Below are 276,058 nucleotides of genomic sequence, written 5' to 3'. Positions count from 1 at the left end.
ACATACATCTACCTTGGTACACCAGTGAAAATTGACGAACCAACCGAATAGAGAAAGCCATAGTGCCGTTTCTTATTATGTGTCGGAGATATTCTAACTTTCTCCATTTAATCGTGTGCATCACTTCTCTTTATTTCCCCATTCTTCGTAGTACAGTCTGGTTGGTTATATTGTCCGTCCATGATATCCTTAGGATTCTTCTGACTAACCACATCTCGAAGGCTTTAAGTTTTTTCTTCATCGCTTCAGTGAGTGTCTAGGATTCAATTCGTAGTATAATATCGAGAAGATATAACATTGTAGGAGCCTTACTTTTATATCCAGATTAAGATTTTGGCAATGTTGTTGAATGCAGTCTTACCCCTTCTCTATTCTACATTTTACTATTTGTGAGTGATCCCATTGTTCGTTTACTATTGTTTAAAGATAGGTAAACTATTTTGATAGGTCCACTGGTGTATTCTTGATAAGCAGTTGGACGTCTCTAATTTTATTTTTGCTGATGACCATAAATTTAGTTTTTAATATGTTTACTTGCAGTCCAAATCTTTCACTTACTTCATTAACCTTGTTTATTAGTTGCTGTAAACTGTTTAAGCTGTCTGCAAAAATAACGCTGTCATCTGCATAGCGGATGTTGTTTAGGCGTTTTCCATTTAAAAGGATTCCTTGTTCGCAATTTTCCAAGGATTCACTAAATATTTCCTGTGAATATAGTTGAATAATATAGGTGAGAGTATACATCCTTGTCTTACGCTGTCTAACGCATGATTTATCAATACCCATAAAAATCAGGTTACTACGATGTTATATCTTTCCTATACCCATGTACGGACTTGAGTCGTGAACTTTCATAGACTTTAAAGCTTTCGAAATCTGGCAAATCTTAAAGATATCTTATATCGACCACGTTACTAATAATCATCATATCATAAGGAACAGAAAAATATATGAATGGGTGGCAACTAATTTTACTGGGAAAAATAGAAGAAAAACGAGACCTAGGAAGACGAACGATTTCCTGGCTGAAGAATCTACGTACTTGGTTTAACACAACAATCATAAATCTATTTCTTTTTGGGGGGGGGGGGGGGGGGGGGGGGGGGGGGGGGGGGGGGATTAGGCACTACTAGAAGAAGAAAGGTATAGAAATGGGAATTATTAACAACCGTTATATGTGTCATGTGGTCATGTGTTTCGTATTGAAAAGTACAGTTTGCTACAGTTTCTACTGGAATGTAAGATTGACGGTAGAAGAGGGTTGGGCAGAAAGAAAAGATCCTGGCTGAGAAACTTAAGGGAGTGGTTTCCAAATACCAGAATATAATACATGCAGTACAAAACAGAGAAGCATATCGTATGATTCGGTAAAAGACGGTATATAAAGAAGTTCTATTCTGCAGAAGAATTTTTACAGGAGCCAATTGGGTAGTAGTGGATGTGTGTGTCCTTTCTGTGTTAATTCATTGAGAGTTTTCAATTGCCACTTTTTATGGCTTATCTTCCTAAAATGTTAAGTTTAAAAGTTTCATAAATTATTTTATTTATTTCTTATTTATTGCCTATCATATTTTTCAGTTTATGGTATGTCATTAATATTAAAAAAAACTTAAATTACATTAAGCATATAAAAAATATTTTTTAGGTTGAGATGTGTAATTCTCACAATATCACTGGCTGGTATATGGCACTTTTAGGCTACAAGACAATGTTTATTCTCATGGGAACCTACATGGCGTGGAAGACAAGACACATCAAAATCCCAATACTAAACGACTCGCAGTATATAGGCATCTGCATATACATAACAGTGTTTAGTACCATTATTGTCATTGTTTCCAGTTTTGTATCCAACCAAAACATCATACTTACTTATATTATACAATCCGTCAGTATATTAACCGCTACCACTGTTATCATGTTTTTGATGTTCTTGCCAATCATTAAATCTGTTTTCGGCAAGCTGGATAATACAGATCCTATAATGCAGAGCATGGGACTAACCAGTGTGAGCAATACAAGAAGATTTATTTTCAACGACAGTAAGGAAGTGTTAAATAGACTTGAAATTCAAAATAAGGTTCATAGATGTCGCTTGATGAAACTCGACAATGAGATTCTATATTTGGAGAATGTCTTGAGAAGTTCAGAGAAACTTTAAAAGCAATTAGGATAAAAATCTTCAAAGATCATGATACGAACCGTCCGCATATTAATGCTGGGTTCCATCTTAAGAAAATTATTATCTTTTTGGGTTGGTCTGGTAAAATACTGCCTCTCTCTTTCCTCGTTGTTATGCAGCGCATCATTATCATCATCAATGGCGCTACAACTCTTCGTGAGTCTTTGCCGCGTTTACTATTGCCTTCCATGTTTGTCGATCCTGTGCCAGTAACTATGAAATAGAAATATGCCGATGCAAATGACATTTTTAGAGCTGCCAACGTCAAAAAAGTAAAGTTATTAGAAACAATATATATATATATATATATATATATATATATATATATATATATATATATATATATATATATATATATATATATATATATACGGTGGCAAACAATATTTAAATTTTTATACCTACTAGAAAGGGACATCATCATCATCATTCTGACTTTATAACCCTTCGTGGGTCCTAGCCTCCTCAAGAATTTCTCTCCAGTCGTCACTATCCACCGCCTTTCTCCGCCAAGCACGTATTCCCATATTTCTCATGTCTTCATCGATGTTATCAAGGAACCTTGTTCTAGGTTTTCCTCTTCTTCTCTGACCTAGAAGGGGCTGGCTAGAAAGGGACAATAACGAATAAATTCCAGATGAACTAAGATAAATTCTATACGCTAAAAGAGTATGAAACTTTCAGAAGACAAGGTTAAATTATTATATCAAATGCGACAAAATCATTTGAATTAACATATTAGTTAATAATTTTGCTACCACACAAACAATATGCTTTGGATTCTCATAAGATTGGGGTAATTTTTCGCGTTCTGTAAAATACTCGGCAATGCTTTGTTTTTATACCTTCAGCTACGATGTAGATGTTTTATTTATCGTTACTTCCCATACGACAACAAATAACTCACTCGAGTAATATTCATTGACACCGAAGAAACTGTTGTTAAATGGTAATCTATTTTATAAAAATTGTAACTTCATTAACTTACCTACGTTTACTTAAGTACCATTACAGTGTAATGGTACTTTGTTTATCGAATATATGCGCTATTTATCACCTATGTGTGCCTTCGAACTCAGTAGATTAGTCTGACTGGCATTATTACAAAACACCGGACGTGAAAGCCTTACACACCTTGATGGACTTGACATTGCCTGCGCACCATGAAATGTATCTTAATCAAATTTTAATGGTAATACTAAAAACAGTATTTAAATCGTTTTTCGGTCGATGATGTCTAATTGTGCATGAATTAATAATATTTATTTTACTAGTTTAACATATTATGAAATAAGTATATAATAGTCTATAATTATCAAAATTCAAAAGCTTCAATTTCATAGCATACCACCAAACGGCAAAAAATTTTCACATGATATGTCCGTAACATTAAATACAAAATAAGAGAAGCAAGGAGTATAATACAGTACAGTACACGACAATCATCATCATCATTCTCAGCATATTCTACCGATTATGGTGTAGCCTAGCTTACATATTCATTCTTCATATCTGCCCACGATTGTCTAAAATTCGCTTTTCTGTACCACGTTACCGGCTTGTTTCCTTATGTCACAGTTCCATCTTAAATTTGGACATCTTCTATTTCTCTTGACGCCTCTTGGATACCATAGTGTAATTCTAGTGGACCACCTATGTCAGTTCTTCTCGCTAAATGCCCCGCCTACTGCCATTTTAAAGATTTAATTCTATGGATTACATCAATAACCTTAGTTTTCTGTACGATCCATTCTAATTTTTTTCGATCTCTCTTTGTTATACCTAGCATGCATCGCATCGCTCCATTGACCTTTGACTGACTTTGAGTTTCGATATTATCTCTTTCTGTAGTGTCCAAGCTTCGCAGCCGTATGTCATGATTGGTAATATACACTGATCGAATGCTTTTTCTTCAGGTGGATTGGCATCTTCGATTTTGATATAACTGCACTTATATCACGACAATATAAGACAGTATAATAAAGCACATAAAACTAAATGATAATAACACGTGATAATATAATATAAATGATAATAATCATGACATGAAAAGATTACAATAGAAATTAACACACGACATCAAAAAATATCAAACTTCATATGATCATGATCTTCATGATCGAATGCTTTTTCTTCAGGTGGATTGGCATCTTCGATTTTGATATAACTGCACTTATATCACGACAATATAAGACAGTATAATAAAGCACATAAAACTAAATGATAATAACACGTGATAATATAATATAAATGATAATAATCATGACATGAAAAGATTACAATAGAAATTAACACACGACATCAAAAAATATCAAACTTTTAATAAAATACCAAAGATAATACAGAATAATTTAAAAAAAAAAAACACACAAGAAAATTTCATTCAAATTCGAGAAAAAATATGACCATGCAAAATAAAAGTCAACACAAGAAGAAGACGACTACCACTACATAATGTAAGGTCATTTTCTTGTCAATGTGCACATATCCCTCCATTATACGGCTCTATAGCCCAATTCGAGCTCTGGCCTCCCTCACCAAACGTCTCCATCCATTACAGTCTGTAGAGGTAATAGATTTTGACAAGAGCTATGAGTCATGCCGATGCAGTACACAAGTTTACCTGTTATTTACAAGGTCATAGCTCTTGTCAAAATCCATTACCTATAGTCATTTCAATCCACGATCGATTGCTAAGGAAGTTTCTTAGGTTTTCATCCGCATCATTCTCCCATCGCTTTTTTGGTCTTCCAATAGATCTCTTCCCCTGCATTCTTGCATCCAACAATTTTTTTGGAAGTCTGTTTTCTTCCATCCTAAATAAATGGCTAGCCAATTTAAGATGCTGTAAGCGGACATAATAATGTAAAAAATGTTAAGTCCTATATATACTTAGGACAAAAAATCGAATTAACAAAGCTCAACTTAAAGGCTGATTTAAATAGAAGATGTTCCTTTGCATGGGCAGCATTCGGCAGATTACAAACAGTATTTAAATTAAACTTACCAAATACCTTAAAGGCAAAAACTTTTGATCAGTACGTGTTGCCGGTATTGACATATGAAACTGGGCTTTTAACAACAACATATTCCACAAACTCCAAGTTACTTAAAGAGCTATGGAACGAAGAATGCTCAACATTAAGCTCAGCGATCGTAATTATAATGAAGAAATAAGACGAACAAAAGTTATAGATGTAATCCAAAAGATTGCCATGTTAAAATGGAACTGGGCAGGACACATAGAAAGAATGAAAGACAACTAAAGCAAACAAGAGAACTAGAGGCAAACCTCAAACCAGATATACTCTTGATATCAAGCGAATGGCTGGTCACGAATAGGTGCAAAAAATGGCTTACATCCATGATGGATATAGTAGCTGTTGATAGTGATGAGGCAAACATACTGAGCTAAAAGTGGTTCTTTATATATTTTATATATTTCATAATTGAATCTGATTAAATATATTAGATAATATATCGTATTCATACAGTGAATTTATTATTTATTTATATTTATTTTTATTTTAATAATTTTTGTTTAATTTTTGTGACGTATAATGTAGGTTTACCAACTAAACAAAGTTATGCATTTGCAAAAACATATTGTTATTAGAAAAATAAAGTTCTATTCACACATGTCATTGAAAAATGATTTATGTTATCTAAATTACTGTTATGGACAAAGAAATATGTGCTACAGCCACGATATCTGTGAATATCGTATTACCATAAAATTCATATTTGTCATCATATATTACATTTTTGTTGATGGTTAAACATTAAATGATCTTGTATTATTTAATATCTTAGTGAGAATTACATTTAGGCAATAAGTTAAACACTGAGATTGCAAAATTTTTTGTGCAAAACTTTGCAAAAACTTTAAATAACATTTTTGAGGATTGTGCATTTGCCTAAATGTAATTGTCATATCCCAGTTTCTTTTAATAGTTATTTAACCAACAAGTGTATTAATAAGGGCGATTAACAATTGATATATTTTAACGCGTGAGCGAAGCGAGCGCGTTAATGTTCGAGATTGTTTATCGCCATTTTAATTCACGAGTTCGTTACAAAACTTTTCCGTCGACCGTACTTTTCAGAAATAAAGATATCTTAGTTTAAATATTTATTTACTTAACGATAAACAACAATTTTTTCAGCTTTCATTGACTTTATTCAAAGTTTCGTTAGTGGTAGTTTTATTATAGTAAACATTAATATTCAAAATGGTACAATTACTGAAATTAAAGGAAGATATTGATAAATGATTATCTGCTGTATAGCATTTTGACAAATTTATATTTAAGTCTTCTTGGACCTCTGTAAATTCTGTGATAGAAGAAGTTAAATTCTGGTGGAGTTAAATTAAACTCTTCGTCAATATCCATCCTTTGATTTTTCAAATACACAGAATTTTAAACAATAAAGTAAATAATGACATACAATGACAGATAGTACTAACAGCGGCTACTTCATTTTAAATTAATTTTTTACTGGGAATATAAATAGGTATATGTTTGGTTGCCTACACCACAGGTCACTGCCAATCACAGAGCGTTTAATTAATTTATGCAAGCAATGTATGTTGTGTTGCCTATAATGAAATCGTTCATTAATAGAAAATCATTCATTAATAGGGGTCATTAATCAATGATTATAAGGGTGTTAAAATTGATCATAAATGGACGGTCGACGGAAAATAAAATTAACTTTTGATAATTAATTAATAACTCAGAAAAGTTTGGTATTTCATATCGACATATGACAGTTAGTACATCTTTTTTGTCATTTGTTATATAACCATAGTTTTAAAGTTTGTTTTATTAGAAGGTTCAATGTAATGTTTGTTGATACAATTAGATATTTTTTGTAATAACTGTTTTTTTTGTAATTTTTCTCTTTAAACTAGGAGTTTAGAAAAATATTTCCTTTAAAAAACTATTCATCCTCAAAATTTTTATGAAAGAAAAACCCTAAATCTTTCTTTATAAGTAGCACGAGAATTTTTTTAAACGGCGTCCTAATTTTAAATTAGTTTAGAAATCTTCTTGTATAGTTTTTGTCCAGGACATTGCTGTAAGTACTTCTTGATTTCTTTTTCGTAGTTAGTTCTCCCAATCCCCCCAAAAAAAGGAATCCTTATCCACGACCTTACTCTCCAACCAAAACACAAGTAGCCGTTCGCAAACGTTTTAATTCTTTTACTTACCCTATCTCCAAGCCCAGTAATTGTTCAGACATCCCTTTTAGTCCCTTATAAGCAAATAATATTGTTACAATTTTAGTTGTACACCATCAAAGTTACATGCCATATTTATACTAGCTTTGGAATTTATATATAAATTAAAAACGTATGTATTGACAAATTGGATATCCAAATTCAACATTCATCTAAATTATTATTACTAAAACTATAAAATGTGGAAAAATTTTATTGAAATTTTTTTAAATAAATCCCTTTAGACAAACCACTTTGTTATAATTGCCAAAAAATATAAATATGCTATTGTTGCTAAGTAACTTTTCTAGTCTTATACTTTTGTTTGTAGGGTAGTGCCTTCAATACAATAAACTATTTTTTTAGTTGCTATTTCTCTCAAAATACTTTTAAACATGAATCTTCCATTTATTGGTATTAAAGTGGCAACTTCATATTTCGTAACCATCGGGAAGTTGTGGATTGAATAGTTACCCTAAAACATGAACATAGGTAGAATTAAATTCGTGTTTTCTTAATAATTGTAACAGAATAATGAGAGATTATTGGGAATATGTTAAGACTTTAACAAATATATTGATATATTTTTCTATACTTACAGCAGGAAATGGACATCTGTCAGGATGCTCCACTCCGAAAGCTGTCATAAAAAATGACACTTGTTCTGGATAGTTTTGATATACGACATTACATATATCTGGTACATAAGGAATGAAAGGAATACTTAACCATTTTCCATTAGTCCATTTAGCTGCTATTATTGTTCCCTAAAATGTTCCTTCAATTTTAGAAAAAAAAGTAATTTAAAGTAATAGAAATCTAAGTAATAGAAATTTTAGAAAAAAAAACATCCGGTCACTGTTGAAACTATACGGTAAATGTTGTGTTCACCTTATGTATGTCAACCAGAATATACTACACAAAGTACAAACACGTCTCTTCCTTGTCAATACAAGGAAGAACGAAAACAACCAAGCCACTTATACTGAATGATAGGTTCCGTCCCCGTATTCAAGACCGATCCATATCTTGAGGTTAATGATAAGATGCCAGTTCCAGTCAATTTTTTCTTCTCTTTCATCTATTTTTTTTACATTAATCCATCAGGTTTTTTCTCTTTCTCTTGTGGCTTCGACCCCCTTCTGTTCCTTTTTATCTCCAATTAATCATCCCATCGATGGCACCACAATCAACACTAAAACTGCATCCAACGACACAGTGCGCTAGCTACCACTAACCTTTTCTTCTAGATCTTTCTACTTTTACTATCTTTTGATTCAGCTATAAATTCAGCTCAAGGTACACACTCTCATTCGTTACAACCTACATCTCCTCTATGTTTGTCTTTAATTTTTTCAGGTTTCGCCGCAATATTAAAAAGCAGTTTCAGTTTTTTGAGGGACCAGATTACATCCCATTTTATTTATCATCATCACAATTTATTAACCTTGCTTTCAATTGCTCTTCCGATTTAGCCACAGCCATGTCCTACACATCGTCGGCATAGTCCACAATCTAGACTCTCATGGACATATGCAAACACATCACCCATAGTATATATTCCACAAGATCAACTTATACATAATTCTTGCGATAAAACGAAGGCTTTATTGACATTCAGTGCCATAGGAATTACAATAGCTTCTGGTACGTCGTATTCGCTACCATATCATCATCATCATTCTGATTTCACAACCCTACGTGGGTCCTAGCCTCCTCAAGAATTTCTCTCCAGTCGTCCCTATCAATCGCCTTTCTCCACCAAGCACGTATTTCCATATTTCTCATGTCTTCATCGATGTTATCAAGGAACCTTGTTCTAGGTCTTACTCTTCTTCTCTGACCAATGGGTCTATCAAGGAGCGTTTTTCTAGCTGGGCCATTTTGTTCCATCCGCATTACATGTCCTATCCACCTCAGACGTCATATTTTAATATGTTTTACATCAGGTTCCTGGTATATTCTATAAAGTTCGAAGTTGTATCGTCTTATCTACACTCCATTGTCATTCACTGCTCCATAAATTCGCCTTAGTACTTTTCTTTCGAAACATCTGTTTTCATTATTTTTTGTTCGAGTCCAGGTCTCTGAACCATATGTTAGGACTGTGTGTATTATTGTTTTGTAGAGTTTTATTTGTGTATTTCTCGATATAACTGTGGATTTAAGAAAGATATTGAGCCCAAAATAGAATCTGTTGGCCGTGCAAATTCTGCGGTTTATCTCTGCGGTAGTATTATTTTCAGTGTTAAGGAGCGCTCCCAGGAATACAAATTCGTTCGCTGCTTCGATGACGTCGTTTTCTATAACAAGTGGTCGGAGGATTTGTGGTTGTTTGCTTATTTTCATATACTTCGTTTTGTTGGTGTTTATTATTAAACCCATTTTTGTAGCTGATTCTTTTAATGCTACATACGTCTCTCGTACAGCGTTTTCCGTTCTCCCAATAATATTGATATCATCAGCATAGGCCAGGATTTTCACTGATTTATTATATACTGATCGAGTGGTTGTGATTTTTGACATACGTATTACTTTTTCCAGAGCCAATTTGAACAGTATACAGGAGAGAGGGTCTCCCTGGCGTAGCCCGTTATTTGTTTTAAAAGGTTCAGACAGTTCCCCCTGAATTCGTACTTTACATTCAAGTTTTTCAAGAGTTAGTTTTGGTAAATTTACCAACTGATTTGCATTCCTACCTATTGCATTGCTTTGAACATTTCTCTTCTATTCACAGAGTCGTAGGCTGCTTTTTAGTCTATAAATATGTGATAAATATCAATGCCATATTCCAGTGTTTTTTTCTAAAATTTGGTTTAGGGTTTCAATCCGATGAATTGTCGAATTACCACCTCTGAAACCAGCCTGGTATTTTCCTACTATCCGTTCTTTACATGGTGCAATTCGATGACATAGTACTGTGGAAAATATTTTATACGCTGTATTTAGAAGCGTAATTCCTCTGTGATTAGAGCATTTAAATATATCTTTTTTTGTGTATGGTGCAAAGTATTCCAATATTCCAATTATTGGGGAGGGATTTCTGTGTCCATATTTCTTTTATAAGCTGCTGTAATCCCATTATGGCATCATGGCCACTTTCTTTATATAGTTCAGCTGGGAGATTATCTATTCCGGGTGATTTGTTTCTGGCTAGTTTTTTAACTGCATCTTTAAGTTTAAGAATCGTTGGTGGTTCCTCTTCCCTCTCGTCTTTTCCACTTACCTCATCTGTTTCGTCTTCCAGGTTTTCTTCTTTTTCCTCTATATTAAGTGCCCGGTTAAAGTAATCCACCCATCTATTCTTGTGGTTAATAGGTCGCCATTCTGCATTGTCTTGTGGTTGCCTTGAATTCTTTTCTGTTGATGTTAACTCTCTTATAGAATGCTCTGAATTCTTTCTCTCTGTTGAGGTTTTCTATATATTTAAGTTACTCCACCATATTCATTTTTTCATTGAATTTGATAGTCGGAAACTTTGATTTTCCTCTCCCTTCTTTCTTCCTCGTCAGTTATAATAAACCTCACTTTCTTCCCTCGGAAAAATACCACTCGTCAGCAAATTGCCATAAAAATGCACTATCTTGCTCCCCACCCAATTGCAAGATCTATCTTAACGAACAAGTGTAGCTGGTCTCTCGAAGGAGTCATTTTCCTGATAAATGCAGTCTTTACATATCCATATTCATGGTTTCCTTTTGTACTTTTAATTTCTTTTTAAAGTGTATTCCTGATCAATATATACTTTAATTTAGCTAAATTCATTTTCTTATTATCTCCCTTATCACGCGTACCATATTTGATCTCATATTGATGCATTTTTTTACGAATGGCAACATCATGGTGTCCCCAATAAGAAGACTTTTAGTTTCCAGCACCCTGTCTTTGGAACATATCATTAAAGCCAACAACATAACTTACTTAAGCTGGATGATCACTTAGTTTCACCTCCTCTCCCACTCACCACCTTCCATGCTAAACAGGGAGAGGCAATCTATGAGCAAGCCCGAGCAAGTTGGTACAAAGTTATTCATACTACTCTAGATATATTGCACAGAATGAATGGAATATAAATAACGCAATCAGTCTTCGCAAGACCTACCTCGATATTTTCGTCGATGGGTTCATCTGAGCTTATTTCAAATTCCAACATTTTAACTGTTCGATTGTATCTTGAAATTTTGAGCTTCTTCACCATGTTGTCAATATGAGCGTACTCAGGATCTTTGCAAATTTCCAATGTTTGCATTTCGTACAAAATTTTTGCTGAAAACTAAGTAGTAGATATGTTTATTTCAATTAAATTTCTATAATAATATAATATATATATATAATAATATATAATACAACTTACAATTGTATGAAACTGAATGCAAATAATCACACTAATACCCAACATCATCTTGCAGATTATCAATAATTGATTAAATTTTGGGAAATATAAACACATTAAAACGATTTTAGTAAATCAAGAGATAATCGTAGTATTGTTATTAAAAAGTCTGTAAAATATGAGTCAATTATTTAATAATTGGAGAATAATGATGATGATGAAGGTATAAAAATTTATGTCTGTATTTGGTTGGTATTTAAGATAATGAATTTAGCTAAATAAGAGTATATACTGATCAGGAATATACTGTAAAAAGAAATTAAAAGTACAAAAAGAAATCATGAATATGGATATGTGGAGACTGTATTTAGTAGGGAAATGAGTCCTCAGAGAGACCAGAAACACTTGTTTGTTGAGATAGATTTTGCAATTGAGTAGGGAGCAATATAAACTATTAGACATACCAAGAAAGCTTGAAAGAAATAGAAATAGAAAGAAATATTTTAGAAATATGTGTGAGGCCGATAGTGCATTTTTATGGCAGTTTGTTGACGAGTGGTATTTTTCCGAAGGAAGAAAGTGAGGTTTATTAAGACTGACAAGGGGAGAAAGAAGGAAGAGAAAAACCAAAATTTCCGACTATTGAAAGCAATGAAAAAATTAATATGGTAGCGAATGCGACGTACCAGGAGCTATTGTAATTCTTGTGGCACTGAATGTAAATAAAGCCTGTTAACAACATAAAAATTAGAAATTAAGTTGCAAGTAATAAAATATCTTACCTCCGGTAAAATATTCCGGAAGCAACAAAAGTCTATGTTCGGGTATCCTGGTGGGGGGATTTCAGTAAGGATAACACTACAGATTAGTACATCAGTACATTGTATGTATGTACAGCGTTAACAGGCCTTTTAGGCCCATTGCTGGATGGATAATTTCCATCGTTTTCTATTCTTAGTTAACAGCTTCCAATCTCTGATTCCCATCTCTCTGACATCTTCCATCACTGCATCTCTCCATTTCTTTCTTGGTCTTCCTCTCTTTTTTTTGCCCTCAGGTACTCTCCAAGCAATATTCTTGACTAGTCTATTACCTTGCATTCTTTCTAGATGGCCGAGCCATTCTAGTCTACGTTTTTTCACCACATTTGTTATTGTAGGGTTAGCATACAACTGATACACTTCTGCATTAGTTCGTCTTCTCCATTCTCCTTCTACTACTTTTCCACCAAATATTCTGCGAAGTATCTTTCTTTCCCATGCTTCCAATGTGTTCTGTACGGTTTTGTTCATAGTCCATGTCTCGGCAGCGTATAGCATTGTGGGTCTAATTATAGTTTTGTATACTCTTATTTTTGTATTACGAGATATATCTTTGGCCTTAATTATTTTGCTCATGGCTCCAGCACACCTGTTGCTCTTGGTCAGTCTCAGGTTGATTTCAGTTTCTTCTTTACATGTCTGATCAATAAGAGTACCTAAGTACATATATTCATCCACCTTCTCGAATTCTACAACTGATCCATTCTCCACCTCCAATTTAAAGGATCCCCTGGTGCTTATTCCTTTTTTGCTCGAGATCTCCATGTACTTCGATTTATTAATATTAACTTTCAGTCCCATTTTAGAGCTTTCCCGAATCAGTCTTTTTGTTATATTTGATAGTTCTTTTCCATTTCTTGCAATGAGAACCACATCATCAGCATATGCTAAGCATTGGTGCTCCTTGTATAAAATAGTACCGGACCTATTTATCCCACTAATCCTTACAATTTTTTCTAGAACTATATTGAATAGCAATGTAGATAACGGGTCTCCTTGGCGAACACCTTTTTTCACTTCGAATTCTTCTGAGACTGTACCGTTGCATCTCACAGCACAAATGGTTTGTCTAATTGTCATTTTTACCAATCTTATTATTTTTTCTGGCATTTGGAATTCTTTTAGTGTTTCTATTAACTTGTTTCTGTTTATTGTATCGTAGGCAGCTTTGTAATCAATAAAAAGTACTTGTGCTGAAATGTTGTATTCATAGCAATTGGTCAGGATTTGTTTTAGCATAAAAATTTGATCGGTTGTTGATCTTCCTTTCCGAAATCCTCCCTGGTATTCTCCTAGATTCTTCTCTATATATATTTCTAATCGTTTTTTAATTAGTATGGCGAGTACTTTATACATTACTTCTAATAAGGATATTCCTCTAGAGTTTGTGCATTCAGTTCTATCTCCCTTTTTGTGTATAGGAATTATAATCGACTTATTCCATTCTTGAGGCATTTCTTCGGCATCCCATACTTCTAGTATTAGCTCACCAAGTTTGTTTATTAAGACCTCTCCTCCATATTTTATGTTCTCTGCCACAATGCCGCTCTCCCCGGGACTTTTTTGGTTTTTCATATCTTTTATTATTTCTTCAATTTCTTCTCTTGTGGGCTTTGGTATTTCTTCTATTACTATTTGAGGTCTAGGAACATAACAATTTTCTTCAGTAGTCACTTCGTCATTTAGTATCTCTTCGAAATATTCTTTCCACCTTTCACATATTTGGTCTTCATCCACTATCAGGTTTCCTTGCTTATCTTTTACATTCATCGTTCTTCCTGGTACCCAGTTTTAATGTATTTTACTTCTTTATAAAAAAATTTTATTTCATTTTTCTTGTAATTTTCTTCAATGCGCTTAATTTTATTCTCCATATACTTTCGTTTCCGCTCCCTTAGGATTCTCTTTACTTTTTTTCGTTGTACGGCATACCTTTCTAGGTCGTCTTGTTTTTGCGAACGTAAACTTTTTAATCTCAAATCTGATCTTTTTTTTAACTCTGTACTGCATTCGTCATTGAACCAGTGGTTTTTTCTAAATCTTTTTGCTCTTGGTATGTTCTTCGACGTAGCTTCCTTTATAGTGTTTGTCATTTTCAAGAACTTTTGTTGTATGTTACTCACAGTAGTACTATCTTGTTTAGCGTAGGTTTCTTGTATATCCTTTTGATAGTCCTGCTTTACCTCAAATTTTCGCAGTTTTTCAAAGGTAAATTTACGTTGCACTTTCTTTTTCCGTTTATGCCTTTTAATTATTGCTTCTCTCATATTAATTCTAACCAAAAAATGATCTGAGTCTACGTCAGCCCCTCTGCACGTTTTCACATTTGTTATTAAATTCGCAAACTTCCCTTGTATTAAGATGTGGTCTATTTGATTAGTTCCATTTGACCCCGGAATTTTCCACGTTCCTTTATATATATTTTTTCTCCTAAAATGGGTACTCATTATCTTCATCCTGTTTTCAATTGCGAATGTGATTAATCTCTGTCCATTATCATTTGTATTCAAATGTTTACTTTCACCCCCTGTTATGTTTTTATATATATATCTTCTCTTCCGACCTTTGCATTGGCGTCGCCTATAATAATTTTAGTGTCTTGTCTGGGCATTTCTTCACACAATGACTCTAATTCTTCATAGAATTCATCTTTCACTTCTTCTTCTTTTTCTTCTGTTGGAGCATGTATATTTATCAACGATATCATGTTATTTTTTCCTTTAATTCTAATTGCACACATTCTGTCAGATTTTACTACGAATCGTTTTACCTGCTCCACGTCTTCATGTACCAGAAAACCCACTCCAAAATTCCTATTATTGCCTCCACTTGTATAAAACGTGTATGGGCCAATCTTTTCGACGTTGTTTCCAGTTAAATGTGTTTCCTGTAGTGCTAAGATGTGTATTTTATATTTTTTTAGTTCTTCTATTAGGTTAATTAATGCTCCCTCCTCGTATACTCTTCGAACATTCCATGTCGCAATATTTAGGTACATATTCTTATTTTTTATTTTGCTATTTATGTTCAAACTCATTTTCCTGTTCATCGCTAGGGTTCGTTGGCATAATGGGCCATCTTTTCCTTTTTCCACTACTATATGCCGTTTTTTGGGTCGATATTTCTAGATTTTTCTCGTTTGAAAGTACCATTTCCGGCTCATACCCAATTTATACTATCCACAGTTAGTTTTCTGTACCCTATCTTTACATTTCTACCTTCAGCTCTTAATTCCTTGCTTTTATTTACGATTTCCTTCCTCATGTGTCTTTCTTTTTCGGTCATGTCATCGTTGATGAAGATCTTTTCTCCAGTAAGAAATCTGAGTTTGCTTTTTTCTTTCATTACCTTAATTTTTTCGTCATATTCCTTCATTTGTACCAGACATATATTGTTCTTTAACTTCATTGCAGATTCTATTTCGACATCCTCTTTTAGGTGCTTTTGTATAAAATCTTTTACGTTATTTTTTAAGAGTGTTTCATCTGTTGCGTTTATTGGTAGACCCGTAATTACTATGTTATTTCTTTTCATCTGTTTTTCAATTCTTTCTACTTTGTTTTCAACCTGGGTTAATTTGTTTTGTGTTTCTTCCAATTCTTGATTTATCTTTATATTTTCTTTTTTCAGCGCTATCATCTCTATTCTATATTCCTTATTTTCATTCCTGATTTCTTTAAGTTCTTCCATCATCTTCTTGAACATGCTTATAACGTCGTCCAAATCCTCTGAATCTTCTTCCTTTGGTTTTATTTTGCTTGGAGTTCTGGCAGTTTTTTTGCTCTGCAGGAAAGGTGAAGTTGACTCTCTATCTTTTCTCTTCTTGCCTTCTGACGCGTTATCATCACTGTCCGTGTACATCATATCTGTTTCTAAGGACCGCGAAAGGAACTAGATTCGCTTCAACCGCTCAGAAATGCAGTTCCTATCAGTCCTCAGTTTACAGAACTATTTTTAACTTTGGCAACGTCGCAAAGCTAACGGCCAGAGTTCCTCCAGTATGACCACAGTATAGACAACAACTGTTATCTATACTGTGGTATGACTGTTTCGAATTGTAAATAACCTTACTTACTTTTATCACTTCAAACACTAGTTTTTACCGAAAGCGAGTTTTTTTCCAGAAATTTCTCACTGTGGTATTACGAAGCCTTTTTAAATTCACATATTATGTAAACAAACCGTAAATTATTTTTCGCTACTAATCGCAATATTTGGGATTTTAGTAGGAGAAAAATATATTTACTTTTATCTGCTTGGTACACCGTTGCCGTCTCTATCAGTACATTGTAATGATCTTAAAAGCTAGGAATGATATATGTAATTAAAGCTATAACAGTTAATAGACAGGGCGGATCTGTCTTGAGGTGGATGTGAGAGGTGGCATTCGGATTTTTGCAGAAATAGTTAGGCGATAACTTCAGTAATATTAATTGACTCCTTCCTCTAAAATAAGTCGGGAACATTAATAAAAAAATTAAAATATTTAAAAATTACTAAAAACATCGATTTTTTTCTACTTTTCTTGCTTATAACTTTAAAACAATTCATTTCGCAGCAAAATCGTAGAAATATAATAACGATAATTTTCTGTAAGATACAGAGCTGATTAATAATGTTTTAATTTATTACCGGTGCAAAATAGCAATAAACACAAAAAAAAAAGAGGAAGAAACAAGTTTTATTCAATGTTTTTCAACCACTTAGCACTTAAGACCTTTATAATTCGTCTGGAAAATCTTTCTAACATAATAGAGCAGCCCAGGAAATGTTATCAAAATCGATTTAACAAACTTCTCATAATAATTTTTCAATCTAAAAGTTTTTTTAAATCTTGCACAACAAAACCTAGACCATATAGAAATTTGTCAATTTCTTTACTTATAAAAATGCATCGGATTATTTGGACGGCCTCAGTACCTAATGTTTTAAAATTATAAAAAAAATTTTGGCTTTTAAAAAAATAGAATATCTCGGTAACTATTAGCTTAAATTAAATTCAGGAAACGGCGTTGAAAAAGACTCAGCAAGTCGTTTTTTTATAAAAGAAAAAAAGTTGAATTACGAGCAGTGGTTAATGAGATACAACCGGTTAAAGTTGACCAACATTTGCGACGAAGTATAAACAATAGAACGATAATCTTTAAATCATTACCTTTTTACTTCTTATCTCTTTCTCTATAAATATTTTCATATCTTCAAGATATTTAAGTATGACTTATAATAATGTGCGACTGGTAGACATGTTCCAAATGTTCGTGACCATATCGCATGTTTAATCTCTTCTTAAGTTGTACGAAATTATCTTCTCCTCTAAGGCTGTGGCCGGCAGCACATCTAAGGCATCTCCTTTAAGAGCCATAGTCAGGTTTATAACCTTTTCTTTTTCTCACCATCCGTTCGCTTTTGCAGCTGATTCGAACTGTGTCATATAGTTGTTCGAGGGAAGTTGGTGTACAAAAAGGGTGTACATATGTGAAATTATGACTATAATTTCAGTTAATGAGGACTGTATTACATAGGGCTGGTTCAAATAAATTAGGATATGTGATAAAAGGTTATACAGATTATAGCAAATTAAGTTTATACAAAGTCTTACCAATTCTCCTGCTGCACACACACACTCGCGGTATTTAGAGGTTTTCAGTCGCGGTTGTTCTTCATACGGGGGATCTGTCCGGGTACCGGCTTCTAAACACGTGTTTCGCGGTACTAACACTGAGATCACGAGATATAGCACATTTGCGTCTGTACACGATTTAGAATAGTATTTGAGGTATTTTTCGCGTAACTATAAGCGAGAGAGATAATTAGAGTGGAGAAAAAGCGTGGTAAGTCTGTACCAAGCGATAGGTAATAGGCTAAAGAGATCATACGCCTGCCTAGCGAGACTCTGCAGACAAAAAGAGCCAACGACTGTCCTTAGCAACAGTCAAGAATCGAAAGAGAGACTGTCTTTTTTGCTATCTTACAACTGTCTGTATTTCTAATGGAGTGGGGTTAAAATATGAGTAGGAAGGGTTGAAGGATGAGAAATAATTGTAAAATTGTGGTAGAATGGTAGCTAGTAATACAGCGAAATAATGACATGATTTTTCGCTTGTGAAAAAATTGAACAGTTTGGACTAATACTTACGAACAGAGCTTCCACTTGCTTCAGATGTCGGCATCGATTTATTTCTTCGTTTGGGATTTGGTCTCTCAGAGAGAATCCCAATTTCTGGCACTCTATAGCTTTCTGAGTCACGCGAATCTTATTCACTACCTTTTTTGTGAGTGTAACCTCAGTATGTGTGACCTCAGCATGTTTGTCCTCAAATATATAAGTTTTCGGGTTGACACCCTCTTTTTTCAAAGCGTCCTTTAGTCGTTGGACTAAATCAGTCTTTTTTCCAATAGAACTAAGTTTCCAATCTTCTAACTTTCGTCGCAGATGTCCCTGCTTCTCAAACAGCCTAGAGCTTGGACAGTTTTTGGGTTCTTAGGTTCTCGATGTTACCTTACCGTGTTTACTTGGGACGTCAATTATCGAATACTCTCATCGTTGATTAATAATAATTTGGGTTATTCAATCAACGCTCTCATCTACACTCGTAGCTTTTACCGTTATGGTCAGGAATCAGTAGCGTAACACCATGAATACCAGAAAAAAATATTTTAATATTTTCATAGCCACATTTTCTTCTCTCTAATTTAAATTGTTCATAACTTTATATGATAATGTTTATTTTCCTTGTATATCGTGTTCGATTTTTTTTTTTTTATAGCCCTTTTTCTATCCGAATTGTCGAATAAAGGCCTCTCCCATTTCTCGCCATTCATCCCTGTTGTGTGCTAGGCGTTTCCACATTGGTCCTGCGACTCTTTTGATATCGTCGCTCCAGCGCATTTGAGGTCTTCCTCTTGGTCTCTTCGCATCGTACGGTCGCCAGTTTCCGACTTCTTTGTTCCATCTACCATCTTCGAGACGTTCATTGTGTCCAGCCCATTTCCATTTTAATTTAGCTGCTTGTTTCGCGGCATCCTTTATTTTTGTTTTGTTCCGGATTGCTTCGTTCGTTTGCCGATCTATTAGTGAGATACCAAGCATCTGTCGTTCCATGGCTCGCTGAGTTTTTCGAATCTTGTCCATGTTCTTTTTTGTGAATGTCCAGGTTTGAGCTCCGTAAGTGAGAACGGGAAGGATACAAGAATCGAACACTTTGGTTCGAAGGTTTTGGGGTATCTTTTTGTCTTTCAGTATGTATGAGAGTTTTCCAAATGCGGCCCATCCCATTCTTACTCGTCTGCTTATTTCGGTAGTTTGGTTTTCTTTGTTTACCTTGATATTCTGACCCAGATATATGTATTCTTCTACATGTTCCACTTTTGTTCCTTGGATGGTTATCGTCGGTTGATCATCTTTATTCGACATTAGCTTAGTTTTACTCAGATTCATTTTCAGTCCTTTTTTTTATGGATTCCGTATGAAGCTCATCGATCATCGTGTTCAGTTCTTTCCAGCTGTCGGCTGTTAGTACTACGTCATCTGCATATCTTAGATGGTTTAAATACTTTCCGTTTATCGATAGTCCCTTCGTTTTCCAATTTAGTGATTTAAAGATGTCTTCAAGTGCGGCAGTAAATAGTTTTGGAGATATGGTGTCTCCCTGTCTTACTCCTCGGTTGATTTTTATTGGCCTCGTTTTCATTCCGTTATCCATCGTGACTACCATTTCAGCGTGTTGATATATATTATATATTAATATCCTATATCTAGAATCTATTCTGCTGTTGACCAGTGCTTCCTCAATAGCCCATAATTCTATGCTGTCAAAAGCTTTCTCGTAGTCTATAAATGCTAAACAGATTGGTAAATTGTATTCTTTAACTTTTTCTATTAGGACCTTTAGTGTGTGAAGATGGTCACATGTACTGAACCCATTTCTAAATCCGGCTTGCTCTACTGGTTGATATACATCGAACTTTGTTGTCAATCTATTTGTAATTATTTTTGTGAATGTTTTATAAAGTTGTGATAGTAGTGATATTGGACGATAATTTTTCAGATCTGTATTGTCCCCTTTTTTGTGTATTAATATTGTGTTAGGAGTATTCCATTCCTTTGGTATGTTTCCTTCAAATAGGCATTTATTAAAAAGTATTTTTAGGTGCCTGATGACTACTTCTCCGCCTTCTTTCAACATTTCTGCCAGAATTCCATCACTACCCGGTGCTTTATTTCTTTTCAATTCTTTAATTGCACTTTCTATTTCTACTTCGCTTATTTCGGGCATTACTTCAGAATTTACGTTTGTTATTTGTCTTTTCAGATTTTGCTTTGAAGAGTCGGGGGGATCGTTTCTTGAGCGGTATAACTCAGTATAGAAGTTTTCAACTATGTTTGATATCTGAGCTTTGCTTGTTTCTAGTTGGCCTTGTTGATTTTTCATAGTTATAATATTTTTCTTTTCTAATTTGGTTTGGTATATTTCAGACTTCGATTTTTCTCTATCACTCTTTCTACATGTTCTTGTTGATGTTTTTTAATATTGTCTTTTATCTGTTTTCGTATGGCTCGATTAAGTTCTTTGTATTCTGTGGTATTTCTTTTGTTTAGTGACAGGAGCTCTTTTCGTTGTTTCAGCATATTCTTCGATTCTGCACTTATTTTGGATTTTTTGTTGTTATAGCGGGTTGCTACTTCTGAGCTAGAATTCAATAGTTCTTTTGTTATAAGTGAGTTAATTTTATTAACGCTGAGTTGTTCTAGATTCAGTGCTTGGGCGGTTTTTAATTTGCTAGCATATTTTTCTATCTAGATATCGTGTTCGATATCAGTAATAAATTTATCTCAGAATTTTTAGTGAGCTTATCGTATAAGCTATCTTAAACTGTGTAACATAGTCTCTTCTTTTAATTGTATAATAGTTAGCTTATTATGTGTTTTTCTGTAGAAGTTCTAGATAAGCATTCCTTGTTTATCCGCGATTCTTGTTTTTTGTTCCACAATTATTTTTTTGTTGTGTTTTTTTTCTCTTTTTTCTATTGATTCTACTATTATGTATTAAAATCATTGGTGTAACATTCATACACATTTTTATATAAATATTTAAGGGACTATTATTACCGTCAGTAATGCTAAAAAAGACACATTCTCAATAATTTTTGTTGTATCTTTTCTATCATATATAGCAATCAATTTTTTTTATATTGTTCTACAACTTTTAAAGATTACAAAAATTATTTCTTCCTTTTTTTTTACTGTTCCTGTATTTTAAAGATGGTGCCAAAAATTTTTCGTCTAAAAATTACTGCTCCATGGCGGACAGTTATCTCTGGAATGGTAAATTTGAAATATAAAATTCGAGAAAGGTTTTAAAAGAGAAGTACCTTACATAATATTTTACCAGAAAAATTGAAAATAAGAAAAAACCACAAAATAGCGGACATAGAACTTTTTCGACTTTTTTTAGTCACAAAATTTTAAAATCGACCGACTTATTCAGTGATAACTGTCCGCCAGTTTTGAAAACGTAGTTTTTCTCAAAATCTTTACTTCGGATCTAGTTGGTCGATTTTAATAAACCTTGATGCATTTTGTTTGTTTTGGTTTTTTCTATGATAGTTTATCACAATGTGACCAAAATAAAAAGAATAATAAAATGTTTGTGATTAAAAAATGCCGAAAAAAAGGTCAATTTTTTAACAATTTTTTCAAATGTCCGCCATTTTATTATTTATTTTAATTTTCAATTTTTCTAGTAAGCTATCACGTAAGGTTACATCTTTTTTATAACGCTTCTCGAATTTTATGTTTCAGATTTGCCGTTCAAGAAATTAACAGTCCGCCATAGAGCACAAATTTTTGAACGAAAATTTTTTAGCGCCATCTTTGAAATACACGAACAATAGAAAAAAAACAAGAAAAAATTGTAATCTTCAAAAGTTGTATAATAATATAAAAGATGTCTAATTGCCGTATATAATACAAAGGTACATATAAAAATTGTTGAAAATGTGTCATTTTTTCATTCTAGATGGTAATAAAGGGTGTTTTGTTTTAGAGGTATAGAACTTTGAAATGGAGTAAAACAAAGACAATTTTTACAAATTAACATGAAATTGTCTTTCTGGCACATGACCGTCATGGCTGGCTCTGACGTAGTCTAATCTGTAGGTCCAATTCTCGATCTATTTTTCCAATATTTGTCGTTGTATATCGGCAATAACTCAGCCAATGTTGTCCTCCCAGTGGTCAATTGTTTCATGTTTATCGGCGTAGACTAGTAACTTTACATATCCTTAAATAAAATAGTCTAGCAGTGTTAAATCGCGCGATCTTGGAGGCCAATTCACGGTCCGAAACCTAAAACTATGCGGTTACCAAACGTTTCCATTAATAAATCAATTGTGGCACAAGCTGTGTGACATGTTGCGCCATCACATTGAAACGACAGCTTCAACACATCATGATTGTTCAATTGAGAAATGAAAAAGGCATCGTTTTTGAAGAAGTACGTTCCAATGAGACCATAAAGCACACCAAACAGTCAGTTTTTCTGTATGTAATGGTTTCTCAACATACATTTGAGGATTATCTTAAGTCCAAATAGGTCAGTTTTGTTTATTAACGTAGCCATTAGACCAAAAGTGAGCTTCATCGCTAAACAAAATTCGCTCCCCTAAGCTACGAATCTACTCCTTGCTAAAAGTACCTTCAATTCTTGCATGAGTTGGATTTTGTAAGCACGCAAACCAAGATCTTTTGCAAAATCTTCCATAAAGTGAATATACACGTATCCAACTGCTGTGCACGATGCCAGATAGACTGATTCGGGTCTTCCTGTATGCTACGCTCTATAGAAGCAACAACTTCTGTACGCACTGTACGATGTGTCTGTGAATGCATATTATCATTTAGAGTGAATGTGGTGGAAAATCGTTCCATGGTTAATCGAATTACTTGCTCTGATGGACTATTATGTTGACCATAACGAATTTAGAAGCGTTGTTCATGGTGAAATGCCAAACCAAACTTAACATAAATCACTTGACAGCTGTCAAAATGACCGACAGTTAAAAAATACCCTACAGTATCTTAAATTAAAATAAAAAATCATAATCACATTTAAATTATCATTAATAAAAGAACACAATTTACAAGAATTTTATTAAACATTATAGGAATGTTGACGAATATTATAATTGCCACAAACATACATTTACTATACCTAAGTAAATATGCTATTTTAATATTGTTTGCGAGTTAGTACCTTCAATACAACCAATTATTTCTTTAGTTGCTATTTTTCTCAAAATTGTTCTAAACATAAATCTTCCGTTTATTGGTATTAAACTGTCAACTTCATATTTCGTAACCATCGGATAGTTGTGGAGTGTATAGTTACCCTAAAAACATGACCAATTTTATCGCAATTAATTTTAATAATTTTGTGATATATGTAGTTTAAAATAAAATGAAAGAGAACAGAAGAAAATAATAATTACAATACATTGTTTATACACTCATGGACAAAAATGTCGAATATTTTGGAATTTTCTAATTTTTGTTTTTTCAAAATAAATTCTGGTCAATCAAGTCGTTTATGGTAAAATAGAATTTATTTTAACAATGTTTAATGAACAATTTTAAGTTTTTATGCGGAGAAAATTGCGAAAAAAAATGTTTAATATTAGGTAAATAAGGTTATTTTACTCTAAACTTAAATATTAATTTAAATTGCCTAAACAAGTCGCTTTAACTGAAAGAAGTACATGATCGAGGAATGCTTATCTAGAACTTCTACAGAAATACACATAATAAGCTAAATATTATACAATTAAAAGAAGAAACTATGTTACACAGTTTAAGATAGCTTATACGAGTATTCCCCCCTCTAGCTCTTAATACTGCTTGCATCTTTCTCAGCATGCTTGCAAGTAAATTTTGGACATACCCTTGGAAAATTGCATTCCATTCATCCTGTGCAGCAAGCCGAAGCTGCTCTACGGTATTTTAAATCCGGGCTAAATGGTGGCCAATCCAATCTTCGAATTTGAACCTCATCAGGATAATTACTTACTATGGCAGCGGCATGTGGTCTAGCATTACCGTGCATTAACGTGAATCTTTCATGTCTAATGTAACCAACATACGAAAAAACATGATCTTGCAGGATATTTTAAACGTAAGAATCACCAGTCATCCGTCCAATCACTTCCACAAGTGCGGTACGTACCTCCCAACTAATACCTTCCCAAAGAATTATGCCATTATCTCCAAAACTAATGGTTTGGGCGAGACTTCAGCTGGCAAATCGTTCTCCAACTCTTCTGTAGACGTAGTTTTGACCATCTGGCTTCCATAATAGGATTCTGGTCTCATCAGTGAAATGAACGTTTTTCCAGTTGTCGATATTCCACTAAATATGTGTTCTTGAAAATTCCAAACGACGAGCTTTATGATTTTGAAGAAGACGTTGAACTGACCAGTGCACATTTTAAAATTAAGAAAATTTCACACGCGCAGCTCTTTAATTTGATTTACTGTAGCAGGATATAAGAAAAGATAAAAACTTACAGTGTATCTTTGGTTGTTTCACTATACACTTTGGTTGCAGTCTTTGGGGTTCTTTTAATAAAGAATAACTGGAGGAACTGCTTTCCAGCGAAAGATGATGAATTAGGGACACTGCTTTAACTTCACTCCCATAAGCATGCAGTTGGACATGTTTTATCATTTTATGACCAAGAGGTAAATCAGAAGTTAAGGAAACCATAATAAATTTCTCAAAAATGCAATCACAAAAACTTTTAATTTTGCTAGAAGACTGAAATTTTTACTTGACTCTCAGATGGGCTAAGCGGGCATTTATAGAACTAAGATAATCCCAGCAATACTTGACTGGAGAAATGCCAGACCAAGAATCCGACTTCACTCTCTAATATTGTAAATTTGACTGTCCCATCATAAAATCTGTCAATCTGCGAGATGATACGTTTTCACTGGTAAAATTCTCCCAGTTGGCTTTATAATTTTTCTCCTAACGCAACAATTGGAGCTAGTTTATTCTTGTTTGAATATTTTAAGATAAAATTCGTGTTTCTATTTCGTATGTTTTTAAGAAGCAAATTAAAATTTTATACACACTGGAAGATAAAAATGGTACAATTATACCCAATGAAGTACCCAAATCTAATTGAATAATCATTTTTAAAAGATTATCAATTATACACAATGTTAATAAAATATTATTTGATTAATGATGTTTTTGATGGAAAAGGAATGTTAAGGAATGGCATCCAACTAAACAATAATAAAATCCTATAGTTTTGCACCCGATTAGCTACTGTTAAAACAGAACCACGATAACAAAGATTAGAGAATAAGAAAGCTCATAGATGAAATAATTAAACATAAACACAAAAGGCATAAACTTCATCTAAACAAAAAAAGTTTGAAAAACACAAAAAATGGAAAACTTAATGATGTGATTATGTTTGGTTAGAAACAATACAACCAGTTCGGTACAACCTGATCTAGAACCAGAAAATATAATGACGTTTCTTCCCACTATTATTGTCGATGTCCTCTTCAATTATAGAAATTTTCCTTCGACGTTCACGAAATTAATAGCAAAATTTTAAAAGAAACTTACCAAATAGTTTTAACATCTTATTAATTTAATTCTATCAACTGGAGTATTTCCGAAAGTACTAAAACACTCAAAAGTACTACCTATCTACAAAAAGGTGATTCATCAAAAACTGGCAACTACGGACCCATAAGCATTGTTTCTACTTTTGAGAAAGTGATTGAAAAGGTTATCAAACAACAATTTATTCGTATTTTGAGTCAAATAATTACTTTAGCAACTCACGATATGGATTCAGAAGGGCTCGTTCTACGAGCGCGGTATTTAATGTTGTGAGCAAGGTGATTGAGGGTCTTAAACGCGGCAATCGCATAGCAATTTCTCTTTGCGACTTGTCGAATGCTTTTGATTGCGTTTCACACGACATTCTGCTCCACAAATTAAATTACGATGGAATCAGAAGTATCCGTCTTAAACTTATAACTTCTTATCTATGTGACAGACTCCAGTCGGTAGTGTCTAAAGGTCATCTCTCCGATTTTCTACCCGTAAAACATGGAGTCCCATAAGGTTTGGTCTTAGGACCTCTTTTGTTGACACATTTAATAAAGCAGTCTGATGTTCACGTTCATACTACTTATGAACAAATCGCTGTAGATTACGTCTTTCAGAAAAAAATTGCCTTAATTATAACTATTAATAAATAATATTTTAACAAAAGGTATTAAACAGCTAAGCTGTAATAGTTTCAAAAAAGTTATAAAAAAATATCTTCTGAAACATCGCTTTTACTGCCCAGAAGAATATATGACTCATTGCAGAACATCTACTAAACTGCTTACCATGACTTTGCCATAAATCTTTATCCGATTTAATATGTGTTCTTGTTTGTAATATATTCAAATTACGTTTTGTATTCCCTTTTTATATATTATGTATTTTTTTATTGACTAGCTACAAAGAATATTTGTATTTGTTAAATAGTTGAATAAATAACTATAAATACTTCTGATGAATATGTATGAATGCCTAAATATATACTTACAGCAGGAAATGGACATCTGTCAGGATGCGCTACTCCCATACCTGTCAACATGTACAACATTTGTTCAGGATAATATTGATATGCTATACTACATATATCTGCTACGTATGGAATGAAAGGAATACTCAGCCATTTTCCATTAGTCCATTTAGCTGTCGAGATTGTTCCCTAAAATAATAATTCAATTACTGTGTGCCGCTTCATCTCCAACCAAATGGTGGCGATATTACATCCGTACCGTAAAAAAAGTTTTTAATGTGTTTTTTGTGGAGTCCAAAGTTCGGTCTTTTATGTATTTTTTAAAAAAAGTTTTTGTAACTTATTAACTATGAGCTGTATTAATTGAATGCAGAGCACAGCTTTCGTTAGATTTGTAGTCACAAAGACCAAACTAGCTTGGTGGCTTGGAAAAAATGCCAGATAATGGAGCTGTTAAAGTAATCCAGAGGTATAAACCCCAAGGAAGGACAATAGGAAGACTCCATAAAAGATAGATAGACAATGTAGAGGAAGATCTTTAAAACCATGAACATCAGCCAGTGAAGAAGGAAAGTATCCGACAGAGTATCCAACGTAAGAACATTGTTAAGCAGGCCAAAACCCACAAAGGGTTGTGGCTCCATGAGAAGAAAAAGAAGATATATATTCCCTATTACCTTTTTTATTCATACGGTCCATATTTCATTTCGGATTGATGCATTCCTTACTCTGATGGACAACAACATTGTTTCACCACTAAGCATCCTTACCTCTCTCAATCTACCGATACATTCTGGTCTTATCTTACGTCTCCATGACCAATGATCTCTCTGCGCTATTTCTTCACCTTCAGCTACTACCCAAACACTCCCAGTGTCGTAGTCACCTAGGTTCTCCTCTCTCACTCTCCACCTTCAACCATCATCACATCTATGATCAAGCCCTAACTAGCTCTTCCAAAAGTCTAAATACTATCCTAAATATATTGCACAGATTGGTTCACAATACTTACCTCGATATTTTCGTCGATGGGTACTTTCGAGTTAATTTGAAATTCCAACATTTTGACGGTTCGATTGTATCTTGATAATTGAAACTTCTTTATGACATTGTCAATATGAGCGTACTCGGGATCCTTACAAACATCCAATGTTTGAATATCGTACAAAATCTTTGCTGAAAACTAAATATATATATATATATATATATATATATATATATATATATATATATATATATATATATATATATATATATATATACAGGGTGAGTCATGAGGAACTTTACATACTTCTACCATATGTAGAGTCCCTCAGGGAGCATATCATGTGGCCACTAAAAAATGTCAACTCCTCTTCTTTATTAATTAACAGGGTGATTTGTCTAATTGACCATTTATTTCATTTTACTGTAGTGTTTATACGGCTCATTTGATTTTTTTAATTTTTGCATGATACAGTACACTACTATCAAGCATTCGACTGGTATTAGCTAAACTAAAAAATTCCAGGACTGGCTTTGGAAAAATTAATTTAGGGATTCGTATTAAATATTACACCCTGTATATATATTTTTTTTAAAATGCAATAAGTGATTTTCAAACTACATAAATAGCCAATGAAAACGACATATGCGACAATGTTGTCGCACTTTTATTAAGTTTTTAGTGAACGATCAAATCTTACCAAAAATAGAACAACCATAATGAAGTATCAAATTATAAGGTAATTAATTTAAACAAATGTTATAAATTTTAAACATTTTATTTGAAATGATAAACTGAGTCACTGCACAACAAAAAACAGTAACTACTAACAATAACGAAGAACAATTTAAAAAAAAAACTAAAAATATGTACATAGTTATGATAAACCCATAAATTAGAACTGGAAAAGATACAATAATGGTAACAAAATAAAAATAATTTAAAATAGATTTTCGAAATGGAACCCTGCAGCCTGTACACATTTTTGTTGCCGAATTGTTAATTGACCTATTGAATTACGGATACTCTGGGGATCGTTTCTAATAGTATTACAACAATGTATAATTCTATCAATTAATTGTTGTCGGTTATTAATATTCACTGCGTAAACTAGTTGCTTCAATCGTCCCCAAATATGGTAATCAACGGGATTGAAATCAGGGGATCTTGAAGGCCACTGAATAGGACCTGTACGTCCTATCCACCTGTTGCCATAAACATTATTGAGATGTTGTCTCACTGCCAGTAAAAAGTGTGGAGGTGCCCCATCATGCTGAAAATACATCCCTCGGATAGCAACGTTCGCGTTGGCAAGCAAATTCGGCAAAATATTTTGTAGAAAGTTCAAATAGACCTGCCCTGTTAAAGGACCATAAAAAAAGTGAGGACCTACTAATTGGTTATTTATGACACCAGTCCACACGTTAACCGAAAACCTTAACTGAGAACGACGTTCTCGAATAGCATGGGGATTTTCTTCTGCCCACACATGTGAATTTCGTGAATTATTTATCCCGTCTCTGGTAAATTGGGTTTCATCTGTAAATAGTGTCCTATATAGCGTTGGTCGATTATTGTTAATCCATCTACAAAATTCCAACCTATCGATCTCATCTCCAGCATGTAGTCGCTGAACCATTTGAATGTGATATGGGTATAGATTATTTTTTTGTAAGACTCTACTTACTTTTGATTGAGTAACATTGAGTTCTCGACTTACTTGTCTAGTGCTTATTGTAGGGTTCATAGTAACGGCGTCCATAATGTCATCTTCCTGCGCTTCATCTACATGTCGCTCTGTTGTTCCACTAGGAAAAGTGCCATTTTCTCGCAAATAATTAAAAACTGACCCAAATGTTGGATGACTGGGAGTTCGACGATTAGGAAATCTCCTGCGATATTCTCTACTAGCAGCCCTACCATTCCCATTACAGAATCCATAAACAAATATTATGTCTGCATATTCTGTGGTCGAAAACTGATGTGGCATTTTGAACGAAAGCAACAAAAGCTCTACCAAAACTAACACAATGTACTTAACGTAGATATGACAGAAGAAATATGTTTTCTTGTACACATAAATAACAGTTGATAATGATAATAATGACAATGGGTATAAAATATCAAGAAACATCAAACGGTCAACGCCAACCTTCATTTTAAACTTTTGTAGATTTATTTTTATTTAGTACAGTTGATGCAATGTATTATTATTTGACATAAAATTTTAATCATTTACAATCAACAAAAACTAACACATACAAGAGATTTGACTTTTTAATCAATTTAATTTATTATTTATCGAAAATAATGCCCCAATACGATCGATCAGTAAAAATTTAAAATTGAAAAACAATTGATTCTATCGTAGAGATAATACAAAGTGACAGTAAAGATGTTAATTTTCTACGTATTAGATTATGTTGTAGGAACTCATTTTAATTTAAATGTTTGAAATTTATAACATTTGTTTAAATTAATACCTTATAATTTGATACTTCATTATGGTTGTTCTATTTTTGGTAAGATTTGATCGTTCACTAAAAATTTAATAAAAGTGCGACAACATTGTCGCATATGTCGTTTTCATTGGCTATTTATGTAGTTTGAAAATCACTTATTGCATTTTAAAAAAAATTTATACAGGGTGTAATATTTAATACGAATCCCTAAATTAATTTTTCCAAAGCCAGTCCTGGAATTTTTTAGTTTAGCTAATACCAGTCGAATGCTTGATAGTAGTGTACTGTATCATGCAAAAATTAAAAAAATCAAATGAGCCGTATAAACACTACAGTAAAATGAAATAAATGGTCAATTACACAAATCACCCTGTTAATTAATAAAGAAGAGGAGTTGACATTTTTTAGTGGCCACATGATATGCTCCCTGAGGGACTCTTCATATGGTAGAAGTATGTTAAGTTCCTCATGACTCAACCTGTATATATATGTATATATGTACAAATATACAACTGAATAGAAATAAAATAACAGCAAGAAAAAAAGAAATAAAATAGAAAAAACAAAATCAGTCACAAAATATTATATTATATTTTAATATAACTTACAGTTGTATGAAACCGAATGCAAATCAGACCAGCAATCAGAATAATACCAAACATCATCTTGCAGGTTATCAACAATTTTTGGAAATATAAACCCATTAAAATATTTTTAGTAATACGGTAGTTAATCATAATATAATTATTGCAAGGTCTGCAAAATTTGAGTTAATTATTGAATAATTATTGAATAATGATGATGACAAATGAGTACTTAGATTGACTGCTAAACGATAGTGGGAACCTGAGACTGAAATGAAGAGCAGCGTAGAACAAGCTAGAAACGCTTTTTAGAAACTTTGTAAATTTCTGACTGATCTGAATTTGGATTTTAACCCGACATGCAAGATGCTAAGTGTCTCTTTGTTTGGCCTGTTTTCTTGTACGAAATGGAAGCATGGACGTTAAAGACTAGATTCATAAACAAACTTAAAATTTTTAATTTGTGGTGTCTGCGAAGAATGCTTAGATTATCATGTAAGGACAGTGTCAGAAATAAGGAAGTATATTATGCAGAGTTCATATACGTAATGCTACTGAGAGATACAGTGTCAACACAACTAGTCAGTCTGCAGAAAGTAGCCTTATCTCTTCTCTTGTAGAATATAATTATGGCTGAGCTGATAGTTAGACTCAGCAACGACAGATATGTCCTAGGCAATACGGATAATATGATCATCTTAGCCCAAGGCAAATTTAATAGCGCAGTCATAGGCTGAAATAGGCTCTGACTATGATTATAGAACAAACTTCAAATGTAAGACTTACGATAAACCCATAAAAGTCGACAATGGTAGAGCACAGGTGACAATAAAGAATATTGAACGGGGATCCGCCGAGAATGAGACTGAGAGGAAGACCTGCTATAAGATGGAAAACGCACATAGGAAATGCTGTGATAGATAAAGACATCAAAGAAGGTGACTGGAGGAATAGACTGCTGTGGAGGACGAAAACGGCGAAGTTATAATAGAAAAAAGCCAAAGAAGAAGAAAGATAGATAAAGACACACCCCATATAGCAAGTGAGAAAGGCACAAGGTAGTCGTAAGACGCCAAAAGACGAGAGTATGCTTAAGCAATTAAAGAAAACTTTTTGTTACATTTTTTAATAGCGGTATCATATTTTTTAATTCTTATAATGGAAGTAAGCTATTATAAACCTTTATATAGTTGCAATCATAATTATTATCTAATTGTGCCATAATTTTACAGACATTTGAATTATTAAAAAACTATTAACTCTAGCGTGTCACAATTTGTGCTTCCGAAAATATTTTTAATGGGTTTAAACTTCGCGACTAATAGCAGCAGTTGTCTTCCTGGAAGATGAGTTTTGAAACTATTCTGAGTGCTCTTATTATTTGCGTACAATTTCATACAACCGTAAGTTACAAAAAAGATTTGATATAATCTTTTATTTTATATGTGTTGTTAAAGTTCTTGAATGGAAGAATTTTTCATCCAATTGTCTCTGGTGAAGATAATTTTATTTATTGCGGCTGTGTCCTTTGTTGTAAACCAAATCCTAAATTCGTACTTAATTTCATCCTGTGAGAGATGTTGCAAACCTTCTTCTTCTTCTTCTTCTTGCGTCTTGTATGTACGCTTTACTGTTTCTTCTTCAATATTATCCTCCTAAATTGTTTAAATTATCGCACTATTTTTTTCTTGGTCTGCCAATACTTCATCGTCTAATTGGTGACTTATCTCGTGCTATTCGTACGATACTATCATCTGCCATTCTACTAATGTGTTCGTTTCACCCTTGTTTCTGTTTTGTTACCCATTCATTTATGTTATTACCTTTTCGCTTCTCTCTCTATCCAACAGACTTTTTCCTGATATTCGTCGAAGTATTTTCATCTCTGTTGTTTCTAGTAGTCGTCTCGTTTTAGATGTGTGTGTGTGGTTGGGATATTGACTGCTAAACCTACGGTTTCATTCGCCTAATCATGTTTGACTTTGATTCTTGACAATGAATAAAATACAATCTATTAATATTTAAAATTTACATTATTAATATTTTAAAAACGATATAACTACGGCAAAATTCTACATTATACAATTGGTGAACTTACAAAACTCATATATATATATATATATATGTTATATGAGAAAATATTAACCTTGAACTAGCTTAAGTTCGCCGACTTCAGATTTCATCATCCCATTCCCATAGAAACCGCTGAGCACGCATTAGAACTTTGTACGAACCGTTGGCCAATATTCATGGGAACAGCAATTCAGCACTTCATACCAAACCTATAAATTACCATTCTCAGATGCCGGAACCACTCTTAGCTGCAACTTCGACCAGTCCAGTTATTGTAGTCATTTTAAATTAATTTAATTTTGTACTATTATTTAATATTTAATTTGTAACAAATAAAGTTCTTTTTTAAAAAGTCAAATACGTGATTAGTGATCTAACAATTGGCGCAAAGTCAGTAGGATCCGGTTAACGTTGCTAGAACACGTGTATACTCACTGGCAGCGGCGGATTCTCATCCCTTAACGGAACAAAGAATCTACGGAAGTCCTCACTCCTGTGACCTACGGAAGGAACACCTAGTGAAGCCCCTGGTAGCCGAGCAGAGAGAACAAGACAACCCTTAAAGAAGAAAGCATCTCCGAACAACCTCACTTCTGTAATCTACGGAAGGAACACCTAGTGAAGCCCCTGGTAGCTGAGCAGAGAGAACAAGGCGTCCCGATGTTCTTCTTTATGTAAGTGGATTTTGAATCATCTCGTTAATAATTTTGTTATAATAATTTACGAAATTGACTATACTGCAAGTCAATTAATCAAGATACATAAAAGAAAATACAAGTTGATTATCTAATATTTGAAATTATTGATATTTCTTTACACACTATTTTATACTGATATTTTATTGACATATTGACATATTTTTTTTTTTACTTGCTATATTTTGGTATATTTTCTCTTGATATATTTTTATTTGGTATATTTGATACATTTTTGTTGATATATTATTTGATATTTTTATATTGATACATTTTTGCCCTTTATATACCACCACATTTTTTTTTCTCCCTTATATACTGATACGTTTTATATTTCTCCATACTTCTATTTTTATTTTCGTTTAAAAATATCTCGAAAAATGCCTGAGACACGTTCCCAGACTCAACAAGAAATCGAACCATACAAGCTTTCGGAAATATTTTCTATTATCCCAGAATTTGAAGGCGATCCGATTTCTCTTTCTATATTTTTAGATGCGTGCGACTGTGCTTTTAAAATGGCCACAGGCGATCAGCGCCTTCTATTAACGATTCACGTAAAAAATAAACTCAAAGGTAAAGCTGCACAGCTTATTAATTCTAGAAAACCAATTTCTTATACAGAAATAAAACAATTACTAAATCTACATTTCGGAGACAGTAGAGACCTGACCTCCTTAATACAAGACTTACAAAGACTAAGATAACTATCTAACGAATCTCCTCTAACTTTCTTTAACCGTTTACAAGTTCTGAATGCAAAAATGCACGCCTCGATCCAAGTAGCAAATTTATCCCCAGATCAAAAAATTGCCCAATGTGACTTAATCGATACCATGGCCCTAAACACACTTTTAACCGGTTTAGAACCTCGTCTAGGACAAATTATTAGGGCTAGTAATCCAAAAGATCTCATTGAAGCAAGCAATCGTATTAGATGCGAACTTCAATTGTCATATTTTGAAGAACAAAAATCTAATTCTAGATCAACTATTCCTAAGCCCTCTCAACCAATGAGAAGACCCTCATCTCAGTTTACAAAATGTACAAATTGTGGCCGCATTGGTCATCTAAATAGTGAATGCCGCTCTTCACGTTTCGTCCAGCCAAACCAAACTTTTTCTAGGCCACACGGTTACCAAAACCAATATAATAATGGACCTAACAACTATCAAAACAATCAGAATCCTAATAGGAATCAATATTCCTCCAACAATCCAAATTTCAACCAACAGAGACCTTCCTTTTCATCTCAAAATCAAAATCGTCCATCTGTTATTCAAAGAAACCCAAACTTCCAACGGGCACATGTTTTAAACGAATACCCTGATGAAATGACGACTAACTATTATACAAACGAATACTATACAGATAATTATTATAATACCGATAATTATGAAAACTATGAAACAGATTATTATACAGAAAATAATCCACAAACTGATAACATTTACGAAACCAATAACACACAAAATTATCAGGATTTTCTTTCACTTCAGAATCAAAATCATCCTCCCAATCATACGAACCCCTCAACGGATATTACGAATATCCACGAACAAATCCAAGCACTCAACTTAGACAACTTTCACCCGAATCTCAATTTTCCCGAACAGACATTCATGTAACCCCATTTCATACAATGAGTTCCAAAAATTTATATTACATTAACGATGCTACCAACACTTTTAAACTTTTAATCGACACTGGTGCTGGAATCACTGTTTTCAAAGAAAACACAGCACGCAATTATCATAGTAGATTTCCTGAAAACGTTACTATTCAAGGTATAACCGATCAAAAATTGTTAATAACAGAATCTGTCCTGATTCCCTTCACTGACGATAATCCTCACAAAGTCTTTATTTTCAATTTAGACATTGATTTCGATGGCATAATAGGCCTAGACTTTCTAGATCATTATGAATGCGTAATAGATCTTAAATCCCGACAGTTGCATACAAATTTTAAAACTGTCACCCTTCACAAAGTAGGACACGAGACAAACACAGCTCCTAAAGACAAAACACCGACACACCCCACAGAAATAAGACAAAACGAACCTAAAATAAAAATTAAATCAGATTCTAAACAAGAATCAAATTTAAAATATCAAAACCCTATAAATGAAAAATATACTATCGTAAAAAACCGAGATCAAGACAAAAATCTTGAAAGACCAGAGAGAAAACGAATAAAAGGAAAAAACAGAATTACCATTGACAGCCGGACCGAACAAATATGCAGACTAAAATGCAACTTATCAAATACAGATGCCGTATTATCAGCTCAAGAAATAGAAAAAGTTAGATTACCTCATGCATTAGTCCATGTAGATGAAAATGGAGAATTCTTAACTTCCGTACTAAATGCTAATGCTATGCCGAAGACAATCGAATTTTCAGACATTTCAGTCGAACCTTTCAAAAATTCTGAGACAATCCTATCCTACAACGGAAATGATTTTGAAGAACCCGTAGTAGATAGAACACGAATAATTAAAGAACAACTAAGAATTGATCATCTAAATTGCGAAGAACAAGAACTAATTCTAGATATATGTACTGAATACGCAGATATATTTTATGTCGAAGGCGACAAACTGACCTTCACAAACGAAATCAAGCACAAAATCGAAACAAACAACGCTAAACCTATCTTCACTAAATCCTATAGATATCCTCAAATACATAAGGAAGAGGTAAAGACGCAAATTAATAAAATGTTAGAAGAAGGAATAATCCAGAAAAGTGTCTCGCCCTGGTCGAGTCCAGTCTGGGTCGTACCGAAGAAATTAGATGCGTCAGGAAAACAAAAATGGCGAGTTGTTATTGATTATCGAAAACTCAACGAACTCACAGTACAAGACCGTTATCCTCTACCACAAATATCAGAACTATTGGACCAACTAGGAAGATGCCAATACTTCACAACACTAGATTTAGCGTCTGGATTTCACCAGATTGAAATCGAGCCACAAGACATCCAGAAAACGGCCTTTTCCGTCCAAAATGGACATTACGAATTTGTCCGCATGCCATTCGGACTAATGAATGCTCCATCTACTTTCCAGAGAGTAATGGACAACATCCTCTTAGGAATACAAAACGAAAGATGCTTAGTGTATATGGATGACATAATTATCTACTCACCCACTATTCATGATCACATGTCACGACTAACAGAAGTTTTTAAAAGGTTACGAAAAGCAAATTTAAAAATACAGCCAGACAAGTGCGAATTTTTAAGAAAAGAAGTAGCATATTTAGGCCACCTTGTAACAGAAAATGGTGTAAAAACAAATCCAGTTAAAATATCTTGCATCAAAAACTTCCCGGAACCAAAGAACACCAAAGAAATAAAATCATTCTTAGGCTTAGCCGGTTACTATACAAGATTTATTCCAAATTTTGCCAAAATTTCTAAACCACTTACGAAACTACTTCAGAAAGACGTACCTTTTATTTTTAATTCTGATTGCAAAGAAGCCTTTAACGAACTCAAAAATATTTTAACTTCAGATCCAATACTTATATATCCCAATTTTGAGGAACCATTTTTACTAACAACTGACGCTAGTGCATTCGCAATTGGAGCCGTTCTATCGCAAGGCCCTATTGGAAAAGATTTACCCATAGCTTATGCCTCCAGAACATTATGCGGTGCCGAAACAAAATATTCGACTATAGAGAGAGAACTATTAGCTATCGTATGGGCAGTCAAACATTTTAGACCATATCTTTTTGGCCGAAAATTCACCCTGATTACCGATCATCGACCCCTTACATGGCTTTTCTCGATAAAGGATCCCGGAAGCCGATTAGCGCGTTGGCGCCTAAAACTCGAAGAATACAATTATAAAATAGAACATCGCGCAGGAAAAATAAACAGAAATGCAGATGCCCTCTCAAGGATAAAGATTAACCATTTCAAGGATTGTGCAAACTTTCAATCAAAAATCTCATTACATGCATCGAATGAAGATGACACGGAAACTCAAGAAAACGAAGACGACGATGAAGAAAATATAGAAAAAATGTCCGAAGAACTTGACAAGTTTATCGAACTGTATAGAACTAAGTCAATAATCGATTATTCTAAAATTGAAACATCGAATACGGACTTATTAGACAAATCCAACAAAAATATTGTTACATTTTTTTGGCAAAATAAACTTGAAGAACTCCACGAGAAAATAATGAATGACATATTCGAAGAAAACATGGAATATAGTAACCGAAGAATTAATATTGTACACAGCAAAACTGTAAAAGATCGAAAATATTTTATTATACCATTACCGTTTGATCCCGAACGAGTAATATCACATTTGTTTCTTCTACTTTTTGCAAATAAAGATCAATTCGATGAATCAAAAATATATTGCGTCGAAAATAATCTCGAACTACCTATCCTAGAAATATTTTCTTATATTTTTGCTGACAAAGAATTAAAATTAAGAATCTGTCAAAATATAATTAAAACAGCCAGCGAAGACGAAATCCCTCAAATTTTAGATCATTACCATTGTGGTAAAAACAATTTACATCGAGGAATAAACGAAACTGTCAGAAGAATAAAGCAGAAATACAATTGGAAGAATTTAACAAAAGATGTAGAGAAATTTGTAAAAGCATGTGAAATTTGCCAAAAAGTTAAGATTTGCAGGAAAAACTTAAGTGGACCACTAGTCATAACAGAAACTCCAAAAACACCATTCGAAAGAATAAATATGGACATATTCGAATACCCTACTAGGAACTACGCTTTAACTATTCGTGACGAATTGACAAAATTCACGCAAGCCTATCGTTTGGAAGACAAAAAGGCAGTAACAGTAGTCAAGACACTCCTACTCTTTTTTCAACACTATGGAACACCACTAAGAATTCATTGTGACTGCGGTCGAGAATTCGAGAATGCTATAATCACAGATCTATGCGAATTATACGACATTAAACTAACATTTTCTAGCGTTAACCATCCACAATCTAATGGATCTATAGAAAGGTTTCATGCCACACTCTCAGAAATGATTAGAGCAAATCAAGCCGAGAACCCAAACGATCATCCCTTCACTATACTTCCTTATGCAATAATATGCTATAACAACACAAAGAATAAGACCCACGGTTTCACACCATATGAACTTATATTTGGGCACACTGCAGGCCGACCACCAGAAACTCTATACAATCAAAAAACACTAATGAGTAAATATATTCGAGACCTGAATAACCGCATGGAATATTTTTACAAAGTAGCCAGAGCAAAAACAGAAAGACAGAAAGAAAAGGTGAAAGTAAGATTTGACGAGAATATTTCAGAACGAAGACCTGATTTTAAAATTGGTGACAAAGTTTACGTAAAAGAATCCCAAATTAAATCAAAATCGGATAATCTTTTTAATGGACCTTTCGAAATTCAAGAAGTTTTTACAAATTCCGCAATTATCCTTAACCCCAAAACTAACCAAACCTCTAAAGTAAATTTTGACAGACTCAAACCTTATTTTGAATAATTTTCCTTTACAGATTCTATGGACTCCTTCCTATCGTCCAATCCCAAATTCTCCTCACTCCAATTAATAACACAATTGGAATATTTTTTCATGAAAAAGGAACTATACGAATATCTAATGACAAATGGACTTTACTTGTCTAAGAATTATTACCTATCAAAACTACAATATCCAATAATGACAGAATTTTGGAAAACCTGTTAGAAAAATTTATTAACGTGGATACACCGAGAAAACTTGCCTTTCAAGCCGAAGTACAGACACATGTTAGTCTGCTAAAACAAATCTCAAACTCCGTTAATTTAAAATATAAAGAAATAACCTCTGACACAGTACCTTATAATAAACGCCTAAAACGCGGTTTAGTAAATGGTATTGGAACAATCTGGAAATCTATTACTGGAAATTTAGACGCCTCTGATGGCGAATACTTTAATAAATGTATAAATAAGATAAATTCCGATGAAACTCAAATTGAAAATCTCCTAAAAAATCAAATATCTGTTACCACTTCAGTTATAAGAACTTTCAACACTACAATTCAAAAATTGCAAATAGACGAAGAAACTTTTAACAAAGACTTAAAAACTATCGAGACTACACTTCTGGACATTAATAATGACATCTCCTTTTACCAAGCACAATTACAAATACTAGATTTATGTGAGTCCTTAATGGAAAGCTACGTATTTTTAGAAAATTATTTAAATGATATACTAAATTCTATCACATTCTCTCGCCTGCAAATTCTACATAGTTCTATTATTTCGCCCATAGACTTAATGGACGCATTAAAAGAAATCTCACAGTCATTACAAAATAACGTATTGCATCTACCCACTTATATGTCAAATATAGCTCAGTATATTGACATAATAAAACTGCAAGCTTATCAGCTTGATTCAAAAATTGTTTTCGTCCTCGAAATTCCCTTAGTTGATCCCGAAATATTCACCTTGTATCAATTATATTCAATACCAATATTAGATAATCAAACTGGTTTTCATCATATACTTTCAACTGTTCATAAATACATAGCGCGAGATGATGATTCAATTTCATATGTCTTACCCATGGACACCGAAAATTGTAAACAAATCAGTCAAAACCAAAGAATGTGTACAGACATTCTTCCGTATCCCATAGACACAGATGCTATATGTGAAGCCCAGCTTTTGAAACCTCTCAGCAACTTACCAAAAACTTGCCAGATGTCCATGCTCTTGGCACAAGGTTACAATGTACAAGAAATTGACCGAAATTTATGGTTACTAACCATTTCCAATCCATTACCAGTAACAATCAAATGTGCAAGAAAAGACGTCACTACACAAATAATCAAAACAAATTCAATCTTAAGATTAATTCCCGAATGTATTGCATTCATCGGCAGTACCAGAATTCATGCTAGAGACCAAATTGAGAAATATACAAATATCACGTATAGAAGTCACCCAGTTAACGTACCCTACAGATGCTGTGACCATTTTGAGACAAAGAGTCACCTATCAAAATTGAAACCACTAAAACTCAGTAAGATCAACGTAGATGACTTAAATATTGCACAACACAAATTGGACCAATATTCAGAAGAACTGGACCATATCATGAGCCAATCATTCATTGAGGAACATCTACCCTTATTCACTATATCAACCTTATCCCTGATTATTATCCTAGTTATCTTATACCTTTTCTGCAAATACCGAACCAAAATATTCCCAAAAATTGCAATCTCCTTGTCCCAGGATCAGCGTCCAACTTCATTACCACGCAGAAATTCCATTAGACAGAAACTTCAGGGCTTAGCCTCCTTCAGAAGAAGACCCAATGTCCAACAAAAAGCGAAGCAGAAACACCAATTACTCTGTAAAAGTCAAAGCAATGGCATTGACTTTTCACTAATAAGGGGAGCTGTTATATGAGAAAATATTAACCTTGAACTAGCTTAAGTTCGCCGACTTCAGATTTCATCATCCCATTCCCATAGAAACCGCTGAGCACGCATTAGAACTTTGTACGAACCGTTGGCCAATATTCATGGGAACAGCAATTCAGCACTTCATACCAAACCTATAAATTACCATTCTCAGATGCCGGAACCACTCTTAGCTGCAACTTCGACCAGTCCAGTTATTGTAGTCATTTTAAATTAATTTAATTTTGTACTATTATTTAATATTTAATTTGTAACAAATAAAGTTCTTTTTTAAAAAGTCAAATACGTGATTAGTGATCTAACATATATATATATATATATATATATATATATATATATATATATATATACGCTGTCACTATTTTTCCGGGTTTGACTCCGCGTTGTACAACGCGGAGTCAAACCCGGAAAAATAGTGACAGCACATATAGCTCCCGCGGAAACCTCAAAACAAACATATATATATATATATATATATATATATATATATATATATATATATATATATATATATATATATATATATATATATATATGTATATATATGTATATATATATATATATATATATATATATATATATATATATATATATATATATATATATATATATTTTATTACAATTTTATACAATTTTGTATACAATTTTCTAGTATATAGTACTGTAGTAGGTATCCAGTCTCGATTCCATGCATCCAGTGCCCAGTGGTTATGTTTCTCCAGTATTATCCAGATCCGCAAGCAGTGGTTTTTTATTTATTTATTTTTTTTTATTTATTTATTTTTTATTTTCAATATTTTTTGTGTATCTCTTTTTTTTATTATTAATATTGTTTATTATTATTATTTTTTTTTGTTGATATGCTTTTTTATATTTTGTTTTGTCTTTTTTTTCATTTATGTACAAGTTTTGGTATACATTGGTCTTTATAAACTATTGTTTCATATTCTTATTTTTAAACCACTTATGTATTGATATAGCAACTTATAAACTTCTAAATTGTTAGAAACTATTAACCCATAAAGGTTGATGGGTTTTACTAAAATTTTTATTTTCATAATGGCTTCCATAAAAATTTTATTCTTTATTCTATTTTTACTACAATTTAATATCATATGTTCTAGTGTGCCATATCCTCCACATTCGCAGTTTGGGGAATTTACAATTTTTAATTTAATCGTCGCAATGATAATCGACGCGGTTCAATCCAGAAGACAGTTGAGTTTAAAATTATTTCTTGTAATAGTATTAATCTTAACTTCTTCCTTCTTCTTCCTTCTTGTATGTAGGCTTTAAAGCCTGTTTCTTCTACAATATTAGCTTCCTAAATTGTTTAAATTATCGCACCATCTTTTTTTTGGTCTGCCAATACTTCTTCGTCCATTTGGTGACTTATCTCGTGCTATTCGTACTATCCTATCCTCTGCCATTCTAATAATGTGTTCGTTCCAGTCCTGTTTCTATTTTGTCACCCATCCTTTTATGTCTTCTATATTGCATGCTCTTCTTAAATTTTCTCTTCTCTCCCTATTCAACAGACTTTTCCCTAATATTCGTCGAAGTATTTTCATCTCTGTTGTTTCTAATAGTCGTCTCGTTTTAGATGTGTCAGGTCTTGTCTCCGCCATGTATGTAAATATAGGTCTAATTGCTGCTTTATAGATTCTTGTTTTTGTGTCTTGTCTTAGGTGTTTGTTCTTCCAAATTGTGTCATTAAGAGATCCCGGCGTTTTACTTGCTTTAAAGCTTTGTTGTCGTACTTCTTCTTCAACACCTCCGTAACTAGTTATATCTATTCCCAGATATCTAAACCTGATTCCTGCTTTATTATTTACCCAACAATTTAGATTTTACATTTGATTTGTTGGATTTCTTTGTTCCCCATTCTGTAACCATGACCTTTACGTACTGCTTGTATTATTTCGTCCATTATTATATTAAAGAGAAGTGGGCTTAACGAATCACCCTGTTTGACTCTGGTCCTGGTGACTTTCTATTTTTAAGTGAATTTATGGCTATCTCTACTTCCTGAAAACTGATTTCTATTTCGTGTCTTAATTAAGGTACGTTATTGTGTTGATTATTATTTTTCTTTCCTTTAAACAGTTCTGGACAGATTCGAACGTAGCTATGAGGTCCGAATCATTTTTTAATGCCCCTTTGTCCGCTTATTGTCGATCGACGATGATAAATATAATAAAAATTGAAGTTGTGGAGTAAAAGTGCTGGTTTTATTGAAAGCTACTATATATTACACTATATGATGATGTTAAGGTAACTCTCTATAATAGACTGTGCGCACATGAGCTCAAATTCCCAATTTATAATCTCACAAAAAATTCATACCTCAGCACAGAGGTTATTGCTTCTATGATACTAACCAACTTTGAACTATTAGCTTACATTACAATTTAATCTAGGTCATCGTTGCAACACTTAAAAATTTCAATTAGAAAAATATATTATTCGACAATTCATTAACAGGTGAAGGGACTTTAATTATTAAAATATTACTCGATATCATTTTCACAATGTTTGAATTATACACGGTGAAATTATAAAATGTTAAGAAGTTAAGAATAATGTGAGATTACAAATTAAGGGATTAATTTGTGATTGAACAAGTATCAATCCCATTCGTTTGCTGGTATGTCATTGTATTCCTTCAATTCTGCCATTTCTTTTCGTTCTTTTCTTATAAATCTCCATATTTGTTTTTGTGTACCGTAGAAGCCGCTTTCCATCCTTTTTGTAAACTGTTCCCAGTGTTCATTTTTTGTTCTTCTCGCCAACTGCTTTGTTTCATTTTGTATTCTTCTATAAGTGTCAGGGGATTCTGGAGTATTATATGTTTTGTACTTCGTTTAGGCCTCTCGTTTCTCTTAACATTTCTCTTTTATTACTTTTTCTGAACCATAGTGTATTGTTGTTGTTTCTTTTGTTCAGTATGACTTTGCGTTTTCCTATTTTCCTAGAGTTTCTTTTGCTGCTTCCTCAATGTTGTTTTTAATTTTCTTCCAGCTTGTTTATATCTTCAATGTCGTCTATTTGTTTTAGCTGTATCTTCTGTGCTAGCCTCCTTTGGTACATTTCTCTTGTAAAGTCGTTCCACAGTGATTCTACATTGAATTTTTTTTTCGGTGATTTCTTGTAGAAAATGTTTTGGTGTTATTTTTATTCTTATTTTTGCTAGTACTAGTTTATATTCCCTCCCTGCGTCTGCTGAGTTTAAATTGGATATCTAGAGTGGGCAAATGAAATCCTCAAATTCTTTAGCCACGATATTCGTTATGTACGATGTACTTTATCTTGTACGATTGATTAGTAGTACGAGTACTACTAAAGGTTGTACTTTTGTTGGTTGTGTCTTTGGATAGCTTGGACACTTTGATAAACGCTGCCCTTTCAATTTTTATTCTGCGAAATGCTGCGATATATTAACAAATGTTTTGAAATAGCCTACTTCCAAAAATGCTAAAATGCAGCAGACACTAACGAATAACCCAAAACGGACATTATACGAACTTAACCCAAAATAGAGAAGATTTGCAATGAATTTACCTCTAAACAGTGTGGATCCTTAGTCGGGTAAATGCTTAACCAAATTCGAGCGTCCATGGAGTCTAAGAACGATGCTACTCCGTTTTAAAAGTAAATATTCGTTCTTTATCCCATTATTTAGTTGGTAACAAAATAAACATTCTTTATTATTCATTAGTTCTGTTAGAGTAAGTATATTTTATTTCGTTTTGCTGATTGGACCTGTATTATTTGTAATTAACTACTTACATAGTAATACATTAAAAATATGATTAAGAAAAAATAAACTGTCAACTATCTGAATTTTGCGTGTACTTTAGTTTGTCCCCTTTTATAATTGTAAGGGCTCGTATGAGATGGAAGGCATCCGTAAATACGTATTCCTGACTATTTGGTCATCATAAGTACGGTGCAGCCAAGTTAGAATAGGAGAACATTAACTTAACAAAAGGATCTATACAGGATTAATGAGACCAATTTTTAGTAAAAGGGTTAGAAGACCCTGAGGTTTCCAGAGCAACAACTAACAATATTCGCGGAGAAAGCTATAGCTACCTGAGGAATGGAAAGCCAGATGTGTAATATGTTTAAAATATGTTGGAACTGGTAAAATAAGTTCTACATCTGCGGATAGGTCTGCTGGTTCTTCTTTTTTGTCTCTTCTGTGGTTAGTAGTTCTCTTTCCGGTTCTAAATTTTTTTTGCGCTCATTAAAATGTGTGTGTTCAGATAAATCCGAGATGGTTTCATTGAAATTATCGTTATCCGGTTTGTTCAAGAAATCATCGAGATTATCAGGCAGTAGTTGAACTTTATTTAAATCGAAGGGATTAGATTCACCCTTATCTGCATAGAAGGACATGGACATAGGATCTGATTCTTTATTTAAAATATGCAAGTCTTGGCTTGAGTCATTAAAAGTACTCTTAAGAGTGGCCGTTGATTCATCGCCATGGACGGCCTTAGTCGACAAAGCTTTAAATTGGTCCAAAAGTTTGGGAGTAAAAGGAGCTGCATTATTAGGGTCAAAGTGAAATTCATCGTTTTGGAAAACCTTTTTAGGTGTGGTGACCGGTTGGAACTCATAGAATTCGTCGATATTTTCGCCATTTAAGATGTTCTCCATATTTTTATGGCCATTGGTATCGATTTTACTAGGTCTGGATTTCACTTCCTTTGCGAAATCTTTAGGATTAGGCATGTTGATATCTACATATTTTGCTTTGCAAGGCAATTGTGATACGATTTGGTCGTTGATTAGCATGCAACAAGTGGGATATGGAACACTCCTCGTCGGTGATACTGGAACAAATTCTGCAGCATTTGGGTTCAGCTGAGACATTGTATCGTCCTCTTCGGGGATGTCAGCAACCTTATTCTCTTGCTGCAGCGAAACGTTTTCTTTATTTGCTTCGTCGCCTTTGAAGTCATTCCACTCGTCTTCGGATTCGCTATTAGCTTAGTTTTCCACTAGTCCACTGACATCGTGAACAGCATCTGCAGGTGGAGTCGGCGTTTCTTCCCTTGCCAATCTTTCCTCCTCTTCGAATTTATCTCTGCTTTCTCGTTTCCGCAAGCTCTTCTCCATTTCGAGTGCTGCTTTTTCTTGGTGTTCCATGAATGGGTTAAACACAGCTTTATCTCCTAAGAAATTGTTATTTGGAGATGGCGGAAACGCTTTCTAGAAGTTCTTTGCAATAGATTCTTTAGGACCTGGTGAAAGAAGGTCATCTAAAGCATCAACATCTGTTTTTGGTCCGAAATTCTCGTCATCGAAATCCGAAGCCGATCGTTTTCCATTTGACTTTTCGGTTGAAAAGAAGTCAGAACTTTGTAAGTCGGTACAGTTTTGTTTATAGTTATCCGTAAGATTCAATTGCATATTGCGTAATGATAATGTCAGTGTTGGCGCCATTGGACATACTGAAGGAGTTATTTGAATTGTCGAAGCTCGCCTCCATAGTTATACGAACTAAATTGCGGTTCGACCAGTGGGCTGCTATTTTAGAAGGTTCTCGTAAAAACACCACTATCGCAAAGATGTTATCCGTTGAGCCTTGTTCTTTCGCTAAATGGACTAAGCGCTGATTGATTCTGTCTGTGTAGTGAGGTGTGCTAGAAAAATACTTGATGAATTATGAGGAAAATCAGCTTATACTTCGGCTCAAACTTTAGAATTTTTTATAACTATTGGTTCAATGTGATATGTGGACTTAGGCAAATATGCAAATTGCATATTTTGCATATAATGCATAAAAAATGCAAAAATGTCAAATTTTGCATATTTTTATAAAAGTGAGCATAAAGTGCATATAATTTGAAAATAATAAAAATAAAAGTTTATTCAAACTTACAGATAGCATAAAAATGCCAATATTTAATTTTGTTTTATAATCACTTGGTATTCAAATTCTTTCAGTTCAAAAGACAGTGGCTTTTTGTCACGTTTTGTCCTGAAATTTGGGAAAGGGTTTGTGTTTGCCAGTTTATGTCTCTAGGTAAAAATTTTTATTTTGACGATCAGTTTCACTTGGTTTCACTTTTGTTGTAAAATTGGAGGCGTAAACAACGTGTACTTCTAATTGTGAATAATTATTGTGCTTTGAAAATGCCGAAAATAAGCAATGTTTCAACTTGGATAAAACCTTACAAAGAGCTATCTATGGATATGGATAAAGTTTATTGTTCATGTTGTGGCAAAACCGTAAATACGTACTTATTATTTTTTATTTTATTTTAAAAATTTACAAGCTAATATTTTTTTTCTGACAATAGAATAGTTTGCTTTACACTAAATTAATTAAGTGCTTTTAATTTATGCTCACAGTATTTTTTCTTTAAATGTAAACAGAAAAGGCTATTGTAAATATTTGGGGGTTCTTCCTTCTTGCACAGTAATTTCTTGACATTTTCAAGATTACTACAACGATTTTTATTTGATTTAATTTAAATATTTTAATTGTTATGCAAAAACGGTTCATTTTTAGTTTATTTCTACAATCTTAAATTTTAAAAATAGGTACAACTAAAGAATATATTTATATTCTTTTTTAGATTTCATCTGAAAAAAAATTTCAAATAGATCAGCATGACAGAACCGCGAAAAATGTAACTAAAAAAGTAAAAACCATATCCGATGAAAAATATCAACCTTCAGTGTCCAAGTGCTTTCCGAATAAGAAACTTTTAACAAAGACTTGTGTCGTGCATTAGTATCTTCTAATATACCGTTTTCAAAATTATCTAATGAAAACTTTAGTTCTTTTTTAAAAAAATATTGCAAATACAACATTCCCAGTGAACGAACTCTAAAGAGAAATAATGTCAATTTGTTATACTCCTCAGTTATCCACAACATAAAAGCCGAAATAGGTAATAATTACTTTTACATATGTGTGGACGAGACCACTGACTCGTCAGAAAGATACATTGTGCACTTATTGATTGGTGTACTTAGCGATGAAACCTTTCCAAAATCGTATTTAATTTCCTGTAAGCAAGTGGAAAAAACCAACGCTTTAACAATATCACGGTTTCTACAAGAAGCATTAGCAAACTTTTTTCTTTCTGCGACTGTGCCTAATGATAAATTATTGCTTATTTTATCTGATGTCGCACCATTTATGGTGAAAGCAGGACAAAATTTAAGAATATTTTATCCAAACTTAATACATGTCACTTGTTTAGCGCATGGAATAAACAGAGTTGCGGAGGAAGTAAGAAAAAAATTTCCAATAGTTAACAGTTTAATAGCGAGTGTCAAAAAGGTATTTCGGAAATCACCTGTAAGAATACAATGTTACAGAGATATGCTTCCTGCTGTTCTACTGCCAACGCAACCCATTTTAACACGTTGGGGAACATGGTTGGAAGCAGCTAATTTCTATGCTGATCATTTTGTTGATTAAAAAGAAATAATTTACCTTTTAACAGATGATAGTTGCCAATCTTTATTGGAAGCTAAGCAAGCCTTCCAAAATAACATCCTCCAACAGAAACTGTCATTCATAAAATCAAATTATAGTTTTGTCCAGAAAACTCAATTAGAATCCTCCAAATTATCATTGTTAGAGAGTACAGATTTAATAAAAGAATTTGAGTCATTGTGTCAAAACAAAAGTCATTGTGTCATTGTTAAAGGTACTATTGGAAAGAAAATTTGTCAAAAATTTAAAGTGACCATGGAAAAAAATAGTGGTTACCAGGTTCTTTCTGAAGTGGTTCAAGTACTAGCTGAGACATTTTCCAAACCACTTAATTTAGAACCATCTATTATAGTAAATTTGAAAAATGCCCCAGTTACATCAGTTAATGTCGAAAGAAGTATTTATATTTACAAATATATGTATTCAGATAGAAGCCATAAGAAAATTTTGAACATCATTTGATAATCTATTGTTACCACAATTCAAAATAATATTTATATGTTAAAATAATTGTATATGTTATGTACTTATAATATTGTACGTATTTTTGTAAATAAAAAAATATTATAAATATTTTTATTATATGCATATTTTCTAGATAAATATGCATATTTTGCATAAAACACTGCATATTTTTACATAAAATACTGCATATTTATGCGCATATTTCATACTTCTTTATTTGCATATTTGCCTAAGTCTAGTGATATGTAATAACAGTAAACACACAAATAATTTAACATAATGAAATTTAATGTTTAAAAAATGCAAGTGAATAGTAAAAAAGATAAAAAATATTGGCAACAAGTAAAAAAACTATGGTATATAAGATAACTGCAGCAGAAAGTCTTCGAAGATACTGTCAAGTAACAAGAGGAAATAAAAAATAAATGAGAAAATAAAACAGAGCATAGGTAGGAGCACACTGCTAAAAATTATAGAATGAAACCTATCTTTACTACAGGTAAAAGGAGATAATATCGACCTAGACGTTCCTGAAAAACAATAAAGATAAATGTTTAAAGTTGAACTAGGAAAGAAAGTAAAAACAGTAATATCCCTACATATATATTAAAAAATTGGAAAGAAAGAAGTAATGATTCGCCGTTTTTCAAAATTATAAAAGATATTTGAACAGAAAACATATACACTGATTGGAGTAAGGAGCAAAAAATAATTATTAAAGCGATACTTCTATACTGGCGTTGTTTTACTTTTTCCTCTATAGTAAAATACTGAGGCAAGCGTCACGGAACTAGCGTCACAAGATGGCGTTGTCACAGAACTAGCGTCACAAGGTGACGTCGACACGGAACTAGCGCCACAAAATGGTGTCGTCACGGGTACCGTCACAAAATAGGGGTTCTTCACATTGATTCACTACTCTCGATCAATTTGGTTCTAGTCATCATATATTTATTCTACAGATAATAAATGAGAAGTAAAAAATTAAAAGAAAATTTCAAAAGTCATAAATGTCATTCGATTAATAACAATATTGAATCATCTGTTTAAATTTTTAAGACACTTCTATTTTTAAAATAATTTCATATAAATACAATTATTATTTTTAAATGTTTTATTTAGTTTATATAATAATTAAATTTACTAGCAAATAATGATATTTATTTATATTTTATTATAATTTAATATTTCGTTTGAATTTTACAAGTCTGTCAGAAATAAACAATAATTCTTTGAATTATTTGAATATAATATAATTTGTTTAAAATATAAATAAAAAATAAATAATAAAATTACTTCAATTTTAAAAATATTCTTTAAATTTTAAATATATGTAGAAAACAAAGTATAACACACTTCGGGCTAGTCTACTGTGCCATCTACTGTAACCTCTTTTTTTATAAAAATTAAGACCCAAAAAGCACCAACAACTAAAAAAAGCTATAAGTTCAGTTGATAAAATAGCTTTCGTGGTAATAATTGTACATTTCGGCGCGTTTAATCGAACTTAGTGGGTGTTTATTTATGCTTTCTATTGTTTGCTTTTATATTTATTTTTTTACACTGTTTACAGTTTGCTGTCTAATTTTCAGTTTTACAAACAATGTCGAGTTCTACAGATTCTGCCGAGGAATTAACTCCAAAAAAGCGTTCAAAATTACGTGCATTTAGTAGTACGGAAAAAAGCGTTATATATAATATTTATAAATCGACAACGGAATCGCGTCCTGAAGCTTTAATATCGGAAATAGTTAAACAAACTGCTTCTACCAGCGGAGTAGGTGAAGCTTCTGTGTACAGAATTATTAGGGAACAGAAAAGTACAGGAGGATTTTCTTCACCGAAAAAGAACAAACCCAGAAAAACCATACTTCACAAAATAGACGATTTTGATAAAACTGCTATTCGTCGAATTGTACATCAATTTTTTTTTCGCAACGAAATACCAACTATAGACAAAGTTCTTGCAGCTGTTAACGACGACGAAAGCTTGCCAAATTTTAAACGCAGTACTTTCCATAAATTTCTAAAATTATTAGATTATTAGATTTTAAATACAGGGGTAGGGGTAGAAACAGTGCTTTATTAGAACGAGAAGAGATTATTTTATGGAGGCGAAATTTTTTAAAATCCATTAAAAAATTTCGGGAGGAAAACAGGAAAATTTATTATTTAGATGAAACATGGGTAAATGCAGGACATACAAAATCTCATGTGTGGGTTGACGAAACGGTGAAATCTTCCAGGCAGGCGTTTTTGTCAGGTCTCTCAGCAAGTCTCAAAAATCCATCTGGCAAAGGAAAAAGACTGATTCTTACACATATTGGGAGTGAAACAGGTTTTGTAGAAGGTGGCCTATGGACGTTTGAATCAAAAAAGAGTGGCGACTATCACGAGGAAATGAACTCAGACGGTTTTGAAAAGTGGTTTGCAAATATTTTGCCCCTTTTAGAAGACAACTGTGTCATAGTTCTCGATAATGCTCCTTACCATTCGCGAAAAAGTGAGGAAGTACCGACTACAGCATAGATAAAGCAAAAAATAAAAGACTGGTTACGATCAAAAAATATCGACTTCGATGAGGACATGCTTAAAGTTGAACTCTTACAATTAGTGGCACCGCGTAAGGCTGAATATAACAAATATGTTATCGATGAACTCGCAAAAGCTCAAAATAAAACCGTTTTACGTTTGCCACCCTACCATTGCGAGCTCAATCCTATTGAGCTGATTTGGTCTGATGCTAAAAATTTTGTTGCTGCCAACAACAAGACTTTCAAATTTGCAGATGTTAAAATCATGTTAAACTGTGTGAAGCATGTGCAGAATACAGTAGAAAAAAAGTTCTGGGAACTTGATCATATTATTGAGGTCATGGTTGAACCGTTAATTATAGAAATTGGTAGTAATGGTGATAGTGATAGTTCAAGTTTTTCCTAATTGTTTTTAACGACAACAAGGTAAGCCATCTTAGTAGCCACGTTTTTTTTCCCAAGTTAGCTATAAAACGGAAGGCGAACGATTTTTTTGGCATGTAAGCCTCGTTTGTTTGTATTTATTTTCATAGTTATCCCACTAATCTCAATTATTATTTGTAAATCTTTTTTATAAGAATAATGCATAACATACATTTTCCTCAAGTTTGATTTATTATAATTTTACCAGACTGATTAACGGAAATAGAAATAAGTGCACAAAATATAAAGGGTTTGAAAAAAAAAGTTATTTTAAATCTCATTCCATATGCATTGCAAAATGTATGTGCTCATTTTTCATAATTGTCAACAAATGGATTTAAAATCTATGTAGCACAATAAAATATAACAAATTGGCAACAGCGCAATAACAGAAGTATCGTCTAACTGTGGCTAGGGATGCATCTTTATCGTTCGACTTCTCTTCAAATACTAATTTAATGGAAGTTACAGCAGTACAGCTGTGTACAGTGTTGTCAGTTGATTTAGTATTAGTATTTAATTTAAAAATACAAACAAAGAATTGTATAATGAATATCTATTCCCAAGTTTATGACATATGGGATGAGAAAAACATTTATTGCCGACTTTGTATGTGCATTGAATCAAAAATGTTCTATTATTTAAAAATATATATTCATAAATATCACTTAATTTTCGTAATACAGATTTCGGAAAGAGATCTAAACGCCAGCCAATTAAAACGTTTATAACCCTACACGCGTATATTTCGTTGTTTACTGGCACTATCGCTTCTCGGTGGATAGAGTTTAGAATAGGTTATGCTAGTGAATACGTCATATAAAATATTGTCGACTACCTTACATATTGGTCAAACTTTCTTTAAACTAAAGATTTTTCTATTTCTTCGTATATAAGATAGTTATGCCATATCTTCTCCTGTCTGTATTTTCTTAGTGATATTCTTTCAATCTAAAACATTGTGTACCATAAATTGTTGCATTTAAAAGGAACCGTTTTTCTGTTTAGGTTAGGACTAATAACGGAAACCTTCCAATGTCCACTTGGTCATTCGAATGCAAATTTAAGTTTATTAGTTTCAAAAGTTTAAGCCAACTTTTCAGTTTACAGCAAAAACAATGTACGATATTCAGTCATTGGAAATTTGCCCTGAACCCGAGTACGCTCACATTGACAACGCCGTAAAGAAGCTCAAATTATTAAGATACAATCGAACGAGCAAAATGCTGGACATTCAACTGGCTCCAAAGCAACCTATTGATGAAACAACGGAGGTATGTATACATAAATAAGAGAATTCGAAAGCAAAATTAGTTCAATTTTGCAGGGAACGGTCCTAGCAGCGAAATGGAATAACGGAAAATGGTTATATATTCCTTTCATACCTTATTTATCAGATATATGCAGCCTCTTGTACAAACACTATCCTGAGCAAATGTCCTACATGATGATAAATTTTGGGGTGAAGAATCCTGATAGATGTCCTTTTCCTGCTGTAAGTATATGCTTTTGCATAATCTGGTGGATAATTGTATACTGATACAGTTAATAAATTTCCTTAAATTATTACAATCATTTCTAGCATCAAGTTTTACGTATTTAACCATACCACTGCCAGTTAAATCTTATCGAATATATACGGACAATATTATCACACACGCCCATGTTGGGAGTGATGGTTTTAATGACGAAGCGGTTTGAGAAACTTGAGAATAGCATTTTTAATGTGGGAAGGAAATAGAGAATTTTAACGTTGATTACCAAAAGAGTATGGAAGCTGATATTTTGAAGATTGGTTTGAAAACTCACTGATCCCAAACATGGAGCCAAATAGTGTAATAATGCTTGACAAGCCTATCATTACCGACAGCTCACTAAGATACCAAATACATCTTCAAAGAAAGATGAACTGCAAAGCTTTTTAATGGAAGCTTTTTAAACTTGGCAAAATTTTGCATTAAGCAAAAAAATATTTGCGAAATAAAACGTTTTTATGCAAAATATTCATATTCCAAAATTATACTAAATATTAAAAATAAAAATTGTAATTTACATTTTTTAAAGTCGATGAGTCGTAGACTCATTAGTTTAATGAGCCATGCCGTTAAAATACTGTTGCATATTCCTCTAAACCGAATTAACAACAAGTGCGAAGAAATAATTAGTCAAGAGCAGTTCGGGTTCCGGAGATGCCTTGGAACTAGAAAAGCACTATTTTCTATGCAAATACTCCTTCAATGATGTTGGGAGGTAAGAAAACCCGTATATATGTGCTTCATTGATTTTGAAAAGGCATTTGATCGCGTTCAGCATACCAGACTAATTACCGCCTTGCAGAGCATCCAACTAGATGAGAAAGACATCAAACTTATTGCCAAATTTTACTGGAACCAAACAGCCATTATTAATACCAACAACAGAGAATCAAAGCCAATCATTATTGAACGAGGCGTAAGACAAGGCCGTATACTATCTCCCACCCTCTTTAACGTGTATTCTGAGAATCTATTTAGGGAAGCTTTAAAAGATCAAAAAGGAATTATCATAGGAGGAGAAATAATTAACAATATACGGTACGCCGACGATACTGTGATTCTAGCTGAAAACATCGACGATCTGCAGGAGCTAATCAATAGAGTTGACATGGAATGCACAAATTGGGGACTGTCGATAAATATCGATAAAACTAAATACATGGTGACCAGTAAAGTGGATATCGGCGCAACCCAACTGATATTAAACCAACAACCGCTGCAGAGAGTTCAGAGATTCAAATACCTTGGATGTTGGATTACCCGCAATCTAGATCCATCCTTCGAAATTCGATGTAGAATTGAACAGGCAAGAAACTCATTTAAAAAATTCAAGCCTCTATTATCCAATAACTCATTAAATTTGGAAATCCGTGAAAAGTTTACAAGATGTTACGTGTGGTCTGTACTTTTGTATGGATGTGAAACTTGGACTTTAAACGCCGATACTATGAATAAAATCGAGGCGTTTGAGATGTAGTTGTATCAAAGGATACTAAAAATTCCATGGACTAGCAGAACTAGAAACGAAGAAGTTCTTCGAAGAATGGGACATCAACGAACTCTATTAAATATTGGACATATATTGGACATAATAATATCTTGGACATATAATCAGAGGACCAAGATATGAGTTCCTTCGGCTAATTCTCAACGGTCAAATCGAAGGAAAGAAATGGATAGGACGGAAGAAACTCTTTTGTTTGAGGAATTTGCGGCAGTGGACAGGTTTGACAGCGGACCAATTGCTACACGTAGCGCAAGACCGAGATCAGTATAACAATATTATAAGCATGGTAGTCGCCGACGTTCCGTAGGGATATGGCACTCTAAGAAGAAGAAAGTCGAGATACGGACAGGGCAAAAATAATTTAATATCAGTAATATTGAATTAGTTAATAACAAGTGTTTGTATAAATGCAACAATTTTCTGTTTCACAGTATAATAAATTATAATTTGCAATAAAATGTAGCTGGGCAAGTGTTTCCAGCGATCCATTATTCTAGGCTTTATAGTTAAAATTGCACACATAATAAAAATATAAAATATAAGTGATAAAAAAGATGTACATGTTTTAGGGTAACTATGCAATCCACAATTACCTGATGAACACAAAATACGAAGTCAACAGTGTATTACCAATAACTGGAAGATTTTTGTTTAAAGTGATTGTAAGAAAAATTGCAACTAAAGAAATTTTCTTTTGTCTCGAGGGAACGAGTCAACAAACAATGATGTAAGAGGATAATATTTACTTTAAAATAAATAAAAATATGTGATGTAACAAGTATTTTTTGTTGCAATTATAACAGTGTCGTCATTATGTTATTAATTTGAAAACCTCTCAATAAAATTACTTCAAAATTTTACTCTTTTACTAAGAATTGTCTTATAATATTTTAGTAAGAAATAAAAATTACAGGGTGGAACACAACCTTAAATATTAACTCGCATGTTCCTGAAACAATTTTTTTTAATTTGATCTTTATTTAAAGGAAATATAAGGAAATGTGTCTTATTTAACAACTTATTTAAAGACAAAAAATACTAAAATGTCAATTTTTGCATAAGTTGTCAAAATACGCCATGTTCTCCTCTCATATATTTTCTAATACTCTTTGTCTTAATATTATGTTATATTATGTTAATATATAACAGTATTGACGTTACCTTTTATCTATCGTTAATACAATAAACTAACAGTCTGTTTTCAACGCAATAATAATGGATTACTATCATTTTTGCGTTAATCCTAATGCAATGGAAATGTACTTTAATAGAATAGATCTGAAAATCAGTTCTTTGTTATAACAAGTTTTATCAAATTAAATTAAAACGTCAAAAATACACGTGATTTAGGTATTTATTGTTGTGATTGATCATGAGTGAAGTACAGTGAAAAAGACAAAACTTGTAGAAAAGAGGTAATTGTTCGATTTAGTTTTGCAAATATCTTTTTTGTATTTTTATATATCTTTATAATTCAGATTTAAACGCAATATCATTTAGAAAAATTTTTAAATGAACTAAATTTGGACGTATACACTTAATACAAACTGGAGTATATCAAAACGAAAGAGTTCTCTGTCTCTCTCAAGAACGAAAGAGAAGTAAAGTGAAAAGGACAAAACGTGTAGAAAAGAGATCATTGTTCTATATAGCTTTGCAAATATCTTTTTTTGCATCTTTATATTCTCTTTTTATCTTTATAATTCAGATTTAGACACAACGTAATTTAAAAAAATACATAAATAATTAAATTTGGACCTATACACATTGATACATACTAGAGTATGTAGGGGAGACCGGACCAGGGTTTGTTGACTTATTTTTTCAATAATTAATTTTTACTGATTTATTTTTTGCATACTGTTAAATTCAAGTATGTCGGCTGATTCTATACTCAATCAGATATTGTACATACATTTTCAATTTATTCGAGTTCGTCGTAGAAAAAAGCTTCAAGCAAATTTTGACTCCCTTGCCAAATAAGTCAAGTAGCCCCGGGTGCGGGTTTAGTTGAATAATGGGCTGGGGTTAGTTGACTCAATATTTTTTTAGTGATATTATAAGGGTAATAATAGTGAGATATTAAAAAATCTAACAATTAAAAGTTTTTTAATTGTTAGATTTGTTTAAAATACTCACCAAAGCCATAACTACTCGACTAACAAGGAAATTAGACGAATACCAACCATATGAACAGGCAGGTTTTAGAAAAGGCTATTCAACTTCCGATCACCTGTTAACCACAAAAATATTAATAGAAAAATGTAACGAATACAAGTTTCCAGTTTTCCTAGCATTTGTAGACTACGAAAAAGCTTTCCATACCATGGAACACACGGCCGTAATAAACGCAATGCAAAATTGTAGAATAGACAGCAGATATATTAACTTAATAAAAGAAACTATGAACCAAGCTACAGCTACATACTACCTAAATGAAAATGAACACACGAACCCTGTACCATTAAACAAGGGAGTCAAACAGGGAGATACTTTATCACCCAAACTGTTCACCTTAGTTTTGGAGGACGTTTTTAAAAACCTAAATTGGAAATATAAGGGAATAAACATCAATGGCCGCTACCTCAGTAATGTACGATTTGCAGATGACATAATCCTGATAGCTACTAACCTACAAGAAATGCAAACCATGCTTTTAGAACTACATACCGAATCTTCTAAAATAGGACTGAAAATGAATTTAAACAAAACAAAAGTCATGCACTCCGAAGACACCGTGACAATAATAAACGATAAAGTTATAGAAAAAGTTGAAGAATATATATACTTAGGACAAAAAATAATACTAAATAGGGAAATTCAAACTGAAGAAATAAAAAGAAGAAGAAAGTTAGCTTGGGCAGCATTCGGTAAACTGAACTATATACTCAGAAATCAACAAATTCAATTACATCTTAGATCTAAAGTTTTTGATGCATGCATTATTCCGATATTAACTTATGCGGCACAAACATGGACAATCACAAAAAAGAATATGAATATACTTAGAGTCACTCAACACGCGATGGAAAGAGCAATGCTAGGTATATCACTTAAGGACAAGAAAACAAACACATGGATAAGACAGAAAACCAAAGTCACCGATGTGGTGCAAAAATCATTAAAGTTGAAATGGGAATACGCTGGACATGTAGCAAGGAGCGATCTAAACAAATGGCACAGATCAATTTTAACCTCCAACACAAAAGACCCAGAGGCAGACCTCCTATGAGATGGACAGATGATCTGAAAAGGACTGCCGGGAAAAATTGGCTACAAGTAGCGTACAATAAAAAACAGGGGCTTATGTTCAGATGTGGACGTGAATGGCTAGACGAAGAAGAAGAAACAATTAAACACGAAACTCACAAATCATCATCTGAATCACAATAGATGCATATGAAAAAAGTTATATTACTTTTGATCGTGCATTTGATGTGAGTCCATCTGATTCAATGGGTGCATTGCACCCAGTCATCACTTCTAGTGCTATTTTAATAGGGTTCTTCACATACTAAGCACTCAGATTCACCCTCCGCGGATCTAGGGTCATGATGAGTTGCAGACATAGATGGGATCGGGCTTTCTTCCCGGAAAAGAAATTTTCGACCAATGATTGATTTTCTCGAATTTTCTGGTAACATCTGCGAAAGGTTCTAGAATTTTCGGTGGATTCTCCATGATTTTAGCTTGCCCCACTTTTAAAATGTTTCTATTGTTTTCAGTAACGTTTAATTCTTCATTTGCTGGTGTAGGCCTGTCTGTTACAGATGATGGCAAGAAGTCACTCTCCGTGAAGATACCCTAATTCATAGGACATATCTCTGTTTTACTGAACACATTCAATATATTCGTTGCAATAAAGCTGAATTGTAGTATTTTTTAGGGGTCCCTAAACACTCCTATCTAGAGACTGCAATTTATGCGAGCAGTGCGGAGAAAAACATAAAACTATAACTTTGTTTTTCTCAAAAATATCTAACGCCTTGACAAAAAGGTGAGATTCAAGGTTGTCGAGCAGCAAAAGTATAGGGCGCTCCTTAAGAAATCTTGTGTAAATAGAAAATATCATCCATCCTAATGGATTTGTACCGCCTAGGCTTCCGACAGGTGCATTTGTAATAAAGTGGTCCCTGTAGTTTACCCTCGGGAAAATGAAGAACGGAGGAACAGTATGACTACTTGCTGAAACTGCAACAGTGAGGGTCCTCTTTCTGCGGACGTAAGTTTGTCTATTTGGTTGAAGCCACATCGGGCCACTATTTTATCTGGCTTTCATATAGTTGTCATACCCGTCTCGTCAACGTGCCAAATATCCGATGCTTGCAAATTCACACACTTGCAAAATAAACACGATTAACTCTTCAGATGGAAATCCACTAGGAAACTACTAAGTTCCTGTAGCTGGCTGTATACCATGTATCACAAAAAATTATATTTCAAATCCTTTATAAAAGGTATATAATAAAATACCCAAACGGGCTATATCACAAATACATTACAGAACGTTTTCGGAACTATTATATCATAGATAGAGTTGTTATCAACAGGTCCTCGAAGACACTTTGTCTCAGGGCATGAAATGACTTGAAATAAAATGTTTCTTCAGATGGACTTACATTTGGAGAAACATGCAATATAACAGTTGCTAATAGTTTCCGAATACCTCGATATCACTCTTAACTTATTAATCCATTGTAAAATGCCAACTAAGTTCACAAATTTTGAAATTTGAGTACATGATGGGGTTTGTCGACTAAGTCAATAGACCCCGACACGACCTAGTCGACAAGCCCCATGCGTCAACCTGTCATTCCGAGGGCCTTATGATAGACCTGCGTTAACTTAGATATGAATAAATCACGTCAAATCATAGTCAATGTATGTTACTTCTTAAAAATATTCAGTGAAATTTATGACGAACGATTTTATAGATAATAATACGAAACTGTTGAGAACCAATGTAATAACTTACCTAGGATGATTCTAGATTTCTCGTTCCCACCGATTCAAAACAAAAGTGACCATAAGAGCGATATTAGAGAATATACGACCATAAGAGAATAGAGAATAATTCAGCAGTATGTATGCAGCAGAAGAGCGGGAGATTACAAGATATGATTAAATCTGTGTTTGAAGTTACAGCTCATCCAACAGTCATAGGACTCTTAGAAGCATCTGTGTATACAATTTGGTCAAATCAATTAATTCTTTAAAGTTTTGCCTTAGGAATCGTGGATTTGTCTGATGCTTATCATAACTAGTTAACGAGAGATTAAAATCTGCTTTCAATTTATTCCAGGGAGGTTAAGCTGATATTAATATTGGAGTTGTGGCTGAAAGATCGATGTTTTTCAGATGTGGTGAGAGATACTGTGGCATAGATTAAAGTTTAATAGAAGAAGAGGAATTTAAAAGTTCATTACTTAGTAATTTATAGGCTGGATTTTCGGTATTAGCTGAGATTCGAGACGAATATTTTAAAAGGAGTTATCGGCGACGTAACCAGAGAGGAAGTTCATTAGCTTCTCTGTATAAACTCTCTTCGGGGCTCGACTTGAAGGCTCCAAGGCAGATTCAAAATGTAGTTTTGTGTACAGAATTAAGAAATTGCTCGATGATTGGATAGGTAGAATAATTGAACATTTCTAATGTCTCAACAAATTTGTTTGATTTTGGAGCAAATTTGATGTTATGTAGTCCTCGAACTTTTTGGGAGATACTTTCTTTGATTATAATTTAAATAACGAAGTAGGTCAATCATTGTGACACACTCCTTTTTGGTGAATTATGGTGAAAAAGTTTTTTATTGATTCAATTTGGTTTTCTTCTTGTAGTTTGAGAATTTTTAGATATATTTTATCAATGCCTGGAAATTAGTTACGTTTCTTCTTTATATGGCCTTTACTACTTTTTTTTTTTTGGTAATATGAGGACTCTCTTTCTTCATCTGAATATCTCTCGAGATATTCCGTTTTCGTTATTTAATTCTTTTTACATTTAAAGCGTCTTGTCCCTTGTTCGTATATTTTTCTTTCTTCGTCTATTATCATTGAGGATACATTTCTTTTAAATAGCCTGGTTAACTCCTAACACATTCATCAGTTCGCAAGAATACACGATTTTAGGTTGAGGTTGACTTTCACTGTTTACCAAATTTTTTATCACTCTGCAGTTTCGTTAAAACAAACTGATAAAAATAATTTACATCTATTTTATACGATTCTAAGGACAATAAAACACCAGATTTAACCGTTGATATATCTGGCTGTGTACATACCATCCATAAATATTAATTTAGAGATATCACGTCTGAATAAAATTGCTGTTTGATTAGAAATTAAAAATATGAGGCCTTTTAGTGACAATCAACCTTTCCGTGATTTAAACAAAGTGAGTTTTTTGTGATAAAATATATGTAACTATTGTTGTAAATAGACGTAAGACTTTTTTCTTGATTTGTCCTTTTTATTGTTTGTTTAATGTGTCCTGTTTGGTATATACTAAGGAAAATTATGGAAAAACCTGGTTAACTGCTATTTTCTTCTCCCTGTTTATACAAAATATATACACATTTTGATTTTAAAAAGTTTCCTATGAATAGAACCCAGTGGACTTGCGTCTCCGATACTTCCACCAGTTTTAAACAAAATCTCTTGATTTTTTACCGCTCTCGCTTTTCCGTCTTACTCCTTTAATCTATCTTTTTCTTAGTACATATGTAGTTCCCTTTTCCTATGTCCTCTAGGTTTTTCTATTAGGATTTGTTTAGTTATTATTTCCTCTGTCATTCTTTGGATATGGCCTAAATATGTTTTCTACCATCAATTCATTTATTCTGACCATTAGGTTATAGAAATACTTATACATTCATTTTTGTGTATGTATGTGCATGCTTTTAATTTATTGGCCTTGATCGCAAACCGATTGGCCAGCTATAAATATTATAACGTAATTTGGATATTGCTGTCGGTTTACATTTGTTGATGGTGTTATTATTTTCTAGTTAATGATGTTTCTAGTTCTGTTTCTTGGACCCCCATTCTGGTGCTCTATTCTGTGATTTATTCATTAGTATTTGGAGCTGTTCTTTATTTTCTGCTGTGATCACCGTATCACCTGCATCCCTTATGTTATTTATCACAATGCCATTGATTCTTGCTCCCTTTAAGACGTTATTCTAGCAAAAATCGGATTATTAATTTAGCATATACATTTAAAAGAAGTGGAGACCAAATACACCACCGTTACTCCTCGTTCAATGTTTACCAATTTAGCCTCACCATTGTTTGTTCGAATGCAGCCTCTGTCAAAATCATTTTGTAAGCAAGAAATCAGGTCGAAAAGTTTCTTTTTGCTTCCAAATATCTCTCAGAAATTAACGTTAGTTCCAGGAATCTCTTCTTTATATACTCTTTCTGAAACCATATTGTGAACGACTTTAATAAACATCGCATTTATTCTTAATACGGTTAAAGATGATACCCATGAAAATGTTTTCTGTGTAAATCATCGGAAATATTGTTCTTTGAACATCACATTTTCTTGTCTTATGATCCTTGGGTACTGATATATATGTGGTTATGAGCTAGTCTGGTGGTAGTGTCCCTCTTTTATATATACGATTAAAGGAGCATGCCAGATATTTAATTGGACCAGTACTTAAGTTTTTGAAGTGTGCTTCTATTTCAGTTATGGCCAGTATTACTCCTGAAGGGAGAATTATGAGATAGTAGTCTATATCAACTAGAGGACTTTGTTTTGGTCTGTCATCCCCAAATAATTGCACAAGGTATATTTCTCAATTTTGTTTTTGTTTATCAGTATCTAACTCTTCTTCTTCATTAAGTTTCATCTTCTATCGAAGGTTGGAAATCATCATGGCTATGCGGATCCTGTTGACTGCCGCTCTAAATAGTTCTGCACTACTGCATTCAAACCATTCCCTCAAGTTCTTAAACCACGATATTCTTTGTCTTCCCACACATCGCTTTCCTCAAATTTTGCCTTGCATAATAAGCTGCAATAATGAGTATCTTTGCCCTTTCATAACATGGCCTAAGTCTCAAGTTTTCTTCTTTTGATAGTCAATATTATTTCAGCTTCATTTCTTATTCTTCTAGTAACTTCTGCGTTTAACATTATGTGAGTCCATAATATTCGTAGGATTCTTCTGTAACAACAAAATTTAAAGGCGGCCAACTTATTTACATGCACTTGTTTTAATGTCCATGCTTTCAAGTCATAAAGGAAAGTAGTGAATACGTATCACCGAAGCATTCTTAGGCATAGTCCTAACCTTATATCCCGACAATAAAGAAACTTTTTAAGTTTTACGAATGATGCACGTGCTATTTCAATACGTGTCTTAATTTCTTTGGTTTAGTCTATATTTCAAGTCATCCATATTAGTAAGTATTTGTAGTAACCACACTCTCAATTACAGTATCCTCAACAATTAATTTGATGTTCGACCTGCTGATTTAGCCAGGATCATGCATTTAGTTTCTTTTTCTTATTCATCCTTAGTCCGTATTTATGACAGCATTCATTAACCATTTTTAACACCAAATTGTGAGTCACTCACTAATTTCATATTCAACAGTTTTAATAATTCTGCTGTGTATTATTTTCAAAAATGTTTTAAGTGTGTGACTCATTAAAGCTATTGTTCTGTGATCTGAGCAGGATATTACACATGATTTTTTGGGTATTACCACAAAGGTCGATTGCAGCCATTGTCTGGTGTTTGTGGAAGTCTGATATTTTAGATTAAAGAGTTCAACCATTACACTAATAACATCTTCATCAATGAGTTTTAATAATTCGAAGGGCACATCGTCTGGTCCGGTAGCTTTGCCTTCTTTTGTGTTTTTGATGGCATAGATGACTTCTTCCCGTAATATTGATGGTCCGGTATCTTCTGTGGTTTCTAATGATAGTTCTTCTCTTTTATCATTAAATAGCTTTTGGATGTAATTGATCCAGAGACACAATCTTTCCTTCATATCAGTAATAATATCTCCTTTATCATTGTTAATGATATTCGTTCTTGTACTTTTTCTAGAACCTGTCATTTCTTTAAATCTTTGTGTAAATTAAAGCTATCATACTTTTTATCCAGATCTTCTATTTCCTTGCATCTGTCAGAGAGCCGTCCCTCTTTTGCCTCTCCAATTTTCTTTCTGATGTTTTTTTAAATTTCTTTATATTTACTCAGATCTTTTGCTTTATATTTTCTTCGTTCTTCCATAAGTTCAAGAATTTCTACTGTCATCCAAGGTTGTTTTTTTCGCAAGTGGTTTGAGAGTTTCTTTTCCAACTGACATAAGAGCATGTTGCAATTTTCCCTATTTTTGGTCAATAGTTAGTCATCTAATTTTATTTCATTGTTTTCATCGATTAATATTGACCACAGCCAATAATATTTGGATCTCCATAGGCCTGAGACCTCTTTAGTTGTCTTGAGTAATATTTTGTATTTTATCAGTATCTAATTTGTAAGATTTCATTGAGCTTTACTTTTTTACTTTTTATAATAGCTTTCCTTGTAAATCCTACGGGAGTTCTGGTCTTAGTTTTAATGTTGCTCCAAGATATGTTTTAGCATACCGAATACTGTTTTGAAAACGTCTTACCGATCATTAGAATACCTATGATGATTCTGTACATTTTATAGTGTTTTCGCATTTTATCTTCACATGCTTCTTGTACAGACTTTATAAATCTACGAACAACTGATAGATGGTAATGTCAAATTTATACCATTTTCACTATTTTTTAAATGCTGTTTTTTAACTCCAACATCTTTGGTAAATATTCATTTCATTTCAGATCTTTTTTGATTATGAGCAACAATGACTCCAACATCTGCGACGTTTCGAATGGCCTTTTTTTATGCATTGAACAGGCAGAAACATTTATACCATTTTTTACTACTTTTTATAGGCTGTTTTTATCTTTGGTGAATATTCATATTCATTTCATTTCAATTCATTCCATTTCTTCATTACTTTTGGTAACTTTTCATTTCAGATCTTTCCTGATTATGAGCAACAATGACTCCAACATCAGCGACATTTCGAATGCACTTCTTCTATGCATTGAACAGGCAGAAACATCAACCAACGTCAGTGCAAATCCATGGCAGCTTATCAACTGCTTCCGAGGACCACAAATGCAGGATTTGGGCATCGCCGTAGCTGTCACTGTGATCAACGGTATCATTTTATTTACGGGATTGTTAGGAAATATTTTTGTTTGTGTTGTGATTATTAGACATAAGTCGTTGCACAGTACCACAGAGTACTATTTACTTAATCTGGCTGTGTCAGATCTCACTCTTCTAATTTTTGGTAAGTATTTTTGGAATCCGTTTTTATTTTAATTAATTTAAATTCTGTATCGCCATTATAGGTCTACCGTATGATGTCACGCTATTTTGGCATCAATATCCTTGGACTTTGGGAGATTTTTTTTGTAAAGCTAGAGCACTTATATCAGAAACGTAAGAAGTAACCAATTAATATTGCCAATGTACGTTTTGCTTCTAAAATTGCATTAACCATAGATTTGATCTTTTGCAGAGCCTCCTATGTTTCTGTGTTAACAGTGGTCGCGTTTTCTACAGAACGATATTTAGCGATTTGCCATCCATTGTACACAATGGTAATAACAAACCTACAACGTTCATTGAGGATAATATCCGGCTTATGGACGATATCGCTTTTATGTGCCATACCATTTGCCTATTATAGTGGAGTAGATTTTATTTCCTATCCATTCGATTCTGACAATATTATTCCAGTAAGTATTTAGCTTAAGACCAGCTAAGAGTAAGCATACTCCTATTAAGTAAACATTTCCTTAAATTTAATACAAACTAGATTTGAAAAAATAAACTGAATTTCCTTCTTAAATTAATGAAACAATATTATGACATTAACCGAAAAAACACACAAGTTTAAACACACGATTGACTTTAATTTAATTATAACTCATTGTAGGCAAATAAGTTCGTAAGAATACTGATTAGTAAGGCACTGACAAAACAGTCAAAATAATTAGAAAAAAATTATTTAATATTGTTACGGTTTTCTGTGGGTTCAAGAATTAAGTGAAAAACACGTAGTTGAACTAATTTTATTTAAACACTGAAATACAAAAAAACAACTAACTTACTATATACATAATAAATGATGTCTCATTAATAATTATCGTATATCACTTTACAAGATAAACACTTCGCTAGTCGCATAAAAAACTAAACTTCAAACTTTGAATCACCACCTTAATTAGATCGTAATTTCTAGACTTTGCGTGTCTACCACACTAGTTGAGACAGCGCTTTCTACCAAAATTCCAGAAAAATATCGCTAGTAAAGCATTAACAGAACTCCAGGTAGAATTTTTGAGATTTTACAGGACCGTAATTACAGTCAGATCACATCGCCCTCTTCTTTCAGGCTATTCGCCCTTAACAGTACGTAAATGGACCAGGTCGGTGGGTTCTGCCTTTCATAAGGAAGCAGTATTTCTAGATGGACGACCTTAGGCTTACTTCGAGGCGTGTAACCAGTTGCTTTATGTTGATAGTTTTGGTAGGCTAGCCAGTCTCTCTGATTTTCATGTACAAATAGGGACAGGTAGTTGTTGATGGTCCGGTTATGTCTTTCTACCATGCCGTCGAACTGAGGATGAAGCGGTGTCGTTCTGGTTTTCTTAATTCCCAGCAAAGCCATAGTAGTGTTCCAAACTTCTTATTCGAAGTTTCGCCCCTGATCAGAATGAAGCAGAAGTGAATCCTCATGTCGGGAAACGATATTCTCAAGCAGGGTCTCACCAACTGTGATTGCTTCTTGGTTGGGTAGTGCAACTACTTCTGGCCATTTGGAAAAATAGTCCATAGCAACCATCAAATACTTGTTTTCTGATGTTGTTACTGAAAATGGTCCCAGAATGTCAACAGAATCGTTTCCATGGAGTAGTGGAGATGTATTGTTGGAGTTTTCCCCTATGTCTCCTAAGTTTTCCCAAAATGCCTCCCGGAGAGGCTATCATGGATTTCTGCAAGTACGTTCCTAAAATATGACTTTATGAGAATAACTTGAGGCACTGTTCTTGTTCCATCTGGACTATCCTATTTACGAGTGATGACGTTATCTCGCAGACACAAGCTAGTAGCCCTTCATTGCTTGCCCATATTTGGCAATGTCCAGCTACGGTGGCCTAGTTCCGTTGTCCAGCCACTGACGGACTATTTTTAGATCTGGATCTTTCTGGTGTCCAGCCTGGAGGTTTTCTTTGGCAAGAGCTTCTTCGTCACTTCCGCTCCCTCGTGTTTTTAACTGTAAAATCTGGCCCTCTCGTTTTTCTTGGCACCCGCAGAATCGGCAGTTCCTTTCTTTGCATGATCTTCTCGAGAGGCTGTCAGCATTTCCATGGATTCTTCCCACTCGGTGAGGAAGTCTTCTTCACTATCGACGTTAATTTTAGCGCTCTTGTCTCTAAGTACTTTTATCTGGAATTTAACAGTATGTAGTCTGACTAATTCATGAAATTGGCTAAATTTGGCATTACTCTCCACAATTATTGGAGGTGGGATTTGTGTTTTTCTAGTTTTTTCTTCTCTATGTTGGACATATGACTCTTTTTGTGCTGGGGTCAATAATGTATCCATTTTACGTGTTTTGTAGTTTTTGACACGTATCCACTCTGTCTCCTCAGCTAATTCTTCCTCGTCAGTATGAAATTCCTCATTCTTAGGTTCTTTCTCTTTGGACAAGTTTTTCTCTAGATCTGCAAATTTTAATTGCAAGCTTTCATTTAATTTTTGTAAGTTATCTAACTGGAGTTGGATAAAATGCGTAAATGCGTAAATCTTTTCCATTTCCGTCTGTTTCCATGCCGTGTACAGCATCTGTTCTTCTTGGGATCATTTTAGCGAGAACCAACAATCATAGCAGTCACTAGGTGCCCTTTATTATTTCTAACCAAGCGCCCGAACTATAAACAATTTAAAAGTAATTTGGATTTATATTACCAGTTTTTGTCACTTATCTATTTTCGACTTAATTATCAAATGATAATTAGCAGACACGGAAACACACAACCTTTATGATACTAGGTTTAATGAATACCTTATAAGATTAAAGGTGTTTTTTCAACCTCGTATTACCCCACTATTGTTGGTTTTTCCTTGTTGTTGACTTCTTTTTTCAGTATTGGCAACCAAAGCTTGCTATATTCTGCTGATGGGTTTACTACAAATTTTTCTTAGTTAAGTAGGATGAGGGCTGCTTCTTTGACTTTTCTTTCTGGTGTCTGTTTCTTTCATGGTGCAGGCTTACCATACACAATAGTATAAATGTGTAAAAAATGTGAAAATATCTTATGTCACTCTTTTATTTCTAGCAATCAGCGTTTTGTGCCATGACCTCACAACCGGAATATGTACCATTGGCTGAAATAAGTACTATAATATTTTTCTTTTTGCCTCTGACGATTATAATCTTCCAGTACATTAAAATGGGAATGGTGATAAGGGAGACAACGAAGAAAGGATACTTTTACGAAGAGGAAGGAACTGGAGCAGTCACTATCAGAAATAATCGCCAGATTAGGCATAGGCACAACGTCATTAAGATGCTTTGTAAGTATAATTAAGTAATATTTTTTAATCTGTCATATCGTCGCTATGCCTGCAAAAATTGACACAAATATATCGGCACCATTACATCGTCATACACCCATATACGAAGGAATTATACAAAAGAGGATTTAAAAAACTTTTTACACAAGTTTATTTATTTATTTATTTATTTATTTAATGGATATACCATTTTTACAGAAATATGACGTCAACCTTTACAAAGCTTATATATAGGTTGCGTTAATAAAAAACAAACCAAAATTAAAATCAAACAAAATTCAATTAAAGTAGTAGCTTAAGTTAATAAAAAATGCTCAAAATCTCTCAAATAATTTCTTAAATGTTGCTGTAGATATTCCAAATAACTCTAAACTATTGCTGTGTTCATTGGCAGTTCGTAAAATTCTTGTAATGGGTTCATTTTGGCCATAATTCGTAGTGTGGAATGGAATGTTGAGACGAGTTCTTCTAGTATTAACATTAAAATTTATTAAACTTAGTAACTCTCGATCTTGAACATATCCATTTATTATTTTAAAAAGGAAACATAAATCCGCTTGACATCTTCTATCATGTAGTGATGAGATATTTAGTATTGACAGTATATCATCATATGTGTATTGATGTCTAATAAAACCAATTTTGTAAGCACATACCCTCAAGAATCTATTTTGAACTTTCTCGATACTGTAGATGTCACTGTTATATGAAGGAGACCAAATGAGAGAACCATACTCCAAAACTGATCACAGTTTCTATGAATAAATCCCAACATTTTTAAAGCTTTAGCTGAAGTTTCGTTAATGTGATATTTAAAAGTTAGTTTAGAATCAAAATTTATACCTAAATCTTTAATATTATGACGTGCCTCTAAAGGTACATTATTTATACAATAATCATAATTTACAAACTCTCTTGTTCTTCCAAAAGTAATTTTAAAACATTTTTGTATATTTAAGTATACAATGTTTACCTCACACCAACTAGCTAAGCTTTTAATGTCATTCTGTAACAAAGAGGCATCAACTAGGTCATTAACTATTTCCATATTTCCATAATTCCATATTCCTATATTTCCATAATTTCCATATTTAACATACTGACATCTACCAGATACCTATATAACTACCTATCCACTCAATTATTTTACCTCCAAATCCATAGCCATTTAATTTAGCAATAAGCAGATCATGGTTAACTCTATCGAAGGCTTTTGAGAAGTCTGTGTAGATAGCGTCAACCTGACCCTTCTGTTCCACTGAATTAGCTATAAAATTCGTATACAATATTAAGTTCGTGCATGTAGACTTACCTTTAGAAAAGCCATGTTGTCCAACATCAATTAAATCTTTACAATTCCATGTCAAAAAGTTATTTACAAGACACTCAAAAAGTTTGGGTAATACAGATTGGTTACAAAACCGCTCGATAATTTTCAACATCATTTTTATTACCAGATTTGAAAATTGATGTTAAATAACTAGTCTTCCAAAGATCAGGAAAGATGCCGGTACTCAATGAGGAATTAAATAAGTAGCAGATAGGTTTTACAAGAGTAAAAATGCAATGCTTGAGAACATAAGCTGGCAAACAATCTGGTCCAAGCGATAATTTCCAAGGCATCTTTAAAATACTATCAATTATGTCAGAGACCTCAATACTATAATTATTCACATTTACACTCTGCTGATAAATAAAAATTGGGGTCTGATTAATTTTAGAATTAGAATATGTAGTTGAGAAAAACTTACCAAATAGATTAACTACGTCTTGAGCATTATCACTTGTACTATCACCGTAGAACATATTAGATGGCAGATTATAACTTTTACGTTTATTATTGATATACTTCCAAAAATATCGAGGATTAGATAGAATCCCATTCTCAATATTATTCAAATAGTTACTATAACATTGAGAGGAGACTTGTTTACATTCATTTCTTAACTGAGTAAATCTTAAATAATCATCCCTTCTACCAAATAATTTATACTGCTTATGTATTTTCTTTTTTAAATATATCAACTTCCTTAATTTACCATTAAACCAAATCGGAAACGAACTTGTTTTAAATTTTTTGATCGGAACAAAGAAGTCAAAACCTGTAAACATAAAATCATAAAATACTGCTAAGCTGTAATTCACATCATCTGATAAAAGTAAGTCCCAATTTAAATTTGCAAAGTAATCATTTAGTCCAATGTAATTTGCATTTTTAAAATTATAATAAAATTCCTCGTAGTTCAGTTGATCATGCTTTTCAAAACCAGTTAATTCTACAATTATAGGTGAATGGTGGATACTATTATCAAATAGTGAATCAAGTGGAATAACTACATCAACATTATTTAAATTAGTAAATACTAAATCTAGAAAGACATTACGACTATTAGGTAAATTGTTTATTTGAAATATATTAAAATAACCAAAAGAAATAGCCAAATACACAGCAGAATAGTCTTCAGGGCATTCAACATTTAATCCAAAGTTGTCATTACTCCAGGAAGCATTTGGTAAATTATAATCACCACACAGTTTTCACACTTCTCCATCACATATTCAACTGAACTGCAGTGCAACATGTATACATCTAGGTCGGATGCAGGAGGGATATAAACTCCACCCAAAACTATGCACTTATTATTAACTTTCAGTGATACAAAAATTTGTTCTACTTCACAATCGGGGATTATCACTTTCTGCGCACTTATGTCATTTTTAACAGCAATCAGCACACCTCCACCCCTAGTTTTTCCCGTAGAAGCAGGATTACGATCATTTCTAAACACGTTATAACCAATAAGTCCTAATTCTGCATCGCCATATTCACAAGTTAACCAAGCTTCCACCAAAATGATTATATGATAATTACATTGAGCTATGGCAATTTCCAGAGACTTAAGTTTTGTTCTTAATCCACCAACATTTTGATAATAAATTGATAACGGAGGTGCGCTTATATGTTTCGTTGTGTCTAGTTTTTTTGTGTGGAATTATCATTTTTGCAAATTTCAGGTATACCTTTAATATATCGTATAAATAAATCTTTCTCACTTTGTTCTTGGCGTTTTTTGAGGTCCTCTTTGACTTCATTGAGTTTGTTGAGTTGCTGGGGGGTTAAATCAGAATTTATAAATATCTTTCTTGCTTTGGCAACGTGAATCTTATTTTTTAAAATATTCTGTACATAAAAAGTATTTGTTAATACAATTTTTAGGGAACGAGCACCATTTTTGTTTTTCTTGCCAAATCTAACAGCTTTGACAACTTTAATATCCTCTTGAGTAATATCTTTGAAAATTGAGGTCACAGTAGCCAAATCATCAGAAGCTGCATTTCTTCTATCCACAGATTCACCTAGATTATGAATGATTAAGTTGTTCATTCTCTTTTGTCTTTCAAATATCTCACTTACAATATCCTCTTCTTGGTTTTTAGAATTCTGCAATTTCATATCATTAACATCATTCTGCAGTTTTTCAATTAATTTGAACAGTTTTGGAACAAGTTTCATTCCAGATTTACACTCTTGGCACAAAAACTGTAGAACATGATTCTTCTTTAACTCCAGAACCCTAATTTCTGATGAACACAGACCAGAACAATGAGTATCTTTGTGAACTGGTCGGTCACAGCTATCACAATAAAGCATTTCTTCTTCAGTACCATCTTTTTTGCATTCTATACACTTCATTTTCTAAATTAAAATTTGAAAGCCGGTCCTGTACACTAATGAGCTTTATCAATTATTGCCTACAGATAATGGACAGTTTTTTCGTGATTTGTAAATTACCACAAAAAAGGGCAAAAACACTGAGTTATTTTCTGTTAATTGCAGATTAACCAACTATTACACAATTGTATTAATAACAATGTGAATGCATGAGATACCATAAAAATTAGCTTTAAATTGATACTAGATTTATAATTAGTTTCACTGTTTAACTTAAGATATTATGATTTATTTACAGGAAGGTTAATTAAGGTGTGTACGCTGAGACTAGCTTTTTAATACTAGTTAAAATAAATCACAAAGATTTTTTAGTCCTGACCTGTCCATTTAATAAAAACTATTAAATTTTATATTATTTCTTAATCTAACTATAAATCTTAGTTTAATTTCTTTCAATAAATACTTGTCTGGTTTTACAGGCACAGCGACGATGTGTTAGCTTCATATAACGTGTGTTAGCTTCAAAAAACGACCAAGTCCATCATAAATAAGTCTACTTTACCTTCCGACATCAAAAAATCTCTTATACCCAGAGAAAAATCATCCCGAATTCCAAAGATATACGGCCTTCCAAAAATCCATAAGTCCAATGTTCCCCTAAGACCCATCGTCAGTGCATACAACTGTCCCACTCAGAAATTGGCAAAACATCTTGCTTCATCCTTACAACTGTTGTGAATTTATTAAAAGGTTCAATATTTATAACACTTACGGATTTAATTTATTTCTTTATTTATATTAACTTATCTGACAATTTATTATATCCGTACGTACAAATTCGCGAGCGCGGGTCTTGAGTATTAACTCCCCTCCATATAAAAATGTTGTATTTATATACGAAATCCTGATATACTAGAACAGCATCGAAAGATCGCTTTGTCTTGCATCGAAAAATCGAGAAATATCTAGTTGGAGAATTCACCATAATTTTGAATCTAGAACCTCCGCCAAATTTCTACAACAAAACAGAATATTATTAGTCATCATATATTTAGGCCAGTATATATTTATCGTAACATTGCCCCCCTCTTAAAAGATGGTTCCTCCTGGAACCTTGTCGGGACTGGAACCGGAACTGTATGCTGGTATCGGCAACTGGACCCTCTTTTACAACTTCCAGTTGTATAAAAATGACAAGGGACGGTTTTCTCTCCGCACAAGGTACTTAGCGGATTGCAACAGACTAACACCTGGACTTCGGTGTCTTTGAAGATCTCCTCCACCATATTTCGGATAACCCTCCAATCTAATTGGCGGCACTCCAACTTTGGCATGGCTAACTTTTGCACGTCGGACTCTAGTACGTGCTCTCTCAATTGAAGTAAGGCTTCCCATACATCTCGGTAGGTAGGTTGGTCACGGGCAGTGTCTTTTGTTACCAGGTAGAAAAGGTAACGTGATGCATCTTGGAGTTTCAAGGTTTTACCGGGAGCTGGCACCTGGCATTGCAGTTCTGCAACTCGACCAAACTTCCTTCGAAAGACGGATGCCAACCCTGGTGCGTCTTTGATACTGGCCGGGATGGTAAGGGCCAGCGAGTAGTCATCGGGGAGCGCGAGTAGATCTTGCTTTTCTTCAGTGGTAACACCATGTCTTGCTTTACCGGTACCTCCATAGGCACCCATGAATTCCTCAAACGTGAGGTTAAACACATCTTGGACTTGGTTTACTTCCACTTCTTCATCTACGTCGTGGTCACCTTCGAAAGATGCCAACCGGTTATGGTGTACTATCATCGGCTTTCCCCTCGGAATCTTGCTTATTCGGTAGATGACATCGTTGATCTTCTCCATGATGAGGTATGGACCTTCCCAAAACTGCTGCAATTTGGGAGAACAACCTTTTCGCTTCTTGGGATTATACAGCCATACTTTGTCGTTCTTCTTAAAGCAACCCTTTTCGGCTTGTGTATCGTACCGTTTCTTCATTCGGTCGCTAGCGATCTGAAGGTGGGAACGGACCAACTCATGTACATCGTCCATTCTTCTTCGTAATTCGATCACATAATCTTCACCTGCTACATCTTCTCCAGGTCGACACCCAAATTCTAGATCACAAGGTAGTCGCATTTCGCGTCCGAATAGGACTCTGGCTGGTGTCTGGCCCGTTGATTCGTTAACAGCAGATCTGTAGGCCATTGTGAAGAACGGAAGGTATTGGTCCCAATCTCGCTGATGATCGGACACCATCTTTGTCAAATACTTGCCAACTGTCCTATTCATTCGTTCTACCATACCATCCGATTGTGGATGATACGCGGTAGTTCTTGTTTTCTTCATGCCTAGTCTATCACATATTCCTTGGAATAGATCACTTTCGAAGTTCCTGCCTTGGTCACTATGGATCTCCAAAGGCACTCCAAATCGGCTGATATATTCTTGGATCAACTTATCTGCAACGGTGGCGGCCTTCTGGTCTGGAAGTGCGTAAATCTCGACCCACTTAGTGAAGTAATCCATTACTACCAACATGTACTTGCCCCCATTTTCACTTTCTGGAAATGGCCCTGCAATGTCCAAAGCTATTCTTTCAAACGGGCTTCCAACATTATATTGTCTCATAGGAGCTCTCCTTTTCCGGTGAGGCCCGTTACTCGTAGCACAAATAGTACATTTCTTACACCAGTCTTTTACGTCGTCGGAACTGTTCATCCAATAAAACCGTTCCCGAATTCGCTGAAGGGTTTTCCTTACACCAAAATGCCCTCCCGATGGACTGTCGTGTAACTGACGAAGTACTTCGGCTATTCTGCTCTTTGGGATCACCAACTGTCTTCTCTTCTCTGAACCGTCATCATTTTCCAGGACTCGTTTAAGCAAGCCATCTTCGATGATAAATGAGTCCCACTGGGCCCAATACGTCTTAACTACTGAGCATAGGTTTGATATTTCCTGCCAAGGTGGTCGACGGTTTTCCTCTTTCCATTTTCGGATTTTCTGTATAACTGGATCTCTCTCTTGTTCTTCCCTTATCTTAGTAGGCGTCCAGTCGTCGTTGACAATCGTCGTTCTTAGCACTGCTGCTTCCTTGGATTCCGTTTTGTTGCAGTGGGGACACTCTGCTGGGCATGGCCGTCTGGAAAGAGAATCAGCGTTTCTGTGGCTAACTCCGGCTCGGTGCTCAATCTTAAAATCGTATTCTTGGAGTCGTTCGATCCACCTGGCTATCTGACCCTCTGGATTCTTAAACTGCATCAACCACTTAAGGGCGGCATGGTCGGTTCGGATTAAAAACTTCCTTCCATAGAGGTATTGATAGAAGTGCTCTACTGATTTCACTACTGCCAGAAGTTCTCTTCTCGTGACGCAATAATTCCGCTCAGGTTTTGAAAGAACTTTACTAAAATATCCGAGGACTCGTTCCTGTCCTCCTTGAATCTGAGACAGCACTCCTCCAATTCCCACATTACTTGCATCTGTATCTAAGATGAACTCTCCTTCTGGCAGTGGATACCCTAAAATTGGTGCTGTTATTAAATGCTTTTTCAACGTTTCAAAGGCATTTTGGCAGTCTATATCCCAGCGGTATTCTCTTGCTTCCTCTGTAAGTCGCGTTAATGGCTTAGCGATATCTGCAAACTTCTTAATAAACCTCCGGTAGTAAGTACATAGTCCAAGAAAACTTCTCACTTGATGTTTGTCAGTTGGTTTTGGCCATTCCTTAATGGAATCGATTTTTCCCTTATCCACGGCCACTCCTTCTTTACTGACTATATGACCCAGATAATTGACTTTACCTTGAAATAGCTGGCACTTCTTGGGGTTTAGCATCAATTGGGCAGCTTTAAGTCGATTAAAAACGTTTTCTAAATTCCTCAAATGGTCTTCGAATGTCTCCCCCAAGACGATTATGTCATCTAAATAAACCAGGCATGTTTTCCAAGATAACCCTCTCAACACATTTTCCATAAGCCTCTCAAATGTCGCAGGAGCATTACAAAGACCAAATGGCATAACGTTGAATTGCCACAATCCAGATCCTGTGGTGAAGGCTGTCTTTTCTTTATCGACTGGGTCCATTTCTACCTGCCAGTATCCAGACTTCAAATCTAAAGTAGAAAACAATTTACTTCCAGCCAATGTGTCCAATGTGTCATCGATCCGAGGCAGAGGATAACTATCTTTCTTGGTAACGTTGTTCAGCAAACGGTAATCCACACAGAACCTCGTCGTTCCGTCTTTCTTCTTAACCAGGACCACCGGAGAGACCCATGGACTCGTAGAAGGTTCTATCACCCCGTCTTTCTTCATTTCCTGAACAATCGTTTCAGCTTCCTCTCTCTTCGCCTGTGGTAATCGTCGAGCTGTTTGACGAATTGGCTTAGCATTACCAGTATCAATTTTATGCTTAACAACGGTAGTTCTTCCCGTCTTTCCTCCTTTCGGTACGAAAATATCACGATACTGCCGAAGAAATTCCCTTAATTTCCTTTTCTCCATCTGATTTAGAGACTGTCCTGCAACTGCAACCATTTGGTCGAATTTGTCGTTGGAATTATCAGATGTTGTCGCCTGACGAATTATGGATGTCACAGGTACACAAGTTCCTACTTTTGTCTCTTTCTTTATGGTCACTGGGTAGTCGTTGACATTGATAAGTCTCACAGGAATTTCTTTAGCCGAAGTCACCAATTCCTTTCCAATTATGATTCCACGGCCAACCTCATCGTCGTGGTTCCAAGGCTCCATCATAACAGGTCTCCCTTCGTCTACAATTCCCTGTAGTCGCGCTACTATGATCGTTTCGCTTCTCGCAGGCACGACTGTATCTTCTGTAATGGCTGCTTGCACAGTGTTGTCATTATGTGGATGGAGAAATACCTCCTCGTTGCCAACTTTGATTACCTTATTCTTAAAATCCAATTGGAATCCATGCATATTCATTACGTCCATTCCTAATATAACATCCTCTTCGATGTCAGCAACTATAACAGTATGGACAAACTTTTCTGCCCCAATTCCCAATTGTACCTGGATTTCTCCATGAATGTTGGCATTTTCACCTGTAGCGGTCCGAAGTCGTAACCTCGTTGGTAACAGTTTCTTTCGGCTGTTTATAACTGTCGGGCGTATAATGGTTCTGGTCGCTCCGGTATCCACCAACAACGTATGCTTTTTACCATTTATGTCTCCATCTACATATACACTATCTTCACGACATTTCAAAGAAGCTATTAGTATAAGAGGGTCTTTGGAAGAGTTCCGGGTCGAAGCTGCCCCCCTAAGGTTGACTCGTTCTGGTTTTCCTGATGGTGAGTTTCTTGATTTTATGGTCTTCTTTTTCTTGCATGTCATGCTTTTCATCAAATTAAAGAGCTGGTCAAGTTTATCTTCGTCTCCTTCCTCTTTTACAGTCCTAACTTTACTGTACCCGCCAGAGGCCTGCGTAGCTGACTCGTATTCGAGGGCGGCGGATAGGACATCAACCAGCGTCTTGTGACGAGCTAATCGCAGTGTTCTCTGCATTTCATGATCACGAAGACCATCAATAAACGTTTGAACGGCCAATTTTTCCATCATGTCTTCGGGAGCTGTTGGATAAGCATATCGTACTAATCTGGCAATATCTACCTCATATTCTTGAAGAGCCTCATCTTTCTTCTGTCTACGATTTTTAAGCTGTGACTGATATACATGCTCCAAATGTTCGTGGCCATATCGCATATTTAACCTCTTCTTCAGTTGTTCGAAATCATCGGTCTCCTCTACGGCTATGGTCTGAAGCACATCTAAGGCATCTCCTCGAAGAGCGATAGTCAGGTTTACAGCCTTTTCTTTTTCAGACCATCCATTTGCTCTTGCGGCTGATTCGAACTGTTTCATGTAGTTGTTCCATGATGATTTTCCGTCGAAAGTTGGGACTTTAACATGAATAGAACCTCCACTTCCTTCAAATTTCGGCCGTGTCTCCAACTTAAATTTCGTCTCGTCTTCTTTTATCTCCACTGTAATCGGATTGTTACCTCTCTCTGCTGTCCCTGTTTCTTCCATCTTCCTTTCCATCTCTTTAATCTTTTCTTCGAAGGCCAACTTATCGGCAGCAACTTGGTTTTTTAACGAAGATATTCTATCGTCCAGGGCAGACATCTCAGAAGTGACTTTAGAGATTTCCGAAGAGATGTTAGCAGAGACTTTGCTTTCCAGAGAAGAAATCTCGTTAGAAACTTTGCTTTCTAAAGAAGCGATGTCGCCGGATACTTTGTTCTCCAATTTCGAAATCGACGAGATGACAGCATCATGTTTGTCTTCAAATATATAAGTCTCTGGGTCTAGTCCTTCTTCTAGCAAAGCGTTCTTTAGTCGTTGGACTAACTCAGCCTTTTTTCCGGTGGAAGATAATTCTCTGTCTTCAAGATGTCTTCTTAAATTAGTCACTGTCAGCTCATAAATCGTAGCCATTTTCACAATTTATTTTATACACTTGTATTATTATTATAAGTCTAATTTATGTTCGATCTCACTCTGACACCATTTGTTGTGAATTTATTAAAAGGTTCAATATTTATAACACTTACGGATTTAATTTATTTCTTTATTTATATTAACTTATCTGACAATTTATTATATCCGTACGTACAAATTCGCGAGCGCGGGTCTTGAGTATTAACTCCCCTCCATATAAAAATGTTGTATTTATATACGAAATCCTGATATACTAGAACAGCATCGAAAGATCGCTTTGTCTTGCATCGAAAAATCGAGAAATATCTAGTTGGAGAATTCACCATAATTTTGAATCTAGAACCTCCGCCAAATTTCTACAACAAAACAGAATATTATTAGTCATCATATATTTAGGCCAGTATATATTTATCGTAACACAACCATTAGCCGAAAACGCCTCGTCCTTTGTCAAAAACTCTTTTCATTTCATTGATCTTCTAAAAAACTTTTCTATTTCACCCTCAGACATACTAGTCAGTTTTGACATTGTTTCTTTATTCACCAACATTCCCATCGATGAAACCATTTCCATCTTGGACTCTAAACATCAAATTCCCCAAGACACATTATCTCTTATAAAACACTGCATGTCTAATACATATTTCACATTCCAAAATCATTTCTGTCGTCAAATCAAAGGTGTCCCAATGGGATCGCCCCTCTCTCCCGTAATAGCAGATATCTACATGGAACATTTCGAAACAGTAGCCTTGTCCTCGTCAAATCTCAAACCCACCTGCTGGTTACGGTACGTTGATGACACCTTTGTCATTTGGCCCCATGGTAAAGACGCATTAGATCTCTTCCTCTCCCACCTGAATGGAATACATCCCAGCATTCAATTTACGATGGAAGTTGAGTCTGAAGCGTCTTTGCCATTCCTTGATGTTCTTATTCAGAAAAATCCACCTCACAGTTTTTCCTATTCCGTGTACCGGAAACCCATTCATACAAACCGCTATAATACCGCTATATATATATATATATATATATATATATATATATATATATATATATATATATATATATATATATATATATATATATATATATATATATACTTATATATATATATATATATATATATATATATATATATATATATATACTTATTAATAATAAGTTGTTTTCTTTTAGCTTATGTTGTCTTTGGATTCTTTATCAGCTGGTGTCCCTTTCACACTCAAAGAATACTTTCAATCTACCTCAACAACCACTCTCACTTCGACGAACTAAACTACTGGTTGTATATTACTGCTGGTGTATTCTACTATTCTTCTTCAACATTGAACCCAATACTGTACAATGTGATGTCGGAAAAGATGAGAAATGCTTTCAAAGAAGTCATATGCGGTTGGAAGATTGATCCTAGGTCTTCGAGAGCTAGTTTTGTTAAGAGTGATACTAGCTACTTAAATACTAACAGAGAAACATATAATTCTGTGTCACGAATTAAAGAAGAAGACAAACTGCAATTAGTCAAAAAGAATCGAATTAAATAGTATTGATATATGCACTTTAAAAATAATTTTTTTTATATACCTTTTCTTTTTTTTGCGTTTATTGAATAACAATAAAATTATTAATTTATTTTTTTAATAGTTTTATTTACTTTGTTTATTCCTTCTTTATTGTTCCCCTGGCCTTTAATTCAGTTCCCTCGTCAAGTACCTATAATAGGCGAGCGGTTTACCCCTCAAAAGACGCTTAGAAACAGAATATACCGACTAAAATTCTTTTTGCATTTCTAATGCACCAAACCTTTTTTATTCGATTCTATATATTTTTCCAAGATGGAATGTGTTTTTTTTTTAATTTTTACAAGTGGGCCGGCAATTGTTATTAACAAATAACTTATACAAAAAAGTGATTTCACCGAATTGCTTCGGAATCAATTTTTTTAGGTGTACCTCATCAAAATAAACACTTTTTCTCTCTTGATAATTTTTCGAAAAATGCTTCCTTTTCGAGTTATTTGCATTTTTTTGTTGAAAAAATGCCTTAATTAGTGATTTTTGGGATTTTTTTTTCTAAAAAAGTACTAAATGAATTGCAATTCTACAAATAGCTTTATAATCTTTAAAACGTCGAGTACAAGTTAGAATATTTTGGCAAGGATAATTTTTTTCTATCTTGCTAAAAACGAAATACAATTACAATTTTTCGTAGAACATTTTCCGGTACATGAGCAGAAATACTTTTGTAACATATCTAAACTAGTTTTGCCTTCAAAATAATTAAAATCGAAACAATTATTTTCCATTGTCCAACCATGGGTTAATGGATCAAGAGATGAAATAATATTGTTTTTTGCTTGAATCCATTCATTTATTTGCCACTTTGCTCTTAAGTAATGTTGTAATAATGCTGGTTTCGAAGGTGGTAATTTTTCATTAGATGCATTTTTTTTAGCGCCTACAGCACCTCACCCGCTGTACACGCTTAGCGGGATACTCTCGAAAGGCATATTCGAAATATTTGGGTCCACATTTTTAGCAAGATAGAAACCATTTATCCTTGTCAAAATATTCTAACTTGTACTTGACGGTTTAAAGATTATAAAGCTATTTGTAAAATTGCAATTCATTTAGTAGTTTTTTAGAAAAAAAATCTCAAAAATCACTAATTAAGGCATTTTTCAACAAAAAAATGCAAATAACTCGAAAAGGAAGCATTTTTCGAAAAATTATCAAGAGAAAAAAGGTGTTTATTTTGATGAGATACACCTAAAAAAATTGATTCCGAAGCAATTCGGTGAAATCGCTTTTTTGTATAAGTTATTTGTTAATAACAATTGTCGGCCCACTTGTAAAAATTAAAAAAAAATACATTTCATCTTGGAAAAATATATAGAATCGAATAAAAAAGGTTTGGTGCATTAGAAATGCAAAAAGAATTTTAGTCGGTTGATGCTCTGCTTATAGGGGTAAACCGCTCGCCTATAAATCTCCTCCTGTAATCCTCTATCAATTAAATCGAGGATTTTTTCCTGTATAATTTCTAATCACAAAAGGATAAATAAGACGAAAAGCTCGGGTGCGTTTAGAAAAATATTCCCATGAGATTTTTTTGCATAATCACTTTCATGAGATTTCAAGTCGCCCAGACGAAAAGTTGTTCAAATTTTTGTTTAAACAAATTGTAACAATAAATCAATAAGCCCAAAATACTTATCGGGAAATGGTAGAACAAGGTTTGAACTTCAATTTATGTCCTTGGTGAATTCAAAAATAATATTTTTTACTTGTGTTTTTGAACTTTGAAAATCGCCATTTTCACGTTTTTTTAATTTTAAATTGTTTATACCTAGGAAACGATGAAGTTTACAAAAAAAAATACAATAGATCTATTTTGTTTAGAATGATCCAAAAAATTTATTGTTACAATTTGTTTAAAAAAATTGTTTAAAAACTTTTCGCTTGGGCGACCTCTTGAACTTTATTTTGGGGTATCTCATGAAAGTGAATAATATGCAAAACAATCTCATGGGAATATTTTTCCGAACGAACCCGAGCATTTCGCCTTGTCTAGAAGAAGAGGTAGCAAAAGGAAACGTGAAATATTAGTATAAAAATAAATCTAGACAAGAATAATGTACATCATGTACATCGACTACAAGCACAGCTGAAATAAAAAAATATGAAAAAAAATAATGCATTTCGGCTGTAAGGCTGGTCACCTAATAAGTAGTTACAGGACCAAGAAATTAGAAGCCACATAACATTGACGTTTTTTCTTCCATTGGTGCATTGGTTGACAATATGACAATGAATGAATGACACATACATCATACATAGATTATAGATAAACAAACTGAAATGGCAAATCTTCAATCTTCATCAATTTAGAAATTATTAATGATTACACTAGAATAACCAGCACAAAAATGGATACAGCAAAATTAGAGGTATCTATCAAGATATGACGTTAGTATTTTTATATCTAGGGGTTTGTTTTAGATGTTTGATGAGGGGGAAGAATATGTGGATGGAGAAATGAATATTCCAAAACCAAAAAACACCTCTCAGATAGGAGAGCCGGATTTTAATACTTTAAATGAGCCTATTCGCGATACAATAGTAAGTATGATCAATAAGCATATTTGAAAAATAAAATATCCTGATGTGCAGATCATTTTTATTCATGTCATATAAAAATTGTCCACGTTGGATAGTGGTACTATTTATATACATAGCCAGAATTTTCTTTATTTTTCCAGATACTTTTGTTCTTCTTTAATAGTTAGAGTTTAGTTATCTGTTACTTGACCATACAATCATTTATCTGAGCTTGTGTCTTGCAACACTACTGATCAGAATAATTTTATTTATGTTTCAGTTAAGGGACTTAAAAGCTGTCGGAATAAAATTTGCTTATGTATTGTTCCCAAAGGAGAAGAAGACTTTGTTGAAGGAATGTATGTATTAATCGAAATCAACATTTTTTTCAAATGTACTATATACCTTAATTTTTAGGGGACTTATGGGGACCTTTGCTGTTGTGCACCCTCATGGCTATGTAAGTATGAGTAGTATAAGCCGTAGCAAATAAATATTAGGAATAAATTTAATGAACATGTTGTATTATGCAATATATAAGGAATACATAAGTAGTTTCGAATTCGACTGCAATAGGATGCTATTTTTAAACAATATTATATCATTTTCAGCTATATATGTCTAACTAGTTATGTATTTCTAACCAGTTGTAAATTGTAACTGCTATAAATATATGTGCTGTCATTCAAGAGCTTTTGAATGTCAATATTTGTCTTCCCCAGTATATTTTATGCTGTTGAGTTTGATGAATCTTATGTAATTGTTGTAGGTTCCTCCAAGGCTCAAGTGATGACACAAGCAAAAATGATGGTGGTCCTGAATTTGCACAAGTATTTGTGATTGTATGGATTGGATCCATGATTGTAACATTAAATTCTAAGTTGTTGGGAGGAAACATGTAAGCACAATTTTTTATATACTTACAAATTTATTTTGTTGTTAAAAAAACAATTTATTATACTTGAGTGTATGTATGACATATAGCTATTCATCTTACAAAATTTCATGAACCTGACTCTCTCATTTGGTGACATCAGTCTACTAACAAAACCATGAAATCTGACATTGCTGAAAACATCTAATCATTTTAGTGCATAACTGTTAAAAAATGTCCTACACCAGCCTTGAAAACCCAGTACTGCTATTCGGTTTTACATTTAACACATTATCCTCTGAAACTTAACCCAATTGAAAAGATACAGGCCATTTTAAAAAATGAAGTGGCAGAAAGAAATATCACTTTTAAATTAGCAGATGTTGAAGCATGCCAGAGATGTGGGCAAATATTTGCAGGCATCTTGAAAAATTGTATAAGGTTATTTCAGCTGAGAATTCATTATGGATGAAGCACATTTTTTATCATAAATTTAAAAGATGAGTCTGAAACAGAATTGTCTAAAAGCGATGATGATCATGACTACAACAATGACCTATAAATACAAACTCCAAAATTTGTATCCATTGGTCTAAAATATAAAAAATCATCAGGAAATACCTCCAATTTGTATGCCCACTAGGAAAGGCAGCAAGAATACTGTCAAGAGTGAAGACCATGCATCAAAAAGCAATGCAGTGGCCGATAAAGATAAAACTGAGAATGTAGATGTATTTAATACCACATTTGAGTAAATAATGTTTTAACTTATGTGAATAAATTCTTTTAGACCATCACAAACTGCATCCAAAACTTCTATAAATTTACTTATGGATGATTTGGGGACTCTAAATAAATATTCTAAACTTTTAAGAGTCTCCAGTCTTAGTTTGGCCGGTAGAGCTTCTCTCATATTAGTAGATTTTTTTATTTTAGGGCTAACAAGTTCCAATAAATATTGAAAATAGTGTTCCGACATTCTAAGTAAATTTTTAAAATCTTCAGTACTTGGAGATGTCTCTTCTTTGTTGAATTCACTCACTTGTAAACCATTGTCTTTTTTCCTTTTTCTTGCCAAATTTTTTTGAAATTCTCTCTGCTATCACTACACACATAAGTTGACATGCTTCTGCTAACAAGGTCTGCATATTCGCCACTGAAGCAAATATTTGCCGTGCAAACTCTTCACGAACAAGGCATGACCACAGGCATGCAGTTATTAAGATTCATATACCACTAGTGTGGCTCTTACTCGTGATTCACTGCCCATGTCAACACGGCTTAATGTGGTTTAGGTAAGAGTTTGCAATAGTCACAGCATCCCTTAATAGATGTACTTGCTGATTACACGTACCATTTATACTGCTTACAATTTGCCATGTAAATTTATTTTAATTATCAGATGAGTGATTCTTTCTCCACAAATATTTTTTACCATTTGTGACTTTTAGTTTATATTCTTTCTTCACTTCTTGGTATCTAGATACCCAAAAATCTACTGTTAACCTGACTTATTGTAAAGAGAATGTTTAATCAATGTTTCCATTCCACTACCACTTGGTTATGTTGCCAGTTTCTGATATTGTTATGTAGCTCTTAATTTTTTTTATTGGAAAGCTTGTATTAAAAATATGTAGAAAAGTAGACATAAATGTATCCCACTGCATGTTTACTTCCATTTGATCTATATTCCTTATGAATTCCCAATTCACTTTTATAATATATGAAGTATTTGTATGAGATATGACTATAAGTAAAATGATATAGAAAGTAAAATGAAGTTAAGTAAGGTTATATTGAAGGTTTAAATCATATTGAGGTTTGAGGAATTTATTTTCAGATCTAATTTTAATTTCATTTCTTTTACATTCTTACATTTCTTTTGTTGTTGGGGAGTTTTAAAGAAGAATTTGAACAAAAGATGTAATAAAAGTAACAAAGATACAAAAGATTTTGTAGATACTTAATTTTTGTCTTCTGTTTCAGATCTTTCTTCCAAAGTGTATGTGTTCTAGGATACTGTTTGCTCCCCACGTCAATTGCCCTTATTGTATGTAGAATTCTTTTATTACTTCACCAAATTCCTCTCGTCTTTTTCATAAGATTTGTTGTGTCTATGGTAGGATTCATTTGGGCAACTTACGGTAAGTTGCATTTTAAAATTTGTTGTCAAATTGTCATGTTTTAACAAAATAACATTTTTCTTGTTTTAGCTTCAATGATTTTCTTAGGAGACAGCCAAAAGCCAAATAGGAAGCTATTAGCAGTATACCCAATAGGACTTTTTTATTTTATTATATCATGGTTAGTGATTTCTAAAACAAATACATAATAAGTTATGAAAGACCCTCAGTGTTTTATTGTCTCCTCTAGTAAAACAAACTAGCTTCTTTTATTAACAAAAAGATATCAGTAAATTTTTATTTTTTATTGTATGCAACAGTGAGTGTTTAACTCAACGTCTTCGCCGACCTGCACCGCCTTCGTTTTTTGTTAGAAACAGGAATAATGAGATGGTTAATACCATCGTACCTAATGTTTTCAAAGATTCTATTAAAAGATAGACTATTTCTACTTGTTGTTGGTCTACCAGGTCTAATGAGAAGGTTTCTGAATTTGGTAAGGTAAGTAGTCGCGATTTAACGTTGAAAATTCAAATTAGTTGTCGGTCTTTATAAGTCTTTATAACACTTATAAAGTATCCACGAATTTTGCTCTGCAGCATCAATTAACTAAGTAAGTATAGACTAATACCATTTCTTACTACGAATAATACGGTATCTTGTTAAATCCTCATCCATTCTATCAGTGCCTCCCATAAACTTGTTCCAACAACAACATGTGGGCGAGGAACTTGAACAACTTTTTTCTCAGAATGTGAATAACGTTTTCCTTGTTGAATAGGATACACACAATATGAAGTTGATACCATAGTTTTTTTATCAAGTAAAATACATATCTTGTGGTATTCTGTTCTCTCTTATTGTTCCTGTGACACCATATCATTTTTCTTTTAAATACAACATTAAATTGAATCCAGTAAACGGTTGTCTACATAGATTTGGTAAGGCAGCTTTTGTTGTGGCAAAGTGTCCAACATCGAGATAAGGGGACCGGCTGCCTTGTAATTTTCCCTTGATAGGTCTCAAAATTTACAAGGTAACTAGTTTCGGAGTTAAGGCACCATATTTTATAACCGAATCTTATCGGTTTTTCCCTAATGAATTGTTTACAATTATGGCGACCATAATATTTCACCATCGACTCATCATAATTCATATTTTCAGTTAGTTGATAAAGAACTGTAATTTTTTGATTACTGGTCTCAATTTCCACATTTTATCATTTAAATCCATTTGTGTTGTGACGATAATATATTTTATCGTCTAGAGTACGCCTATGTGTTAAACAAAACATGTTTTTGTTCCGTCTCGAATAGTATAAAAGTCGAAACTGAAAGACAGCTAACCATGGACGTAAAACACAGATGGACTCAGTTATTTACATAAAAATGTGAATCCAAAATTATTTGACTAGGTCACATTCTCAGCACCTTCAAATGTTGTCACGTTTTTTTATTAAAATATCTTATTCACGTATCGCTGAAAATATTACTATATTTATTTTATACTCTACAGGTGCTATCAAACCAAAATAATAATTTATTACTTATATTAATATATTTAATTGTAATTAAAACATCAACTGTGCACATCATTTAATAATAGCGTATAACAGATATCAACCAATTATTTTATATGTAGAAGCACTGAAAACTATTTATTAATGGCAACGGTGTTTACATTTCTCTCTCTTATGGCTCTACGTCAAACTTCAAATGCTGTTCCATGTCATGTCCATGTTTGTTTACTTTTTACCCAAGATGAGGAAAAGTTGTTTTTCGATATTTTGGCTGTATTTTAAGCGATATTTGTAAATAGTGAAATAAACATATTATAATAATGGTCCTACAGTATTGCATTTGCAAAAAAACGAAATATTTACATCCCAATGTCTCATTTAATTTGTAAGTACTGTTTGTTTACATTATTTAAGATGAGGAACTGAGGAAGCCTGTTTGTTTACATTTTAAAATATGTCTTTCATAGGCGTACCATTGGGTTATTCATATTCATTAATGTATTGAACAAGATATTAGTTCATGAAATTAGTATAGACATTTTTCAATTGTAAGTAGACATCATCTAATTAAAAAGATCTGTTTAGTAGCTTTTTAATTTAATATTTCTCATGAATTCAAATAAATTAGTGAAATGAATAAAACTCATTTCTTTTTCTATGTAGGTTTCCAAATAATATTGATTAATGATGAAACTTACTCTAAACTTCAACAGAAAAAACAGTATAAAAACCTTTCAAAAGCATTATTTTTGGTTATTAAAACTTGTAAGGAAGCTGAAAAATATTTCAGATTTTTTAATAAAACTATAAATATCTACAACAGACGAGTTAAAAACCTTATGAATATTTTGATTAATAAAACCATACAAAATGTCCCAAAATCATTTTTTTTTTATTTTATCAATTTTATGTCAAATGCCAGCAAGAGCTTTGGAATGATCAATAAATATTTTTGTAACAGAAACCGGTATTACGAGGAATCTATTCACATTGTATTAAAACAAATTTGTCACAATTTGAAAAAATATGTTTTAATACATTATCAATAAATATAAGTATGTACTTAAATTTGACAAATGTATATTTTTTAATTGTTTTTTTTATCGTAGGATTATTTGATACCTATTAAAAAATTAACTTGAGCTCAACTATATTTTATTGTAATAATTTTAAAGCAAATAAAATTATATTTTATTTTTTCTATAAAAACGTGTTTTTATACATTATTACTACTTCCAATTATTAACGTCTGAATAATTATCCCCGCGAGTAAAAATTCAAGCACGCTTATGCTCATTGAGGAAGTATCACAGTCTATCGATACCCGTTTTACTCCCCTTTTCCCTCTTGTCCAGGAATATCGAAGCTTCAAAACAGTGTGTGTTTAAGGTATCTTATTGCTGTGTCCATCTATGTTTATACGTCATTTGGATGTATATAACATTTGGATCAGTTGGACTTTGACAGTTGGATATGTACATATATATATATATATATATATATATATATATATATATATATATATATATATATATATATATATATATATATATATATATATATATATATATATATATATATATATATATATATATATATATATATATATTGTTATGTTTCTTCTTTCCCAACCAAAAAAAAATAAATAAAAAGATCCATCGGAATAAAATTTTAAGATATCATTATAAACAAAATGTATATAGTAATTTAAGATAAGATTTAGTGTAGATAAGAATAGAAATTTGTTTGGCAAACGACCTTTTTCCGTTTCAAACAAAATTATCAAAAAACCTTTGTTTAGAATTAGAAGACATTTTACCTGTAAGTTAATCTTTTCATTGTTTGTATAGTCGAGTATTAAATGACCATATTCTAATCTTTTGAAATATGTATAAATGATGTATTGAAAAAACCAATTTTAAAGTAAGCTATTTAGTTTTCTCTGAAACCGAAATTAGGCTTTTCCAAAATCATGGTAAACACAATTTGAGCTTTTGATTGGACGGTCGTTTTTAAATGGGAATTTGGGAGTCGATCATGAGACAGGAGAAGTTAGTTATATTTTGGTCATCGAAAGGAAACAGTCGTTTGTCTCAAGATAGGGTGTGGTTCGTGAGTTTGGATACCGGCGTAATGAAAAGAAGTGAATAGTTTGAAGAAGGAGATAACAAGTAGATTAAAAGAGGTCCTTGTATCTACCGTGGGCATTTTATGAAGTATATGTGAAAGTATTCTTACGGCATCAAGTTGACAAAAGGACAAAAGGAGGTCCTGGTGTCATAAATAAGTAGCTGAGTTTGTAGAAGTGAATCAGGTGTTTTTTGTGTAGTCTGCAGGAGGTTTGCAGAGACGTTAAGAAAGAGCCGAGGTGCCAAAAAGGAGAGATCACATCGTTGAGGAGACTGGACTTTTCTGGGTATTTTCCAACATACAACTCAAGAAGAAAACAAGCTGTAAGTGTTTGTACAATTGAATTTTATATCTGTGAAGGATCGTTTTGACATCATAATCATTAGCATTCAAATTTAAGAACTGAGGTTTTGTTAGGCTAATCAAAAGTTTAAAGTTTTGTTGTTTCTTGTTTCAAGTAAAGAAAATTTTAAGTAAAATTGGTTTTCACGTAATATAAATGTATGTAGCTTTATAATCTTATTATTATAAAAATTTGATTTATTTTCTTGTATGCTGATTGATAAGATAACGACAGAATTTAATAATTGTTTTATTCGTTCATATAAAATAAAGAAACGTAAATCTTTGTAATATAATATATTTGTATTCTTATCCTTTCTTCTCCCACCCGATAAAAGACAACTAGAAAATCTTTTGAATCCATCGAACACAGGTAATATAAGGATTATTTTACTTTTGATAACAAATAAGTTATATTTTTTTTTATTGGCTCAATAAACTAAGATTAAAGTCAAAAGAAACAATCATAATAATATATATATATATATATATATATATATATATATATATATATATATATATATATATATATATATATATATTATTGTGATATTTAAAGTCTTGGTGCGCCAAGCAATAATTAGCTAATTAATTTTTTTGATTAATTAAAATTATTTAAATGATATGATTATGACTCTATCACAATTTTTAATTCTTTTATCTCAGGGTTAAATTCGTGCTTCAATATCTATGCTATTACATGTGAAAGGTAAGGTCCAGAGAATACCGGAATAATAAAAAACACATATGATCTAACACTATATATTGAAATAAAAATAATGAAATAATTCACACTCAAAAGTTTTCAATAAACAAATCTCATATAAGGATTCTCAAAATTTTGTTCTCCGTATGTGAACAATCAAAATTAATGGTACAAACAATATTAATTGAAATCTCAAAATCCCAAACTATTCTAACTCTCCTAATCAAATATTTATATCCTTTCCAAATTAAGTGTAAAAATTGTGTTATCAATAAAAAAAAAACTGCAGAAACAAAATATCTCTCTCTGATGATGAGTGGTCCAAATCCTTGTTCCTTGTAGACTATATTATCTCCTCTCAACCGCTCCCTATGTAATCAGCAATCGTACAACAGATTGTTGCAAGTATATCGTCCTTAATGATCTCCTTCAAAAGCACAAATCATTCAAATTATGATAGCCTTTCTCCTCTCGATAAACTGAATCTCTCGTTGGCCCGAGTGAAAAATTGACTCTTGGAATATCTTCTCTTTACGATAAACTGAATCTCTCGTTGGCCTGAACAGTGACTCTTGGAATATAAGTAGAGAAATATGACTTACAATATTTTGTTGTTTCAGCTTCTGTCAGATACACTAACTCCACAAAAACTCACTAACATTCAACACTACTGCTTGCTACATTTCGGGAACCGACAGAGAACAAACACTGTTCTTTCTTGAAGACTTGGAAACCAACTAGCTATATTTTCTCTCTCCTCAATCTAGCTAAACTTTCCTTATCCCACCTTTTTCAATCTCCGCCAATCAAAACTCGTCACAATTCCCCATTTTTTCATTTCGATAACAAACAAATTTTTACCTATAATTATAAAATTTCCTAAAACTTATTTACAAATATTATTTTCTATAATTCTTAAAACTAACAAAAACCTCTTTCTAAAATATCTTCTATTGTCTTTAAACCCTGCACTAATGTATTTGTAAAAACCCGTTTCAATTTGTCTTTTGTTTCACTTAAACTTATGCGGGTCACTTAAGTATAACAAAGAAATGATTGATGTAAAGCTTACATTTTGTTTGGTACAGGTAATTCAAGGATTTAATAACTTTCCTTCTCCGAAATGTTTGTTGGATATTATCCTACTTATCTGAATTATTTTAATGTTTTTGAACTTTGAAATATTTTTAAACAAACCAATATTTTTCTCGATTTTACATATCATAACAAATCCCCGCCATTTGATCTGCCGAAAACTCTTTGTTAAATTTTAAAAATGACAAAAGTTTTCTAGGATCAAATTATTTCACTATGTTATTAAAATCTATTCATGATATTGATAGATGTCGTGAATGTTAAAATACCCCGTATATTGCCTGTCTTTATACGGGATTGGATATATTTTCGTTTTAAATTTTTCCAAGTATTTTCCCTTAAAAGAAAGTTCATAATTTTTAACCACTTGATTTACTTTATTAACAAAATCTCCATGGTTTCCTAAAATCTTCTCTATTTCCTTCTCCATGTTTTTTCCACAATTTATTTTTCTTTCATCCACCTTTTGTTCACATGTGTTCACTGTCCATAATACTTCTTCACAAAATTCTGGATTCTCGTCCATCAATGCCATTTTTTCTTCTGTTTTCTTTTTATCCTCTAATTCCCTTTGGTATTCCGAGCACCATGTTTCTATTCCTTTCATTTCTCTGATGATACCTTCCTTTTCTTCCTGCTTCCATTCTGTTATCGTCGGTTGCCAACAATTCTTCTGTACCTTCTATTTCCTGTTTTTCTCTGGTCTCCATCTTATTTTCCTGCTTTCTTTTCGAACTCTTCTTCTTTTTCTTCCTTCTCCTTTTCTTTTCTGTTAGATCTTGTTCTTGTACTTTCGGTTTATCCTCTACAGTCATAGCGATTTCTTTGCGTTTTTCCTGTGCATTGATCCTTCCAGAATTTGTTTTCCTATCTGTTTGCTTTTCTTCTCCTGTGTTGTCTGGTTCTGCTCTGATTTCCAGTTTATTTTCCGAAAAATTTATGGTGATATCTTTTTTCCTCAATTCATCAATTCCCGCTATCATATCATGATTTAAATCTTCAATCACCACACATTTCATAATATGGAATTTGTTTCCCACTCTTATCTGTACTCCCAAGCCTTCGTTTACTGTCGTCAAATTTTTATTGTTTGCACCCACTAAATCAACCCTAGGAATCTTATACACAAATCTGTCCAAATTTATTTCTTTTACTAGTTTTTTATTGATTAGCGATATCTCCGATCCAGAATCAATCACAATTTTAATCGCTTTATGTTTTATAAATGCATCTAAAAATATTAGATTAGAATTAGAAATTTGTCTGTCGTTTCCTATTGCTACATGATTCATCTCCCTTCTATTTTGTTGTTGGAAGCTCTGGTTATTTCTATCGTCCCTTTGTTCGTTAGTATTCCTATTCGGAGGATTTTGTGCATCTCTATTCCTGTTGTGATTTTCATATGTTCTCTGTTGTGTGTCATTCCTGTTATCGTAATTTTGTTGTCTATTGTAATTATTGTAATTTCTCGGCCTATATTCGTTTGTTGATCTGGGATGTCGGTTTCTCTGGTCATAATTTGATGAATACCTTCTTTCCGCTCCATTATATTGGTCATGTTGTCTTCTATTTCTCATTTCTTTTCTTTTCGCTTCTTTTAATTGAAGGAATTGGCACAAACTATCAATATCTTGATAGTTTCTCAAAATCACGTGATCTTCCAACGTTTCCTCAAAATGTCTGCTGATCATTTCTACCAGCTGTTCGGTAGAATATTTGTATTCTAGATATTTTGAATTGTTATATATCTGCAAAGCATATCTTTCTTCAGATATTCCCATTTTTTCGTGATATTTTCCATTCTGTAGCTCTTGGTTGATTTCTCTCTGTTTATTTTTCCCCCAGAAATAGTTGAGAAATTTATTTTCAAAATCTGTCCACTTTTCAAACTCATCTTCCTTGCTTTCATACCATAACGCTGCTCCTTCTTTCAAATGGTTTCTAATTGTTTCTTTGCAATCGTCAAAATATCTAATATGTTGTAATTTGGTTTTCAAATTTTTAACAAACGGTACTGGGTGTGTTTTCCGAATATCCCCGCCAAATTGTATTTTCGCCTCGCTTGTTCCATGGATGATAACTTCTTTTCTCTCTACCCCTCTTAGTTTAATTTCTGCCATTTGTTTTTCATTTTGCTTTAATCTTCTTTCTACGTCCTTCCTGTCTTCTTGTAGCGCCATTTCAAATTTTTCTTCTAACTGTTCTAATTCCTTTTTCTGGACAATCTTTATTTCCTTCATCGTATTTTGGATATCTTTTATCTCTGTCTCTTGTTTTGCATTCTTTATGGTTATTTCTTCTATCTGTTGTATCAGTTCTTTCTTTATCCCCTTAACACATCCTTTAATTTCTTGTTCATAGTTTTCCAAACGCTGCTCTATATTCCTGTTATTTAGTTCTATTGCTTGTCTTGTTTCCCGTTGGTTTTCTTCCATTGTTAGTGATGTTTCTTGTTGATTTCTATCCATTTTATCCATTTTCTTTGATGTTTCATCCATTTTCTTTGATGTTTCATCCATTTTTTGTGACTGGAGTTGCATTAGTTGTAATATTTTATCTATTCCTGATAGTTCTTTTCTCTCCTCAACTATTGTCACATTTCCTTCATTATCCGATACTTCTTCCAAAATTGTTTCATCTTCTCTGTTATCCTCCTTCCTTTCCTGCATTTTACTTTGTCTCCTTGTGACAGACATGTTGTTACTTTTTGTTATTGTTTTTGTCCCCGCCAAATGTGAAATTTTACAACACTCTATATGTTTCAGAACACGACAATATTTCTCCCCAAATGTATTAAATTTTCACGACAAATATCAAATATGCAATCAGTAAAATTCAAATAATTCAAAATAAATATCAAATGTATGATTGGTAAAGAAAATAAAATCAAATAATTCAATAGCAGTAAATATCCACTAACTACGATCAATCAATAAATCAAATTTATATTCCCTGGAAAATTGTCAAAATACTTTCAAATTCAAATTCCCTCAATGTTATATGTTTTTATCTCTGGATTACCTGTACTTATTCCAGATCTCTTTCCCTTCCTTCAAATGTAAAGCTGCGATATTTTCAAGCCCCACGTTTTGGAAGCCAGTTATTGTGATATTTAAAGTCTTGGTGCGCCAAGCAATAATTAGCTAATTAATTTTTTTGATTAATTAAAATTATTTAAATGATATGATTATGACTCTATCACAATTTTTAATTCTTTTATCTCAGGGTTAAATTCGTGCTTCAATATCTATGCTATTACATGTGAAAGGTAAGGTCCAGAGAATACCGGAATAATAAAAAACACATATGATCTAACACTATATATTGAAATAAAAATAATGAAATAATTCACACTCAAAAGTTTTCAATAAACAAATCTCATATAAGGATTCTCAAAATTTTGTTCTCCGTATGTGAACAATCAAAATTAATGGTACAAACAATATTAATTGAAATCTCAAAATCCCAAACTATTCTAACTCTCCTAATCAAATATTTATATCCTTTCCAAATTAAGTGTAAAAATTGTGTTATCAATAAAAAAAAAACTGCAGAAACAAAATATCTCTCTCTGATGATGAGTGGTCCAAATCCTTGTTCCTTGTAGACTATATTATCTCCTCTCAACCGCTCCCTATGTAATCAGCAATCGTACAACAGATTGTTGCAAGTATATCGTCCTTAATGATCTCCTTCAAAAGCACAAATCATTCAAATTATGATAGCCTTTCTCCTCTCGATAAACTGAATCTCTCGTTGGCCCGAGTGAAAAATTGACTCTTGGAATATCTTCTCTTTACGATAAACTGAATCTCTCGTTGGCCTGAACAGTGACTCTTGGAATATAAGTAGAGAAATATGACTTACAATATTTTGTTGTTTCAGCTTCTGTCAGATACACTAACTCCACAAAAACTCACTAACATTCAACACTACTGCTTGCTACATTTCGGGAACCGACAGAGAACAAACACTGTTCTTTCTTGAAGACTTGGAAACCAACTAGCTATATTTTCTCTCTCCTCAATCTAGCTAAACTTTCCTTATCCCACCTTTTTCAATCTCCGCCAATCAAAACTCGTCACAATTCCCCATTTTTTCATTTCGATAACAAACAAATTTTTACCTATAATTATAAAATTTCCTAAAACTTATTTACAAATATTATTTTCTATAATTCTTAAAACTAACAAAAACCTCTTTCTAAAATATCTTCTATTGTCTTTAAACCCTGCACTAATGTATTTGTAAAAACCCGTTTCAATTTGTCTTTTGTTTCACTTAAACTTATGCGGGTCACTTAAGTATAACAAAGAAATGATTGATGTAAAGCTTACATTTTGTTTGGTACAGGTAATTCAAGGATTTAATAACTTTCCTTCTCCGAAATGTTTGTTGGATATTATCCTACTTATCTGAATTATTTTAATGTTTTTGAACTTTGAAATATTTTTAAACAAACCAATATTTTTCTCGATTTTACATATCATAACAATATATATATATATATATATATATATATATATATATATATATATATATATATATATATATATATATATATGCCGGTTAGATCATTGTCATCGTTATAAACCATATCCAGGGCTTCCTGGAGCACCAAACCTCTCCTGTAAATAAAAAATTAATTAGATCTCTTATTAGCCTAGTGTGACCATTTGGTAACAGTTTCATTCAGTCAGATGTAAATTTTATGTTAATGGGTGAGGTTGCCTGTAATGTTTTTTGTTATAATCTACTTCCTTAACTATATCAATAATTGTTTAAATTGCCGGAAAGTCTTAATAGTAAACTAATAAAACTACTTACTCAAATCTCAGTTCCATAATTTGCACATTCGTTAATACGCATGAATTCACAAAGCTATACTATTTCTTTCCCAACTGTTGAATGTAATACAGTAAGAAATTGAATACACTGAGATCTAGGAACGAAAAGTTAAACTGTGGATAGATTTCTAGCGTCAAGTTTAGCTACAATCAACATTAATTGATGACGTGTTTGCGTAACCAAGTGGTCACACAAGGTATGGGTAAATGCCACAGCAACTGCGTTTTCAGCAGCAACTCTATGTCGGAGGAGTTTCTGAGTTCAAGATATCTTTAAAAAAGAGTTTCACTTATTGTAATATTTAACTTGTGACAAACAATTACCCAACTCATTTTTTTTTGTAAAAAAATTATGAAAATCAGGAATCCTCTGTAGACTACTATTATTAATAAGTAAACAAGTAACAGTACAAATCATAAAGGACTTCGGGCAAGTTTTTCCAAGCGAAAACCTCGAGAACCTTTACTATTCTGGTGGAGAGTAAAAGAGCTAGATTCTTTATAAGATACGCACAAAATATTATCGCAACTATTGGTGTTCTGCATCTACACAGAAGACGGAGGCATTAATCCTCAAGAGATAGAGAACATATCTTTTTGACCCTGGAAGAAGAAAGTGTCCTACCTTCCTTTTGTTAATGATATGCTGGTGAGTTCAATTCTTAATTGGTTTATTAACCGGTAACCTGTTGCCTTCTGTTTTCTGGAATTTTCAGTTTAGTGCCAAATCTCGCTTTAACATTTTTTTCAGCCTTATTAGAATTCCACATTTGTTGCCAATTTTTTACACAGTGCTGTTTAATATTGAGCTCTGATATCAGTGAATGGAATTGTTGTCATCATTTCAGTTAGCTCATCAGGATCAGCTTTCTTTGCTAATTTATCCAATTTTTTATTTCTTGCGATACTTTTGTGTGACAGTACCTGAAGAAATTTATCGTTTGCGTGTCTGTTTTATAGGTGGTAAAGTTCAAGTTGTATTTGTTGCAGGATAGCATGTGCTGGATATATTTGTCTTAAGCTCTGAAAAACAGAAAAAGAGTTAGTAATAAGAAGAAAGTTTGAGCTTGCGTGACTCTTACATACGTCTAATGCCTTTAAAACGGCGATTGCTTCTTCCGTAAAAATGCTGTAGAATTAAGGGATCCGAATTGCATAATATTTAGTATTTCCTAGTATAAAGACCGCTGCATCTCCGATTGTAATTCTTGATGCATCAGTAAAAAATATGTTATAGCTAGTATATTCTGATATCCGTTCTTGATACAGGTTGTTAATCATTATGGGGTTTGTGGTAGGTACCTACTCTTTGGATAGGTCGTGAGGGATATACAAAATAGTGGAAGTATTAGTAGTCCAGAGGCTATAGCTCGTTGTGTAGGATAACCATATCTCTTTAAACGTTCTTTAAGGGGTGGATATTTTAATTTTTATGGCAATGAGTAGATGGATGTGTTTTGTAAAGTAGGTAGTTAATGTTATTAGGGTTATAACACAATCTGTCAGCTTAATTTAAAGAAATGTCTTCGTATTGATAGGGGGGTTCTTCTAGGATAACCTGAAAACTTGAAACAGGACTAGTTCTGTAAGAAATCAGAATAGGTACTACTTGTCGGTTAATAACCGACAAGTTCCTTTCCCCGCCGTTTTCCGACTTCCAATCGCCACTCAGTCCGGTTGTTCCATAGGTCTTCTTCTATAGCCCTCTCTCTCAGTTCTTTATTTATTTCTTCGCTCCAACTTTTTCTCGGTCTACCTCGTTTTCTCTTTCCTTCTGGTTGCCATTTTAATATTTCTTTTGGTATTCGTTGTTCATTCATTCTTTGTATGTGTCTGAACCAGATAAGTTGTTTTGTTGCTAGGTCATCTGTGATTGTTCGTATGATTCCCATTATTTCTCTACTGCTTTCGTTGGTAATCCTTTCTCTTCTAGATCTTCCTGCAGCTCTTCTCCAAAAATCCATTTCCGTCGCTTTCAGCGTTGCCAGTGTTCTTTCTTTCAGTGGCTATACCTCACAGCTGTATAAAGTGATAATTTTTACTATAGTCTCATATATGCTCTTTTTATTTTCTTTGCTGATGGATTGGTAACATAAAATGCTGTTTAATATTGTGGTGGCTTTTCTCCCTGACGTATTTCTCTCTCTTATGGCTTTGTCTAATTTTCCATCTTGTGAAATAGTGATACCTAGATATTTGTAGTCACAGCAGTGCTTTATAGTAGTGTTATCGTCTAATATGAGATATTTTTGTTCTACTCCAATGCACAGCTATTCGGTTTTCTTTTTATTTGCTTCTAGACCCCATATATCATACTCTTTAATTAATTTTTGTGCCATATAGTTTAAATCGTCATAATCTTGAGCCATTATTACTTGTTCGTCTGCAAAGTTGAGGGTATATACAGTATTGGTGAGCGGTATCCCCATTGTCCTGCATTTTTGTTTTCATCTTTTTAAAGCACTTTCGAGGTATATTTTAAATAAAGTGGGGGACATACAACATCCTTCCTTTAATTCTTTTAATGTTATAAATCCTGTTGTTATTTATGTCCCTGCTTTAATTTTTGTTATTGGATTGTTGTATCGCACTTTGACGGCTTTTATTATTTCTATATTAATATTCGTGCTTTCCATTGATTGCCACAGCTTCTTCAGTGGAAAACTGTCGTAGGCTTTCCGTAAGTCGACGAACAACATATGAATCTCTTGATTCCGTGCTATCTTTTTTTCTATTATCTGGATTGAGGAGAAAATGTGGTCAATAGTGGATCGATCCGTACGTAATCCTACTTGTTCTTCTGCTTCATAATCTTAGTGTTCTCTCTCGATTGGGTTCTTTAAAACCTTTCCATATATTCGACTCATAGATCCTTCTTCTTGTAGTGCCTATCCGTTACGGATGTTGGCTACTAGCATGGCAATTCTAACTTTATTGACCGCAGCTCGAAATAGTCCTGAAGTGGTTAAGGAAAACCATTTTTGTAAGTTCTGGGGCCCAGATATTCTTCTTCTTCCTGGCCCCCTCTTTCCGTAGACCTCTCCCTGTAATATACGATGCGGCAGGTTATATCTGTGATTGTTTCGCATTATATGTTCAAGATATTCTAGCTTGCGTTGTTTCACTATGGATATAATTTCACATGTTTTATCCATCCAACGTAGAACCTCAATGTTTGTTATTCGGTCCACCCAGGAGACAGTGGCGGCTTTTGGTGGTAGGCAGGATAGGCCGGGCCTACCCAATAATTTTAAGAGCTTTAACATTGAAAAACATATATTCAAAAATTATGTATAATAATAGTCTCCCGTTTTATACCGCTGTCGCGGCTTTGGGAGTATAGCAGGGTAGTTGCTATATCTAGGGCCTACGGTATACAAGGAAGGTAACATGGCCAGTGCTACGCTTCAACCGTCTATTATTACCCCTGGTTTTACCCAAGGTACTCATTTTTATTCAGGCTGAGTCGACCTGGGGCCTATAGACATTTTTAAAATGTCTAGATGTTCTTGCCGGCGGTAGGATTCGAACTCCGGACCACCGGCTTGCGAGGCAAGCATCCTACCGCTTGCGCTACGCAGGCCCAAAAAAAATTATGTTAATGCATGTAAATAACTTTTAAATGTACTAAATTACTCAATATATTAGCGTCCGTTAAAACAACTATGTTATTATATTACCACAGAAAGCATCGAATCGCATTCAGGCGTTTTAAATATTATTAATAAGCCCGATCGGAAGTGGCCGACCCAGCTCACATAAGATCCCCGTACAAAAAGCGTTTGAAGTTAAGCAGCTTGCCGGACAACGATTTATATTGTCGTGTTTATGCTTGCTGTTTAGGCACCAGACGATCGGACCTACGGCCACCATCGTTGTCACTTGTAACGTAATTATCGAATTGTAATATAAATTTCCTTTTAAATTATGATAAAAAAATATGTAACAGTAACATAATATATAATTGTAACATATTTTTAAACAAACCTTAGAAACAAACAACACAATTGCAATTCTCACACAAAAAAAATGTATTACACACACTGGCGGCTACAGAAATTTTTTTGGAGAGGTCATGGATCTTGAGGGTGATTACTTTCACCAATAGGATAAGTGGGTTTTCAAATATGTTTAACGGGAGGGGGATGGTCATGACCCCATGACCCCTCCCTCTGGATCCGCCACTGATTACACATAGCTATATGTAATTTTCTGGCTTGGCCTACCCAAAATTGTACCACACCAGCCGCCACTGCCAGGAGATCCTCAGTATCGGTCTATAACACCACATCTCAAACGCCTTGAGTTTTCCCATGGATGCCTCGGTTAGTGTCCATGATTTAACTCCATAGAGCAGCACTGTAAATACGTAGCATCTTAATAAACGGCTTTTCGTTTTTAAGGGAGGTCGTGGCTCTTAAATATCTTGCTCATTCTGACAAATGCTGACCTGGCTTTTTCAATTCTTTGTTTTATCTCAACTGAGTGGTCTTATTGGTCGTTTATGGTGGTTCCTAAATAGTAGTAACGGGGCACTTGGAGTATTTGTTGCTGATCTACCAGTAATTGACTAGGTGACTACTGACTTGACTGATTCTCCACAATTGCGTTACTAGTGTCTGTAAACCTTCTAAACTGTCTGCAAAGAGGATGGTGTCGTCTGCATATCTGATGTTATTCAGGCGCTCACCATTTATGAGAATGCTCTAAGATATGCTCTAAGGCCTGGCTCATAACGTGTTCCGAATAGACGTTAAATAATAGGGGAGAGAGTATGCAGCCCTGTCGTGCTCCTCTCTGTATTGCAACTTCTTCTGTTAGTTGGTCTTTCACCCGAATTGTTGCTGATTGGTTGTAATATAAGTTCTTGATTACTCGAAGGTCTTTGTTATCCAGATCAGTTGCCTTTAGTATATCCATGAGCTTATCGTGCTTGATTCTGTCGAAAGCTTTCTGGTAGTCGATAAAGCATACATAAATATCGCAGTTGACGTCTCTGTGCCTTTGAAATAATACCTGAACTGCGAACAAGGCTTCTTTTGTACCTAACACATCCCTGAATCCAAACTGCGTTCGTGAGATCTGTGACTCGCATTTCTGATAAATTCTTCTGTGTATTATCTTTAAGAAGGTCTTAAGAATGTGGCTCATTAGACTGATAATACGATGCTCTTCGCATTTTTTTGCATTAGGTTTTTTAGGTATAGCAATAAATGTAGATTTTAACCAGCTCTCTGGGATTTTTCCCGAGTCATAGATTTTATTGAACGTTGTCGTAAGCCATTTGACTCCTTCGTGTCCCATGATTTTTAGAAATTCTGAATGAAAGTTGTCGGGCCCTGGTGCTTTGCCTGCATTGGTTGCTTTAATTGCGGCTTTGACTTCGTCTTGAGTGATTGGTGGTCCTGTGTCGTATTCCAAAATTATCTGGTTGTTATCTCTGTCGTCATCGAATGTCTTCTAAACGTATCTCTTCCATATGTTCTTTGTTTGTTCAATGTCTATTACCGGGTCGCCATGATTATCAGTCATATGTCCTGATCTCTTGGGTTTGTACATTCCTGTTGCCTCTTTTACCTTCTTGTGGGGATTAAACAGAGATAAGGCTCCTTAAATGTTATGTGTACTCAGTGCTTCTGTACGGAGTAGAAACTTGGACATTGAAGGCGAAAACTCTATCAAAACTTCAGGCTTTTGAGCTATGGTCATACAGAAGGATCCTAAAGATACCATGGACAGACAAACTCACCAATAAAGAAGTACTGCGGAGGATGAACACAACTGTGGATTTGGGACATATAATAAGAAATCAAGGCAGATACGAGCTACTTCAATGCATTTTGCAAGGTAAAATTGAAAAAAAAGGGCCCAGGACGAAGAAGAATATCCTGGCTTGCTAACCTGAGAGCATGGTATAGAAAGACCTCAACACAGATATTTCGTATAGCAACTAACAAAGTTATCATAGCCAGGATGATCGCGAACGTTCGGAACGGACAGACACCCTAAGAAGAACGAGATTAAACGAGTCGTGTCTACTTTTCAATGATTCTATTTCTCTGCATTGATCTTCCAACCATTTGTTTTTGGTTTCTCTAATAGTTTTTCTTATTTCTTTGTCAATTCGTTTATACTCCCACATGTCTCTGTTTTTAGCTCTTCTTCTATTCTCCATCATATTTAAGATTCTCATAGAGCCAGTTACAGCTATTCCTCGGTAATTTTCACAATTATTTTTATCACTCTTTTTATGTATAGTACTGTGGTATGATATCTTCCATTCCGTAGAGATTTCGCTTGTGTTTATGCATTCTTGAAATAGTTGTCGAAGACATTCGTACAATTTGTTCGTTCCGTACTTAAATAATTCTCCGGGTATATCCTCTGGTCCGGGTGCTTTCTTCCTCTTAAGCTGTTACATACATTTTTAATTTCCTCTGTTGTTAATCTTATTGGCGAGCCGACTATTGAAATCCTATCTTGGTTTTGATTTCTATGTTCTTGAAATTCGACTCTATTCTCTACCAAAAGTTCTTTGAAATACTCTTCCCAGTTTTCAAGTTTTATGATCTGTATTACTTCTTTATTTTTTTCTTTTCTCAATTTTTTTATCAGTTTCCAGCTTTCTGTGCTTCCGGTTCCTCCTAGATAAATATTTATTCGTTGGCAGTTTCTTTCCCAAAACTTGTTCTTTTCATAGAGATTTTCCTTCGTACTTCTGCTCGTTTTTCTTTATATTTTATTTTGTCTTGTAATGATTTGGAGCTTAAATATTGTTAGTATACTTGTCTTTTACATTTTATTTCTTCCTCTATTTCGTTATCCCACAAGTATGATTTATTTACCTTGGGTTTTATGTAGTATCCCATTGCTTCAAATGCTGCTTGGTGTAAACAGTTTTTATATGTTCATACAACTGGTGAAAAGAAACAGGTGGTAAAAAGAGAAAAATCGTCGGCAGTATACAGTAAGATCTGGTTATCCATATTAAAAGAGGAAGCCAATAAAAGGAAAATACCACTATTAGCAAGTCAGTAACATATCGATGATACATAATTTATGTTTTTAAATAACATACATATAAAATCAGAGTTTGGTGTTTATTGAGGGTAAACTAAATATTTTTTTCGCCAATAAAAGGAAAATACCACTATTATCAAGTCAGTAACATATCGATGATACATAATTTATGTTTTTAAATAACATACATATAAAATCAGAGTTTGGTGTTTATTGAGGGTAAACTAAATATTTTTTTCCTGGTTTTTCCTCATGATTTAGTATGGAATCACTAACAGGAGAATTTTATTGTCATCATTGCATGTGGTTGCCTTTTTAAAGATGAATCACATGCTATGATTGTTCTGACAGATATACTTTAGTTAAAGTTGGTTTCATGTAACCGAACGAACTGTCTTACAAGAAAGTCGTCCCAGAAACACAACTCAGCAATATTTTCAATATCATTTTAAAGTCGTCTACTTGTATATGTCTGAATTTTCAATATGAATGAGTCAGATAAAATTAAATTATTAGAAGAATTTTTCAGCAAGTAACAAAAACAAAATTTGTTTAATCTATTATTGTTTTGTATTTTGAAAACGATTTCCGAAGTGGAAAATTGGTAAAGTGGAATTGAAACGTCAAAAATAAACTTTTTACACTTATATTGTGGCGTACTCCTAACGAAAGAAGTAATTGCTATAACATTTTTTTTTAATTGCTTATTCTGTATTTCTATGCCATGTTTAATAACAAACGCTCGAATGTTTCATTTTTTAATAACACCAACCATGAAATAAATCATTTATTTAACAATCGTGAGCAAGTCTTTTCAATTTATTCTTATTACACATTTTAAAGCAGACATTAACTACCAATTACATATTTCCTCCACACTCTGATACAATTCGAAATTTTTAGAGCATATAATATTTCTATTGAAACCCTCGCTTTCTTTGACATGCCATCCTAAACACAATGACTTGGTGACGCTATTAAATGTTGCATTGTCATGGGAATTTATAAATATAAGAAAACCAGAAGTTAAACGATCATTGCAATGCTCGGTAATGTGAAATAATGTGGCTTCTACTGTGTACTTTATTCCTTTCCTGGTTATCCCTTGTTAAACTTCACAATAGTGAATACAAAAACGTTACTGCTAACATAACTGTTGCTAATATAACTGTGCTCCCTAAAAATTTAAGTGATGGACCTTTTAAGCCGATCCAAGTTATAGAAAGACGGAATCTACTACTAAACACTACAGGACATCTACTAAATGAAACTAACATCAAGAAAATTGATGATTTTAAACCCAGTCAACAGTTTGGAGGATTCGACAACAGCTTCTTCTTAAACCAACAATCAAAAAGTTTTGAGTCTTATCCAGCTCCCAATTGGGCAGCTAATGTGTGGTCTGACAATTCAGTAAGACACGAAGAATCTTCAATAGAGTCTCCATGGAAAAATACACCGGTAAAATTTCCTGCTCCAACAGAAGTAAGACCTTATTCCTTTGGTAATGGATATGAAAATCCCACCACTGTGTCTAATCCGATAGAACTGGTTTACAAGCAGCCATTACAACCACCTGTACAGCATCAAGTTCCTCCTCCACCACAAGTATATCCACAAAGACAGCCTGAAGGAGGTATGTGGCAAAAATTCTTGAGTTTCGCAGGATTGGATAAGAAATTCCCTATATCATCTCCAAAATCCTTCTTCAGTGACCATGGATCCTACCCAGGAAATCAACTGGATCATTCAATTTTTCCAGCTGAATATTTAGATCCACATTCTTTTAATGAAGGTAACAAGTTTGATCATTCATACCATGGATATCCATACGGACCAAAAGAGCCTCATCATTCCCTAGAACCACAACACGGAGGCGGAGGAATGAGCTCTTTCAAGAAGATTCTTAAAGTTCTAGCAACGATTATACCAATTGGCTTGTTTTTGAGTGCACTAACTCCGACTATTATAACAGTGTCTTCAGCAAACGACACGTAAGTTATTTTTTCTTCTGTTAGTGTTGAATAATGAGTTTCTAGTGTAATTTCTTTTTGCAATTCTTCTTCTTCGCTTCTGCCCATGATGTAGAAACATTTGCTTTGCTTTTGATTTGTTTGAGGCGTGTTCACTCACTAAGAGATCTGTTTCTACGTATATTGCTAATATAGTTAGGCTTGCTTTAAAAAATCTTTTACTAAAAATCTGCATCGTAATATAATGATAAGTAAAATATTTTGGTCAAAAAGGTTCAGTCATGGCTTCTGTGTTATTAAAACTTATATTTTATATTATTTATGTATTTTTGTTCTTTTAGTCAAAGCAGATTCAACAGAAATGACGACACATCAGAAAATATTTTGACAAAGGTAGCTAACTCGTTGAATTCGTTACATAAGTTGCAACATGACGGATGCCAGCAAAAGGTATTTTGTGAACTGATGGTGAACGCCATGTTTTCGTCAAATGCTGAGGAACACATCAAAAACCTTTTAGATAATTTCGTGGACAAGTAAGTTATAATATAAGAGTAGTTTTTAAGTATTTTTCTTGTTTTTTCAGAGATACAATATGTTTCATCATAAAGTCTAGTATACTCGGTTCGCTATTCCCAGTCCGAACTGTCTAGTGAATTTAGTAATTATTTTTTTGCGAAGTTAGTTACTTTTTGACAGACTTAAAGTGGCTGGAAATAACTATACAACCAAGCACACGTACTCATAGCCAATATTAATAGTAAACAAACTAAATAGTCAATAAAATAGAATTGCGTTAGGCTTTCACGGCCATCGTCTAACTTATTAAACTGTTTATTCGGGCTGTTGGGCCGTTGTCTTCTGTTGAGATTTGTTCTCGACGTTTCGCCAACACTAGGGGTTGGCATCTTCTGGAGATGTTGATGCTTCGCTTGTAAGCAGAAACTGACGACGCGTTGTACTACGGAGGCAATATTTATAATTCCCACTCGCCTCCCCTCCACTGGTTTCGGCTTGAGGGGGCGTGTCGTTGTTTATAGTAGCTTTTCTATCTCCGTGTTTGGCGGGAAGGGCGTTTGTGGATTTTAATACTGGTATCCATGTTTTGTTGATTTTTAGTCCTTCTTCTATCCTATTGAAATTGTTTGGGTGCTTGTATATTTCCACCGCTTCCCGATATAACCGTGGGTAGTACTGTGAAGTTTTGTCCAGCATCTGTGTTTCTTCAAATAGTATTCGATGTTCTCCGCTTCCCAAAGCGTGTTCGGCAACGGCAGATTTGTCGATATGTCCTAAACGACAATGGCTTTTATGTTCATTTATCCTGGTGTTGGTGTGTCTTTTTGTGGTTCCCACATATACCATGCACATGTATATATATATATATATATATATATATATATATATATATATATATATATATATATATATATATATATATATACAAGGATTTCCACAGTTTTCACTATATTCCTTCACTCAACCGTTTTGTCCAATTTTTCCTGTTTAGCCAATCCCCTTCCTGTAGGTTTCTTCTACTCATCGCTTCGTCCACTTCATCTCTGAAAGATCTTCGGGGTCTGCCTCTCTTTCTTCTTCCTATCGGACTCCACTTTGTTATTCTATTTATCCACCGATTTTGGTCTGCTCTTCTGACATGTCCGTACCAGGTTAACCTCTTCTGTTCGATGTAATCTATTATGTCGGAGTTCATTCCCTTTCTCCTCTTAATCTCCATGTTATTTATTCTATCCCTTCTTGTTACTCTGCAGCTTCTCCTTAGGAATTCCATCTCTTTTGCTCTTATTTTGTTTTTGGTTTTCTTATTTATTGTCCAATTTTCACACCCATAAGTGAGGATACTTCTTGTCATGGTATTATATATTTTTTTCTTTGTTTTCATGCAGATGTTCTTATCCCATAGTACCGGGTTCAATTTTCGTATGCAGTCTCTTGTTTGTCCTAGTCTATTTTTTATATCTTCCTCCGTTGTTCCTTTGTTTAATATTATGAAACCTAAATACTTATACTTGTCTGTTCCTTTGATTTTTTTACCTTCGTCTATTTCCAGCTGTTTTATTTCTGTATTCTCCCTTGTTAGGTATTCAGTTTTCTTTAGGTTTATTTCCATCCCATTCTTTGTATATTCCTGCTCCAGTTTTCTCATCATAAAACTGAGGTCATCTTCGTCTTGTGCGATCACTATTTGGTCGTCGGCAAAACTTAGCGTATATAGATATTCGTTCCTTACTGGTATACCCATTCCTTCGCACTTTCTTTTCCATGGTTTCAGGGTTTTTTCCAGGAATATTTTGAACAGGGTGGGAGATGTTGAGCAACCCTGTAGTAGTCCCTTTGTCGTCTTAAATGGACTGCATATTCTATTGCCCGTTTTGATAGCTACTTCGTTATTCTTGCAGAGTGCTTTTACCGCGTTTATTAATCTTCGTGGAACTTCGATGTCTTCCATTGCTTCCCATAGCTTGGTTCTAGGTATTGAGTCATATGCCTTCTTAAGATCAACAAAAGCCAGATGGACGGATCTATTTTTGGCCATTCTTTTTTCTATTAGTTGTTCGACCGTGTAAATGTGATCTAAGCATGCTTTCCCCGCTGTGAAACCTGCCTGGTCTTCTCCGATTTTATCTTGTATATATATTTCTAATGTTTCCTTTATGGTCTTTCCATACAGTCTGCCTATAGACGATATAATGCTGATTCCCCGATTTTCGCAGTTTTTTCTATTTCCTTTCTTGTATATTGATGTCATATATGATTGGGTCCATTCTGCCGGTAGGTCTTCTCCATTCAGTGCTCTCTCAAACATTTTATGTATCATACGGAATAACTTTTCCGATCCGTTTTTTATCAATTCATTTGGTATTCCGCCGGGACGTTCTGCCTTTTTGTTCTTTAGAGTTTTGATCGTTCTTTTTACCTCAGCTAGGCTTAATTCGATTTCGTCATGTGTGTAGATTTCTATTCCGTCTATTTCTGATTCTTTGAATTCGGGGCGGTCTTCGGTTAGCAATTTTTTATAGTATTCTTGCCATTCGTTTTCTTTGATTTGATCGATCTTGATTTTCTCTGTCTTATTTCTTTGGAGCGACTTTAAGATGCGCCATGACTCTGAATTTCTCGTTCCTCCTATGTGCTGTTCTATCTCTGTGCATGTTTTTTCCCATCTTTCATTTTTTTCATTTGCCACTTTTCTTTTCACTTCTTTATTTTTTTTTCCTGTATAGTTCCAAGTCCTCATAGTTTTTTGTGTTCAGGTATTTTATATGGAGTTCTTTTTTCTCTTTTATGCATGTTAGTGTGTCTTCGGTTAATTTTGTAGTTTGGTTGGTGTATTTTTGGTCCACTTCTCCAAGAGCTTCTAGGGCTGCTGTCTTCATGCAGGTTTTTATGTGTTCGTATGTTTGTTCTAATGATTCATACCGAAAATCTTATAGCTTTTGGTCCAATCTTCGCTTATATAGGTCTTTTATTGAGTCTTCTTCTAATAAATTGATTTTGAATTTCTTTTCTTGTGTTGAGCACGTATTGACAGGTGTAGCCGGAGCCGTAACTTGGTCAGACTCTCCCTGGGTCGGTTTCTGTTGGGTCCATATGAAGGGGAATTCCATCCAAGCGATTACTAGTTTGTGGTCTGTGCCGCATTCTGCGCCTCGCTTTACTCTCACGTCTTTTATTTTTATCGAGCTTTCTTGGTTTACTATAACATAATCAATAATAGACCTCAATTTTCTTGTTTCTTGTGTCCAAGTGTATTTGTGTATGTCTTTATGTTTGTAGAAGCCGTTTGTGATCTTTAAGTGGTTTATTTCGCATAGCTCAATCAATCTCTCCCCGTTATCGTTCATTATATCTTCTCCAAATCTACCAACTGTTCTGTCGTTTTCTTTTCTTCCTGTTCTTCCATTTAGGTCACCATTTAGGTTTTATTTATTTATTTACACCATATAATAAATAGTTATGTTAAATTGTAACAACTAAAATATATTATTTAAATATATACTATCCAAAATTTGATGGGTTTAGTATACACTTCCATTATTTAGAATAATAATTCTTCTTTTTTTAAAGAAAGAAGTCTGCAATAGTAGGATACTTGAGCTATTAATACTGAGAAGTAGGAATTGTTGTGTTGTAGGTTTCCGACAATGAATCTGTTAAAATATGCCCGAGCTAAGCGAATGAAGTTTATGAAATTTTACATATATATTCGGTAGGCCTCAGAATATAAAGGTCGTAATCTATTATTCAAACCACCAAGGGGCAAGGATGCTTTATTCCAAACGTTTTTTATAAAAAAAGGTTTGGGATGAAGTATCAGCAAATGTTAAATACATTTATCAAAATATAAATTGCTTTTATCCATTTGTTCGTTATTTAAAGAGTTGAAAAAGTTTTCCTTTCTGGTGTTTGTTGACTGCTTTTTCGGGAAACAAAAGTGTTTTTAATAACAAAGAATAATTTGTAATGAGGCCAGATCAAGTAGCACAAGCTGATGTTCTTCCTAATGATGGGCGTTCCATTCGATATATTGAAGATATGCTTGGCGTTCCGCGAATCACAATATCTGATGTTTTACAAAGAGACTTTAAGAAACTGGTTTTTACTCAAGAAGGCCTGTACAGGGACGACAAAGGTCAACAAATGTCGTGGAAGATCAGTTTTTTAGACTTCAAGTGCTTCGAGAGCCGACAGTTACTGCTACAGGACAATTACTGCTACATGACAATTACTGCTACAGCTTCGATTAGGAAATTGGTAGATGTTCATACTACCGAAGTTTCACCTGATACCGTACGTCCAAGATTAAGCGAACAAATGTATTATCTTATGTACCTGCTTCTTCTTTAAGTGCCATCTCCGCGACGAAGGTTGGCAATTCATCATGGCTATTCTGACCTTCGAGGCAGCTGCTCTGAACAATTGCCTTGAGCTGCAACCAAACCACTCTCTCAGGTTTTTCAACCAGGAAACGCGTCTTCTTCCTACGCTTCTCCTACCCCCTATTTCCTTAAATTATGAGTCTCAAGATGTTGTATCTTTCGCCTCTCATCACATGATATATTGCAATTTCCATTCTTTTATTGTATTTTCCATTTCCCTCTCTCTGTCTATTCTCCTTAACACTTCTGTATTCGTGACTCTATCTACCCATGGAATCCTTAACAATTTTCTAAATGTCCATATTTCAAACGCGTTAAGTCAATTTATTGTATTGCGGTTTAATGTCCATAATTAAGCTTCATAGTAGAGTACACTGTGTACATAGCATTTATTTAGCTTTATTCTGAGGGTCAATGTCAGATCTTTGCTGCATAAAATCTTTTTCATTTTCACGAAGTTGGCACGTGCTGTTTCAATTCTGATTCTTATTTCTGCAGTATAATCGTTATTTTCTGTGATTATCGTTCCCAAGTAAGTATATCTTTTTACTCTCTTAATCTGCTGGCCGCCTACCGTTAATATTTCGTTTGTATTGTTGTTGTTGCTAATTTTCATGAATTTGGTTTTTTTTTATGTTAAGAGTCCGTGTTCTCCCTCCTATATCTTAATATTTTGTTCATTATTCTTTCTAAGTCTTCCAAAATGTCGGCTATTATGACTGTATCGTCGGCATGCCTAATGTTGTTTATTAAACTTCCGTTCAATTTTATGCCGACTGTCTCTGTTTTCTGGGAAATGTCAACGTTTTACCCATATACGGGGTGTAAAAATAAATTTTATTTTTCATCTTATTTTGCATTACCCTGTGGCATTTATTAAAAGCAAACGATACACCTTATTAATATTTCGAAAAAGCTTCATTTTTTTCAACATTTTCGTAAAAAAATCATCGATATCCTAATTATCAAAAAAGAAAAGTACGTTCAAAGCATAATGTGATTTTGTGATATCGAATTGTAATACACATTAATGGAAACAGTTAGTTGGCTATGAAAAATCAAACAATTTGACAGAACAGTTTTAGACTGTCGATATTGTTTACATTTAAAAAAAAAATTGTTTTGCTATTTGCGTATGTTAGTTAGTTTACATGGACCGTATTTTAAGAAATCTGAGCCAAGATGAATGTGTTCAGGCTATTACTTTAACTGATGTAGAGTTAAGTTATCGTGAAATAGGCTTAATGTTAAGAGTATATCATACTACAATATCATGAGTCAATCAACGTTTTCGAGAAACAAACGACCATACGAGACGGCGTGAACAAGCAAGAGGAAGACTCACAACACCACGACAAGATCAGTTTATCAGGCTTCGTGCTAGAAGGGAACGTTTTCTCACAATGAGAAATTTACAAATACAAGTGGCAAATGTTTATAATTAAATTAGTAGAAACACTATACAAAAGCGTCTCGCTGATCAAGAACTGTATATAAGGGGAGGTACCTACCAGTTAGAGTACCAGCTTTAAACGTAAATCATCGTAGAAGTAGATTACAATTTGCCAGACAACACATTGATTGGAATGTTAATGACTGGAAGCAGTGAGGATGTGTTATTCACTGATGAATCGAGGTATGGCTTATATAGCTCAGATAGACATGTACGAGTTATTCTAGGGCCAAGAGAACGCTACACACAGTGCAATATACGACCTACTACTTTATTCAATGGAGGATCTGTAATGGTTTGGTGAGGAATATCTCTTACAGCGCAAACGGAACTTGTTGGTTTACGAAGAGGTTCCTTAACAAGTGAAATGTATATTATAGACATTTTGTCTAACCCTGTAGTTCCATTTGCTCCTTACATAGGAAATAATTTTCTTTTATTACATTTTATTACAAATACACGTTATTATGTGTTTTTGGGAGAGGCAATTGGTAAAGATTATTTAATTTATGTTTTCTTAGGTTTTATTTGTGTTAAATATCATTGTCATCAACTTATATACATAAGTTTATGTAAGTAATGTTTTCTTTGCTTTAAATGTTAACAAAAACTTAAAGTTCTGTATAATCTTTAATAATAGAGGATGTCAAGATAATTTCTTTACGGAAATCTTGAGAAAGGATGAGTCTATCTTAAAACAGTAATAAGATGTAGCGTTTTTTTCTAATAAATTCCACAGAGTGTTGCAAATTACGATGAAAAAACACAACTTTATTTTTACACCCCGTATACGGGTAAAACATTAATATTTTTTAGAATGTATTAAAACAGTGATTTACTAGAAATAGATCTATAACATGAAAAAAAAAATATCAAAATCCAATCAATCGTTCAAAAGAAAAATAGCTTCAAACTTATGGTACATTTAAGGTGGTGCGTTAATTTTGGGCAGTAGTGTATATTTGTCAGGCATTTATCTCATTTCACACAAATTTAAGACACATTTTTAGGGGTAGCCCATATTTAGGATCATTATTCAAACAACGCAAAAGTACAATTTTTCATTATTTGTACATTTGAAACAGTTGTATATTTTTTAATCAATTTGGACTTTGGGCAGGTTATAAGTAACTAACTATAGGTATTCTTACAGTCTGTCCCAAACCTAGTTCAATCTGACAGTTGAAGGATCGTAATCGGCTAAATGTGAAAAGGTTATTTTTTGAAAATGTGGAATTAAAACTTTAAGAATTCAATTTTTTTTTTAATTTACATATTAGAGGTCCTGTATAAAAAATTTTATTGTGCATTATATTGGAACGGCAGTTTGTCATAATTCCTATTCTATACATTCCAAGGAAAGTGCTTAAAGAGCTAAGAGTTATTTATGTATTTATTATTATTTATTACAAACACTATGGCTAAAATGTATAGTATTTAAACTACTAATATGAATATATTTTAGAATAATTTAAAACTTACTTCACGAACGGCAGAAACTGGTAATAAAGTTGTCCTAGCCTCTTTTTCTAATTGAAAATAATTTAATAATTTTAATATTAGTCTTTGTTCTTTCTCGGTATATCTCGGCATATTTAAAATATTTTTATGACAATAAATACAAAATTAAATTTTCACTGTATAATGTCTGAAAATACTATATACTATCCTGGAATGACAATTATCATTTTATCAGTTGACATTGTCAAAGTACTGTCACTTTCGAGACCATCTGCGTCAAATTATATTTATGCGCATCATCGATTGGATATCTATTTAGTGTATTCTAAACTACAACCAATTATATATCCGTAAGTAGAATTCGCTTTAATATGCAAATACCCGTGAACGATATATAATTTTCTAAGTTCTATGTATATTAATCACAGACTCACGTTTTTTTCTGTCACTTCTAGCTTAATAGGTTACAGAGAATTCGATAAACTGTGACGCACTGAAAAAAGGGTTTGGGATGAACTATACGTATCTTTGGAATTGAAATAGATTTTTATTCTTTTTTTTTTTATAAAGAAATACTAAATGGTTAGCCCATATATTTGCATCCTTTCCTCTACTTATTTATATTTTCATAATTTCATATAAATACAATGATGAATTTTTGCAATTATCAGTTCGACTATTGTATTAAAATGGGATAAAAAGAGTTATTAGTAAAATATTTTTATATTTCATGCAGTCACAACGGCGATAAATCATGAAAAAAGGTTAAAAAAGACACACCTACACAAACTACTGCTAAATAGAAATTTGATTTAAAAATATTATGAAATTGTAAAGAAAAAACAGCAATTTTCGCTGTCTACAGTACTGCCTATTGAACCTTTTTTTTATATAAAGTTCTACGTTTTTTTTCGAAAAAATGCATTTTAAGTTATGTAAACTCAACTTAAGGTTCTATAAAAATAGTTAAGTTTTGCAAAAGCCTCAACTACGCGTGTTATTTTTTTTAATTTTAAATTAATTGCTTTCCACCTAAAAAAAGAAAAACGAAAAAAGTAAATTTTTGTTGGTAGGGGGTGGGGGAACAAGGAGGGGGCTGACAGGATAAAATTGAGTCTTATTTTGTAATCACGTAGAACGTAAAAAAATCGGTTGCCTGTAAAGTCGGTTTTACGGGCGAAGATTTTACGTGACAACGTCTTTTTCTCGGTGGAATATTTATTGATATGAATATTATTAAATTGCACAATAGGAACAAGGAATTGAATGAAAATAAGAATTGCACAAATTTTAACTATAGAAATATATTTTGTTTACTAAAACATTGTACATGTAAACTTAAACTTGACTAATTTCTATTTGAGTGGTTTCTTTCTCGGTTTTCCAACGCCAAGAACGCTCGAGAAAGACAGAGACACAAGCACGCACCGATTCAACGCGCCTAATTCTCTAGTGCTGCGCGCGCAGCGGACCGATCATGTTTGAGTGGGAGAGAGACGCAAGGCATTCGCTGGTCCAGCGGGCCTCTCTCTCGTTCGGTGACTCATCGTAAAAGACGTGAGCGGGCGTTACACTTTTTCATGAGTGACTCCGAGCCACAACCTAATTTAAGACGTTGTCACGTCAAAAATTGAATTCTGGGAGTGAGGGCATTTTGCCTATCTTAAGGGGGGGTACTCTTTGACAAGTACCCATGTCTAAAGAAGGTTACGGCCATGTGATACGCCGACAAAAATACAATTGATTGTAGTTGATTAGTAAATAATTTTCCAGATTTTTTGTGGACACATTAATTATTAGTTCAACAACAAAGCAGCGTGATGCCAACAAAAGTGTAGCGTATTATGGTCTTTAACAATTATTAACATTTTTTTAGGTCTGGTACTAACGAAGACACGTTCACGACGGTACTAGAAGCTGTAAAGAATCAAGATTGTTCGACTCTTACCTGCAAAGATATGGCAGATCCAACATGATTTTAAACTAGTAAAAAATGTTATTTAGTCTTTATATTATATTCTATGTATACAGGACTATTAGGGGTAATGCTATCTGTAAAAAGTGTTTGTATTTTATTCATGTAAAAAAAATAGTAAGAAAATTGTAATTTTTTCCCTCTTAATATTCCCCTGTACTCTTTTAAATATATCTTTAATTGTTTTTGTTCGTGCCTTTTAAGAAGTATCTTCTTTCTAGATTTTTTACCTTAGCTTTACACTTCATTGAATCAAACCCCGTATTTTTAGCAGTCAAAGAAAATGTGGTTTGGATCACGATAGTTTGGATCAACGATTCTGTTACAAACACAAACTTCACAAGGATTAGGGGAGAGTAGTAGTGCACAATGAGACGTGGTACAAAATAAGACAATCCATCTAATAATGTTTCAAATTTACTGCCAAGATTCAATTTTGTAACCAACATTATCAACAAACATGTCATTTTACAGCGTCAGTCAAAATAAGTCATTACATTCTCGACCTCTCGAAAGCACGGAATAATAAACAATTGTTATTAATTCTGTGACAAAATGTCTTTTCGAAAAGAATGGCTGACTCTATTTTCTTGTAAAAGGTATGTGAAAAGTACTATTGTGAACAGATCATGCAGAGATACTGTTTTGTACCATGGTACAATAAACACAACAATACATAATGTTACAAAATCGGTTCGCTTCGCGCTTGACGTAGTCAAGAACGCTTCTTCACGCAACATTTGAATGTATAATGTAATTGTATGGGAAAGATTTTTAATATTAAGTTTGGTTAATTTAATTATAGTAATTATAAAGAGATGTCAAAATTATGTTATTTTTAAATTTATTGATTTTTGGTAGTTATTTTATTCACATAGATATCCTTTATAAAACAGGTTTTAATTATATTTTATGTCGACTTTACACAACATGATTTTATCATATGAGATTTGTTATGACTCCTTGTTTATTTGATGTTTTAAAAAATCGTGTTTACACTGAATGATAAGTTATGACTTATGATACGAGTGACAATGAGGTTTCATTGATTTTTCTTTTTGTTTATGGTCATAGAGATATTAGACACAGTATCGGTGACAACTATCAGATTTTTAAACTATTATAATGGAAAATAAATCTTTGCTTGCATTGGCTTGCGAACTTTTAATAATAATATGCCGGCAACAACTACGTACAGCTAATAGTAAAAAGAAAATAGCAGACTCCTTTGGGCTCGCAGGTGCCTCTTACGAAGAAATAGTGGACGGGGTATATCAAATTTATTATACCAAATTAAAAATAATTAATAAAGAAACTAAACTAAAATTATGACTAGAACTATATGACTATATATTTATGACTATAAAACACTAAACTAAGAATAAAATAAACTAAATAAATAATAAGAGAAAAATACGACACAATAGCACAAATTAGACAATAGGCTCAGTAGATATCAATACAACAAACAAAAAATAAATAAATAAAGGATGCTGTCCATCGAGCAATGCTGTCTCTCGGTAAGTGAATGTCGCTGAAATGACATAAGAATAAGGCGCGATATTTAAATATGGGTGGTATTCGATGGTGGTATTATAACCGAAAAACATATGCTTTTATCATGCGGAATAGGTACCATACATGGTACAATGGGTATCATATCTCTCTTACATATCTCTGGCACCATCCTATTCTCCTGTGACAAGCTATGACGAGCCGCATGACAGTGTTTATGACAAAATCATATGAGAAATCACACAGTGTTAACATGTAAATTTGATTTCATGACCAAATCATATGACAAATCACATGATAAATCATGTAGTGTAAAGTCTATTTTACACATAGGTGCAGGTTGATCAACTTATACTCCAGAGTTCGATATTTCAGATGTTTAAAAAGATACAAAAAAGTGATATCTACATAAAAATGGGTCGAGTACAGCTAAAAATTTTAAAATTATTTTCAAATATACAAGGTATTCCCACTTCTTAATTTGTTAATGAGCACTTAGTAATGTAGGTACACAAAATTTGTACGTATATACTGAACTAAACACAAAATCAAAATAAATAATGATAAAGTCAACTTATTTATTTATTATTAGATTATTATAGATCGGATGAGCTAGCTGGCCATCGAATATGAGTGTAGTAAGGTCACACAATATTGCACAATCTTTTAAATGACATCTTTTATAATTTTGACACTGTACCCACGGTTCGTAAACTTAGTAAGTAGTCTACGAACCGTGCACTGTACCAACAAGGGTTCGAGCGTTCTTAAATACGTCACACGCCTGGGTCAGCTGTGAAATGTCAATACTGTCAATTGTCAAATAAGTAATTTGTCATGTCAAAATGAGTGGAAATGTTGTTCCGTGTAATTAATTATTAATTGTATTTTTAATACACTTTAAATTCGAAATGGAGTTAGGTGAAGATTCTATAAAAACAACACAAAATTTAATATGTGACAAAGATGGAGAATCTCTAGATCAACATATAAATGTACAAATTAAATCGGAAGTGGAAGAATGCATGTTTGAAAGTAATTACACAGAGGATTCTTTATCAGACTCATATTGTTCGGAAAATATTAAAATAGAAGAACATACGTTACAATATGAAGTAAGTAACCCATTCCCTATTACCATGCAAGATGTTAAGACAGAAATAAAAAATGAACTGGATGTACATAATCTAGAGGTAAAAGTAAACCATGGGTGTGACACTCTATTTAAAAGCAGGAATACGAAAAAATTAGACTCAGAGAGAGATGTAAAATTAGAGATAGATCATGGAAAACATTGTAGAAGTATGAAAACAGCAAAATTACTGTCCAACATTGACAAAAAAAGTAAGTTTTAGCCTAAGTATTGAATTAGTGAGTGAATCTTAAAGTATCTCAATTTTGCAACAGTTACTGATACTGATTATTCATTTTCATTTTAGTTATTCATTGTTAGGTATATGTTTTGTATTGGAAAGAGATTATTTTTCATGTGAATTACTATGAAATGATTTAAAAATTCATCACTGCTATAAAATACCTGATTGAGAAGAGAAGAGAAAAGTCTTGATTGCTTTTTTAAATGTAAATTTGGTAATTCAGTAATTGCAGAAGGCAGCTTGTTGTAAAATGTTATACCATAAGAATTTGATACTTCTCTACTTCTGTGGAGCCTGGTGTAGGACAGCATTAAGACATTCTTATTCCTGGTTTCATATTGGTGTACATCCTCATGTCTTTGATGACAATCTATATTTTGTTTTACATAAACAATACTCTCTAGAATAAATAGTAAAGGTAGAGTTAGTATGTGTAATTTAATGAAAATGTTTCACCATTGAAGAAATGTTTTATAATATAAAGTTTAAAAGCTGACGAGGCATTTAAATGTAACAATTGCGAAGGAATCTGGTGTAAATCATTAGACAAAATCCACAATTAAGAAAAATACAAGATGGGACTTTTATTCAGTGTTGATGGTTTAAAACCTAAACTTGTGAGGCTGTAGTCTCAAAAACAATTGACACACACATGGTCAAACATATAGCAAAATGTATATGGACATGTCTTAATAGGGCTAAAGCACTGAATGAAACAAATACGAATCAGCTCAGAATCATCACAAAAATTACAAAGAAAAGATACAGCAAACCCAAATAGATTAGGTAAATGTATACTCCCTCTTTAGTCTTGACCCTCTGAAGGGAGTGTATGAATCGTCTTGATATTGTGTATGGTCCATCTCCGTAGATTTCTTTCTCTAGTCATTTCTATTACACTGTCCTCTATAAAATGATGTAATTAGTTATCAAAATTACCTGAACTTTTGCCATAGTGTATCCATGTAGTGTAGTTTATCAGTTGGTTTCGGTTCACCAAAGCAAATAGACTTGCAATACTTACCATATAATTAACAAAATCAATGTTATCACCGTGTAATTAAAACACTAGTTAAATTTTTATAAATAAATTACACATATCAATTTAAAAAAAAGTAAAATCTGAGTGTTTTAAACATCATGAGTGTACTAGGGGTAGTAGAACACCCTTCGAAAAAAAAAATGTTTTGGAATGTGATACGGATGTGTCACGTCCAGATCTCCCAGCTTCTCCAGTGGAGGAATTGAGGATTTCAAAATATCAATCTTATTATACAGATAAGTATAGATCATGTTTCTGAATCTATTTCCGGAAAAATTTTAATGTAAACATGGTCATTATCATTAACACAATAAACCAATATACTCTAAAAGATAATAAGCCTTTTTTGTTTATGTTGTACAAGAAGTTAAACATGATTTAACAAACATTGTGACAGTTATTTTGCATACCACATAGGATATTACTATAGGAGGTTGAAAATTGGGGATAGAAATTGTTAGGGTAGATAGAGGGCAAGCAAAACAAACTAGAATGTTTGCGAACAGCTACTCTGGGTTTGTTTGGAGAGCTGGGTCATAGATAAGTGAATAACAAGGGGACTGGAATGGGTTAACTACGAAAAGTGAATCAAAAGGGGTACTTAAATGGATCTCCTGGACAAAACAACACAAGAAGGTTCCTAAGCTATTTAAAATGGACGCCGCTTACAAGAATCTTCCTGCTGGATGAAAGAAAGGCTTTTCTTTACTAAAAGATATAAAAAAGGGCTTAGAATCGTTTTAAAGGGAAAAAAAATCTCTTGGTTTCTGCAGAAAAATTACATATTTATTGTTATTTTACCACAAACAGTCACAAATATAAGTAATAATAATAAAATACAAAACAACATATTGTTGCTATTGGTTTACAAATCTAGACATTGGGGACACTATAAGAAACTTAATTATTAATGAGCGACATTTTGTAGCGGAAATAAATTATTACAAATGAAAAATATCTTTTTAAATGCATAGAGGTTAACCTTTTTTTTAAAAACAAAGCAAAACAAATTCTAAATGTATGGTTAGGTTTGTACACTTCCCGTCATATAAAACTGGTACACTTTTTTTTCTCAATGTAAACCAGTGTTGAGACTGGATACAATCACTGGATTGGTTCGTGAATCAATTCGTTGTTGCCATCACAGATAACGGAATTGCACTAAATAAACAAAAATAACATTCAAAAATGTATGAAGTGTTTAGATAGATATTATTTTTATCATTAACAACAAAAACGGTATCTAATAAATTTAATAACAAGAGAGATGGTTGAGTTAATGTCCAAAATGTTTGAATATTTTTTTAATAATGGGGATATGTCAAAATATTAATATTTTAACAGTTTCGAATTGTAATACATATATTTAAATTCCACACTTGTTCACTGTAAAAGTTATTTATTTTGTATTAATTTCAAATAAAAATTTTAATTTTTCCAGTGTGTTTTATTTATTCTAGTATGCCACAAATCAATACAATTTTGTGCTACACTTTACGAGAAATGAATGACACCTCTCGATTTGAAATTAAACATAATAATTTAAAGTCATGTCAAGATTTTTTATTATCTATCATTATTTTGAATTGAAATATTTTCATAAATTATAATAAAACACGATTCAAGCCTTACCTTTAGCTGGTTTGATATATTTGTTGTTCTGGCAATGTTGCCCTAAAAATAAGAATGACATGTGACAAGATCAACTTACAAAGCTTGAAAAACACGATTTTCGGTTATAAGGGTTGTACCAGTTTTTTATGACGCGAACGGTACCAAATGACAAGAAAATAATGCTAACTGTTATATGTCAATACTAAATTTTTAAACTTTATAAGAATAATAATATGACAGTAAACGGGGAAGTTCTTGAGGATACAATCTGTCTCCTCAAGAACTTCCCCGTTTACTGTCAAACAATTACAATAGCAGACTTAAGTTCTCCAATCAACAATACAGGATAGTTTGAACCATGTTCTTTCAACCATCAATTAATAGAGTACCGGCATGTAAGTAATGTTTTGTTTATTTGTTCATTTATTAATTTATTACAGACTAATAGAATATTTTACCAATTTGTGGGTCTTACCTTGTCTACTTAAACATTTTATTCATTTTGAAAAACCACAGATATGTAATATTGGCATAATTACTGTAATTTATATATCATATATCATCTATCTTTGTTTATCTTTATGAGACAACACCCTAATATGGGTTTATTATTTCAGCATTTATTTAACTTTGTATCGAGACCTGAAGATGCTTTGCATATTGTAGAAAGCGAAACCGGTCGTCTGGATAGTTAAATTAAATTGATTGTAAGTCTAATTTATTATTTCTTTTACCTTTTGAAATGGACTCACACAAGCAACGCATTAAACAAATATCTGAATTCATTAAGTTTACATTCATTTTAAATCGCTTAATGCAACTGATATAAAGGACATTTTTTAAGTTTCTGTATTTACGTCCACCGGCAACTTTAATATGGAGAAATTCATAATACTATATTTGCTTGTTCATTATTTTTGTATTTTACAGTGCTAGTCAAAAGTCCCTTTTCCTCTCGTATCTTTTGAACGGTTATTGTTATAATAGTGAAATTTGGGGGGGGAGGTATTAAAAATACGTAGAATGCTCAACTAGTCATAACAGGTGACGTAATAGTGACAGATGACTTTACAGCGCCACTGTGACAGATAATTTTAAATGGGCCCTTATGGCAAGTGACACCTCGTTTAAAAGGTACTGAAAATACCTATTCAATCATAATAATTTTATTTGAGTTTAAGCTCATTTTGACGAATAAATTAAATCAATACTAAAATTGTAGCTTCTCATTTAATTAATAAATATTTAACAACCAGTTCTTATAGTAAGTGTTCAAAATGTGCGTCATCTACTTCCTGACAGTAGTGCATCCTATTTCTAAACTCTTGCCGTACTCGTTCAAATGTGTCGGGGGAAATTGCCCTACATTCTTCAAAAAATCGTTGTTTCAAAATGTGAATATTGTCGGATCTGTAGCGTAAACTTTAAAGATAGGGTCTGTAGCGTAAAGATTTTATGTATCTCCACAGAAAAAATCTAATGGTGTGATGTCCGGTGACTGAGCTGGCCATTCTATCGTACCTCGTCGTCTAATCCATCTACCACGATATTCCTCATCTAGGTAACGTCTTACTGTACCATAGTGGTGTGCAAAAGTACCATATTGTGAAAACGTTATTTCCAAGGTGCAGAATTCATCTTTATTATCCTCCAGAATTTCAAGTATTAACGGTTCAATTGCAATTTGTAACATCTCCAGATACACTTCACCGGTTAAGTTAGTATGTATCGAGAAAAACACGCCAACTATGGGGTTTCCCAATATAGCTGCCCAAACATTTATTTTTTTTTAATTGAGTGTGTGTTTCACGAAAGACGTGAGGATTTGTGACACTCCAGGACCTCACATTGTGTGTGTTAACATGTCCATTGAGAGAAAAAGTACTTTCATCACTAAAACAAATTGTTTTTATGTAATCGGGCTGTTGGTTAATTTTATTAGACATGTTTTCACAGAATTCAAGTCTTCGGTCGGGTAATCGTCAGAAAGTTGGAGCGCAATTTTTATTTTGTATGGATGAAATTTGTTTTCAGCCAACACTCGGTGTACTGTCTTTTGACTGATTTCATAGATAGATGCAACTTGGGCTGTAGAAAAAGGGCAAACTACCATTTCTGAAATTATGTCAATTTTTTTGTCATCATTAATTGTTGGTCGACCAGATCGTTTGACATCTTGTACACTACCTGTTTGTTTAAACTTCCGAAGAAGCTTCCTCAAATAAGCTCTCGGTGTAGGGCGATCGGGGTACCTCTCATTAAAAAGACGTTCTGCTGCATGGAAATTATTTTCACATTCAATAATTATTAACACAGCTGCTACTTTGTCGGCTACAGTACGTACGATTCTGTCTTTGTAAAAATTTAAACGTCTCGTTAAACAGTAATTAAACTAAATATTAACTAAGAACAACTAACTAAAAACAACTTGACTAAATTAAGAAAAACTAAATAGAAACAAAAACTAAATATTCAGGTATAAACGCGTTTGCAAACTAAAAAACACTGAATTGACTAAACTAAGCAGAAACAGAAACTAAATATTGAGCTATAAACGCTTTTGTAAACATGAAACAACTAGAGAATTGACAAACGTCAACTTTTTTGACGTTTGTTAAAAAACATCAAAAATCATCTTAAATCCAAACAAAATTATAATTGGTTTCAAATAAGTGTAGAGTAATAAATCATGAAGTGTCATAAAATTTGCCTGAATTTCGGTGTCGTCATGGGCGTAGGCAAATGGACGGATGTCAACTTCGTCGTCAAAAATTGATGTACCTCAAAATATCATATTTTGGATATTTTGTGATAACCAATTTTATTTAATTTTTCGATTAACTTATTCTTCAAACTCGTATTCCATTATATGGTCATTAAAGCTAATTACATTTTTATTTATAAAAACAAATTCACTTCCTTACTGAACGAATAAAAGCATTAGAAGAAACTGATAAGGGTATGACGCACCTCCTAATATTACTAAGAACTAAAATAAATCAACATGAAGACTAATAACGCGTAATGAGGTTTTACTTACACTTTCATTATAATCCCTCTTTTATTTTATTATTATCATTCGACATTCGAGTTAGTAATTGTTACTACACCAATTAAACGTACAGTAATATTGTGATATAGAAATAGTGAAAAAGTTATAAAATGGCGACATTTACTCCAAAGAAAAGAGGTGTAAAAAATTCTCCGCTATCTGTTAGTGAAAAAGTTATAATTTTAAATGTATATGATTGCATAAAACACGATCACCCTAGTTTGTCTGTGCAAGAAAGTGTTGAGCGATGTGCCCGAATGACTGGAATTGGACAGTCCACGATTTTTAAATTATTGCGAGAAAGAAAGATATCAGGCCAGTTAAGTCCATGCAAGAGAAAATCAGGAAGACCAATAAAAATCTTAGGTGAAGACACCAAACGTGACATTCGAAGAAAAGTTCATTCGTTTTATTTTAAAAAGGAAATACCCACCCTTGACAAAATACTAATGGAGATAAGCCAAGATAACGATATTCCTTTGATATCCAGAAAACTTTTATGGAAAACTTTAAAAAGTATGAATTTTTCCTGGGAAAAGCACAATCGAAAGGCACTATTACTGGAAAGTGATGAAATCATTTGCTGGAGACGAAAATATTTGAGAACTATAAAACAGTACCGCAGAGAGCACAAGAAAATTTTTTATCTTGATGAGACGTGGATAAACGAAGGTTACATAGTCCAAAAAATGTGGCAAGATAAAAATGTAACAAGTGCTCGCCAAGCTTTCATAGAAGGCCTTTCGACGGGTATTAAAGTGCCTTCGGGAAAAGGGAAGAGGCTTATAATTGCTCACATTGGAAGCGAAGAAGGATTTTTAAAAGAAGGTTTGTTAAGCTTTGAGTCGTGTCGGACGGGAGATTATCATGAGGACATGAATTCGGATGTCTTCGAAGACTACTTCGGGGAAATGTTAAAATTTCTTCCAGCTGATTCGGTCGTGGTTATGGATAATGCAAGCTACCATTCAAGGCGCATAGAGAAGGTACCAACTTCAGCTTGGAGAAAGCAAGAAATTATTAACTGGCTGTCAAATAAAGGTATTCAGTTTGAGACGAATTCAATAAAGAAGGAACTACTAGCCGTAGTAAAACAACATAAATCTCGCTTCATAAAATATGCCGTAGAAGATGTAGCAGAAAAGTATAAAGTAACTGTGCTACGCCTACCGCCATATCATTGCGAATTAAATCCCATAGAACTTATATGGGCACAAGTTAAAGGATATGTTGCAAGGCACAATACCACATTTAAAATGAAAGATGTCAAGGTATTGTTTGATCAAGCCATTATGGAAATCACATCAGAAAACTGGCAAAAAGCAATCCAGCATGTTTTAAAAGAGGAAGATAAAATGTGGGAACTGGACAACTTGGTCGATCAGGTGGTTGACCCTATAATTATAACACCAGGGGATGATGACAGTTCTTCGGATAAAGACTATAGTGATGTAGAATTGTAATAACGTATCCAGTAAAGTTTTTGTAGTTTTTGTGAATAAATTGATTTAAACTCCCCACAAGTGTTTCAATATGTAAAGTTCATTCGTGTGTGTTTGTGAGTATTTCCCGATTTCGGTTCGTATATATTTTATTGTTACATTTTATATTTTTTAATAACACTGTTCTGCTGTATTACATTTTTATTTCCTTTAATATGATTTTTAAGAATGCATATTCTTTTGTCAATTAACCCACTAGCGCGCCTCTGGCTCAGTGTTTATCTGTCGATAACAATGGACTAATCCCTTAAAACAGGGTGATACCTACCTGCTCTTTATGAAACGACAGAATTTTGCAATGCGGACGGAATTTATTGACGGATTATTGACGGATTACCCTGTAGCGCTTTCGAATACTTCATGAGATTTTATTACTCTACACTCATTAGAAATAGATTATAGTATGATTGAATAGGTATAATAAAATAATTGTAGTTTCGCATTTAATGAATAAATATTCTAACGTTTGCCTCTGGTTAATTGTCAAAAAAGTTTACCTAAAAACAATGGACAGTGGAAGTGTGACGTCACAACTGTCAATTACTTTCCAAACAAAAGTTGAAATGCCCAATCTCAAGACTTTTTAAATTCTATAAAGTTAACATTTTGCTTCCTCTGCTGCTTTTTTTTAAGTATAGTGTTTTTTACGATAATACCATCATAATTCAGTGTTCTATTTCTATGAAATATAGTTTAAAAATTTAAATTAAAGACATTCTAACCTTACTTTATTGATACATGCATTTTATTGCTATTTTTATAAAACAACATGCTTTATTATTTACACAACCTTGTAAAATTGTTGTAGTAACTATTAGAATACGTAGATATTGCAAAAAGCGGAAAGATTCTGTAAAAAAAATGAAAAAATAACGAAAAATACAAATTATCCACACTAAACAAGGTTTGTTTGGAAAGTGAAACTGACAGATGTCAATAAAATCTACGTCATCACTTCCACGGTCCATTAGAGAATTGAAAAATGTCAAATTTTTGACACGTAATCACAGGCGGAGATTTTAATATTTATTAAATAAGAAACTACAATTTTAGTATTTATTTAATTTATTTATCAAAATGGGCATAAACTCAAATAAAATTAGTATGGTTGAATAGGAATTTTCAATACCTATCAAACGAGATATCTCTTGCCAAAAGTCCTATTTAAAATTATCTGTCATAGTGGCGCTGTAACGTCATCTGTAACTATTACGTCACCTGTTATGACTAGTTGAGAAGTCTACGTCTGTTTATTACCTCCCTCCAAATTTCACTATTAGAACAATGGGGGGGATATATTTCACCATTCAAAAGATACGAGGGGGGGAACAGACTTTTGACTAGCACTGAAAAATATATCAAATAATTAATTACGGTAGTAATAGTAACATTTATCACCAATAAATATATATCAGAACAAGAATAACATCACAAAAATTGTTTATTAAATACTTACGTAGCTCAGAAACGTACGCTGGAGTAGTACGATAGTCCCATCCATTGATTTCAGTAATAAGCTTAGGTAAATATTAGACTTTGTTTTGATTTGATTCGTATGCATATAATCGATGACGCATGGGGAATCTTTCATTTTTCCGACTGTATATGTATGTATATAAAAACAATATAAACAAGAGGAAAAAATTCAAAATAGATGAATATGTTATGAGAGAAATAAAAATCTTTGTAAAATTAGATAAATAGAAAATATTTTATTGTAAAATTAGAGCAGGATTATGATTGTATACTTACCTAAACAAACGATAATAGAGCTTCCGTATAAAAAAATACAAAATAATTCGATGAAGGTAAGATGGAAAATCGAAATTAACTCCGAAGCCAATAATGCCCAAACACACACACACACACAACTTTGTTTATTCTAGAGTTGTTACATTTTGTTTATGATCTGCCGTTTCTGCATGCAGAGTTTTATAGTATGATTTTTATTTTAGGTTTACGTGAGAACGAGATTAAAATGGAATTCGAAAGATCATTGGTAACACACACACGAGAAAATCCGTACAAGTGTGAATCTTGTTTGAAGGAATTTTCGACAAAAGAATGTTTAACAAGTCATTTGAGAATACACACTGGTGAAAAGGCTTACAAGTGTGAAGTTTGTTTTAAGCAATTTAGTCAAGATAATAATTTGAAAAGGCATTTAAGTATACACACTGGAGAAAAACCTTACAAGTGCGAAATTTGTTTTAAGCGATTTAGTCGAAAACATCATTTAAAATATCATTTAAGAATACACACTGGAGAAAAGCCTTACAAGTGCCAAATTTGTTTTAAGCAATTTAGTCAAGATCATAGTTTGAAAAATCATTTAAGGATACACACTGGAGAAAAGCCTTACAAATGCGAAATTTGTTTTAAGCAATTTAGTCAAGATCATAGTTTGAAAAAGCATTTAAGAATACACACCGGAGAAAAGCCTTACAAGTGCGAAATTTGTTTTAAGCAATTTAGTCGAGAACATCATTTAAAATATCATTTAAGAATACACACTGGAGAAAAGCCTTACAAGTGCCAAATTTGTTTTAAGCAATTTAATCAAGATCATAGTTTGAAAAATCATTTAAGGATACACACTGGAGAAAAACCTTACAAATGCGAAATTTGTTTTAAGCAATTTAGTCAAGATCATAATTTGAAAAAGCATTTAAGAATACACACTGAAGAAAAGCCTTACAAGTGCGAAATTTGTTTTAAGCAATTTAGTCGAGATGAACATTTAAAAAATCATTTAAGGATACACACTGGAGAAAAGCCTTACAAATGTGAAATTTGTTTTAAGCAATTTATTCAAGATCATAACTTGAAAAGGCATTTAAGAATACACACGGTAGAAAAGCATTACAAGTGCGAAATTTGTTTTAAGCAATTTAGTCAACATCATAATTTGAAAAGGCATTTAAGAATACACACTGGAGAAAAACCTTAAAAGTGCGAAATTTTGTATTAAACAATTTAGACAAGATAGACATTTGACAAATCATTTAAGAATATACACTTTTGTAAAGCCTTACAAGTGTGGAATTCTAAAATAAACAATGTGCACACTTATTTATGAAATTAGTGGTCACTTGATCAATAATAAAACAAAACATAAAAATACAACAGTTTATTAATTTCCACAGAATATGGCCTACTTGACATGTTGCTGTAGAAAGGGCTTCATTAGAGGATAAATTTTAATGTTATCCCTATAACAGGTTGATTGCCGAATACTCCGATCGGAATATTCCGGCCTCCTGTAACGACACTAGCGTCTAGCCGTTGGCAGGTCAGGATAATCCTGACCAATCCAATCGCACTTGATTTTGTGTGTGGCGCCTCATTCAAATTATGTACAGGTTTGAAGTTTGAATGTAACAGTTCTCATATCACGAAACGTTCTCAGATTGTTCACACAAACAAGAAGTTATGTTTAATTGTGTTTTGAATACAGTTTTATTATTTTACATATTATAAATTATTATTATCTTATTGTGAGTTGGCAACAAGTGACAAGACAGAGACAGTGACACAAAGGGAGTGGGAGGGCTTGTCTGCTTGTCACTTATTATTATTATAGATCATAGTTGTTGTTATGTTGTTGTATAATAACCAATATCAAATATCAGCAATAGTCTGACGTTCAGATATACTTAGAAGTAACTGTCCAATATCAGTTTGATGTCCAATGTGTGTTTTTATAAAATTGACTTCAACTTTTTCTGCCCATTGAACCACAACCTTGAGACCTGCTGGGCAAAATCCACCAATTTTTATACTGCTTTTCATTTTTAAGTGCCTCTTTCCTTTGCTTTCAGAATTAAAGCAGCCTGACCTATGACACAGAAACTTCATTGTTTTGTGAGTCTGTGGAAAAGTTCTCTACTTTAAAGTATTTTGTTTTTGTACTACTTTCAATAGAACATTTCCACTCCTGAAAAGAAGCTAAATTGGAAAATTGAAGTGTTTCACTTTCTAGGATCAGGTTGTGTTCTTCTTGGAAGTGAGTGTGGAATTCTGCAACATAACTTGAATGAAAATTACACAAGGGACACTTCTTGAATCTTGTGACACAAAGGGTGAGGGCTTACCTGCTTGTCACTTATTATAGATCATAGTTGTTGTATAATAAAAATAATAATCACAATAAGATGGTATATACGTGGAAGTGATAATAATAAATATTTAAAACAAGTTATATCATTTATGTATACTTCCAATATATATGATAATAAATCTCCCAGATATAACATGGTCCAGGTGTAGTGTTTACAGAGAACAAATATAATAATGGAAAGTTTTAAGTTCTTCAGTGGAATTCATATACCTGGATAAACTTTTGATCAATTTGTAACAGATTTGAGAATCCAAGCCAAATTAGGTGAATTTTTAGAACAAGAAGGTTGATTCGGGATAGAATAGTTAAAGGAGTAGATGATAATGCTTTACAAGAAATACTGCTAGGATAAATAGATTTAAATTTACGAAAAACAGAAATGTGCAGGCTTTCAGAAGCAGGCAAAACTTTTACAAGAAAAACAGGTAAATGCAGTCAGAAAAAGGAGTTCCCAAGTAGAGACTGACCCAAAAGGAAGAACTTTTAACTGAGTTTTTTTATGTGGAAATATTGTTAAATTTAATATACCTATGTATATATTTTATTCAGTAAATCACTACAGTTGACAAAGAATTACTTTATTAATATTGTAAGTCCTTGTATGTATACCTCTAATATGTAATACAGTCGGAAAAATGAAAGATTACCCATAAATGATCATATCAATCACTTATTTTGTATTTGCTGTCTTTTTCTATAACAAACATTTGTTATTTATAGAAAAAGACAGCAAATACAAAATAAGTGATTGATATGATCCTTCATGGGTAATCTTTCATTTTTCCAGCTGTATATCTGCCAGATATAACAAAGCTAAATAGACTAAGCATTTTTTATCTTTATAGAGAGTTATAGCGAGTGAATGAATAAAACAACCAAATTTATAATAATTTTTAATATCTTAGAAAAAATACATGTTTATAAATTATTATTTGCACACAGTCTGATAACCTGAAATTAATAGCAAACTACTAGTTTTTATGTTTAATAAAAAAGTAGAATAGCTACTGTTTTGAAACTAAACTTAAAGATAGCAAGTCAGTTTCTTCAGAACTTGGTTTCTGAATTTTGGTTCTGGTATTTTTCATTTTCTTTTTTGTAGAAAATAGCCTACGTTGCATTTGAATCTTTTTATTATGAGGGACATTGATGTTCGTAGATGCAGGACTGGAAAAATTCGATACAGTTAATGCTGATAGTGTTGGTGCAATTGGCGCAATTGCTTTTTCAAAAACCTCGAGCTGTTGGAGAGAAGTAGCGGAATCCAGCAGTTCCAAAAATTTCACTTTTATACTCTCTTTTTTATTATTGAATGTAGCTGTTGAATTTTCTTCTTTTTTACTTATTTCTGTAAGAATACATTCTTCGACTTTATTTTTAGAAATATCAGTAGGGGGTTGATTTCCACTGTTGGACTCTAAAACTACAAACAGAACTATATTAACAAACAAAACCAATATCTGTACTTCTTTAACCTTCAATAACATTAAAATCAATTGTCAATCCAGAACCATAAATTAAATGTGTGAGTTGCAGCAAATAAAAATATTTGTTAGTTATATTACTATTGTTTTTACCTTGTAAATTTTCTTGGTTTTCAGAATGTAAACCTCTGTATCTGCACAAGAGGTGAATGTGTTTACACATATTCCATTTGATTGCAGAATCTATGCAGGAACACCTGTATCGGTGGATACATGAGCCACATTCAGTACAAAATATCTCACATTTGCAGTTTATTTCATTTTCTTCTACTGTATATACTTCATACTTTCTAGAGGAAGCAATGCTTCAACCATTCTCAGATGGAATTATTAAGGACATGTTCAAATCTAAGCTAATTTTGTGACATATGTGCAATTCTTTGATTTTATTGCAAATTTTACCTTTATGTAAGACTATTAATGAATCAAACAGTTTGTCCCTGACGAATTTCATTATTGCTAAAATGGCTTTATCCAAACGTTTAACGGTTTTTCCATTTAAATATAAATACTTCAGTGTTCTGTGCATACGCTCTATGTGCATATTAGTATTTAAACCTGTATGCATCCTGTAACAATATGCCCAAAATTCTGATTTATTGGCATAATAACTTTTAAAATAATGCAAAAAGGGATGAAGATCAGGATCATTTTCCAATTGGCACTGAAACTCTTTTAACATTATCGAAAATGTGGGTACATCTGTTTCTTGTAAAATTATACGCAGTTGTTTGTATACCAGCACCTACAATACATACAGTTATTAATAAATTATATGGTTGTACTAGCATTTATAATTTTGAATTATATTTATTCACCAAAGTGTACAAACCTGTTTTTCTTTGGTGGTAATTTTACACGAATTATTTCGCCATGCTCGATCCAAGTGCCAAGTACAATACAGTCTAAAAAAAGAACGAAATTACTCTTAATTATTTAAATAATAACTTTGATAACTAACCTATGCTCAGGAAGAGTCATCACTTGTATCCATGCATTATAAAATGAATCTGCTAGGTCAGACATGAAATTTTTACAGGATATTAGTCCTACTTTTTCTTTTATGGCGGAGAAAAATACAGTAAGGACCTCTTGATCGCTTCTGTTGGATATTAGAAATGCGCATGGAAATCCTTGTCTTAAATTATCCAACACTAAAACAGTATTCAGCTCAAACCCATATCCATTTGTTCCATGTGTACCATCTACACATACACAGTCCGAACCATATTTACACATTATCTCAGCTTGTGCGTCAGTCATAATAATTAAAACAAAGTCGTTAGACTTCAAGAATGGATATTTTTCATTAGTGGTTTCTTGTGCTTTGTAAAATAAAACATTTCCAGTCGCCTCCATGTCTTTTACCCATGCATCCACACTAATTCCATCAACTTTGTGGTGCCCTGAAGATGTATTTAAATTATATGCACATTCGATGTTGTACAAATCTTTTTTTGTAAGAAGATGCAATCTTTCTAACTCAGAATTTCGAACAGAGTCACGCACTTCATCTAAAATAGTTGAAAATGGAATTCTCAAGGCAATTTTTTCAGCAATAGACTGACGTTCAGATACACTTAGAAATAACTGTCCAATATCAGTTTGATGTCCAATGTGTGTTTTTATAAAATTGACTTCAACTTTTTCTGCCAAATCAACCACAACCGTGAAACCTGATGGGCAAAATCCACCAATTTTTATACTGCCTTTCATTTTTAAGTGCCTCTTTCCTTTGCTATCAGAATTAAAGCAGCCTGACCGATGACACAGAAACTTCATTGTCTTGTGAGTCTTTGCGGAAAAGTTCTCTACTTTAACGTATTTGGTTTTTGTACTACTTTCAATAGAATATTTCCACTCCTGAAAAGAGGCTAAATTGGAAAATTGAAGTGTTTCACTTTCTTGGATTAGGTTGTGTTCTTCTTGAAAGTGAGTGTGCAATTCTGCAACATAACTTGAATGAAAATTACACAAAGGACACTTCTTAGAATCTTTGTTAATTTTGCTATCTTCCGTTGAAGTGTCTACAACATTTTTGTGAGTTTTTTCATGATAACGTAAATGTTTTTTGTGGTTGAAATTGTTACCACATATTCTACATTTAAAATTGTAATTTACTACTTCCACCTGCACTAATTCTGGGTGAAACTTCTTAATATGTTTGCGTAAATTTGAGGTATTTAAGAATACTTTTTTACAGTTTTTGCACTCGCAATCCATTTTCTTTTTTCTTTCACGGGGTCTCGCAACGAAATACAAAATTTGAAATTCAAATTCAGCTAAATAACACAAATTGATCAATGCGACTGCGCAGTAGATTTATTTGTAATTGGTTAGGATCGCTATCTTGTCACTTGTTGCCAACTCACAATAAGATAATATTTATAATATGTAAAATAATAAAACTGTGTATTAAAAACAATTAAACATAACTCCTTGTTTGTGTGAACAATCTGAGAACGTTTCGTGATATGAGAAATGAGAACTGTTACATTCAAACCTGTACATAATTTGAATGACGCGCCACACACAAAATCAAGTGCAATTGGATTGGTCAGGATTATCCTGACCTGCCAAGGGCTAGACGCTAGTTGTAACGACACCGCCTACTCCGATCGGAGTATCGATCACACATTCGAGTTAAGACTTAGTAAAGTGTCGGCATTGTACGTAGACGTTTTAAATTTTGCGGCGTGACTGATAGGTGTGTTTTTTAGTAGTAGGTACTGTCGGTTTCGCAATTTTTTTTCTCAATCGGTAATTTTTTTCAAGTAAAGAAGAGCAATTAGCCAGGCGCTTCTGCATTAAACAAGAGGCATTCGAGTGATAAAAAATCAGTTACTAGGAAGAGGAATAAACCTCTAACTCTAGTAGCAGTGATGATGCTTTTTCATTTGACGGAAGCGATAGTTCAGAATCTGAAGATGAGGCTGTTGTTGAAAATGTACAATTTGTAAATACGGCACACACTACTGCATGGAGTAATACAGGTTCAATGAATAAGATTATATGTTAGAAGAAACAGGAATTATTAGTTCCAGCGCCTGGTAATGGAACCCTTTTGGATTTCTTTGGACTACTGGTAGACGATAATTTTTTGAATGATGTACATTTTACAAAGATATATGCTGTAGAAGTTTTTCTACGTGTAGGAACATCTACAAAATCTAGAATTACAAACTGGAAGGAGTTGACGGTTAGTGAATTAAAATTATTTTTAGCATTACTTCTGCATATGGGCACTATCTCCTTGACAAGAATAACTGATTATTGGAAAATCGATCCTCTATTTGACATTCCTGCCTTAAGAAACAATATGTCGCGAAACAGATTTCTTTTTATTTTGAGATGCCTACATTTTACACCTCCTAATACAGGGGCAACTGATCGGTTATGCAAAATAAGGTATGTTGTCGACTACTTCAATAAGAAAATGACTGAAATTTATTATCCCGGACGATCTGTCACTCGATGAAGCAATGGTACTTTGGCGTGGGCGCTTGCAATTTAAGCAATACGTTAAAAACAAACGACATAAATACGGCATTAAGTTATATATGTTGACAGAACCAAAAGGCTTGATATTAAAATTTCATGTGTACCAAGGCGCTTCAGATATTCACAGTGGCCCTGGTCATACACAAAATGTAGTACTACATTTGTTAAGAGAAAAGCTATAATCGGTTCACAATTTGTCGATAGCTCACTACAAGTTTAACCCTAATTAGAGAACTGAAATACATAGAGGATAAGTAATACGATATAATAGTAAAAACCAACCTGAAACTGACGGTTTAAGATGTTTTCGGCTAACCCACCTTGTATCTGAAGGAATACAATACCTTATAATCCTATTACGAGGGTATTTTGGATGGTTATAGATGACCGACCAGTGTCGTAGAGTATATGATTTAAACATTTATTTGAACTAAATAAATATATTTTTTAAATTGTACTTATGTAAATTGTATTTTTTAATAAAACTTCTTTATTTTATTCAAAAATAAAAAGTTTCTTGGCATTTGTACAAGATACATTTATTTAATTAAGGGGAAAGCCGCCAAATGTCGCCTGGCAAAATTGTTTTAAATGTATTCATTATTTTCGAATCCGGAGAAAACTAATAAATATTTTGAAAAATTTAAACGCAGAATGAAAGATTACATTATTACTGAGGGCAGAAAGTCCCTGAAAACTTCTACAATGTTTATTTTAATATGTAACAGGGGTAAAAATAAAAGAGAAAATATAGTATAATTTTTAATTGAAAATATTGCATGCAAAAGAAACTATTTATTTATTCTAATAAATATTTCATTCTGCCTTTAAATTTATCAAATATGCTTTTTAGTTTTCTCAGGATTTGAAAAAAAAAATGGATACATTTAAAACACATTGAACATTTTGACAGGCGATATTTTGCGCCTTTCCCCTTTAATGCCTTACGATTACAACTACTATTACTTACCTTATATAATTGCGATTAAAAAACTATTCAAATTCAAAATAAATAGGATCAACTTCGGAATCCGAGTCGTCTTGAGTTATTAATTAGCGGTTGTGTCTCTACGGTCGCATCAATTATGTTATCAAGATCCCACATTTTTTGTTCTTCTTCTATTACATGTCTTACTGCTTCTTTCCAGTTTTGTTCTGTAATGTGTTGTAAAGACTCGTATCACAATTCACGTACAGCTTGTATTTTATATGACGTATTTTTTCTAGCCACTTAATTTTTCTTTTGTGCCCAAATGAGTTCAATTGGATTTATTTCGCAGTGGTAGGGTGGAAGTCTAAGGACTGTGATGTTTCGCCTTTCCGCCATTTTGTCAACTACGTATTTCTTGAACTTAGTTTTATGTTGCCGGGCAATTTTTAAAAGTTCTGCTTTTACCATTCCATTTTCGTAAGGCAGGTACTTATTCCGCAGCCAGTCAAGAATATCCTGTTTCTTCCACGCAGTTGTTGGAAGTCTTTCTACTAGTCGTGAATGATAAGGTGCATTATCTAATACCATAATTGAATTTGGTGGTATGTGTTCAATCATCTGCTCAAAATACTCTTCGAAAACATTAGCTGTCATCTCCTTGTAATAGTCTTTTGTGCTTTTGGACTGAAATTTCAACAAACCATGCTTAACAAATCCTTTTTCACTGCCAATGTGAGAAATTATTAATCTACTGCCTTTACCAAAAGGTGGGGAAATACCAGTAGACCAACCTTCCATAAAGGCTTGCCTGGAGCTTAATATATTTTTATCGGACCAAAATTTTTTAGAGTATGACCTGAGTTTACCCACGTTTCATCCTGGTAGAAGATTGGCCTCCCTTCAGCCCGGAATTTTCGTATGGATCTTAGATAATTTCTTCAAAAAATTATCTCCTCCCGGTCAATCAAAAGTGATTTTCGGTCTGATTTCTCCCACCGGAAATTTAATTCTTTTAAAACTTGCCACAATTTATTTCGTCCGATATGAGGCAAATCTGGGTCGTCTCTAACTTCTTGTAAAAATTTGTTTAGGTTTGGTATTTCTTTTTTTGAAAAAAAATCCATGAATTTTCCTTCGCATACCATTTTTGGCAAATTCATCAATTTCAATAGGCTTTTTCCCTCTGTGTCTTTTTTTCTTTCTGGTAGGAATCTATATATAGTTGACTCTCCTACGCCAGTCATGTTGGCACAACTTTCGACTATGCTGCGAACAGTGTTTGTGGGATTCTGAGAAACCAGAGCATCGTGAACATTCAGGACAATAGTCTTCTCTCTTGGTGAATAGACAGACTTACTGACTACGCAACAGTACCGGTGTAAAACTTGATGATGTTGATGATAAAGCCATCATAAACAATCCAACAAAACGAGCACTAGCGAAAGGTACGTATATGTTCGTAGGTATATGGAATAAAAAATCACTCACGCACTGCATATAATTCGCAAAAGAAATATTCGAGACGCTAATTACTGTCGTAGACGCGGAAATACCGACGAGCCGTAAATTACATGCGATCAAAAACGTACTAAACAAAAAAATTGTTTTCGTTCGTAATAACTTCACCCTTTCAAGTTAAGTTTCGAATATAAACTGAACAGACGAGGCACGTGGCCGAAGCCGGCATTTTTATACCCATTATATTATTAAAAATCTGGGGAATTCCATCCTAATTATCTTGCAACGAATAGTACCGGATATGAATTCCAGGTTTTCTAGTAACGTGATTAAACGTGAAGATTAGTATTGAAATATCCAAAGAGATAAGGTATTCTTATTTACAAAATTGTTAATGGTTACATTCTTATTTTTATTAATATAATATAATAACCAACATTAGCCGTGAAAATTTTAATTGTTTTTTTGCTAAATATATTAGTATTAAAATATTAATATATAAATAACAGTATTAAAACATTATATTATTATTTAATGAATAAACACCTCAGGAACACCTATGATTTACGACCGTTTTATGAGTTTGAGACACATTTCGTGCTCTCAACAATTTGTGAACGGAGAATAGGTAATGGTCATGCTGTGTATTTGGATAATTTTTATAATAGTGTTCAGTTAGCAATTAATCTTCTCAATGAAAAAACATATTGTACTGGGACATTAAGAGTAGATCGAAAGGACAATTCAAAAGAAGTAACACATGCTAACATCAAAAACGGTGAGAACAAATCTATGTTCTGTCAAGGAGTACATGTTGGCAACTGGCGCGATATGCGAAAGGTGACGTACATTACCACAGAATTCTACAATTCAATGGGCATTTTCAAGAATAAGAGAGGCCAAGAAACTGAGAAGCAAGTAGCCATTATAAATTATAATAAGTTCATGTCGGGTGTTGATCACCAAGACCAGATGTTGGCGTACTACCCATGTAGTCGCAAAACAGTTGGATGGTATAAGAAACTTTTTATACATATTGTGCAGATACGCTTTATCTATGCACATTATTTGTATAATAAGCACACCCCAATACCAATACCAATAAATAGTTAATGCATTCAAATGGGACTTGACATCAACACAGATAAGACCAAATTTATGATAGTATCAAGGAGTCCAATAAATAATGAACAACTAACTCTTGGTGGACAGCAAATAGAGAGAGTGACAAAATATAAATATCTGGGAGCTTACATCAACACAGAATTAGATCCAGACCAAGAGATCCGGGTACGAATAGAAATGACAAGGGCAGCGTTCTTAAAATTCAAGCAATTGTTCTGTGACAAAAATCTGAATACTGCGCTGAGACTGAGGTTTGTTGAATGTTACGTCTGGTCGCAACTATTGTACGGGGTAGAAACATGGACACTAAAAGCGCAAATAGTTAAGAAGATTGAAGCCTTTGAACCTTGGATATACCGGAGAATGTTGAGAATTCCATGGACTGCCAGGGTCACCAATGAGGAAGTGCTGAGAAGGATGGGTCGAGACAAAAAATTGTTGAGAACGATAAAAGTACGCAAGACTGCATACCTTGGACACATACTGAGAAATAATAAATATAGTCTTCTGCAGGTCATCATGCAGGGTAGAGTCGATGGCAAAAAGGGAATAGGTAGAAAGAGGAAGTCATGGCTGCGAAATATTCGAGACTGGACAAACATGACTGTAGACGAATTATTCCACGTTATTCCACGACAGAGAAGCTTTTAAAAATGTGGTCGCCAACCTCCGTTAATGGGGACGGCATAGGAAGAAGAAGGAGCATACCCCGGGTGGCCATTTGTGACTTCCAAATATAAATCATTCGAAGCATATTAGGTTTGCGTCCTGTTTTGCCAATCTGTTATTTTCCTCAAAATGTTGTCCACTTCTTAAGTAAAATAGAAAAAACTACGACAGAAAAGAAAGGAAATAAAATCACAAGCAGGACTTGCAAAAAAGAATGTAAAAAATGAAAAAAAAAATCTGATACGAAAGCAAACTACATACGAATGTAAAGATTGTCCCGGGATACCTGCCTTTTGCTTGCCATGTTTTGAGATGTTCCATAAATCAAAAATTTAATTTTTTATAAACACATTTACTAAATAAATACTAGAGTTTTATTTATTTTTTTTTTTCGCAATACCATTATATCTTTAGCTTTACTCCGATCGGAGTATTCGGCATCCAGATGTAATTATTCATGAGTAACTCAGTTCGGAGTGTATTTTTTTTTGTTCGCATTTTAACAAAAAATATCAAAATTTAGTATCATAAAAACTATTTAACCTATACTGTTTATAAAAAAAACTCACAAAAAATAAATTGTATCGACATCCAACACCGATGTAATAAAATGCATCGGCAATCAACCTGTTAATCGTTATAGTCGAAGTAATAATATAACTTCTTTCGTCAGTACATCTTATCGTTTCGTTTTTCTTTTCGATATGGTTAGCAAATATTCCAGTTGTGGAAATAATCTTGCTGGTAAGTTCGTCACGTGTGATAGCTGCCATGTTACTGTGTACTAGTTTGATCATTGCACAGGTTTAGTGTGAACTAGTGCTGGTGTTGTTTAAAAAAGGACTACAGTTAATTGCTGCCGCGTTTGCTGTTTACCTTTTAAAAGTATACCCAGTATACGTAGGAACATGGGTTACATGACGTACCATCAAATAACTTGGACGACAAAATACTAACAGACGAAGATAAACTTTTAGCGATAAAGTGCACGTACTGCTGCCGGTTGGTGCAGAATACGCCACCCTCTATAAAATGATATACCTAATTAGTTATCATCATTCACTGCACTTTTGTCATAGTTTAGTTTTTCATCATCAGCATTCTGGTTTTACAACCATGTGTGGGTTCTAGCCTCCTCAAAAATTTTTCTCCCGTCGTCTTTATCCATCGGCTCCTCTCCCAAGCACTTATTCCCATTTTATCATGTCTTCATCGATGTTATCAAGGAACCTTGTTTTGGATCTAATTCTTCTTTTCTAACCAATGGATGTATCAAGGAACGTTTTTCTAGCTGGGTCTTTTTGTTCCATTGCATTACATGCCCTATCCTCCTCAGACGTTTAGTTTTACTTTGTTTAAGTTGTTACATTGTTTATGATCTGCAGTTTCGGCGTGCAAAGTTTTATAGTTTGATTTTTATTTTAGGTTTACGTCAGAACGAGATTAAAATGGAATTCGAAAGATCATTGGTAACACACACACGAGAAAATTCGTTTAAGTGTGAAACATGTTTGAAGGAATTTACCAAAGCAGGAACTTTTAAAAAGCATTTAAGGATGCACACTGGAGAAAAGCCTTACAAGTGTGAAATTTGCTTTAAACAATTTAATCGAATTGTACATTTGAAAGTTCATTTAAGAATACACACTACAGAAAACCCTTACAAGTGCGAAATTTGTTCTAAGCAATTTAGTCGATATGAACATTTGAAAAATCATTTGAGAATACACACTGGCGAAAAGCCTCACAAGTGCGAAATTTGTTTTAAGCATTTTACTCAAGCAGGAACTTTGAAACATCATTTAAGGATACACACTGGAGAAAAGCCTTACAAGTGTGAAATTTGTTTTAAGCAATTTACTCAAGCAGGAACTTTGAAACAACATTTAAGGATACACACTGGAGAAAAGCCTTACAAGTGTGAAATTTGTTTTAAACAATTTAATCGAATTGTACATTTGAAAGTTCATTTAAGAATACACACTGCAGAAAAGCCTTACAAGTGCGAAATTTGTTCTAAGCAATTTAGTCGATATGAATATTTGAAAAATCATTTGAGAATACACACTGGCGAAAAGCCTCACAAGTGCGAAATTTGTTTTAAGCATTTTACTGAAGCAAGAACTTTGAAAAAGCATTTAAGGATCCACACTGGAGAAAAGCCTTACAGATGCGAAATTTGTTTTAAGCAATTTACTCAATCAGGAACTTTAAAACATCATTTAAGGATACACACTGGAGAAAAGCCTTACAAGTGTGAAATTTGTTTTAAGCAATTTAATCAAGATGTACATTTAAAATATCACTTAAGAATACACTCTAGAGAAAAGCCTTACAAGTGCAAAATTTGTTCTAAGCAATTTACTGAAGCAAGAACTTTGAAAAAGCATTTAAGGATACACAGTGGAGAAACGCCTTACCAATTGTGAAATTTGTTGTAAGCAAATTATTCAAACAAGTAATTAGAAAAAAACATTTGAGATTGGAATGCAAACAGGAAGTTCTTAGAAGTGTGAAATTTGTTTTAAGCAGTTTACTGAAAATGATAATTATCGAAGCATTTGACAACGTCAACTAGAGATTAATAGTTAAAATATAAAGTAATTGTAAAGTAAATAATGTGTACACTTATTTATGAAATTGGTGGTCACTTGATTGATCAATTTTAAAATAAAACATAAAAATACAACAGTTTATTAATTTTCACAAAATATGGTCAACTTGACATGTCTGCTGTAGAAACAGCTTCCTTAGAAGTTGATGTATTAATATAACTTTTTTGTCAGTACATCTTATCGTTTCGCCTTACTTTTCGATGTGGTTAGCAAATGCTGAAGCGACCGCTACAGTGCGGTATTTCACGTTGATTCACTACTCTTGATCAATTCGTTTCTAGTCATGATATATTTATTCTAAGCAGGTTCAAATTAAAAACTGCATAAAAAATAACTAGCAAAATATAAGTATAGACAATGAATGAGAAGTAAAAAATTAAAAGAATATTCGTCAATAAAATTTAAAAGTCATAAATCGTCTATAATATAAAAGTCATTATAGATTTGACTTCTAAAAATCATACGAACAAGCTGAATTTTGCCGAGAATATCAATTTTGGAACTCCAAAAAGATGCAAAAAAGTTTACCACTTTAATCCATGAGCTTCCCCCTAAAAGACCCCTACTAGGAGGGTAAAAACGCAAAAATTCGATTTACCAAGAATCTGTACGCTGTTTCGCTGAAAAAACTGTTTCGAATAAAAAATGTAGCTAAGATAAGTTTGAACAAAAATGTTTGTGTAAAATGAACTGTTCTCTCAGAAACAACGCTTAAAGCGACCGTCGAATTTAAATGTGGTTCCGCGTGCGAAATCAATGTTAAATAAAATTTGTATCCACTCGACGGTAAAAAATCGATATCTTTCGATCAGAGTGTCCTATCAACAAAAACTAAAATGCTTTTTAAAGGTGAAGAGTGCAATTTTCTTATACAAGTTTTGTAATTTACCGAAAATGAAGTAAATTTCTATAAAACTGTTTAATACAAAAACTGCGAGATTTTTGCAATTTTTTTTGATTCTCGTGAGATCAATAAAAATTTATTACTTTCATTGACGGGTCGTAGTAATATTTCCATTGTTGGAGACCAGTCTTCAAAACCTATAACATGAAAATTCGATTATGATTTTTGGCAACAAATATCAGGCATTTGAAATGTGACTAAAGACGCAGAATTTAAACTTCTACATTACAAATGATCGCACGTCACTGGAAGTGTCTCAAAGAAGACGGTTTTGATTGTAATTTGTAGCAGAAGTTAAGTACTTTTGAAAAATGTACTAGTGTAATTAAAAAGAGCAGTTTAAAACGTTTTAGATCGTTAGGCTCTAGTCTAGAAAAGGGATAGATCCCATGAGAATCATAAAAAATGGCAAAAAATGCGCCACGTTTAACTATTTAACACCTTTATAAAAGCTGAGATTATTTGCGGCAAAATACAAAAAAATCTTGATTTTTATCGATAACACACTCGAATCATAAGATATTGAATTTTTACCGTGTCGAGCTTATACAAATTTTATTGAGAAATGATTCCGCGCGCGTAACTGACATTCAAAATCTCCAATTGATTCAATCGTTTTTCCTGAGAGTTCATTCTACACAAAAAATGCTTCTAAACGTTTTTGTTCAAAATTATCTTAGCTACATTTTTTTTTCGAGAGTTTGAGGGAAAGCCCAGGGGTAACAGTTGTAAACTTTTTTGCATTTTGTTTAGCGTTGTAAAATTGACATTTTTGTCTCTGACGACTGGAGTATGACAGATCAATAACAATATTGAATCATGTTTAATAAAATTTCTTTATTCAATCTTAAAAATATAGAAAACATAGTATAAAGCTTCGCGTTGTACCGTCTACTGTAACATTTTTTCCTTTAGGTCATACTAAAGGTTTTATTTTGAGTATTTGATGCCCTTGAAAACGGGACATCTGAAATGCCTTTCTCCGGTGATACTGCTTTATTAGACTTTTCCGCCTTTCACCCTGGTTTATTTTTTTTTTTGTAAATCCTCTAGCCACGTCTCCATATATGTGCCCGTCCAGCGAGCTAGTGACTTTGGTTTTAAGCTACTGATTTGGCAAACGGTGTTTGATTACCTCGCCAGCTAAGCATTCTGAGGGTCTCGCTAATACGTTCGTTATTATGAATAAATCTTCAATAAATCGATAACCAAATCAATGTACATTTTATCTTTTCTAATTATTAAATAGTTTGCTTATATCAGCAGGTGGATTGCATACAGTAATTTAATTACAATAGTATTTATGTCCATGGTTTAATTATTTTGTCTCAATTATCGGCGGCTTTCAATTGACTTGCTTATATTGGATAAGTTTTTCTTTGTTATTTTATGGACATATTCAGTTTCCATTGCTTTTAAACGTTCTTAATAGTTCATTATTTGGAATATTTGTTTTGGATTTTTAGCCAAATGTTCAAATTAAAGGCTCGGTCACTTAAGGCGCCAGGAGATACCATGATAGATAGTAATCTACTGTGAACATTACTCACTGAATATATCATAAGCATCACATAAATGATTCAGCGAACTCAAATAGAATAGGTCAATGTATACAAATACGTGGGAACATGGGATTCATGACGTACACTTCCCGTCATATAAAACTGGTACACTTTTTTTCCCAATGTAAACCTGTGTTCAGACTGGATACAATGATCCATAAATCAATTCGTTGTTGCCATCACAGATAACGGAATTGTACAAAATCTAAATATAAGAAATAACGTTCAAAAATGTATAAAGTTTTTAGATAGGTATTATTTTTATCATTAACAACAAAAAACTGTATCTAATAAATTTAATAACCAAAGATAGGGTTGAGCTAATATCCAAAATGTTTGAAGGGAACATTGGAATGCATGTACTGTAATTTTATACTTCAATTATCTACCAAACACGAACTGTATTTTGTGTCAATAAGTTTAGTAATAGGCAAACTACCAAGATTAAATTATTATTTATTACAAGAACAATAAATGTGAAAAACTAACATTATACTTTATCTTACGTATTATAAACTATAAAATATCCGGGACGAAAAAACGGTTCTCAAAACGTGACAGTTACAATCCAATATCTCACTGTAATGTTTTATTATAATAATTTAAAGTTATGTTTAGATTGATTATCTATCATTATTTTTGAATTGAAATATTTTCATAAATTATAATAAAACACAAATCAATGTGTGGGTACTTAATTGAGATTATGGAAAATTACAATAGTAATAGGAGAATTTTTTAGGATGCATGTTTAAATAAATGTGACTGACTGATAGAAAATGCTCGATAATGTTTTAGTTTTTAGTATACTCGAAACCGTCGGTCTGTCGCACAGCCCTGCTTTTAGCTGGTTTCATATAATATTTTCGTTGAACTGGCAATGGTGCTCTAGAAATTAGAATGGTACATGGTACAAGATCAACGTACACAACTTAAAAAACACGATTTTTGGTTACAAGAGTTGTACCAGTTTTTTATAACGCGAACGGTACCATCAAATAGTTTGAGCGACAGGATACTAATAGACAAAAATAAACTTTTAGCGATAAAGTATAAAATGATATACCTAATTAGTTATCATCATCCACTGAACTTTTACTCGTTTAGTTTTTCATCATTATCATTCTGGCTTTACAACCATGTGTGGGTCTTAGCCTCCTCAAGAATTTCTCTCTCGTCGTCCGTATCCGTCGCATTCCTCCCCCAAGCACGTATTCCCTTATTTATAATGTTTTAATCGATGTTATCTCTTCTTCTCTGTCCAATGGATCTATCAAGGAGCGATTTTCTGGCTGGGTCCTTTTGTTTCGACTGTATTACATGCCCTATCCTCCTCAGACGTTTAGTTTTACTTTGTTTAAGTTGTTACATTGTTTATGATCTGCAGTTTTTGCTTGCAAAGTTTTATAGTTTGATTTTTGTTTTAGGTTTACGTCAGAATGAGATTGAAACGAAATTCGAAATATCATTGGTAACATACACACGAGAAAATTCGTATAAGTGTGAAACATGTTTGAAGGAATTTAATAAAGCAGGAACTTTGAAAAAGCATTTAAGGATGCACACTGGAGAAAAGCCTTACAAGTGCGAAATTTGTTTTAAGCAATTTATTCAAGCAGGAACTTTAAAAAATCATTTAAGAATACACACTGGCGAAAAGCCCTACAAGTGCGAAATTTGTTCCCAGCAATTTAGTCAAGCAGGAAATTTAAAAATTCATATAAGAGTACACACTGGAGAAAAGCCTTACAAGTGTGAAATTTGTTTTAAGCAATTTAGTCGAGAACATCATTTGAAAAATCATTTAACGATACACACTGACGAAAAGCCTCACAAATGCCAAATTTGTTTTAAGCAGTTTAATCAAACTGGATATTTAAAAAAACATATAAAGATCCACACTGGCGACAAGCCTTACAAGTGCGAAATTTGTTCCAAGCAATATATTCAAGCGATAAATTTAAAAAATCATGTAAGAGTACACACTGGAGAAAAGCCTTACAAGTGTGAAATTTGTTCTAAGCAATTTAGTCAAATTGCACATTTGAAAATACATTTAAAAATACACACTGGCGAAAATCCTTACAAGTGCGAAATTTGTTTTAAGCAATTTACTGGATCTCGAAATTTAAAATATCATTTAAGGGTACACACTAGGGAAAAACCTTACAAGTGTGAAATTTGTTTTAAGCAATTTAGTCGAGAACATCATTTGAAAAATCATTTAACGATACACACTGACGAAAAGCCTCACAAATGCCAAATTTGTTTTAAGCAGTTTAATCAAACTGGATATTTAAAAAAACATATAAAGATCCACACTGGCGACAAGCCTTACAAGTGCTAAATTTGTTCCAAGCAATATATTCAAGCGATAAATTTAAAAAATCATGTAAGAGTACACACTGGAGAAAAGCCTTACAAGTGTGAAATTTGTTCTAAGCAATTTAGTCAAATTGCACATTTGAAAATACATTTAAAAATACACACTGGCGAAAATCCTTACAAGTGCGAAATTTGTTTTAAGCAATTTACTGGATCTCGAAATTTAAAATATCATTTAAGGATACACACTGGTGAAAAGCCTTACAAGTGTGAAATTTGTTCTAAACAATTTAGTCAAATTGGACGTTTGAAAACGCATTTAATGATGCACACTGGCGAAAAGCCTTACAAGTGTGAAATTTGTTTTAAGCGATTTATTGAAGCAGAACCTTTAAAAAAGCATTTAAGGCTACACACCTGCGAAAAGCCTTACAAGTGCGAAATTTGTTTTAAGCAATTTACTCAAGCAGGAACTTTGAAACATCATTTAAGGGTACACACTGGGGAAAAACCTTACAGATGCGAAATTTGTTTTAAGCAATTTACTGAAGCAAGAACTTTGAAAAGGCATTTAAGGATACACAGTGGAAAAAAGCCTTACAAGTGTGAAATTTGTTCTAAGCCATTTAGTGAATCAGGAAATTTAAAAAAGCATTTAAGAATACACCTTGGAAAAAAGTCTAATAAGTGTTAAATTTGTTTTAAGCAGTTTAGAGTAAGATGTCATTTGGGGAAAAGCCTTACCAAGGGTGAAATTTGTTGTAAGCAAATTATTCAAACAAGTACATAATTTGAAAATACATTTGAGAAAATTCTTAGAAGTGTGAAATTTATTTTAAGCAGATTACTGAAAATGATAATTTATCGAAGCATTTGACAACGCACACTAGAGATTAATATTTAAAATATAAATTAGTTTTAAAATAGATAATACATACACTTATTTATGAACTTTGATCAAATAAAAGGCAGATATCGAGCACAGTTTTATTAATTTAATCTTGTCCAAGTAAATTCGCTCCCTAGAGCATCTTCAGGGGCATTTCGTCTTCGTCAATTGTGGCCTTTCGGCCTATCCAAACAAGGGATTTATAGTTTGACGGAATGTAAGCGTAGACGCACTGGAACAAGATCCACATAGAATTTTGTGTACTCTTATTTATAAATGAACGTAAACGCATGACGGAACGTAAGTGAGACGGACTAGAACGGAAGAGTTGGTCAACTTTCATCTCTTACAGTGCGTTACAAAAGGAAGAATTTTGTGCTGTCAACCAAAGGCCCCCCTCTATTTTGTAAAGTTGCTTATCAACATATTCGAATTTTGTTGATTATTTCTTACAATGGACGGTAAGTTAATAATTTATAAAATATTATTAATAAATAATAAAAGGATATCATGGTCACCAACTCTAGCCACTGTTTCTACTCATGCGCAAAAATTCCACTCCGTCGATTTATAAATTGAGATATTTACAGTCCATTTGTTACGTCTCCAGTGCGTGTACGTCTGCAGTCCGTCAAACTATAAATCCAGCTTTACATTCTCGACCTCTCGAAAGCACAGAATAATAAACAATTGTTATTAATTCTGTGACAAAATGTCTTTTCGAAAAGAATGGCTGACTCTATTTTCTTATAAAAGGTATGTGAGAAGTACTATTGTGAACAGATCATGCAGAAATACTGTTTTGTACCATGGTACAATGAACACAACAATACATAATGTTACAAAATCGGTTCGCTTCGCGCTTGACGTAGTCAAGAACGCTTCTTCGCGCAACATTTGAATGTAATTGTATGGAAAAGACTTTTAATATTAAGTTTGGCTAATTTAATTATAGTAATTATAAAGAGATGATAAAATTATGTTATTATAATATTTTTAAATTTATTGATTTTTGGTAGTTATTTTATTCACATAGATATCCTTTATAAAACAGGTTTTAATTATATTTTATGTCGACTTTACACAACATGATTTTATCATATGAGATTTGTTATGATTCCTCGTTTATTTGATGTTTTAAAAAATCGTGTTTACACTGAATGATAAGTTATGATACGAGTGACAATGAGGTTTCATTGATTTTTCTTTTTGTTTGTGTTCATAGAGATATTAGACACAGTATAGGTAACAACTATCAGATTTTTAAACTATTGTAATGGAAAATAAATCTTTGCTTGCATTGGCTTCCGAACTTTTAATAATAATATGCCGGCAACAACTACGTACAGCTAATAGTAAAAAGAAAATAGCAGACGCCTTTGGGCTCGCAGGTGCCTCTTACGAAGAAATAGTGGACGGGGTATATCAAATTTATTATACCAAATTAAAAATAATTAATAAAGAAACTAAACTAAAATTATGACTAGAACTATATGACTATAAAACACTAAACTAAGAATAAAATAAACTAAATAAATAATAAGAGAAAAATACGACACAATAGCACAAATTAGACAATAGGCTCAGTAGATATCAATAGAACAAACAAAAAATAAATAAAGGATGCTGTCCATCGAGCAATGCTGTCTCTCGGTAAGGGACCGTGGAAGTGATGACGTAGATTTTATTGACATCTGTCAGTTTCACTTTCCAAACAAACCTTGTTTAGTGTGGATAATTTGTATTTTTCGATATTTTTTCATTTTTTTTACAGAATCTTTCCGCTTTTTGCAATATCTAAGTATTCTAATAGTTACTACAACAATTTTACAAGGTTGTGTAAATAATAAAGCATGTTGTTTTATAAAAATAACAATAAAATGAATGTATCAATAAAGTAAGGTTAAAATGTCTTTAATTTAAACTTTTAAACTATATTTCATAGAAATAGAACACTGAATTATGATGGTATTATCGTAAAACACACTATACTTCTATCGAAAAAGCAGCAGAGGAAGCAAAATGTTAACTTTATAGAAATTAAAAAGTCTTGAGATTGGGCATTTCAATTTTTGTTTGGAAAGTAATTGACAGTTGTGACGTCACACTTCCACTGTCCAGTGAATGTCGCTGAATTGCCATAAGAATAAGGCGCGATATTTAAATATGGGTGGTATTCGATGGTAGTATTATAACCGAAAAACATATGATTTTATCATGCGGAATAGGTACCGTCCTATTCTCCTGTGACAAGCTATGACGAGCCGCATGACAGTGCTTATGACAAAATCATTTGAGAAATCACACAGTGTAAACATGTAAATTTGATTTCATGACCAAATCATATGACAAATCACATGATAAATTATGTAGTGTAAAGTCTATTTTACACATAGGTACAGGTTGATCAACTTATACTGCAGATTTCGATATTTCAGATGTTTAAAAAGATACAAAAAAGTGGTATCTACATAAAAATGGGTCGAGTACAGCTAAAAATTTTAAAATTATTTTCAAATATACAAGATATTCCCACTTCTTAATTTGTTAATGATCACTTAGTAATGTAGGTACACAAAATGTGTACGTATATCCTGAACTAAACACAAAATCAAAATAAATAATGATAAAGTCAACTTATTTATTTATTATTAGATTATTATAGATCGGATGAGCTAGCTGGCCATCGAATATGAGTGTAGTAAGGTCACACAATATTGCACAATCTTTTAAATGACATCTTTTATAATTTGTACACTGTACCCACGGTTCGTAAACTTAAGGTTTGTTCCAACACAATAAAAAACCGTCACGTAACGGTTACGCTCCTGCGCACTAAACAAAATACGTTCCAACAAAACTATGATCGTTCATCTCATCGTCCTTCCGACCGTTCCAACAAAAATTATGATCACCCAGTGACGGTTTCGTGACGATAATTTCAGTAATCTGGCAAATGCATGTACTGGTTGGGATGACTTGCGCACTAGGATTTTATTCTACTTCTTTAAATTTGTTCAGAAAAAAGAAGTTAGGTTAACGATTTTATCACATGCTTATGATAGACTTATTATTTATTTATATATAATTTGTTTCTCGTTATTTATAACTTCATAAATAACACTGACGATGAAGGAATTAGTGATTTTTCTGATTATTATAGTAGTGAGGATGATTTGGAGTTATTAGCCGAACCTAGGGTGAAAAACCAGAATTATTTAGGTAGATTGGTCTTTATTTTAAATTTGTGCAAACTACTGAATAATAATTAAATAAATAAAATAAAAAAATAAATTGTCACCAAATTATTTCAGTTGTCAGAAAATCGTTCCAACATCAGTTTACAAATTACAAATTACCGTCATCAGACGATACAAATGATGAACATGCGCATTAAAAACGGTACAAGTAGTTTCGTGACGGTTTTCGAACCGTACAAAAATTGCGTGTTGGAACAAACCTTTAGTCTACGAACCGTGCACTGTACCAATTTAGGGTTCGAGCGTTCTTAAATACGTCACACGCCTGGGTCAGCTGTGAAATGTCAATACTGTCAATTGTCAAATAAGTAATTTGTCATGTCAAAAAGAGTGGTAATGTTGTTTGGTGTAATTAATTATTAATTGTATTTTTAATACACCAGTAATTTAGTTTAAATTCGAAATGGAGTTATGTGAAGATTCTATAAAAACAACACAAAATTTAATATGTGACAAAGATGGAGAATCTCTAGATCAACATATAAATGTACAAATTAAATCGGAAGTGGAAGAATGCATGTTTGAATGTAATTACACAGAGGAGTCTTTATCAGACTCATATTGTTCCGAAAATATTAAAATAGAAGAACATACTTTAAAATATGAAGTAAGTAACCCATTCCCTATCATTACCATGCAAGATGTTAAGACAGAAATAAAAAAAGAACTGGATGAACATAATCTAGAAGTAAAAGTAAACCATGGGTGTGACACTCTATTTAAAAGCAGGAATACGAAAAAATTAGACTCAGAGAGAGATGTAAAATTAGAGATAGATCATGGAAAACATTGTAGAAGTATGAAAACAGCAAAATTACTGTCCAACATTGACAAAAAAAGTAAGTTTTAGCCTAAGTATTGAATTAATGAGTGAATCTTAAAGTATCTCAATTTTGCAACAGTTACTGATACTGATTATTCATTTTCATTTTAGTTATTCATTGTTAGGTATATGTTTTGTATTGGAAAGAGATTATTTTTCATGTGAATTACTATGAAATGATTTAAAAATTCATCACTGCTATAAAATACCTGATTGAGAAGAGAAGAGAAAAGTCTTGATTGCTTTTTTAAATGTAAATTTGGTAATTCAGTAATTGCAGAAGGCAGCTTGTTGTAAAATGATATACCATAAGAATTTGATATGTCTCTACTTCTTTGGAGCCTGGTGTAGGACAGCGTTAAGACATTCTTATTCCTGGTTTCATATTGGTGTACATCCTCATGTCTTTGATGACAATCTATATTTTGTTTTATATGAACAATACTCTCTAGAATAAATAGTAAAGGTAGAGTTAGTATGTGTAATTTAATCAAAATTAAATTCACCATTGAAGAAATGTTTTATAATATAAAGTTTAAAAGCTGACGAGGCATTTAAATATAACAATTGCGAAGGAATCTGGTGTAAATCATTAGACAAAATCCACAATTAAGAAAAATACAAGATGGGACTTTTATTCAGTGTTGATGGTTTAAAACCTAAACTTGTGAGGCTGTAGTCTCAAAAACAATTAACACACACATGGTCAAACATATAGCAAAATGTATATTGTATGGACATGTCTTAATAGGGCTAAAGCACTGAAAAAAACAAGTATGAATCAGCTCCGAATTATCACAAGAATTACAAAGAAAAGATACAGCAAACCCAAATAGATTAGGTAAATGTATACTCCCTCTTTAGTCTTGACCCTCCGAAGGGAGTGTATGAATAGTCGTGATATTGTGTATGGTCCATCTCCATAGATTTCTTTCTCTAGTCATTTCTATTACATTGTGCATAGGTCTTTTGTCTACAAATTATGCTACAAAATTCATTTTGATATTGCAGCTGTTTGTAGCAGAATACGCTGTCCTCTATAAAATGATGTAATTAGTTATCAAAATTACCCGAACTTTTGCCATAGTGTATCCATGTAGTGTAGTTTATCAGTTGGTTTCGGTTCACCAAAGCAAATAGACTTGCAATACTTACAATATAATTAACAAAATCAATGTTATCACCGTGTAATTAAAACACTAGTTAAATTTTTATAAATAAATTACACATATCAATTAAAAAAAAAAGTAAAATCTGAGTGTTTTAAACATCATGAGTGTCCTAGCGGTAGTAGAAAACCCTTTAAAAAAAAAATGTTTTGGAATGTGATATGGATATGTCCCGTCCAGATCTCCCAGCTTCTCCAGTGGAGGAATTTAGAGGATTTCAAAATATCAATCTTATTATACAGATAAGTATAGATCATGTTTCTGAATCTATTTCCGGAAAAATTTTAATGTAAACATGGTCATTATCATTAACACAATAAACCAATACACTCTAAAAGATAATAAGCCTTTTTTGTTTATGTTGTACAAGAAATTAAACATGATTTAACTAACATTGTGATGGTTATTTTGCCTACCACATAGGGTATTACTATAGGAGGTTGAAAATTGGGGACAGAAATTATTAGGGTGGAGATAGGGTAAGCAAAACAAACCAGAATGTTTGCGAACAGCTACTCTGGGTTTGTTTGGAGATCTGGGTCATGGATAAGTGAATAACAAGGGGACTGGAATGGGTTAACTATGAAAAGTGAATCAAAAGGGGTACTTAAATGGATCTCCTGGACAAAACAACACAAGAAGGTTCCTAAGCTATTTAAAATGGACGCCGCTTACAAGAATCTTCCTGCTGGATGAAAGAAAGGCTTTTCTTTACTAAAAGATACAAAAAAAGGGCTTAGAATCTTTTTAAAAGGAAAAAAATTCTCTTGGTCTCGGCAGAAAAATTACATATTCATTGTTATTTTACCACAGACAGTTACAAATATAAATAATAATAAAATACAAAACAACATATTGTTGCTATTGGTTTACAAATCTAGACATTGGGACACTAAGAAACTTAAACTTTTTTTTTTTTTTTTTTTTTTTTTTAACAAAGCAAAACAAATTCTAAATTTATGGTTAGGTATGTACACTTCCCGTCATATAAAACTGGTACACTTTTTTTTCTCAATGTAAATCAGTGTTGAGACTGGACACAATGGTTCGTGAATCAATTCGTTGTTGCCATCACAGATAACGGAATTACACTAAATCTAAATAAACAAAAATAACATTCAAAGATGTATGAAGTGTTTAGATAGGTATTATTTTTATCATTAACAACAAAAACGGTATCTAATAAATTTAATAACCAGAGAGATGGTTGAGTTAATGTCCAAAATCTTTTTTTAATAATGGGGATATGTCAAAATATTAATATTTCATCAGTTTCAAATTGTAATACATATATTTAAATTCCACACTTGTTCACTGTAAAAGTTATTTATTTTGTATTAATTTCAAATAAAATTTTTACTTTTTCCAGTGTGTTTTATTTATTCTAGTATGCCACAAATCAATACAGTTTTGTGCTACACTTTACGAGAAACGAATGACACCTCTCGATTTGAAATTAAACATAATAATTTAAAGTCATGTCAATATTTTTTATTATCTAACATTATTTTTGAATTGAAATATTTTCATAAACTATAATAAAACACGATTCAAGCCTTACTTTTAGCTGGTTTGATATATTTGTTGTTCTAGCAATGTTGCCCTAAAAATAAGAATGACATATGTGACAAGATCAACTTACACAGCTTGAAAAACACGATTTTCGGTTATAAGGGTTGTACCAGTTTTTTATGATGCGAACGGTACCAAATGACAAGAAAATAATGCTAACTGTTATATGTCAATACTAAATTTTTAAACTTTATAAGAATAATTAATATGACAGTTAGCCACTCGCTAATATTTTTAATTTTACTTATTACAATTTCTTTACTTGTCATGAAAGCAATTATTGATGGAAAATGTCTATTTTTACTTTAAAAATTTTAACAAAAAAAGTAACTGATTTTCACTAAATGTTATATCTCCTTTAAAAGTTCTGGGGCTGGAACTGGACTCAAAACTCACTACAAAACAAACAAATTCATCTCACAAACTGCGAAAATGGTCTGGAATGACAAACAGGGACAAACAAAATGAGGATGGAAGCTGGGCACTGGATTATCTTGACGCAATTATCTTTAGAACACTCAGGCCTTTGCTTGGAACCATGCGGACATCTATAAAGTTGTTTGGAACGCCGTCTTACAAATCCCTCAGATGAGACACAGCACGGAAACAAAACAGTGATTACCCTGACAAAAATTGACACATTACATTCGAGTATAATTCACTTTTTTACAAACAAATTTACCGGTTTCTTCAGGCCACCCACGCCTAGTCTTCTCTCTCCAAAATCTTTTTTTAACCTGAATTTGACCTTGCCTCAGTCTCTGTGTACCGGCTTCCAACGGAATTCGACCTTGAATAATTTTTAGCTTTGAAAATTGCAGAATTTAAACGTAGAATATGATCATATTTTAATTACGCTGTTGAAATTGCAGTGGGATTTTTCTTCGATGTGTCCAGACGCTTACGTCACAATATAAACAGAAACTCAACAGAATTTTATACATAGCCCAGGGGCGTACCAAATAAATTTTATACATTGAATATTCGATGGTTATACAAGCGCAAATAAATTATAAACATCACAGTCATTAACACACAAACAATATGATATATACATTCCAATGTTTTTTATTCACGCAAAAGGAGTGATGAGGCAAATAGATTTAGATTTATCGGAACAGAATTAAAAGAAATGATTACACCTAAATTAGGGAATAATTTTGAATATGTAATGGATTCGACCGTGGCTTTATGGAAATTCATTTTATTAAACAATAAAACACTGAAAACTTTTGTTTTCAACACTTAAAAAAAGTTTATTATTAATAATTATCACTACAGCCATTTCGGCAGAGTACCTTTCTCAAGTGAGCTATTTTTGTTATGCATCCAACACTATGTAGTCTTTAACTAAATAAGTTGAGGAGGTGAGAACTGTTTGTCTCAAGTTGATGGTTCAGAATTATATCTGTATTTTTTAATTTGTTAATTTCCATAGATCCTAATAATTATAGCTTAAGACTTTATTTTGAACGTGAAGAATTTGAAATTGGTCATTAAAATAATGATTATGATCGATAAGGTGAAGTGCGTAAGTAGAATCTGTTTCTCTATTATTGAAAATCGATTTGTGTTCTGCCATCCGTTTGTTAAAGGTTCTATCCGTTTGACCGATGTAAGTTTTTGGGCAGTCGCCGCATGTAAGTTTGTATTCACCACAGTGTAAGTGTTTTTTATTTTGGCTCTTGTTTTTCTTAATCTATTTGCTTAAGTTGTTGCTTGTGCTGAAAGCTGGCGTTATTTCTTTCTTTTTTATGTTTGGCTATTTGGCACACAAACTTATACCTGTCAAACGGGCAGAACCTTTAACAAACAGATGGCAGAACATAAAAGGGCTTTCAATAATAGAATAATGTTTCAATAATAGAAAAACAGATATGTATATATATATATATATATATATATATATATATATATATATATATATATATATATATATATATATATATATATATATATATATATATATTGTTATGATATGTAAAATCGAGAAAAATATTGGTTTGTTTAAAAATATTTCAAAGTTCAAAAACATTAAAATAATTCAGATAAGTAGGATAATATCCAACAAACATTTCTAAGAAGGAAAGTTATTAAATTCTTGGATTACCTGTACTAAACAAAATGTAAGCTTTGCATAAATTATTTCTTTGTTATACTTGAGTGACCCGCATAATTTTAAGTGAAATCCAAAGACAATTGAACCACATTAATGCAGTGATTAGAGACAAATAGAAGAGATTTTAGAAAGAGGTTTTTGTTAGTTTTAAGAATTATAGAAAATATTATTTGTAAATAAGTTTTAGGAAATTTTATAATTATAGGTAAAAATTTGTTTGTTATCGAAATGAAAAAATGGGGGAATTGTGACGAGTTTTGATTGGCGGAGATTGAAAAAGGTGGGATAAGTATGTAGGAAAAAGTTTAGCGAGATTGAGGAGGGAGAAAAGGAGGATTAGTTGGTTTCCAAGTCTGTAAGACGAACAGTGATTGTTCTCTGGCTGTTCCCGAGATGTAGCAAGCAGTAGTGTTGAATGTTAGTGAGTTTTTGTGGAGTTAGTGTATCTGACAGAAGCTGAAGCAGCAAAATATTGTAAGTCATATTTTCCTACTTATATTCCAAGAGTCACTGTTCAGGCCAACGAGAGATTCAGTTTATCGTAAAGAGAAGATATTCCAAGAGTCAATTTTTCACTCGGGCCAACGAGAGATTCAGTTTATCGAGAGGAGAAAGGCTATCATAATTTGAATGATTGTTGCTTTTGAAGGAGATCATTAAGGACGATATACTTGCAACAATCTGTTGTAAGATTGCTGATTACATAGGGAGCGGTTGAGAGGAGATAATACAGTCTACAAGGAACAAGGATTTGGACCACTCATCATCAGAGAGAGATATTTTTGTTTTCTGCAGTTTTTTTCTTTTATTGATAACACAATTTTTACACGTAATTTAGAAAGGATATAAATATTTTGATTAGGAGAGTTAGAATAGTTTGGGATTTTGAGTTTTCAATGAATATTGTTTGTACCATTAATTTTGATTGTTCACGTACGGAGAACAAAATTTTGAGAATCCTTATATGAGATTTGTTTATTGAAAACTTTTGAGTGTGAATTATTTCATTATTTTTATTTCAATATATAGTGTTAGATCATATGTGTTTTTTATTATTCCGGTATTCTCTGGACCTTACCTTTCACATGTAATAGCATAGATATTGAAGCACGAATTTAACCCTGAGATAAAAGAATTAAAAATTGTGATAGAGTCATAATCATATCAAATAAATAATTTTAATTAATCAAAAAAATTAATTAGCTAATTATTGCTTGGCGCACCAAGACTTTAAATATCACAATAATATATATATATATATATATATATATATATATATATATATATATATATATATACAAGAAATACTGGATATTAGTGACTGTCGATATAAACAAACAACACAGTTTATTAGGCTTGCAGTCAGAAAATTGGCCGGGATGTTAATGAAACACTCTTATGACTTTTTGTCTAGCTTTCGGAATGGTTTTATTCCTTTTTCAAGACACTGTAATAAGAAAAATATATAAATTTTTAAAAAAATTATCACAATTTTCCAGTGCAACTTACTAGTCGTTGAGATTATTTGTAAAGGCATTGACACTCAACATTAATAACACATACAAAATATAAAATAATGGACAAAATACATTCTAAAATTTTTAAAATTTAGGTACAGATAGTAAAACTTAGTTTATGGCATCTTTTACTGTGTTTTAACTCTGACATATAGAGAACACAAAGTAAAAACCCTATGAGTACTGCGCACATGCCCCGTGAAAATTGTCCGACAAGGTTGCCATAATTTTTTAAACAGTTTTTATGATGAATTGTGTTAAAAACAGCTGTGTGGTAATAAATTTTTTTTTTCATAAATTTGACATGTTTAGAGAGTCTGACGCGCCAAATGGCCCATTACTTTTGTCTGACAGCATGTTTTTTGGTGTTTTTATAATAAAAACTATTGATTAAAATAAAATGACCAATGTGGTCGTAATTTTTTTTTACATAAAATTAACATGTTCCTGTAAGTTTCACAGACAAACGCCGCACTACCATATTGGGTGGTATAAGTTTGGAGAATGTGTTCATAACAAAAAAATTTAGACGGGGGCCCAAGGACTATATTTATAATTCCGTACATACATAATAGGTTGTCGTACTTTTTAGTTGTCAAACTATTGACGTTTGTTAAAATAAATGCAAATAATAATTAAGATTGTAAAAGATCGAAATATAGTGCTTCATGTGGTAAAATGAATGCAAATAATTCAAATTCTAAAAGATCAATATATTATAGTACTGATCAGTTATAATATAATATATTAAATAATAATTTATCTAGTGAAGATGGATTCAATGAATCCCATAATAGTGTAGTTCTGTCAGATGAGGACACAGGTATGTTTATTATAAAGTACAGAGATATAATTCATAACCTCATTTTTATACATGTTTTAAAATGTTTATTTCTAATATTAACCCTTTAGAATATTATCAACAGAATTATTTTGCAGCATTAGATTTTCTTGTACAATTGCTTTATTTTCTTTTTTTTTTTTTAGATATTGAAGAAGAAAATGATTATTCTGGATTGGTTGAAGCGTTACATGGAAATGCAGGTAGGAATGAAAATTTACAGGAGCCAAATTTAAGTGAGGATTCGTGGAAAGACGATCCTATTGGAATGCAAAATTTTAATTTTGCCAAATCTTCTGGGTTATTCGTAGATGTTAGAGGAAATGGTCTTCCATATGATTTTTTTTGCCTTCTTCTAGAAGATATTTGTTTTGAGATCATAGTGCAGGAAACCAATGCTTATGCCGAATCGTTATTTTTATCCGGTGTTGCAGAACATTCACCTATAAATCAATGGAAGTGTGTGTCTATTAATGAACTTAAAACATTTTTTGGACTTACATTGCATATGGCAACATGGAAAACCAATAGAATCAAGAACTACTGGAATACCGATCCTCTTTTTCCATTGAAATGTTTCCATAATAATATGAGCTGAGATGGTTACTTGCTTATTTTGAGATGTCTACATTTTGCCAGAAATCCAGAAGAGGGTATAATAGACAATAAACTCTATAAAATTCAACCACTTTTAAATTACTTCAATAATATAATGGCTAAAATATATCAACCAGGAGAAAATCTATCACTTGATGAAAGTATGGTATTGTAGCGTGGTAGATTTTCTTTTAGAATATGTATGAAAAGCAAACGTCACAAATACGGACTTAAATTGTATGTGTAGGCAGAACTCAACGGCTTTGCGCTTTGTATGAAATTATATACAGGACGTTATGACTGCAGGTGGAAAAGGCCACTCTGAAAAAGTAGTTTTAGAACAAATGCAAGATAAATTTAACGTTGGGCATTCTCTTTTTATAGATAATTTTTATGGAAGTGTTGATTTAGCAAAAACGCTTTTACATAACAATACCTTCTGCACAAGAACTTTAATTTCCAAGAGAAAAGGTAACCCTAAAAAAGTTTTAAGAGAACTACCACAAGGACAGACAGTAGGGCAATACAAATATGACATTTTAGTAGAAAAGTGGAGATATAAAAGAGAAATTATGTACATATCCACGGAATTTAAAAATGATCTTATCGAAACTGAAAACAAAAGAAACCAAATAAAAATAAAACCCGTACCTATATCCAAATATAATGAGTTTATGAGTGATGTTGATCGCAAAGATCAAATGCTCGCTTACTATCAATGTGTATTTGTACAAAAGTTATACTCCATACACTGGTAGAAAAACGAATTTATACCATTTTTCAAACACTTGCACGTCACAATTTATACAAAGTGACGTCACTTGTATTTAAAATTTCCAGAACATCATCCTTAGAGTTCAAATTTTCCTAACACAGCTAATAATACCAAAACCCATACGGAACTGCCCGATCTTTCATAGGCGTCAACATGGTGTAATAATCAGAAAAATGTAATCATTATTATATTGGAAATTTTAGAATTATATTGATTAAATAACCAAAAACATTTGTTATTATTAATAATATAAGTTTTATAAAATAACTCTTTAAGTCTAATATTCCACAAAATAATAATTTTAATTAAATATATTAGACAATTGTACGCAACTGATATGGGAATACTTCAAATTTTTTGACAGTTCAGCGTGTAGTAAAATTGTTTAAAGTGTTGCCATCTTTTTAGAGTAAGAATTTTGTTTATGTTTTGATTTCTTACACAATCTGATCATAATATATTCTATATTAATAAATTGTATTTATAAATACATATTAAATTTAGAGTAATAGCTTTAAAAACTAATTATTGTTATGTATTGTGATTGTGCTATGAAAAAACAACTAAATAGTATGTAGAAAGCTGATAAGCTTTCATATAGCATAGATTATTTTGAACAAGAAATAATGGCGGAACGTTTTTACTATTAAAGCCCTAAAAGAGGTAGGTTTAAAATGTAGAATATATAATTTAGTATTAAAATTTTTTTTATGTAATTTAGTGTATTGCAGTAATCTTAAAACTAAGTGTATTTACTGTTAATATAATAGTTTGACAAAAGGTTGACATTTTAAAAATTCCTCACTTACTAACTATTCTCATGTTTTGGCAACGCTGTGGGGTTCTGACGTCGTAAATCTTGAATGACGTGCAAGCATTTTTATATGAAAAATGAAAAATTGGTTACTCCAGCATACAAACAACAACAGACAAGCACACATTTCAGAAGTTTTAAATGTTGATAGTAAAAGTCGGATAAAGAGAAAAATATGTAAGGTATTTTCAAAGAATAATTTAAGAAAAGACGATATTTGAGTGCAGCTTCTGTCCTGAAAAACCTGGCCTTTGTGTTGGAAATTGTTTTGTACAGTTTGATAATAATAATTTGTAATTATTAATATTACTGTAATATGTTTTCTATTAAAATTTCCACTAAATGTTTCTTTTCACAATAATGACTTTCTTCAATTTAAAAATCAAAGACGCACATGTGAGTCTCTTAGCATATGGATGAAACATTAATCATCTAGTGCTGGCGACGCCTATGAGCGTCACGCGTTAAAAATGACAAAATTTCGCAAAAAAATTTAACGTATCAACGTATTCTGCCAACAAGAAACCAATCACAGTTATAACGATTTACAAAAAAATACTCTCGGCACCTATCAATAGCATATCGTTAGGCTATAATCATGCGACGTGTTAACTGTGATTTTCTCCAAGACTATTTAAAAATTTTATCCATTAGATTAGATTAGACATTGGATTTAATTAGACAATACATATTTAAGAAAGATTAAGAAAAGCATCTTCCCAGCTCTCGGTGTATATTCACGTATGCATCAAAGAGCAACAGGATAGGTTGCGCTATTAACTTACATAAACTTACAATATTTACTGCAGAATTGTACTGTAAAATCGAAGGAAAAAGGGGTCCCCCAGACGCTCTTAAGCAGAAGATAGAGACGAATTTGCAATGGTTATAGCCAACCTTCATTAGTGGAGACGGCACTGTAAATATTTCGTTTGGTTAACTATATATTCTAAAAAGAATCCTGAATAATAAAAGTGATATTAATTAATTTTCATTAAAAACTTTCCATTTATAGATATTTATCTATAAACTACTGTAAAATTTCTAAAATAAACTCTTGTTCCACAAGGAATCTAAGTTCCTGTAGTTGGCTGTATACCATATATCAAAAAAAATTTATTAAAAATCCTTTATAAAAGATATATAATTTAAAAACCCAATCGTGCTATATCACAAAACGTTTTCGGAATCCATATTCCATCGTCAGTGTCCTAAAAAGTATATAACCGCTTAATTAAAAAGAACGTGAAATTTAAATTTGGACCAAGGTTAATATGTTTGGCTAACAATACTCACATAATTTTCTTACCACATTTAATTCCACATACATTACTTAATAAAACAATTTTCTCCAGTTTCTTAAAATAAAATCAGGACAAATTAACAATTTAAAACAACAACATTGATGGTTGCTACTGTTATAATATTTTAATTTTAACTTTTACAATTTTTAAATATCGTTGGCTTCTGTCTTAAGTAGACTAACACATAAAGTTACATTGACTGCTTTGTTCGGACTTCCGTCCTAACTTGTCAAGATTGTCATTTCAATCAGTTGCTTTCATCAATTCCTCCTACAGTCTGTTCCAAACTCTTCTTTCAGTGCGTCACTAATTTTGACTTCGTATAGGATTTTAAGAATGTCGAGAATTATTGCTTGGCATTTTAGTTAAATTTGACAGTTGCAGGATGGTAATCTGTCTTTTTCTAATTGAAAATAATTTAATAATTTTAATATTAGTCTTTGTTCTTTTTCGATATATCTCGGCATATTTAAAATATTTTTATGGCAATAAATACAAAATTAAATTTTCACTGTAAAATGCCTGATAATACTAACCTGGAATGACATTATCATTTTATCAGTTGACATTGTAAAAGTACTGTCACGATCGAGACAATCTGCGTCAAATTATATTTATGCGCAACATTGATTGGATATCTATTTAGCGTATTCTAAACTCCAACCAATTATACATCCGTAAGTAGAATTAGCTTTACGATAAATAATTTTCTAAGTTCTATGTATAATAATCACAGACTCACGTTTTTTTCTGTCACTTCTAGCTTAATGTTTTAGAGAAAATTCGATCAACTATGACGCACTGAAAGAAGGGTTTGGTACGAACTATAGACACACCGTCTCAGGACCAGCAACTTCACGTGGAGTCATACGTAGCCATGTTAGCAAATCCACTGGTAACTTTAACATCATAATTTTTAATAACACATAATGTAAACTAAATTTAAACAAACAATTTTTAACGGGTTTTTACCCACATATTTAGTGGCTACATACATGTATACCCAGTAAGTATTAACCACACTTTGTATTAACCTTGGTCAAAATTTAAATTTCATGTTCTTTTTGATTAAGGTTATATACTTTTTATTTCAATGATGATGGAAAATGGATTCCGAAAACGTTTTGTGATATAGCCCGATTGGGTTTTTAAATTATATGCCCTTTATAAAGGATTTTTAATAAAACTTTTGTTTGTTTTAATAATTTTGTTTAATTTTTATAATTTTTTATAATTTTATATACTTTTATTTAATTTATTTTATTTCATACCAATATTTTAAAATAAAAATTAACCAAATCGATCCAGTGGTTCTCGAACTCCATCTTTAAGTGGACATTCTAAATACTCAGTTTTTGACCTACTCAATTTTAAACTTTTGCCTTTCAGACACTGTCTCTACTGCTCCAGTCTTATTTCTAATTCCCTTTCAGTATTCCCTACTAACAAAACATCGTCTGTATACGTTAAACACCAAGGAATCTCTCCTTGGCACTCTTTTATCTCATCTAATACTAACGAAAATAGATATGGACTTAGCGCCGTGCCCTGATGTAATCCTACCTTCACATGAAACTTATCAGTCCCTCCTATCCCGGTTCTAACACTAGTTAGAAAAGTAAATGGTAACGCTAAATTTAAATAAGCATCAAATCAGCAGCATAGTAAAGTATCAAACAAATAGTAAAAGAAATAATAAATTAGACTTACTCACAATCAATTTAATTTAACTATCCAGATTTTAAAATGTATGTAGAAGATTTAAATAATCCAAGAATTATATCAAATGCATTTGATTGTATATGAGATTCTGGAATAAAATGTTGTTTGACCATGGTATTGAAGTTACTTCCAAATAATGTGTGATGATAATGGATACTATATTGTGAGGTTTCCATATAGTGATGTAGTGCATTCAAGTTTTCCTCTTTTTAAATTTAATGTCTGTTTCGTCCCTCTTTTAAGTGTTTTCTGTGTGTCTTAAACTGTCCTTAATTTTTAATTTTAACTTTAAATACTTGACTTTACAATTATTTGCCATATATTGCAACAGAACTTTATCAAAGAAATTTGATAATTACAAGTTGAGAGAATTGCACACCCACACAATTTGTACATCTAATCTCATTCATTGTCTTACAACTGTACCCTTCATAAAATAAAATCTCAATAAATAACACACATTTCATAAATATATCTCTAGAAGAAATATAAATAACTTTTAAATAACTCAATGGTATAGAACATTACTTTCATCAAACAAACAATCACATTACACCTATCTCTACTTCATTGGATAAAATCTGTCTCCTCAAGAACTTCCCCGTTTACTGTCAAACAATTACAATAGCAGACTTAAGTTCTCCAATCAACAATACAGGATAGTTTGAACCATGTTCTTTCAACCATCAATTAATAGAGTTCCGGCATGTAAGTAATGTTTTATTTATTTGTTCATTTATTAATTTATTACAGTCTAATAGACTATTTTACCAATTTGTGGGTCTTACCTTGTCTGCTTAAACATTTTATTCATTTTGAAAAACCACAGATATGTAATATTGGCATAATTACTGTAATTTATATCATCTATCTTTGTTTATCTTTATTAGACAACACCCTAATATGGGTTTATTATTTTCAGCATTTATTTAACTTTGTATCGAGACCTGAAGATGCTTTGCATATTGTAGAAAGCGAAACCGGTCGTTTGGATAGTTAAATTAAATTGATTGTGAGTAAGTCTAATTTATTATTTCTTTTACCTTTTGAAATGGACTCACACAAGCAACACATTCATGATTTTATCAAACAAATATCTGAATTCATTAAGTTTACATTCATTTTAAATCGCTTAATGCAACTGATATAAACGACATTTTTTAAGTTTCTGTATTTACGTCCACCGGCAACTTTATTATGGAGAAATTCATAATACTATATTTGCTTACTCATTATTTTTGTATTTTACAGTGCTAGTCAAAAGTCCCTTTTCCTCTCGTATCTTTTGAACGGTTATTGTTATAATAGTGAAATTTGGAGGGAGGTATTAAAAATACGTAGGCTGCTCAACTAGTCATAACAGGTGACGTAATTGTGATAGATGACGTTAAAGCGCCACTGTGACAGATAATTTTAAATGGGCCTTTATGGCAAATGACACCTAGTTTAAAAGGTACTGAAAATACCTATTCAATCATAATAATTTTATTTGAGTTTAAGCTCATTTTGACGAATAAATTAAATCAATACTAAAATTGTAGCTTCTCATTTAATTAATAAATATTTAACAACTAGTTCTTATAGTAAGTGATGAAAATGTGCTCCATTTACTTCCTTATAGTAATACATCCTATTTCTAAACTCTTGCCGTACTCGTTCAAATGTGTCGGGGGAAATTGCTCTACATTCTTCAAAAAATCGTTGTTTCAAAATGTCAATATTGTCGGGTCTGTAGCGTAAACTTTAAAGATAGGGTCTGTAGCGTAACGATTTTATGTATCTCCACAGAAAAAATCTAATGGTGTGATGTCCGGTGACTGAGCTGGCCATTCTATCGTACCTCGTCGTCTAATCCATCTACCACGATATCCCTCATATAGGTAACGTCTTACTGTACCATAGTGGTGTGCAAAAGTACCATATTGTGGAAACGTTATTTCCAAGTTGCCGAATTCATCTTTATTATCCTCCAGAATTTCAAGTATTAACGGTTCAATTGCATTTTGTAACATCTCCAGATACACTTCACCGGTTAAGTTAGTATGTATTGAGAAAAACACGCCGACTATGTGGTTTCCCAATATAGCTGCCCAAACATTTATTTATTTTTTTTTTAATTGAGTATGTGTTTCACGAAAGACGTGAGGATTTGTGACACTCCAGTACCTCACATTGTGTGTGTTAACATGTCCATTGAGAGAACGCCATTTCGTCACTAAAACAAATTGTTTTTATGTAATCGGGCTGTTGGTTAATTTTATTAGACATATTTTCACAGAATTCAAGTCTTCGGTCGGGTAATCGTCTGAAAGTTGGAGCGCAATTTTTAATTTTTATGGATGAAATTTGTTTTCAGCCAACACTCGGTGTACTGTCTTTTGACAGATTTCATAGATAGATGCAACTTGGGCTGTAGAAAATGGGCAAACTACCATTTCTGAAATTATGTCAATTTTTTTGTCATCATTGATTGTTGGTCGACCAGATCGTTTGACATCTTGTACACTACCTGTTTGTTTAAACTTCCGAAGAAGCTTCCTCAAATAAGCTCTCGGTGTAGGGCGATCGGGGTACCTCTCATTAAAAAGACGTTCTGCTGCATGGAAATTATTTTCACATTCAATAATTATTAACACAGCTGCTACTTTGTCGGCTACAGTACGTACGATTCTGTCTTTGTAAAAATTTAAACGTCTCGTTAAACAGTAATTAAACTAAATATTAACTAAGAACAACTAACTAAAAACAACTTGACTAAAGTAAAAAAAACTAAATAGAAACAAAAACTAAATATTCAGGTATAAACGCGTTTGCAAACTAAAAAACACTAGAGAATTGACTAAACTAAGCAGAAACAGAAACTAAATATTGAGCTATAAACGCTTTTGCAAACTTAAAACAACTAGAGAATTGACAAACGTCAACTTTTTTGACGTTTGTTAAAAAACATCAAAAATCATCTTAAATCCAAACAAAATTAGTATGATTGAATAGGTATAATAAAATAATTGTAGTTTCGCATTTAATGAATAAATATTCTAACGTTTGCCTCTGGTTAATTGTCAAAAAAGTTTACGTAAAAACAATTAGAGAATTGAAAAATGTCAAATTTTTGACACGTAATCACAGGCGGAGATTTTAATATTTATTAAATGCGAAACTACAATTTTAGTATTTATTTAATTTATTTATCAAAATGGGCATAAACTCAAATAAAATTAGTATGGTTGAATAGGAATTTTCAATACCTATCAAACGAGGTATCTCTTGCCAAAAGTCCTATTTAAAATTATCTGTCATAGTGGCGCTGTAACGTCATCTGTAACTATTACGTCACCTGTTATGACTAGTTGAGAAGTCTACGTCTGTTTATTACCTCCCTCCAAATTTCACTATTAGAACAATGGGGGGGATATATTTCACCATTCAAAAGATACGAGGGGGGGAACGGACTTTTGACTAGCACTGAAAATATATCAAATAATTAATTACGGTAGTAATAGTAATATTTATCACCAATAAATATATATTAGAACAAAAATAACATCACAAAAATTGTTTAGTAAATACTTACGTAGCTCAGAAACGTACGCTGGAGTAGTACGATAGTCCCATCCATTTATTTCAGTAATAAGCTTAGGTAAATATTAGATTTTGTTTTGATTTGATTCGTATGCATATAATCGATGACGCATGGGGAATCTTTCATTTTTCCGACTGTATATGTATGTATATAAAAACAATATAAAAAATAGGAAAAAATTGAAAATAGATGAATATGTTATGAGAGAAATAAAAATCTTTGTAAAATTAGATAAATAGAAAATATTTTATTGTAAAATTAGAGCAGGATTATGATTGTATACTTACCTAAACAAACGATAATAGAGCTTCCGCATGAAAAAATACAAAATAATTCCATGAAGGTAAGATGGAAAATCGACATTAACTCCGAAGCCAATAATGCCCACACACACACACACACACACAACTTTGTTTATTCTATAGTTGTTACAATTTGTTTATGATCTGCTGTTTCTGCATGCATAGTTTTATAGTATAATTTTTATTTTAGGTTTACGTGAGAACAAGATTAAAATGGAATTCGAAAGATTATTGGTAACACACACACGAGAAAATCCGTACAAGTGTGAATCATGTTTGAAGGAATTTTCGACAAAAGAATGTTTAAAAAGTCATTTGAGAATACACACTGGTGAAAAGGCTTACAAGTGTGAAGTTTGTTTTAAGCAATTTAGTCAAGATAATAATTTGAAAAGACATTTAAGAATACACACTGGAGAAAAGCCTTACAAGTGCGAAATTTGTTTTAAGCGATTTAGTCGAAAACATCATTTAAAATATCATTTAAGAATACACACTGGAGAAAAGCCTTACAAGTGCCAAATTTGTTTTAAGCAATTTAGTCAAGATCATAGTTTGAAAAATCATTTAAGGATACACACTGGAGAAAAGCCTTACAAATGCGAAATTTGTTTTAAGCAATTTAGTCAAGATCATAGTTTGAAAAAGCATTTAAGAATACACACCGGAGAAAAGCCTTACAAGTGCGAAATTTGTTTTAAGCAATTTAGTCGAGAACATCATTTAAAATATCATTTAAGAATACACACTGGAGAAAAGCCTTACAAGTGCCAAATTTGTTTTAAGCAATTTAGTCAAGATAATAGTTTGAAATATCATTTAGGGATACACACTGGAGAAAAGCCTTACAAATGCGAAATTTGTTTTAAGCAATTTAGTCAAGATCATAGTTTGAAAAATCATTTAAGGATACACACTGGAGAAAAGCCTTACAAATGCGAAATTTGTTTTAAGCAATTTAGTCAAGATCATAATTTGAAAAAGCATTTAAGAATACACACTGGAGAAAAGCCTTACAAGTGCGAAATTTGTTTTAAGCAATTTAGTCAAGATCATAGTTTGAAAAATCATTTAAGGATACACACTGGAGAAAAGCCTTACAAATGCGAAATTTGTTTTAAGCAATTTAGTCAAGATCATAATTTGAAAAAGCATTTAAGAATACACACTGGAGAAAAGCCTTACAAGTGCGAAATTTGTTTTAAGCAATTTAGTCAAGATGACAATTTAAAAAATCATTTAAGAATACACACTGGAGAAAAGCCTTACAAGTGCGAAATTTGTTTTAAGCAATTTAGTCGAGATGAATATTTAAAAAATCATTTAAGGATACACACTGGAGAAAAGCCTTACAAATGTGAAATTTGTTTTAAGCAATTTATTCAAGATCGTAACTTGAAAAGGCATTTAAGAATACACACGGTAGAAAAGCATTACAAGTGCGAAATTTGTTTTAAGCAATTTAGTCAACATCATAATTTGAAAAGGCATTTAAGAATACACACTGGAGAAAAACCTTAAAAGTGCGAAATTTTGTATTAAACAATTTAGACAAGATAGACATTTGACAAATTATTTAAGAATACACACTTTTGTAAAGCCTTACAAGTGTGGAATTCTAAAATAAACAATGTGCACACTTATTTATGAAATTAGTGGTCACTTGATCAATAATAAAACAAAACATAAAAATACAACAGTTTATTAATTTCCACAGAATATGGCCTACTTGACATGTTGCTGTAGAAAGGGCTTCATTAGAGGATAAATTTTAATGTTATCCCTATAACAGGTTGATTGCCGAATACTCCGATCGGAATATTCCGGCCTCCTGTAACGACACCGCCTACTCCGATCGGAGTATCGATCACACATTCGAGTTAAGACTTAGTAAAGTGTCGGCATTGTACGTAGACGTTTTAAATTTTGCGGCGTGACTGATAGGTGTGTTTTTTAGTAGTAGGTACTGTCGGTTTCGCAATTTTTTTTCTCAATCGGTAATTTTTTTCAAGTAAAGAAGAGCAATTAGCCAGGCCCTTCTGCATTAAACAAGAGGCATTCGAGTGATAAAAAATCAGTTACTAGGAAGAGGAATAAACCTCTAACTCTAATAGCAGTGATGATGCTTTTTCATTTGATGGAAGCGATAGTTCAGAATCTGAAGATGAGGCTGTTGTTGAAAATGTACAATTTGTAAATACGGCACACACTACTGCATGGAGTAATACAGGTTCAATGAATAAGATTATATTTTAGAAGAAACAGGAATTATTAGTTCCAGCGCCTGGTAATGGAACCCCGTTGGATTTTTTTGGACTACTGGTAGACGATAATTTTTTGAATGATGTACATTTCACAAAGATATATGCTGTAGAAGTTTTTCTACGTGTAGGAACATCTACAAAATCTAGAATAACAAACTGGAAGGAGTTGACGGTTAGTGAATTAAAATTATTTTTAGCATTACTTCTGCATATGGGCACTATCTCCTTGACAAGAATAACTGATTATTGGAAAATCGATCCTCTATTTGACATTCCTGCCTTAAGAAACAATATGTCGCGAAACAGATTTCTTTTTATTTTGAGATGCCTACATTTTACACCTCCTAATACAGAGGCAACTGATCGGTTATGCAAAATAAGGTATGTTGTCGACTACTTCAATAACAAAATGACTGAAATTTATTATCCCGGACGATCTGTCACTCGATGAAGCAATGGTACTTTGGCGTGGGCGCTTGCAATTTAAGCAATACGTTAAAAACAAACGACATAAATACGGCATTTATGTTGACAGAACCAAAAGTTGACATTACATACATACATTATTTAATTAAGGGGAAAGGCGCCAAATGTCGCCTGGCAAAATTGTTTTAAATGTATTTATTATTTTCGAATCCGGAGAAAACTAATAAATATTTTTGAAAAATTTAAACGCAGAATGAAAGATTACATTATTACTGAGGGCAGAAAGTCCCTGAAAACTTCTACAATGTTTATTTTAATATGTAACAGGGGTAAAAATAAAAGAGAAAATATAGTATAATTTTTAATTGAAAATATTGCATGCAAAAGAAACTTTTTATTTATTCTAATAAATATTTCATTCCGCCTTTAAATTTTTCAAAAATGCTTTTTAGTTTTCTCAGGATTTGAAAAAAAAAATGGATACATTTAAAACACATTAAACATTTTGACAGGCGACATTTTGCGCCTTTCCCCTTTAATGCCTTACGATTACCACTACTATTACTTACCTTATATAATTACGATTAAAAAACTATTCAAATTCAAAATAAATAGGATCAACTTCGGAATCCGAGTCGTCTTGAGTTAATAACTAGCGGTTGTGTCTCTACGGTCGCATCAATTATGTTATCAAGATCCCACATTTTTTGTTCGTCTTCTATTACATGTCTTACTGCATCTTTCCAGTTTTGTTCTGTAATATGTTGTAAAGACTCGTATAACAATTCACGTACAGCTTGTATTTTATATGACGTATTTTTTGTAGCCACATAACTTTTCTTTTGTGCCCAAATGAGTTCAATTGGATTTATTTCGCAGTGGTAGGGTGGAAGTCTAAGGACTGTGATGTTTTGCCTTTCCGCCATTTTGTCAACTACGTATTTCTTGAACTCAGTTTTATGTTGCCGGGCAATTTTTAAAAGTTCTGCTTTTACCATTCCATCTTCGTAAGGCAGATACCTATTCCGCAGCCAGTCAAGAATATCCTGTTTCTTCCACGCAGTTGTTGGAAGTCTTTCTACTAGTCGTGAATGATAAGGTGTATTATCTAATACCATAATTGAATTTGGTAGTATGTGTTCAATCATCTGCTCAAAATACTCTTCGAACACATTAGCTGTCATCTCCTTGTGATAGTCTTTTGTGCTTTTGAACTGAAATTCCAACAAACCATGCTTAACAAATCCTTTTTCACTGCCAATGTGAGAAATTATTAATCTACTGCCTTTACCAGAAGGTGGGGAGATACCAGTAGACCAACCTTCCATAAAGGCTTGCCTGGAGCTTAATATATTTTTATCGGACCAAATTTTTTTAGAGTATGACCTGAGTTTACCCACGTTTCATCCTGGTAGAAGATTGGCCTTCCTTCAGCCCGGAATTTTCGTATGGATCTTAAATAATTTCTTCACATATTATCTCCTCCCGGTCAATCAAAAGTGATTTTCGGTCTGATTTCTCCCACCGGAAATTTAATTCTTTTAAAACTTGCCACAATTTATTTCGTCCGATATGAGGCAAATCTGGGTCGTCTCTAACTTCTTGTAAAATTTTGTTTAGGTTTGGTATTTCTTTTTTGAAAAAAAATCCATGAATTTTCTTTTAGTTTTGTTCTTTATGGTAGGAAACTATTTATAGTTGACTCTCCTACGCCAGTCATGTTGGCACAACTTTCGACTATGTTGCGAACAGTGTTTGTGGGATTCTGAGAAACCAGAGCATCGTGAACATTCAGGACAATAGTCTTCTCTCTTGGTGAATAGACAGACTTACTGACTACGCAACAGTACCGGTGTAAAACTTGATGATGTTGATGATGAAGCCATCATAAACAATCCAACAAAAAGAGCACTAGCGAAAGGTACGTATATGTTCGTAGGTATATGGAATAAAAAATCATTCACGCACTGCATATAATTCGCAAAAGAAATATTCGAGACGCTAATTACTGCCGTAGACGCGGAAACACCGACGAGCCGTAAATTACATGCGATCAAAAACGTACTAAACAAAAAAATTGTTTTCGTTCGTAATAACTTCACCCTTTCAAGTTAAGTTTCGAATATAAACTGAACAGACGAGGCACGTGGCCGAAGCCGGCATCTTTATACCCATTATATTATTAAAAATCTGGGGAATTCCATCCTAATTATCTTGCAACGAATAGTACCTTTGGATATGAATTCCAGGTTTTCTAGTAAAGTGATTAAACGCGAAGATTAGTATTGAAATATCCAAAGAGATAAGGTATTCTTATTTACAAAATTGTTAATGGTTAAATTCTTATTTTTATTAATATAATATAATAACCAACATTTGCCGTAAAAATTTTAATTGTTTTTTTGCTAAATATATTAGTATTAAAATATTATTAATATATAAATAACAGTATTAAAACATTATATTATTTTTTTATGAATAAACACCTCAGGAACACCTATGATTTACTACCGTTTTATGAGTTTGAGACACATTTCGTGCTCTCAACAATTTGTGAACGGAGAATAGGTAATGGTCATGCTGTGTATTTGGATAATTTTTATAATAGTGTTCAGTTCGCAATTAATCTTCTCAATGAAAAAACATATTGTACTGGGACATTAAGAGTAGATCGAAAGGACAATTCAAAAGAAGTAACACATGCTAAGATCAAAAACGGTGAGAACAAATCTATGTTCTGTCAAGGAGTACATGTTGGCAACTGGCGCGATATGCGAAAGGTGACGTACATTACCACAGAATTCTACAATTCAATGGGCATTTTCAAGATTAAGAGAGGCCAAGAAACTGAGAAGCAAGTAGCCATTATAAATTATAATAAGTTCATGTCGGGTGTTGATCACCAAGACCAGATGTTGGCATACTACCCATGTAGTCGCAAAACAGTTGGATGGTATAAGAAACTTTTTATACATATTGTGCAGATACGCTTTATCTATGCACATTATTTGTATAATAAGCACACCCCAATACCAATACCAATAAATAGTTAATGCATTCAAATGGGACTTGACATCAACACAGATAAGACCAAATTTATGATAGTATCAAGGAGTCCAATAAATAATGAACAACTAACTCTTGGTGGACAGCAAATAGAGAGAGTGACAAAATATAAATATCTGGGAGCTTACATCAACACAGAATTAGATCCAGACCAAGAGATCCGGGTACGAATAGAAATGGCAAGGGCAGCGTTCTTAAAATTCAAGCAATTGTTCTGTGGCAAAAATCTGAATACTGCGCTGAGACTGAGGTTTGTTGAATGTTACGTCTGGTCGCAACTATTGTACGGGGTAGAAACATGGACACTAAAAGCGCAAATAGTTAAGAAGATTGAAGCCTTTGAACTTTGGATATACCGGAGAATGTTAAGAATTCCATCGACTGCCAGGGTCACCAATGAGGAAGTGCTGAGAAGGATGGGTCGAGACAAAAAATTGTTGAGAACGATCTTCTTCTTCTTCAAGTGCCATCTCCGCGGCAGAGGTCGGCAATCATCATAGCTATTCGGACTTTTGAGACGGCTGCTCTGAAAAGTTCATTTGATGTACATCCGTACCACTCTCTCAGGTTGCGCAGCCATGACATTCTACGCCTCCCTATGCTTCTCTTTCCTTGGATCTTGCCCTGCATAATCAGTTGGAGCAAGGTGTATTTCTCTGCACGTGTAATATGTCCGAGATATTCTAATTTTCTTGTTTTTATTGAATTTAAAATTTCCATTTCTTTGTTCATCCTTCCCAGAACCTCTTTGTTTGTGACGTGTTCTGTTCATGATATTTTCAGAATTCTTCTATACACCCACAGCTCAAATGATTCCAGTTTTTTCATTGATGTCGCATTGAGAACGATAAAAGTACGCAAGACTGCATACCTTGGACACATACTGAGAAATAATAAATATAGTCTTCTGCAGGTCATCATGCAGGGTAGAGTCGATGGCAAAAAGGGAATAGGTAGAAAGAGGAAGTCATGGCTGCGAAATATTCGAGACTGGACAAACATGACTGTAGACGAATTATTCCACGTTGCAAAAGACAGAGAAGCTTTTAAAAATGTGGTCGCCAACCTCCGTTAATGTGGACGGCATAGGAAGAAGAAGAAGCATACCCCGGGTGGCCATTTGTGACTTCCAAATATAAATCATTCGAAGCATATTAGGATTTAGGTTTGTGTCCTGTTTTGCCAATCCGTTATTTTCCTCAAAATGTTGTCCACTTCTTAAGTAAAATAGAAAAAACTACGACAGAAAAGAAAGGAAATAAAATCACAAGCAGGACTTGCAGAAAAGAATGTAAAAAATGAAAAGAAAATCTGATACGAAAGCAAACTACATACGAATGTAAAGATTGTCCAGAGATACCTGCCTTTTGCTTGCCATGTTTTGAGATGTTCCATAAATCAAAAATTTAATTTTTTATAAACACATTTACTAAATAAATACTAGAGTTTTATTTATTTATTTTTTTTTTCGCAATACCATTATATCTTTAGCTTTACTCCGATCGGAGTATTCGGCATCCAGATGTAATTATTCATGAGTAACTCAGTTCGGAGTGTATTTTTTTTTTGTTCGCATTTTAACAAAAAATATCAAAATTTAGTATCATAAAAACTATTTAACCTATACTGTTTATAAAAAAAACTCGCAAAAAATAAATTGTATTGACATCCAACACCGATGTAATAAAATGCATCGGCAATCAACCTGTTAACCGTTATAGTCGAAGTAATAATATAACTTCTTTCGTCAGTACATCTTATCGTTTCGTTTTTCTTTTCGATATGGTTAGCAAATATTCCAGTTGTGGAAATAATCTTGCTGGTAAGTTCGTCACGTGTGATAGCTGCCATGTTACTGTGTACTAGTTTGATCATTGCACAGGTTTAGGTACCTGTGAACTAGTGCTGGTGTTGTTTAAAAAAGGACTACAGTTAATTGCTGCCGCGTTTGCTGTTTATCTTTTAAAAGTATACCCAGTATACGTAGGAACATGGGTTACATGACGTACCATCAAATAACTTGGACGACAAAATACTAACAGACGAAGATAAACTTTTAGCGATAAAGTGCACGTACTGCTGCCGGTTGGTGCAGAATACGCCACCCTCTATAAAATGATATACCTAATTAGTTATCATCATTCACTGCACTTTTGTCATAGTTTAGTTTTTCATCATCAGCATTCTGGTTTTACAACCATGTGTGGGTTCTAGCCTCCTCAAAAATTTCTCTCCCGTCGTCTTTATCCATCGGCTCCTCTCCCAAGCACTTACTCCCATTTTATCATGTCTTCATCGATGTTATCAAGGAACCTTGTTTTGGATCTAATTCTTCTTTTCTAACCAATGGATGTATCAAGGAACATTTTTCTAGCTGGGTCTTTTTGTTACATTGCATTACATGCCCTATCCTCCTATGCCCTATGATCTGCAGTTTCGGCGTGCAAAGTTTTATAGTTTGATTTTTATTTTAGGTTTACGTCAGAACGAGATTAAAATGGAATTCGAAAGATCATTGGTAACACACACACGAGAAAATTCGTTTAAGTGTGAAACATGTTTGAAGGAATTTACCAAAGCAGGAACTTTTAAAAAGCATTTAAGGATGCACACTGGAGAAAAGCTTTACAAGTGTGAAATTTGTTTTAAACAATTTAATCGAATTGTACATTTGAAAGTTCATTTAAGAATACACACTACAGAAAAGCCTTACAAGTGCGAAATTTGTTCTAAGCAATTTAGTCGATATGAACATTTGAAAAATCATTTGAGAATACACACTGGCGAAAAGCCTCACAAGTGCGAAATTTGTTTTAAGCATTTTACTCAAGCAGGAACTTTGAATCATCATTTAAGGATACACACTGGAGAAAAGCCTTACAAGTGTGAAATTTGTTTTAAGCAATTTACTCAAGCAGGAGCTTTGAAACAACATTTAAGGATACACACTGGAGAAAAACCTTACAGGTGCGAAATTTGTTTTAAGCAATTTAGTGAAGCAGGAGCTTTAAAAATTCATTTAAGGATACACACTGGCGAAAAACCTTACAAGTGTGAAATTTGTTCTAAACAATTTAGTCAAATTGGACGTTTGAAATCGCATTTAATGATACACACTGGCGAAAAGCCTTACAAGTGTGAAATTTGTTTTAAGCGATTTATTGAAGCAGAACCTTTTAAAAAGCATTTAAGGATACACACCTGCGAAAAGCCTTACAAGTGCGAAATTTGTTTTAAGCAATTTACTCAAGCAGGAACTTTGAAACGTCATTTAAGGGTACACACTGGGGAAAAAGCTTACAGGTGCGAAATTTGTTTTAAGCAATTTACTCAAGCAGGAACTTTGAAACGTCATTTAAGGGTACACACTGGGGAAAAAGCTTACAGGTGCGAAATTTGTTTTAAGCAATTTACTGAAGCGATAACTTTGAAAAAGCATTTAAGGATACACAGTGGAAAAAAGTCTAATAAGTGTTAAATTTGTTTTAAGCAGTTTAGAGTAAGATGTCATTTGGGGAAAAGCCTTATCAAGGGTGAAATTTGTAAGCAAATTATTCAAACAAGTAATTTGAAAATACATTTGAGAAAATTCTTAGAAGTGTGAAATTTATTTTAAGCAGGTTACTGAAAATTATAATTTATCGAAGCATTTGACAACGTCCACTATAGATTAATAGTTAGAATATAAATGAGTTTTAAAATAGATAATGCATACACTTATTTATGAACTTTGATCAAATAAAAGGCAGATATCGAGCACAGTTTTATTAATTTAAAGTTGCCCAAGTACTTTCGCTTCCTAGAGCATCTTCAGGGGCATTTCGTCAATTGTGGTCTATCCAACAAGAATCTTCTTTCTTTCTCCCCTTCCTTTTACCCTAACAGGGTGTCGGATTTGGGCTAGCTATTTTAATTTCCATTTACCCACCTCTTCCATTCTTTTCTGTTTCCTGCCATTATTTTCAATTCCTCGAGTGATTTTTGTTTAAGTTTTCCCGCCTCTACTACTTGCTGTATCCATTTTTTTCTTGGTCTGCCTCTTTTTCTTTTTCCGATGTTTTTTGCTTCATAAATTTTTCTTGTTATTCTATTGGATTGCATCCTCATCAGATGCCCATACCAGTTCATTTGTCTCTTTGCTATTTTGTTCATTATCGGTTCCTGGTTGGCCATTCTCCTAATAGTCTCGTTGCTTAATCTATCCCATTTTGTCTTTCCAACTTTTGTCTTTTCCAATATTATGGGCAAGAGCACTTAATATAATTATATGAAATGAAAATTTAAAAAATCAAAAACGTGAAAAATACATTGGTTCGCTATTCCCAGTCCGAACTGTCTAGTGAATTTAGTAATTATTTTTTTGCGAAGTTAGTTACTTTTTGACAGACTAAAAGTGGCTGGAAATCAAGGTTAGTAGATGTTAAGTAGGTTGTCTCGTAACTATGTGGGCGAAGTGAGGGGAAGGCAGAATGCTTACGTCACTCATACGACAAAGTCAAATTTGACAGTTGATGGACAGTTGTCTGCACGTCTGAGTTTAATAAGCGTCTATATTCTTTGGTTTAAGTTCACGTTTGTTGTTGTCTCTATTCTATAATATCATTAGTTCGTTTATTTGTTTAGTTATTGTTTAGTTTTTATTTTTAAGTATAGGTATAAGGACAATATTATTTATAGAGACTTATTATTTAGTTATTTGTGTACATAAACACTTGTGAAGTGTGTTTTCGTAGCCGGATATCAAGGTTTGTCATAACAATTATATGTAGTTTTGTACGTTATAATAATGATATATTTTTTAGATGAGATAAGTATATATAGCTTGAAGATTTGTGCTTGAAGGACTAATCATTTTTTGTATTTTAATCTAATAATAAATTATTTATATTACCTATTGTTTTTTTTTGCCTACCACTAGATATGATAAAAATGCTGCAAATTCCAGGAAAAACATAATAAGTAAGTTCCTACATATTTAGTATTTTTGCTTTTGAACTTTTTCTACTGTTTTTTTGGGTTTTTGTGCGAAATAAACTGTTATCTCCATTTAAAACACACAATATTATCACTATAATCAATTCTATTTTTTGTCATAAGACTATTGATTTTAGAAAAAAAAAATTGATATAATTACTAATATAGGAACCACTTAACATCCCTATACCCAAGAAAATCCCAAAATATATTGCAAAACCTAAGTTTTTGAACCTTATATTAGCATTGAAGCTTATGGCAATTTTAAAAGTGTCGTATGGGTGACGTATTCCCGCCTTTAAAAAGCGAGCATTTGATTGGTCTATAGTTACGAGGCAACCTACTTAAATATCTACTAACCTTGGCTGGAAATTACTATACAACCAATCACACGTACTCATAGCCAATATTTTTTAAATATATACTACCCAAAATTTGATGGGTTTAGTCTACATTTCCACTATTTAGAATAATTCTTCTTTTTTCAAAGAAAGAAGTGTGCAATAGTAGGATACTTGAGCTATTAATACTGAGAAGTAGGAATTGTTGTGTTGTAGGTTTCCGACAATGAATGTGTCAAAATATGCCCAAGCTAAGCGAATGAAGGGGTTTACCGAAAGGACAAGCTGATCTAGCCGCAAATGTCAAACATTGAACAAAAAAATTTGGTATACATATAAGCAGTGTTGGCATGTTATTATAATGTTTATGCTGTGCCTGTATGCTTCAAATATAAAAAGATAAAGCTTTAGAAAAGTACATTTTGTTTATATTATGCTATAAATTCGGCAATTTTTTATTTGTATAAAACAAGAATGAGTAAGTATTTGTTTCTTTGGAGATTAATTGCAGTTGATTATTAAAATTTTTTTTGGCAATTACCCTTTGATATATTAGGGAATAGATTTGGCAATCGTCAAATCAGCAGTTGCCAGATTGCAACAGATGTTAATCTCGAAAGAGACAAATATTTACTCGTTATTGCTTCATATAAATTAAAAATTTCAGAGTTGGGTTGAGTTTACCGAAACCAGTGTTGAGATGTTTTTATTATGCATGCTTCAAATATAAAGACAGAAAGCTTTTAAAAAGTACATTTTGAATATATTATTTTATGAATTCTGTAATTTTTAATTTATATGAAGCAATAACGAGTAAATATTTGTCTCTTTCGAGATTAATTGCAAACATCTATTGTAATCTGATAACTGCTGATTTGACGATTGCCAAATCTATCCCCTAATCTATCAAAGGGTGATTGCTAAAAAAAATTTCTAATAATTAACTGCAATTAATCTAAAAAGAAACAAATATTTACTCATTGTTGTTTTATATAAATCAAAAATTGCAGAATTCATAATATAAACAAAATGTACTTTTCTAAAGCTTTATCTTTTTATATTTGAAGCATACAGCATCCAAGAACGGTTGACTACATCTGTGTTTAGTCAGAGAACAACCCAACACTGTTATTCTAGGGTTTAGTGTCCTTGTACAGCATCTACATAAAAACATGCCAAATTTTTTGTTCCATGTGTGACATTTGCGGCTATAATCAGCTTGTACCAAAGAAGATAGCGTCTATATTCTTTGCTTGTACTTTCGGTAAACTCAACCGGGTCCTGATTCTAATTGAGATTTCGACTCAAAACATGTCGAAATTAATATGGCGACGTCGAAATGCGACTTTGCGAACCTTGTGGATTTCAGCTGAACTAACCAAACGACGTCACTAGTTTTCGACTTATCGAAATTAATTTCAACCACAAGAAAGTGGTTGAAATTTCATTTCGAGTCGAAATTAATCTGACATGACTGACTGGACTGGGAGAAGTGAACTTAGGTTCAGTTTAAGTAGGCGGTGTTTTGATCCTTGCAAGGAAAACTGAGGCAAAAAGTATCAATATGGCTGTGTTTTACAGACATTTGCTAGTTTTGGAGGAATTAGAGAGGTTAGATATCCGACGTTCATAACGGAGGATAAGAAGAATGTTACGGGATACTCAAAATTCTTTTTCACTAAGTGATGCTCAATTTAGGCAGCAATTCCGGCTTAATAAACAAGCTGCAAATTATTAAATAAGGGTATTAGAACCATATTTGGAAGAAGGTGTTTATGCCTCTAGGATACCCAAAATGTTTAGGGTTAGTATTACTAAGCTGCAGTAAATTTAAAAATATATTAGAATATAACCACTAAGTCAAATCTTAGTGGTTATAACTTAAGGATCTCCCACATCGCCTTTTTTTTTCTTGCCATCTTTTCTTTCAATTCAAAATATAATTGAGAATGGCCAATATTTATGATTTAACAACTCAAACAAGAAAAAAAAAGACGTTCACGTAACGTAAACAAAACAAACATTCAACAAGCGTAGTGCAGCCAATAAACAACAGGGCCAACCCAAATTTTCAGCAGTGTCAAAATGATAAAGTAAATATCCCCAGTTTTAACTACAATCGAAATGAATGAGAATCGCTAGCGATTGCGACTGTCATGGCGTAGTCGCTTTTAAATTTCGACATCGAAATGAAATAGAATCAGGGCCCCGGTATTTTAACATCATCAAACGACAGATTTTATTTATTGTTAATGACACAATAATCTAAATTTCATTAAAAAGTGGAGTTAGCCACTTTACAGTACAATTTTAGCCATCGCCATCATACTTTATACAAAAAAATATGGCAACACTGTGACTCAAGGTTATGTTCATTGTACTAAAAACTCTCTTACATATCTCTGACTAAAAACCAATTTAACCCAATGTGAAGTGAAGTGTGAAGTATACATTTTCCATGGTCCAATGAACACGTGTCGAGTTTCTGTTTCTGACCTCCCTGTATCCCTGTGAACAGATACAAATACAACCACAATACAACCATGCAAGTCAACAAACAACGTTCATTGTTCTGTTCATCTATGTATATTCTTTGAAACAACTACAATATAATGAAAGTATACTAATTGTAAAAATACAGTTTTGCCTATTAGAACCAGTCATTTGGATTAAATTCGAAATGGAGTTAAGTGAAGATTCTATAAAAAGAAAACAAAACGTTTTAATATGTGACAAAAATGAAGATTCTTTAGAGCAACATGTTAATGTACAAATTAAATCAGAAGTCGAAGAATGCATGTTTGAACGAAATTACACAGCTGATTCTCTATCAGATTGTTCGACCCATATTAAAATAGAAGAACATGTGTTACATCATGAAATAAGTGACCCATTCCCTGCCATTACCATGCAAGAAGTTAAGACAGAAATCAAGAAAGAACTGGATGAATATAATTTAGAAGTAAACCATGGGTGTGGTACTATATTTAAAAGTAAGAATATGAAAAATTTAGACTCAGAGAGAGATGTAATATTCCAGATAGAAGCCTCAAAGGAAATAGATCATGAAAAACCTTGTAAGTATGAAAACAGCAAAATTACTGTTTAACATTGGCAAAAAAGTAAGTTTTAGTCTATGTATTGAGTGAATTTAAAATGTATATATCAATTTTGCTTCTGTTACTGGTTATTAATTTTTATGTTTTGCACTTGAAAGAAATTGATTTCTTACTCCGCACATGGATTACCATGAAATATTAAAATTGTGGACAGTAGTTAAAAAAACGTTTACAAGGTTTTAAGTAACTATCTCAGAAACATATTTGCAAAAATCACCAAAGTTTAGCAAATTTTCTTCAAAAATTGCAGAATTTTTTCATTTCTAGCTTAAAATGTTCGTTTTGTTGTGTCAGAAGTTGTTTTATTACATGTTTTGATAAACAATTACGCTTATACAATTTTAGACTTGTATTTAGTAGTTTGGTTTATAAATTTAACAACTTCATTGACAAGTGAATCATATATTATTCAAAAAAATTAAGTGGGCCACTAATACAAGTATTTCTTGAGACAGTGACACTATTTCTTGTTTATATATGAACTTGTATGTATTCAACTTTGAGCTATGAAACAAAAAATTAAAAATATATTGCATTACAAGTATAAACATAGGGCCAAAAAATGAACCTGTTTAGTTTTTAATGGTATATTAGTGTTTTCATTTGTGTGTAGCCAGATGAACAACATTTTCACAGGAGTTTATTATTTCATCTTGGGATCTCTTCCAAGTAATGTTTTGATAGTCCTTGCAACAGAAGTCTTAACCAGTTGTAGATAATGTCCTATATTTTGTTCTTCTACTTGCAGTACAGATAAATTTACATTTGCAGCTTGATTGTCAACTGCTACTCTAAATAACAAGTCATCTTCTAGTTTCTTGTACAAGTTGAAATTTTAATTACTGATATAGACAATTATGCAAGCTGGTTCACAATATCTGTCCCTTTTTTGCATTATTGTGTTGAACTACTGAGTAGGTTTCATTTTAATTCCCATTTTATTTGTTATACATTTCATCATTTCTTTTCCATGACAAGTGCAGACCATCCTATGGATATCATTATAGTGTTAGAAATATTTTGGTTAATGTTTGGGGAATTCTGGAAACTCTGCTTACAATGGTTGCCGCATTCACCAATAACGTAACAACCCATTTGAATCTGACTTTCGTAGCAATATGTGTTTTAGAAAGGATAAAACAGATTTTGTGCTTCATTTAATACATTTGAAAATACTTGGGCATCACATTCGATGCTTAACTTCACAGTATATTTCTTGTTAATAAAAGGCAGGTACATATTTGTTTAAAAGAGTTAAATGTTCATTATAAGAAAATATATTGGTTGATTGAGGTAAAGTCTGGGCTATCCACAAATAATAAATTAACGATATACAAACAAATATTGAGAACAGTATAGACTTAAATATGAGTGGCAACCTTGAGGCTGTACCAAACCAGTAATATTTAAATAGTTTAGAGATATATATTTAGGGATTCTACAGTATTCACTGCCTTCCCTCGCTCAACCGTTTCCATCTCTCTCTGTTGTTCCATTCTCCATCGTTTAGTCCTCTCTTACTCATGGCGTCGTCTACTTCGTTCCTCCAGGATTTCCGGGGTCGTCCTCTTTTCCTCTTTCCTATGGGGCTCCATTCGGTTATTCTTTTTATCCATCTGCTGTCGCTAGCTCTTCTTACATGTCCATACCACTTTAGTCTTTTTTGTTCTATATATGTTAGTATGTCTGTTTCTATTGATGTTCTTTGCTTTATTTCGTCATTACTTCTCCTATCCATTCTTGTTACTCTGCAGCATCTTCGCAGGCATTCCACCTCTGTTGCTATTATCTTACTGCTGTTTTTCTTGTTTATGATCCAATTTTCGGCCCCATATGTCATAATACTTCGCACTAATGTTTTATAAATCTGCGTTTTTGTCTTCATATTTAGGTGTCTATCCCACCATACTGAGTTAAGTTGTCGGATTGTTGTTCTTGTTTGTCCTAATCTTTGTGTAATTTCTTCCTCTGTTGTTGCCTTTTTCGTGATTATGAACCCCAGGTATTTGAATTTATCCTTTCCTTTGATTGTTACGTTGTCATCAATCTGTAGATCTTCTATGTCTTCTTCACTTGTAGATAGGTACTCTGTTTTCGCGAGGTTAATATCTAGGCCAGCCTTGGGATATTCTTGTAGTTTCTTCATCATGTAGCTGAGGTCGTCTTGGTCTTGTGCAATCACTACTTGATCGTCTGCAAAACTTAACGTATATAGGTATTCGTTCTGTACCGGTACTCCCATGCCTTCGCATTTTCTTTTCCATGTAGTCAAGGCTTTCTCTAAGTATGTTTTGAATAGGGTTGGAGATGTGGAACAACCCTGCAGGAGCCCTTTTGTTGTGGTGAAGTCTCCTATGATTCTTGTTCCCATTTTAATGGACACTTTATTTTCTTTATACAGAGCTTTTGTAGCTTCTATGAGTTCCGTCTGTATTTCTAATTTGTACATTGCCTCCCATAGTTCTGACCTTGGTACAGAGTCATACGCCTTTCTCAGATCCACAAATGCCAAGTGTATATCTCTATTTTTTGCTTTTTTCTTTTCCAACAGTTGTTCCACTGTGTATATGTGGTCTATGCATGATCTTCCTGCCGTGAAGCCTGCCTGATCCTCCCCGATTTTGCCTTTTATCGCTTGCTCTATCTTTTCTCGCAGTATCTTCCCATATAATCTTCTAGTTTAGAGATTCCAGAAAAAAGTGTTAAGGAACATATTTGATGGTTCTCAGTACATTTGGAGTGCAAACCTCCATAAGGACCTGAAAGTGGAAGATGTCAACAAAGTAATCAAGGAGATGGCAGCCAGTTATAAACAATGTCTCTATGAATAAGTAAATGTTCTGGAAATCTAGCTCAGTGTTAGTGAGAAGATTCAAAGGACAAATCAATTTGAGTTAGTTTATTGCAGTGTGTGTTAAAATCAGAGCAAATGTAGTTTATTTAAATTACATGCTAATTATTTATGGTAATTATTAAAAAGAAAATAAGTAAGAGGAAAATAATACTGTATTATAACGTTTATTTTAATTTATTTAGAGTACAAATATATTTATTATACTAGCTCGTAAAATTCTAATATTACCTTTACAATATAGTTTTGTCTCTTTCTTTAAAACACTTTTGGAACCAAGTGGAATTCTCTCGGCTGCAATAGAACAGCTGTAGATCGAACCTCCAATTGAATATGTAGTATGTTTAATCAGGTACATAGCAAGTCCTCCTGGAAGCTTGTTGGGACTGGAACTGGATGCTAATATCAGCAACTAAACCTTCTTTTACAACTCCCAGTGGTGTAAAAGTGGCAAGGTACGATTTTCACTCTACATCCATTTTCATACCATTTTTTGGACAACCCTACACTCCTATTGGTAGCATTCTTGCATTGGCATGACTAATTTTTACACCTTGGACTCCATCACTCACTTGTCTTTCCCATAGATAAATTTTAATAGTTAGTTTTTTTAGAAATGTAATTATTTTCCTGTTTTGACATGTAGGTAAAAATATATTCCAACTTTAGATTTAAAACTATTTCAACACGAGTATTATTTTATTTTATTTTGATATCCTAGTGATGCTTTTTTATTAAATATCTAGGTATTATTGTTTTAATTTTTTTATTAGATACTTTTTGTTTAATTCTCTATAATTATTTTTATTTCTAGAACATTCATCATTATCATTATTTATTCTCTTCATTTCTCCATATGTGGTGAATGCTTTTTACCACCATATCCTGACTAACTGTTGCCCACCACTTTTTTCGGACTTTCTGTTTTTCTCCAGGGACTAAGCATATTTCTACTTCTTATATGGGATGGTCTTCATCTCTACATTGTGTATACCCTAGCCACCTTAACCTATGTTTTCTCCTTTTGTTTTCCAATAGAAGCCACACTCAAACTTTCTCTTTAAAATACTCATTCCTAACTGTATCTTTTGTAGTTACTCCACTCAGCCAATGAAACATTCGCATTTCAGCAATGTGCAGTTTGTGTTCATTCCTCTTTATTACTGCCCAACATTCAGTAACTTACATAATAGCTGGTCTTAAAGTGAGCTCTATAGAACCTTTTAGTTTTATTGTTACCTTTATATCACACAGCCCTACACTTACCTCTTTCCATTTTATTCATCCAGCTCTACTCCTACCAATACAGCATCATCTGCATACATTAAAGACCAAGGATCTCCCCTTGAAGTTCAGCTGTTATCTGATCCAGCACGAATGAGAATAAATATGGGCTTAACACGGAACTCTAATGAAGCCCTACTTTCACTACTCTCACATATTCAGCTGGCACTCCTTTCGTCCTTAGTCTCCACCACAGTAGGTTTCTGGTAACTCTGTCATATGCCTTCTCAAGATTAATAAATATTGTGTGCAACTCTTTCTCTTTCAGTCTAAAATTTTCTATTAGATGTTTTATAATAAAAATTGCTGTTGTGGACCTGCCTTGCATAAATCAAAATTAACGTTAATCAACTTTTATTTTTGGAACACTAAATTCTGTTGGCCTTTTTGCTGCAATAGCGAAGGTAAAACCACTCTAAACCTCGCCTAGGACCGAGTACACCCTGATTTAAAAAGTACAACTCTAATATAAAAGTAAATAACATCATTATTTAACATGGCTTTAAAATTCAGTAAGTATGTATACATATCTTTTAATAAATTTCACTACACTCCTAATCAAGGAAAATCGATAGTAATGTTAAATTAACTAACATTCTTGTAAATAAGCCTATATAACTAATAAAAATTCAATACAGATACAAAACAAAAAATACTTGTGAGCTACAACAATTATGGTTAATTAAATTTAATGTTTACTCAGTTTCATTGTTCTTTGAATGTCTTTCATAAATTTGGTAAAACTTTCGTCATCTAATTCTTTTATGAAATTTATTAAGTTTTCCATTTGCAGACTTCGTTTGGTTTTTTCCTGGATAACATTTGTTTGTTTTAGCTTACCTCTGACAAATTCATTAGTTTTCTACTCATACCTAAATCGATAATATCTAATCCAAGCAATGAGAGAGTTTAAATTAACGGCTCAATTAATAATACTGGCAAAAAAAGCCAAAAACAGAAAAGTAAAATTAGACCAGCGACACTTTGTCATGTATACTATTAAATACCACACTTAAAAAGATAATCAGACTGAAAACCAATCAAGCTAAAACGGAATATATTTATGTAGGTAAAACATCAGGAAATCGGTGATTACAAAACTTAACTATATCGGAGTATAATATTGAAATTGTGAAAAGCTTTATATACTTAGGATCCCTAGTTACATGCAATATTAACATTGTCGAAGAAAGGGGAAGAAGAATATTCATAGTTAATAAAAGCTACCATGGCATAATTAAGCAACAAGATCAGCTAATATTACAAGAAAAAACTAAGTTCCAATTATATAAAACATTATTCACATATGGATCTGAAACCTGGACATTTACTAAAAGTGAAGAAAGTCAATTGGCTAATTCTGAAGGAAAAATCTTGAGCCACATATATAAACAAGTGAAAGAAGATTGCATGTAAAGAAGATATACCTTAGTGTTCTTAAACAGGCCAACATTCAAAAAGGGTTGTATATCAAATGATGATGATTCTTCTTCTTCTGGTTCCTATCCGTTTCGGATGTTGGAAATCATATTGGCAATCATGACCTTGCTCGCTGCGGCTCGAAACAGCTCCGTTGAGGTTTTCTTAAACCATGTTCTTAAATTCCGCAGTCATGATATTCTCCTTCTGCCGGGTCCTCGCTTACCTTTGACTTTACCTTGCAATATAGACTGCAGCAGGGAGCATGATGATGATAAAAACACAATAACTTACAACTAGTTATTTAACCCTTAAGTACTGACGCTTTAGATATTACTAAAACTGTAATATCTACCGTAATTAATAAAATATTTAGTTTTTCGTCAGTATACTCTCAAATAGCATTAAAACAAATGTATTTACCAAACAACGAAGGGCCAACAATTCTGAAATCTGAAATCATAAATGCAATTAATCATCTTAAAACAAATAAAAGCCCAGGTCCAGACGGAATATACCCAGAAACGTTCAAATTAATCAGCGAAGAAAATATCGAAATATTTGTCCTTTTATTCAATCGCATTTATGATACAGGTAAAATACCCCAAGATTGGCTGGAGTCAATATTCATCCCACTACCAAAAAAGCCAAACCCACAACACTGTAACGAGTTCAGTCTGATAAGCCTTATGAGTCATGCAGTAAAAGTCCTACTAAAAATCGTACATAATCGTATCTATAGAAAGTGCGAAACAATCATCGGAGACGATCAGTTTGGATTCAGAGCCGGCATGGGAACGAGAGAAGCCCTGTTCAGTTTACTAGTTCTCGCCCAAAAATGCTACGACCAACAGAAAGATATATTTATATGCTTTATAGACTTCGAAAAAGCATTTGATAGAGTAAGACACGACCTACTATTAGAACGTTTGCAAGAAGTCGGTTTAGATGGAAAAGACATCAAATTCTTAAAAAACTTGTACTGGAACCAAAACGCCAGAGTTAGGATCGAAGGTTCCACATCCGCAGAAGTAGAAATTAGGAGGGGAGTTAGACAAGGATGTGTTCTGTCGCCTCTGCTGTTTAATCTTTACTCCGAGTTTCTATTTAAAGAAGCATTGGAGGATTCCAAGGATGGAGTCAAGGTGAATGGCGTAAATATCAACAGTATCAGATACGCCGATGATACAGTGTTAATTGCGGATTCCGACGTAGGTCTACAACGACTCATCGACAAGACCAACTCGACCTGTGAGCAATTTGGTATGAAAATAAACATTAAAAAACCAAAGTGATGTCAATCCGAAAAAACCAAAACGTACCTCAACCTTGCACAATAAATGGGCACATTTTAGAACAGGTCAATAGATTTAAGTACCTGGGATGTTGGATCGATAGCAGCCTAAATCCTGATCTAGAAATAAGATCGAGAATAGAACAGGCCAGAAAATCTTTCGAAAAAATAAAAAAACTACTTTGTGATTCTCGAATAAAACTCGAAATTCGACTACGTTTATCAAAATGCTACGTTTGGTCGACTCTTCTATATGCAGTTGAAACGTGGACCCTAAAAACATCAACCGTAAATAAATTGGAGGCCTTTGAAATGTGGACCTACCGGAGAATGCTCAAAATTTCATGGACATCGCATACCTCAAACGAAGAAGTGCTGCATAGAATAGGCAAGGAAAGAGAACTTTTTAACACAGTAAAAGTTAGAAAAACATCATACCCAGGCCACATACTGAGAAATAATAAGTACCAATATGCCCAACTTATAGTGAAAGGAAAAATCGAGGGAAAGAGAGGCCTAGGAAGGAAAAGACTATCGTGGCTCAGAAACATCCGACAATGGACAGGGCTAAATTTTGAACAGCTAATAAGAACAGCTGAAGATAGAGAAGATTTTAAAATTGTAGTAGCCAACCTCCATTGAGGAGAGGGCACTTTAAGAAGAAGAAGAAGAAGATTTACCAAATATTAAAAATAGATCTTGAACTGAACCGAAATTATCCGACAATAAAAGTTAGGCGTAATATGTCAGACGATACATCAGTATGAGAGTACTGGACTATAACTGGAGTTATACTGGAGTATAACTATTACTAGACGTGGGTTATTTGTTTACTGTTAAGTTGTGATAGTCAAAAGTGGCCAAAATGAGTAATAAAACACATTCCTTAAAGAGTGTGCATTTTATGAATGATAATTAGGTTAATTTATATTTAAATGGGAATAAGCCACATTAAAGGTTAAAATACGTTTATTGAATTTTCAATTTCCCTTCGGAAATCGTTCTTTTTTTTTCAGAAAGAACGATTTCCGAAGGGAAATTGAAACGTCAATAAACGTATTTTAACCTTTAATGTGGCTTATTCCCATTTAAATATAAATTAATTTAAAATGCCACAAGAAAATAGCTTCAGATAATTAGGTATTAAAAAACAGTTACGAAACGGTATGAAGAATGTGATAGTAGTGGAAGTGAAATAGAGAATGCAGAATATGATTGTGCTATCGAAAGTGAGCACGATACATTATCTGAAATATCGGAAGAGAGTGGCGGAGACGATAATATTGAGGAAGATGACTCATCTAATCGAGGTAATATTTTCGGCAAAAATCGTTTTAAATGGGCGGCGCAGGAAGTTATACCTACGCGAGGAAGAACTTTGAAACATAAGATAGGTATAAAACTTCCTGGTCTAAAGAATTCTGCTCGCCCGCTTGGAAATAATGCATCCCATTTAGATGTTTGGAATTTACTGTTTTCTACTAACTTTTCTACAGAGATGATTGAGGTAATTATTCACTGGACCAACGCTAAAATCTGTAGTTATCGGGAACAATACAAAAAAAACTGATAGAAGTGAAATTGCTGACACGGATTTGATTGAAATGAAAGCATTTTTGGGTATGCTAATTTCTACTGCCGTTTTCAATTCAAATCAAGAGTATATTTGCACCAATTTTGCTACGTACGGTACTGGAAGAGACATTTTTCGGTGTGTTATGAGTAAAGATCGGTTTGCGGTGCTGTTAGCATGTCTTCGTTTTGATATTCCCATCGACCGAAAACAGCGTCAACAACCTGAACCAACTGCTACAATATGAGAAATGTTTAACAAGTTTGTATTAAATTATCAAAACATATATTCAGTTGGCCAGACTGTATCTGTCGATGGGATGCTAGTTAGTTTTCGGGAAAGATGTAAATTTAAAATTGTTGCAACAAATATGGCCTCAAACTGATGTGTCTCAGATGCGAGGAACAGGTATTTGTATAATAGCTATACATATTGTGGGAAGGACTCTGATGGGCGTTAACTATCAGAACATGAAAAAAAAGTTTCGAAGCCAACATAATCTCTTTTACCACTTTCTCGTCCATTTTTTTTATCAATTGAGTTAGTACAACTTTTAAGAAACAATGGTTTGACTTACGTGGAAACCATGAAAAAAAAATAAAAAGAGAGGGAATAACCACTGTACCATTGTACAGACACTGTGTCGCAAACGAACAAGCCAGAAATTGTATCGTTCTACAATACGACCAAAGGAGGAGTCGACTCACTAGATGAGAAATGTTCCAAAAGTACTTGCAGACGTCGTATCCAAAGCTGGCCAATGGGAATATTTTTCAGAATTGTAGGTACATATTGCAGCAATACCACCACCATCACCTCCATAACAAAATTAACTTAAATGTAGGAAGCAAATAACTACAAACTTAGCAGATATTTTATTTAAAAATGTTTATCGTATATTACTTATTAAGGAATGAATGTTGTTGATTCTACTAAGAGTAAAGTTTGTTGTACGAGCCACACAAGGATAACAATTTACACAAGTCAAATTGGAGTAACTTTAATTATAATTGTGATAGTTATAAAAAGTTTTTACCTTCCTTCTTGAATAAGGAAGGATAGTTCTTGTTAGCGTTCAATTCCTGAACCTTTAATTTTGTTGCTACCATATCATTTTGATTTCGTTTCTTGTGAATAGGTATTATACAAATTTGTGAGATCTGTACGTGTTAATAGGGCAAGTGTTTGTATTTTTGGGTGTTTCCAATTTTCTAAAATTTCACTGGGTGGTACCTCAGATATTAACTTCTCTACAACATTTTTTTCTTGTGCTTTTGACAGATGCATGGTTATCAATTCTCCTGTATGTCCAGCATGTGTTTTCTAATAACTGGCGGAAACCTGGATCTCTCAGTTTGCAAATCAGCCTAGATGGGCTTTTTACACCCCTTTTATTTTAATTGACCCACCAGATTACTCAGTCCTAACTGTATAGTTGGGCTTATATCCTAAAGATAGAAGTGTAACAAAATTATATTTCTCCACTTTGGGCGCTACTGTAACAAATATAGTAGGCAGATCCCTTGGGACTATGTCCCTGATGTTATAAGATCTGTAGAGTAGTGTGAAGATAAGTTTGAAACTAAATTAAAATAAGAGTTGAAACTGAATGCAGTTAGGCTAGCTGGGTATGCTTGAGACTGGCCAGTTGATACTCAAGGTAGGGTTAGGCCTATTTGCATGCCCTGAGAAAACAGTAAAGAATAGAAAAGATGTATATTAACTAAGGAAATATAAGAATAACCAAAACGAACTAAGGGTAAGTACTGACAACAGGAATATATGAGAGAAGAATGATTTGGGCGCCAGGGAAGATGTTTACTGGACTCTTAGTCTAACAAACACTTCACCTAGTGACTTTATTGCTGCTGCTAACTATGTTTTCTGTAACTAGATATAACTTTATTAAAAAAAAAAGGTTGTTTAATAAAACAGATTATTACTTATAACCCAATTTAATAATAATAAAATAGAAAAACCTGTAAACCATAATATACAATTTAACTTAAATACCCTATCATACAAAAACCTATTGATCCCTATTTACAATATATTTACACACTCTAATATGCTAGAAAAGTAGGAACTTTTATTATGAAGTTTTATTCATGAATTAAAACAAAATTTACTACAACCAACCTATTTATATATATTAAAACAATTATTACCCTTCCCAATATTTAACACAATGTATCAGTTCGACAATTTCTAAGTTGATTCCAATCAGATAACCTGTAAATATATTTCAATTGGTCTGTTCAGAAAGGAACAGATCCAAGATGAATCAGTGACGTTACCAGTAGGGCTGTAAAAATACAAAATGGACCTTTGTGCACAAATGACCTTACAAAGTGTATTAAAATCCACCCCTACCCTGTTATTACTAATACATATATATATATTTAAAATATTTAATGACACAAAAAAAATAAGCAAATGATGTTAAGAAAAAAAATTGAATGTAAGATATATAATGATACGCAAATATGAATTATGAAAATTGACTAGGATTATTTTTAAGTTTTGGTTCGTTCACTCACTAAAGTTTAAACAATATTTAAGTAACTTATTTTTACGATATTACCAAACAGTAAAAAAAAAAAAAAACCTGTCTACTCTCAAGCCGAGAAGGTTCTTCTTCCGGACGCCTTACGCCGCCGGGACTCGTTCGGGTGAAAGCTGTAAGCCCACTGTTCTAGCACCAAACTGAACCGCTATTCCAATATTCGGGAAAAACCAAAAAAACTCCAAACTAAACTCAACTGAAAGCTATTACCCCAAATCCAAAATAATGTTTATTGTATTGACTTTATATTCTTTCTTCCTCCAACGACTAAAATAAAATCAAAGAAGCTCTCATTAGCTTTATTCAGAGTTGATAAACAAAAAGGCGGTTAGGACAAGAAAAACTAGTCAGAAGATGATAATTAGTGAAGGTTTCGTACACTTTTTGTGACCTTGGAAAATTAATCGAAAACTATGTATTTAAAAAAAATGTTGGGAATTTACTATGAATATTTCACTGAAGAACTAAAATTTAACTTATCACGAATATATTATAGGCAAATAGTAATGAAGGATCTCCTTACATTACCGAATTGCTTGGATATTGATGAGAACGTGTACTTAGGAGAATTTCTAACAGAAAGAATTCTGAACGTGATTTGACTGATATAATTAAGGTAAAATTATTGAATAAATGATTTTAATATGAAACTAATAATGGTTAAAAAAAAAAATGATGTACTTTAATTAAAATGAAACTCACCCAACGCAACAATATTTCAACAATTGAACCAAAATCTTGTTTTTCCAAAACTTCTAATATAAAAAAAAAACGCCTTCTTTAACTTAATATCACCTCTGAATAACTTAAAATTTCTTTTCTGATAACTTGAGCCACGTGCGTTGGTCGCTGGAGTATCAACCAATCGTTCTCTGCCTCGGTCAATGGTTCGATATCAAGTGAGTCTTACACTTTTAAAATCGTCGGCTTCCGTCAGTTCCAAGCTAAGCGGAAGCGACAGGTAAGCAGTTTGACCAATTGATAAACAATTGATAATACGATTACATGTATAGTTGGTTGCATACCTTACAGGCAGAATTAAGTTATTTTAAATTTCTCAGTAACGATAAAGTAATTTTATCGTTACATTCCCCCTTTACTTGGAGAAAAAAAATTGACCTAAGAACAATTTTTTTTTTTTCTCTGTGTAACTATAGATATTCAAGACCAATCATATACTGTGGGATCCATCACAGACGTGAACAAAATAGCCAATAATATAGCGTGTCCAGGACACCACACTAGCTAACATATGAAATGCACAGAATCTTCCATCCGTGACTGACATTCTAAAAACCAAAATTGTGTTCAAGTTGATTAAGTAGATTTAAATAAACCCCAAATTATTGTCAACAAGAACACTATACCAATCATATACATGAATACAAAACTTGCTAATATATAACCGAATATACCAAATAACTTCCACACATTTGCATTTAACTCGACCGATTATACTTAACCACAGATTATGAGTCATGCAAGAGGGGTAGTTCTAATATACAATATACTAAATATGACACAAGCACTCATGCCCACAAGTTATAGTATGTTTATTAAAACCTTATACTAAATAACTAATAAAAATACAAATCTTCAAAATAATTGACGAATGGGATGAACGATACAAAATTGATCCATCCATGGACATCAGATTTATTTTAGAGCATATCCAAGGTGAAGCAATCAGTAGATTTCGTAACCAATTCGCAATAAACCAAAATATGGACCGTAATATAAAACCACACTAGATATAAGAGTTACTGAGGAAAAATGATCGTAGCATGCATTTTATCCTAAATTGATCCGACAATGGACAACAGATTTATATTGGCATATCCAATGTGAAACAATCAGGCAAATTCATGGGTCATCACCACAACCTAATAATCATTATACTCTATAGATGCTAAATATTTGGTACCATGAAACTGAACCATTGGAACGAAATAACAGACTAAGTGTCTGCAGCATATGTGAATTGATCTGATTCCAGTCATGAGTAGATAGGTATAATAAGGGATACTTAGTCAGTATACAACATAATCAAGAATCTACTAACGACTCAACCTGACTAGGCCGAACATCCGGAAGAATCCCAAATCATCTTCCTAGGACTCCCTTTCGTGTCATTGAAGGTTACCAAATTCCAGACCACATTGTATCCCTATCAAGTTCCACAACCTACGATGGATTACACCCAAATTAAGCTCATCATCTGTTATGCATCAGATTCAAGATAAGATCTACACAAGAATGACAAACTTATTGGAGTAAGGTATTCCAACACAAATATTAGTAATATATGAACTAATAGATGAACAGTTGAGTTTCACATATAAGAGTAATACAACAGGAAGAAAGTGTACCAAATTAAAGAACTGACATAACGAAATGGAGTTAACTAATTCTGGAATTCTCTAACTATAGCTGTAGCTACAACAGATTTATAAGAATAGCCAGAAAAAGCCAACCAAATATCACTAAATCATCGCTAATACAATACCTTAAGACATCATAAATGGATAACTCTTATAAACATTCAATCAAAGAAGTACTAGAGAACAAGAAAGTCAATTTCTTAAGAAACTGCAGATTAGGGTATGTTCACTAGTTACTTGTATCTATATAACAGAACATTGATCCTGACTCCTAATTACATATAAAAACAAAATGAGTTCCCAGGAAAGCTGATGCTAAACACAATATTCAATTGTTGAATACAAAAGATATATTCTAATAAGGCTGAGATCTAAGAGGTTACCATTTGTATCAGCACAACTAGATAATAAAGCTAAAAAGGGTAGACAATATATGTATAATAGAAGTGAGATTCAAATTAAGACTATGTTTCAACAGAATAATATTTCTGAATACTAGAATGTTTAGTACATCCTTCAATAATGATGACGATGATTAAACATTCTATCATAGAGATTCAGCATTTAAATTGATTAAGGTCTGATAGATATAACCAGGCAATTGTGAGCCCTGAAATCTGCTTCCTATCAGGTGCGCACTATTGATAGTAACACAAGTTTCGAACCCACGTATTTGCATAGCCATGCGAGGCAAACCAATTTCATAAGAAATGTTAGATACAAAAAAAAATAACAAAAGGTTACATAATAATTCGGCGTAACTTTTATCTCAACTAACTTCATTGAATTTTTAACGAATGAAGCCTAACTTAGGAATCACACTGTATACTAAAATTGTATTATCTAAAACAAATGACGCGATAACTTCTTTAGACCAAATGCTAACTAATGTATCAAAGAATATTACTAAGTATTTTAATAATTTTCCTGTAGGAACTACCAAAAACAACCTCAGGATCAAATAAACAAAATCTAAACATATACATGTATTTATGTATACCAATATGCAGCAATGACACATATAAACATAATAAGGTACGAAGAGTTGACAGTTCTACACCAGTTTGATTTACCAAAAAAAAAAAAATTTGCTGTACCTACTTCAATATTATAACTAATAACAACAAAGCTAAATTTAGTATGGGAAGCTAAAACTATTATATAATAGATAAACCATATTGTCTATCTGGTGACTAAAATCAAAATCAAATCATTTACCTATTCATTAAAAAATCAAGTATTACCAAAATTTAGAAAGAGGAATTAACCTAATCAATCCTGTCAGGTTAATCTTCTTCTGACGATGAAGAGTCTAAGTCATTGACAGTGTTATCTGGTAATAAGTCCTTTATATGAAATCGACCAAGACGTTTGTTGGACAAACTATCTTTCAATTCATATATTAAAGGAGATATTACTTTACTGACAATACATGGGACGTATTTTTGACAAAATTTGGCAGAAACAGCATCACCTTTACTAGACTTAACAAAATTACGTTTTAATACCCGATCACCAACAAACCAAAATCAACAATGTGTTTAACCAAATGTAATTAATAAAGGTGTACCTATACCTTTAAATATAAATATATTTAAAATAATTTAAAGTTGGTTTGAGAGATCAAATGACAATAAGTAAATTGAACTTATTTTTATATATAGTATGCAATAATTGACCAAAAAAAAAATATATATTATATAGTGTGATCGCACCTAAACAAAACCACTATTGGCAAATAACAATGTAAATAGTAATACAATAAATTATTCAATATTTCTCAACAAATGTACAGGTATCACTAACCCGATCAAACCAGAAATGTCAAACCAATATAATTATGAAAAATATTATACTAAATGAAGGTTTACAATTAGTTATTAATTTAAAGTTAACAAAACCACCAACACAGCAATATAAGACACTATTCAATATTTCTGAGATACTGTAGCAAAGAACTCTGGATCTAAATAACTATAAAATATGCAAAAATAGACAAACAAACTAGAAACAGTTTAAAAAAGAGACAAATGAATTAAGGAATACTATCTTACTGAAAATCTGGGCTCCACGTTGGACTACGCCACTGTAACAAAATTATATTTCTCCACTTTGGGCGCTACTGTAACAAATATAGTAGGCAGATCCCTTGGGACTATGTCCCTGATGTTATAAGATCTGTAGAGTAGTGTGAAGATAAGTTTGAAACTAAATTAAAATAAGAGTTGAAACTGAATGCAGTTAGGCTAGCTGGGTATGCTTGAGACTGGCCAGTTGATACTCAAGGTAGGGTTAGGCCTATTTGCATGCCCTGAGAAAACAGTAAAGAATAGAAAAGATGTATATTAACTAAGGAAATATAAGAATAACCAAAACGAACTAAGGGTAAGTACTGACAACAGGAATATATGAGAGAAGAATGATTTGGGCGCCAGGGAAGATGTTTACTGGACTCTTAGTCTAACAAACACTTCACCTAGTGACTTTATTGCTGCTGCTAACTATGTTTTCTGTAACTAGATATAACTTTATTAAAAAAAAAAAGGTTGTTTAATAAAACAGATTATTACTTATAACCCAATTTAATAATAATAAAATAGAAAAACCTGTAAACCATAATATACAATTTAACTTAAATACCCTATCATACAAAAACCTATTGATCCCTATTTACAATATATTTACACACTCTAATATGCTAGAAAAGTAGGAACTTTTATTATGAAGTTTTATTCATGAATTAAAACAAAATTTACTACAACCAACCTATTTATATATATTAAAACAATTATTACCCTTCCCAATATTTAACACAATGTATCAGTTCGACAATTTCTAAGTTGATTCCAATCAGATAACCTGTAAATATATTTCAATTGGTCTGTTCAGAAAGGAACAGATCCAAGATGAATCAGTGACGTTACCAGTAGGGCTGTAAAAATACAAAATGGACCTTTGTGCACAAATGACCTTACAAAGTGTATTAAAATCCACCCCTACCCTGTTATTACTAATACATATATATATTTAAAATATTTAATGACACAAAAAAAATAAGCAAATGATGTTAAGAAAAAAAATTGAATGTAAGATATATAATGATACGCAAATATGAATTATGAAAATTGACTAGGATTATTTTTAAGTTTTGGTTCGTTCACTCACTAAAGTTTAAACAATATTTAAGTAACTTATTTTTACGATATTACCAAACAGTAAAAAAAAAAAAAAACCTGTCTACTCTCAAGCCGAGAAGGTTCTTCTTCCGGACGCCTTACGCCGCCGGGACTCGTTCGGGTGAAAGCTGTAAGCCCACTGTTCTAGCACCAAACTGAACCGCTATTCCAATATTCGGGAAAAACCAAAAAAACTCCAAACTAAACTCAACTGAAAGCTATTACCCCAAATCCAAAATAATGTTTATTGTATTGACTTTATATTCTTTCTTCCTCCAACGACTAAAATAAAATCAAAGAAGCTCTCATTAGCTTTATTCAGAGTTGATAAACAAAAAGGCGGTTAGGACAAGAAAAACTAGTCAGAAGATGATAATTAGTGAAGGTTTCGTACACTTTTTGTGACCTTGGAAAATTAATCGAAAACTATGTATTTAAAAAAAATGTTGGGAATTTACTATGAATATTTCACTGAAGAACTAAAATTTAACTTATCACGAATATATTATAGGCAAATAGTAATGAAGGATCTCCTTACATTACCGAATTGCTTGGATATTGATGAGAACGTGTACTTAGGAGAATTTCTAACAGAAAGAATTCTGAACGTGATTTGACTGATATAATTAAGGTAAAATTATTGAATAAATGATTTTAATATGAAACTAATAATGGTTAAAAAAAAAAATGATGTACTTTAATTAAAATGAAACTCACCCAACGCAACAATATTTCAACAATTGAACCAAAATCTTGTTTTTCCAAAACTTCTAATATAAAAAAAAAACGCCTTCTTTAACTTAATATCACCTCTGAATAACTTAAAATTTCTTTTCTGATAACTTGAGCCACGTGCGTTGGTCGCTGGAGTATCAACCAATCGTTCTCTGCCTCGGTCAATGGTTCGATATCAAGTGAGTCTTACACTTTTAAAATCGTCGGCTTCCGTCAGTTCCAAGCTAAGCGGAAGCGACAGGTAAGCAGTTTGACCAATTGATAAACAATTGATAATACGATTACATGTATAGTTGGTTGCATACCTTACAGGCAGAATTAAGTTATTTTAAATTTCTCAGTAACGATAAAGTAATTTTATCGTTACAGAAGTATATGTTTTAATTATTGCAAGTAACAAAGTATTGGAGCTACCATTAATTTTAATTGATGGTATGAACTGTTTTATGCTGCATAGCTAGTGTTGCCCAAATGCAAGAACAAGACCAGACTTAGCCAGTCTTGGTCTTCATATTGCGCTCTCGGTCTTGGTCTTGCATCAGGAGTCTTGCAATTCTAGCAGTTACCCATTAGCCTATTGCTGTTTATTAAACGTTACTTTAGATCTTAGAACAACGTAACAGACTAGGTACATTTTAAGCTTGACGAACATAGCCATAATAAAGACCAACCAAATTAATAAAGGTCTAAATAACTGACACCGGGTGGGATTTGAACCTACGATCTAAGCGATCCGTGCCTGTGCTCTGACTAACTGAGCTATCTATCATGTTCGAAGGGAGTCAGTCTGTTTCTTTATAAACGTTTGCATTTAATAAGCTTACATGTGTTAAAACATGGTTAAAACATAAAAAAACCAACTTAATGACATAAACTTAACTGTATTTTAAAGAACATTATCTGTCTAGAAAGGAATTGATGGACCCTCTGATGGAACTGACGGCATAAAAGAGATATACATTTTGCCATTTATTTAAATAAAAAATAAAATACAAATTAAATTACAGAACAGTACGCAATAGCTTTGACATTATTGTTACTTTATATCAATTTTTTTGGCCATGAATTAATACAAAGTACTACAGTTTGCTGAACATACACACCATTTATATAAATAAAAATACTTTTAGTTACTTCGTTACTTTAAACATGTCGGTATTTTGTTTACACTGTAGCTGGCATTATCTGTTATTGATTTGTCTCGTTACTTTTGAATATTAGCCGTGCTTTTTCAGCAAATTTTGTTTAACCGAATGGTCTCATCGCACACTGAGCAGAAACGATGTTTAGTCTTAGGCCGATAAGATTTGTGATATTTAGATTCCTCCTAACTAAATTATAATAAGGGAAAAAAATTGAATTATTAAGTGGATGTCCTGAACAGTAGGTATGCTAACCTTATTATATTGTTTCGATACGATATTACTGTTGGCGTCACAACGCAAGAAGATTATTTTATGATTAGAGGGCGGCTATTCTCAAAATCTGGAAAATTAATTTCAGAGCGAAGAAGTCGTCTGCTGGGACATAATGTACAAAATATTTTATTTTTACATTGTGATCTCTGAGTATGTGTCAAATATGTCAAGTATTCAATTAATGAATATTTTGATTCGCTATGTATGATTATGGTATTGTTCGTAATGCGCGTAAGTCCAATGTTCCAAATTTTTGATACATATTTTTTTGCGTCTTATACGAGTCTAAGCATATATCCGAACTACTATACTCCCTAAAAAGACACTCATAGTCATAGTCATCTTTATTGATCCTTTAAGACATTCAAAATAAATGTATAGGATACGTCACTACAGAATTTGGTATAAAAAACATTAATGTGTATAATACAATATTCACAGTGTAAAAAAAAATTGACAAAACATAAAATATATAAAATAACATTTTTACAAGTAAAATATGAAGCTATTGCAGTTTGTCCTCAAGATATTCATTTATAGAATAATATGCTTTTCTTAAGAGTAAATCTTTAACATTTTTTTTTAAATTTAGAGATAAGTGGTATTTCTTTCACAGTTTTTGGCAAATGATTGTATAAGGTCAGTCCCATATATCTGAAGCAATTTTGAAATTTGGATGTTCTGTGTTTAGGAACTCGTAAAGATTCAGCACTTCTTGTATTGTAATAGTGATTGTCTGAATTTACTGGAAATGAATTGATTTCCTCTTTGACATAAAGTAAACATTTATAGATATATAGGCAGTAGAAAGTTAAAATTTGATGTTTAATAAAAACTGGTTTACAAGACTGTTGATAATCCAAATTAAAAATTTTACGGATAATTTTTTATTGGTTAATGAACACTTTGTTACTATCTACTGAGTTCCCCCACAAAATTACATTGTAGCACATGTGGCTGTAAGCAAGGCTATAATAAACGTTCATTAATGCCGAGATGGGTAGTGTGTTTTTAATTCTAGATATAGCATAAAAAGCTTTATTCAATTTCATGTTCACTGAATTCACTTGCTCTGACCATTTGAGATTACAATCAATGAATACACCCAAAAACTTTGTAGAGTGAGTGGAAGATAACATATTGTTTCTATCGTGGATGGTTAAGATATAGTCATATTTAGATGAGTTGTATGAATGAAAATAAATAATTTGCGTCTTGTCAATGTTTAATATTAGTCTGTTGGTATTACACCAGCGTATAAAGCAGTCAACAACAGTCTTCATTGTCATTTTTAATTCCTCTAGTGTACGTGCAGAGACTATTAACGAGGTATCATCAGCAAACATTGATATTATAATTGCCCTTATGTGATCTGGTAGGTCATTAATAAAAATTAGGAATAATAATGGTCCCAGCACGGATCCCTGTGGTACTCCTTTATTTGTCGTGTATGGTTCTGAGCTTGATTCTTTCATTTTAACACACTCTTCCTGTCACTTAAGAAATTTATTATCCATTCTAGAAATATCCCTCTAAAACCAACGTTATATAATTTATTGCGAATAAATGTTATGTCTAAGCAGTCAAAAGCACGTGATAGATCAAAAAATAGTCCTGCCACGTGGTTTCTACTATCTAATTCATCATAAATACGCTCAAACAAGCTGCATGCAGCCGTGAGTGTTGACTTTTTTGATCTAAAGCCGTGTTGGGTTGGAGTTAATAAATTGTATTCTTCTATAAAATTTAACATTCTGTTGTATACAACCTTCTCTATTACTTTTGAAATTATGCTAAGGACAGATACTGGTCTATAATTTGAAATATCATGAGGCTCATTCTTTTTGAAGATTGGAATAACTTTTGCCATTTTAAATATGGATGGAAATTGGCTGGTTGTTATTGAGAGATTAACTAAATGGGTTAAAGGAATCGATATATGATCACTTATCAGTTTTATTATTTTTACAGATATGTTATCAATACCAGTACTAGGCTTATTTTTTAGTTGATCGATTGTATTTTTTATTTCAATTGGAGTTACGGGTAAAAAGAAAAATGTTTTGTTACACATTTTTGAGGTAGTACAAGAAGAAGGTAACGATATGCCAAAATGAGTTTGAAGATTGTATTCTGTAATTGTAGCAAAATATGAGGCAAACGAATTAGCAATATCACAAGACTTGGTAATAATTTTATTATCATAATGTAGAATAATATCAGACCTGTTCTTTTGCCTACCAGTATCACTGTTTACTAAATTCCAAATTGTTTTTGGTATATTGTAAGATTGATTAATTAAGTCACTATGAAAGTTTTTTTTAGTATTTATTAATAGAGAATTATATTCTTTTTTTGCCTGTTTATAGGTATCTTGAGACTCGAGACTCCCTATATTTTTTGCTATCCAGTGTAGATTTTTTAGTTTTTCACTAGCGTGTCTTACCTCATTTGTTACCCATGTAGCCTTATTTGTTTTGTGTGCTTTATACCGTGTTTTTATTGGACAATATAAATTTAGATTGTAATCTAAAATGCTAACAAATGAATTTGTGGCATATTCAGCATTCAATTGTGAATAAACTTCATCAAAAACTGTAGAAGAAATCCCTGCTTTAAACATCCGCATATTTTCATCTGACATATCCCTGTAACTGATGGGTTTTTTATCTTTTTTCGATACTTTATTGGCTTGCAAATTTACACTTAGTGAAAATACTTTATGGTCACTGAAGTGACCCTCGAACACATTTGATTTATAAAGATGTGGTTCGATATTTGTCAATATGTAATCCAATTTTGTAGATGATGTTTTACCTACTTTATCTACGAAAACTCTTGTAGGAGCCTCAGATGTGACTCTCAGATTATAACTAACTAAAAACTCATTAAAAGATTGCTTATTATTAGACATGACGAAGATAATCAATGTTTAGATCCCCACAAATATAAATATCATGATATGACTTACTGCATAGCTCCAATATATTATGTAATTTACACAGAAAACTCTGAACTTCTCCTGATGTCCTAACTGTAAGACGCAAGAGTCTCGCGGCTTAGCCTTGTTCTTGCTCAAATCTTGCACGGTCTTGGTCTTGCTAACATTAGGCGAAAACGCAAGAACAAGACCAAGACCGATTATGGGCAACACTATGCATAGCTTGTCTCAATTTTCTGCATATCTTTTAAAAATTATTAGTTTAATACATACCTGGCGGTGATCCTTATAATGTTTTCCTAACTTCTCATGACTTTTAAAATTAGTTTCTTGCTTACATAACTGACAAACCATGTAATTTATTTTCTTTTTCGACACATCTATTTTATGTATTCTTTTGATATGACGACTTCGTAATTCCACATTTTTAAATGCTATTGCTGCAAATAAATCCACCAAATACATTTAATATCATGGTATACTTATTATATTGATGCATCAAACAGAAAAATACATACATAACCTCAAAAAATTAATCAAATCAGATGACGATGAAGAGAAATCACAGCAAACGTAGGCAGTTGGATTTAGTGTAGTCTCATGTTAAATAGTAATGTGCTGTGAACATAACTGTCGCCAAGAAAATATATCCAGCAAATATTTGGCAAAGTGTAATTTGGATGGACATGATCTAAGAGGGCTGAAGTACCGCATAAAACAGAATCAGCTCAGAGTTATCATAAGCATCACAAAAAAATGATACAGCAAACCCACATTAGAATAGATAATGTATACAAATACGTGGAAACATGGGTTTCACGAGGTAGCATCCAATAGTTTGGGCCACAAAATACTAACAGATGAAGATGAAGTTTTGGAGATAAAGTGCACGTGCAGAATACTCCACCTTCGATAAAATGATATAATTCGATATCCACCTGAACTTCTGTCATAGTTTGGTTTTTATTTTGTTTATTTATTCTAGAGTTGTTATATTTAGTTTATGATCTTCCCTTTTTGCATGCAAAGATTTATAGTGTGATTTTTATTTTAGGTTTACCTCAGAACGAGATTAAAACGAAATTCGAAAGATCATTTGTAACACATACACGGGAAAATTCGTACAAGTGTGAAACATGCTTAAAGAAATTTACAACATTGGGATATTTAAAAGGGCATTTGAAAATGCACACTGGAATGACTTACAAGTGTGAAGTCTGTTCTAAGCAATTTAGTCAAAGTGATCATTTGAAAAATCATTTAAAGATACATGCTGGAGAAAAGCCTTACAAGTGCGAAATTTGTTTTAAACAATTTAGTCAAATTAAACATTTTAAAAGTCATTTGAGAATACACACTGGCGAAAAGCCTTATAAGTGTGGAATTTGTTCTAAGCAATTTAGTCAAGATGGAAATTTGAAAAAGCATTTAAGGATACACACTGGAGAAAAGCCTTACAAGTGCGAAATTTGTTTTAAACAATTTATTCAAATTGTACATATGAAAAATCATTTAAGAATACACACTGGCGAAAAGCCTTACAAGTGCGAAATTTGTTTTAAGCAATTTAGTCAAATACATCATTTGAAAAATCATTTAAGAATACACACTATCGAAAAGCCTTACAAGTGTGAAATTTGTTTTAAACAATTTATTCAAATTGGACATTTGAAAAATCATTTAAGGATACACACTGGCGAAAAGCCTTACAAGTGTGAAATTTGTTCTAAGCAATTTACTCGAGATCATCATTTGAAAAAGCATTTAAGGATACACACTGGAGAAAAGCCTTACAAGTGCGAAATTTGTTTTAAACAATTTATTCAAATTTTACATATGAAAAATCATTTAAGAATACACACTGGCGAAAAGCCTTACAAGTGTGAAATTTGTTCTAAGCAATTTACTCGACATCAACATTTGAAAAAGCATTTAAGGATACACACTGGAGAAAAGCCTTACAAGTGCGAAATTTGTTTTAAGCAATTTAGTCAAATACATCACTTGAAAAATCATTTAAGAATACACACTAGCGAAAAGCCTTACAAGTGTGAAATTTGTTCCAAGCAATTTAGTCAAATTGGAAATTTGAAAAATCATTTAAGGATACACACTGGCGAAAAGCCTTACAAGTGTGAAATTTGTTCTAAGCAATTTATTGAAGCTGGACATCTAAAGAAACATTTATCGATACACACTGGAGAAAAGCCTTACGAGTGTGAAGTTTGTTCTAATAAATTTAGTCGAATTGGAAATTTGAAAAGGCATTTAAGGATACACACTGGAAAAGTGTGTTAAATGTGTTAATAAGTGTTAAATTTGTTGTAAGCAAATTATTCAAACAAATAATTTGAAAATACAGTTGTGATTGGATTACACACTTAGGAAAATTCTTAAATTTATTTTAAGCAGGTTACTGAAAATAACAATTTATAGAAGCATGTGACAACGCACACTAGAGATTAATATTTAAAATATAAATTAGTTCTAAGATAAAATTTATTTATGAAATTAGTGGTCATTTGACTGATCAATTTTTAAATTAAACCATAAAAAATACAACAGTATATTAATTTCCACAAAATATGGCCAACTTGAAATGTCTGCTGCTGCTGAAATAGCCACCACGTTACTGTGCACCATTTTGATCAATGCGCAGTTTTAGGTGCCTCTGAACTAGTGCTGTCGTTCTGCAGTGTTTGCTGTTTATCTTGTAAAGGTATACCCAAACTTATTCGGAAAATTGAAAGCTTCCAAAATTCAATATTTGTTTTGAAAAGAAAATGTTAGAAATTAAGATTGAAAAAAGTAATAATTCTTTCTCTATGGATGATGTAGTAAACAAGCTTCATGAGCGGGAAAAGGGATTTAAAAACGTTATGATTCTTAATCTGCCTATAAATATGTTAAAGTAATCTTTTCTTAGATAAGTGATGCTCTATGTTTTAAGAACAGGCAAACTATCGGTCGCGAAAAAAATATCTTTGCTGTTTTAGGTTAGACTAAAGGTTTTATTGTTTTAAATCTTTGATACCCACAGAAATCGGGCATCTGGAAGGCCTTTCTGAGGTGATACCGCTTTAGTAGTGGTGGCTTTTGCACCTTTCTTATAGCTAATCCTCTAGGCTCGTCTCGAAATATGTGTCCATTTATCGAGCTAATGAGTAATGACCTTGGTTTTTGGCTGCTGATTTGCAAACGGTGTTTGCTTACGTCGCCAGCCAACCATTCGTAGGGTTTTTCCACCACGCCCGTTCCTAACGGTACACGGCCTCAATACGCAGGAATCTCAGTTACTCCATCTGGGGTTACAGTGTCAAAATTTTCTGTTCCTGAACGTTTCTGAATTCATAGCATTTAAAACGTACTAATTTTTAAATCATCGTGTACCTTTTAATTCCGAGAACCAATAATAGTTATAGTGCCGTCGACGGAACTTCTTTTGCGATTTTACTATTTGACTGGTGAAAATTTTCGGGAAACTTAGAGATCCAGAACCAAAAAAAGTCTTAGAGGGATATCGTGTCAGACTCGTTCTAATGAAGCGATACTCAAAGTTTGAAGAGAGTATCAATCATAAACTTTTTTCCCGACGGACACTAACTATAAGTAGGTAAATAAATCAGTGTACATTTTATGTTTTCTAATTATTTAATGGTTTGCTTATATTAGCAGATTAATTGCATATAGTAATTTAATCATAATAGTGTTTACGTTACTGGTTTAATTAATATGTCTTAAATATTTGCACTCCCAATGGGCACTTGCTTATATTGACTACGTTTTTATCTGTTATTTTACGGCCATATTCAGTTTCCAATGCTTTAAAACGTTCGTAATAGTTCATTATTGACAAGATCCGTTTTGATTTTTCGCCAAATGATTAAATTAAAGGCTCGGTCACATGAGGCGCTAGGAGATACTGAACTAGAGAGTAATGTGATGTGAACATAGATGTCACTAGGAAAATATACCCGATCAAATCTGTTTTAAAATGTATTATGGATACATATGCTAAGTGGACTGAAGTAGTGCAGAACACAAGCAGGACTTAGCTCTGAATTTCATAAGCATCACAAAAATGATTCAGCAAACTCATATAGAATTGGCCAATATTTAACGTTTAAAATACTAACAGACGAAGATGAACTTTTAGTGATAAAGTGCACGTACCGCTGCTTGTTGGTGCAGAAAACGCCGCTCTCTATAAAATGATATACATAATTAATTATCAAAATCATCTGAACTTTTGTCGTGGTTTAGTTTTTACTTTGTTCATTTATTCTATAGTTGTTACATTTTGTTTATAATCAGTCGTTTCTGCGCGCAAAGTTTTATAGTTTTATTTTTATTTTAGGTTTGCGTCAGAACGAGATTAAAACGAAATCCGAAAGATCATTGGTAACACACACACGAGAAAATTCGTATAAATGTGAAACATGTTTGAAGGAATTTACTGCATTAAGATATTTAAAAAAACATTTAAGGATACATACAGGAGTAAAGCCTTACAACTGCAGAATTTGTTTTAAGCAATTTAGACAGAATGTCCATGTAAAAACTCATTTAAGAATACACACTGGAGAAAAACCTTACAAGTGTGAAATTTGTTCTAAGCAATTTAGTCGAAATGATTATTTGAAAAATCATTTAAGAATACACACTGGAGAAAAGTCTTACAAGTGCGAAATTTGTTCTAAGCAATTTAGTCAAATTATACACTTTGAAAGGCATTTAATAATACACACTGGCGAAAAGCCTTACAAGTGTGAAGTTTGCTCCAAGCAATTTAGTCGAATTGGACATTTGAAAATGCATTTAAGGGTACACACTGGCGAAAAGCCTTACAAGTGTGAAATTTGTTTTAAACAATTTATCGAAGCAGGAAATTTAAAAAAGCATTTAATGATACACACTGGAAAAAACCCGTACAAGTGTGAAGTTTGTTCTAAGCAATTTAGTCAAATTGGACATTTGAAAAATCATTTAAGGATACACACTGGCGAAAAGCCTTACAAGTGTGAAATTTGTTTTAAGCAATTTATCGAAGCAGGAACTTTAAAAAGGCATTTAAGGATACACAAAGGAGAAAAGCCTTACAAGTGCGAAATTTGTTCTAAGCAATTTAGTCAAATTGGACACTTGGAAAGGCATTTAATAATACACACTGGCGAAAAGCCTTACAAGTGTGAAGTTTGCTCCAAGCAATTTAGTCGAATTGGACATTTGAAAATGCATTTAAGGGTACATACTCCCAAAAAGCCTTGTAAGTGTGAAATTTGTTTTAAGCAATTTATTGACGCAGGAACTTTAAAAAAGCATTTAAGGATACACACTGGAGAAAAGCCTTACAAGTGTGAAATTTGTTTTAAGCAATTTATCGAAGCAGGAACTTTAAAAAGGCATTTAAGGATACACACTGGAGAAAAGCCGTACAAGTGTGAAATTTGTTCTAAGCAATTTATTGAAGCTGGACATCTAAAGAAACATTTATGGATACACACTGGAGAAAAGCCTTACGAGTGTGAAGTTTGTTCTAATAAATTTAGTCAAATTGGACATTTGAAAAGGCATTTAAGGATACACACAGGAGAAAAGCCTTACGAGTGCGAAATTTGTTTTAAGCAATTTAGTCAAATTGGACATTTGAAAAAGCATTTAAGAATACACACTGGAAAAGTGTGTTAAGTGTGTTAATAAGTGTTAAATTTGTTGTAAGCAAATTATTCAAACAAGTAATTTGAAAATACAGTTGTGATTGGATTACACACTTAGGAAAATTCTTAAATCTATTTTAAGCAGATTACTGAAAATAATAATTTATAGAAGCATTTGACAACGCACACTAGAGATTAATATTTAAAATATAAATTAGTTCTAAGATAAAATTTATTTATGAAATTAGTGGTCATTTGACTGATCAATTTTTAAATTAAACCATAAAAAATACAACAGTATATTAATTTCCACAAAATATGGCCAACTTGAAATGTCTGCTGCTGCTGAAATAGCCACCACGTTACTGTGCACCATTTTGATCAATGCGCAGTTTTAGGTGCCTCTGAACTAGTGCTGTCGTTCTGCAGTGTTTGCTGTTTATCTTGTAAAGGTATACCCAAACTTATTCGGAAAATTGAAAGCTTCCAAAATTCAATATTTGTTTTGAAAAGAAAATGTTAGAAATTAAGATTGAAAAAAGTAATAATTCTTTCTCTATGGATGATGTAGTAAACAAGCTTCATGAGCGGGAAAAGGGATTTAAAAACGTTATGATTCTTAATCTGCCTATAAATATGTTAAAGTAATCTTTTCTTAGATAAGTGATGCTCTATGTTTTAAGAACAGGCAAACTATCGGTCGCGAAAAAAATATCTTTGCTGTTTTAGGTTAGACTAAAGGTTTTATTGTTTTAAATCTTTGATACCCACAGAAATGGGGCATCTGACAGGCCTTTCTGAGGTGATACCGCTTTAGTAGTGGTGGCTTTTGCACCTTTCTTATAGCTAATCCTCTAGTCTCGTCTCGAAATATGTGTCCATTTATCGAGCTAATGAGTAATGACCTTGGTTTTTGGCTGCTGATTTGCAAACGGGGTTTGCTTACGTCGCCAGCCAACCATTCGTAGGGTTTTTCCACCACGCCCGTTCCTAACGGTACACGGCCTCAATACGCAGGAATCTCAGTTGCTCCATCTGGGGTTACAGTGTCAAAATTTTCTGTTCCTGAACGTTTCTGAATTCATAGCATTTAAAACGTACTAATTTTTAAATCATCGTGTACCTTTTAATTCCGAGAACCAATAATAGTTATAGTGCCGTCGACGGAACTTCTTTTGCGATTTTACTATTTGACTGGTGAAAATTTTCGGGAAACTTAGAGATCCAGAACCAAAAAAAGTCTCAGAGGGATATCGTGTCAGACTCGATCTAATGAAGCGATACTCAAAGTTTGGAGAGAGTGTCAATCATAAACTTTTTTCCCGACGGACACTAACTATAAGTAGGTAACCAATCAGTGTACATTTTGTGTTTTCTAATTATTTAATGGTTTGCTTATATTAGCAGATTAATTGCATATAGTAGTTTAATCATAATAGTGTTTATGTTACTGGTTTAATTAATATGTCTTAAATATTTGCACTCCCAATAGACACTTGCTTATATTGACTACGTTTTTATCTGTTATTTTACGGCCATATTCAGTTTCCAATGCTTTAAAACGTTTGTAATAGTTCATTATTGAGAAGATCCGTTTTGATTTTTCGCCAAATGATTAAATTAAAGGCTCGGTCACATGAGTCGCTAGGAGATACTGGACTAGAGAGTAATGTGATGTGAACATAGATGTCACTAGGAAAATATACCCGATCAAATATGTTTTAAAATGTATTATGGAAGACCATATGCTAAGTGGACTGAAGTAGTGCAGAAAACAAGCAGGACTCAGCTCTGAATTTTATAAGCATCACAAAAATGATACAGCAAACTCATATAGAATTAGCCAATGTTTAACGTTTAAAATACTAACAGACGAAGATAAACTTTTAGTGATAAAGTGCACGTACCGCTGCTTGTTGGTGCAGAAAACGCCGCTCTCTATAAAATGATATACATAATTAATTATCAAAATCATCTGAACTTTTGTCGTGGTTTAGTTTTTACTTTGTTTATTTATTCTATGGTTGTTACATTTTGTTTATAATCAGTCGTTTCTGCGCGCAAAGTTTTATAGTTTTATTTTCATTTTAGGTTTGCCTCAGAACGAGATTAAAACGAAATCCGAAAGATCATTGGTAACACACACACGAGAAAATTCGTATAAATGTGAAACATGTTTGAAGGAATTTACTGCATTAAGATATTTAAAAAAACATTTAAGGATACATACAGGAGTAAAGCCTTACAAGTGCAGAATTTGTTTTAAGCAATTTAGACAGGATGTACATGTTAAAACTCATTTAAGAATACACACTGGAGAAAAACCTTACAAGTGTGAAATTTGTTCTAAGCAATTTAGTCGAAATGATTATTTGAAAAATCATTTAAGAATACACACCGGAGAAAAGCCTTACAAGTGCGAAATTTGTTCTAAGCAATTTAGTCAAATTGGACACTTGGAAGGGCATTTAATAATACACACTGGCAAAAAGCCTTACAAGTGTGAAGTTTGCTCCAAGCAATTTAGTCGAATTGGACATTTGAAAATGCATTTAAGGGTACACACTGGCGAAAAGCCTTACAAGTGTGAAATTTGTTTTAAACAATTTATCGAAGCAGGAAATTTAAAAAAGCATTTAATGATACACACTGGAAAAAACTCGTACAAGTGTGAAGTTTGTTCCAAGCAATTTAGTCGAATTGGACATTTGAAAATGCATTTAAGGGTACACACTCCCAAAAAGCCTTGCAAGTGTGAAATTTGTTTTAAGCAATTTATTGACGCACGAACTTTAAAAATGCATTTAAGGATACACACTGGAGAAAAGCCTTACAAGTGCGAAATTTGTTCTAAGCAATTTAGTCAAATTGGACATTTGAAAAATCATTTAAGGATACACACTGGCGAAAAGCCTTACAATTGTGAAATTTGTTTTAAGCAATTTATCGAAGCAGGATCTTTAAAAAGGCATTTAAGGATACACACTGGAGAAAAGCCGTACAAGTGTGAAATTTGTTCTAAGCAATTTATTGAAGCTGGACATCTAAAGAAACATTTATGGATACACACTGGAGAAAAGCCTTACGAGTGTGAAGTTTGTTCTAATAAATTTAGTCAAATTGGATATTTGAAAAGGCATTTAAGGATACATACTGGAGAAAAGCCTTACGAGTGCGAAATTTGTTTTAAGCAATTTAGTCAAATTGGACATTTGAAAAAGCATTTAAGAATACACACTGAAAAAGTGTGTTAAGTGTGTAAATAATTGTTAAATTTGTTGTAATCAAATTATTCAAACAAGTAATTTGAAAATGCAGTTGTATTTTACACACTTATAAAAATTCTTAAATTTATTTTAAGCAGATTACTGAAAATAATAATTTATCGAAGCATTTGACAACGCACACTAGAGATTAATATTTAAAATATAAATTAGTTCTAAGATAAAATTTATTTATGAAATTAGTGGTCATTTGACTGATCAATTTTTAAATTAAACCATAAAAAATACAACAGTTTATTAATTTTCACAAAATATGGCCAACTTGCCATGTTTGCTGTTGAAACAGCCTCCTTAGATAAAGTCAAGGTATTAATATAATTTTTCTCGTCAGTGCATCTTATCGTTTTGTCTTACTTTTCGATATGGTTAGCAAGTGCTCCAGGTGTGGAGATACTCTTGCTAAGTTCGTCACGTGTGATAGCCACCACGTTACTGTGCACCATTTTGATCAATGCACAGGTTTAGGTGCCTCTGAACTAGTGCTGTATTATCATAAATTTGTATTGGCATCAATGTGCAAACATACGAGCTGGACACAACACGACGGAAGCAGTGGAAATACGACGTGGAGTGAGGCAAGGATGTATTCTATCGCCTCTACTTTTTTGTATCTACTCCGAATATATTTTCAAAGAAGCTTTAGTTGAAGATACAGGCATTAAAATCAACAGAATTAATGTCAACAATCTCAGATATGCAGACGACACATACTTATTGCCTCCAATGAAGAAGACCTGCAACGATTTATAAACAGGGTAACCGAAGCATGTGATGAATATGTGCTAAAACTTAGTACTTCTAAGACAAAACTTATGGTCGTCAGCAAAACGGAGTTACAACCAACGAACGTCAAAGCGTATGGAATAGAGTTAGAAAGAGTCCACAATAATACCTACTTGGGTGCAAACGTTAACGATAACTGGGATATAAATAAAGAAATAAGAATACGCGTTGAAAAAGCCAGAGCCGTCTTCTATAAATTAAAGAAAATTCTAATTAATAGAGATATTAGGTTAAACCTTAAAATCAGACTAAAATGCTACATATTGCTAAAACGATAAAAAATCGAAAATTACGAATTTCGACGGGCCCAGGCCGACGAAGAACATCCTGGCTCCGAAATCTCCGAGAATGGTATCAAGAGACCACCGCTAATTTATTTAGAGCCGCCGTAAACAAAGTTGTTATTGCCAATATGATCGCCAACGTTCGATAATCAGACAGGGTACTGAAAGAAGAAGAAGAACTATTGCTGTTGTTCAAAAAAATTTAAGTTAATTTCTGCAGCGTTTGCTGTTTATCTTTTAAAAGTGTACCCAAACTTATTCGGAAAATTGAAAGCTTTCAAAGTTAAATAATTGTTTTGAAAAGGATGTTAAAACTTAAGATTGAAAAAAGTACTAATTCTTTCTCTATGGATGATGTAGTAAACAAGCTTCATCGGCGGGAAAAGGGATCTAAAAACGGTCTGTTTTTTAATCTTCCTATATATTAAAGTAATCTTTTCTTTGACAAGTGATGCTTTCAGTGTTTTAAAAATAAGCAAACAATCGGTCACGAAAAAAATATATTTATTGTTTTAGGTCAGACTCAAGGTTTTATTGTTTTAAATCTTTGATGCCCACAGAAATAGGGCATCTAAAAGGCCTTTCTGCGGTGATACCGCTTTAATAGAGGTGGCTTTTGCACATTTCTTATCGCTAATCCTCTAGACTCGTCTCGAAATATGTGTCTATCCATCGAGCTAGTGACCTTGCTAATTTGCAAACGGTGTTTACTTACGTCGCCAGCCAACCGTTCGTAGGGATTTTCCACCACGCCCGTTCCTAACGGTAAAGTCAGGTCCAACGATATTTCGTCCGTCGGCAAATTCAAACAGATAATATTTGTATGTTATGAAATTCGAGTAACCGATATCCAGAGACGTATCGCGATATTTTTTGTTTCACCTACGCAAATTTTTTGATACAAGTATTAAATCATAAAATAACAATGTGTAATGTGTATATTATAGGCAAAGAACAGAAAATCTGATTTTGGAAAAACAAGCAAAACGTTATATTTCTTTGTTTTTTAAATGGTTAAAAGTGAAACGTAAAAAAAATTATCACTTTACCACCCTGTCGGAAAAAATACTAGGTGATACAACGGCATCTTCTATAGAGCTTTTTAACGCTTCCCATTTGTTTCAGGCACTGGTATGTCATACAATTTTAAGATATCTACGTCTTTTGTATGTATAGTTATTGGTATATAGTATATACCAATAACGTATGACGTAGATATATTAAAATTATACGAGATATCATAATTGCCTGAAATATATGAGAAGCGTTGAAAATCCCTATTAGCGTTTAACGATGACGTACAAAGACGAAACTGTGGAAAAGTATTTTTTCTTCAAACGTCAAATAATGATGACATTACTTATCTAACTTGATCCTGTCAAAGTTTGATGTCTCCGCAGGCAGCAGTTTTTTTTCCCATTTCTTTACGGCAGAGGGAAAAATGTTGTCATGGCAACAATATGAAACATGTCACAAAGCAAAAATACAAATGTCATTAACAACAATTAAACATCATTTTTATTTATAGTAATATTAAAAGTACAATTAGTTTTTTTTTTTTTTTTTTTTGGCTTAGACTTATCGTCATACAGCCAGACACAAAAGGACTAAGACAGTCATCATTATAATTATTTACCTAAATGCCCTATCAAAATAAAAGACTATTACATCTACTAACTAAATAATTTTTAGAGAATTATAATGATAATTTGCTGTCTTTTAAAAATTGAATTAAGGAGTTGTAAATATCTACAGAGCCAAGTGATAATAAATATAGTATATTCCAAGGAGCTGCTATTTTATATTTTAATAAATCATTTATAAGTTTGGATGAGTACACTCTGTTTTTAGAACAACCAAAAAATATATGATCTAAATCACTTTCCTCTCCACAATGCTCACATTTGTCATCATCCAAAACCTTTATTTTAAATAAGTGCTTTGGATAACATGCGTGTCCGAAACGTATTCTAATAATGGAGGTTATGTGCCTCCTGGAAGCTCTAAAAGACTTGTACCAAGGAAATTTGGGAATATCTGGCTGAATTATCGAGTATCTATTTTGGTTCACAAAAGAGTATTCCTTCCACTGGTAGCTCCACTCTCGAAGCAATGTTAACTTGCAAGAAACAATACTGTCAATACTTTTTACAATTACAAAAATACTTTTTACAATTAGTTAATGAGGCATTTTCAAAATTGAAACCGTGCAAAAATGTTCCCGACTCTTGATACGCATTGGTAATTGTTGATGATACTGATGGCCGAGAACAACTTTCAGGAATCATTCCCGATGTTGGCGGATTGCGAACAACAATAAGCTGTCTTTAATAATTGCAAACAACTGTAACCAGGGAGGCGCAAATCCCACCGACGACTTAATTATTTTAATTTCTAACATCTAGACGACTTTGATAGTTGTCACAGTTAATTTCGAGTAAAAATAGCGTATGAATTGTACTATTTATGATTGAAAATTGCTACGTTTGAAGAAAAAATAGTATACTTTATTCGGCAAAGAAGCGACTTTTCTTGATTTGCCCTCTATTACGCGCCTCACTTCGTTCGGCACGTAATATCGGGCGCGTCAAGAAAAGTCATGCTTCTCCGCCTCATAAAGTAATATACTATTTCACATTTAAGAAAATATTGTTTTAAACAAAGTTAGCAATTTATAATAAAAAACTGAGTTGTTTTAACTGAAATAATCATCATGTCACTATCCACCAGATTAATAATTGAAACTGTTTGTCCACTGTTTGAAAATAATTGTCCTAGTCTTCTGTACTCATTTTCTACTTTCACTACACGGTTTACTGCTTTTTTCCAGTCGGTACTTGTAATCTCTGATAGTTCATATTGAATTAAATCGACCACTTTCGCGTCAAATTTTGGAAAACTATTTTTCCTCCGAATCCGTTTTTTTACTTGTCCCCAAATAAGTTCGATAGGTTTGAATATGCAAAAATAAGGTGGTAACCTTAAAACAGTATGGCCATGTTGTATTGCAATAGTGTCCAGTATATATTGTTTCTTATAAGTTTTAGTACGAAGCACTTTAAGTAACGGTTTCTTATTATAGTTGTCTTCAAAATACAAATCATAATCTGAGAGAAAATCTTTTAGTTCCTGTTTTGAAGACGAACTGTTAGGAATTTTTTTGAGAAGCCTTGAGTGGTAGCTAGCATTGTCCATAACTATCACACTGCCCGGTGTTATATTGGGAATTAGTGTATTTTTAAACCACTCTTCGAATATAGTAGAATTCATATTCTGATGATAATCTACACTGCATTTTTCTATTTTTTTTTCCGCAAATAAATATAGGTAATTCAATGAGTCTGATGACTCGAACATATCGGAAAAACTACTATAACGAAATTCATAGATAACCAGATAATTTTTTCAGGATACTTTCATTAATAACAGCAAAAACAACTTTTCATATTGTCTGACGGAACTTGTTTTGCGATTTTCCTATTTAACGAGTGAAAATTTTCGAGAAACTTGGAGGAAAGATCCAGAACCAAAAAATGTCGCAGAGGGATATCGTGTAAGACTCGAATAGCCCTAATGAAGCGATACTCAAAGTTTAAAGAGAGTATCTATCATAAACTTTTTTCCCGACGGACACTAACTATAAGTAGCTAATTAAGTCAATGTACGTTTTATGTTTTCTAATTATTTAATGGTTTGCTTATATTAGCAGGTTAATTCTTCTTCTTCCTTCTTGTATGTAAGCTTTAAAGCCTGTTTCTTCTTCAATATTAACCTTCTAAATTGGTTAAATTGTCGCACCATCTTTTCTTGGCCTGTCAATACTTCTGCGTCCATTTGGTGACTTATGTCGTGCTAGTCGTACTATTCTATCCTCTGCCATTCTACTGATATGTTCGTTCCACTCCGGTTTTCGTTTTGTCACCCATCCATTTATGTCTTCTATATTGCATCCTCTTCTTATGCTTTCGCTTCTCTCCCTATCCAACAGACTTTTCCCTGATATTCGTCGGAGTATTTTCATCTCTGTTGTTTCTAATAGTCGTCTCGTTTTAGCTGTGTCCGGTCTTGTTTCTGCCGTGTATGTTAATATAGGTCTAATTGCTGCTTTATAGATTCTTGTTTTTGTGTCTTGTCTAAGATGTTTGTTCTTTCAGATTCTGTCATTAAGAGCTCTCGCCGTAGTTATATCTATATAACTAGTTATATCTATTCACAGATATCTAAACCTTGCTTCCTGCTTTTTTATTTTTCCATCAATTTCGATTTTACACCGTAATGGGTATTTAGATGTTGTCATACATTTGGTTTTTTCTATTGTAATTATCATATTGTATTTCTTAGTTGTTGTATTGAAGATATGTGTTAATCTTTGGAGCTCGTCTTCTGTCTCGGCGATTAATGCGGCGTTGTCTGCATAACATAATATTTGGATTTCTTTGTTCCTCATTATGTAGTCATAACCTTTACGTACTGCTTGTATTATTTCGACCATTATTACATTAAAGAGAAGTGGGCTTAACGAGTCACCCTGTCTGACTCCGCTTTGTACTGGTATACACTGTGTTAGTTTTCCATTTATCTTTGCCTGTATTCGATTATGGAGGTAGATGTTTTCGATGGTTTGTATAATATTGATTGGTATGGTTCTTTTATACAGTAGATGTAAAACGTCTTCGACTTGGGTGCGATCGAAAGCCTTTTTCAGGTCTATAAAACATAGATATGCTGGTTTATTGTACTCGATGGCCTTTTCTGTGATTTGTCTTAGTACAAATACGGCGTCTACGCATGATCTTCCGGATCTGAATCCTTGTTGTTCATCTGATAAAGTTGTTAGTTTATTGATTTTGTTGGTTAGGACTTTTGTGGTAAGCTTAAGTGCGGTGTTCAGTAGATTTATACCTCTATAATTGTTGGGGTCTTCTTTATCTCCTTTCTTGAACATTGGTATCATTATGATGTTTCTCCATGCGTTTGGTATCTTGCAGTGTAATATTAGTTTTTGTATAAGTATTGTAATCTCTAGGGTTATACTTTCTTCTCCGTATTTTAGAAGCTCGTTGGTTATTCCGTCTGATCTTGGTGACTTTCTACTTTTGAGTGAATTTATGGCTATTTCTACTTCCTGAAAACTCATTTCTATTTCGTGTCTTAATTCAGGTACGTTATTGTGTTGATTATTATTTTCGTTTGCTTTAAACAGTTCCGTCAAGTATCTTTCCCATTCGTTTGCTGCTATTCCTTCAATTCTGCCATTTCTTTCCGTTGGTTTCTTATGAATCTCCATATTTGTTTTTGTGTACCGTAGAAGTCGCTTTCCATCCTTTTTGTAAACTGTTCCCAGTGTTCATTTTTTGTTCTTACCAACAGCAGGTTAATTGCATATAGTAATTTAATTGTAATAGTGTTTATATTGTAACGAAAATATTTTGCCTACCTTAGGGTAAGATTATGGGGTTGACAGTTGGGGACAGAAAATAATGGGGGTCAAGATAGGGCAAGCAAAACAATTCGAAACGTATGCGAACGGGCACTCAGGGGTTAGTTGGAGAGCTGGGGTCGTGGATAAGTAAAAGACAGGGTGTCGGATTGGGGTAACTACCAGAATATGAAACAAAGGGATACTTACATAAATTTCCTTTACAAATGGACAAATAAAGACAAGAAGAAATACCTCTAGCTATTTTTATTCGGACGCCGCTTCGAAGAAAACTTCCTGCTGGAAGAAAGACAATTTCTTCTTCCCTAAAATAAAGAGACACAAACAGGGGTTAGGAGATTTTTCTAAACTAAAATAAACAAAATGGTTGGAGAAACAAATCCAACGTTTATTTTTGTCTCAAACAAACAGTTACAAAAATATAGATGGCATAAAAAAATATACTAAAATTAAAAGTTGCAAAATACAAAATTTCAAAGAAAAAACTTACATGTGTTGCCTGTTTACAAAGGAGATTGCTACAAAATTCTTTGAAATGGTTCCTAGGTTATCTTATTAATATGGCTAAATTAAAAATTAAGGATATCCTTGTTCATGAAAATATATAAGATTTAACTTTTTCTATAAAACATCTTTCTATACAAGCAAATTAAAAATTGTCACAACAAAACAAATTAGAGTTAGCTGTCATATGTCAACATTCAATTCGGATGACAAAGAAACAAAAGATTGACAGCAACCACGCCTAGTTTTACAATATAATTTTAATTATTGCAGATTCTTAAATTTAATTGAAAACAATTATTACTTTTAACAAAAAAATGTCTGTCTAATTTGGAAAAAATTGATATATGGAATGTTACCTTATTTTCACTTATTTCACTAAAAAAAAACTTGCTACATCTCTGGGATTGAAACTAACCGGACAAATTCTCCACAGGAACAAAGGAAACCATTTCCATACTTCAGGAACGACGATCTAAGACGTAAATGGGGCTGGATCAAGCAGGCGAACGACAACAAAGCTGGTGGGACATCCTATATAATCATTTTCCAAAATTTCTTCAGTTCCGGTGTACAGCACAAATCTTATGATGATTTAGTGGTTACTCTTTTCTAATCCGCCATATTACAGAGAGTAATTACCACTTTTTACCGATCTTGAAACTTAAACCATTACACAAAATTACCGGCTTGGTGATTAAAAATATCACACGTCCTTTCAAACTCGAATCTCCTTCCCAAACTTAACTGTCGCCTCGCCGGTATTCCAAAACTAGCCGCAAATCACCTCCCTCCACGCTTCTCACCCCGTACACCCAAGGAACTCACACAAATTCCTCACGACTTGCAATCGTGAAAATTAACCTTGAATCTCTTCCGGAGTTATTGCGTCTCAGAGAGAAAAAACACAATACTTGCAATATTTTTTCTAGGAACGTTGAACTTAAAACGCCATAAAATATCGATCGTTTTAAAATTCTCTTGCAAACAGAAAAACGAAAATATTCCACCGACAGGGGCATACTTACAGAATTTATATTATAGATAATATTATATAGATAGAAACAAATTTTAAAACGCTACAATATTACTGGTTTAATTAATTTGTCTTAATTATCTGCAGCTTCCAATGGACTTTCTTATATTGGATACGGTTTTATTTGTTATTTTGCGGCCATATTCAGTTTCCAATGCTTTTAAACGTTCTTAATAGTTCATTATTGAGAATATCCGTTTTGAATTTTCCGCCAAATGTTGAAATTAAAGGCTCGGTCACATAAGGCGCTAGGAGATACCATAATATATAGTAATGTGACGTGAACATAACTGTCACTAGGAAAATATACCCGGTCAAATACGTTTCAAAATGTATATTGGATGTACATATGCTAAGTGGACTGAAGTAGTGCAGAAAACAAGCAGGACTCAGCTCAGAATTATCATAAGCATAACAAAAATGATACAGCAAACTCGTATAGAATGGGCCAATGTTTAACGTTTAAAATACTAATACCGCTGCCTGTTGGTGTAGATTACGCCGATCTCTATAAAATGATATACATAATTAGTTATCAAAATCATCTCAACTTTTGTCGTGGTTTAGGTTTTACTTTGTTTATTTATTCTATAGTTGCTACATATTGTTTATGATCTGCCTTTTCTGCGCGCAAAGTTTTATAGTTTAATTTTTATTTTAGGTTTACGTCAGAACGAGATTAAAACGGAATCCGGAAGATCATTGGTAACACACACACCAGAAAATTCGTATAAATGTGCAACATGTTTGAAGGAATTTACTGTATTAAGTTATTTAAAAAAGCATTTAAGGATACACACTGGAGAAAAGCCGTACAAATGTAAAATTTGTTCTAAGCAATTTAGTCAAATTGGACATTTGAAAAACCATTCAAGGATACACACTGGTGAAAAGCCTTACAAGTGTGAAATTTGTTTTAAGCAATTTATTGAAGCGGGAACTTTAAAAAAGCATTTAACCATACACACTGGTGAAAAGCCGTTCAAATGTGAAATTTGTTCTAAGCAATTTAGTCAAATTGGAAATTTGAAAAGCCATTTAAAGGTACACACTGGCGAAAAGCCTTACAAGTGTGAAATTTGTTTTAAGCAATTTATTGATGCAGCAACTTTAAAAAAGCATTTAACGATACACACTGGAGAAAAGCCGTACAAATGTGAAATTTGCTCTAAGCAATTTAATCAAATTGGAAATTTGAAAAGCCATTTAAGGATACATACTGGAGAAAAGCCTTACAAGTGCGAAGTTTGTTTTAAGCAATTTAGTCAAAATGGACGTTTGAAAACGCATTTAAGGATACACACTGAGGTAAAGCATTACAAGTGGGAAATTTGTTTTAAGCAATTGGGTGATGCTAGAACTTTGAAAAAGCATTTAAGAATACACACTAGAAAAAAGCCTAATAAGTGTTAAATTTGTTTTAAGCAGTTTAGTGTAAAATGTCATTTGGGGAAAAGCCTTCTTAAGTATGAAATTTGTTGTAAGCAAATTATTCAAACAAGTAATTTGTAAATACAGTTGTGATTGGAGATTACACACTTTTTTTATTATTTTAATTTTTAAATTAAAATATAAAAATACAACAGTTTATTAATTTCCTCAAAATATGGCCAACCTGATATGTCTGCTGTTGAAACAGCTTCCTTAGATGAAGTCGAGGTACTAATATATTTTTTCTCGTCAGTGCATCTTATCGTTTCGTCTTACTTTTCGATATGGTTAGCAAGTGCTCCAGGTGAGGAGATACTCTTGCTAAGTTCGTCACGTGAGATAGCCGCCACGTTACTGTGCACCATTTTGATCAATGCACAGGTTTAGTGCTGAACTAGTGCTGTTGTTCAAAAACAAATTTTAGTTAATTTCTGCAGCGTTTGCTGTTTCTCTCTTAAAGGTGTACCGAAACTTATTCGGAAAATTGAAAGCTTTGAAAGTTAAATAATTGTTTTGAAAAGGAAATGTTAAAACTTAAGATTGAAAAAGGTACTAATTCTTTCTCTATGGATGATGTAGTAAACAAGCTTCATGAGCGGGAAAAGGGACTTAGACATGTGATGCTCTAAGTGTTTTAAAACCAGGCAAACTATCGGCTGCGAAAAAATATCTTTGTTGTTTTAGGTTAGAAAAAAGGTTTTATTGTTTTTAATCCTTGATGCCCAGAGAAATGGGGCATCTGAAAAGCCTTTCTGCGGTAATACCGCTTTCGTAGGGGTAGCTTTTGCACCTTTTTTATAGCTAAGCCTCTAGGCTCGTCTCGAAATATGTTTCCATTCATCAAGCTAGTGACCTTGGTTTTTCCCAATCACAAATACGTACATAAGACAAACTAAGTACGTACTGATGGGACATAAAGTATGTACAATGTACGTACTTAAGACGTAGATTTTCCAATTGACGGTACATACCTAGTACGTACTGAAGGTACTTTCCTAGTACATATTGAAGGTATGTACCTAGTACATACTATATATAAATATTATGTACATACTATACACACTTATGATGATTTATGTAAATTAAAGTAAATGTAGGTGAATATATCTTTATTATTTTTATAAAAAATAAATTCAATTTTATTCTGGTTTCTTTTCCTTGAAAGTATTTAAGCGATCCCCGGCTCTCCTCAACCATCGTTTAATTTTTTGCTCCGCCACCTTCTTATTACTATATTTTTGACTTTTTATTGCCGCTTCTATAAAGAAAGAATATAAAATTATAAAACTAGATAATTTTGATAAAGAATATTTTATCACAACCATCACCAACTGAAGCATTAATTAACCCATGGAAATGCACCCATATAAATAAATAATACTGCTAAATGTATGTCTGCCTTGTGTGTCTCCGAAAATCAATTCATTTTTGCAACTGCTCTAATAGCCCAGTCTGGTTAAAAAAAAAAAGGTGGAAAAATGTTTCGCAGATATCAGAAGCTTTTAAGACATAGGTGGGGGATACTAGATGATGAATAGATGAAAAGATACTCCTAGTTTTACCTTGCGTTTTTTTTAAGCAATAATTTATGATCAAAATTTGATTTTTTGTCTATAATTCTTTCCCCTTATATTTTAAATAAACAATATTTATGTCATTTTTTTATGTCAAGAATATCTTTATTTTCCCGTTTTTTTAATTAAAATTGATAAATAAGTTACAGAAATATTTGCAAAAAAGCAGTTTTTTTAAAAAAGCAATATTTTATGAGTTATTTAATTTGTTTATCCATGAGGCTAATTATTTAAACTATTGAGCTTGCCCTATGCATGATGCTAGACACATTCAGCAAATTTCATAGGATTCTTTAAGACTTAGACTATCTCAGAAGTTAAATGCATATTGAGTTTTCATCGAAATTATTTACAAAATAAACGTTTGAAAAGGGGGTATGTTTTTTACTTATAAACAATTGTAATAACTTCCATATTTTTCAAGCTACAGACTTGTACGTACAACCGTTGGATAGCTGGTGAAAAAGCTCATATTAAAAAATAAAAAACCTATGACCAATAGGAACGAAGTTAGTGACTATTTTTAAAAAAATCATATCTCCATTGTTTATAAACATTAAGAAGTAAAATTTGCACAAATTTTGAATGAAAATCTAAACTTTATATTGAAACTTATAGCTATAAAATTTATCTAATTTTTCGAAACGACGGTACTTTCGAAACGTATTTTCAACACGTAGGAAAAATTGACATTATTCGGCTTCCTTTGCAGCTGCAAGCCTCTTTTTTTATTCTGGGGTAGCTCGTCGAAATATGAATAACTACATAGTTTTCACTGGCCGGAGAATATGGGAAAATTCGGAAAAATTGAGTCCATTTGAAATTTACCCTAGATACTTACTTTTTTTTTAATTTGCTCGAATAGTCGCAGTATTAATAATGATGACATAATTTTCACCCCCCATAAATCTCGGAAAATCCCGGAAAATCAACATATGTTTTTTCATTGTATATCAATGATGTAATAATACTTATATATTTTATAAATTAAATTTCAGGTCATTTTTTACACATTATATTATTATATTCCTTATATTAATTATAATTGTTTGTATTTTTATAATTAACAATATTGATTTTTATTCTATTTTTCTTACAAATATGATATACAATATTAATCTAATCTGCCTTACTGCTTTGATAAAATAAGTCGATTTTTTCATCACTTGCCTTATTAAATTTTGCAATGTTTATTGAACTTTACTTTTTTTATTTTCTTTACATACATTGGTTTAAAAGTTAAAATTTGATCATTTATTCGACTTCACTGTCAGGTCTGGACCTTTTTGTTGCAGGTTGTTTGTCTTCACTTATTAAGTCAGTCTTTCCATACATTAACATATTAATTAATGGGCGATCTTAATGCCAAGGTGGGTCAAGGTAAGGTAGGAGAACAAGTAGGAAAATATGGGCTTGGAAACAGAAATGACAGAGGAGATCGATTGATTCAATTTTGCCAAAGTGAAGACTTTGTAATAACAAATACCTTTTTCAAATTACCTCCTCGACGGTTATATACATGGACATCTCCACAACATACAAAAGAAAAAATAGTGAGAAATCAAATAGACTACATTATGATAGCAAGGAGGTATCATAATGCTGTTAAATGTACTAAGACGTACCCAGGAGCTGATATAGGCTCAGATCATAACCCGGTAATTACTGTGATAGAGGCGAGACCAAAAAAGATTAGAAGACCACACAGAAAGGCACTAGATTTAAATAAACTTAGAAACAAAAATATACGATAAGAAACAGGAGAAGAAATACATAAAAACCTCCGTTCAGTGCAGCAACAAAACAAATTAACGATACAAACAACGTTAACCAAAAATTAAAGTACATAAATACAGCTATACAAACAGCAGGAAAGAAACATATTACAAAAACAACAACAAAGAATAAGGGGTGGATGACACAAGATATACTAGACTTGATGGAACAAAGAAGAAAGATGAAGAATTACCCAGACAAATACAAAGAAATAAATAAACACATAAAAAAGAGAATAAAAGAAGCCAAAGAGGAGTGGATTAAAGAACAATGTGAAGAAATGGAAACCTATGAGAAAAATTATGATGCGTTCAATATGCACAAAAAAGTAAAAGAGATAACAGGAAGCATAAAGAAATGCCAAATAGGTAAACTTAAAGACAAAGATGGAAATCTTATTGTAGATCTAGAGAATAAAATAAAAAGATGGACAGAATACTTGAATGAATTATTTGAAGACGATAGAAACAACTTAACTGAGATAATCAATGCAACTGGGCCAGACATATTGAAAGAAGAAGTAGAATACGCAATAAGAAACGCTAAAAATGGAAAAGCAAATGGACCTGATGAAATTCCTACAGAACTGGTGAAGATTTTGAATGATAAATCCGTAACCGTAATATTAAATTTTGCAGCGAGGAGCTAAAACAGTTTCCCCTCCACTTTCCTATGTCGATCTTTCGAAAGTAAGTTCGTTTCGAAAAGTTTTAAGTTTCGAAAAATTGGATGAATTTTATAGCTATAAAATTCAATATAAAGTTTAGATTTTCATTCAAAATTTGTGCAAATTTTACTTCTTAATGTTTATAAACAATGGAGATATAATTAACAAAAAAATTGTCGCTAACTTCGTTCCTATTGTTCATAGGTTTATTTTTTTTGTTAAATGTGAGTTTCTTTACCAGCTATCTAATGGTTGTACGTACAAGTCTGTAGCTTGAAAAATGTAGAAGTTATTACAATTGTTTATGTTTATAAGTAAAAAACATACCCCCTTTTCAAACGTTTATTTTGTAAATAATTTCGATGAAAACTCAATATGCATTTAACTTCTGAGATAGTCTAAGTCTTAAAGAATCCTATGAAATTTGTTAAATGTGTCTAGCGTCATTCATAGGGCAAGCTCAATGGTTTAAATAATTAGTCCCAGGGATAAACAAATTGAATAACTTTTAAACTATTTGACCGATCGGGAGGAAATTTCGCACAAATTTAAAGGACGGTAATTCCTCAATGTTGAAATGTATTAATAACATTTTATTTTGTTAATAAAAAATTAATTAAATTTATAAATTAGTGCAAAAAACTGCTTTTTTGCAAATATCTCCGTAAATTATTTATCAATTTTAATTGAAAAAACGGGAAAATAAAGATATTCTTGATATATTTAAAAATTGTATAAATATTGTTTATTTAAATTATAAGGGAAAAACTTATAGATAAAAAATCAAATTCTGACCATAAATTATTGTTTAAAAAAAACGCAAGGTAAAAATAGGAGTATCTTTTTATCTATTCGTCATCTAGTAACCCCCACCTATGTCTTAAAAGCTTCAGATATCTGCGAAACATTTTGCCGTGAAATCGATGATTTTTTTATAACCAGACTGGGCTGAGAGGTAGGAATAAGTATAAAGAAAAGAAAGTTGGAATACTTGGGTCACGTTATGAGACATAATAAATATAGAGCACTACAACTGATCATTCAAGGGAAAATAGACAGCAGAAGGGGTCCAGGGAGGAGAAGACACTCGTGGCTCCAAAACTTGCGGCAATGGTTCGGATTGTCATCTGCTGAACTATTCAGATCTGCCGTAAACAAAGTCAGAATAGCCATGTTGATTGCCAACGTTCGGAACGGACAAGGCACATGAAGAAGAAGACTGGGCTATAAATATTTAGAAGTGCACAGCTGTTCAACCGACAACGGAACAGCGCTTGGCTTACAACAGTTGCTCAGGATGCACCAGTTACTGCGCAAAATACTGAAATAGGTAATGTAAATAATTGTATTCAAATAAAATGGCTTTTAGATAGTGGTTGTACAGATCACATTATTAATGATGAAAAATTGTTTGATAAATGTAAATTACTTAAAGATCCCATTAATGTTTATTTAGGAGATAATAGGGTTGTAAAAGCTACTAAAATTGGAAATGTTTTAAGTTACTTTGATGTTTTTGGTAACAAGAGTTTAGTAGATGTCCAAAATGTTTTTTATGTTAAAGATAAAGATGTTTTGATAAATTTGGCAATATAACAGCAGTTGCTTTAAAAAATAATGGCGTATTATGTTATGAAAAGTAAATTAAAATCAGTTGAATTACATGTAAATGTTGCGAATAAAGATATGAATAATATGAATCAAAAGGAAAAATTGCATCGTTTATTAGGTCATGTAAATTTTAAATATTTGAATATTTTATCTAAAGATCAGCTGATGAATGGAATTCCTAAAGAGTTTGAATCTGAATTTATGAAATGTAAGATTTGTATTGAAAGTAAAATGCATAATATTCCGTTTGTAAACAGTAGAAAAAAAGCTAAAGATATTTTAGAGATTGTACATACTGATGTTTGTGGGCCTTTTCGAACTACTAGGTTTAGAGGTGAAAATTATTTTGTTTCTTTCATTGATGATTATAGTAAGATTTCTAAAGTATATGTTATAAAATCAAAAGCAGAAGTATGCGATTGTTTGAATGAGTATACGAATGAAAGTGAAAATTTGACTGGAAAGAAAATAAAAATTTTAAGATGTGATAATGGGAAAGAATATTTGAACGGTAAAGTCTTACAGATCTAGTAATTGATAATTGTCCTACATACGTACAGAATTGAATGGAACTGCAGAACGGTTTAATCGAACTATAATGGATATGTCAAGATGTTTGTTGGCTGAAGCAGATGTTGATAAAAAATATTGGCCTGAAATAGTTTGTACTGCGGTTTATTTGAAAAATCGTACTTTATCTGATACGATTGAAAAGAAAACTCCATATGAAATATTTTTTGGACAAAAACCTGATGTTTCTAATTTGCGTTTGTATGGGAGTAAAGATTTTGTACGAAGACCAGAACAGAAGAGAATCTCTAAATGGGATAAGAAAGCTGATATGGGAATTTTAATTGATTATAGTAATGTTGGTTATCGTGTATTATTAAATGGCAGAGTCATTGTTGCTAGACACGTGGATATTGAAGAAAACGTTAAGTGTATAGGTTTAGATTTTAACGAATCAGATAATGATAATAATGAAGAGTGTTACCATGATAAAATTGATGAAAACTCTGAAAATGCCTCAATAGATGAAACTTTTGAAAGTATGGATGATAGTGTGAATGAAAATGAATCTGAGTTACCTAGATCTCACAGAGCCAAAAATCCTCCAAAGAAATTTGATGATTATTATGTATATAATAGTAGTATTTTTGTAAATATTGTACAACTGATATAGGTACCACATACAGTTGGGTATGCGATAAATTCTAATAAAAGTGAGTATTGGAAAACAGCTATGAACAAAGAAAAATTGATAGCTTGAATAAAAATAAAACTTGGAAATTGGTTAAAAATGATACAAACAAAAATATTCTGGATGTTAAATGGGTTTATAATAAAAAATTTGATAATACTTATAAAGCTAGATTGGTTGTAAGAGGTTTTCAACAAACTGATGAAATTAATGATATTTATTCATCTGTGGCTAAAATTCAAACATTAAAGATTTTATTGTCATATTGTTGTCAAATGGGCCTAGTAATTGAACAAATGGATGTTGAAAGAGCCTTTTTAAATGGTAAAGTAATTTCTGAAGTTTATATTAAACAACCTAAGGGTTATGAGGATGGATCAAGTACAGTTTGTAAATTAGTTAAAGCTTTATATGGTTTAAAAGAAAGTCCAAGGGCATAGTATGAGTACCTAGATAAATTTTTGATAGATTTTGAAAGAAGTGATATTGATCCTTGTTTGTATCTTTATAAAAATGGAAATGATATTATTTACTTATTAATTTATGTTAATGATTTATCGATTTGTGGTAGAAATTTAAATGAAATTAAGAGGATTAAAATTTTATTATAAGAAAAATTTAAAATGAAAGATATTGGTGAAATTAAAGAATATCTTGGTATTACTGTTGACTATGATTCTAGTAAACATGAAATGAGATTGGATCAAAATAAATATACTGAACCATTAAGTAAAAAATATAATTTAGAAAAAGGTAAGTAAACTATATAATACACCTATGGAAGTAAATTTAAAAATTGATAAATCTGATCATTGTGACAGAAATATTAAATATAGAAATGTAATTGGTGCACTATTATACATAAGTTCGGTAACAAGGCCTGATGTAAGTTTCAGTGTAAATTATCTGAGTAGATTTCAAAATTGCTATGATGAAACGCACTTTAAATATGCCTTACAAATTTTGAAATATTTATACTTAACTGAAGATTTAAAATTGTTTTATGACAAAAATGAAAAAGTAGGTATTATTGATTCTTATATGGGTGCCGATTGGACAGGGGATCATTTAGATAGAAAATCTACAACTGGTTTTGTAAGATTGTTTGGTAAACTCGGATCACTATTCCCAGTCCGAACCATGATACTATGACTAACAAGATAGGATCTTCCCGTAGCACAAAATCGGTCGTGTTCGCGCATGCCGTCATTGGAGATCAGATTTGAATTCTTGTTAAAGTTAAATGGGATTTTTATGCATTCTGTGATGAAATTATTTAATTAGCAAAATAATAATATTAAATAAAGGTTTAATAATTACAATAATCGTACACAAAAAGATATCTACAAACTATTTAATAAAGATTATTTATTGACACATACAAAAAACTGACATTACGAACGTGCAAGTCTCCAATTACGTCACGACTTATGCGCAATATCTTATCTTCTTAATCATAGTATCATGGTCCGAACTGTCTAGTGAATTTAGTAATTATTTTTTTTGCGAAGGTAGTTACTTTTTGACAGACTAAAAGAGGAGCGGCTAAAGACACAGTCATGCTCCCTGTTTTGCGCATGCGTGTTTTTCAATGTTGCCATTTTCGAGAAGGTTTGATTTTGATTTTACCAATTTAGTTGTTGATTGACGGAGGAAGAGTTTTCGAATATAATTGTGTTTTTGCGTAATAATTTTAAACTTGGTGACCATGGCGATAACGTGTAAATATTGTCAAAAAGTATTTACTTTGCAAAGAAATTTAAACAGACATTTAAGAACAATACATTGTGACACAGAAAAAAACATTATTGCTTACGAATATGGTGTTCATGTAAACAAATGTTCCGAGGGTTGCAATCTCTCATTTATCAATATTATGCAATTAAGGCATTTAACTCAAGTTCATAATACTCCTTTTTCTGAAGAAATTTTACATTTCAATAATGTAGAGGGTAAATTTCTAAATTGATTAAAAATAAGCTACTTTGGTTTGTTAATGGTTTTCTTCCAGATTTTGAAATGTGGTTAAATGAAATATCTAAAACAAAAAATCAGGAGTATGCTAAACGGACTACGGACAAAATAAGTGAGGAAATTGTTGTAACATATTATAACTGCAACAGAAGTGGTAAGATATTCTGGCTATAACGTATATGGTTTAGGTATTCTATAAATATATTTTTCTAGGTGTTAGTCAAGTAAAATTGTCCTCTAATAAACGAAAAAGAAAAATGAAAGTTCAAGGATCTTGCAAGCAAGGGATTGCTTGTACTAGTACAATTCAACTAAGAAAATATCTTAAAACAGGTCAGTGTGATGTCAAATATGTACCTGAACATTATGGTCATGTCACCGAACTCCAGCATTTAAGGATTTCACAATCCAATAAATTGGAGATTGCCGAAAAATTAGCTATGGCAGTTCCTGCATCAAAGTAAATATACTTATTTTCAAATAACCCATTTTTAGTTTTTATGTTATAAATTAATTTTGAAGGGAATACTTCTTATGGCTCGGTATGATGTTTTGTACGAGTCCGAAATCCTATTTAGCGTAAGTCTCGAAACACGTGTAGTAACCTTGCGGTATACCGTATAATATACATACATATACACTTATTACAGGATTATTAATATGTTTACCTGTATTACCTAATAAAATTATATAAAATTAAATTATAAATTATGAAGTTAAATCGAATTTAATCTAATCTAATATGATCTAATCAAATTAAACTATGTGGAGCAGTAAACGCAGTCCCAAATGGGCGTTTTTTGTTAGATGTTGCAGACATGTTTTTTAAGATATTTAGAAAAAATTGAATTTCGGACTTTTGTATCTTACTTTAGTCATCATACATTTATGAATATAGGTATATTATGAATATAGGTATATATATATATATATATATATATATATATATATATATATATATATATATATATATATATATCCAATATACACTGACCGATGTATTCACTTCTCTTTGCACATCCCAAGTGCCATGCTATTTTTTATTTATTGTTTTAGAATTCTGGAGTCTGTCAGGGAAAATATAGAACCATCACTGTTAAAAAGAAAGGATTTGCTGACAAGAAAAGATATTCATAATATAAAATGTACATATAATATCGATATTAACAGTGGAGTTAGACATTCCATTGATAGTGTGAGTGTTGGTTGTTGGGTCGAAGAATTTCAGAAAAAAGGATCTAATACTGTGTTTTATAAAAGTCAGGGAGCTGAACATGATTACTTAAATAAACATGATCTATGTTTAATTTTCATGAATTCAACTCAAGAATATATGTTAAAAACTTATGGTAATGGGGGTGTTATATGTGTTGATAGTACACATGGGCTTAACAGCTACGACTTCGAACTTACCACAATATTAGTAGTTGATGAATGGGGTGAAGGTTTTCCTACAGCCTGTTTATTTACAAACAGAAAAGATTCTGAAATTTTTAAATTCTTTTTTGATAAAATTAAAGAAAAGGTTGGAATTATCTCAGCTAGAACTTTCATGACGGATATAACAAATGTTTTTTATAATGCATGGTCTGCAAGTATGGGTGCTGTAACTTATCAGATATTTTGTTCCTGGCACGTTGAAAGAGCCTGGACATCTAATTTAAATAAAATTTCTGACAAAGAAAAACGAGAGAAGGTACATCTAGCTCTAAAAGTTATTCAAACTGAACTTAATGAAATTAATTTTCTTAAAGAAATACAGAATTTTGTAGATATGTTACAGAACGATCCAGATTTAATTATGTTTGGAAAATATTTTGTCGATAATTATATAAATAGATGTGAACAGTGGGCATATGTGTATCGTAAAACAGCAGGTGTCAACACAAACATGCATTTAGAGGCTATGCATAAGTGCATAAAATATTTTCAGCTAGATGGGAAAGTTGTTAAAAGGCTGGATAAGGGAGTGCATGCCGTTAATCTCTATATTAGAGACAAAATTATTGACCGCATGATCAAGAAAATAAAAGGAAAAGACACAAGTCATTTAAGAATTATTGAAAAGAGGCATGAAATGGCATTGAAAAGTTCTTTCCAAGTTAGTAATAATTATGAAAATGTTTGGCATGTAATAAATAATGGGCAGCAATATATTGTTTCTAAAAAACCAACACAAATTTTATCATGTTGTGAATTAAAGTGTGTTAAATGCAACATTTGTATTCACACATATCAATGTACTTGCATTGATTATTTTATAAAGGGAATCATGTGCAAACATATTCATTATATTGCTGTACCACAAAATAAAGGGGAAAATAATACTAAAGTAAATGTAATTCACTGTATTCCGAGTATCAGCAGCAGTACCATCAGCGAAACTGAATCACAACCAGGTACAAGTAGTATTGTTAGGGCTCACAAAGGACCAGATAAACGGGACTTACTTAAACAATGTGGCCAAGAGCTTACTGAACTTGATCTAACTCATGTTGATGATAGTATAGTAGAGCATGCTTTAAAAGTACACAGGAACAGCATAAATTTATTAAAAAGTAATTTACACCATGACGTTCAATCTGCTGCAGTTATAAATAATAAAGAACCAGCAAATAAGAAAATACGGAAGCAACAAAGCTTTTATTCTACTAAGAAAAAAAGAATGCTAAAAAAACCCAATATGCTAGGAAACAGTGAGTTGTCCTCAATGAAATCCGTTTTATTGTCAGAAAAATACATTTTAACAAACCCTTCTGATGAACATAATTATGTAAAAACTATGATATAATTTTATAATTATTAAACTGTGTATATATTTTAATAAAACTTTTTGTAAAAACGCTTTTTTTTAATTTATTTATATTATTGTATCTATCCTTACATTGATTTTAATTTATTCATTCGAATTTTCACTTGTACACATGGTAGGTGAAGTGTGTCTTTCAAGGGAAAGTTAAAATTTCATCAATTAGTTATCCAAATAAATCTTTCAGGCTTCCTATATATTTAGTAAACCTTCATATTAATATCTAATTGGATTACAGTCCCAAAAAGGAAAAATATAAAACTCAGCAATATTATTTCTACTTCAATTATAAACTTCGTACTGAGAAACGTGTTTTTGTTTTTGAAATCAAGGAAGTAAACATTAAACAATATAGTATATGAATCAAACAGCTGACATTTTAAATTTCCTGGAGATGTCAATGTCACAGAACAAATAACAATTGTTTTCTGTCCTGTGTCAATGTGTTATAACACGACAACGTTGTAAATAATTTGACTCATGCGCAAAGTAGAGAGCACCACTGTGTCTTTAGCCGCTCCTGACTAAAAGTGGCTGGAAATTACTATACAACCAAGCACACATACTCATAGCCAATATTAATAGTAAACAAACTAAATAGTAAATAAAATAGAACTTTGCGAATTACTGACAATCAATATTTATTTATCTGCACCATATAATAAATAGTTATGTTAAATTATAACAAATATTTTTTAAATATATACTACCCAAAATTTGATGGATTTAGTATACACTTCGACTATTTAGAATAATTCTTCTTTTTTTAAAGAAAGAAGTCTGTAATAGTAGGATACTTCAGCTATTAATACTGAGAAGTAGGAATTGTTGTGTTGTAGGTTTCCGACAATGAATCTGTCAAAATATGCCCCAGCTAAGCGAATGGAGTTTAATGTAATTTATTGGAAATCTAGAAAACAAAAAAGCGTTACAAAAGCTTCAACTTTTACAGAGTATGTAGCATTGTCAGCAGCAGTAAGTGAATTATTATTTGTAAAAAAATTGTAGAAAATATTTGATATTGAAAAAATAAAGCCAATTGATGTTTATGAAGATAACATGGGTACGATTAGTAGGTATAGCTAAATATGGCAATTTTACAAAAAATTCTAAGCATGTTGAAAATCATTATCATTACGTAGATGAATATATGTTAAAGAAAATATTATAAATGTGGTTAAAGTAGATTCTGATGATTGCAGATATTTTTACGACGAAGTCCTTGGGCCAAGATAAATTTGAAAAATTTCGAAGTATGTTAAATTTGAATTAATGTAAATGTAAGGAGGCGTGTTGAAAATGTAATACAGTCCATCTAATTTACAAACCGTTGCACGTCATTATTTACGTCAGAGATTGAAGTTGATATAGTTGCCATAGTATAAAAAAATCCTGAATCCATTTTAAATCAAATAGGTCACATAATTATTATTCTACTCTTTACAACGACTATTTAAATTCTCACGTGACATTTTTGAAATAAAACACACTAATTTTGTTCTAAAAAGAACAGATTTTATTAAATAGGTAAATATATAAAACAAGAGGTATTCGCGATTGAAACTGAATGTAGAGGGCAGGTCAATTGCAGTGTCATGGCCGATATAAATAGTATAAACAAAACATAACAGTCTAATGTTTACCATTGCTTTTGCATGTTTAGTTTGGTTTAAGACGACTTATTTTTATCATTTAAAAATGGAAATTAGCCTAATGATATCTTTGAGTACTGTGGTGAAGCAAAGAGACCATTGGTTGAAGGGGAAGCAGTTTTCAAGTGATGAATTCTTAAATTTTAATTTTAATGTTTGGAACTGGCTTGTGTATTGATGAATCCAGAATCCTATTTTATGTATACCGGGGAACCCAGAGTATAATGTTCTGTGTAATGTTTGTCTTACTAATATATGCATTATTTTATATTATGTCTTATGTTTTTAATATGTTAATTTTTATTTTATACTATTTTTTGACATATGTAAGTACTTTATTGTATATTAACATAAATAAATAACTTGAAATTGACTTTATTGTAAGATAGGTCATTTAGTCAAATCAACCTTAACTTGGAGAGTCACCAGTCAAAAAAGATCATAGCACATGATTTGTCTTAAAATTCCATAATAAATCATAAGGAAAAACCTCATGATACTATCCCAACATGGTAAGTATTTGTATTTCTGTTATTCAAGAAAATAAATTATGTATTCTCAGTATGTTATTGACTTAATGATAGTGGTATTTTCTTTTTATTGATTTCCTCCTTTCCCCCAAGTTTTCCAGTTTAGGAAAGAGAAATAGGGAAATATCTTTTGTCGATCTTGAATTGCATTGAGGAACAGAACAATATCGATTTGATTTAAAATATTTTAACGTAGTCACATAATATTGCTTTATAAAGAATATTCTTTGACAATATACTGTGACGTAGTCATAATGCTGAAATTTACTAAAAAAATTTAATAATTCTATTCAAATCAACAGCTGTCTGGTTTGTTTATACCACTTTTAGTAGTTTAAATTTATTCCGCCAGAGGTCAGATACTTTGTTTTCAATCTTTAAACTTTAAAATTTAAAATAATAAAGTACAGAAAGTGTCAACACCACAACTGTCAAATAAGTGTTACCAATTTATGCCAAAATTTCACCTTTGTTCGATTACAGTTACAGTGTGTTCCGAACAATTGTTCTTCATAAAAACGCTTTATAATGCATTTATACAAATTAAATGAAACATATTGATGTCTATTTCTTTAAGTTAACATTAATAGAAATCTTTAAATATTAGTTCTACGCGTATATAATAAAATATGTCTAGTGGCTGTAATGCCAGTGTACTCGGCAAAGTGATTCTAAAAAAGAACACACCTACCGCCTAAATATTTCGTGTTGGTGTCATGTGACGTCACGAGCTGTGGCGCCGATGACGTGCAACGGTTTGTAAATTAGATGGACTGTACATTTATATTGTATACGCAGTATATAATTTTGGTATAAGTGGAACGCACCCATAGTATCATGGGTTAACATGACAGACAGTAAAGTCAATGAATGTCAAGTAGTAGTTGTAAGTAGCAAGGACACTAAACACAGATGTAGTCAACCGTTCTTGGTTGTCATAGTACATAAAAAAATATGGTTGAGTTCACGGTTCGTAGACTTACTACGGCTGCCTCTTCCGACTGGGGTGGGGATGCTCGAGTTACGTCACCAGAGTACACAAGGGGAAGCATTACGTCACGAGAGTACAGTTTCGGGCTTAATGTTCATTGGTTAGGCGGAAGAGGCAACCGTAGTAAGTCTACTAACCGTGACCCGTTACAACGAATGTGATTCTCAATCCGAGCCTGTGTTGTGTGTTTCCTTCTAAAACATGGCGATCGCGTGCTGAAAAACTTCAAAGGCTGCATCTGAGAGTGGGCATTCTGATTGTTTATTAATCTGTGGTTAAGCTGTAATAATGGGTTCGAGCGGTCTTGACTACGTCACACTCCTGGGCCAGCTGTCAAATGTCATGCGCATTATCGTACCTGCCAAACCGAAATATTTTTGACATTTGTGGCTATATTCAGCTTGTACTTTCGGTTTTGTTTTGGTAAATGTATGAAAGCAGAAAGCACATGAAAGTATACTTATTGACTTATTGTAAAAATACATTTTTGGCTATTGGAACCAGTCATTTGGTTTAAATTCGAAATGGAGTTAAGTGAAGATTCTATAAAAAGAAAACAAAATGCTTTAATATGTGACAAAAATGAAGATTCTTTAGAGCACCATGTTAATGTACAAATTAAAACAGAAGTCGAAGAATGCATGTTTGAACGAAATTACACAGCTGATTCTCTATCAGATTGTTCGACCGATATTAAAATAGAAGAACATGTGTTACATCATGAAATAAGTGACCCATTCCCTGCCATTACCATGCAAGAAGTTAAGACAGAAATCAAAAAAGAACTGGATGAATATAATTTAGAAGTAAACCATGGGTGTGGTACTATATTTAAAAGTGAGAATATGAACAATTTAGACTCGGAGAGAGATGTAACATTCCAGATAGGAGCATCAAAGGAGATAGATCATGAAAAACCTTGTAAGTATGAAAACAGCAAAATTACTGTTCAACATTGGCAAAAAAGTAAATTTTAGTCTATGTATTGAGTGGATTTAAAATGTATATATCAATTTTGCTTCTGTTACTGGTTATTAATTTTTATATGTTTTGTTTACATTTACAAGGTTTTAAGTATCCATTTGGTATCCATCTCAGAAACATATTTGCAAAAATCACCAAAGTTTAGCAAATTTTCTGAAAAAATTGCTGAATTTTTTCATTTCTAGCTTAAAATGTCTGTTTTGTTGTGTGAGAAGTTGTTTTAATACAATTTTTTGATAAAAAATTACACTTATACAATTTTAGGCTTGTATTTAGTAGATTGGTTTATAAATTTAACAACTTCATTGACAAGTGAATCATATAATATCGACGGTTGACAGGTAAAAGATTGTAACCCACAGAATAACTTTTTTCAGGAAGTAGAAAAAACATACCATTTAAGTAGTTTTACTAAGAATGAACCTAATAATTTTTTGTGGTAATCTAGAAATAAATTAGGATTTAGTTGTACAAAGGGTTTTAACAGAAATATTACAGTTTTTAACAAAAAAATAAGTTTTACTGTAATTTGTGGCTTACAATATATTACTTGTACATGTCTGGAGATCCCATGTGGGATACAACATTTTTTAAATAAAGTACAGCTTTCGGTTATTTGAAACTTTTGTATTTTTAATAGTAAAAAAAGCAAACATTTTTATTCATTGTTAAACTTCAGCAGAATATAAGAATCATAGATTATTATGAAATAATTAATTTTCTGAATCTGTTGACTTATCACCAATAACATCCATTTTCGATGAACTGGAGGGTATTTCAAGGTATTCTTTGTGATATCTTAAAGGAATTATCTTTTTTGAACATAATGCAGCTAAATCCTTTTTTTTGCAGCACTTATGGGCAGTCTACAAACATTCTGTACCATATTAGAAGAAATACGCTTGACTTGTTGGACACATACTGTTTTAGGAGTTTCAGTGGTGTAATAAGTATTGTACAATAAAATGTGGGAGTAGTTTATCGTTATAATCACCCTTCGTACACTATGAATCTGATAGGCTTCGCTTATACTTTCTTCATGCACTGATTTCCAATTTTGAAAGTCTTTGTAAGTATGAGTGATCACATCATAGGGCCTTGGATTTGTTCTACTGTTGGTAATAATTGTTGGCCATTCCGTGGGGCCCACACAATTTTCTTTTGGTAGTTTGATTCTATGGAATGCATAGAATCTGCTTTTTATTTTGTCCAGGGAAACTGTCACAAAAAAACGATATTATCTTCACCTCAGGACTTCGGATCTCTAAATCTTTTAGATAATTAAATACATTGGAGTATATTTCATTAGATCCCCTCTTGTCATCAGATTCGTCCCATAAATAACAGAATTCATTACATGTCTCACTTTCGTATGATGTAAAATTATACATTGCGTATTTCCTTGAATAATACAGAAGCATATTGTCACCATGAGGAGTATAACTTTTTGAATGTCAAAGGAAACACATAAAAAGTTTGAATCTGTTTTAGATCTGATTTGATGTGCTTTGAACAGATCCAGCAACAATTTCTTTTCATGTATATGAGATGCAAAACTTCCTGATTGCATATCACTCTTCTTGCTTTCTTCACATTTTGCATACTTATCTTTTTTGGGAATATGGATCCCAATATTGTAGTCACTAAAAATTCTTCGAAATACTCTATCTGTCACAGGTGTTATCCCTTCTTCTATAAATATTAGATTTATTTTTGTACTCCAATGGAAGATATAGCCTGTTGGAATCATTTCTGCAATAATGTGATGGAACAGTTGGTAATGATTCAATGAAAATTTTAACCTTTAACTCATCTTTATCTTTAGCCTTTTTTCCTCTCATCTGGTTTTGGAGTGTGTATATCAGATTTCTTTTCAAATATATTTGACACAATTCTGTGAGACACGTCCAAAGTTTTCAAAAGAAACGGAAGAACAACTTTTACCTTTTCATTGTCAAGTGGTAGATAATATTTGAAAGTATGGTCCCTTCGACTTGGCCCCTTAACATAAGTTCTAGCTTTTGGCGATTCAGGCAAACAAGATAGTATAAAATGTCTCTTACCTTCATTATTAAGAGACCAGCAATTCTTAAAAAGTGTTGCTCTTCTTTCTTCATCAAAGTTTAACTTACATTGATTTGGGCAATTTTCTGTCCACAGGTTAGGGCGTAGCTTCTTTTGGCTCATTAGGTTTTTGGTCTTACTGTTACTGATATACGCTTCTCCTTTTTTTTGCTTGCTTTTTGCAACTCAACTTTATTTTGTTTAATCATTTTTTCTCTCTATTTATATTTATAAGGTTCTCTTCATTTTCAGTCTCTAATTTTACATCATTTTGTACATTTTCTACCTGGATCTCAATATCCGCGTTCGAGTTTAACAAGAGTTGGTTATCATTAAAATTGGTATCGTCAATTAACTGATCTGATGCGCTATTGTTTTCATTTTGAATTGTATTACTATCGAACTCAATATTTTTAAAATCGATAAAAGTTAATAATTCTTTTGAGTCATTCATAGGTAGTACTTCGTCGACAGCATTATTGAAAATAAGGTCTTCATTCTCTTCATTAACAAAAACGACTTCAGCATTATTATTACCAAGCAATTTATTTGATTCCACTGTATTAACTTCATGTGTGTTAACCTCAGCATTACTTTTATTTTGTCCTCCAACAAGAAAATCAATAAACAATTCGAAAAAATATTATTCCATTTGTTATGATACAAAATAAAACTCTTACTGAACTTCATTATTTTGAGAATTCGTAGCTAATGCCACAATTCTCTTTCCTCTTGATTTCCAAATCATCATTAATAACCACTTTATATGTTAAAATAATAATTAATAAGTTAAACATAGAATTATAGGGGATTAGGGATAGGAATTATTAGGGATACATGCTGGAGAAAAGCCGTACATAGTCATAGTCATCTTTATTGATCCTTTAAGACATTCAAAATAAATGTATAGGATACGTCACTACAGAATTTGGTATAAAAAAAAAACATTAATGTGTATAATACAATATTCACAGTGTAAAAAAAATTGACAAAACATAAAATATATAAAATAACATTTTTACAAGTAAAATATGAAGCTATTGCAGTTTGTCCTCAAGATATTCATTTATAGAATAATATACTTTTCTTAAGAGTAAATCTTTAACATTTTTTTTTAAATTTAGAGGTAAGTGGCATTTCTTTCACAGTTTTTGGCAAATGATTGTATAAGGTCAGTACCATATATCTGAAGCAATTTTGAAATTTGGATGTTCTCTGTTTAGGAACTTGTAAAGATTCAGCACTTCTTGTATTGTAGTAGTGATTGTCTGAATTTACTGGAAATGAATTGATTTCCTCTTTGACATAAAGTAAACATTTATTGATATATAGGCAGTAGAAAGTTAAAATTTGATGTTTAATAAAAACTGGTTTACAAGACTGTTGATAATCCAAATTAAAAATTTTACGGATAATTTTTTTTTTGGTTAATGAACACTTTGTTACTATTTACTGAGTTCCCCCACAAAATTACATTGTAGCACATGTGGCTGTAAGCAAGGCTATAATAAACGTTCATTAATGCCGAGATAGGTAGTGTGTTTTTAATTCTAGATATAGCATAAAAAGCTTTATTCAATTTCATGTTCACTGAATTCACTTGCTCTGACCATTTGAGATTACAATCAATGAATACACCCAAAAACTTTGTAGAGTGAGTGGAAGATAACATATTGTTTCTATCGTGGATGGTTAAGATATAGTCATATTTAGATGAGTTGTATGAATGAAAATAAATAATTTGCGTCTTGTCAATGTTTAATATTAGTCTGTTGGTATTACACCAGTGTATAAAGCAGTCAACAACAGTCTTCATTGTCATTTTTAATTCCTCTAGTGTATGTGCAGAGACTATTAACGAGGTATCATCAGCAAACATTGATATTATAAGTGCCCTTATGTGATCTGGTAGGTCATTAATAAAAATTAGGAATAATAATGGTCCCAGCACGGATCCCTGTGGTACTCCTTTATTTGTCGTGTATGGTTCTGAGCTTGATTCTTTCATCTTAACAACACTCTTCCTGTCACTTAAGAAATTTATTATCCATTCTAGAAATATCCCTCTAAAACCAACGTTATCTAATTTATTGCTAATAAATGTTATGTCTAAGCAGTCAAAAGCATGTGATAGATCAAAAAATAGTCCTGCCACGTGGTTTCTACTATCTAATTCATCATAAATACGCTCAAACAAGCTGCATGCAGCCGTGAGTGTTGACTTTTTTTATCTAAAGCCGTGTTGGGTTGGAGTTAATAAATTGTATTCTTCTATAAAATTTAACATTCTGTTATATACAACCTTCTCTATTACTTTTGAAATTATGCTAAGGACAGATACTGGTCTATAATTTGAAATATCATGAGGCTCATTCTTTTTGAAGATTGGAATAACTTTTGCCATTTTAAATATGGATGGAAATTGGCTGGTTGTTATTGAGAGATTAACTAAATGGGTTAAAGGAATCGATATATGATCACTTATCAGTTTTATTATTTTTACAGATATGTTATCAATACCAGTACTAGGCTTATTTTTTAGTTGATCGATTGTATTTTTTATTTCAATTGGAATTACGGGTAAAAAGAAAAATGTTTTGTTACACATTTTTGAGGTAGTACAAGAAGAAGGTAACGATGTGCCAAAATGAGTTTGAAGATTGTATTCTGTAATTGTAGCAAAATATGAGGCAAACGAATTAGCAATATCACAAGACTTGGTAATAATTTTACTATCATAATGTAGAATAATATCAGACCTGTTCTTTTGCCTACCAGTTTCACTGTTTACTAAATTCCAAATTGTTTTTGGTATATTGTAAGATTGATTAATTAAGTCACTATGAAAGTTTTTTTAGTATTTATTAATAGAGAATTATATTCTTTTTTTGCCTGTTTATAGGTATCTTGAGACTCGAGACTCCCTATATTTTTTGCTATCCAGTGTAGATTTTTTAGTTTTTCACTAGCGTGTCTTACCTCATTTGTTACCCATGTAGCCTTATTTGTTTTGTGTGCTTTATACCATGTTTTTATTGGACAATATAAATTGTAATCTAAAATGCTAACAAATGAATTTGTGGCATATTCAGCATTCAATTGTGAATAAACTTCATCAAAAACTGTAGAAGAAATCCCTGCTTTAAACATCCGCATATTTTCATCTGACATATCCCTGTAACTGAAGGGTTTTTTATCTATACTTTATTGGCTTGCAAATTTACACTAAGTGAAAATACTTTATGGTCACTGAAGTGACCCTCGAACACATTTGATTTATAAAGATGTGGTTCGATATTTGTCAATATGTAATCCAATTTTGTAGATGATGTTTTACCTACTTTATCTACGAAAACTCGTGTAGGAGCCTCAGATGTGACTCTCAGATTATAACTTACTAAAAACTCGTTAAAAGATTGCTTATTATTAGACATGTATTAGACATATATTAGTACAAGTGCGAAATTTGTTTTAAGTAATTTACTCAAGCAGGAAGTTTGAAATCGCATTTAAAAATACATACTGGAGAAAAGCCTAGTAAATGTGAAATTTGTTCTAAGAAATTTAGTCAAATTGGACGTTTGAAAAAACATTTAGGGATACACGCTGGAGAAAAGCCGTACAAGTGCGAAATTTGTTTTAAACAATTTAGTTAAATTGAACATTTTACATGTCATTTGAGAATACACACTGTAACGATATATTTTGCCTACCACACGGGGCATTAAGACAAGGGGTAGAAAATTGAGGGAAGAGAAACTATGGGAGTGGAGAAGGGTAAGCAAAATAATCGAAACATATGCGAACGGCACTCAGGTTTTGGTAGGAGAGCTGGGGTCGTGGATAAGTAAAAGACAAGGGGGTTTGGATTGGGGCAACTACAGAAAAATGAAATAAAGGGTCATAAATCTATTGGGACAAACAAAAACAAAACGAAACAGGAAACACCTCAAGAAATTTAATATAGGGCGCCACTTGAGGTGCCTAATTATACCTATTACAACCAGCTAGTTGTAACTGGAGATATAATTATCAGAAATGCAAAACATTCAAAATCTTTTTCAAATTAAACTCAAAAAGGGTTAGTTAAAAAAATAAACAAATGTTAAGAAACAAAATTTAACATTTATTTTTGTGTCATCACAAACAGTTACAAAACATAGAGAACACAAGAATGCTCAAAAAAGACAATACAAAATATTATAACAATAGCTGCAAAATACAAAAATACAAAAAAGACTTACATGTGTCATCTGTTTACAATTTCCAGGAGTTGGAGATACTACAAAAACTTACAAAATTTAAATGTAAGCGAACCTTTCTTTTAAAGAAATCAAAACAAATCAAAAATGCTAAAACGGGCTGTCATAAATTACATTAAATTTAAAACAAAACTAAACAAATACAATGACAGCTAAAAACATAAAATTTACTACTTTAAATAATCCTTTTAAATTTAAATGAAAGCAATTATTAAAAAAATCGTTTCTGCGCGCAAAGTTTTATAGTTTTATTTTTATTTTAGGTCTACGCCAGAACGAAATTAAATCGAAATCTGAAAGATTATTGGTAACACACACACGAGAAAATTCGTATAAATGTGAAACATGTTTGAAGGAATTTACTGCATTAAGATATTTAAAAAAACATTTAAGGATACATACAGGAGTAAAGCCTTACAACTGCAAAATTTGTTTTAAGCAATTTAGACAAAATGTACATTTAAAAACTCATTTAACAATACACACTGGAGAAAAACCTTACAAGTGTGAAATTTGTTCTAAGCAATTTAGTCAAATGGGAAATTTGAAAAATCATTTAAATATACACACTGACGAAAAGCCTTACACGTGTGAAATTTGTTCTAAGCAATTTATTCAAGTTGGACGTTTGAAACAGCATTTAAGCATTCACACTGGCGAAAATCCTTACAGTTGTGAAATTTGTTCTAAGCAATTTTGTCAAATTGGAAGTTTGAAAAGACATTTAAGGATACACACTGGCGAAAAGCCTTACAAGTGTGAAATTTGTTATAAGCAATTTAGTCAAATTGGACAATTGAAAAAACATTTAAGGATACACACTGGCGAAAAGCCTTACAAGTGCGAAATTTGTTTTAAACAATTTAGTCAAATTGAAAATTTTAAATGTCATTTGAGAATACACACTGGCGAAAAGCCTTACAAGTGTGAAACTTGTTCTAAGCAATTTAGTCAAATTGGACAATTGAAAAAGCATTTAAGGATACACACTGGCGAAAAGCCTTACAAGTGTGAAACTTGTTCTAAGCAATTTAGTCAAATTGGACATTTGAAAAAGCATTTAAGGATACACACTCGAGAAAAGCCGTACAAGTGCGAAATATGTTTTAAGCAATTTACTCAAGCAGGAAGTTTGAAAACGCATTTAACAAGACACACTGGAGAAAAGCCGTAAAAGTATGAAATTTGTTTTAAGCGATTGAATGATGCAAGAACTTTGAAAGATCATTTAAGAATACACGCTGGAAAAAGCCTAATAGATGAATTTGTTTTAAGTAGTTTAGTGTAGAATATCATTTGGGGAAAAGTCTTATTAAGGGTAAAATGTGTTGTAAGCAAATTATTCAAACAAATAATTTGATTACTACCCACTAGAGATTAATAGTTAAAAATTAGTTCTAAAATAAATACTGATGAATGTAGTGGTCAATTGTTTTACCAATTTTAAAATAAATATAAAAATACAACAGTTTTTTAATTTTCACAAAATATGGCCAACTTGACATGTTTGCTGTAGAAACAACTTCCCTTGAGAATAAATTTGAATGTATATCTTTAATCCTTAAAATCGAGATATTTATATAACTTCTTTCGTTAGTGCATCTTATCGTTTCGTTTTCCTTTTCGATATGGTTAGCAAATGTTCCAGTTGTTGAGGTAATCTTGCTGATAAGTTCGTCACGTGTGATAGCTGCCACGGTACTGTGCACTAGTTTGATCATTGCACATGTTTAGGTGCCCATGAACTAGTGCTGTTGTTCAAAAAAGCATTTGAGTTAATTTCTGCAGCGTTTGCTGTTTATCTTTTAAAAGTGTATCCAAACTTATTTGGAAAATTGAAAGCCGTAAAACTTAAATAATTATTTTGAAAAGGAAATGCTAAAACTTAAGATTGAAAAATTTACCAATTATCTCCTAGGCATGGAGTAAACAAGCTTCATGAGGAGGAAGAGGGATCTCAAAATGTTCTTATTTTTATTCTTCGTATTGTTCTAAAGCTATTTTCTTGTGATATCCTAATACAATTCAATTTTTTTAGTCAAATTAATGGTAACGAAGGCCTTTGATTTCTTTAATACTAATGAAGTCAAAATATTTCGAGTTGGAAATGATAACAATACCGGCCACGCCATATTATAGTAATCTTTTCTTTGACAAATGATTCTCTCAGTGTTTAAAAACAGGCAAACCATCGGCCGCGAAAAAAATCTTTATTGTTTTAGATCAGACTAAAGGCTTTATTATTTTGAATCTTTGATGCCCAGGGAAATGGGGCATCTCAAAAGCCCTTTCTGTGGTGATACCGATATAGTAGGTGTGGCTTTTGCGAATTTCCCCCTACTTCCTTATCGCGAATCCTCTAGGCTCGCCTCGAAATATGTGCCCTCTATAAAATGATATACCTAATTAGTTATCAAAATCATCTGAACTTTAGTCCTAGCTTAGTTTTTACTTTGTTTATTTATTCTATAGTTGTTATATCATTTTGTTTATGATCTGTCGTTTCTGCGCGCAAAGTTTTATAGTTTTATTTTTATTTTAGGTCTACGCCAGAACGAAATTAAAACGAAATCTGAAAGATTATTGGTAACACACACACGAGAAAATTCGTATAAATGTGAAACATGTTTGAAGGAATTTGCTGTATTAAAATATTTAAAAAATCATTTAAGGATACACACTGGCGAAAAGCCTTACAAGTGCAAAATTTGTTTTAAGCAATTTAGACAAAATGTACATTTAAAAACTCATTTAACAATACACACTGGAGAAAAACCTTACAAGTGTGAAATTTGTTCTAAGCAATTTAGTCAAATGGGAAATTTGAAAAATCATTTAAATATACACACTGACGAAAAGCCTTACACGTGTGAAATTTGTTCTAAGCAATTTATTCAAGTTGGACGTTTGAAACAGCATTTAAGCATTCACACTGGCGAAAATCCTTACGGTTGTGAAATTTGTTCTAAGCAATTTTGTCAAATTGGAAGTTTGAAAAGACATTTAAGGATACACACTGGCGAAAAGCCTTACAAGTGTGAAATTTGTTATAAGCAATTTAGTCAAATTGGACAATTGAAAAAACATTTAAGGATACACACTGGCGAAAAGCCTTACAAGTGCGAAATTTGTTTTAAACAATTTAGTCAAATTGAAAATTTTAAATGTCATTTGAGAATACACACTGGCGAAAAGCCTTACAAGTGTGAAACTTGTTCTAAGCAATTTAGTCAAATTGGACAATTGAAAAAGCATTTAAGGATACACACTGGCGAAAAGCCTTACAAGTGTGAAACTTGTTCTAAGCAATTTAGTCAAATTGGACATTTGAAAAAGCATTTAAGGATACACACTCGAGAAAAGCCGTACAAGTGCGAAATTTGTTTTAAGCAATTTACTCAAGCAGGAAGTTTGAAAACGCATTTGACAAGACACACTGGAGAAAAGCCGTAAAAGTATGAAATTTGTTTTAAGCGATTGAATGATGCAAGAACTTTGAAAAATCATTTAAGAATACACGCTGGAAAAAGCCTAATAGATGAATTTGTTTTAAGTAGTTTAGTGTAGAACATCATTTGGCGAAAAGTCTTATTAAGGGTGAAATTTGTTGTAAGCAAATTATTCAAACAAATAATTTAATTACTACCCACTAGAGAATAATATAGTTAAAAATTAGTTCTAAAATAAATATTGATGAATTTAGTGGTTAATTGTTTTAACAATTTTAAAATAAATATAAAAATGCAACAGTTTTTTAATTTTCACAAAATATGGCCAACTTGACATGTTTGCTGTAGAAACAACTTCCCTTGAGGATAAATTTAAATGTATATCTTTAATCCTTAAAATCGAGATATTTATATAACTTCTTTCGTTAGTGCATCTTATCGTTTCGTTTTCCTTTTCGATATGGTTAGCAAATGTTCCAGTTGTTGAGGTAATCTTGCTGATAAGTTCGTCACGTGTGATAGCTGCCACAGTACTGTGCACTAGTTTGATCATTGCACATATTTAGGTGCCCCTGAACTAGTGCTGTTGTTCAAAAAAGAAATTTGAGTTAATTTCTGCAGCGTTTGCTGTTTATCTTTTAAAAGTGTATCCAAACTTACTTGGAAAATTGAAAGCCGTAAAACTTAAATAATTATTTTGAAAAGGAAATGTTAAAACTTAAGATTGAAAAATTTAGCAATTATCTCCTAGGCATGGAGTAAACAAGCTTCATGAGGAGGAAGAGGGATCTCAAAATGTTCTTATTTTTATTCTTCGTATTGTTCTAAAGCTATTTTCTTGTGATATCCTAATACAATTCAATTTTTTTAGTCAAATAATGGTAACGAAGGCCTTTGATTGCTTTAATACTAATGAAGTCAAAATATTTCGAGTTGGAAATGATAACAATACCGGCCACGCCATATTGTAGTAATCTTTTCTTTGACAAATAATTCTCTCAGTGTTTAAAAAAATGGCAAACCATCGGCCGCGAAAAAAATCTTTATTGTTTTAGATCAGACTAAAGGCTTTATTATTTTGAATCTTTGATGCCCAGGGAAATGGGGCATCTCAAAAGCCCTTTCTGTGGTGATACCGATATAGTAGGTGTGGCTTTTGCGAATTTCCCCCTACTTCCTTATCGCGAATCCTCTAGGCTCGCCTCGAAATATGTGCCCTCTATAAAATGATATACCTAATTAGTTATCAAAATCATCTTAACTTTAGTCCTAGCTTAGTTTTTACTTTGTTTATTTATTCTATAGTGGTTATATCATTTTGTTTATGATCTGTCGTTTCTGCGCGCAAAGTTTTATAGTTTTATTTTTATTTTAGGTCTAAGGGAGAACGAAATTAAAACGAAATCTGAAAGATTATTGGTAACACACACACGAGAAAATTCGTATAAATGTGAAACATGTTTGAAGGAATTTACTGCATTAAGATATTTAAAAAATCATTTAAGGATACATACAGGAGTAAAGCCTTACAAGTGCAAAATTTGTTTTAAGGAATTTAGACAAAATGTACATTTAAAAACTCATTTAACAATACACACTGGAGAAAAACATTACAAGTGTGAAATTTGTTCTAAGCAATTTAGTCGAAATGATCATTTGAAAAATCATTTAAATATACACACTGACGAAAAGCCTTACACGTGTGAAATTTGTTCTAAGCAATTTATTCAAGTTGGACGTTTGAAACAGCATTTAAGCATTCACACTGGCGAAAATCCTTACAATTGTGAAATTTGTTCTAAGCAATTTAGTCAAATGGGACATTTGCAAAATCATTTAAGGATACACACTGGCGAAAAGCCTTACAAGTGTGAAATTTGTTTTAAGCAATTTATTGAAGCAGGAACTTTAAAAATACATTTAAGGATGCACACTGGCGAAAAGCCTTACAAGTGCGAAATTTGTTTTAAGCAATTTATTGGACCTGGAACTTTAAAAAAACATTTAAGGATACACACTGGAGAAAAGCCGTACAAGTGCGAAATTTGTTTTAAGCCATTTACTCAAGCAGGAAGTTTGAAATGGCATTTAAAAATACATACTGGAGAAAAGCCTAGTAAATGTGAAATTTGTTCTAAGAAATTTAATCAAATTGGACGTTTGAAAAAACATTTAGGGATACACACTGGAGAAAAGCCTTACAAGTGCGAAATTTGTTTTAAACAATTTAGTCAAATTCAACATTTTAAATGTCATTTAAGAATACACACTGGCGAAAAGCCTTACAAGTGTGAAATTTGTTCTAAGCAATTTAGTCAAGATGGAAATTTGAAAAAGCATTTAAGGATACACACTGGAGAAAAGCCTTACAAGTGCGAAATTTGTTTTAAGCAATTTAGTGAAGCAGGAGCTTTAAAAATTCATTTAAGGGTACACAATGGCGAAAAGCCGTACAAGTGCGAAATTTGTTTTAAGCTATTTACTCAAGCAGGAAGTTTGAAATGGCATTTAAAAATACATACTGGAGAAAAGCCTAGTAAATGTGAAATTTGTTCTAAGAAATTTAATCAAATTGGACGTTTGAAAAAACATTTAGGGATACACGCTGGAGAAAAGCCTTACAAGTGCGAAATTTGTTTTAAACAATTTAGTCAAATTCAACATTTTAAATGTCATTTGAGAATACACACTGGCGAAAAGCCTTACAAGTGTGAAATTTGTTCTAAGCAATTTAGTCAAGATGGAAATTTGAAAAATCATTTAAGGATACACACTCGAGAAAAGCCGTACAAGTGCGAAATTTGTTTTAAGCAATTTACTCAAGCAGGAAGTTTGAAAAGGCATTTAACAAGACACACTGGAGAAAAGCCGTAAAAGTACGAAATTTGTTTTAAGCGATTGAATGATGCTAGAACTTTGAAAAATCATTTAAGAATACACGCTGGAAAAAGCCTAATAGATGAATTTGTTTTAAGTAGTTTAGTGTAGAATATCATTTGGCGAAAAGTCTTATTAAGGGTGAAATTTGTTGTAAGCAAATTATTCAAACAAATAATTTGATTACTACCCACTAGAGATTAATAGTTAAAAATTAGTTCTAAAATAAATATTGATGAATTTAGTGGTCAATTGTTTTACCAATTTTAAAATAAATATAAAAATACAACAGTTTTTTAATTTACACAAAATATGGCCAACTTGACATGTTTGCTGTAGAAACAACTTCCCTTGAGAATAAATTTTAATGTATATCTTTAATCCTTAAAATCGAGATATTCATATAACTTCTTTCGTTAGTGCGTCTTATCGTTTCGTTTTCCTTTTCGATATTTTTAGCAAATGTTCCAGTTGTTGAGGTAATCTTGCTGATAAGTTCGTCACGTGTGATAGCTGCCACGGTACTGTGCACTAGTTTGATCATTGCACATATTTAGGTGCCCCTGAACTAGTGCTGTTGTTCAAAAAAGAGTTTGAGTTAATTTCTGCAGCGTTTGCTGTTTATCTTTTAAAAGTGTATCCAAACTTATTTGGAAAATTGAAAGCCGTAAAACTTAAATAATTATTTTGAAAAGGAAATGCTAAAACTTAAGATTGAAAAATTTACCAATTATCTCCTAGGCATGGAGTAAACAAGCTTCATGAGGAGGAAGAGGGATCTCAAAATGTTCTTATTTTTATTCTTCGTATTGTTCTAAAGCTATTTTCTTGTGATATCCTAATATAATTCAATTTTTTTAGTCAAATTAATGGTAACGAAGGCCTTTGATTGCTTTAATACTAATGAAGTCAAAATATTTCGAGTTGGAAATGATAACAATACCGGCCACGCCATATTGTAGTAATCTTTTCTTTGACAAATAATTCTCTCAGTGTTTAAAAAAAAGGCAAACCATCGGCCGCGAAAAAAATCTTTATTGTTTTAGATCAGACTAAAGGCTTTATTATTTTGAATCTTTGATGCCCAGGGAAATGGGGCATCTGAAAGCCCTTTCTGTGGTGATACCGGTATAGTAGGTGTGGCTTTTGCGAATTTAGCCCTACTTCCTTATCGCGAATCCTCTAGGCTCGCCTCGAAATATGTGCCCTCTATAAAATGATATACCTAATTAGTTATCAAAATCATCTGAACTTTAGTCATAGCTTAGTTTTTACTTTGTTTATTTATTCTATAGTTGTTATATCATTTTGTTTATGATCTGTCGTTTCTGCGCGCAAAGTTTTATAGTTTTATTTTTATTTTAGGTCTAAGGGAGAACGAAATTAAAACGAAATCTGAAAGATTATTGGTAACACACACACGAGAAAATTCGTATAAATGTGAAACATGTTTGAAGGAATTTACTGCATTAAGATATTTAAAAAATCATTTAAGGATACATACAGGAGTAAAGCCTTACAAGTGCAAAATTTGTTTTAAGCAATTTAGACAAAATGTACATTTAAAAACTCATTTAACAATACACACTGAAGAAAAACCTTACAAGTGTGAAATTTGTTCTAAGCAATTTAGTCGAAATGATTATTTGAAAAATCATTTAAATATACACACTGACGAAAAGCCTTACACGTGTGAAATTTGTTCTAAGCAATTTATTCAAGTTGGACGTTTGAAACAGCATTTAAGCATTCACACTGGCGAAAATCCTTACAATTGTGAAATTTGTTCTAAGCAATTTTGTCAAATTGGAAGTTTGAAAATACATTTAAGGATACACACTGGCGAAAAGCCTTACAAGTGTGAAACTTGTTCTAAGCAATTTAGTCAAATTGGATATTTGAAAAAGCATTTAAGGATACACACTGGCGAAAAGCCTTACAAGTGTGAAATTTGTTTTAAGCAATTTATTGAAGCAGGAACTTTAAAAATACATTTAAGGATGCACACTGGCGAAAAGCCTTACAAGTGCGAAATTTGTTTTAAGCAATTTATTCAACCTGGAACTTTAAAAAAACATTTAAGGATACACACTGGAGAAAAGCCGTACAAATGCAAAATTTGTTTTAAGCAATTTACTCAAGCAGGAAGTTTGAAAAGGCATTTAACAAGACACACTGGAGAAAAGCCGTAAAAGTATGAAATTTGTTTTAAGCGATTGAATGATACAAGAACTTTGAAAGATCATTTAAGAATACACGCTGGAAAAATCCTAATAGATGAATTTGTTTTAAGTAGTTTAGTGTAGAATATCATTTGGGGAAAAGTCTTATTAAGGGTGAAATTTGTTGTAAGCAAATTATTCACACAAATAATTTAATTACTACCCACTAGAGAATAATATAGTTAAAAATTAGTTCTAAAATAAATATTGATGAATGTAGTGGTCAATTGTTTTACCAATTTTAAAATAAATATAAAAATACAACAGTTTTTTAATTTTCACAAAATATGGCCAACTTGACATGTTTGCTGTAGAAACAACTTCCCTTGAGAATAAATTTGAATGTATATCTTTAATCCTTAAAATCGAGATATTTATATAACTTCTTTCGTTAGTGCATCTTATCGTTTCGTTTTCCTTTTCGATATGGTTAGCAAATGTTCCAGTTGTTGAGGTAATCTTGCTGATAAGTTCGTCACGTGTGATAGCTGCCACGGTACTGTGCGCTAGTTAGATCATTGCACATGTTTAGGTGCCCCTGAACTAGTGCTGTTGTTCAAAAAAGAAATTTGAGTTAATTTCTGCAGCGTTTGCAGTGTATCCAAACTTATTTGGAAAATTGAAAGCCGTAAAACTTAAATAATTGTTTTGAAAAGGAAATGTTAAAACTTAAGATTGAAAGATTTACCAATTTTCTCCTAGGCATGGAGTAAACAAGCTTCATGAGGAGGAAAAGGGATCTCAAAATGTTCTGATTTTTATTCTTCGTATTATTCTAAAGCTATTTTCTTGTGATATCCTAATACAATTCAATTGTTTTAGCCAAATTAATGGTACCGAAGGCCTGATTCCTTTAATACTAATAAAGTCAAAATGTTTCGAGTTGGAAATGATAACAAGACCGGCCACTCCATATTATAGTAATCTTTTCTTTGACAAATGATTCTCTCAGTGTTTAAAAACAGGCAAACCATCGGCCGCGAAAAAAAATCTTTATTGTTTTAGATCAGACTAAAGGCTTTATTGTTTTGAATCTTTTATTCCCAGGGAAATGGGGCATCTGAAAGCCCTTTCTGCAGTGATACCGGTATAGTAGGTGTGGCTTTTGCAAATTTCTCCCTGGTTTACCTTCATTATCGCAAATCATCTAGGCTCGTCTCGAAATATGTGTCCGTCCATCAAGCTAGTGACCTTTCTTTTGGCTGCTGGTTTGGCAAACGATGTTCACTTACGTCGCCTGTCGACCATCCGGAGGGTCTGGCCACCACGTCCGTTCCTAACGGTGCACAGTCTCCATACCCAGGAATCGCGGTTGCTCCATATGGGATACCAGTGGAATACTCGTAATTTTCTGTTTCTTAACGTTTCTGAATTCATATCATTTAAAAACATAAAAATTAATGGGAAAATCCCAGTAGTGGGCTGTATGCCATAGTTAAAAAACTTTTACAGAAGTAAAAAATTGCAAAATTTGTATATTGGTGGAGACATCAATATATGCCTATATGCAATTTTAGTGTTAGCTACAAGTACCAAAAGAATGCAGTGAGGATGATCTGAGCTAGATTGAAAACGTTATGCATCTATAAATTTTGGACGACACTTTTAACAAGTTTTAATTAAATGTTTTTATACCAATATACAAATTTTAAAGCTCTTTACTTCATTATAAGTTATTTAAATTGATGTACTAATTTTTGAATCATCGGGTACCTTTTAATTCCCAGTATCAATAATATTTAGGTCAGCAAAAAAATTAAATGATAGATCCTTTGCGACTTTTTTTGGTCCTGGGGCGTATTTCACCTAATTTTTACGAAACATTTCAACCATCAAACAGGAAAATCGGAAAACAAGTCAGACAATATACTCTTTTAATTAAATAGCTGACAAATTATAATTATATACCTTTTATAAAGGATTTCTAAATAAAACTTTTGTAATTTATGGTATATAGCCAACTGTAGGAATTTTATTTTTATTGAGGAAATTGAAAACAAAATTGTCTGATGATAAATCATCATCATCAGTGGCGTTACAGCTCTTTATAAGCCAAAGCCTTCTTCAGAACAATCCTCCATTCGCCCCTGTCTCTGGCAACTCTTCTCCATGCTCTAATTCCGATAGACTTCAAATCATTTTCTAGGTTGTCTTGGTACCTAAGTCTCGGTCTTCCTCTTCTTCGTTGTCCGATCGGCCCTCTTCGGTCAAAAACTTTTCTGACTATGCGCCACAAACCTTAGTCTTAGTATTTTTCGCTCAAAACGTTTGAGCAATTCTTGGTCATTCTGTGTTAGTGTCCAAGTTTCTGAACCATATGTTAGCACTGGTCTTATTAGTGTTTTGTATACAGTCAGTTTAATTTTTCTAGGCATTTTTGATGCCATCTGTCTTCTTAAGCCATAGTAACACTTATTGGCGAGCACTATTCTTCTTTTGATTTCTTCACTGACGTTGTTATCATTGGTTAGCAGCGACCCTAAGTATATGAAGGTGTCAACACCTTCCAGTTCTAGGTCATCAATTATTATTCGTGTCGGGTTGCTTGACCTAGTGCAACGCATATATTTGGTCTTTTGAACATTTATATTTAGTCCCATTCTGTGTGCAGATGCTCTTAACGACCGAAATGCTTCAGTCAGAGAGATTCTGTGGACCTACCTATGATGTCTATGTCATCTGCGTATCCGACAATTTGTACTGATTTGTTAAATATAGTACCATTCGTAGTAATCTGCGACTCTCGAATTATTTTTTCTAATGCCAGGTTAAATAAGAGACACTATAGTCCATCACATCCATCCATCTGATGATAAATATAGGTCGGAAAAACGACTGTGATGAAATTCAGAGATAACCAACTAATTTTTTCGGGATACTTTTATTAACAACAGCAAAAACAACTTTTCATATTGTCTGACCGAACTTGTTTTGCGATTTTTCTGTCAGACCGTGAAAATTAGAGGAAAAACGTCCCAGAACGGAAAAAAGTCGCAGAGGGAAATCGTGTCAGACTCGGCCTAATGCAGCGATATCAAAGTTTGAAGAGTGTATCTATCATAAACTTTTATTATAAGTAGATAACCAAGTAAGTGTACATTTTATGTTATCTTCGTCTTAATTATCTACAGCTTACAATGGACTTGCTTGTATTGGATAAGTTTTTATTTGTTATTTTACGGAAATATTCAGTTTCCAATGCTTTTAAACATTCTTAATGGTTCATTATTGAGAATCTGGATTGAATTTTCCGCCAAATGTTTAAATTAAAGGCTCGGTCACATGAGGCGCTAGGAGATACCATGCTAGATAGTGATGTGATGTGAACGTAACTGTCAACGTCGAACTTTATAAAATTATATATGCCTAATTAATTATCAAAATCATCTGAACTTTTGTCATGGTTTAGTTTTTACTTTGTTTATTTATTCTATAGTTGTTACATTTTGTTTATGATCTGCCGTTTATGCGCGCCAAGTTTTATTGTTTATTTTTATTTTAGGTTTACGTCAGAACCAGATTAAAGCGAAATCCGAAAGATCATTGGTAACACACATACGAAAAAATTCATATAAATGTGAAACATGTTTGAAGGAATTTACTGTATTAAGATATTTAAAAAATCATTTAAGGATACACACAGGAGTAAAGCCTTACAAGTGCGAAATTTGTTCTAAACAATTTTGTCAAGTTGGACGTTTGAAAATGCATTTAAGGATACACACTGGCGAAAAGCCTTACAAGTGTGAAATTTGTTCTAAGCAATTTAGTCAAATTGGACACTTGAAAAAGCATTTAAGGATACACACTGGCGAAAAGCCTTACAAATGCGAAATTTGTTTTAAGCAATTTATTGAAGCTGGAACTTTAAAAAAACATTTAAGGATACACACAGGCGAAAAGCCTTACAAGTGTAAAACTTGTTCTAAGCAATTTAATCAAATTGGACATTTAAAAAAGCATATAAGGATACACACTGGGGAAAAGCCTTACAAGTGCGAAATTTGTTTTAAGCAATTTAGTGAAGCCGGGACTTTAAAAAAACATTTAAGGATACACACTGGCGAAAAGCCTTACAAGTGCGAAATTTGTTCTAAGCGGTTTAGTCAAATTGGACATTTGGAAGAGCATTTAAGAATCCACACTGGCGAAAAGCCTTATAACTGTAAAGTTTGTTTTAAGCAATTTAGTCAAATTGGACGTTTGAAAATCCATTTAAGGCTACACACTGGCGAAAAGCCTTACAAGTGTGAAACTTGTTCTAAGCAATTTAGTCAAATTGGTCATTTGAAAAAGCATTTAAGGATACACACTGGCGAAAAGCCTTACAAGTGCGAAATTTGTTTTAAGCAATTTAGTGATGCCGGGACTTTAAAAAAACATTTAAGGATACACACTGGCGAAAAGCCTTACAAGTGTGAAACTTGTTCTAAGCAATTTAGTCAAATTGGACATTTGAAAAAGCATTTAAGGATACACACTGGAGAAATGCGGTACAAGTGCGAAATTTGTTTTAAGCAGTTTAGTGAAGCAGGAAATTTGAAGAAGCATTTAAGAATACACGCTTAAAAAAGCCTAATAGGTGTTAAATTTGTTTTAAGGAGTTTAGTGTAAGATTTCATTTGTGGAAAAGCCTTATTAAGGATGTAATTTCTTGCAAGCAAATTATTCAAACAAGTAATTTGATTACTACCCACTATAGATTAACCCTTTCACGACGGCAGTTTTTCAACGTGCCATGCCTCAGATACGGGAGTTTTTGTGTCTTGCGCTTCAGTGCGCTTCGCGACTTTTGTTGTAAACAAGTTCGTAAATGTAAAATTGAAAAAACAAGGACAGAAGATAAATGTTTTATTAATTATTTATAAAAATACATATAAATCAAAGAAAATATTCAAAAAACTAAAACATATAATTCTATATTAGAATATCCAGATATAGAAGTTTAGACCCAGTATGTTTTTTTATTATGGTAGTTTTCAAAACAAGGTACCACACAAAGAGGAACCTCACACTGTAGGCAACAATAGATTGTTTCTTTGTGTACTTTTTTTTACTGCAAACGGGACATCTTTTTCTGGTTTTCTTATTTTGATTAGTCGTTTCCCAACGTAATGGGAAGTTCCTCTCAATGAGTCGCAAAGGAGTTTCTAGATGGTCATGAGTTTTAGTGGATTGGTTTGGTTATATGAAATTTTTCTAGAATTTCTCGTGTCAATGTAAGGTGAAATTCTGCCAATGATATTTTAGATGACGTTTTCATTTTGTAGACAGCGTGCGCATTTAGAATAGACATATCAAGAAGTCGAAAAAATACTTTTTTGTACCACTTAATGGTTTTTCGTGCAGACTCGATCGAACTTAGTAACATGTCTGTACGATCTATAGCACCCATATTACTATTATAGTCAACTACTACCTGAGGTTTTGATATAATATTGTCAGCATGGTCCTTTTTTTCCGTAGCAACAATATTTGGTTTATGAAATGTACTCAACATACGAACTTCGCGTTTGTCTTGCCATTTGAGCGCAAGTAAATTTTTTATGTAAAGGCATAGAAGGCATGTTTTTTCTATTACTCTTTACAGTGCCACATGCATTTGTCTTTTGACCACAGTAAGCTATACAAATTTGGACTGGTATACCAGTTATCAGTATATAGAGTATGGCCAGCATTTAGGTAATCTTTCATGAGAGCAAGAACAACATTTCCGGATTTACTGACATTATTAGCCTCTTCTGGTATATTACTTCCAGCCCCACAATATATATAAAAATTTATTATGTATCCAGTCTCACAGTCACATAAAAAAAATTTAACCCCAAATCTATATCTTTTCGAAGGTATGTATTGTTTGAAGCTTAGTCTTATTTTGAGCAACATCAAACTTTCATCAATGCATTTTTCGAATGGGTAAAACACATCTTTGTATGCTTTCAAAAGATGAGATACAACTAACCTTATTTTATGTAGTTTATCGTTTTTCTTAGTATCGTCGTTATTGTCGACAAAATGAAAACTTCGTTGAATCAATAAATAAGGGTCTCGCGTAAAAATTTTTGAAAATATCTGAAAAGGGATGTGTTTTTGGTTTATATACATCACCGTCTTTTTGCGACTGGATCTCATCATCATTATCGACTAACCTCATTTTTTTTTTCCGTCTTGATTCAGCTGAAAGTAAAAAAAATAATATAAAAATAAGTCAAATTGTTCTACAGATAAAATTATAACTGAAACTAATTTTTACTATATATTTATTAGAACTTACCAAGTTCATCAGTATCAGCAGATCAACTCGGTACTGGATTTTCTACTTCCAGGTCTAGTTCTGTATCTGATACAATGTAGTATTTGTAAATTTCTTGAAATCCCCTCATATATGCATTATAATAACGAAGAATTTTTTCCATATTTCTTAGTTCGTATCTTTTAAGTTAAAATACCAGAAATATATTTCAATTCCTTCTTAGGTCGGCTTGAGTTAATATAAACCATCTTAGAGTTGTTTATTTATTTCGCAGCGGCGTATGTTCCTCGATATTTCTTTGTTCAAACCGCCCGATTTTGCGTTTCAAATAAATATTCCAGTTTATATGTTTTGTTTATGCAAGTTAAGCGAATGAATTTAAAAGATAATTTTATCACTTTCGCTGGAGCTGCGGTCAAGTCAAGAGTGATAGGCTCCAGCGTTATGTCCAAATTCACGTCGAATTTGTAGTTTTCTTTTTTTATCCCTTTTCAGGGAAATCTTCGTCTTACGTTATGGAAAACAATTTTAGTCTCAGTTAATCGTAGCAAATTAATGTGTATGCCGTCTAATTATACCTGTTCCTGTTTTTTAAGAGACAGAGTCATGTTTTGTGTTCAGTTCCGGCTTCGGCCTCAAACGGTAGGTCCAATTCGCAGTGTAAAATGCAGTCCTTTTGTTCGTGTGTTCGTGTCCAGAGTTCAACTCCAGTTTCCAACCTCATAAATTTAATATGTGATCAAGTGAAATCCAGGTAACTTTCAAATTTTAAAGTAAAGACAGACATTTTTTTAATAATAATAATTTGCTTTCATTAAAATTTAAAAAATTGTAATATTTAAAGTTGTAGATTTTAGGTTTTGACTTTAGCTGTCAATTTATTTGTTCAGATTTTTTTTAAATTTAATGTTAACTTATGACAGCTCGTTTTATTATTTTTGATATTCATTTGTTTTGTTGTTAAAGAAGGTTAAGCTCCATGCAATTTTGTAAAATTTGTAGCAACAGAGATTGTAAACAGATAGGACACATGTAAGTTTCTCTTTATATTTTTGTATTTGGTAACTATTCATATAGTAAATTTGTTTGTCTATTTTGTAACTGTTTGTGGTAAGACACAATAAATGTTAAATTTTTTTTCTTAACATTTTGTTTATTTTTTTAACTAATCCTTTTTTGAGTTTAATTTGAAAAAGATATGTTTTTCATTTTTAATAATTATTTCGATAGTTAGAACTAACTGTTGTAATGGTTATAATTAGGCACCTCGAAGTGGCGCCCTTTTTAAAATTACTAGAGGTGTTTCCTGTTCCTTTTTGTTTTGTTTGTATCAAGAGATTCATGACGTTTTGTTTCATATTTTGTAGTTGCTCCAATCCGACCCCTTTGTCATTTACTTACCCACGACCCCAGCTCTCCTAACAAACCCTGAGTGCCGTTCGCACAAGTAACGATTATTTTGCTTGCCCTATCTCCACCCCCAGTAATTTCTATCCCCAATCTTCTACCCCTTATATCGTTACAACATCAGTTATTATTTGTTCGTCTACTTCATTCTCGTTTACTGTGTTACTTTCTGCTTTAAAACTAAACTCCTCATCATTATCCGACTCTTCCAAAAGCTTCTCTAACTCTTCTTCAGCCAGATATCTTTTTTTCGAATCCATTTGTTAAAAAAAAATTATTAATATAATTCAAAATACTTAAATGAAGGTAATGTGGTTGAAAAGCAAATTATGCACGCACCACCGTCGTCAACAAATGACAACATTTTTTTCAAATGTACTGACTTCACTCCAACTCCCACGCAGTTCATCGCAGCTGTGAGAAATTCAATAAGCGATGACATGTTAGAAATCTGCGTCTCCCGTATCTGTGGCAAGAAAACTTTTGCGCGTACCTATATGCGGTTCCCGACGTTAACGTGTTAATAGTTAAAAATTAGTTATAAAATAAATAATGCGTATACTTATTTATGACTTTAGTGGTCAGTTGATTTATCAATTTTAAAATAAATATAAAAATACAACAGTTTTTTAATTTCCACAAAATATGGCCAACTTGACATGTTTGCTGTAGAAACAACTTCCCTTGAGGATAAATTTTAATGTATATCTTTAATCGTTAAAGTCGAGATATTAATATAACTCCTATCGTTAGTGCATCTTATTGTTTCGTTTTCCTTTTCTATATGGTTAGCAAATGTTCCAGTTGTTGAGGTAATCTTGCTGATAAGTTCGTCAAGTGTGATAGCTGCCATGGTACTGTGCACTAGTTTGATAATTGCACATGTTTAGGTGCCCCTGAACTAGTGCTGTTGTTATATAAAAAAAAAGAATTTTAGTTAATTTCTGCTGCGTTTGCTGTTTATCTTTTAAAAGTTTACACAAACTTATTTGGAAAATTGGAAGCCTTAAAACTGAAATAACTGTTTTGAAAAGGAAATGTTAAAACTTGAGATTGAAAAAATTTACCAATTCTTTCTCTAGGCATGATGTAAACAAGCTTCATGAGGAAGAAAAGGGATCTAAAAATGTTCTGATTTTTAATCTTCGTATTGTTCTTAATCTATTTTCTTGTGATATCTTAATACAATTTAATTTTTTTAGTCAAATTAATGGTAACGGAGGCCTATGATTCCGTCAATACTAATAAAATCAAAATATTTCGATTTGGAAATGTTAACAAGACCGGCCATGGCCATAATAAATTAATCTTTTCTTCGGCAAATAATGCTCTCAGTGTTTTAAAAACGAGCAAATAATTAGTCGCGAAAAAATATCTTTATTGTTTTAGATCAGACTAAAGGTTTTATTGTTTTGAACCTTTAATGCCCAGGGAAATGGGGCATCTGAAAGGCCTTTCTGCGGTGATACCGGTGTAGTAGGTGTGGCTTTTGCGAATTTCCCGTTCCTAACGGTGCACGGCCTCCATACTCAGGAATCGCGGTTGCTCCATCTGGGATAACAGTGGAATAATTTTCAGTTCCTGAATGTTTCCAAATTCATATCATTTAAAACGATGTACTAATTTTTGAATCATCGGCTACCTTTTAATTCCAAGTATCAATAATAGTTAGAGTGCCACTCGGCAAAAAAGTTAAATGATACATACTCTGCGACTTTTTTTGGACCTGGGGAGTTTTCATCTAATTTTTACGAAACATTTCACCGGTCGAACAGGAAAATCGGAAAAAAAAAGTAAGACAATATATTCTTTTAATTAATTAGCTGACAATTTATAAAAAACATCACGAACATAATTTTTTGTAGGAATTTTCTTTTCGTTAAGGAAATAGAAAATAAAGTTGTCTGATGATAAATATAGGTCGGATAAACGACTTTGACGAAATTCATATATAACCAACTAATTTTTGAAGTTATACTTCTATACGCGCGCTCCACGTTGGAAATTTGTACGGGAGTGAATCGGTGAAATCATTACATATGTAAGAAAATGAGTAAGAGAGAGACAGAAGATATATTTCTCTCTCTTGCTCTCTCGAGAATAAAAATGTTCCATTTGTATATAATATATTTAATATTTATATATATATATATATATATATATATATATATATATATATATATATATATATATATATAATATAATATGATATTTATTAATATTATTCTTTGTGTGATATGTTTTGTATCATTTATTAAATGTTCATAATTATTTTAGTCTTTTGTATTTCAAAATAATAATATCAATAAATCACTGCATATTGAGAACTGTCAATTTTGAAATACGTTTGGGTCATATCTAATTGGCAAATATTTTACGTGTTTGGTTCAGACGCTGGTGTATGTGAGTTCGAATCTTAATATGAATTCCCTTTTTTATTTTTGAAATATTTAAAAACCCCACGTTAATTTTATTAAATATATGTAATATACGCAAAAATGCTAAATTAAAAAAAAAAAGAAAATTTACAACATAATCCGAGTTGTTGGTTTTTGAAGTTATACTCCTATACGCGCGTTCGACTTTGGAAATTTGCACGGGAGTGAATCGGATATTTGCACGGGAGTAACAAGCCTCGTTAGGCATGTTAAATTATAAATTAAAACTTGTAAATATCTTAATAAAGTTCAAATGTGTACTTATATACACAACAAACAAAAATTAAATATTCAGTTGTATCACCGAACAATATTTTTTTTAATAACATTGTTATCATGGTAAATTAAACATATGCGTAAGTAAGTTACGTATATTGTCATTTTTAAGTACTTATGAATATTCCATTTTAATTAAATTTGTATTAATATTATTATCATGGTAAATTAAACATATGGGTAAGTAAGTTATGTATACCTCCTGTCATTTTTAAATACTGATGAATATTATTTATTTAATATCTTAGCATTTTTAGAATCGGAAACATTTATTTATTGTTATTTCTACTAATTGATTACTTTATTTTTAATTATTAGCGTACTTATTTATATAAAATGGTATATTAAATTAATATTAAGTACATTGTTTCTTTTGTAAACAACTGACCTAAATTTGTTTTAATGGAATCTTGAGTTAGAGTTTTAAAATATTCGAACTAGAATCGTAATACACATCGCCTAATTAGCCGTGATCGGCTAGTGGACTAGTTGGTCGGATCTTACGTTGTGGCCGTGGTAACCTAGGTTTGAATTCTGGTCATGGCAATGTGCTATCATGTCACGGTGAGGCAACTTTTTGTTTTTTTTTTAATAAAAAATATTTAAAAATATTAATTACTGTGTTTAAAACAATAAAATGTATTTTGAACAAATTTTTACAAACAGGTGTATATAAAAAATACTCTAACCTGCTCCAAAAAAAAAAATTGTTTTGAAAAAATTATTGTTAGAAACGAAAAATTCGATAATAGGATAGGATTAAAAATGATACTGTTGTTTATCTATATAAAAATAACGATTTTACAAATTTTTAATGGAGTTTGGAATAAAAAGTTTACAACAGCGATTCAATGTTCAATTTTTGAAGTTATATGCGTATGTTAAACATTTGCGTAAGTAAGTTATGTATATTGTCATTTTTAAATACTTATAAATATTGCATTTTAATTTGTATTGTATTATTATATTGAATTATGTTGCAGTGTATTGTATTGTATTTTTATATTAATAACAAAATAAACAATGAATTTTACAGTAGCGCACCTAGAATTTGCCTCTGCGGGGGTTTTGGTTGGTCACCGAAATTTTTTTATGATGTTACCTCCATTTTGAGACCTTAAAATGTGTGAGTAACACTGTCGGAATATGGTCCGGGGGGGGGGGTTTAACCCCCCAAACCCCCCCCCTGGGTGCGCCACTGGAATTTTACTGCAGAGTATGTGTTTAAAAATTTTTTTGCATTCAACTCCTTTCATACATATATAAAAATAAAAATATACATTTTCATCAAAATATTTTTATATTTTGATGAAATCATCCCATTAGAAGTCAAATGTTGTTTATATACAGCAAACGATGCACCATATACCTATATACCTAATTCTGTTCCTCTTTCTGCTTTCTCTTACCTATAGCATTACATATGTAATGATTGTGCAGATTGACTCCTATAAAAATTTGTAACGGCGTACGCGTGTATAGAAGTATAACTTCTACCGGCAGTACCACTGGACTGCCACACCCGTTTTTTTATGATAATTTTATCAATAACAGCAAAAAGAACTTTTTATATTGTCTGACGGAACTTGTTTTGCGTTTTTCCTATCAGACGGGTGAAAATTAGAAGAAAAACACCACAGAACGGAAAAAAGTCGCCGAGAGAAATCGTTTCAGACTCGGCCTAATGAAACGATACCCAAAGTTTGGAGAGCTCAATGGTTTGCTTATATTAACAGATTAATTGTATGTAGTAATTTAATTTATAATAGTGTTTATCTCCCTGGTTTAATTAATTCGTTTTAATTATCTGCAGCTTCCAATGGATTTGCTTATATTGGGTGTTTTTATTTGTTATTTTATGGCCACATTCAGTTTCCAATGCTTTTAACGTTCTTAATAGTTCATTATTGAGAATATCCGTTCTGATTTTTCCGCCAAATATTTAAATTAAAGGCTCGGTCACATGAGGCGCAAGGAGATACCATGCTAGATAGTAATGTGATGTGAACATAACTGTCACTAGGAAAATATACCTGGTCAAATATGTCTTAAAATGTATATTGGATGGATATGTGCTAAGTGGACTGAAGTACTGCAGAAAACAAACAGGAATCAGAACATAATTATCATAAGCATCACAAAAATAATAAAGCTAATTAGTTATCAAAATCATCTGAACTTTTGTCATAGCTTAGTTTTGTTTATTTATTCTATAGTTGTTACATTTTGTTTATAATCTGCCGTTTCTGCGCGCAAAGTTTTATAGTTTTATTTTTATTTTAGGTTTACGTCAGGACGAGATTAAAACGAAATCCGAAAGATCATTGGTAACACACACACGAGAAAATTCGTATAAATGTGAAACATGTTTGAAGGAATTTACTGTATTAAGATATTTAAAAAATCATTTAAGGATACACAAAGGAGTAAAGCCTTATAAGTGCGAAATTTGTTCTAAGCAATTTAGTGAAGCAGGAATTTTGAAAAATCATTTAAGAATACACACTGACGAAAAGCCTTACAAGTGCGAAATTTGTTTTAAGCAATTTATTAAAGCAGGGGCTTTAAAAATGCATTTAAGGATACACACTGGCGAAAAGCCTTACAACTGTGAAATTTGTTCTAAGCAATTTAGTCACGTTGGACATTTGAAAAACCATATAAGGATACACACTGGCGAAAAGCCTTACAAGTGCGAAATTTGTTTTAAGCAATTTATTGATGCAACAACTTTAAAAAAGCATTTAACGATACACACTGGAGAAAAGCCGTACAAGTGTGAAATTTGTTCTAAGCAATTTAGTCGAGATGATAGTTTGAAAAAGCATTTAAGGATACACACTGGCGAAAAGCCTTACAAGTGCGAAATTTGTTTTAAGCAATTTATTGAAGCAGGGTATTTAAAAATTCATTTAAGGATACACACTGGAGAAAAGCCTTACAAGTGTGAAATTTGTTCTAAGCAATTTACTCAAGGAACATCTTTGAAAAACCATTTAACAATACACACTGAAGAAAAGCCTTACAAGTGTGAAATTTGTTCTAAGCAATTTAGTCAAGTTGGACATTTGAAAAATCATTTAAGGATACACACTGGAGAAAAGCCGTACAAGTGTGAAATTTGTTTTAAGAGGTTTACTGTAGCAGGTAGTTTGAAAAACCATTTGACGATACACACTGGAGAAAAGCCTTACAAGTCGTCGGCCTAATTTGTTATCCTGCAAGTCCGTTTTTGCATAGTTTACAAGAGGGAGAAAAAACTGAATAATACTTTTTCTTTTTTACATATCAAGATTCTAAGGATCCCGTTGGTTCCTATGATGATTCTAGACATTTTGTAAGTTTTAATGCTTGAGTACCTAAAGTACAGGGTAAAAAAAATCAAAAAATAATAACTTGGCAGTTTTTCGTTTTAAGGTTTAAATTTGATTGAGGACTTAGCAGTTATAACACTTAAATGAACATAATGACATTTCAATGTGATTTTTAGTTAAGGTTTATAATAAAATAATCAGATAAATACAGTCTCTATTAAAATATTTATTATCAAATGTTTAACAACAGAATCAGTCTTTAAACATGAAACAATATTATAGATTATTTTATAAACAATAACCAACATCGTATTAAATGTTGTACCCAAGTATTTTTCACTAGCTACACTTTTATCTTAATCATTAAAATCACAGTCAATATTAAAACTTAATCAAAGTTAATATTAAGAGACAACTTATTTAAAAGAAAAATAAAATCAAAAAATTCTTGAAACAAAAACTAAACTTTTAAAAATAATTAAATTTTTCACAAAAAACAGTCTTCTAAACACTCTAAATTCAAAGGTACATCAAAATAAATTGCAAAAATATAAAAAAATTTAGATGGTTAATTGTGACGCCTCAATATACTAGGAGGTTGCATTGTGAAGTCCTTTTTCCAGGTTTGTACAGTCCACCTTCCTAGATCTAAAGTGTTCAAAAACATCGTTCGACATACCTTAACGTTTTCATTATTAACTTTTAAATGATAAATAAATGTATTAGCTCTCTTTGTTATCTCTTTGGTATTCCGATTTCGTGGTCGCATTGTATCAATAGTGGTTACCCATTTGTTGACGAGGGTTTTTTTTCTCCCCAAGTAAAACTCCCAAATTGTTTAAAAATATCATTTCTTCAATTTTTATCTATGGTTTCACATTTTAAAGTACTGTACTTTCCGATTTTACAAGTGCATCTTAATTTGATGGAACGAGCCTCTTTTGGTTTCATGTAATCATAGTAGTCTTCTTTCTTCTGTCTTAAAAAATAGCTTTTACCACATTCTCTTCTATCTTTATTCTTTTCCGAAAACCATTCTTTTTACTGACTTGAAACCGTTTCTTTCGTTTATTACTTTTTCTTATTTCAGAAAGCAAGTCTGAGTCAAAATCAGAATAAGACACAAGTTTATTATGTTTTGTATCACTATTATCGGATATAGGTGGATTGGGTACAACTTGATGACTGGAATTAACAAGAGGTAATATGATTTCATCCGGAGCGTGCATATTGTCTATAATGCTTGGCGTTTCATCTGGAGTATTAGAAATAGCTTGAAGTGAATATAGGCTTGGTTCATGACTTATTATTTCGAATGATTGAATGGCTGAACTATTTATATCCTTTGAAATCAAAATATTAGTTGTTTGGAAATCTTTTTCAATTTGTGACGGTATTATAATCAAATTATTTTCAAAATATTTTATAAAAACATTCAAAAACTTCAATATTTTCAACAGCCACGTTCACGGCGGACCATTGTCAGTACGCAACTAAGGTCCCACGAGGATTTAGCAGGTTTTCGATGTGTAGTTTTGCTATTGGGTACAACGCAGTTTTTCGTGTACGGCGTTTCTACCCAATTGAATATTGATATCGACCTTATTCCTTTACCATAAGGAAGGTAATCGTCTCAACTTTATGACGGGCTCGAAAAGTAAAATTGACCAAAAAATGGAGTTAGCAGGTTAACACATTAGGCCGACGAAGTGTGAAATTTGTTCTAAGCAATTTACTCAAGGAGCATCTTTGAAAAACCATTTAAGGATACACACTGGAAAAAAGTCTAATAAGTGATAAATTTGTTTTAAGCAGTTTAGTGTAAGATGTCATTGGTGTAATGGCGGTGTTTTACCCATTGAAATAAATAAAATTCGCTATCTTTTATTTTTAAAACTAAAATTTAAACAACAATTTCACATAAGTTGAAACAAAAAATTATAATTCACTCATGAACAAAAGTTCAGAAAGAATTTAAAAAGGAGCTTCATATCTAGCAATAAACTTGCACATGACTACTTATCCTTTAATATCATCTTTATTTTCTTTATGAAATTCTGGAAAACGTTCTAGACGTAACAAAACAGTAATATTTGGGATCCTTACGTTTCCCATTCTTGTAACACAGTTTACATTGTATTTGTATAGATTTTTTACTGCCTTCTTTTTTATAAAATTTAGACTTATGTACAGAATTTAATTTTACTCGATTTCTATGCATCACTGTTGTTGGATAATAAGTAATCAATAATTTTTATGCGATAGTCGTATAGTAGAAACGATATGAATTGGGAAAGAACAATTTTTGGTGTCCGGTCAGTAATTCTACGGCGAACATAGAAATAAAGATAAATCTTTGTAATTCTGTAATTATTGATTATTCCTGGTATTAGTCCACATGGATATTGGCGTGGCTTATTACTTTTTAACGTATCTTATTGGGTAATACTGAAATGTAATTGGTCAAATTTTTCGGAAGTGCATACACTGAAACCAAATCTGGCTTTGCCGTTATCTGGCAAAAATTGCTTTTCATGTTTCAAAGGCGGCAAGCATATAATAAACACAATAACAGTGTCGTCGTGATAAACTTATAATTATTTTATTTTTATAATAAAATTAATAAGCACATTACATTTCATTTGCATTATGTATGTATATACGTTTAATCATCAATTTTAAATTTCAATAAAAGTTAAGGAATTTTTCGGGTCCAGTCTCGAATAATTCAGAAATATAAACATTATTTCTAATTGATCACTAACGGTATTGTCCACATTGCAGCTGTGGCTTATTACTTTCTACGTATCTTATCGGGCACTACTGAAGTGTAATTAGTCAAATTCTTTGGAAGTTATTACGCTCAAACTTGATCGTTATCTGGTCAAAAATGCCTTCTCAGGTTTCTCATACTAAACGATATATTCAGTCGTCGATATATCGTCGTGTACGACAGCAAGTTCACGTATATTTTTAATGTTTTTGTGCAAACGGTAGTGTTGTGTTTTAGTTAAGTTTGAGTTAAGATAGTAGAAATAAGTTGTAAATACATTAAAGATGGCTTTTTGGCGACCATTTGAATGTGATACCAACGAGAATACTAGCGACAATCCAACGGAGGATTTAGGTATGTAAATTCTTATTTAAAACAAGTTTAATAATTAGTTGTATAGGGATGCTCGGGCATAATATTCACCCTTAATCTACTTTTTTAACAATTAAAAGTAAAAATATTTCTTTTAGATCTAACACCAATAAATTGGGAATTTGTAAATAAGGATTTACATATTCAAGCGCAAAGGATTATTCTAAATATATATTCCTGTTTAAGAAGCGAAAATAGTACACTTTCGGAAAATAATATTGTGTTAAGGATATGTGAACTTACCAAACTTGCGCGTACGACAGTTTTACGTGTTATTGCAGCTGGCGATGTAAGTGATCATTCTGTTAAACGTCAAACAGTTGGACAAAACCTTAAAAAGATTGATAAGGCCACTAAAGACGTTATTTGTCGCTATGTATACGAATTTTATCAGGACAACAAAGTTCCAACGTTGGAAATGCTTCAGGACAAGTTGAAAATATATCCCGATTATGCATATAAATCCCTTGATACATTGAGGCGTGTTTTAATAGAATGCGGATTTAGTTATAAAAAATTAGACAAGAGAATGGTAATTATGGAATCTACAAGGATTGTGATACAGAGGCAACATTATTTACGTAAAATAAAGGAATATCGAGATGACAATAGAGACATTATGTATCGTGATGAAACGTGGTTTGACACCCATGGTGTAGTTCAATATCGCTGGATGGATGATAGCAAAAAGTGCTACTTGAGTACTCCTTGTTCGAGAGGAAAAAGAATTATAATTCTACATGCTGGAACTAAGAGCGGGTTTGTACCTAATGTCTTGTTATTATCGGCCAAAAACATTAAACAGTCATCAGCTGATTATCATGAGGATATGACGGCTGAACTTTTCGAAAAATGGGCAACGGAACAGCTTTTACCGAATATTAAAACAAATTCCGTGATAGTAATGGACAATGCGTCATACCATTCTAGACTCTACACCAAAATTCCAAATACTAGCTCCAAGAAGGGAGATATCATAGAATTTATGGAGAACAAAGCCATGGCAACACCTAGTAAATGCACCAAAAAGGAATTGTTGCAATTAATTAAGCAACAAAATTTTCAAAAAGAATATGTAATAGATAAACTCTTTGAACGCCAAGGGCATACGGTTTTACGGCTCCCTCCATATCATTGTGTTTTCAACTCAATTGAAATGATATGGGCCGATGTAAAAAAGGAATTGCGGAAAATGAATCAATCTCCCCAATTAAGTGACGTTGTTGTCCAAAATATAAGAACAGTGATCAAAGAACTTAACAAAACTGACATTTGGAAAAATTGTGTAGCTCATGTTCAAGTATAAGAAAAAGAATATCTTACTTTACCACCAATTGAACCGGTAGTTATAAACACAAACGACGACTCAAGTTCTGGACATACGGACATAGTGATAGTGTTTAATTGTGTGAATATTTCCACAAAGACTTTCACAACTTGTCAAAAATCTGTTCTGTGTACCGTAGTAAATGTGATCTCTCCATTAATCTATAACCTAAGAGACAATTCGACTGGAAGACGAATTGGCCGATTTCATGTAAATATCTTTCAAAAATAAGCTCTTTAAACCGATGAAACTTACAGATCATATTCATGATTATTTTTTACCAAAAAAAGGGATCAACTTTGTTTTGAGCGTAACTTGCTTACATTTGATGCTAGAAATTTTTTTAAAAATCAAAAATAAAGATTCCTTTAAACAATTTAAAAAAAAAGTAAAAAAACATTTTTTTGATTATTTCACGTTGAATTATTCGATATGGATACTTTCTTCCTACAGAAACCGCTAACAAGTAAATACCCATCGATGTTTATTTATCGGGGATCTGCTTCGCTCTGCCAGTGCTCTGAGAAGCAAAGAACATCGAAGGTAAATTTCAACAAAAATAAATCTATCATTTGTCCTTTATTTGCTAAACATTGAACATTAACATGGAACATACTCACCAGGCTTTCGCTATTCAAAATATGAATTGGATTTTCAGGAACTTCTAAACTTCCTATGTCTCGATCTAGATTGTTTCCATTTGTGCAGACTGCTGCATTTCCACTACAGTTTTGTAAAGTCCCGATATGTTTGATTTCAAAGGAGTTTTCTTCCCGTGTCTCTGCTGCAGGCACATCTGTATCTGTAGTCAAAGTTACGAATTGTCTGCTGACTGCGTTCTTTCCCGAAAATGTTTAATGAATTTGAATCTTCTTACGACAGATCCACTGGACCATATAGATGGGTTGTATACATTGTCTAGACTTTCTAAAGGGAAGGACCCTTTATAAGATGATGCTTATCAGTTCTATTCCATTCCTCACAAACAAAACATATTTCAGGCACCGTTTCTTTTAAAAAATTCTTCAAATCATTTGAATTCATATCGGCACCCACACGTGAAACGTGTAGATGCCCTCGTCGAGGGAGTGTATTAAATTATGCTATAAGTTCACTATTTGGGAGAGTGATTCATCGTTTAAAGGCGCTGAAATGCGGAAAGACATATGAAAATCTAGTAACGTACACTCACTTTTATTTTAACGTCAATTATATTTTATTTTTCAAATATTAATGTTCGAAATAGGCCACAATGTATTTATTTACAAGTTTTAACTGACGTTTCGGTCTCTATATCCAAAGACCGCTTTCAAAGATGATTTCTTTTCTTTCTATCTTTAAAAACGGAATAGAGATCGAAACATCAGCGTATTAAACATATGGATGTATGTAAACGTATGTAAATAGATATATTGTGGCTTATTTCCAACCTTCTCCCTAAAAATACAGAATACCACAAACAAAAAGCTATAGAAAAATAAATATATCTGTCATTTGGATGTTTGAAAACGGTCTCTTTATAGAGATCGAAACGTCCGTAAATTAAACATTTGAATAAATATATTGTGGCTTATTCCCAACATTATTTATAAAAATACAGAACGACAAGCAAAAAGCCATAGAAAATAAATATTACTATCATTTGTATAATTGAAAACGGTCTCTGGATATAGAGATCGAAACGTCAGTAAATAAACATATGAATAAATATTTTGTGGCTCATTCCCTACATTCCCCTAAAAATACAGAATGCCACAAACAAAAAGCTATAAAAAACAAGTAATTTTGCAGAAAGCTTACTGATACCACCCGGCTGTCGTGGAAGTTACGCTAAAACGTCTTTTGACGTGACCCGTCCTTAAAGAGTTACACAATGAAATTTTTTTAAAACAAATTTTAAGACAGTTTCCACACCACCCCAGAGGTATGTCTTGTGGCGCGTTACTTTTTTTAAATGGGTGTTCGCCAAGAGCCATATTGTCTTATTAAATAAAATAAACAAAACACTTAAATTTTATTTTGTTTTGTTTTATAAAAAAAAAAAACAAAATAAAATCCTATAAAACAAAATAAAATTCTATAAAAACAAAATAAAAATAATGTTTGATGTAACAAAACATTGTACTATTCTATTTAAACAGTTTTTTTATGAGGATGTTCTAATTAAACTATTAGAACATATTATACGCTGTCTAATAGGAGTTACATGGAGGATTGCTTGAATCAAAAGTTCCTTAACTTCGTTTAATTTGAACGTTTCGTTATTGCGTGCTACTTCCCCTTTCACTTGCTCCCAGATAAGTTCCATGGGATTAAGTTCGCAATGATAAGGTTGTAGACGCAGAACTTTGACGCCATAATCTTTTTCAGTTTCATCTACAGCATATTTAAGATGTTCACTTTTCCTTAACCGTGCAATGTCAAGTAGCTAAATTTTGAGCATTGATTCTTCGTATGCAATCCCGTTTTCTGTAAACCATTCTTGAATCCTCCGTTTCAATTTCTTTCATAATCACCTGTTTTTTTTTCGACTCAAATTGAAGAAAACCATCATCAAGGAACGCTGTATCACTTCCTATATGGGTGATGATTAAACGCCGTCCCTTTCCTGATGGAGCTTTTAATCCTGTGGACCAGCCTTCTATAAATGCTTCGCGTTTACTTTTGACATTTAAATCTTGCCAAACTTTTCCAACTGTATGACCTTCGTTAATCCAGGTTTCATCCAAATAACATATTTTGCGTCCAGTGCTGCGAATTTTGCGTATTTCTTCTAAATATTTTCTTCTCCACACAATAATTTTATTTTTTTCTAATAGCATACTTTTTCTGTTGAGTTTTACATATCGAAAGTTCATTTCGCGCATGGTCCTGATTAAGACTATATGAGATGTCTTGGGTAATGAGTCCTCGTTTTCGAGCTCTTGAGAAATATTTTTCAGTGTTGGAATTTCACTCCGAAAATAAAATGAATGAATTTTTCGACGTATAATATTCCTTGTCTCGTCATCCAAAACAATGCTTTTCCTACCTGTAGTTTTACCTTTTTCTTGCTTTTTATTTTCCGACGTGTTTTTAAGTACACGATAAATACAGCTAACGGATACTTGTGTTAAACTGCTACAAATGTCGACCGCTTGGCTAACATTTAATGCCATTTTTTTGCCGAAAATTCCTTCATAAACGTTTCGTATCATTACCTTCTCTTCGGACGTTAACATTTTCCGTCTCTTTTGCGGCTTTTCATTTTTGGAATCAACATCAGAATTTTGCTGTCTTCTCTTGGAACAACTCGGTTTTTCGTCCAACTCCAATAAAACTCAAACCAAATAATCACAGAATATAACTAAAAATTTACTATAAAACGACAAACTATAACACTCGTATTATCAATAACACGTTTTATCAATAACACAAACTTATCGCATAAAATATATTCACAAAATGCAACACATGCAGTACCATCAGCAACGCAAATGTAAATGAACGATTGTTGATGTGTACTTGCTCGGCAAAAACCAGTTTTATGGCTTTCTGTGGGTCGGAATTGAAACGGAGTTCCGTCTCTAATTCCAAAGTTGCCAAACGATTGAAAAATAATGTTTTAAAATATCGATTTTTTTTTATAAATTTAAATATGTAACGAAACGGAACATATAAACAAAATATATTTAATTACAATTTTGCGCCTAATTTTTACTATTGAAAAAATCATGTTTTTTGGTATTTTTATGACGGTAATAATCGCTGAGTGGAAGAATACAGGTTTTGTATGGCCATAATTACTACTTGTGAACAAGAATTGGCTACACTGTACGACAACTCCTGGTCAATTTTTCTATAGAGGAGCACAAATAAATATACTACTTATATATTGTGTAATTTCTTATGAGAAAACGCAAATTGCAATTGAGAAAACGGGTAGTTTTCGTGGGTCGCTGTGTACATTTAAATTTGAGGATATTCAGCGTTTAAACGATGAATCACTCTCCCAAATAGTGAAATTATAGTATAGAAGAAATTTTGCTACCGAAAATCGGTTTGTTGTATTTATTTATTATATTTTGTGTCGGGGAATTCCTTTCGGAATCTCCTACCGGTTTTGTATTTGAACCAATATTTTGTTCAGGTTCACTAGCCGACACAATTTTTTGCTCGTTTTTTTTATATTTACTTTTTCTACAATTTGTATTCGTTGTTGATGTTTTAATAGAATCTAATATTTTACTGGTAGAAGGCGGTACATGTTGCAAAATGGAATTAGTATTTTGTAGTTTTACCAGTAATATTAAATCTTCTTGTTCTTGAGTTCTTTTTTCAAGCTGATAAGAAAGTCTACATACGACTTCAAGTTCTTTTTTAATAGCGCCATTATCTTTCCCAAGTCTTCCACAATCACAAGATAAATTTTCACTCGTGTCATGAAATTTGTCTTCTTTATCACTGTATATTGTTCGTAGGTTTATGACTATGTTTATTTACATAATTTATTAACTGAATGTTTGTCACTGTCACTCGTAACTCAAAATGTCCACAAGTTCGTTCTTTTCCAATTTATTTAAGTCCGTCGTTATGATGACTATTAAACTACTAGCCGCCATTTTGAAAGTATGAGTTGTGAGGCTAGATACGCCACTGCGTAACGGTTAAAAAGTGTTTTATTTTTATATGAAGTGATATATGATTGTGATATATATATATATATATATATATATATATATATATATATATATATATATATATATATATCATTCTGTGCATAACTCTTCTAAACTCTAATTTCACTATTTGGGAGAGTGAGTCATCGTTTGAAGGCGTAGAAGTGGGGAAAGACGTATGAAAATCCAGTGGCGTACACTCACTTTTATTTCAACGTTAATTATATTATATTGTTTAAATATTATTGTTCAAAATAGGCCACAATATATTTATCTGCAGGTTTTTACTGAAGTTTCCATCTCTATATCCAAAGACCGTTTTCAAAGATATAAATTATAGTTATATTTATTTTATTTGTTTATTATTATATATTTATATATTCTTATATTATTTTCTTTTTTTTTTCTTAACTTTAAAAACGGTCTCTGTACTAGAGATCGAAACGTCAGTAAAATAAACATGTAAATAGATGTATTGTGGCTTATTTCCAACATTCTCCCTAAAAATACGGAATGCCACAAGCAAAAAGCCACAGAAAAATAAATATTGCTATCATTTGTATATTTGAAAACGATCTCTTTATATAGACATCGAAACGTCAGTAAATTAAACAT

The 276,058-nt window shown here is 32.5% G+C and overlaps 12 protein-coding genes across 17 annotated transcripts in view; 11 read left to right on the top strand and 1 right to left on the bottom strand.

Moving 5' to 3' along the window:
- GABA-B-R3 (gamma-aminobutyric acid type B receptor subunit 3) overlaps positions 1-2,376 on the top strand; it is a 15,679-nt gene extending 13,303 nt beyond the window's left edge. Inside the window, exon 11 of the mRNA XM_072521809.1 lies at positions 1,646-2,376. Within this exon, the coding sequence (XP_072377910.1) occupies positions 1,646-2,161 (516 nt within the window). The 3' untranslated portion in view covers positions 2,162-2,376. The remainder of the gene's footprint in view (positions 1-1,645) is intronic.
- Positions 2,377-7,652: 5,276 nt separating this feature from the next.
- On the bottom strand, positions 7,653-31,314 carry LOC140438035 (uncharacterized). Its single transcript, XM_072527750.1, has 6 exons — positions 31,217-31,314; positions 28,174-28,344; positions 27,183-27,350; positions 11,509-11,679; positions 8,006-8,173; positions 7,653-7,881 (listed from the first exon to the last, which is right to left on the bottom strand). The coding sequence occupies exons 1-6, from the start codon at positions 31,310-31,312 to the stop codon at positions 7,720-7,722; spliced, it is 936 nt and encodes a 311-aa protein (XP_072383851.1). The 5' UTR covers positions 31,313-31,314; the 3' UTR covers positions 7,653-7,719.
- A 1,191-nt stretch (positions 31,315-32,505) lies between these two features.
- LOC140438022 (uncharacterized) lies at positions 32,506-56,191 on the top strand. Of its 2 annotated transcripts, none has more exons than XM_072527742.1 (4): positions 32,506-32,595; positions 53,411-53,581; positions 53,635-53,802; positions 55,919-56,191. In XM_072527742.1, exons 1-4 carry the CDS (start codon positions 32,539-32,541, stop codon positions 56,078-56,080), a joined length of 558 nt encoding a protein of 185 aa, XP_072383843.1. In that variant the 5' UTR covers positions 32,506-32,538; the 3' UTR covers positions 56,081-56,191. The 2 variants fall into 2 exon arrangements, with proteins under 2 accessions (XP_072383843.1, XP_072383847.1); XM_072527746.1 differs by having other exon boundaries at positions 32,533-32,595; positions 53,316-53,581.
- Positions 56,192-56,619: 428 nt separating this feature from the next.
- On the top strand, positions 56,620-80,770 carry LOC140446016 (neuropeptides capa receptor-like). Of its 3 annotated transcripts, none has more exons than XM_072538531.1 (6): positions 56,620-56,764; positions 65,385-65,704; positions 65,766-65,856; positions 65,936-66,155; positions 68,763-69,000; positions 80,314-80,770. In XM_072538531.1, the coding sequence occupies exons 2-6, from the start codon at positions 65,398-65,400 to the stop codon at positions 80,676-80,678; spliced, it is 1,221 nt and encodes a 406-aa protein (XP_072394632.1). In that variant the 5' UTR covers positions 56,620-56,764; positions 65,385-65,397; the 3' UTR covers positions 80,679-80,770. The 3 variants fall into 3 exon arrangements, with proteins under 3 accessions (XP_072394632.1, XP_072394615.1, XP_072394625.1); XM_072538514.1 differs by lacking the exon at positions 56,620-56,764 and adding an exon at positions 61,602-61,742; XM_072538524.1 differs by lacking the exon at positions 56,620-56,764 and adding an exon at positions 61,694-61,789.
- Positions 80,771-82,929: 2,159 nt separating this feature from the next.
- LOC140438016 (protein YIPF6) lies at positions 82,930-86,454 on the top strand. Its single transcript, XM_072527736.1, has 7 exons — positions 82,930-83,083; positions 83,136-83,255; positions 83,515-83,593; positions 83,652-83,694; positions 84,004-84,132; positions 86,095-86,252; positions 86,322-86,454. The coding sequence occupies exons 1-7, from the start codon at positions 83,063-83,065 to the stop codon at positions 86,438-86,440; spliced, it is 669 nt and encodes a 222-aa protein (XP_072383837.1). The 5' UTR covers positions 82,930-83,062; the 3' UTR covers positions 86,441-86,454.
- An 18,496-nt stretch (positions 86,455-104,950) lies between these two features.
- LOC140438006 (uncharacterized) lies at positions 104,951-116,107 on the top strand. The gene is made up of 3 exons (XM_072527728.1): positions 104,951-105,884; positions 106,205-106,399; positions 115,555-116,107. Exons 1-3 carry the CDS (start codon positions 104,953-104,955, stop codon positions 115,652-115,654), a joined length of 1,227 nt encoding a protein of 408 aa, XP_072383829.1. The 5' UTR covers positions 104,951-104,952; the 3' UTR covers positions 115,655-116,107.
- A 1,906-nt stretch (positions 116,108-118,013) lies between these two features.
- Positions 118,014-148,510, top strand: LOC140445998 (uncharacterized). 3 transcript variants are annotated; one of them, XM_072538501.1, is made up of 2 exons: positions 118,014-118,512; positions 145,551-148,510. In XM_072538501.1, exons 1-2 carry the CDS (start codon positions 118,080-118,082, stop codon positions 146,468-146,470), a joined length of 1,353 nt encoding a protein of 450 aa, XP_072394602.1. In that variant the 5' UTR covers positions 118,014-118,079; the 3' UTR covers positions 146,471-148,510. The 3 variants fall into 3 exon arrangements, with proteins under 3 accessions (XP_072394602.1, XP_072394585.1, XP_072394593.1); XM_072538484.1 differs by lacking the exon at positions 145,551-148,510 and adding an exon at positions 140,468-141,720; XM_072538492.1 differs by lacking the exon at positions 145,551-148,510 and adding an exon at positions 127,710-129,109.
- Positions 148,511-150,914: 2,404 nt separating this feature from the next.
- Positions 150,915-212,867, top strand: LOC140433779 (uncharacterized). The gene is made up of 3 exons (XM_072521775.1): positions 150,915-151,436; positions 207,921-209,246; positions 211,312-212,867. The coding sequence occupies exons 1-3, from the start codon at positions 151,001-151,003 to the stop codon at positions 212,472-212,474; spliced, it is 2,925 nt and encodes a 974-aa protein (XP_072377876.1). The 5' UTR covers positions 150,915-151,000; the 3' UTR covers positions 212,475-212,867.
- LOC140445991 (uncharacterized) lies at positions 162,715-171,054 on the top strand. The gene is made up of 2 exons (XM_072538471.1): positions 162,715-163,023; positions 167,926-171,054. Exon 2 carries the CDS (start codon positions 167,949-167,951, stop codon positions 169,254-169,256), a length of 1,308 nt encoding a protein of 435 aa, XP_072394572.1. The 5' UTR covers positions 162,715-163,023; positions 167,926-167,948; the 3' UTR covers positions 169,257-171,054.
- On the top strand, positions 181,019-206,209 carry LOC140445982 (uncharacterized). The gene is made up of 2 exons (XM_072538460.1): positions 181,019-181,883; positions 204,618-206,209. The coding sequence occupies exons 1-2, from the start codon at positions 181,487-181,489 to the stop codon at positions 205,859-205,861; spliced, it is 1,641 nt and encodes a 546-aa protein (XP_072394561.1). The 5' UTR covers positions 181,019-181,486; the 3' UTR covers positions 205,862-206,209.
- A 23,919-nt stretch (positions 212,868-236,786) lies between the features above and the next one.
- On the top strand, positions 236,787-268,176 carry LOC140433726 (uncharacterized). Its single transcript, XM_072521720.1, has 8 exons — positions 236,787-237,688; positions 244,341-245,247; positions 246,116-246,126; positions 248,902-250,396; positions 253,448-253,545; positions 256,128-257,188; positions 258,893-258,929; positions 265,283-268,176. The coding sequence occupies exons 1-8, from the start codon at positions 237,292-237,294 to the stop codon at positions 266,206-266,208; spliced, it is 4,932 nt and encodes a 1,643-aa protein (XP_072377821.1). The 5' UTR covers positions 236,787-237,291; the 3' UTR covers positions 266,209-268,176.
- Positions 268,177-269,370: 1,194 nt separating this feature from the next.
- Positions 269,371-270,764, top strand: LOC140433683 (uncharacterized). The gene is made up of 2 exons (XM_072521679.1): positions 269,371-269,440; positions 269,557-270,764. Exons 1-2 carry the CDS (start codon positions 269,371-269,373, stop codon positions 270,762-270,764), a joined length of 1,278 nt encoding a protein of 425 aa, XP_072377780.1.
- Positions 270,765-276,058: the final 5,294 nt, after the last annotated feature.

Source organism: Diabrotica undecimpunctata, chromosome 1 (assembly GCF_040954645.1).
Source record: "Diabrotica undecimpunctata isolate CICGRU chromosome 1, icDiaUnde3, whole genome shotgun sequence".
Classification (NCBI taxonomy): Eukaryota; Metazoa; Arthropoda; class Insecta; order Coleoptera; family Chrysomelidae; genus Diabrotica; species Diabrotica undecimpunctata.
The sequence above is the reverse complement of the archived record's forward strand: the minus strand, read 5'-3'. Positions and strand labels throughout refer to the sequence as shown.

Bases quoted from the DNA above. Each gene is read 5' to 3' on its own strand.
- LOC140438035 (XM_072527750.1), bottom strand. From the start codon at position 31,312: ATGGGTTTATATTTCCAAAAATTGTTGATAACCTGCAAGATGATGTTT. The intron at 27,351-28,173 runs GTAAGTATTGTG...TTATTATTTTAG, and splicing joins CCATCGACGAAAATATCGAG to GGAACAATCTCGACAGCTAA. The intron at 7,882-8,005 runs GTAAGTATAGAA...TTCATGTTTTAG, and splicing joins ACAGATGTCCATTTCCTGCT to GGTAACTATTCAATCCACAA.
- LOC140438022 (XM_072527742.1), top strand. From the start codon at position 32,539: ATGAGTTTTGAAACTATTCTGAGTGCTCTTATTATTTGCGTACAATTT. The intron at 53,582-53,634 runs GTATGTATACAT...TCAATTTTGCAG, and splicing joins CTATTGATGAAACAACGGAG to GGAACGGTCCTAGCAGCGAA. The intron at 53,803-55,918 runs GTAAGTATATGC...TACATGTTTTAG, and splicing joins ATAGATGTCCTTTTCCTGCT to GGTAACTATGCAATCCACAA.
- LOC140446016 (XM_072538531.1), top strand. From the start codon at position 65,398: ATGAGCAACAATGACTCCAACATCAGCGACATTTCGAATGCACTTCTT. The intron at 65,705-65,765 runs GTAAGTATTTTT...TCGCCATTATAG, and splicing joins TCTCACTCTTCTAATTTTTG to GTCTACCGTATGATGTCACG. The intron at 69,001-80,313 runs GTAAGTATAATT...GTTTTCTTTTAG, and splicing joins CAACGTCATTAAGATGCTTT to CTTATGTTGTCTTTGGATTC.
- LOC140438016 (XM_072527736.1), top strand. From the start codon at position 83,063: ATGGATACAGCAAAATTAGAG. The intron at 83,256-83,514 runs GTAAGTATGATC...TTTATGTTTCAG, and splicing joins AGCCTATTCGCGATACAATA to TTAAGGGACTTAAAAGCTGT. The intron at 86,253-86,321 runs GTAAGTTGCATT...TTCTTGTTTTAG, and splicing joins ATTCATTTGGGCAACTTACG to CTTCAATGATTTTCTTAGGA.
- LOC140438006 (XM_072527728.1), top strand. From the start codon at position 104,953: ATGTGGCTTCTACTGTGTACTTTATTCCTTTCCTGGTTATCCCTTGTT. The intron at 105,885-106,204 runs GTAAGTTATTTT...TTGTTCTTTTAG, and splicing joins GTGTCTTCAGCAAACGACAC to TCAAAGCAGATTCAACAGAA. The intron at 106,400-115,554 runs GTAAGTTATAAT...ACATTTTTTTAG, and splicing joins TTAGATAATTTCGTGGACAA to GTCTGGTACTAACGAAGACA.
- LOC140445998 (XM_072538484.1), top strand. From the start codon at position 118,080: ATGGAGTTAGGTGAAGATTCTATAAAAACAACACAAAATTTAATATGT. The intron at 118,513-140,467 runs GTAAGTTTTAGC...TTTTTATTTTAG, and splicing joins GTCCAACATTGACAAAAAAA to GTTTACGTCAGAACGAGATT.
- LOC140433779 (XM_072521775.1), top strand. From the start codon at position 151,001: ATGGAGTTATGTGAAGATTCTATAAAAACAACACAAAATTTAATATGT. The intron at 151,437-207,920 runs GTAAGTTTTAGC...TTTTTATTTTAG, and splicing joins GTCCAACATTGACAAAAAAA to GTTTGCGTCAGAACGAGATT. The intron at 209,247-211,311 runs GTTAAGTGTGTT...TTTTCATTTTAG, and splicing joins AATACACACTGGAAAAGTGT to GTTTGCCTCAGAACGAGATT.
- LOC140445991 (XM_072538471.1), top strand. From the start codon at position 167,949: ATGGAATTCGAAAGATTATTGGTAACACACACACGAGAAAATCCGTAC.
- LOC140445982 (XM_072538460.1), top strand. From the start codon at position 181,487: ATGGAGTTAAGTGAAGATTCTATAAAAAGAAAACAAAACGTTTTAATA. The intron at 181,884-204,617 runs GTAAGTATGAAA...TTTTTATTTTAG, and splicing joins AATAGATCATGAAAAACCTT to GTTTACCTCAGAACGAGATT.
- LOC140433726 (XM_072521720.1), top strand. From the start codon at position 237,292: ATGGAGTTAAGTGAAGATTCTATAAAAAGAAAACAAAATGCTTTAATA. The intron at 253,546-256,127 runs GTAATCTTTTCT...TTTTTATTTTAG, and splicing joins ACCGGCCACTCCATATTATA to GTTTACGTCAGAACCAGATT. The intron at 257,189-258,892 runs GCTTAAAAAAGC...TATATTTATTAG, and splicing joins AGAAGCATTTAAGAATACAC to AACTTACCAAGTTCATCAGT.
- LOC140433683 (XM_072521679.1), top strand. From the start codon at position 269,371: ATGGCTTTTTGGCGACCATTTGAATGTGATACCAACGAGAATACTAGC. The intron at 269,441-269,556 runs GTATGTAAATTC...TATTTCTTTTAG, and splicing joins CAATCCAACGGAGGATTTAG to ATCTAACACCAATAAATTGG.